The 282,490-nt window shown below is 41.7% G+C and overlaps 24 protein-coding genes and 2 long non-coding RNA genes across 36 annotated transcripts; 19 read left to right on the top strand and 7 right to left on the bottom strand.

The window, feature by feature from the left end:
- The first annotated feature begins 29,018 nt into the window (after positions 1 to 29,018).
- Positions 29,019 to 45,970, top strand: LOC130198370 (BMP/retinoic acid-inducible neural-specific protein 3-like). 5 transcript variants are annotated; one of them, XM_056421520.1, is made up of 8 exons: positions 29,019 to 29,429; positions 29,584 to 29,866; positions 33,137 to 33,339; positions 36,151 to 36,353; positions 39,231 to 39,336; positions 41,266 to 41,502; positions 43,193 to 43,415; positions 44,477 to 45,970. In XM_056421520.1, exons 2-8 carry the CDS (start codon positions 29,616 to 29,618, stop codon positions 45,609 to 45,611), a joined length of 2,358 nt encoding a protein of 785 aa, XP_056277495.1. In that variant the 5' UTR covers positions 29,019 to 29,429; positions 29,584 to 29,615; the 3' UTR covers positions 45,612 to 45,970. The 5 variants fall into 5 exon arrangements, with proteins under 5 accessions (XP_056277495.1, XP_056277496.1, XP_056277498.1 ...); XM_056421521.1 differs by having other exon boundaries at positions 29,535 to 29,866; XM_056421523.1 differs by lacking the exon at positions 29,019 to 29,429 and adding an exon at positions 30,779 to 30,988 and having other exon boundaries at positions 29,782 to 29,866; positions 31,942 to 33,339.
- Positions 45,971 to 71,710: 25,740 nt separating this feature from the next.
- On the top strand, positions 71,711 to 73,006 carry rgs5b (regulator of G protein signaling 5b). 2 transcript variants are annotated; one of them, XM_056421316.1, is made up of 5 exons: positions 71,711 to 71,763; positions 71,874 to 71,963; positions 72,070 to 72,131; positions 72,247 to 72,410; positions 72,514 to 73,006. In XM_056421316.1, the coding sequence occupies exons 1-5, from the start codon at positions 71,720 to 71,722 to the stop codon at positions 72,688 to 72,690; spliced, it is 537 nt and encodes a 178-aa protein (XP_056277291.1). In that variant the 5' UTR covers positions 71,711 to 71,719; the 3' UTR covers positions 72,691 to 73,006. The 2 variants fall into 2 exon arrangements, with proteins under 2 accessions (XP_056277291.1, XP_056277292.1); XM_056421317.1 differs by having other exon boundaries at positions 71,720 to 71,763; positions 71,874 to 71,932; positions 72,060 to 72,131.
- Positions 73,007 to 83,123: 10,117 nt separating this feature from the next.
- Positions 83,124 to 96,108, top strand: LOC130198119 (carboxyl-terminal PDZ ligand of neuronal nitric oxide synthase protein-like). Its single transcript, XM_056421207.1, has 10 exons — positions 83,124 to 83,292; positions 84,055 to 84,126; positions 86,168 to 86,260; positions 86,346 to 86,404; positions 86,495 to 86,603; positions 88,806 to 88,935; positions 89,388 to 89,491; positions 93,330 to 93,476; positions 94,414 to 94,582; positions 94,850 to 96,108. The coding sequence occupies exons 1-10, from the start codon at positions 83,188 to 83,190 to the stop codon at positions 95,356 to 95,358; spliced, it is 1,497 nt and encodes a 498-aa protein (XP_056277182.1). The 5' UTR covers positions 83,124 to 83,187; the 3' UTR covers positions 95,359 to 96,108.
- Positions 96,109 to 99,660: 3,552 nt separating this feature from the next.
- On the top strand, positions 99,661 to 108,310 carry ddr2b (discoidin domain receptor tyrosine kinase 2b). Its single transcript, XM_056421046.1, has 16 exons — positions 99,661 to 99,736; positions 100,839 to 100,941; positions 101,545 to 101,782; positions 102,328 to 102,475; positions 102,700 to 102,802; positions 102,895 to 103,078; positions 103,508 to 103,748; positions 103,920 to 103,985; positions 104,303 to 104,439; positions 105,160 to 105,370; positions 105,465 to 105,688; positions 105,956 to 106,083; positions 106,187 to 106,405; positions 106,673 to 106,907; positions 107,312 to 107,461; positions 107,651 to 108,310. The coding sequence occupies exons 1-16, from the start codon at positions 99,661 to 99,663 to the stop codon at positions 107,783 to 107,785; spliced, it is 2,598 nt and encodes an 865-aa protein (XP_056277021.1). The 3' UTR covers positions 107,786 to 108,310.
- Positions 108,311 to 109,184: 874 nt separating this feature from the next.
- On the top strand, positions 109,185 to 113,332 carry LOC130198049 (3-keto-steroid reductase/17-beta-hydroxysteroid dehydrogenase 7-like). The gene is made up of 9 exons (XM_056421097.1): positions 109,185 to 109,311; positions 109,847 to 110,050; positions 110,166 to 110,258; positions 110,393 to 110,507; positions 110,849 to 111,043; positions 111,651 to 111,755; positions 111,847 to 111,903; positions 111,984 to 112,082; positions 112,246 to 113,332. The coding sequence occupies exons 1-9, from the start codon at positions 109,277 to 109,279 to the stop codon at positions 112,324 to 112,326; spliced, it is 984 nt and encodes a 327-aa protein (XP_056277072.1). The 5' UTR covers positions 109,185 to 109,276; the 3' UTR covers positions 112,327 to 113,332.
- A 167-nt stretch (positions 113,333 to 113,499) lies between these two features.
- serbp1b (SERPINE1 mRNA binding protein 1b) lies at positions 113,500 to 121,813 on the top strand. Of its 2 annotated transcripts, none has more exons than XM_056421096.1 (9): positions 113,500 to 114,620; positions 115,429 to 115,609; positions 115,891 to 116,031; positions 116,344 to 116,415; positions 116,808 to 116,882; positions 117,734 to 117,911; positions 118,529 to 118,594; positions 118,698 to 118,952; positions 120,214 to 121,813. In XM_056421096.1, the coding sequence occupies exons 1-9, from the start codon at positions 114,365 to 114,367 to the stop codon at positions 120,271 to 120,273; spliced, it is 1,284 nt and encodes a 427-aa protein (XP_056277071.1). In that variant the 5' UTR covers positions 113,500 to 114,364; the 3' UTR covers positions 120,274 to 121,813. The 2 variants fall into 2 exon arrangements, with proteins under 2 accessions (XP_056277071.1, XP_056277070.1); XM_056421095.1 differs by having other exon boundaries at positions 113,507 to 114,620; positions 118,695 to 118,952.
- A 766-nt stretch (positions 121,814 to 122,579) lies between these two features.
- LOC130197966 (UDP-N-acetylglucosamine/UDP-glucose/GDP-mannose transporter-like) lies at positions 122,580 to 125,823 on the top strand. 2 transcript variants are annotated; one of them, XM_056420967.1, is made up of 13 exons: positions 122,580 to 122,806; positions 123,791 to 123,824; positions 123,911 to 123,997; positions 124,097 to 124,164; positions 124,255 to 124,326; positions 124,408 to 124,476; positions 124,557 to 124,659; positions 124,882 to 124,974; positions 125,068 to 125,135; positions 125,217 to 125,295; positions 125,367 to 125,449; positions 125,524 to 125,576; positions 125,698 to 125,823. In XM_056420967.1, the coding sequence occupies exons 1-13, from the start codon at positions 122,625 to 122,627 to the stop codon at positions 125,751 to 125,753; spliced, it is 1,047 nt and encodes a 348-aa protein (XP_056276942.1). In that variant the 5' UTR covers positions 122,580 to 122,624; the 3' UTR covers positions 125,754 to 125,823. The 2 variants fall into 2 exon arrangements, with proteins under 2 accessions (XP_056276942.1, XP_056276943.1); XM_056420968.1 differs by having other exon boundaries at positions 125,693 to 125,823.
- Positions 125,824 to 126,085: 262 nt separating this feature from the next.
- On the bottom strand, positions 126,086 to 135,038 carry mier1b (mesoderm induction early response 1b, transcriptional regulator). 3 transcript variants are annotated; one of them, XM_056420965.1, is made up of 13 exons: positions 135,024 to 135,038; positions 134,245 to 134,269; positions 133,038 to 133,186; positions 132,614 to 132,826; positions 132,349 to 132,478; positions 132,182 to 132,249; positions 131,677 to 131,749; positions 131,431 to 131,582; positions 130,817 to 130,898; positions 129,648 to 129,742; positions 129,202 to 129,329; positions 128,316 to 128,437; positions 126,086 to 127,786 (listed from the first exon to the last, which is right to left on the bottom strand). In XM_056420965.1, exons 1-13 carry the CDS (start codon positions 135,030 to 135,032, stop codon positions 127,479 to 127,481), a joined length of 1,554 nt encoding a protein of 517 aa, XP_056276940.1. In that variant the 5' UTR covers positions 135,033 to 135,038; the 3' UTR covers positions 126,086 to 127,478. The 3 variants fall into 3 exon arrangements, with proteins under 3 accessions (XP_056276940.1, XP_056276939.1, XP_056276941.1); XM_056420964.1 differs by lacking the exon at positions 135,024 to 135,038 and adding an exon at positions 134,887 to 134,933; XM_056420966.1 differs by lacking the exon at positions 135,024 to 135,038 and adding an exon at positions 134,887 to 134,931 and having other exon boundaries at positions 129,202 to 129,248.
- Positions 135,039 to 136,906: 1,868 nt separating this feature from the next.
- dynlt5 (dynein light chain Tctex-type family member 5) lies at positions 136,907 to 138,463 on the bottom strand. Its single transcript, XM_056421469.1, has 5 exons — positions 138,418 to 138,463; positions 138,017 to 138,184; positions 137,767 to 137,855; positions 137,327 to 137,451; positions 136,907 to 137,234 (listed from the first exon to the last, which is right to left on the bottom strand). Exons 2-5 carry the CDS (start codon positions 138,124 to 138,126, stop codon positions 137,031 to 137,033), a joined length of 528 nt encoding a protein of 175 aa, XP_056277444.1. The 5' UTR covers positions 138,127 to 138,184; positions 138,418 to 138,463; the 3' UTR covers positions 136,907 to 137,030.
- A 660-nt stretch (positions 138,464 to 139,123) lies between these two features.
- sgip1b (SH3GL interacting endocytic adaptor 1b) lies at positions 139,124 to 158,273 on the bottom strand. Its single transcript, XM_056420448.1, has 23 exons — positions 158,009 to 158,273; positions 152,636 to 152,699; positions 152,272 to 152,317; positions 151,413 to 151,469; positions 151,015 to 151,072; positions 150,271 to 150,446; positions 150,141 to 150,152; positions 149,600 to 149,611; positions 149,179 to 149,203; positions 148,605 to 148,668; positions 148,411 to 148,481; positions 148,219 to 148,293; positions 148,060 to 148,128; positions 147,176 to 147,967; positions 145,559 to 145,680; positions 145,301 to 145,451; positions 144,660 to 144,771; positions 144,261 to 144,416; positions 143,484 to 143,616; positions 143,188 to 143,390; positions 142,873 to 142,937; positions 142,565 to 142,729; positions 139,124 to 142,449 (listed from the first exon to the last, which is right to left on the bottom strand). Exons 1-23 carry the CDS (start codon positions 158,016 to 158,018, stop codon positions 142,427 to 142,429), a joined length of 2,661 nt encoding a protein of 886 aa, XP_056276423.1. The 5' UTR covers positions 158,019 to 158,273; the 3' UTR covers positions 139,124 to 142,426.
- An 8,754-nt stretch (positions 158,274 to 167,027) lies between these two features.
- LOC130197663 (uncharacterized) lies at positions 167,028 to 173,054 on the top strand. The gene is made up of 4 exons (XR_008832513.1): positions 167,028 to 167,517; positions 168,641 to 168,745; positions 169,046 to 169,160; positions 172,863 to 173,054. It is a non-coding gene; the product is annotated as an uncharacterized LOC130197663 (long non-coding RNA).
- Positions 173,055 to 179,348: 6,294 nt separating this feature from the next.
- On the top strand, positions 179,349 to 186,512 carry LOC130197660 (phosphatidylinositol 3-kinase regulatory subunit gamma-like). Its single transcript, XM_056420447.1, has 10 exons — positions 179,349 to 179,685; positions 181,621 to 181,732; positions 181,834 to 181,932; positions 182,049 to 182,229; positions 182,341 to 182,457; positions 182,590 to 182,732; positions 182,845 to 183,021; positions 183,138 to 183,212; positions 183,331 to 183,501; positions 183,616 to 186,512. The coding sequence occupies exons 1-10, from the start codon at positions 179,631 to 179,633 to the stop codon at positions 183,887 to 183,889; spliced, it is 1,404 nt and encodes a 467-aa protein (XP_056276422.1). The 5' UTR covers positions 179,349 to 179,630; the 3' UTR covers positions 183,890 to 186,512.
- A 4,859-nt stretch (positions 186,513 to 191,371) lies between these two features.
- ipp (intracisternal A particle-promoted polypeptide) lies at positions 191,372 to 197,269 on the top strand. 2 transcript variants are annotated; one of them, XM_056420639.1, is made up of 10 exons: positions 191,372 to 191,399; positions 191,735 to 192,112; positions 192,210 to 192,421; positions 192,558 to 192,777; positions 192,893 to 193,048; positions 193,146 to 193,313; positions 193,412 to 193,549; positions 194,507 to 194,629; positions 195,178 to 195,398; positions 195,483 to 197,269. In XM_056420639.1, exons 2-10 carry the CDS (start codon positions 191,800 to 191,802, stop codon positions 195,705 to 195,707), a joined length of 1,776 nt encoding a protein of 591 aa, XP_056276614.1. In that variant the 5' UTR covers positions 191,372 to 191,399; positions 191,735 to 191,799; the 3' UTR covers positions 195,708 to 197,269. The 2 variants fall into 2 exon arrangements, with proteins under 2 accessions (XP_056276614.1, XP_056276615.1); XM_056420640.1 differs by having other exon boundaries at positions 191,381 to 191,399; positions 191,751 to 192,112.
- Positions 197,086 to 198,822, bottom strand: LOC130197768 (transmembrane protein 69-like). The gene is made up of 3 exons (XM_056420644.1): positions 198,597 to 198,822; positions 198,362 to 198,407; positions 197,086 to 198,149 (listed from the first exon to the last, which is right to left on the bottom strand). The coding sequence occupies exons 2-3, from the start codon at positions 198,398 to 198,400 to the stop codon at positions 197,442 to 197,444; spliced, it is 747 nt and encodes a 248-aa protein (XP_056276619.1). The 5' UTR covers positions 198,401 to 198,407; positions 198,597 to 198,822; the 3' UTR covers positions 197,086 to 197,441.
- Positions 198,823 to 199,101: 279 nt separating this feature from the next.
- gpbp1l1 (GC-rich promoter binding protein 1-like 1) lies at positions 199,102 to 209,860 on the top strand. Its single transcript, XM_056420641.1, has 12 exons — positions 199,102 to 199,347; positions 200,816 to 202,059; positions 202,535 to 202,649; positions 203,897 to 204,026; positions 205,681 to 206,009; positions 206,398 to 206,473; positions 206,584 to 206,780; positions 206,939 to 207,082; positions 208,429 to 208,584; positions 208,834 to 208,958; positions 209,051 to 209,153; positions 209,235 to 209,860. The coding sequence occupies exons 3-12, from the start codon at positions 202,590 to 202,592 to the stop codon at positions 209,403 to 209,405; spliced, it is 1,491 nt and encodes a 496-aa protein (XP_056276616.1). The 5' UTR covers positions 199,102 to 199,347; positions 200,816 to 202,059; positions 202,535 to 202,589; the 3' UTR covers positions 209,406 to 209,860.
- A 2,281-nt stretch (positions 209,861 to 212,141) lies between these two features.
- On the bottom strand, positions 212,142 to 216,280 carry LOC130197767 (nuclear autoantigenic sperm protein-like). Its single transcript, XM_056420643.1, has 14 exons — positions 216,156 to 216,280; positions 215,887 to 215,997; positions 215,287 to 215,367; positions 215,081 to 215,196; positions 214,736 to 214,990; positions 214,556 to 214,641; positions 214,389 to 214,468; positions 214,233 to 214,306; positions 213,759 to 213,947; positions 213,512 to 213,684; positions 212,903 to 212,974; positions 212,662 to 212,754; positions 212,441 to 212,565; positions 212,142 to 212,323 (listed from the first exon to the last, which is right to left on the bottom strand). Exons 2-14 carry the CDS (start codon positions 215,985 to 215,987, stop codon positions 212,317 to 212,319), a joined length of 1,452 nt encoding a protein of 483 aa, XP_056276618.1. The 5' UTR covers positions 215,988 to 215,997; positions 216,156 to 216,280; the 3' UTR covers positions 212,142 to 212,316.
- Positions 216,281 to 219,870: 3,590 nt separating this feature from the next.
- Positions 219,871 to 223,301, top strand: prdx1 (peroxiredoxin 1). Its single transcript, XM_056420761.1, has 6 exons — positions 219,871 to 219,891; positions 220,868 to 220,984; positions 221,178 to 221,331; positions 221,426 to 221,548; positions 221,760 to 221,890; positions 222,573 to 223,301. Exons 2-6 carry the CDS (start codon positions 220,879 to 220,881, stop codon positions 222,653 to 222,655), a joined length of 597 nt encoding a protein of 198 aa, XP_056276736.1. The 5' UTR covers positions 219,871 to 219,891; positions 220,868 to 220,878; the 3' UTR covers positions 222,656 to 223,301.
- Positions 223,302 to 223,961: 660 nt separating this feature from the next.
- On the top strand, positions 223,962 to 227,041 carry zte38 (zebrafish testis-expressed 38). The gene is made up of 12 exons (XM_056421779.1): positions 223,962 to 224,201; positions 224,412 to 224,556; positions 224,860 to 224,923; positions 225,101 to 225,137; positions 225,248 to 225,268; positions 225,370 to 225,396; positions 225,518 to 225,585; positions 225,668 to 225,816; positions 225,917 to 226,149; positions 226,337 to 226,385; positions 226,464 to 226,504; positions 226,961 to 227,041. Exons 1-12 carry the CDS (start codon positions 224,157 to 224,159, stop codon positions 227,006 to 227,008), a joined length of 927 nt encoding a protein of 308 aa, XP_056277754.1. The 5' UTR covers positions 223,962 to 224,156; the 3' UTR covers positions 227,009 to 227,041.
- A 17-nt stretch (positions 227,042 to 227,058) lies between these two features.
- On the bottom strand, positions 227,059 to 232,247 carry aldh9a1b (aldehyde dehydrogenase 9 family, member A1b). The gene is made up of 12 exons (XM_056421778.1): positions 232,140 to 232,247; positions 231,705 to 231,910; positions 231,279 to 231,424; positions 230,773 to 230,902; positions 230,277 to 230,411; positions 229,355 to 229,551; positions 229,013 to 229,153; positions 228,743 to 228,931; positions 228,562 to 228,649; positions 228,207 to 228,348; positions 227,988 to 228,100; positions 227,059 to 227,798 (listed from the first exon to the last, which is right to left on the bottom strand). Exons 2-12 carry the CDS (start codon positions 231,865 to 231,867, stop codon positions 227,704 to 227,706), a joined length of 1,539 nt encoding a protein of 512 aa, XP_056277753.1. The 5' UTR covers positions 231,868 to 231,910; positions 232,140 to 232,247; the 3' UTR covers positions 227,059 to 227,703.
- Positions 231,855 to 233,628, top strand: LOC130198572 (uncharacterized). Its single transcript, XR_008832641.1, has 2 exons — positions 231,855 to 231,942; positions 233,492 to 233,628. It is a non-coding gene; the product is annotated as an uncharacterized LOC130198572 (long non-coding RNA).
- Positions 233,629 to 234,244: 616 nt separating this feature from the next.
- uck2b (uridine-cytidine kinase 2b) lies at positions 234,245 to 239,542 on the top strand. Its single transcript, XM_056420662.1, has 7 exons — positions 234,245 to 234,364; positions 236,334 to 236,493; positions 237,128 to 237,224; positions 237,369 to 237,511; positions 237,618 to 237,715; positions 237,826 to 237,874; positions 238,213 to 239,542. Exons 1-7 carry the CDS (start codon positions 234,260 to 234,262, stop codon positions 238,347 to 238,349), a joined length of 789 nt encoding a protein of 262 aa, XP_056276637.1. The 5' UTR covers positions 234,245 to 234,259; the 3' UTR covers positions 238,350 to 239,542.
- A 1,983-nt stretch (positions 239,543 to 241,525) lies between these two features.
- Positions 241,526 to 244,376, top strand: czib (CXXC motif containing zinc binding protein). Its single transcript, XM_056421557.1, has 8 exons — positions 241,526 to 241,531; positions 241,623 to 241,706; positions 241,903 to 241,959; positions 242,057 to 242,138; positions 242,237 to 242,268; positions 242,710 to 242,787; positions 243,819 to 243,884; positions 244,074 to 244,376. Exons 1-8 carry the CDS (start codon positions 241,526 to 241,528, stop codon positions 244,149 to 244,151), a joined length of 483 nt encoding a protein of 160 aa, XP_056277532.1. The 3' UTR covers positions 244,152 to 244,376.
- A 691-nt stretch (positions 244,377 to 245,067) lies between these two features.
- LOC130197780 (sterol carrier protein 2-like) lies at positions 245,068 to 258,183 on the top strand. The gene is given in 17 exon segments (XM_056420664.1): positions 245,068 to 245,174; positions 246,659 to 246,716; positions 246,850 to 246,921; positions 247,194 to 247,325; positions 247,814 to 247,878; positions 248,197 to 248,323; positions 248,454 to 248,517; positions 248,609 to 248,695; positions 248,869 to 249,019; positions 250,388 to 250,535; positions 251,457 to 251,564; positions 254,433 to 254,567; positions 254,570 to 254,585; positions 254,910 to 255,006; positions 255,568 to 255,701; positions 256,245 to 256,323; positions 257,610 to 258,183. Coding segments are annotated over 17 exon segments (1,623 nt in total). The 5' UTR covers positions 245,068 to 245,120; the 3' UTR covers positions 257,706 to 258,183.
- Positions 258,184 to 258,840: 657 nt separating this feature from the next.
- LOC130198311 (sterol carrier protein 2-like) lies at positions 258,841 to 269,216 on the top strand. The gene is made up of 12 exons (XM_056421452.1): positions 258,841 to 258,908; positions 259,229 to 259,355; positions 259,486 to 259,549; positions 259,641 to 259,727; positions 259,901 to 260,051; positions 261,425 to 261,572; positions 262,495 to 262,602; positions 265,478 to 265,631; positions 265,956 to 266,052; positions 266,600 to 266,729; positions 267,278 to 267,357; positions 268,641 to 269,216. The coding sequence occupies exons 1-12, from the start codon at positions 258,882 to 258,884 to the stop codon at positions 268,734 to 268,736; spliced, it is 1,269 nt and encodes a 422-aa protein (XP_056277427.1). The 5' UTR covers positions 258,841 to 258,881; the 3' UTR covers positions 268,737 to 269,216.
- Positions 269,217 to 269,671: 455 nt separating this feature from the next.
- LOC130198404 (leucine-rich repeat-containing protein 19-like) lies at positions 269,672 to 273,842 on the top strand. Its single transcript, XM_056421556.1, has 3 exons — positions 269,672 to 269,746; positions 272,850 to 273,027; positions 273,189 to 273,842. The coding sequence occupies exons 1-3, from the start codon at positions 269,672 to 269,674 to the stop codon at positions 273,575 to 273,577; spliced, it is 642 nt and encodes a 213-aa protein (XP_056277531.1). The 3' UTR covers positions 273,578 to 273,842.
- Positions 273,843 to 275,259: 1,417 nt separating this feature from the next.
- On the bottom strand, positions 275,260 to 275,973 carry LOC130198650 (transmembrane protein 125-like). The gene has a single exon (XM_056421883.1). The coding sequence runs from the start codon at positions 275,971 to 275,973 to the stop codon at positions 275,260 to 275,262; it is 714 nt and encodes a 237-aa protein (XP_056277858.1).
- Between the last annotated feature and the right edge of the window lie 6,517 nt (positions 275,974 to 282,490).

Below are 282,490 nucleotides of genomic sequence, written 5' to 3'. Positions count from 1 at the left end.
GAAATAAATTTAGATTTAGCTAACAGTATCAAGTTGTATTGTATTGTGTGTTTTTACTTATTAAATTGTAGCAGTGTTTTTTTGTCAACGTCTCCAGTTTAAAAAATCATAACAAATTAAATTAAAAAAAATGTATAACCAAAATTAAACTAACTAGTTGTACATTGGTGATATGGGCTTTTAGCTTTCTCATGTTTAAAATGTAAACTGCGTGCACAGGGATGATAAAGAATAAAGTAACGAGAAGCATCCAATGCAGTGTCCTTAATCTGAAGTACACAGAAGACTTTGTTTTGCTTCTAAGAAGAATAAAAGTGCACATAAAACATGTTCACTGTAATAAATCCTGAGCAAAAGAAGTTCAAATAACAACTAATACAACAACTACAGATATACAATTCAAACTTGCGCTGTGAAATCTGTTTGAAGGGCTAAATCTGGAATTGTGCCCCGTTTTTGTCCTTTGTTCATCTTGAGGGAAAAGTTGAAACAAAAGTGTTGTCTATGTTTGTTGCTTGCAGCAGCCACATTGTTGCTGTAGTCTTTTTGATCTCGGAAGGAGTGCGTGTCCTAGAAAGGATCTCCACTGGGAGCATCGTGAGCGCCTCGTGCTGGAATGTGATACCAGGAAGAGAAAACACGCTGCAGCTGAGTGACGGCTCCTAAAGGTGAGACTCAAAGGTTGTCTGTTCAAACCCTCAGACTGGATGGGAACATATGGGCAGGCTAAGTGAAGGAGTTACACTCTCCCCAACCTTAACTCATCAAGAACACAACTCTTCACTGGAAAAATTAAATAAAAGTCCCATTTCATATTCCAAGGCTCGTGAGCCGTGTCACTGCTGTACTCCGCTTGCCAGTCAAGTGATGACGCCTCTGAGCTGTTTGGGGGAAGTTAAGTGATGCAACCTTTTATCTCATATGCTGAAATATGGCAAGCCATGTAGATGAAGCACACATATTCTCTCAGATGAGCTTGGGTGCGAGGGTCTCTGCTGACATTATTGTTTCAACAACACAGGATAAAAGGCTCTGAATGTGTCTTAAATCTTCACTGAGTTCCACTGACCGGCGACGACACCGGCGCTTCTCATTTCAGTCTGACGTGCCTCAGACAGATGAGAGAGGGAAACATTTGCACTCCTGTCACTCGCTCAGTCATGAAACGCATATGTTTGCTGTTAAAAAAAAAGAGAAGCAGCTGCAGGGCGCAGCATCCGAAAGCTTTGAAAATAAGTTTATGTGATGAAGCGGGAAACATTTGAGATTCATGGGCAGAGTTAGGGCTTCTGTGCCGAGACAAAAAGATTGTGTGTGTTACGGGAAGACGTGTGCAGGTGCTCCACACAAATATAAAGATGTCTTTGATAGTGCACAGCATGTATACAACCAGCACATGCAGCATACATCAAATAGCTGGATTTTAAATATGAATATTGATCAGACCAACCTTCCTTTCAAAGTAAGTTACAAATAAACAAATGACCTCAAAACAAGACGCTGCAGTGCTCATGGAGGTGCCACATCACTGATGAAGCAAATGTAATATTTAGATAATCAACAAAGCTAGGAATTCAACCACAGATAATGGTAGCCCATTACTTCATCCGTCAGTTAACATGTACTTATGACAGACTTTCATTAGGCATAACAAATCTATTGAAATATATGTCATTGTCCTTTCCTTCAAGTTACTTGTTATTTCAAACATATCTATCTGTGTTGTACACACACATATTCACAGGATTCAGATATTTCTTTAAAGCATGACATAATTGTGGGTGTTTCGATGCAGATCTTATGACAATGCAACTTCTTAAAATGTATTTTCTTAAAGTTATAAATGTAAAGATGTGTAGAGATTTATGCAGCCTCGGAAGAGTTCGAAGGTCCTTGATTATTATGCATGTACTGTACATAGGCTACAGATGCTCAATAGTTTTAGATTAATTTATATCGCATCATATTCTATCATATAAATATTAATCAATATATTTCGGTCAAGAGGTGCTCTGCAGATTAATTAAAATGATGAATGAATAATTACAATTCAATATGCCAATGTGAATAGTATTTCATTTATTTTCTAGGTTGCAGGCATTTTGCTGGGACATGTGGAGAGAGAACAGCCCACAAGTTTGACTCCACTGACAGTTTCACTTCTTTGAGGCATCACACATATATTGTCACGGTCTGGGTTTTTTGTGTCTTGTTTCCTGTTTTATTTTGAAGCCCTTGTCTCTTTCCCGTCAGTTTCCCTGCACTTCCTGTCCCTGTGATTGTCTGCCTGGACCCTGATTGTTTCCTCCTGTGTCTAATCACCTGCACCTTCCCTGGGCCCCCTGATCATCCCTCATTCCCTTCACCTGGTCCTCACACCCGTCTCACCTGTTGCCCATCTCCTCATTAGTCCCTCACTATAGGTGCCTCACTTGTCCTCTGACAGACTGTCTTGTGTGTTAGTGCCAAACGCTCCAGCGGTCCTTTGGCCCACACCTGATCTACCTGTTCTGACCCTGTTTCGTCCACCCTGCATTTTGCCTGCTCCTTTTTCTATTTGTTTCCCTGTTTCGACTGACCTCCCGGTTTTGACCCTGCCTTAAACAAGTAAAGGTGTTTTGCTCGTCCATCTGCCTCTTAGTCGTGCTTGTGTGTTACAGTACCTGTAACCCTTACATATAAGATGTTGGGAATGCGTAGTACTATAGTGAATATGCTATATCTGAAAATGATGGCTAACCCATCATGTCTGATTTTAGTTTAGTCGTTGGCTTGCTAAATACAGAGATGTTTATAGTATTTTGCATTTATAGTATAATGTCAATATTATAGAATACATCTTGAATGTCTTCAAGACACCCCAGGCACTCTCTTTGGGAGCCACTGCTGTAGCTAACCTTGAAGTAAACTTACTCAACAGCGGTTTGAAATGAATACAACAAATATCAAGGAATCTGCCAGCCTCTCATGTCTGAAATTGTACAGTATACGATACTACAGGACTCCAAAAGCCTAGTACATTTTTGTTCCCATTTCTGCACATAAAAACAATGACATTTCTTCGGGAGAAAAGCACAGAAGTCTGTACACCAACTCTCTGATCTGACTCAAGTCTGCATAGGAGTTTATTGAATGAAAAATCACTCCTTCATTCAGAGCAATTATGACTATTTATCCAGGTATGAATCACTGACCCCAAAATATGAACCTGAGTCCTTGAAGTGGTATTGAGCAGCCTGCACAGTCATTGGCCTGTAATTCCCTGGCTGTGAGGGGTAAGAGATGGAGGGGAAAGGGAAAAAGCTCTCTGGGCTGCAGCTGCCAGCCCAGTGCCTCATGGAATAAAAATGTACCTCTTATCTCTGATTCTGTGGCCTCGGCTTGATCCACACTGATCTAAAATGACTTTGTAGTTCCAGAACATTATCCTGCCTCTCAGCAGCCATCAGTGGAATCGGCCAACACACAAGCATTAATTATAAATCCATTAAAAGGGCTGGTTTGTCCGCAATGCAGCCATTATCAGATGACATGTCATTATTTTCCCTCTCCACTGCAGCACTGAGAGGTGGCGGCTTCTGTCGGATCCACAGGAACAAACATCTCCTCTGTTTAAGGGGCTGGTCTGGGAACACATAATGCACGGTGAGCGAGTGAGGGGCTTCAGGGGGTAATGTGGCATCGGGGCTCAGACTATGATCACAGTGGCTGGGACATTCGTTGAATACATTTATTCAAATTAAATGTTTTGGGCAGTAGCCATGATAGTTTGTTGTACTAGAACTTGAGAAAACAAGTACATGACATAAACCTGCAATAATCATTCTATACTAACGATGCATTAAATGACAAAGTGTATGTGAAAGTGGTCATTTGCACTAACAACCCAACAAGAAACTAAAAAGGTGCACTCATTAGAGGGCAGATCTCTACCAGGAGTATCTGCAACGCCCACTGCTGTATTATTCAATTGAAGATGTACAACTCACAATTGGTTGAGGTACGCAGCAGTGTGTGTGTGTGTGTGTGTGTGTGTGTGTGTGCGAGTAGTTCTGTTCGCCAAACCTACTCGACACTCTATTTAGAGTAACATTCATTCTGAATTCATGTGAATGCAATAATAGAGCTACTAAGCATGCAATGGACACATTTGTATGATGACATATCAGACTCCATACACTGATGACGACCATGTGAGATGGTGAAGGCAACTGAACCAGCTTTTGTGAACATTAAATTGGGAACAGTTTGTCAAGGTGAATTCCCCACGACGAGAGCCTATTGATTTTTTTGTGTTCAAATGTGCAGTGTTTCTGTATTTCTGTTGCATTTTTATGTATTGTCAACATTTTTCTTTTATTTGCTTGTTTCTTTTTCTATGCGTTTTGTAAAGTCACGATGTGTTGAGCTCTTTCAGTTGCTGTATATGCTGCCACAGCAATACATCTTAAAACAAAACCCACAGCACACAAACACTATGGCAAAGCAAGCGATATGTGTTTTGCATTCAAATGCATTTTCCCCTCTTTGGATCAGAGCTGACACTGTTCTTCCCAAAGCATTTGGGCTAATCATGTTAAAAGTTTCCAAATGTTGGAGCTGCTCAAATCCAAGGGCTCAGATGTCCATTTAATCAACTGGGAAAGGGATCTTATGTCTGTGCTCAATCATACTGTATGTTTGTGTCTCAAGTGGATTGTGTGCAAACAATAACATTCAATCCAATTGGATTCCTGCTATGTTGTACGGGACAGATAAGCTATCAAACGATGCTGCAGCTCTCGAACAGGGAAATCATACTGTGGGAAATTACATCCAGAAGGCTTCTCTGTAGATACTTTTCGATAAACAACGTTTTTGTCTGGAGGGTAAACAGCTTTCTAGTGTTCGTATTTGAAAGGACAGATTCACCAGCATAAAAATGCATCAAATTAATCACTGACCCGAGATGACTCATTTGGTGTCTTTCTTCAACAAGACACAAATAAAAGGATCAATTAGCACTGTACAGATGGCTTTGTGCATGATAATACAAATGAACTGTAGAGAGGAATTCAAATCCCTCTATCTTCAGCACCGCAACTTCTCTGATTCTATAAACATCTCAGTAAGCCACAATGAGACGGGAAAATCTGCATGTACAAAATTAGCCCCATGCTTATCATAATTTCCCCTGAATCAGACTCAAACATCTGAGCCTCGGGGCTGATCACAGGTCTGAAAGAACAGAGCGAGTGACTGAGCCGAGTGCACATGAACTCTTACCTATTTCTATTTTCAGACTTTTGTTCTGTCAATAGTTCTCAGAGGCTCACGTCAGTAGATGCCACTCTGTACTTTTATATTTTTTATTATTTCCCTGATGGTGCTTCTGGAGGGACTAATGATACTTACAGTACGTGTTGGTTTATACTCAGTTATTCACACTCCCATTCCATTCCATTTTCAACCGCTTAATCTGGGGTCGGGTCGCGGGGGCAGCAGACCCAGCAGGCTGACCCAGACTCGCCTCTCACCCGCAACATTTTCCAGCTCATATTGGGGGATCCCGAGGTGTTCCCAGGCCAGCCGGGAGATGTAATCCCTCCAGCATGTCCTGGGTCTTCCCCGGGGTCTCCTCCCAGTTGGACGTGCCTGGAAAACCTCTAACGGGAGGCGTCCAGGAGGCATCCGAATCAGATGCCCGAACCACCTCAGCTGACTCCTTTCGATGCGAAGGAGTAGCGGCTCGACTCCAAGCTCCCTCCTGATGTCCGAGCTCCTCACCCTATCTCTAAGGCTGAGCCCGGCCACCCTACGGAGGAAACTCATTTTGGCCGCTTGTATTCGCGACCTTGTTCTTTCGGTACCCAAAGTTCATGACCATAGGTGAGGGTTGGAACGTAGACCGACCAGTAAATTGAGAGCTTTGCCTTTCGGCTTAGCTCCCTCTTCACCAAGACGGACCGGTACAGCGCCTGTTTTACTGCTGTTGATCTCCTGCTCCATCGTACCCTCACTCCAACAAGACCCCAAGATACTTGAACTCCTTCGCTTGGGGCAGGCACTCTGTCCCCACCTGGGCCTTCGCCTATGGGGCCCGGTCGGTATTCACACTCCCGCCATATGAAAATTTACAAATACGTCTCTAATCAACGGATCTTTGCCGTTTGTTGTCTCGCTTTTCTACAATGCTATTATTAATTGGAAAAAGCGTCCTCTAGTCTTATTTATTATTATTTTATGTGTTGTATCGCCCGCGTACTATTACAGCAATAGGCGTGTTTACTTCTCATAAAACATAAAAGCAGGTATCCTTTAAAAAGGCGAAAAATCTGGGAAATAATTTTGGAATCGTGAATAAAACATGATAAGAAATAATGGAGCTATGAACTTGTTTTTCAGTCCATCCGTTCCTGGGACTTGTGAGCCTTGACCGGGGAAGGCAAATACAAGCGTAATCTGAGGAGGAATACGTTTCAGTCAAACGTATTTGAACATTACGTTTTAGTTCTGGGGGAATGCAGGGTTGGAAATATACTCCAACTGCGCTCTGAAATGAAGAACACCTGAGCTAAACTCTTATCCTTGTTAATTCCTACAGACTGGAGCTGATTGCCATAACGTGTTGCTCATGTTTACTTCAGCTGTATGCTGATTTTAAATAATGTTAACACAGCTGGAACGATCAAATTCTGACAACTTACTTTTGAAGGTATTTGTGTACTTGCGAATTAAATTTATGGAACTGTAAACCATCAGTTGTCCTTTTTAAACACTGTATATATGATCGTTGAAGCTGCTGGCATATCACATGTATAATTACGTTAAGAAACAGCCGGGACACAAGATACTCTGATATAGAGTAGATCCTCTTATGCTTTGAGATGTTTCTGTAATATGATGAAGCTCCAGGGCTGAAAGTATGTAAAGTTAATCAAATACAAGAGCAGACTTTCAGGAGTAATTTAGATTACCGGCCACAAATTACCAAAAAGCCAGAAACAGAAGAAATTGTGTTATTGCAAAACAAACAACAGTTTAGCTAGCTAGCTAACAACGATGCATAACACTTTGTCTTTAACCAAAGGGAGAATGACGGTTAACTGCTGTGTCATTTTGGTGTCACTTGTGTAAAAGGACAGACGCTGACATGATAGTGACTAGTTGCACTTGGGAGGAGTGTTGACTGGGTCTGTGGCTTTAGGCGGATGCATACATCTTTCCAACACGTGGCTAGCATGTTTTAACTGTCAGATTTCAAACCTTCTCTCTGTGTCTTGAATGCATTTACACTTTTAAGATCAGATCAATGCAAGATGTATACTTTACAAATACCCCTTGTTTTGCAATCGAATAGAGCTCGGCCACATGACAGTAGCCTACAGGTGTTAATACACCCAAAAGATGATCTGATTGGTCAACCACCCTAAGGAAGTGGCTACATTGATCACAAATGTAAGTGCAATGGCATTCCCAATCCAGATGCAACTAGAATGGACACTCGGTAGAGCGCATACCTTCGCATATCACAAGATTGGGCATTGAATTATGAACATTTTGGCATTAGTTGCATGCCAATTGGACAAAAATGTATCGTGCTATGGTAAAAAAAGATTTTGACCTTTCCATGACCATGACCATGACCTTTGACCCGATTTATCCCAAAATCTAATCAAATGGTCCCCGGATAATAACCAATCATCCCACAAAATTTCATGCGATTCAAGAAGATGTTGACCTGTTCATGACCTTTGACCTTGACCTTTGACCCGATCGATCCCAAAATCTAATCAACTGGTCCCCGGATAATAACCAATCATCCCACCAAATTTCATGCGATTCGGTTCAATACTTTTTGAGTTCTGCGAATAACATGCAGACAAATAAATAAATAAATACACGGCGATCAAAACATAACCTTCCGCATTTTCAATGCGAAGGTAACTATGTGGCTGGAAATACGTATTTGTGAGTGACTCTTCCAAACCAGCCAGGAGCCATTAGTCATTTAGCATGCTACAAGCAATTCATATCGCGACCAAGTCATTGAGATAATCAATGATCGGCAATTATTATTGGTGGCAAAAAAACACATGATCATGATCTAAAAGTTATATTAGCTCCCTTTTTTCTTCTGTGCTGATCCGATCCGTTGTACGATCCGAACTGTGAGTTGTATGATCCGTTGCCCCGCTACCATTTACCATTTAAATGGTGGAGAACGCCTCCTGGCTGCAACGTTTGTTTGTTTGGGCAATCTGATCTCAATGGACACTGGGGGGGGAATTCAGACCAGGTGTAAAAATAATGAGGTTAAGGCATATCCAGATCCAATCTGGATATGAGGGACATTTTAATGCAAGCTGTAAAGAGGGTCTAAATGTCATTTTGTTGAGTGTTTCCTGCTGCTTCACATTCCATATGCACACAAAAAAGTGCATTTACTTTCCGCTCTGCCGGATTTGTTTTTTCTCTCTTTCACATTTCATAATTACCCCACTCTCTGGTGACTTCTGTGTGTTAGCAATGATTAGTTGTGCCTCGTGTCAGTGCGCTTTCCTATTAAGCTCACAAAAATGAAAACCTACAAAAACATAGCAACTCGACAAACCGAAGGCCACCTGGAATATTTCATGTATTCAAATCTTGTTCTGGCTTATTTTGCATCCTGAGCTGAGAGCATGGCAGGAAAGGTGAAAGTGTTTTGCTCAGAGGAAATGTGGAACTAGCAGATTGTGTCAAGAACTATATGAACTCTGAATGTCCGTGGGAGAATTACGGCCATCCAACGCAATTCAATAAGAGAATTAGAATATGGCTGTTTGGCTGCAAATCTAATTCAGTCTGTATTTGACAGTGTCTCCAGATGGCAGTGGGCAAGGGGATATGACCACATGACTGCAGCTTTCTCTGCAGTCCATGCTGCGAAGGAGATGGCAGTATGGTTCCAGTCTGCAGTGACAGATTGCTTGAGAGAAGGCGTGTCTAAATAAAGTACAGCTTTTCATGATGAACCCAATTCCATGTGTGGGGAACAGAAAATGTCCAATTACATGTTTTAACATTCCTGATCACAGCAGGGTATGCCATGTGTGCTGCTGGTATATACTCATAGCACATCAATGAGGCTTCAGCTGCGTTGTGAATTATTTTTATAAAGGTTACTGAGAGGAGATCACACATTTGCATTTCTTGTCATATAACTGCACATCTGTTTGTGGTTTAAAGTTGTCCTCAGCTGCTGTCATTATCACAGTGAATACAGCCACATGACATGTGTGTGAAGAGATTTCAGGGTAAATGCATGCTCGTACGTCCAGCAGCCACTCTGCCATGTGCGTGTTTTAATATTTCTTTCCCTAAGATTGGCTTCTGAGAGCAAATTAATGTGAATGTTTTTTAAAAATGTATATTATTATTGCTGGCTCCTTGTAACCCTCTGGGTTTATTGTATTAATTTTGCAAGAAAATCATAAATTTCCTGTCGTAGGACAGAACTGCTCCTAGTAGTAATGCAGCACATAGTTTGATTAGCGTACAAAAATATGATTTTGACCAAATATACTAAAATAGTGGACATTTTAAAAACTGTCCTGTATTACAATTTTTAGAAAAGCTCTGGGACAGCAATCCTGTTATAATGGAAAGGAAGCCATTTACGTGGACACAGATAATTCCTCCAGCTTGAAGGTGAGCATCACACAAGAAGCAGAGGGGAAAGAAGGAAACTGACACAGAACACAGATGCCGACACCGACGGCAAGACACCAGCAGAAGAAGATCAACTGTGTCTTTTTGGCTTTCATCAAAGTTTGTCGGGGGAAAAAATATGTCTCTGCTCCTCACAGCCCCGAGGGGTTTATTTGTTAATGTCACACTTGTCAAATTGTCAGCAACTGTATCTCCCGCCGATGCTACATTTTCCCTGAAACAGAAAAAAAACAGTAGATGCCAATTACAACGAAACCAGCTCAAGTGTATTAGATTTTATTCTTTTATTATTTCTTTTGGTCATCTGCAAGTAAATTAATCCTCCAATTGGAATCCCAATGCAGTTTAAAAGCATAATAAATGTAAATTAAGACTCCAACATCAGCGCACAGACAAACACACGCACAGATGAACACAGATGTTACAAGAACCTGTTTGCTGCACATCAGTAGACAGGCAGCATTCAGTCACCTCTCAACCACATCTCGGTTTGTGTCCCATTAAAAATGTTTGCCTGGATGACACCGTTCTGTCTTTAACCAACTGTGACAGTGTCATCTGTCCCAAGTATGGGTAGATTTATCTCGTCTTCGCTGTGTTTTATATAGATATGGTACGAGAATAAACCAAGAATTTGCATCGTTCTAAACTAAAAAGGATCTGCAAAAGAAAAAAGAAACCTCATTCCTATTTGCAAATACAATTAATGATTTAATTGAATCAATTGACATAAAAAATAGAGAATGTTTCCGACTTGAATGTGTAATAATCAATACTTAATTAATAAAATAATAATCATCAGATTTAGTGTGGAGGCGTATCTACCAGCTGCTCTAAAGCTGACTAATTAACGCGTTACACCTTGTTGGTTTAAACTACATGAAAAGCAAAGTGTAAAAAAACAGAAGGTTATGTGCGGGACTAATTCTTTCTGAAGTGAAGTAACTCTGTGGAGTCTTCAGTGATTTTAACGGAGCTGGTAAGTTAATTTTTACAAGTTCAGATGAATTTTGGATTTAGCTTCCAGTCTTTATGCAAAGCTAAGCTAACGACGGTATTCAGAAGATAGCGTATTTACCCAAATGTCATAATTCTTGAAAAGAAATGTAACCTGTGTAACAATGTAAACTAAATATTATGATGTGAACATTTTAAGCAAAGTCCAGATTGAAGGAAAATAAAAAACAAAACAACAACAATGTGAACACACTTTAAACCTTTAACAATGTAATCTGCATAACAACAGTTGACCTGGCAGTGTTACCCTGAGGTGCTCGTCTTCACACAACAGCTTTCAGTATATTTAGATTTTTATTATTGTGATCAGATCGCCCAGCAGGGAGTTTATCCAGACTGATAAACCATGTGAAGGCGGTGAGTTCAGCCTTCTTCATCGCTGCTTTGACATATGTCACTTTTAGCCCATAACTCGTCTGCACTAGAACAGGCCGAACAACTGTATGAACCATGAATCAATCATTTCATTGTGGCTTTGACGTAAATGTTTTTAACGCAGATAACTCAGGCAGACATTAAAACAGACCAAGATACTCTTACTGCTGCATTCCATCTGACAATGTGCTGTAATGTTTGTATAATTACTTGCACACAGGTCCAGCAGGTGTAAATCAAACATGCCTGTTAATATTAAACATACAGTTTGTGACCCACTAAATATTTTTGGAAATGTAATATTTTAAATTGTTTTGATTGTTGATCGAACTATCACTTGAAGTGTCACTTGATTTTGTCAACCGCTGAAGGGAATTCATGATATCAATAAAAATAAAAACAACATTAAAATATATCTGACAACAATCACCCCACCACATCTTCACGTTGAAACCTTTATTTAAGTGCTTAAAAATTAGATGAAAATGAAGAATACTTCTGGCAATACAATGTTGTATGGATAGATGACATTTTTTCTGAATCTTTGGAGTTTTATAATTGTTGTACCTTTTGTGTCTGTGACGTTTGTTGTTGCCACAGTGCTGAAGTCAAATCTCCAGCATGATGAAAATTGATTTAAAAATGTGTACATGACTGATATTCATAATAGCTCAGGTGATCTGACTCTTTATCAGACAAACACACAATTGAGATTAAATAAAAGCCGAAATGTGTCCATTAAAATCAGACAATTCTATTACATTTAAACACCAGTAAATATCCTTAAATTGAGCCTGAATGACCGACACCATTATGACTGTGGGAAACGATCACAACAATTGGTCCTCAGGGAGCTATACATTAACATGAGCCTCCAGGGTGAGCTGCTATGTGTTTAATCCCGACACTCTTACATTTGCCTTGATTAACCTTGATTGACTAACTGAAACCATTTAAATGCAAGATTTAATCCACATCACATATATCACTGCAAAAGCAGCTGATGGATATCAGTGTCAAACCGTTAAATTGGCACATTGAGTGATGACAGTTTTGCCCTTCAACTCCAGTGTCATTTGTCATTTGTGAGTGGCTTTACCTGCTACTGTGTCAACATGATCACACGCTGTAACACTGGGCATTGTCTTTGAGAATACATGGCAAGAAACCTTGTTCTTTGGTCCACATCCATCCATCACAGCTCCTTCAACACACCTGCAGCGAGACTTCTCATGGCTTGCAGAAAGTGGCCTTCACCTCACTTGAACCTCATCACCAACAGGTGGTGACAAACAGTGAGAAGTATGATCCAACACACACACATTTCCCAACTCTGTCCACAAGTTATGTCGGTTTCATTTCAATTTCCAATTTGTGTTTGGCCTGAAATGGCAACACAAGGCAATTGATGAATGTAGGGTTTATGTGGGCAGTGGCCGACTTGAATGTTAGCGTGTGACTGATGGCTGCGTCCATCACTTCAATGTCATTAATCAAAAGACATCAAGTAACTATTTGAAGAAGTGGGTCAAAAGAAGAAGTTGTTAGAGTGGACTGATATGATATACGGGAGGGTGGCATCAGAGCATTTGAAGTTTGGTTTTGGCTCTCCATCCTGTAACAAATCACTGCAGCACTTGAGTTAATGTCAGCACAGTAACTAAATTAACAATCATGAAATGGGCGAACTCACAAGCAGAGACGGCCAAAGGTGGAATTTACCTTGGGGTCTAGAAAGTGAACACATAATCCTGCATCAGAGGAATACCTGATGAGGACATGTTTATATGTATGAGGGTTGCTGCCACTTTTTATATGCCCATGAAATGGTGCAGCAGATGGTAATACAATTCACACGCCTACATGTTAATGTTGTGTGTGTGTGTCCATGCATGTGTGAGAGAACCCAACATTGTTATGAGGAATGGTATAAAACAATATACCACTGATGCTTGAAAGAGCAAAACAACCACATCCTACATATGCAACTAACTCTGGAGTTAATGACTACATCTACGTGTGCACACTAAATCATGTTACTGGGACTAATCAGGTTAAGGCAAGAAATTATAAAAGGCATTTACATGCATTGCAATAACCTGCTTACCGTAAAACTTCCCAACCAGTGCCATGTTTCACCGAGATTTGTTATATTTGATGGTGAATTGGTGACAAGATTTTTGGTCAGACCGTTTCCACAACAACAGAGAGCGAGAGGACTTTCTAACATTGACCCTAATATGAATATGCTAGTGTACATGCAAAGTGTATGTTATAATGATGAGAGAAATAAAAACATTATGCAATATGTTTCTAAATTAATCTCCTGTTGACTCTTGTGACTAAGTGGCCAGACAGAAGGATAAAAAGAAGGTGAAGACAAGGTGACTTGAAGGAGTGAGAATAGTGTGATTGGACTTATATGGTACAATATGGTATAGGGTACCCTCGATTTCTTTAACGGGTACAACAACCAAAGTGTAAAGCACCCTGATTCCAGTCTGTAAACTAAACTCACGAGCTGTTGGATGTAGTTTCACATTTACTGTATTGTCACATGGGTGGTATCAATTATTATCGAACTCTCAGAAAGAAATTTCCCAAAAACATCTGAATATATCTTTCTCATTTGGTTTACTTTTTAATTTAATTCCTTATTTGAGTCTCAATACGTTCATTTGTTCTCTACATTTCACCCACCAAAAAATAATAACTGTTGGCTAGAAACATTGCAAAATTCAAGGCCAGTGCCTTGCTCAAGGGCAATTATGTTCCTACAAAAGACATCTGCACATTTAAAAGTTACTTCTCAACAAAGTTCAACAAAAGAAATAAGAAGGAGACAGAAGTCATACAGCAGTGAAAATAAAACCCTTTGAGAAGTAGACAGCAATTCCTTACTTCTCAAAGCAAAACATTTATTTATTCAGAAATATCCCATTCAGTTGTATTCAGAAGAATAATGATTTAGTGGCCAGAGGGAAAGAGAATAGAGCAAATGCAAGTGTTCCTACAAGGCTGAAAGCTTCTAAAAATACAGCGAGCGTACACTTATAATACACTGTGTGTGTGTGCGCATGTGTGCAAGAGTGACACTAGAGGTGAATATACTAGAAATTGGGGGATCTCTTACATCACTCCATATATCAAAAAAGATTATTATATAAAATATGAAATGTTTGATAAATCAGGCTATGAATGATACTTGACCAACGCCTCATGTGAAGACCTCTAGCATGTGTTTAAAAATTAAACTGGCATTGTTGGTGTGTATGTGCTACTGAAGAGGACATTTATGGATCAGAATAAGAGAAAAAGATAAAACAGCCTTTACAGATATAGTATTGTATGATTGCATACATTTTACAAACCACTGCAGGGGAATGAGTTAACTAACTCACAAACTAACTGAGTAACGATCTATACTGTTCATCCATGAGCTAACCTGACTATTTAAACCTTTACTTAAGCTACTTTATGCTCACTACTTCAACGGCTTATTCATATTCACATATTAAGTCAGATTCGCTGTGATTAAAATACAGACTACAAGGATTTTGTTCTTGATCTGCTTTGAGGGTAAGAAGATAAAACCTTGTCCTCGATAAAAAGTAGTTACAAGTCTCAAGATGCTCTTCAGAAGAGAAATACAAACTATTTTAGAAAGCAGTAGGCGGGTTAACGTGAAACAACAAACTCCTTCAATCTCTGTGAAGTACTCACATGCATCAATATGAGTAAAGTTCAAGTCTGTTCACTACTTAATATATCCCACAAGTTCTGTGTATGAACAAATATGTTCTAGTGAGCAAATCAATGTCTGGATCTGAGTCAAAATCCTTCTTAGAGACAGAATTGGAGCAGAGATAAACTTATTTCACTTTCTTTTAAGACCAACAACCCAACTCAGAACTCCTGCTGTGATCATGTATTTTAATTATAATAACAATAAGAAAATATGGTAAGTATTATCTGATAAAAGTAAAAACGTGGAAAATCAGGTTTCATGTCCTGCCATGAATACAATTAAAATTACATAATTGTATTATAAGTTATAGTTTAATTAGGATGTTTCAGCAATTTAAAATATTTTTTCAAGGTCCAGAAGTTTAAGAAAAATAAACACATTGTACCAATTATTTGGTCTTGTTGGGGAAAATCATATAATCTTGGTTGAACTCCTTAGAGTTAGCCAGCATAAATAATGATGTACCTTGCTATGATACTCAGTTATCTAACAGATGTTTCCTGAATGCGGACTACGATCCCTTGTTATCTATTGCGGTTGGGTCACTGTCACCTTGATCCAACCGGAGTAAATCATGTGCCCGGCTCTTCAAATAATTGATCTGATTGGTTAAAAGGTCTGATGGGAGGGCTACATTTACACTGCTAAATATTCTAGAAAGACGGACTTGTTCACTTGTTGGATGTTGCCTTGTGCTCATTAATACAGTCCCGCTGGATTGCCACATCAAATCATTGTCTCTCTACTCTTCTTTTTGCCACAACAGTCTTTGAAAAAATGTCTTATAAATTTCCAAACAAACAAAAAAGCACCTCTCGAAACATCAGAGATATTAAATGTACGCAGTATGTTGATTTGTTGCTTTATAAACACAGCAGCAGCCTATTTTCATTGAGACTACACAAAAGCTAACAGTAAGCCTGCATCTTAACAGCTTTGAAGTTATTGTTGACTTCAACTTTTGAATTTTAGTGTCAATGAGTTTGTGAGCTCTCAGAAATCCTAAATACAACAGTGGATCATTCTGCTCGTCACAAGAGAAAAACAAATGTTCTCTTTGTCTGTGACAAACACACTGACCAAACCAGTGACACACGGGTGCTTTACTATGTATTTTCTAGACACTTTAACCGTTTATTGAATAATCATTCCAGGTTATTGCACACTCAGAGCTATAAACTCATCATGAGATCTCAGTGCTGAACATATGGTACTATGAGCTATGTTTTTCCAAGACACTAAGGCAATAAAGAAATACATTAATTAATGGTGAAGCTTTGACATCAATCACATTAAAAGCCTGTTTTTTCCTTCCCACAGAACACAAGTCAAATGAAGAGACAACTTCTGCAGTCATTATAATTGTACGGTTGCTGCATTTATGATCTATTTATAAATAACAAATGCAACTTGCAGGAGTCAAACATCATTGCATGTTTGACAGGTGACATATAGTTCATCATTGGCCACTAATTTGCCAGACTGGCAGAGAGAACCTTTTGGCATCGATATGAGGAGAAGATTTTGTATTATTAGCTGTTCTTGGTTATAGCTGAGCTCCTTTGTGTCTTCTTTTCCAGCACATGGTTTGTAATCGCTGCCATCAGGTTGTTATCTCTGCCTTTGTTGCTACAGCAGTGAGCCAGAACTGAGATGTGATTCTCTTATAGTTTAAATTAATTATTTGCAGCTATTCATTTATTTCCCCTGCAGGCGTGATTATAATCCATTTTAAAGGACAGTTGAGGTCCATTTGCTGGATATCAACATTCATAAAAGACCCCCAAAAAAAGAAACAAGATGTTTTTCAGGGTGAAAATTGTATTTTTGGTCTTCTGGCAACCAAGCTATGATTAGCATGAATGCCATTGAATTCAGCTTAACAAACATGGAATTGTGCGAACGACATTTGTTGCTGTTCATATATTTAAAATCCCAGTGATCAAAAAGAAAATATTTATAATAATTTCTATTGTCACTGAGTCCCACCCTCAAGCGCAGACTGCCATTGCTTCGGCTAGCTCCCACCAGGATCCGGTTCTGGTCCAGAGAATCTCATGCACTCTTTCAGACTTTCTTCTTCATCTCCTGGCTGTTTAAAACGTAACGTAACAGCAACAGTTCAGAACAGGTTTGCTAAAATGTGAGAGTATCTTTGGTAAAAACCTGTAGAGCTCAAATTAGCAGCGTACGTTAGCGCATCATTACCTAGCGTCTGTGCTACACAACTAATATATATATATTTATTTATATATATATATATACACACATATACATGACCACCAGTCAAAAACGTAAAGAAACAAACCTGATGCCCATCAGCCTTGCTGTAAGTGATGAGAAGAAAAAGTCTGTGTTACCTGGTACACCGATTAATAGAGATTCACTTGTTTATCGGCTGAAATCGGTATCAGTCAGACAATATTCACCTTGTTTCAGGCAAATAAGAGGATATTGAATTTACCTCAGAGGGCTGTACAATCTGTACACATACAACATCCTCTGTCCCAGGACCGCACATCGGATCAGGAAAAACTCCCAAGAAATAGAAAAAAAACTTTCACAGAGAGAAAAGCAAAGACACAGGAGAGCGACAGAGGAGGATTCCTCTCCCCGGATGGACAGAAGCAAAATAAATAAATAATAAGATGGGAACCTGTAGGATATGAAGTCCATATGATTACAGCTATGATCAATGATGCGAAACACATTCCTTCCAAATCAAAGCTAAAGCTGTCAGCTGAAAGGACAAATATATAATAACAAAAACAACATTCCCCCAATGAATTGCATTCTTCCTCATTTTCTCGGAGTTTTACGCTCCACCACTTTGTTTATCGATTGTGTGTTTTCCACCGCTATAGAACATATTGTGATGGGTTTCTTTTTAAGCTGCAGTGTCAATATCTGTATTTGTTTGTGTTTAAGGAAGTGTAATTGTGTGAGTGCCAAGCTTGAATGTGTGTGTTGGGGTGTGAGCGTGTGTGTGAAGATAAAACATTTCTTCAATTTAGCTTAGTGAAGCATGGAGACTCACGCCTTGTGTCGGTGTTCGTTTCATAGTCCCATTTGGAGCACATTCAGAATGCAGATGAGCTTCTTGCTGTTTGTCTTTGTCTTAATGAGGTCTCAGTAAATGGGCGCTTAGAGGCAAGACACAGAAATATGTTGACAGACCAGTCGGATAACCTTAATGAGCTCAGACTGGAGATTCCCTACAGATATACAGATAGAGATCCTGTCATCAGGTGTGAAGTCCTGTGATAAGTGAACTGATGTTTCCTTCCGGGCAGTGGCTCTCACGTGCTGCCTCAGTGCTGAGCCGCTGAGCGTCACATCCCCTGAAGAAACTCATATTTGTTCCAATGGCCAGGAAGGAATTTCACTCATTTTGAGGCACTGCAAGTGAGGCTGCACCCATCAACTCTTCATGAGACTCACACACAGACAGGCATGCATATTGTAGCTGCACACATATACACACACACACACACACACACACATGCACGCTCCCCTCAGATGTACTCTCAGACGCTCCCTGGGATCCAGTTGAGAGGGATCGATGATGGTGTCTCCACCTCCTGACCTGCTGTCCGGGTCCCTGTCACCTCTCCTCCAGCCTCCAACAGCCAAAAGGCAAAACCCTTCATAAACTCACCATGAAATGAGATACCCACTCTGAAAAATGTCTGCGGCTTTATGTGCTCAATGCCAAGAAATGTCCTCCACTGGTGAATCCACTCATACTTAAGAGCTCTGTCTGAAACAAAAGGTTTGAGGTTTCCCTTTAAGCGGCTGAACTTCTTCGGGTTTCAGCTGTTTGGGAAGTTGTCCTTTCAGTGTGGCTGAATAGTAGGTTAACAACTTTAGTGTGTTTTATTGCTATACAGGGGCAAAGTTTGAAGTACTCACAATGAAAATACAGTGACAAAAACACACACATGGGAAATAGAAGGAAACAAGATGCTCATGAAAGCATGCTATACTTCAAAACAAAGAACAAAACACCACACCTTTGATCTCCTTCTATTCACATCCTCATTTAAATCCAACATGTTAATATGAAGTTTCTTAATCTTAATGATTAAAATGGCAAAACGTTGCATCCATTTGATCCGAGTCGCTGTAAACAGGCCTTCACATATTGTAACCATTGAATGAGTGAAAATCTGTGTTCAATCCAAAACCTCAAGTGCTTAGTTCAGTGGAGATTCCAGTACGGACTGTGTCATTCTGTGCAGTCCCTGACAAGAGGTGAGATTAGCTTCTCATTTGTCGGTAGTCTCAAACCTGCTGTGTCTTTTCCTCACAACCAGGACATTAATCTGTATGCTGGTCACCGTTAGGTAAACATCAGCAGTATTATCTGACAACTAGGAGTCAAAGAGACCATTGGTGAGGCTGACATACACCCGAAAGCCTAAATAAATCAAAATACTGTGTGACTGCACTCTTTTAGAAGTCTAAAGATGTACATGCCCTTGGGAAATCAGTGATCTTAGGTCAGCCATTAACAACAACACAGCAACAGAAGATGTTCCTCCTTTTTGATATAAAGTGAATAATAACCTGAATCAATGTGTCACCGGCTGAACACACTCATCAGTGTGCAATGCGCATCATAAATCAGACGGGCATATAGACTCCTGAGTCTCTTCACTATTTGTATTTGTGTGCTGAAGTCCATCAACCCTATATGCTACAGTGAGCCTGTCTATCAGATGCTGCAGAGCGAACACTGGAGCTGATGTCACTCCAGACGGCTGCTCGGACTATCATGACTACATTAAGCCAAACACAGTGTGCAGCTCGGAGGCCCACGGGCCAGATTAGGGTCTCACACATTGCAAGTCTCCTAAAAATGAGTTATACTTGGAATTTCTTTGCTGCCTTGTGTTGATGTTATTATACTGCACAGGACTTTTGGTTAAGTTTAGGCCACTTAAACCCTCGATTGATTTTGAACATTTAACCAGTAGCAACATTTTCCTACATTGAGTGCATTGGATTTTATGGACATACCGAAAATTAAGAGCCAAAAACCCCCGCTGTCACGACTTCTCCACCTTAATAGTTGTATTCATCCTGCTTGCATGCTTCATGAACTGTCCTGTCATTCCAGATCCTGTCATCCTCACCTGATTGTCTCATTCCCTTCACCTGGTCCTCACGCCCTTCTCACCTGCAGCCCATCCCCTCATTAGCACCTCACTATTTAGCTCCCTCACTTCCACTTGTCCTCTGCCAGATTGTCTTGTGTGTTATTGCCAAGCGCGCCAGTGTATTCCAAATATTGATTCTGATCTGCCTGTTCTGACCCTGTTTGCCTGTTTACTCGACCTAAGAATTTTGCCTACCCCCTTTTGGATTTGTTGCCCTATTGGACTGACCACGTGGTTTTGATCCTGCCTGAAAAGACGCGTAAAGATCCTCTTTTTGCATTCCTGTTTCCGAGTTGTGCTTTTGGGTTCATGTACCTGTAATCCTTACACCCGCTAGCAGAACTTCACCCGCTTCACCAACCAAACTGTGTCAATGATCACAATATTGTATTTGACCATTAAGTGTTTAATTAATTGAATTTTATTCCTGCTGGAAAATACTGCATTCATATGATTTCAAATTCTTCAGGTTTTTATTTTGAGGCGGCGATCATATCTGAGAGTCTGCAAAATAATTTTTTTACTGCCCGGCGAGCACTCCTCTACTGCATCTGATCGGTTGTGCCCAGAGGTCTGCACCACGACGTTGAGTCTGACCTGCTTTTCCAAGGCAGCGCTTGTATCGTTTCCCCTGATGATGGGTGTCCTCAATAGTATCTATTGCTGGTGCTTTAAGTCACCTTAACAATACCAAACCAAATAGGTCATAATGCTTTAATGGTTATTGTATATGAAATACAATAAAAACACTTCAGATATGTTTATCCACGAGCTAGGTGTTTTCCAAAAAAACAAACATTTAATTTTTAGAATGTCAGACAAACTCTTGAAGCCCAAGCTAAAACCATGAAACTATAAAGTCTTGTTTCAATTTTTTTTTCTGATTGACGATATATTAGATGAGCGGTCACATATGCAAATGCGGTCGACTGTCGTTAATGTTATATTTACTATGAACTACAAGTGAGAACCAGGACACTGATGTTTCTCTTACTGCAATTTACAACTCCATATTAACAATTTGAGGAATCCAGTTGCAAAAAAACAAGATGTTCTCTATAAAATTGCATAATTTGTCTACTAATCTACTAATGCATGTAACCATCTCAATGAGTAGTTAAATGCGACTTCTGAGTTTACTCTTGCTTTGAACTCTTATTCAGAGCAAAACCTGATTTCTAAATAATCCCTCATTCAAAATCGTGAACCTTGACAACCCAACGGAACGGGGGGAAGCGAGGAATCGGGCAAAATGACATCACTTCCCCCAAAAGGACACTAGAAAGCCAAACAACCGAGCCCACTAACACACACACTCTCCCTCTATTTCATGATCTTTTTTCCAGGCGGGGGATTGGACACACTTCGTCCACTGGACAGCAGAATCTCAGACCCGCTGTCTCCAACTCACTAAGAATTTAGTACATGAAAGCTTGTGTGGTGTATTCTGTGTGGTGCAAGAAATGTCATGGTGAACTGATGACTGCTATTGAAGAGGTTAACGAGGACCGGTGGCTCGTACACAGTGATGGAGAGATTTCCATATAACGAGAGTTGTGTTGCAGACCAAAGGGGCACAGAGTGAAAGAAAACATTGCATCGCTGCACGAATGCCTGCAGACTGTTAAAATCTGCAAGCGAAGGAGAAGTGTGCGCTCAAAGAAGTTTCAGTCAGTGAGTGTTAGAGGCTGCAGGGCAGAGATTAATAGATAGACAGACAGACAGATATACACTGTGACAGGGAATGGTAGAGGAAGAGCACATGAAGACTTACAATTTAAGTTAGAGGCTTAGTTTTAGTCGAAGGACTCTTTTTACTGTCCTTTGATTCTTTTTAAAAGCTGACAGCGCAGATTATCCTGACAGCAAGGGGGTCAGAGTGAATGTCATGTCTGTCTTTAAGTACACAACTCAACAATTCCTCACGTCAATAACACGGTTCTGTGGAATAATTCAATGCCAAATATAAAAAGTGACATGATGTCCTTGTGAACATGTGTCCTAATTTTTTCTGAGGCCAGGACTCTGAGTTATAGAGGCATAAAACAGGTTATTTATTGGAATTAAATACAAACCAGGCAAACAGTCAGCAGATTATAATACAACAGTTTAGTCAGTGGCCCTACGCTTAAACCAGTCGTTCTCAACCTTTTTCCAGTGATGTATACCATGTGAAATATTTGTTCAGCCTAACCAGCGCAACGCATTTTTGCTTTGCCAATTGCAGCAGGTTACATGCATACATGTCCTTTCAAAATAAACTTCTGTGTTTACTGGCAACAACTTGGTTAGGTTTAAGAAACCACATTTCTTGGTTTGGGAAAGAAATTGGGGTTAGCAGAGACTTTGGGGGATAGACAGCCCCTATCCTCCTCACCACCCACCATCCTCCCTCCATCATCGCCAACCTCTCCCCACATCACACTTGCACCTTAACCAACATTTCGTTGCCTCAGTACCTGTACTTTGCTAAATGACAATTGAATCTGAATGCCATATTTAATGTGACATGAAAATACCACTTGAAAGCATTTCATTAAATTTACAGCACTCTGAAACTGCAAAAGCATCTCATCCTCATACAGTGAAGAGTTCTATACATTAATGCTCAATGCATTCTGACAGCAATACTACGATCTTAAATAACCACATTTGTTACTATTTTACGTAACTTAAATGTTTCTCACTGGACACAACGGTCTCCGGGACACAATTCCTGTGTTTTTTTACCTCTTGAAATATCAATAAAGATGATATACAGTATGCTACTGTGGAAATGCATATATAAACAATATTGCATCATATTAGTCATAATCACTTAACCCTATAATTTACTCTGTGTGATTATCCTTTTAAATATCAGAACTGAAGCAGACATCTTAAATATAATGTTGCAATATTATTAGGGCTGGGCACGTTAACAATGCATTAACATAGCAATCCATTAACTCCGACAATGATGTTCTTCCAAAACTTTGTGACACTCCAGCAAATAGTTGTGGAGATATTTCTCTGAAAACCACAAGTGTGGACCTCGTGGTGGCACTGTTGGAAACGTCAAGGAATCCCCAGAGTCCTGAGGTTTCTCTTTTGGAGACCATGAATGTATGTTGACATTTGTTGACAGACCATTCAATAGTTGCTGAGATGTTTCAAATGTTCATGCTGAGAACTACTTCACAATGCTAACCAGTCTTCACAACATCAGTAAAATCACATGAGAAAATTATGAAACCACGACGGGAGAACAAATGTGTATCGGTTTCTTCTGACCAGAGGATACACAGTAAGTCTGACCTTGCCACTAGAATACATCATTATATATTCTCTTGGTGTAGTGAGCCAGTGGATGTCTTCTGCAGAAGTGTTTTTGGCAACCTCTAGCAAATTACTTTCACAATGTGAAATAATGAGCGCTGAAGGTGACACTTTGTTTCAGCAAACTGACACCTGTACAGTGAAAATGTTTGGAGATGCTCGGGTGAGACGGATAACAGGTTTATTTGGAAAAGGTGCCACAAGCTGAGTGTGCACACAGCTTTGCCCACAGTGATATATTAGCAATTGATGGATTAGACATATTGTGATTTATTCAAATGGCACCAGCCTGGAAAAATGCTCATGATGTTTTCTTTCCATGGACTGAGGAATCATTACAGATTCACAGAAGCTTTTATGTGCTAAAGCTCACACAAATACATTATGAGCCATTATGATGCATGCAGAGCATGCAGGGCTGTCTGATAGAGCACTCATAATATTCATCTTTTATAATAATCAAATGATGACTTTGTTCCTCCATATTGAATGGACTCTTCCATTCAATATGGAGGAACAATCAAATATCCTCTGTGGCTCTCTTTGTGTCCCTGAGCGACCGGCTGTTTGACTCAAACACCCCGCGAGCTCCAGACTGATTCTGAGGTCAACTGTGTCGATCAATGGAGCGCCCAGCATGCTTTGGGAAAGTGCATTAGTGTTTCACAGTTGCAGCTAAGAAAAGTAATGATTTTAAATGATTCAAAGTGAGAGAGAAAAGAATCAGCACAGTTTGATTGAGTCCGATATTGACAAGGAGCTAGCGGAACAGTTACATGTGTTTTTGCATGTTTTAGCTTGTTTACAAATCAAGGTGTTGGAGTAGTACCTCTTCCAGCCAGCCATCTGATTCTTGCTTTGATAAAAGGCACACATGATTATCATATCTTAATTATTTAAGGCAAGTTCAACTTTGGGAAGAAAGGATACAAGATAATAATAAAAAACAGCATAGTGTGCAATAAAGTTCAACTTTAATAAGATATTGGACTTTGCAACTCAGCCAGAGACAAATAAATTAATGATAATGTTGTTTTGTACATTTTGGGAAACAAGTTCACCATATTGACTTAAAAAGGTCAATAGCCAAAATAAATCAGTTTCGTAGATATCTATCAGTCGACCGTTAGACAAGTTTTTAAAAAGTATTTTAATAAAATTAATTCCAAACTTTGACAAATCTGAAACACACTAAATGGGAACAAAGTGAATATATTTAGTATATACACTCAACCATCCCTGACCCTGAAAAAGATGAATTGTTTTTTGCATTGCAAGACCGGAAATTACAAGTGCATAATGTATTTAGTAAAGGAGACAATAAAACAATCAACCTGAATATGAGTCGAAGGTCATTGGGACTTCAAATGAGAAAGAGCTTTGATTTATTCTTTGAAACTGGTCCAATTTCAGGAACACAATACAATATGTTAATAGGTGTCTCATTAGGAACTTGCTGTATTGTGTGTACCTTCAACTAAACGTGACACTGTGACATTTTCCGATGTGTGTTACAGGGAAGAGGGCGTCATACATTGTAAACCCCCTGGTAAGTTTGTGACTTTTGATATTGGGTTTTATGAATAAAATACAATTTAATAAATTATTCTTTTTAGAAAATGTGCAAATTATTGAAAAGACAGTTTGAGTAATATAATGAAACATTTAATGGCTTTTAAAGAACTTTTCATTATTCTTTAAATGCAGCCAATTGTCCAATATTGACCACATTGAAGGAGCTGTGAGGAACAGAAGAAACACGCTGTTGACTGCATGGACGCCCCGGTGGGAGGAACATTACACAATGGTAAACTAAAACAATTAAATATTTGTTTTCCTGCGAAACCTAATGCTCTTACAGTATTAAACTATTTATTTCAGTGCACAGTAACTTACTGTAACTTGCATCAGTGAATTTTCAGATTAAAGTTTTTAAAATAATTTAAAGTTCTCACTTTAGAAAAGGTTGCATGAATAATTCATACTCCTCCAAAATAAAAAGGTAAACCAACATGCAAAAAGCAGAGGTAATGAAAGGATGTCGATAGTTTGACATTTGGGAAATTCAGTTGGCGGTTGAAAGTTAGATTACAAAAACGTGAGATTAAAAGAACGATTCCACTCCAGGTTTTTAGCGTATGTCTGTATGCTAAATATTGGGAGAACTGGGGGAAACAGCTAGAACATGGCTCTGTCCAAATGTAACAATAGCCAACCAACCACAGCACTTCTAATGCTCATTAATTAACACATTGAGTCTTTTATATGGATTCTGTGCCACAACCTCGGAATGAAAGAGAGACTCCAGTTTATTCAGCAGTAATAAACATGATGCCTCTGAATTCAAATTATTTGCATTTGCAGATTATATATTTTACCACATTACTCGAGATACATAAGAGGAAAAAGGGTTTATGAGAAGTGCCACTACTTGATTATAGAACATAACACTGACTAATTGCACAGACAGTGCATATATAAGAAATGCCATTCAAAGGCACCATTTATCGACCAGTGCATTTATAAGCGCCGCTATCATCAGGATAGATAGATAGATGGTATTTCCTGAGTGCCATTATTGTCTCGTTACCTTTTCTGTGCACAGATGTTCCCGTCCTGTTATGTGGCAGGCTTTCAGTATTCTAGGTCAGCCTTCCAACGCTCCAGAGTGACTCAAGAATGAAAGGCCATGTACAGAGAAGGAGCAAAAATAGCAGCTGGGCCGCCGAAGCAAAAGCTTTGACAAAGCTTCGGACGTGTGTGTTCCCTGACCTGAGTAACCAAGAGAGTTGCGGGGCACTTAACCAGGTAGGCCCTGAACGTGTCCGGGAAATAACAATTTTTTTCTTTTCACATCCATCTGCACTATTTCCTTTGTTGTTTGCTCCCCCAACTTCCAATGACATCAATAGCATGGCTGACACTATTGGGTCCCCTCAAAAAGCAAGAGTGCAGAGAAAAGCTAATCAAACATGAATTTGTTCATTTTAATAAATCTCAGCGTTGAGATCATGTTTAATGTGCTGAAACGATTTGCTAATGCGCCTCGGCCCCCTTGGTGCTCACATGAAAGTGTGAGGGCATTTGCTATTTTGTTTCCAAACATCTTTTCTGCAATGCTTGTCCAATTACTCACACCAGAGAGGTTTCTGTCCAATCGCCGTCTTCACTGCAGGCTTACATTTGATTAGCAAAGCCGAGGCCTCGTCATCATATGTTTAATTTTGTTTAGCATTTTCACATTCACCACCTGCCAAGTAACATCCCATTTTGGAGAGACTTTCAAACAACAATGGCCACGCGGCACACAGTGTGCCCATGATCCGTTTCACACTGTGCTCATCAACTACAATTCACTCGTTCACAATACGAGGTGCACGAGAAGTAATTACTCAGTAACAACACATTCGTAGTCAGGGTAGCGACAGCGTGTTATCAGTTGGAACAGAAACACGTGTGCAGACCTCTTTGAGAGATGCTAGAGCTCTCGAGAACATGTTTTTAATTTTCATGTCATTCTAACAGAGTCGATGCCAAGCTTCACGTGCACGCGGTCGCAGACAAACATACAATCCTGTTTCATGCCAACGCCTTCATGTCACAAAGTGCACCTGAACCTCTTTTCATCTCACTTCTTTGTGTGGGAGAAACCACAATGCCATTCTTGACTTTTGATTGCTTTGGCACATTTTATGTTGCCAGGCTAGAGGCGTTTGTGTTCAGGCGTATTGACACCACTGCAATGTCAAGCCCTTTCACATCATCTTGGACACATCTTTCTTTGCCCTTTCCTCTTTCGCTGGGAGAGGTTGATTCAGCGGGATGGTTGGGGCGCAAATGATCAAATTGGGCTACATTCGTCCTAAAGCTCAGCAGGCAGGAGGGAGGAGGGAGGAGGGAGGGAATGAGTCAAATGAGAGATGACAGAGAATTAAAATAGACAGAAGAAGGAAAGATACTGAAAGAAAAAAGAAAGACTGGTTTGGGTGGTGGAAGGAAAGTAAGGGTATTTCAGGCGGGGGACTGGGAGAGCGAGAGGAAAGCAAAAGAGGGAAGAAAGAAACAGGGGGCTGGAACTTTTCAATTACAGCACACGCAGACAACAAAGACCCAGATTTCAAGAGACTATAACAGTCTGCAGCCCAGAGGGAAAAGCTCATTTAGCCTCCTTCATTTCTCGATATCCTTTCTCCACACAAATTACAAGTTTGAATATTTAGTGTGTTCCTTTGGTTGCACAAGCAAATGCAGGCTTCTCTATTATTACAGATGTCCCAAAAACCAAGATCAGCTACCTGGGGAGGCAGATCCTCCTGTTGGCGCGTTGCATGGAAAAAACGTCCCTCTGCTTTACATTTCAAAGTGTCTCAGTTGATTGAGACGGTCAGCAGTATCGACGATGACTGCAGCTATTTAGGCTTTGAAGATGTTATTGAACTGACTGTCTTAATTTGAGCTACAAAAAGAAAAGAAAAATGTCCCCTGGTAGTCTGAGGGGCGTTTGCCAAATGAAATTACAGCAAAAGGGAATCAATGGAAGCCGGCTATTGATTCAACCCCATCAGGGATAACAGACACTCTCCTCGCAGCCCATTTAACACAGGGAGGCCTTTGTCAATCAGGTTTTCAGTGTGAATGACAAGCATAATGACATGCTGGCTTAAAAGAGCCATGGGACTCTCCTGGCAAACATAAAGTATAACTGCCTGAACGTCAAACTAATTCTGTCTCTAGAATGTAGCTTTTTTTCATGGTTGTAGTCCCCGAAGAGCAGATCCAGCCTAATTAGAGATTCATCTGATGTACCTGTCGACCTCCTTCCCCAAACACACAAACACGCAGAACGTTGTCCCCGCTACCTCCTCCACCATAATATGAAGACTTGAGGCAGCTACATTTCCTCTAACGGCATTCAGCTTTCTCATGACTGAAAGATTTGTCGACTCCACGTCTTGCAGTTGTGATGTTGCTGCAAGGCAGGTGGGGAAGAAGTAATATCAGCATCTGTTCGTACACCTGTCGCATCACTGCCTGACAAATACCATTTGTAATCTGAATTCATATTAAAATGTGTTGAGTGATCAAAGTTTGTTATTTGCAAGTTACAGGTCAAATGTTTCTTTTGCATAAATATCATTTTAACCTTTTTTTTCACAGGGAAACAGTTTTATGCAAATGATGATGCTTGGCAAAAATGAAGATGCACTCCTGAACTGCCATCACCCAAGAAAACAGTTCCCTGATAATGGCATGTAATTATTTTCACTGGCAATTCCAACAATGTGCATGTTCACCATAGGTTGATGTGAGCCATTTATTCATGCACGCTGCAGGCTCTGGAGCTGTAGCACAGGACAATAAAATGTGAGGGAAAGCAAAACTGGGAGATAATGTGCCTATTATCAAGCTCCTTTTAACACTTTTGATGTGCCATGATCACAGAAAGAGGAACATGCTGTGAAAGCAAATCATGAGGATGAATTGTGTGAAGGTAAAGGTGAATGATATCACCACCACCATCATCCTGCTGTCCTCAAAACTTGAATACACTCAGACTGTATATTTCACCCTCATTATGATGCACTTGCTTTTTCACTCGTAAAAAAAAAAAAAAAAAAAAAACGTGAAGAAAAAGCCCTCTGTGTTTCAGCGGACGCTCATTCATCCACCAGCTCACTCCGCGGAGGAGGGAATAACAGCTCACACGCAACATTTAGCGAGACTTTAGATGAATAACGGCAACTTTAAGGATCATAGAGGTCCATTCATTCCGCTCAGGATGGAGAAATCTACCTTTTGCATTCAACCTCTGGAAATATCCCCGACCGCGCGGAGATCCACAGGATGAACTCGTCTCGGTTCTCTCTGTTCGAGGCTCCGCTGCTGCAACTTCTCACCGAGGAGCGGCTGATACGCGGATGCAGGAGCATCGTCTCCCGAAATAAAGTTGAGCGAGAGCAGGAATCAAGTTGGAGTGTCGCTCGAAAGAAAGGACTCATCACGAATTAATGAATGTGTCCGGATCACTGAACCGGAGAGGTTTTATTCGCAGCTCTCACAATATAGAGTTGACTTATTCTCCAGAGCGCGTGACTTGATCTCTATTGCAATATCAGGTACGTGTATTTTCAGTATAATAAAATATTTAATCATTCACTTATAACTCTCAAATACTCGGTTACAAAAGGAAATGTCCAAATTCCACCCTCCAAATCTGCTAGACGCACCACCTTTTCATCCCGAAAATGAAACTGTCTGCCCTCTTCCCAGTCCGGAGAGAATGAGGTGTCGCTGGGTGAAGCATGAGCTGTCAGAGGATCAGTCATAGGCGTCTGTCTCTGCTATGGGTGAGGGCGGCATTCGGCCTCTGGCTCTGCTGTTGCTGGACCTCCGGAGCCGGTGGTGCCGCGTCCGCCGCCGGACAAGACGACGGCGCCCCCGGCTCCCTGGACTGGCTGCTGTCGGATAAAGGGCCCTTCCACCAGGCCCTGGAGTTCACGGAGGCTGCAGAGAGGTACCAGCAGGGCTTCAGCACCAGATACAAGATCTACAGGTGAGACTCATGGAGAGCTCTGTATGTTTGCCCAGTGTGTTTCTTTCAGGAATTTCAGGTTTGGAGTGTTTTCACTGGATCATTCCACCGATGAGCACTTTGACTCTTTGAGCCAGAGAGGAACAAATCAGGAAAAGCAGCTGCTGAGTGTGTTTGGAATAGAAACATGCACACTCTCAGGTTCTCCCTCACAGGTATCACACCTGCAGCTAATTAGCTGCAAGCTGATGAGCACATCTAAAGAACTGTAGCGGTGCAACATGTGCCCTTAGCTCCATGCCTTTAAATATTCACACTAAAAGCTAATCAGCCATGTGAATAGCACCAGACAGTCGTTTCTTTCTTTCTCGGGTTTTGCTTCAAGGTTTGACATTTGATGACAGCAGGAGTTAATCCCCGGACGTGGACATTTACATCCTTTCAGTGACTTCCTGCAGTGTTCCTGAGCTGCGCTTTTCTGCTGCCCACAATATTTTTAGAAATCAATATCCCTATTGTTGCTTTGTTACAACAGTTCGATGGCCAGAATGTTTATAAACGTGTTCACATGCAGATACGATGCACATGAAATGTGAAGGAAAGAAATTAGTTGTATTTTTATACATATATGCTTGTATTTAGGATTTGGTCAAAGGTCTGTTGATATGTTACAGGTAAAGCTAAATAGGGTCTCTATATCTATAGGTTTGCATCTTGCTGAAAAGAAGACCTCCTTGTAAAGTCTGTCCTTGTGTTTATTGGTGCAGTTTTCATTTTACTTAGTATCTATCAATTCCTCAATGTTTTTTCAGAAAAAAACCACTTCACGGTCTGCATGCTGCATGAATCAACTGGTCCCATATCTCCTCTCAGGAATCTTTGGGGCTGTGGTGTTTATCTTTTAGTGACAGCTGCAGGTTTTTTTTCCAATAGACCTGCTGCACAAATGTCCCAATGGCCCCCTGACTTGAGGCTTCTTCTTTTCTAAAACGTTGGTGAAAATCATTGACGAAGGAGCAGACAGCTCTGACTGTCAACAGCTGTCCACCACCTGCTGGCTGCGTCTCACCGCTTGAGGGTCTTTTACACTGAAGCGGTCGATCCTGCAACCCATAAACTGCCTGCTCACATTTCTAACCCAAGGTCTGTTTTAAAGATTAGGGATTAATGATTTAGAATGCAAAACAAGCCCAAATTTTGATTATATCACTGACAGGAGAGTCAAACAGTTTATTGTTCATTGGCCTTTTCTGGACTATACTGTCTTGTAAAGAATACATCGTGGAAACACAAAAAGCATTTATTCTTAGAAATGTGGATAACTTATTTTCCATTCCCTACAGAGTTGCAGATGTTCAGTATTATTGTATTCACTCTTAAAGTCCAGGGGCTAAACTACGATTTTACCCCACTGACCTCTGTAATAACTGAACTAGAGCAGTTGTCAGTCATGCATCAGCATTTAAGCTGTCAATGTGCTCCTCACTGCGGCTTTTACAGTGTTCTCCCTCTAAGGACCGGCTTTCATCACTATTGATTGCTTACAGTACATACAGTTAGCATCCATCTAGATTGCTGAGTACATTCCTCCAGCATCCACCCCTCTGTTTGCCCCTCTGTCTCTGTGCATGCTGATGGAATACCTTTAAGTAGGTAGTAGGCTGGCCTGGAAACGCAACGCCCATCTGTCCACCAGGGACGGACTCTCAGCCTGTCTCCTCGTTACGATGATCGGCTGTAATGACACACTCCACACTGTCCCGGTTCCCCAATTATTTCTCTGACGATCATTTTTCTCGTGGCAGTGATTTGATTGCCTCCCAGAAGGAGAGGGAGGAACACAGAGCAGCAGGCATTACAGTGGGAGAGGTAGACATTAGCTGGTGCTATGGAGGGAGGGAGGAAACGAGAGAGTAGCAGCCGTATCTCCCAGACAGTTTGTGAATAGCTCACGTTCAGCGAGACTCGTGTCCAACGGGCACAAGATAAGAAATGATGGCTGCTGATAATGTGTGACTTTATTTTGGTTTTATGTCTTTCTGTTGCTGTGGGAGTTGTAGCGCTGCATGTCAATAAGTTTTGTTTTATCCGTGCAGGTGTGACAAGCTTGTTCAGACTGCACTGACAGATAAGGATTCCCAACCAACATGGACGTATTGTGGAGTAGCTCAGCTAATCTGAAAAAAGATGAAATTGATGAAAGATAAAATTGAAAGCAGGTCTTTAAAACATTTTGGGGAATGTGCTCATTAGCTGTCTAGTTAGATGAGTGTGTTCAATATTCAGCTTCAACTAGTTAACTTAACCAGAACGTCTAAAGCTCACTAATGTACACGTTGGATGTTATTTCTTGCATCCATAAAAAGAAAAGCGTAAATGCTAAGCTAACAAGCTAATCGGCTGCTAGCAGTAGCTTTATATTTATCGTACAGACATGAGTGTCTGTGTGGTATAAATCTACTCATTTAACTCTGCAAGAAAGCTAATAAATATTTTTCAGGGAATTCTTATGAAAATCAACAACTGATTATAAGCTCAACACAATCGTTTAATTTCCCAACATTGTTGTTTCAAAACATCTCTAATTAGTTGAATACTGCATCCTGGTAGAAAAGTATTGTTCTCATCCTAAAGAAGAATGTAAAACCCCTCCAGGTAGCTACAAAAACCCAACTTTTCTGAAAGAATAACAGGGACATGACCTCAGTGTTATATATATATATATATATATATATATATATATATATATGGCTACGATTAAGAGTACAAAACTAGTTGGCAAATGGAAAGGTAGAAGAGATAAATGATTGAAATGTTGAGCGTCGGCTCCGAGTGGTAGTAGTATGAAGGCAAACTTGTCTGAACCCACTGATATACAAAAAAACGTCAAAACAACAACAATCAATTTTAATCGTAGGGTGAATAGCATTCCATTCAAATTGCACCTATAAACTATATGTGATTGCCAGGGGAAAACTGCAATTAAAAATACTGAAACCACAAAATAAAATACATGCTAGTAGTTAAAAGAGGTTTTCTTATACATTAGACAGAGGGATAGTATGAGAGCTCCCAAGAGGATACATCACAGTGTCATCATGTGATAATGAAGAATTGGTCAGTACTGTACAGTACTATCTATCGTCTCTGAAGTATGTAAAACAAATTCACCTTAGCCTTTCCTTTCTACACAGCTTGTTAAACAGATGTCTGGGCCTTACACTCCTCTAAAGGCCCAAAACAAAGTGAGCAAATGTCTCTGTGCATTTGTGTGTGTGGTTTTGTCTCCAGGGAGTTTGGTCGATGGAAGGTCAACAGCCTGGCGGTGGAGAAGAGGGATGGTTTAGGTGGCAGCGGGGGCCTGGCTCTGCCCCTTGACCCTGACTTCACGCACACCATCCGCCTGCTGGGGAGGCGGCCGACCCTCCAGACGATTACACAGAGTCTAATCAAGAAATATGGCACCCACCTCCTCCTCTCTGCGACTCTGGGAGGTACAGTGGAGTACGCAGAGCTTCAAAGCAAACCGGATTCACACAGCTTCCAATGTCATTGTGTTTTCTCAGCACACAGGGAACACATTAACATCTGTTGCTTTCTAAACAACAAAGCATATGGATTTGTGGCTCACAAAAAAATGAAATCGCTACGGTTTAGTGTACAATAAATCATTTGGAGAAGGCAGTGAAAGGCAGATTTTCTATTTTTGTTATATAATATAATAGGATATTCTCCAATATGCAGCTTAAACACTGTTGTACAATATTAATTTAATTAAATTGGCTTATCTTTTCTTTCTCGAACACATTGTGATAAATAAGTTATACTTTATCAACAGAAGGTTGAGTTTGAAAGGTTTCTGCTGTAAAAAATGAACAAAGCACATATTTGAAAGAGCTTTCCAAATGCAGATTTAGTTGAAAACAGCTACTGGCGATGAACATGGAAAACTAGGATTATTTTGATCTTCGGTGCACTTTTATGTTTTCCCATTAATACAGTGGCCTCAGAACAGTAAACACACAGCTTCTCAGTATCTCAGAACTTAAACAAAACAATTCTTTATAGTTTAAACATTTCATACCAGAATTAAAAAATCTCAGGCAGCAATTCATCCTAAAAAAGACAAAGATATAATCGCCTCCACTGAGAGTCGACTGAGCAGATCACAGGAATGTTTAATAACAGAGGGAAACTTCACCTGGAACAACTATACTGACGTAGCTGAGGTTGAATGCACAACTTGATCCAATTGAAGGAGACGTCTACTGCAAGCAAAACAGTCCATTTGTGTTTTGGGGGGTTTGGTATTTAACTTGGACATCGGAGACCGCTCCTCCTGTCAGATCTACACTGATAAACAATGTCATTCTGCTGACGGAGGCAGTGGATCAGAATGGCTTTTCGTGTGAATATCTTTGGATCTGTTGCTGTTTGATATGGTTTAGGCTCCAAAATATTTTGCTGTAGAAAAAGTCAAAGTCAACATTGTTTAACTCCTATGACCATGATTTTTCCATGCATGCAATTTTGACTTCAATGTTTATTATTGTGGGATTATTTGGATTCGTAAAATCGTTACGGTTCTTCCCTGGAAGACGTTTTTCTGATATAATTGTTTTATTTTTATATATATACAGAAATCGTTGGCTGATTGACAGCTAATTTTTTTATTTTATGATTATTTGACCGGAACGCATCTGTAAGTGGGCATTGCCATTTATTTATCTAATGCACCTCCTATGGAGTGATGCTCTGTAAGTGTGGCGAGGGACCGGTTTGGGAGGAGGGGCAATAATACTTGGATCGACAAAATGGTCTTGAAATTCTGTTAGAGTTAAGAGAGGATTTACCTCTGTTTAGGTTTGGGAAAAAGCACCCAGAGCGGACACACACATTCAAACTGAACTCAACATTATGTTGACTGAGTGCAGAGACATCGGCGATATTTTCCTGGTAACGCAGACAACATAATTGGGCGTATTAATGTTAGCTATATAGGTCACAGTCAGTGTGGGCACATTGTGCTATTGCTTTTACCTGCAATGAAATATAATAACTCACAGCTGAATGTAGCAATTTCAATGAATTTCTCCGGGGCACACACACTGAAAGTTATATCGAGAAATGTGGTGAAATCAACACTTGCAATAGAAGCACGGTAGATGAAGCGGTTTGAGTAAAAAATGTCAGCAACAACATCATTTATCACAAAAGTCCTGGGGCCAGATGCATCACACTCTAACAGTGTGTACTCACACAGACACAAATGTGAATAAGCCTTCTTTTCATCTGATTTACAAACCCAGATTTCTTTTTTTACTGATGTCAATCATTGTGGAATTGTAGCATATACGCCTCTTTTCCAGTCCCACAGTTAGCCATAACTGGATGTGGAAAAGCTCTAAAAACTTCTATTTGTCTATCGATAGCGCCGCTCCACCACTCATTAGACCTGTGATTGAGAAGGATGGCAAAGAAGCAGTGCAGTTCACCAATGGTGACGCATCAGTAAAGTTCTCCCAACAGCAGCTGCCATTACTCACATTCATTACGCACAGCTATCTATTTTTTGTGCCCATCCAAGTTCAACACATGGACCTGTAAACCACCTCAATCAATTGAAACAGACTTTTCAAAGTGCTTAACAATTCAGGATAACATTGAAAGATCATTATCAGTGAAATAATGATTCAGATATAAATAGAAACAATGAAAACATTCATCAATAACATATTCAGTGAAACAACCTAAATAATTCTCACCTTGTAATTCACATCCACTTTAAAATGAATCTATCTCTGTTTAAAACTGTCTTTTGTGTGTTTGTACATATTGTTTTTATACATTTGGTCCCCACAATAGTTTATCTAAAAATAATGTTGATGTGAACAGATGTATTGGGTCTGTTGAGTAATTTTGTTTCTTACTGGCTGCTAGTTATATGCATGTAGAAATTGTGATTGTTAGAGATTTTAAAGTATTGAATGAACTTGTCTCCCTGAGAAGACCTGATATCTGCTGTATTTGTTATGTCATTTTTTAAACTGTAATTAAGATAATTAGAACAATTAGTGTGTGTTGATTAATGATCTTGGATTAGCTCTCTGTTCCTGAGGAGTTTAATAGCTGCAGAGACCTTGTCTGTATATTTTCCTCCAATCATCCAAACTATCAGTTCCACCACAGCACTTAATCACTGCTGCGCTTCTCTGTCGCATCAGAAAAGATGCTAATGAAAGGTGATTAGCGCTGCTCTGTCAGAGCTAACGAAGCTTTCCTTCCCTCTGCCCCACGATTACCAGGGGAGGAGTCTTTGACAATATTTGTGGACAAAAGGAAGCTCAGCCAAGAGTCTTCGCCTGTGGGCGCCGATGGCAGCAACAGGAACTCAAACACTACGGGGACCCTGGAGGCCCTCCACCAGCTGGCTGCCTCCTACTTCACCGACCGAGAGAGCACCCTGCGCAGGCTGCACCACCTCCAGATTGCATCAACTGCCATTCGGGTATGTGGAAGTCAAGTAACACTCTAAAATGATCTTTGTAGATAAAGCACTGTGCAGGCAATCACTGCCTAAAAGGCAGCTGTGTAGTTTCCCTGGCATCGAGGCGGACTGCCTTGGTTTTGGGTTCAGTTACTAAACATGTTTAAATGACTCATTCAGTCGTCAGGGGGAGCAAGATTATCCCAGTCTTGAACAATAAATAAATGCATACACAGATCACTAGACACAAATGGACCCACTATGAGTCAACATAGCGTGCACCGGCGAAATACTGGGCTGTTGTAAGAATGTACAAAACATTACCTGCTACAATCTGACTTGTTGCTGAACTTTGTGGTTTTGACTTCTTGTCTTGCTGAATTGATGTAGAAGTGTCCTTCAGGGTGTGTCGGCACTAAGTGACGTCACTGCTGGGTGTGGTTACAGGTAGGACAGATGCAATTTCAACAGGAGAGGGAAACACAATTTGTCAGTGTGGCGATAGCTTACTCTTTAAAGTATCAAATGAACTCATTATGCAGACTGATCCCCTGACAATCTTATATTATTATCTCCATCTGGGGTCAGCGTGCCCACGCCTAATCTCACATACTACTGCAGCGGAATGCATAATAGCGTGTGTGGTCAGTGGAGGCTGCATGCTCAGGCACCCCTCTTGCAATCACTCACACTTTCTCAAAATACCTTTTACTGCCTGTCCTATACTGCCATTTACTGACTGCTGACAACTCACTCACTACTCCTAACCACCCCTGGTCGGTAGGGGCCACTAATGATATCACATCTGTGTCCATCTGCGACGCCCATAGACACAGTGGGGGGGTATGGCCAGACTGCTCTGAGGATTTACCTTTGGCTTTGGCTTTACACGACTCTATTGAATCTGTATGGTGGATGCATTCACCTGGTAATTGGTTAAGGTGGAGCGCATATAAAAAACTGGTTATTATTGTTGATAGTATCATATTTTACAAACAGATCATATGTGAAATCTTATGATAAAAAGTAACTCGTAACTTTATCTTTAAAATGAAATTTAAATTTAAAAAATGTATGTGTTGAAAGTGGTTAATTGTATATTCTTCCAATGTATGTTTTTAAATATGTTTCTCTATTTAAAGTTTCATGAGTTTCTTAAAATGCACGACCTAAATAAAAGGTATTTGTATCATTATTATTATTAAAACAAATGTAATCAAGCTAACATTCAACTATTTTCTCAGATAGAGTAAAGAAGATAGAGTAGTCAAACTAAAAATATCTAAGTTAAATACAAGTACTTCAAAAATGTTCTTTGTTCAGTATTTCTCAACTTTCCGCCACTAACTGAGATTCAGTCACAAAATGTATGTAGAGCAGTTTAAGTTCATGACACTTCCAGATAACGTGCATCAACAAACTTTAATTCCCTCCCAGGGAACTTACTTCAAAAAAATTTTTAATCAGGTGGGATTAAGAACACATGCTTATTTACAGAATTGCCCTGGCTCCAGCAAATGCACCTGTTGTAGCTGCAGGGGTGCAGCACATCTGTTTCTCTCTTCGGCGGGCAGTTTATCGTCACATGCATGTGTGCCGAAGGAACGAGGTTGATTTAATTTGCATCAGACTCTGATGAATGAATCGTTTTAACTTTCTGTTGAAAGATGGTAAACGTATCTTTGCTAATGACCCATTAAATTGACTGTTTTAAGGCAGAGGAAAACAATATCTAAAATACAGTACATGGTCTCACAGCCTCCCCAGTATGAAGCTTTGAAGAGGAAAGACTGGCAGCAGCGCTGCCTCGTACTATAAAACACCAATCATCCATTTTATCATCTGAAGTGGCCATTAGAGTGTACGCATTAATCAGCCTGAGGGGCAAACATAGAGGCTAAAGTGAGTAGCCACTGATGAAGACAAGCTGCCCCCCAACTGAGAACATGTTACCACAGTTATGCATCAGCTTGATGGATTAGAAATATCATTCCATTAATTTCCAGCCAGGCTTACTTCCATTCATTTGCAGTGTGTGTGGAGTTCAGGCAGATTGAAGATCAGTTCCAGAGAACGAGAGAGGGAGATGAATAACACATTTTATGACGCCCGTTAAGCGGCACCTGCGATGCATGGTCATTCATTCCAATGACACGGTATTGAGGGTTTAGGGAGACATAGGAAAGATCCTGAGCATAAACGTATGCTAATACACACTCAATTATGTGTTTTTGTGTTTCAGGGTGTCAGAATTTAGAATTTCAATATTAATTACTGTGGGAAATAAGCAGAGAGGTGAATCAGTTTAAAGTTTAGTTTTTAGTCAGAGGAAAGTTGATTTCTTTTCTCGAATCAGAGCAAATAATTCTGTCTTCGAAAGCTTTATAATTGAAGACCTTTTCAATATGATTATTGTGGGCGGCTGTGGTTAGCAGGTGCATTGTTTGAAGGTCTGTCTTACAATCAGAGGATCGACGGTTCGATCCCCGCTCCTGGCCCTAGTCGATGTGTCCGTCAGCAAGATGCTTAACCCTGAATTGCTCCCGTACCCGTGTCTACGGTGTATGAATGTAAGTTGCTTTGGATAAAAGCGTCAGCTCAATAAAATGTAAAACATACAAAATGTACACAAGCCTTTCATATTAGGGTCAATGTTAGAATGTCCTCTCGTCTCTCTTGTTGTGGAAACGGTCTGAGCAATTCACCGTGAAGTATGCCAGTCTTGGTTTTCGCCGTTCTTTTAGCCTTCTTTATTTGAAGCAACACAAATTAGACGAGTCAATAATTACAGGTCATTTCAAAGTGACGAATGACTGAGCCCGCTGACTGAACAAAGAAGATCGGGGGAGTGAAATTAATATATGAATGAAGATTCACATTCTCTAAAATGTCTTGCAGGTGACAGAAACCAGAACAGGTCCGCTTGGATGCAGCAACTACGACAATCTGGACACAGTCAGCTCCGTGCTGGTTCACAGTCCAGAGAACAAGGTTCAACTACAAGGTAAAATCTGTTTTAAATTCATTACTGAAATGTGTTGATAATAACTTTTGTAGCCATGACACCTTTGACTTTTGTTGGCCAAAAAAAGGGTCGACGTGGGTGGATGTGAACAAAGCGTGTAAACATTGATTTCTTTTAGCAGTCAGATCTATGAATCGTTTTTTAAAGCATAATTTGAAAAAGTTCTTAAAAGGCAAACGATTCATTTTGCCAATAGCGACATTATATATTTGTGTGTATATATATATATATATATGATGTTTCATGCGACTGTTTTCTGATCCTTCATCGATACGATCAAGGTTTGGTTTAGATTCAGAGACGTCTCAGTAAAGGAAGGAAGTCAGGACTCTGCTGTGTCCAAGGCTCAAGGCACACACCTTTTATTTAACCGAAGGTCACCGTTGTTTTCTTTTCACATTTCTGTATCCGTCATATGTCACAGTTTTAAAAAGGCTCTGACAACCGATGCCAAAGATCAGAAAGCACTCGCGTCACTTTAGAAAGCAAGTTAGTTTGGAGAACTTGTGCACTCTTAGTATGCTGCAGCATCTTTTATATATTTATTCTAACTGTTGCTTTAAAGGATGCATTTGGCATTATTCTGTATTTGTTGTCAAACCGGCCAAACCAACAATGTGATATTCTTTTACTCAATTCAATCCAATTTACGTTCAGCTCCAAGCCCATTGTTTACCGCTTAAGACATATCGATATATATAAAAGCGGTTAGTTTGTTTCTTCTATTTTTTTTTTTTACAAAATGCAAATACATTTCTAAAGCAGCTGGGCACTGTGTTGTTTACTAACGGTAGTCAAGCAGGAGATTATTTTATGCCGTACATTATTACATATTTAGTGCATTAGTGAGTATTTAAGGCAGCACGACAGAAGTGTGTGTGGGATTGAGTCAAAATAAACTTCAGTGAGTTTGTGTGTTTTTATTGTAATTACACTACATTTTACTGTGTGTGGCTGTTATGTGTTAAATAGCTTGAATAGTTAAGTGCACTTCAACCTGTTTATTAAGATAAGTAAATTATATAACTGCACTGAAATGAAGCACATCAATGATATTGTTCATATTTACATTTCTTACGAAATTATTTCAAAAATCTGGGCGGCCTTATACTCAGACCTCAGGTTACAGATCTGTGAGGTGCATCCGGCTTTGGCTGCACAGACAATGCTTGTTCGTAGAATCAATTCAGATTGAGTTTTGTTCTTTTTATGGACTTTACTGATGATAATGACGATATAGACCTATTCGTGCTAACAGATCAAGTTATAGCTCTTGTGACGAATCTTTTGAAAAATGCCCACTTATTTTAAACTGTGTTGCAAGAAAGAGTTTTATGCCGGTTTTAGTGACACTCCATCATCTCCCCGTGCCTTTTAGAACAGATGTAAACGTTATTCCACTTGTTTTTAAAGCTTTTAATGGGTTTGGAAAGGCCAACAATCCAGACTCTGTTGAATCATAATTTTTTACAAGCTCTCATATCCTCTACTGTTGGGTTTTTAAAGACATACAACTATACGCACAAGAAAATAGGCATCGCAGCCTATTTTAATACTGTGCTCTTAATCAACAGCGAGAAGAGATGCAGGCTCAGCGACCTTCATTAAAAGAAACCTATTTATTTTCTTTGGCTTCCAATTAATGTAATTCGTATTATTTCCGTCACAGTCATTGTTTATACAAATTATTATAACTATCTTACTAATTCTCCCATTTTAATTATTTTGAAGAATTCAAACGGTGCTTAATATTTTTACATCTGTGTATTAATGTCTTATTTCAATGTCTATCTGCCCTTGTTTAAATGTGTTATTTTTTTATTTTTTTTAAGGGGGAATAATGATTATCCCTCGTAAGAAAAAATATTTGTTGTTAATAGTAATTGTATTTGAAACAACCTTCCATAGGGCTGCAGGTCATCCTACCGGGCTACTTGCAGAGCCGCTTCATCGAGGCGGCTCTCAACTATGTCGGCTGTAAATCCGAGGGCCAGTTTGTCTGCCACAGCAGCGACTGCTGGTGTGAGTGCAGCGTGGACTTCCCTCTGTGTAACTGTCCTCTCTCTGACCTGGAGACTCTGGAAGGCAACCTGCTGCGTATCAGAGACACCAGGAGAATGACAAACCAGGAGTTTGAGGAATCCGGTGAGTCAGGGAATTTAATTCACTACAACCCACCAAAAAGGGACCTGAAAATGTCAGCTTGAATTGTGCTTTCAAAAAACTCACAGGTGGAACATGGGCTCTCCAAATGCTGCACTTTTGGGATGCCGCTTATTTTTCACCACGAAAACACAAGTCTTGTTCTAAAAGCATTCGGGGCTGTCAAACACTGCCAGCTGCCATACGCTAAATCAAGAGGCCTGTCACTCCTCGTGTCAAATCAAATGATGCTTCTGGTTCTCTCGAGGTGCTCAGGGCTGCAGTGTAAAAATACGCTGAACTTTTGAAAAGTCTGGTATCAAAGTGCTGTGAAGAATCACATCAAAAGTGGAATGACATTTAAGGATTGTTTGCTTGATGAGAAGTTTAACACCTCTCATACCTACTGTCAATATCAAGGACATGATATCTTCTTTGTTTAATGTCTGTACAAATACAAATAATTCAGCAGATGACTTCAAATAAACCCACTTGAAGTTGTGTAACCACTTGAAGTGGGTATATATAGCATGTTAATTAGTGAACTTTAGAGGTGCGGAACAACTAGTGCTAAACAACTAGTGTCTGTGACTTCATATATTAACGGTGTGATAAGCGTGGTATTATTCGTAAAAACTAACAGTTTACATTTTTTGATAAATCTTGCTGAGAGTTAATCATTTAAAGCTCTCATGTTGAAAAAAGACAAATCCAAATAAAAAGGTAAACTAATATTTTTAAAAATCATAATAAAATCATAATGCCAAATAAATTAACCTCTTCCTCTAATTAGCACCACTGAGCTTGTCGTCATGGTGGGAGAACGTGACCCCGGTGGAGCTCTGTGATTGATTGTGTGACATTGATTGAAAGGCCCTGATCAGAGCACACTGGCTGTGTTTCTTCATTCACGGCTCCTGCAGTAATTCCCCTCAGCTCTGCACATGAAAAAGTGTCTCCACACATAAATGGACCAACTGTTACACAAAGCCTGAAGGCAATCAAATACCGACTGAAAATGTTTTATTATCGCACTAATTTCTAGACAGTGCTATAATTACCATAATTACCACAACCGTATACCAGAACATTAGGAGCAAGTAGTAATTAACTCTAAGAGAGTGGTACAAATCAGGAGTGATCATATTATTAGTAGTATTAGTATTAGTATTATTAGTATTATTAGATAGCCTACTATTATTGCTGTTTGAAGACAGAGGTGTCAGAGATGAAAATGTTTTCTCTTGGATCAAAAAATGTCAAAGAACTTCTCAGACTCATGTTTGTGTTATGTTTGACACCATGTGTAATTTAAGTTACGTTGGCAACGCGCCTTCCTTTCACATTGTTGAAGGCAAAAGTCGCAATTAGCTCTCAGTGTCCATCATTTCTAATTATAGGTGTACAGCGCTCTATGCTGGCAATTGGTGGTGATCATGTATCCTTTCACAGAAACAAAATATGAAAGGAGTTTGTCGTCTGACATGCTCATGGAAACAGCCTCCAAAGAGAACCAAAATAACAAAACATGCTTTCTTGGCATGCTGCAGCTGTTATTCCTCCTCTTGAGCTGTTTGCTTTTCTGGGACAAACAATGAGAAGTAGACATTTTTAGTTTTTTAAGGCATATTGTTACGCTGCGGCTCGTAGCCACAGGCAGAGTTGATTTATTCATGTTCTTTTTTCCTACCAGAGGAGTTCCAAAGCTTTGTTGAGAAACTGCCAACCCATTACGCTGTAAACACATCTGTCGTGGAACACATGTGGAGGACGGATGCCAGCCTGCTCCAGCGCTACAGGCAGCTGGAGACCAGTGGCAACCAGCTTCTCGCTAAAGCTCGCCGCACCGTTAACAAGCTCTTCAGCCTCAGCAAGAGGTGCCGAAAACAGCCCAAAATAGTCCTGCAGAGGACGAGGTAAGGAGGCAAGACGAGAACAAGAGAGGGGACTATTTATACCGCCGCCTGTTAACCCAAGGTGCTCCCCAAAACTTATAATTATGAAAATGATTTATGCGCTAGGCGCTAGGAGAAGGCAGCCGAGCAGGACGGTACTTATTAGAAGGCACTTGAGGAAAACAGTTGTGGAGTGAGGTGAAAAGGGCTGACAGGAGCAACGTTGCTCCGGTGTTCCACAAGGGGAGAGACACACAGCATCATGTTGGGCAACAACAGACACTTTCCCCTGTCTGCAGGTTCAAACTGCATTACAATCAATACAGCATCTTAAAATGTCTCATGTAATAATCCATTTGTTTTAACGGAATCACGTCCAAGAATATGAGCTGCTGTGGCCAGAAATACAACGGTACTTATATTTATCACTTGTTTTTAGCTGCTGTCCAATCTGGATAATCCATTTCTGCAGCCCACTATGGTCATAACTTCACTCAGATGTATTCCTCTCTCATGAACACTCTATGTCTACAGCTATTTCTGGAAGGGAAATTAACTAAATGACACAATCCTCCAGCTCACTACTCAAATGCAGCACTGCCTCCTCAGTCTACAGTCCAATGAAACATTTTCCTCAAAACCCTTTTGCTTGAAAAAGAAAATACAACAATGGTTTAGGCTCACTGGGTAATGTTGTGTGTGTCCCTTTAAAACAGAATATGTGTGTTATATGTTTTAGCTTTTTCCCATTGTAATTGTATCTTAATAACATTAAACATTGGGCTGTATCTGCAGTAAATGTAGTATAAACTTGGAACTAAAAAGTCACAAGACAATAAGAGTATGTATTTATGCTTATGTGCATCTTTTTGTTGTGCCATCTGCACCACAGCAGGGGAATTCAATGCATAATAATATTAATGATTATCTGTTTCTGCAACTCCATAGTCGTAGTTTGGCTAAAATATTTTTTGCTGCACATTAAAATAACATTTCCTTGCAAAAAAACATTAAAAAAAGATCCAAAGTAACAAAAGTGAATGAGATGCTCTGTGTTTACCCAACTGTGGTCTCTTCTTCAGGCCTCGACACTTCTGGTTGAGCTACGCCCTCTCCATTTTATACTGCAGTGAGAACAACCAGGTTGGTGTTTATAGTGACGAGAACCGCAGCTGCTCCTGCCCCTACAACCGCCCGGCGTGCCAGGGCCTCATTCCCTGCTCTGTGGGCGACGGCGCCCGCTGCGTCTCCTGTTCCACGGAGAACAAGACACGATGCTCCAGCTGTAACCTTGGCTTTACCCTCAGCCAGGGAGCCTGCAGGCCCGCCGTGCCCGACCCGACCGACCCCTACCTGGGCTTGGAGAGTGACAGGGACCTGCAGGATCTGGAGCTGCGCTACCTGCTCCAGCGGCGCGACCCCCGCATCGCTCTGCATGGTGTGTTTGTGAGCAATGACGTGCGCGTTAACACTTGGTTTGACCCGTCCTGGAGGAAAAGGATGCTGCTCACCCTCAAGAGCAACCGGGTGAAATCCACTCGTGTTCATATGCTTCTTGGACTTTCCCTCCAGTTTTGCCTCACCAGAAACAGCACTCTGGAGCCGGCGTTATCTCTGTTCGTGAATCCCTTTGGGGGCAGCCATTCAGAGAGCTGGACCATGCCTATAGGTCAGCACGGATACTCTGACTGGGAGCGAACCAAGCTGGATATCCCTTTGGACTGCTATAATTGGACTTTAACTCTCGGAAACAGATGGAAGAGCTTTTTTGAGACGGTTCATTTCTACCTGAGGAGTCGTATAAGGGACCCTGTGGGAGTGACAGGAGGCAACAAGAACATGACGGTGTACTATGAGCCTCTGGAAGCAACTGAGCCATCAAACAACATCGGCTACATGAAGGTGAACAGCATACAGCTGTTTGGATACAGCGTGCATTTTGACCCCGAGGCTATCCAGGACCTGATTCTGCAGATCGACTACCCGTACACTCAGGGATCACAGGACTCAGCCCTGCTGCAGCTGGTGGAGCTGCGCTACAGGGTCAACCGCCTATCTCCTCCGGGGGCCCCACATATGGATCTGTTCGCCTGTCTGCTGCGCCACAGACTCAAACTGTCCAGTGCAGACGTGACCAGGATACTCACTGCCCTGCAAGCTTTCAGCGCCCGACAAGCAAACGACGAGGAGTACGAAGCAAACAAACTGTGTAGTTAGTCAATGGCCATTATTTGATGTTTTGTACAATTTCCTTTGTCAGCTGTCAAATGTGTGATATGTTGTTCAAGGATGTGTTGTACATACACTTATGTGCAATTAAATGTGATGTTTTTATAATTTCAGTTCAGTTTTATGGATTAAAGTTCCCTGAAAGGTTTTCAAAAATAATAGGACAAATTTGTGAATTAATAAGCAACAATTAGGGACTTCAAGTTCGGGAAAGGAAACACTCATAGGCACCATGTATTAATAGTTCAACATGTGATAATCTGCTATGTGAGACAGTGTGGGTGTGATCAAATCAGTGCCAACAACCGGACAACTGCCATCATATTTGTAATAAACCCTGATCATGATCGATGCTTTGAAATGCGTGAACACTTTTCCAAACCATTGAGATGGATAACATGACATAACCGAAACTGTTGCAGAAAATATTGTGTTCAATATTTTTAACTGACTGACATTTGAAATTTTGTATTACTTAAACATGAAGCTAGAACACCTCAAGATATCCTTTTCCCCTTTCTAGTTATCTCACTGGAGAGTTGTTGTGTTGTTTTTGGCCATCTGGAGCCTCAGAACACAAGATCTCCATTCTCCATTGAGGGAATAGCCTCAGCACAGATTACTAAGTGTATCGTGAGAGAAGGGAGGGTCGGAGCAGCCTGCCTCTGTTCCTCCGGCATTCCCGTCCGCCATTCACACTTAATGTGATAGATGAGCTGGAGCGCCTCAGAGAAATGCCCAGCATCAAACACCAGTACGCTGTGGTATCAGTGACTGGAAAGCAGTCTTGCCCAGCACCGGAGCGAGTCGGACACTCAAAGGAGGGACTCCGACCAAAGGAGAAATCAGCTTTAATCCCCCAAGAGGCGTCGCCAGCGGAGCCTCAGGCTTGCAGCATTGTGTAGATTTGATTAGATGAGCATCAAAAGAGCGTGTAGCAAAGACGTAGCTTCATCAGGATTCACCCGACATGTGTCTCCTGAGATTAAAGCCAGACACAATGTTCTTTGATGCTATTGTTCAAATTGAATGTGAAGAGGTTTTTGAGGCAGTTTTGACTTTGAGATGAGGTGCCGAGCACACGACTAACACCAGCCTGTAGTGTCATGCAGATGAATGGACAGTATGATGCATTATGCTGCAGCGCTGGAGTAAAACATCTGTTTCATTAGTTTATGAGGCAGTGAGTGGATTGGCAAAGTAAGACATCACTTTCATGACAAGCATCTTCAATGGGCTGCCTTTGAGCTTAAACATTGATTTTAGAATTTCATTGACCACTTTTAAGACCCAGCAGGATTTTCTCCAGACTAACTCAAGTCTTTGAATTAGCTATCAGATATCATAAAAGCATATTGGCAAGTTATCATGTTAGACTCAACATATAAAATTCCTCTTTACATCCCTTTTGCCTTTTCCTTTTTTTTTTCATGGCCTCATTGTAGAAGTTAAATTATTTTCTAGCAGTTTATGCACTGGAAGTAGTTGCTGTCGTAATATTTAACAAGCCAAACGCTACCAACATGTACTATGTGTTTTAATTGGCTGCAGGGGAAAGGTTGTGTGTGGGAAAGATATTGAATCACGATCACCTCCCAGTAAAGGTTTAATTGCGCAGGTTTAACAGTTAACATCTGGTGTCATTTTAACATCGTTTAACAAGTAAATATTCTGCATCTCAGTTTGAAAATGTGATATTTGGAAGCAGTCCAGCGTTTCTCTGGGGTGAGACACGAGGAGGAGAAAATGTATACCACTCCCATTTCTGTAGGCTAAGTAAGAAGCTACAGCTAGGAGGCCATTAGCTCTGTGTAGAGCAAAGACAAAACTAACGTGTCAAATGAGCCGTTCAGTTTTTATCAATAGAATGTAACATGTTGAATAGATATCTTTGCAGTTGCTCGTCGGTAGCTTGTGTTACATTTGGACAGTCTGTTTCCAGTCTTTATGTCTCAGCAAGCTAACAGGTTGCTAGCATTAGCTTTAATTTAGGCAAACAGATCAAAAAGGCATCAGTCTTCTTATCTATTGCTCTAGTATTACTTTCAATCTCATATTTGTCTTTTATGGCATACATGTGTAAAATGGATGGGGTTTTGATTTGCTCACAATGCTTAATATGAATATATTTATATTCTCCATATTTATAGAGTGCTTCCCTTTGTTACCTTTCCCGCCAAGGCCTGTTGCATAACAGTTGTATTTCACCACGCTCTTTGAAAATATATGTCACAAATGGACTGCATGTAGTTTTGAAAAGATCCTCTTTGTGAAGTCAGGAAATTATTAATATGGAAACAATCCCGGGGAACTATTTCCAAAAGGAGGAGTGAAAAAACTAACGAGAGTTGATTTTTAAACAACGGACACAATGTGAATTTGCTGAAGCAACTGGCAAAAACAGAGACACTAATGAGAACGTCCCTAGGTTAAATTACTAAAAGATTTGACTGGAACAATACGGGTCTTGCTCTGTTTATTTTCTCAGTAATAGCTGTGTAATGGCCTGCTTCTGGTGTTTACCAGGAGCCTATACTGTTGTGCTCATGCAGGAGCCGACTGGATCCCTCCACTGCACAGCCTGGATGATGCAACAGTGATTTAGTTCATCACACTGTTTTGATTGGATTTAGCTGACAGTTGCTTTGCTTACCCTGAGGTAAATCTCTGTATTTGATACTTTAGAATATTTGTGATGTGCTTGACCTCAATGCTTTTGAGGCACTTACATGCAGATTCAGTGAAGCGACTGCCGTCAAACTCCACTTAACCTGCAGAGATTTATGCATTAAAGACAAAGTTCCTCTTGCTGCAGATTAATCAGAACATTGGATGATATGTTAAACTATGCATCAGAATATTTTTAACAAGATTCCTTCTTTATCAAGATATTTATATTTTTATTGAAGTGGAAAATGTGCATATGTTCCCCTTTGCTTATGAATTCTGGGTCAAATCTTCTCCAGTTCAAGCCAAAGAATACAAACACAAGAGGCTATTTAGATGTAAGATGCTCGGATATAGAAAGAGTATGCATACTTTGAGAGGTTTTATCCGAGGGCAGAGCAGAGTATAATGTGCGCACACACACACACACACGCACACACACACACACACACACACACACACACACACACACACACAGGGCAAAGGCTGAGTGATAAGCAGGAGCTTTGGCTTGGCAGGCTTGTGGGCCTCTGAGGAAACATGAGTTAGACTAATGTGTGTGTCTGTTTAACAAGCATGCTGGTGATGGAAGGCAGTGGCTCAGTGAAGGGGAAGAGTTTATGGAGAGGACAACCCCATGGGAGGCATCGGGAATAATATCTGACGGTACGGCAGAACAGTCCAGACAGCTGGCTTTAAAAGCCACGAGGGAGACCGCCCTTAGAAACCAACTGAAGAGCATTGCTACTTTCTAGACCGTTTTATGATGAACAGAGCACACAAAGAAGCAGGAAACAGGTTATTGATCACTGCACATGTTTCACATTTGCAATTTAAATCACAAAAGTAAATATTTTTTATTTTTCTTTTGGCTTAACATTTACAAACTGCTGAGAGACTGTGTTTGTTTGCTTTGTGACATAATTGGATGTCCAGCAGGTGCCATCAGCCCTGAATAAGAACACATTTGAGATGTCGGTGCACAATGGGGGCAATCATATAGCTTTTCTCTTCACTCTAAATGCTGTCTGCTGAAAGCTATTAAAACCCCATTCGATTAGCATAAGGACATGCTAATTTAGGAAATTGGGGCTATGTTCTGCCTGCAGTAATATGGGGTCTAATGTAGAATGGAATATTGAGAAGACATCAAATAAGATCAATCCAGCAATATAGAACGACACTGCTATCTGACACACCGCTGTTTGAATATGGTGTCCCATCTCATGAAGATATCCAAACCAAACTTTATGATCGGTTTAAGATCAGTTTTGTTGGAGTTTGACTGATGGCTTCTCAATGCAATTCCAACATTTCTAAACGTACATCACATTATCAGTAATGCATCTGTATAATGTAGTATTCTCATGTCAAACCTAGCAGTAATGTTAAGTGTTTCTCTCAGGATTTTAAGTTTGACAGAGCGGCAAATCCTCTCAATCAACACCAGCTGGAGAGCATCTTTTGACACTAAAAATAGCACGAAATAATAATAAGACTGATGGAATGCGTTAAATGTCGGTAGAAACTATGCTATACATTAAGTTTTTAAATAGGGAACACATGACAACAAACATAACATTATCTTAATACATTTCTGTTTTAAGGAATAACGGATTATGCCATAGAGGAAACTAAAAGCAATAAAAACACAGGGACAACAACTGTAATAAAATATATAAAAGTGGGAACTATTCACCCGGTACATCTGCAAACAGATATATATTGGTTTGTTTTGCTACTCCAGGAGATTGTCCATTGTGCAATAAAACAAAATGAAGTTACTGATGAGATGCTTCAGAATAATTCAGACCTGCCCATTTGCTCCCCACTAGCAGCCATAATCAACATCATCATCTTATTTCATTTTGAGAGCTGTGTGCTGCACAATAAAATCTTGGGCATCGCTTCCTCACTAAGATTAACAATGACATAGGCTTTTGGATTTACATAAAGTCTTCTTTATAATGAGAAGTGCCGCTGCACCCACCTCCACACACACACACACACACACACACACACACACACACAGTATGAAAGCAATGTAACCAGAAGGTTTCAATTCTTCACCCCACGCTCTCATTATAGCCGCAGCGCTAATGACGCAGTGAGGATCAAGGTGCTGTTTGGAGATGAAAGAGGAGATGCGAAGGATTTACAATGCTTTCCCATGATCACTGATAAAGCACAGCGTAAACAAAACTTTGCCTGGGGTTCGCACCACGAGGGAGATGGGATTTAGTCTCCAGATTCAGCGTTATCCTCCTTAAACTCGCAGCATTATGAGGCAGCGAGCAGGAATCCTGACGAGGCCCCAAACTGCAACATCTGAACGGAATCACTCGGTTTGTATTTCCAGGGCGCTGTACAGTCTCTGGACTCATTATCCCACTGCCTGTGGAAGCCCTGGTGCGTCCTCTAAGAGGCTCTAGAGCACAACATGCTGTATAATAGTCCGTTAATCTGTGACTGGGGACCACCTGCCAGCCTGGAACTTGAGGATCCTTGAAGTGAAATCATACTTGATGACACTGATCAAGGCCAATTTCACTTGCACTCATGGTCCCCATGGCAGTGCAACTGTATTGTGGTAGTATTACTGTATTTTTCTCTGGGGATGTCAAACAACCATGTGAAGAAAGTCCATGTGCTGCAAACTGTAAGAGAAGATTTCATCATCTCATTAGCAGAAGTCACTATCTTCGCTGCCATCTCCTGATGTTTCCCCTTCGAATGTTTACCCCCCAAAACATACGCTCCAAAACCATGTGCAAGCTACTTTAATCATAGACACAGTTTTTATTTCTTTAGAGGATAATATAATTGCATCAAAGACCTCAATATAGCCTCATTTATGAAATGTCCTAAAGCCGGGGCAACCGATGCCATTACTGTTAATGGTTATACGAAGCTACACAAACCACAGCGCATATTTGTCCCAGATGGTGATTTCAACTGACAGCCTCATATATTCAATGTTATTAATATTTCAAATCACAAACAAACAATTAGTTCTGTTCATTTATTCAGCCGTGTTGGGTGACACCTCTGAGCTTGGCAGCACTTTCAGCATTCCCAGATCACATTAATCAAACTGGGGCTGACTCGCACAAAAAAAGGCATCGGGAGACCGTTTTGCGATTAAGAGAGAATAAGTTCTGATAAAAGCACTAAGATTCAGCACTTTTGGCCAGTGGGGACTGTTGCAAAGTAGAAGCTGCCATAACTGGACAAACTACAATCGCACAGCCGGGAATCCCTGCAGCCAATTATTGAGAGGAAACTGGCATATCCAAGGACAGCTCCGAAAACCTCAGCTGGATGTAGTAATTATGTCTGAAAATCACAAGCAGTTCATCTCTCCGAATGCCACTCACCAGCCAAATAAATAAGCAGATGAAGATGTAGACCATCGATTGGTTACATTAGATTATATGGCTGCCAGTGTACGATTGAATGTTGTGGTACCCCCAGTCCGAGGCTCAGCATGTTTGGAGCCAAAGGGAACGCAGTGAAGTCATGTTTCTGATGACTACTAAGCCAGTGAGTAAGCTCACCTCAAGTGAAAATAATCGACCTAACTAAATGCCTTTTGAATGTTGTCGTGTCGTCCCTCACTAAGCTGTCTCTTTCATGAAGAAGGAATTTAGTAAAGTGAAGCAAAGCCAGGTTGTCTGTGCAGCAGCCGAGAATTCAGCTTCACTGGAAGATGGTCACATCACATCTTATGAGGGAGGCCACTGAGCATTAGTTCAGCAGCACACACACCGAGTCACACACACACACCGAGTCACACACACACACCGAGTCACACACACACACCGAGTCACACACACACACCGAGTCACACACACAAACCGAGTCACACACACGCACCGAGTCACACACACACACCGAGTCACACACACACCGAGTCACACACACACACCGAGTCACACACACACACCGAGTCACACACACACACCGAGTCACACACACACACCGAGTCACACACACAAACCGAGTCACACACACACACACCGAGTCATATACACGCACACGCATGGACACACATAAACAACACACACACACAGTGACAAACCCGCTTGAGATCACCTGAGGAAGTGTAGAGCGATGAGAGACACTATTTTTTGTATTTTAATCTGCTGCCTTTGCTCTCAATTAATAAAAGATCCAAAAACCGCCATGCAGCTCTTACTTGCTTTGACCTCTATGCTAATGTCACTTGTGTGTATTTATGTGTGGGGGGGAATAATTTCAATCAAGTGTCGATAGTATATGATAGTTCTTAATCAATTTGTTGATGCTTTTTACTTCTTTAGGATAGTTTGCTGAAAATAAATCTGATAATGACAATTGCATCTGAGACCAGGACATGTCTGACTACATGGAGACACAAAATCAAGCATTTAATACGGTTTCAATTTAAAGATATTCCCAAGTAAACATTTCTGCATTGAGTTTCTATGAAATCATAATTCTTGAGATTACTTTGACCACACAGGCACAATAACATGCACATGACTAGCTAGCTGTGAGGTGAAAATTGTCTGTATAAAATGTTTGTTTTGTGTGTAGCATGCTAACATTACAGCTAAATCTGACTGGGATGTCGATATTTTTTTTAATCAAAATATTGAACGTTCAAAGGGGATCAGCAAACAAACTCAGTATGATTCATCTTGTTGGGAACATGAATGTCAATCAAATGTTACAGAAATCAAATGTAAACGTTGTGGCGGTCGATGAAACCAGAGAGCGATGCAATGCGGGGAATCATTAATATCTGTGCAAAAGTTTGATAGGGGAAGAGTTGGACCTGCTGGTCACACAAGGTCAAAGAAAACAAAGTCGGTAGGAGTCATCTCTGGATAACATGGATTTCTAAAACCAAGCAACTTGCACGATTAATACAAATACAACTGACTTGATGCGTCTTGACTTCACCGACAGAAAGACCAAAATGAATCCTCGATATGAAACTTCCTTCCCTTTACGTGAAACACATTGCTTTCTGTCACCATGTTGAGCAATTCTTCAAACACCGCCATGCCCTTGTTATGGCGCATTGTGAGCATGTCATTCGAAACCTTCGCTCCCAATTTACACACACATTGATCAGGCACTATAACAAGACTAATTTCACGGGAAATAATTGTCACCTGTCCGTGTGCCTCACAATGGGTGTCGGGTCTTAATGACTCCTCGCTCTGCTTCCAAACACAAGCAGACAAAAGGGAAAGAGGAAGACTTTTCTTTGAAAATGAATTCTGTCTTTTCTCCCCGCAGGTAAATGTGGCTGTGCTCTGAGCATGCACATTTCTCAGATGATGATGATGAAAGAGTGCTTCAAGTCTACTTGGAGATAAAAGATATGTCTGTGCCCCTCTCTGGATTCATTACTCTCAATTCAGGTGTCTTTTACACACTCCTCTCCTCTCTTTTATACATTCCTTGCACTCTTCCATCCTCACCCTCACACCCCAGTTGCTATTTAAACCCCCCACTTCAGCTGTCAGATCCCACTCGCCACGGCTTAATAAATTCATCTCACCCAGAGACGCCCACTAATAGGATCACAATAATGTTTAAAGTCCTTTGATGGGAAAATTGAGACAAATCGGTTGAAATTCACAGAGGTTGCTGTATTGCGCCGCCTTTCACTAACTAATATCCTCGTGGCGAATCTCATTGTCAACATTCAGGGATTTAACAGACAGGTGAATGCTTTGCAAAACACATTTTCACATCAATAAACTGAAGGTCACATCGGATGCCTACATGTTGGTGTATTTCACACCTGCAGGAAACAGGGTTTGTTATGAATGCGTTTATTGCTGCTCGACATCTCAGAATTTCTTAAGATGGACTTGTTGGAGAAATTGGAAAAGGTTAGACGGGCCCCGCTGCTTGTCAACTATTTTTCTCTGTGCTTTGTTTTGTTTCCTTGTTTGTTCGTTTTTTTGTGAACTCGTTATATTTTCTGACTGACTGATCATCAGATCTAGGTTGCCTCGTCTCTGTAGATTTCTTTCCGACAGGCTTTTGTGATGAAGAGCTATACTGTATAATTAACTCTGACTTCCAACAAACTAGTTGAGTGGTGTGCAGCTCAGATACTTTGTATTTGTGTTGAATATATAGAATATTTATCTTGGCATGTCATAGTTTGTGAAGTAGGTAGTTTTCACCATGCCGGTATTAAAGGATGGAGAAGAGAGAGACTGAGGGAACGTGATGAAATATTTACTTCCATCTCTGTCTGCAGTGCATGTTGTGCCTTCGCATTGATATGACAGATAGCGTAAACAAATTACAGGGAACAAGGCTCAGGACTGAGAGTCTACCTGGTAGTGTTACACCATTAGCGTCCCGATTGACTGTCTGACAGAGTTGATAACCTCGTCTTTTCTCCATCTGTCACTGGCCGTCATCCTCATGTGGCCGACTTGTCTCCCGGCAGCAGAGGAGAGAAGAAAAGAGGAGAGAAGAAAAGAGAAGAAAAGAGAAGAGAAGAAAAGAGGAAAAACAAAGGAGGAGCGAAAGCCGCGCCAGATCTCAAAATACCAACATCTGCAGTGTCTCTTTCACGGGTCGTAGAGCATCAAAGACATGAAGGGTGACAACGACAGGTCTGACCAGAAACACCATCCGTATTAATCATCCAGCAGATGATAGAGTGATTTAAGAATATTATCCTAAATGATGTGGCCTGTACGTCCCCCTTGAAGAGACAAAAAAGTCAAGGAAATAATTAGTTTTAAAGAGTGCTGGAATGTGTGAATGTCGAGAATGAAACCCACAGAACTCTCTGTAAAGCCACTCACACAGTAGCAGTAATATAGAGAAAGTTATACGGCATATAACCCTTAGCTCTTTAGCTTTTGTGTAAAAACTCACTAATTCACATTTGTACAATAAATAGTATTTGGACACCGTTGAACCTGGACACAACCAGAGTCCTACAGTCACAGTGACTACAGGATAGAAGTTATATTTCCGTTTGGGAAATGTAAATGTGTGTAATCCATGCTGACAAAATAGCTCCAGAGGAGAAAAGTTTCTTTTTGGAGAAGGAAAATGTATAAAATAAGGATTGTGTAAAATGATTAATTACATTACACTCACAAATCCAGAAACATGTAGCATATTGTTAATTCCCAAGTGCCCTTCACGTCCAACCCCCTGCATACGGTAGACCTCCAGTCGAGCTCTGAAATGCTTCCAGGGAGTTATATATACTCCTCCCTGCAGGCCCGCCAGGTTTTCCCTCCAAACTCCCAAAACAAATAGCTGAGAGCTAAATAAAGAGATGTGAGGTAAAATAAGGAGTTTTCACCCTGCAAATCTGATGTAATGTTTCATGAACTTTTGAGTGTTAAGTGAATTGTTATGTATTCCATCTGTGTTGAGTTAAGGGCTGAAGATATGCCTCGATACCAAGGTCAGGGAATGATAAAAGGGAGAAAAATAATGATTCAAGTAATTCAATCCCTTTTTTTAAATCTAGTGTTCTGATTTGGAACATTTCCCTTGTAGTGTTTCTTTACTTTATTCATTCATCGCTGATTGATGAAGGCTTTTGGATCCCCGTGTTTGGATTTTAGCCGCACTGGCTCCTTGGGATAGCAATGTCTGATGTTGGCATAATGGCGACACTGCATTGAAACTTCCTTCAGCATCAAGCATGTCCCTATGAGCCTGTGAGCATGCAGATGTTAACATTTAGCGCATCACTTTACCTCAATGCAACCTAGCACCGCTGTGGACTCCTGCTACTGGGCTCTAGCTCTCTGAAGGGACATTTAAAAGGACAGTTCACTCCAAAATTGAAAAAAAATTATCGTGTTCCTGATACCTTTGGTGATATTTATCAGTCTAGATTGTTTAGGTGTGAGTTGCCTCAAGATGTCTGCCTTCTATAGAATACAATGGGAATATATGGCACTCTGTGCTGTTGGCGCAGTTTTGAGTTTAAACTATAGTCAAAATAAAATACTTCCTCTAGCTTAGTTTTCCAAAATCTAAAAGATCCCTTTACTGTGACCTTTTCTTCCTTTTCCAGATGAGTCTTTATTAGAGTGCACATCCTGTTTTAAACTGGCATTGATACTTCTCGCTGAAGAGGAGACTAAATGAAATGTTGCATTCAATTTTAATTAAAAGCAATGACTGTTTGGCATTTATGATTAACCTGCTAGATCATCTTTACACACCACATTAGGAAGCCGCTCTTATCTTCGCATTATTGCCAAAATGACCGTTGTGTCTCAAGACGTGTTATCCTCTATTAACGAGACGTTATGCCCATAGAAGGCATTCACTAGTGGTTCTTAATTCAATATGATCAGCACAGGGTTAGTCTTAATTTCTGTCTCGATAAGCCGTAAGAGCTCTCCTGGGCAAAATGAGAGTTAACATAAAGTAGGGGGGGATCACGATTAGCTTTCAGCTCTGCTGCCCTTGTTCGTCCTCAGCAGTCTGAGACGCCCCAGTGAGTTGAAGGAACATGCGTTTATATCAGCGACGTGGCCGTTAAAGCTCTCCAGAGTTTTCATCTTACTCCAGTCTCTGAAACTGACATTTTAAGCCGCATTGCAATTAACTGGCTCACATTGAGTTGGGCCTCTAAGAGGACTGTTACCATATGCAAATTTGGTAACTGAAGGCATGGTGAATTACTTAAGGGGGTGAACTATATGTAAGTGTGATTACTGCTTTAGCAGATGCTTAATGACTCAACAATGATCAAATATGTTATAATGATCAAATCCTGAAGAACTCCAGGCAGAGGCTCTGCAAGATGGGTGGAAAGAGACAAATAATTTAACAGCCCTCAGTCTGTATGGAGTCCGGAAACATTTGAAATACATCATGAAGACGAAACCTCGTTGTCTCCTTGGTTTCTCATGTCACATATTACTCCGGCCTTACTCATCACTGCTCTTGGCTTTCAGCCTGAGACAGTAAGAATAATTCATTATTACTGTTTTCATGTTTTTTGTAAATATTCAACGTTTTTGGTCCAAAAGGCTTTTTAGTCATGTTGGATTTCTAAATAGAAACAGATATATATATATATATTATATACACTACCATTCAAAAGTTTAGGGTCACTTAGAAATGTCTTTATTTTTCAAAGAAAAGCACTGTTTTTTCAATAAAGATAACATTAATCAAAAATACACACTATACATTGTTAATGTGGTAAATGACTATTCTAGGTGGAAACGTCTGGTTTCTAATGAAATATCTCCATAGGTGTATAGAGGCCCATTTACAGCAACTATCACTCCAGTGTTCTAATGGTACATTGTGTTTGCTAATCGCCTTAGATTGTGCAATTATGTTAGCACAGCTGAAAACAGTTATGCTGGTGATATAAGCTATACAACTGGCCTTCCTTTGAGCTTAAAGTTTGAAGAACAAAATTAATACTTCAAATAGTAATCATTATTTCTAACCTTGTCAATGTCTTGACTATATTTTCTATTCAATTTTCAATTCATTTGAAAAATAAAAGTGAGTTTTCATGGAAGACACGAAATTGTCTGGATGACCCCAAACTTTAGAACGGTAGTGTACATATATATATATATGTTTCATGAAGACATCCATTTTTACCCTTTTATTATCTGCTGCACTTTAAGCATGCATTAATTCATAATTATAACATATATAGGATATGATAAGTGATATTCTTAGACTGGCGAGCTGAAAAGACTTATTTGTTATCGCTGATGGTCTTATAAAAGTAGAGTGTTTCAAATAGCTCCCTCTTACTGAAAAGACTATCAAAATATCTTTGAAAGGTAGACAAATCCCTCCAATGGCTTTCATATCCATTTATGAAATTACCCTTTTAGCTTAAGTGCTCTGATGAATTCACTCAAAGCGGACTGTACTGAAGATGTATTGTTCCCTTCTCCGCCACCCCAATGTGACTGTAATTATCTTATAATGTGTTAAGAAAATTACTTGGATTTCTGCCTTTAATGGGAGTTTAAAATAGTTCATATTAAACACATGGGCAGTAGTGTGAACGTATTTTACATTTGGAGGTTAAGCAGTCACACTGCAAAAACAGAATTGAATAAACGTTAAGGTCATTTAACGGCCAGTCTCACCACCTGACATTATAATTACAGTATTTCTCATCCTCCAAATTTGTATTTGATGAGTATTTTAATAATCTACATATGTTTCACATGGCTTAAATTACCTAGTGGCCATGCTAGCAGCGTGGAATATGCCACTCTGTAGCACTAAAACAAATTGTGTCCAGGCGTTCATGGTCCCCAAACAATAGAGCCTGCAGACCTTGGTAACAGAATTCCTACCAGGTAAACATGTGTTATGTGTCCAATATATTCACGGATAAATACCTGCTAACCTAGTGACGTTCCCATCAGCCTCAGCTGTACATTGTGTTTTATGCTAAATAGCCAATGTTAGCATCCTCACATGCTCAACTAAGATGGCGTGCATTGCTTAGACCTGCTAAACATCAGCATGCGAGCCTCCTCATGCGATGATGTCACCTTGCTGATGTTATAGTTGAGCTCAAAGCTGCTGTGCAGCCTCACACAGCGGCTAGCATATCTAGACTCTTCATCTTAGCCTACTAATGTAACCTTCACTCCAAACTGTGGCCATAAAACTCCAGGCCCACAAATAGGACTCGCAAAAAAGTAACATTTCCATTTTTTTTTACAGTAGAACTGAATGTAAAGTATTACCTCCGAGGTTAGCCTGCTCTCACCGCCTCAGAATCACAATCGTCCACAATTGGTGTGCCAAGATAATGTGATTCCAAAAGATTTATAACAATCAGACAGTGGAGCAGCCATGGAGATTGAGCCATTTCACAGACCAGGGGATAGACATCACTATTGCCTTAACTGCAGTCCCCATTTCCACATCTCATTGCGAGAGAGAATACTGATCTAAGCTATCATCCTCAGACAGGTGCTCTTATGGCCATCATCTATTCCCATTAGGCTTCAATCACACCCACTGATCCCAGTAGAGAAAATAGGTTGAAAAGAAGGCTATCTTATAGTAAAGATGTATTCAACTTTCCTCACTGAATTGTATTCCTATACAAAAGAAATCGCTCAATGTGCACTGCAGTGGTCAGCTTGGCTTTTTGTTCGAGTATATTCAGAGAGAAGAGAAAGAGACACAGTTGAAATGATTGTCTTTATTTAAAGCTAAACAATGGCAAACATGATGAAAGAAATATGCTTACACGTGCATATCTGCACCCGGTGGATAACATATGAAAGTGTTCTAAACATTTTTTGTTATGTCTGCTGTGGAAACATGCAAGATAATTTGGCCCTTTGGGGGGAGATGCAAAATATATGCAATACGAAGTATCCTGGGAAGTCTGCAGGGAGAGGAGATTGATCAGGCAAACATAAATAGCGTTATTTCGCCTGCCTCTACGCTGCCGAAAATAATGAGTGTGTTATAATCATGCGCAACTTCCATTCACAGTGCTTCAGACATTCAGTAGCTTGCAGGCATCATATACACTCACACAATCCTATAATATGTCACATGCTCAGTGCTTCTGTTGACTCGATCTGAATTTGTATCTTGACTTTGTGGAGTAAGCAAATACATTATTTTTAGCCGTTTAATTGTTCACATATCAATGACAGGTCGATATTCAGCAGACCATTTTCATTCTTTTATGAACCTTGAAATACTGAATTTGGTCTGTCGTTATGTAAACGTGAAGTGAGGAGAGGTGTCTTAATGAATGCTGCTGCAGGATTGTCGGGACGTGGCACTGAAGTCACTCAGGCGACACAGCAGAGATGCGACCCTGCTGCCACCTGCTGGTCAAACAGGGAAACACACGGCGGCCATGAACCCATATTTATCAAACGGTTGCAAGTGACGTTTTGGACTGTTACTCATATTTGGAAATAAAAGTGATTTATCAAATGTCTCACAATGTTAAATAATTATATTAAAGAGAGCTGCAGCAGTCTTTAAGCTTAGTTAAGAACAGATTCTAGATCAGGGGTTTACGAAACATGTTGGCTTTTGCCCCTTTAAAATGAAGCACTACATGTTTACATATGGTTAATAGTGCATGTGCTAAGTGAACTACAACATGTAATTATGTTAGCTGAAATAATATTAATAATTAAATACAATTCACAATAAATTTGTTTAATCTATGATGTGCATGTTAATGGAACATTTGATATGGTGATACATTATTATTTTTCTTCTCTATTAAGGGTTCAAAGTACTACTGAACTATATGAACTATACCACATTCTCTATTGGTTTCTTCTTTGTTTCCATTGCATCCATTTTCCCATAAAAGCATTCCTACTTCTGAATGTATTAGTTACCTTCGCATTGAAAATGCGGAAGGTTATGTTTTGATCGCCGTGTATTTATTTATTTATTTATTTGTATGCGTGTTCCTCGCATAACTAAACCGAATCGCATGAAAATTGGTGGGATGATTGGTTATTATCCGGGGACCATTTGATTATATTTTGGAATCGATCGGTTCAAAGGTGAAGGTCATGAAAAGGTCAAAATCTTCTTTTTACCATAGCGCGGTCAATTTCTATCCAATTGGCAAACAACTAATGCCAAAATGTTCATAATTCAATGCCCAATCTTGTGATATGTGAAGGTATGCGCTCTACCGAGTGCCCGTTCTAGTTGTTAATACTTTCATAAGTTAATTGCTACTGGAAGAGATAGCAGAAATACAACATTTTAAAATAACATAGATTTACAAAAAATTTAATAAATGGTGGGGTAAATCCTTGTCACCGTCTTCCTGCCAGTATTTTTCATGTGATGACCATATGACAAATGTTATGGCTCATCAAGTGATGCTCCCGCTGGGAGCACAACATTCCCACACATGACTCTGTGTCTTGTAGTCGTACATCAGGGGATCCACTGAGCCTCATATGGGGCAACATGGGGAGTTTTTGATCATCACTGTCACAATTACTCTCAATTAAATGATGAAAAGCACCCACATAGCAATATTGTCACTCTTAAAGCTAATATGAAATGTATAACGACCATGGTATTCTGAGAAAATCAAGTTCAAATTCAGAATCACATGAACCCTTTAATACTTGAATTCCTTTTTTTATTTTATTTTTACTGAGCCTCCACCTCCAGAGATGACCTGAAATTAAAAGTGTAATCTGCATGCATTTGTCTCCACAACTAAAGTTATTCTCATCAGCTGGATGATTGTATTTTCATTGAAGCATATATAAAAGAAAAGTCAGAAAAAGCATGCTGATAGAAAATGGAATTATATGACTTCATACTGACAACAGTTATAATAAAACCTTCTTCTTTTATTTTAAAGACATCAGGCTTTATTTGGGCGGGTACATAAATATGTTCTTCTGAAACTAAACTACATTCAATGAAATGATTGTGGATGAAAACTCCACCATAAGCACCTCAAATGTCAGAGAGACTTTTCGGCTTCAAACTTCCTGAAAGGAAAATCACCTGAAGAGGTTCAGAAAACCCCCAATGCACCCTGGGGGTTTTCTTATAATCTTAAAAAGTAAGCTTGTTAGTGCTTAAGATGAGTTTATCTTGAATGTAAAAGGTGCTTAATAATGAATTCAGAACATATCAATATTGCCACTATATGAGCTCGCCTGTGTGGCACGCTCACATGCACAACATTCACTAGAGGCCCGTCCGGTTGGCCTGGCTCAGATAACAACACACACACACACACACACACACACACACAAACAACGGGAGAGCAGCTTCCTGCTCTGCTCCTATTTAACACCATCAAAAACATGTACGCACAATGTGCTAAACCAAACCGCAGAGAGGACCACTGCTGGGTTTATTACTGATTCCACTGTATGAATGCGTCACTGATATGATATCATGGAAGAGGTGCATCCTTCACACTGACTGCTGAGCTGGTGTTTTAATCAGTGTGAAGTCATTTTTTGTCAGTTTGATTCCTTATATATATATATATATATATATATATATATATATATATATATATAGCTGTGGGCTAATCACACACACCGATTGATAATCAGCCAGCAGCTGAGGCCAATTAGACACCGTTCCCTGAACCACAACCCGACAGCTGCCACATCTTTATTCTATTATTTTTAAAAGCACAGATGGAAGAGTCACAAAAAGTTGTTATTTCAATAAAAATTCAGCATGGACCATTTAGTTCAAATGTTGATTGGGCGGTGGGGCGCGAACATTTTTCTTCTTCCGAAGTTAGGCGCGACAGAAAAGTTTGAGAACCACTAAAAAAAAAATTGGGGCTATTGAGGCTAACAATGTCCCGTATCTTTCATAAAGTACGGAAAAGTGAACCGGGAGAGCATCGGTAGAATTCTTTAATATTTCCCCACAACCTGGGTCGATGAGTTTGAGTTCTTTGATCTTTGCAATAGATTGAATACGCTGACAATGCTACTTCCACAATCACTAACCTCGGTGTGCAGGCTTCCATTATTGCTTTTCTTGTGGCAAGTGACACAACTGATTACAGTCAACAGATCCACTGAGGTATTTTGGAAACCCAAATATCATCCAGGCAGACAGTGAAATGTGGTGACTTCAACTTTCATCTGCAGCCAGTGCAGGATGGGGCTTCTAAATGTCAGATTGTACCTTAGCTTTCAGCTCAAATAGAAAAAGAAGTGTGATATTCTGAAGCCAAATACTAATATGTTCCACTCGCATATAGCAGGATGTCAGAACCTTTATTTTATTCATTCTCATCTTTTATTTATTCTCTGTGTTTTGAACAGAGCACCCTAAGGAGCAGTGGCGTGCCGTGGGCCTGGGGCCTGGGCCTTCTGTGAGGTCCGACACAGTCCCACCCAAATTAATCCACCTCTTATTACCATCATTATGATGCCATGGCTCTAGACCAGTGGTCCCCAAACTACGGCCCGCGGGCCGGATCCGGCCCGCCTCCACATTTGGACCGGCCCCCTGAACAATACCAGAGACGCGTTCCGATTTATTATTTTTTTCACCTGGCCCGTTGCCGTTGAGATTGCAGTGAGACGCGGAGAAAATGTGAAGTGGTGCTCTTCGCAATAAAACATCTTTGATGAGACGTGTCGCGTCTCGGCCAATCAGCGTTCAGATGTCGACAGCGTTTGGGAAGTTAGGTTAGCTTGAATGTTAGTCCGCTACATCTGCTGCTGTCATGCTGCACGGTGTAGCGATACTAACAAAGTACCCGTACGTTAAAAACGATGTGATTTAGCATATTTTTAGTTTCGATAATTCATTAAAAGAGCGATCAGAGCGCACGCGCTGCTCCGCTCCGTTAAATGCTGTCTGCACGTGCAGTTCTAACAGCGAGTGGCGCGCGCATCACGGCTGAGCACACTCTCACTAGCACCCCCCCCCCCCCTTCTTCTATCCATTTCTGGTCCACAAACTTTGAGCTATAAGTCCAACTTTTTTTTACAGTGTGTTCACTAAACAGCGCATTGTCACCCAAAGCAGTTTCACCGTGTTGATGAAGATGAAAGTTCCTGTTTACCCAAACACATGACACAATTAATGAGTCTTTTCAATATTTCCCTATTTTTCTTCACCTTTTCATTGTGCAGATCGGTTGCCCTGCCGCTTGTTCGTTGATCTGTAGATCCGCTCGGTGTCCCCAGAAGTTTTCAAAGCACCATTGCTTGTAAGTGCCGAGCCGTACTTTGGTGTCTCGTTGCTGCCTTGGTTAGACAACTCAAGTTTGCAAAGCCAGTGTGGCTCCAAACACCAAATCGATCACTTGCAAATAACAGGCATTCCCAGCAGTCCAGTGTGCAGAGCTTCTCGGAGCCTGAGCCATTGGTAACGCTCGTAGTTGGAACTTTGAAAGTGGCGAACGAACCTCTTCCCCGCCTGTGACGGGCTTTGTAGCGTCGGCGTCGGTCTTAAAGTTCGTCTTGAGAATGGCGTTATAATTATATCCTCGACCAAATCGATGTCTTCTCCTCCTTCCGCCATTGTGGGTTGAAAAAATAGCTTAGTAGTACGCAAATTAATTTGTTTATAAAATTCAGTTTCCTAGTTCTGAGGTTCTGCATATACCTGCCCATAGGCCCCGCCTCTCAATATTGGAAATCCAATCAAAAGACGTGCACGCACTACGCCTGCTAGCTGGCTCCTGTGCCGGTTCCGGGGCCAGCTAGCAGGCCTTCAGGAGCCAACTCTAAAGCTGATTGGTTGACACAACATTTTCATTCCCATTCACTTTAAGCTACCAGCGCCCGCAATGTTGATTCTGAAGGCCTAAGGGCAGATTTTAGCCCCCTGGCAACACATGATGGCTGAATATGATTGGATAAAAGATCTAACATAAAGACCAGCCCTCCAAATCTCAACCTGGGTCTGGAAGCAGTGCAACCAAGAGGAACGCTATGAAATGAAGAGTATAACTCTTATTCTGGGGAATAATTGAATACATATTTGTGGGAACATTTATTTAAAAAAAATATTATATTCTGATGATGTTTAGGCCAGCAGAGAAGGCCTTGCTGGCCCTGACGGCCCGCCACTGCTAAGGAGGTATTCCTGTTTTCGACAATATAAGCTGTGTTACTGGCTGTCAATGCAAAAATAGACCGTGAAATGCATGCTAGCTGGATAGAGAAGAAGCTCAGGAGGCCATCTTCTGTTTATTACACAATATTCCCATCCCATTTGTTACTGGTTAGCCGTAATTATTTTTCACCTCAAACTGTATGCTGCATAGCAATTCGAAAGATCCGACACTCCTTGTGCCTTTGAGATCTTGTATTTGCTACAACGCTCACAGCTCATCTTTGTGAAAGAAGCTGAAGATCCTGCACATTGATTCTCTCTGAAATTCTGTTGGACTCCCTGCAGGCCAGTTCAGCAAGCTGTTGTAGATGCAGTCGAACTGGGAAGCTCCGACTTACACAATCTGCCAAACCACAAAACCCACTTCGATTCTTTTTCCATGAGGAGTTAGTTATTCCCTGTGTAAGGCATGCAGGGATAACGTGTGGAGGGAAGCTACTCCGTCACAAAGACAGAGAAGGTCATTTTATGACTCATCAGGCAGAATAATGTCTGTCATGAACCCAACCTTTCCATATCATGGACAGTAGATCTGAAGATACTTTGGATGTGGTTGACCATCTCATTTAATGTTTACTTCTTTAACTCCTGTAAAATAAAATGATTGCACAACTTCGTAAACTATCTGAATGGACCAAACAAAGTTGATTGACCTTTACTCGTCCCTACAGTAGTTTGGAGCTAAAACCAAATGTGCGGAAAAGAAAGAGTGTAAACATAAGATTGATGAAACCCACACTAAGCCCGGCTTACCTCCAGAAAAGAGCCTTTAGTTCCTGAATCTGATTTGAAGCTACCCTTGCAGCTAGCAGCTAGTGCTGGCAATGTTGGTGTGTCTAAGACCACCATTGGGGCAACATTTAAATGTGTCCAAATCAATCATTTATGACAAAATACCATGAACTGTAACTGGACATCGTCATTGTTGTCACCCATTGCTTGTGGTTTGATAGTTTGAAACCTCAGGTTTGGCATTATGGTCATCTGTTTCTTTTGCAACCAGAAGTGACACGAGAGGAAAGTACAACCAAACGCTAAATAAGACATTTTTAGGCAAACTAAAATATTAGAGTTAACTTTCATGAACTGAAAACACACTTTAAAAAGGGTCAATACGAAAACACCAGACGCACCATGTCAACAATAAGGTAGCCACATCCTAAAGCAGACCCTGTTTTATCGTCTATTTTACTATAAAAATTCACAATCAATTACTAAATGAACAACATGCTGCATTGAAGAATACTTAAAACTAGTGATTTAGACCAAACTCATGTTTGAATTCAATGTTTTTAATGAAGTGAGAAGTAGGGTCATTTTTCTCTTATCGGCTACGTATAGGCCTAGGCTACAATCTTTTTTTTATCTTCCCCCATGGCCATTTTAAACATTGCAATTTCCACATTGGCTTCACTTTTCAGAACAGAGGACCAACAGAACAAAGGACATTCCCATCAGCCACAGCTGTACTTTGTGTTTAGTGCTTAACGAGCCCATTTTAGCATGCTAGCATGCTAACATGTTCAGTATAGTAGCTGCTAAACATCAGCATGACACTACTGTCATGGGGCCATGCAGACGTTAGCAGTCTTATTCTGATGATCCTCATTCACAAGTTATTTCTGAGAAGAGGTCAACCAAGATTTCCACACTTGAGGGTTGCCAAGCAGGCAGGGCTTTCAACAGATGTGCTTGCCTAGATACTTTCAACAGGCCTGACCCAGAATATTTCTTATCTGTCCCCCAAAAAGCCCTCGCACTTAAAAGCTAGCAACCATTCACTTAGCCTACGTTGTTGAAATGGAAAGACAAAAGAAAACCACATGATGTATGTTGAAACAGACATGATGCCGTTTTTAATATGTTACGGTTCGTGTGCGCTCAGTTAAGTTAATCATCTCATTGCGTTATTCGTTAGCTTCATTATTGTTTCTTGAAAAGAACATGTTGACAGACCTTTTGGTACATTTAATATATGATATAATAAACATGTAAAAGACACCATTGAACTCATTACACCAATGTCACATTTCTGTCTTGTTTACTGGCACCTCATTAACCTTCTGTCCCCACTCACCCAACTGTCTCACAGGGCAGCCATATTACAGGATAAGTGAAGGCACATGAGTGGAGTAGAGTTTCCTTGATTATTTCCGATACAACAGATTTTTTTTCTTGCCGGCTGCTGGATTGCTGGCAGTGTACCCAATTATCTGCATGTCTACCATTGTCCGACGGAGGCATTGCTGGCCTTGTTGCGGACATATTTGTTTCAGTGCTGGCGAGTGCAAACTTATTAGCATCCTGCAGAGCATTCATCTGAAAAATTATTAAACTTTTTTATCTGGTTGCTCTCTGTAATTATTCTAGGAAGAAAGAAATGTCTTACCGAAACATGTTCACAGTGTGATAAAAGATACACTGTGTGATCATGGAGGAGGATGCAATAACAATTGGGCTAAAAGTAGGTGATTTAAGTGTGACTGTGTCAACATGCTTTGATTTTTTTCCTGCGGATTAAAAGAGCAAACCCATCCGGTTTGATAGCAGATGTTTGAAAAACAACTCATGCATGTATTTATGAAAGCCAGTGTGTCTGAATAAAATATACGTTCAGCTATAGTAGCTGGCAGGTAGAGAAAGCTACTGGGGCAGATGGTTGTATGCCAAGGTACTGCATCTTCTTTTTCATGCCATGGATATTCCACTGAAGCTGAGGCTAGTTAACATTGATTTATCATCCTTGCTGCTGCATCTCCAGATGTTCGATGGCCAGTTGGCTTTTGATATCACAGCACCTACATAGGATCATGTGCACCACTGGTGGCACTGGCAGGACTTCTTAGTTGGGATGCATTAGCTAAGCCTCCACCTGCTCCGTCAGATAGGTAGCTTAGTGAATATGCTGATCATGGCTTCTCTGTCAACTGGCAGATGGTGCCACTCGACCTGTATCCGCAGCCTAAATACTGCATAATGCAGAAAATAAATTACAAGAAGAAAAAGAAAAGAAAATTCTGTCCAAAGCTGGGCATGAGCAGATAGAGGCCTGATGTTTATGTTGTTCAACGTTATGTCTTTGAATTACACTGCATACATGCTGAAAAACTAAAGTCTAAACATATGAGTTTCTGTGGAGGAGGGAGAAATTGTGAAATAAAAGGAAACAGTATTGTTTTTGGAAGTCTTCCAGAAAAAAGCCGGGGTCACATCGGCTGGGAAATGGACCAACTATCTGGGAATTCCATGCTGCTGAGTACTTTCCGCATTTGAAAGACCCTTCCTGAAAGCGAGCTCTGACTTTCTATGAAAATCATCACATCCCGAGAAGGCAGGAAGTGGTGACAGTCCCACTGCGTCAATGTATTGACTTTCACAACACAGATGGATTTGAATCACGCATCAATCAATTTTTAAATTAACTTTAGGTTGATAGTCATCAAAACAGTCATTTGTAAATGTATGGATTTATTACGATTTTGTAGTTCTTAAACTGACCAAATGAAGATAGATTTGTCATATTTAGGCTGGATCAAGTTGATGCCTAGACTCCTAAATGATGGAGCCAGATTTGCCTTCTGGAAGCTCAAAGTTGACAATTCCCGGCACAATGTTCACTGGTCTCTTTGCGCTGAAGCTTTAAACTTCTGTGCAGCATATTTGGGCAAAAGTGAAAGGCTCAGCAACAATTACAAAATGACTCTCTGTATCTGCCATGGTCAAGAGAGTACCTCCCAGATTTAACTTTCACTATAATTAAAAATATGCATTCCATTTAACTTAGTCAAATATTTCTGTGTTGCAACACGCTTGGCTGTCACTTGTTGGGAATAAATTCACATTAACTCTGCAAATAAAACATGAATCTATAAGTCCAATCAGAACACATATGTGTGTGTGTCGCACTTCAATGCAACCTGCCAGAAAGTGATTGGATACATTTTGAGGTTAAAGGAACAGCAGAAACATCATCACACATCACTCGATGGAACACATCATTCCATAGAGTTTATAAGGATAATCTTGTTGACACCGTTTTCCTCATGTTGACTAAACTAAAATATCCTGCATTATTCTGTTAATCAGAGACAGAAAAGCTTTGATAAATGTGACAAATTATATTTTATTAGACATGTCTGGGGCCAAAGATTATATGAGATGAATGTTGAGGAGCGAGACTGGGCCAGGAGATAAATGTCAGCTTCATGTTGTTGACCCAGAGTTTGGACAACAGTTTATTACCTAAATGTTAACGTGAACAACGTTATCACTCTGTGGGCTATTCAGACTTCTTTGTGCCAACTTCTATGATCATAATAATATTCATAGTATCTAAATAGCGTTTAGTTGTAGAAGCCTTGGATATTGCTTGCTCATTTTGTTGACTAACCCAGTTTTCAACCGCATAAATAATGAGAACCCAAATACAAAGGGCACCCACTACAAGACTGACCAGTTAACTGTGTCAATGAGCACGATGAGGTGGAGGCTCTCATCAGGATCATATTCTAAGAAAAATCCTACTATGAACAGGCAGGAGATGCATCACCCAAACGCCAGGAGCATCGTTAGTGTTTTTAAAATGTGTGTCAGCAACAAACAGTCATAGTTGAATGAGTTAAAACACTATATATATATATATATACACAGTATATATCTTCAATACAAATACTCTCATGTTGCATTGGGAACAATAAAGGGTTGAATGTTAAATATCACAACATGATCCAACCTCTGCAAAGATTAAACGCTGCACCTGAAATCTTTGCGATATGAATATGAATGTGTTGGTTGTCAAAAACCAGCCAAATTATGTTTTTGCCATTATAACAAGTGTCTTCAAAAAGAAGGCGGAGGGGAGGAACATGTTCGAGCCACGGTGTCCAGAAGGACATTGAATAGGTCATCTGGTCTTCAGCGCTCTGAAAGAAAGGTTGAGAACTACTGTTCTCCGTGACCTTCAGCCTTGATTAGACACATTTGGGTATGAGAGAAAAAACACTTTACTCTCTTCTTATTTTTTATTTTAACCATATGAAGTAAATAGGTTTTTACGATAACACAATCTTGTTCAGTTGAAAACCAACATGAAAATGAGCACATATAAAAATTTCAAATTAAAATAATAATACCAATAATCATAATTCAGAACAATTACAGATTTTTCTCTTTCAAAATAAATGTGTCGTCAAAAAACTAAAGTAAAATACATAATCCATCTGTGCTCTTAGTGTTTTCTATTCGTTTAAGTATCAGACAAAATCAGAGCAAAGCCGTATTTTAGCTAAATCTTTTTTTATCATGTATTGCATCATCTCTGCAGATTGTTTCATAAGTCTGTATCTTAAAGGGGAAAAAGATCAAAAAGAAAAATCACTTTTTCTACAGCTCATTTGTGAAAGATTCAATAAAAGGAAAAATAGGAAGACTTTTTATTAATGTCTCTACGGTACATAACATACACACAATATAACATTTGTGTTCCCATTTCATATGACGCACCATCCAAGATGTACCTCATTGTAGATAGTTAAACCTGCAAGGGTTTTAAATATCTAATATACATAATATAATAATATAACAATGTTCGATGTTGATACAGATATAGTGAATTGGTGCGTCAAAATAATAATGTTACCTTGTTGGCATCAGGTTTTTCTGTAATGTGACATTAGACTTGACTAACCTATATTACCAGGAATACAACATATTTAATAAATAAGATATTGAAATACCAACTCCTACCTTATTACACATTTCTTTTGAGTGGTTTTATTAAATAACAATCCTTGTTTTTAAATGCAACAAGGATGACAATTCAGAGAGGAAAATATGCTATACTTTAAATAAGAAGTGGGCGTAGTCACTGTGATTTCACCCACTGGTTTTTTAACAGCTGTTTTTAAGCCTCAAAGACAATGTAATTACACTTCCCAAAGGATGACTGTTTTTTCTTCCTTTTGTAATCCAGACTGTTGATACCTTCTGTGTGCGGGCCAAAGCAGCCAGTGGAGGGGAAGTATTGTTCAAGGCAGCCAGCAGAGGAGGCTGGCTCAGACACGTTCAATGAGCGCTCCACCTCCGCACCCAGCAATCAGATGTTACCTTTCCTGAGTATTTCCCTCTGAATTTACTGAGAATCAACCCATCAGCAGAGTTTACTGTTAGCAGTGAGAACATCTGGTTAATAAGAGCACACACACACACAGTCCCCAAGCCCCCCCCCCCCCCACATTACATTACATGTCATTTAGCAGACACTTTTATCCAAAGCGACTTACAATAAGTGCATTTCAACCTAGAGTATAAACTAAGAACAACAAGAATACAGGAAGTAACATTTCCTCAACATAGTCGAACTACAAAAGTACCACAATAAGAGCTATTTAAGTGCCACTGAAGTGCAAATCTGTGTTTTAATCCAGATATAGTCGGAAAAGGTGTGTTTTCAGTCTCCGGCGGAAGATGGCGGAAGATGTAGAGAGACACACACACACACAAACAAGAGTTGTAAAGTTATTCAGTTACTGTAACTATCCCACATGTTCAGTCAGAGAGGAAGTAGTCTGGAAGAAAATCTGTGTTGAGGAGTCTGCTCATCCTCCCACTTGATTTTTCATTGGCTGAGAGGCGTGATGTCAGAGTGGACTACCCTATAACAAGTCACTCTCCCACACAGACAGCAGACCAACAGGGAGCTCAGTCACTTACAGAAAGGAAGACAACTCTCTAACACATTACATACTTTACAAGCAACTGTCAACCCCTTTGGAAATATCCACCAGCGAGCGGTAAAATATCTCATCATGTGCAAAGGACTTGAATCACTGCCTACCACCTGCCTGGAGAGGTGAGATTCATTCTATCCAAAATCTATTATTCCTGTACTTCTATGACAGGTGAATTTAAATATTCAAACTCAGTTCTTTTGTAACAATTTCTGTTTCTTTATCTTTGCAGGGCAAAGGAGCTGAAAGCTCTGTTTGGAAGTTTACTCCAAAAGTCAGATCACAGCATCAATAGCCAGTCAAAGAAAAATGACAAACTGAGGTAAGACGGACATTAAAATTCCCTCTCCACGCATGTAGTGAAATCAAAGTGGACCTCTGTGATTTTTCTAGAACCTTTTTCTAATAATGTGTTTCTATTGCTGCAGGTTAAACGTGGAGGATCCATTAAAATGGAAGGAGTCGTTTGACAACTTGTTGTCGAGTCGAAGTAAGAGCGATCCTCCACATCAGCCTCGATGCAAATGCTTCAATTGTTCCAGATGTTTATGGGATGACTACAGATGTTAACCTACCACTCTTTCCTTTCTCTCTCCTGTTTCCAGATGGACTTTGCCTGTTCAGAGCATTCCTACACTCAGAGTTCAGTGAGGAAAACATTGCATTCTACTTGGCTTGTGAGAACTACCGGGAAACCAAACATTCAAAACTGGCCGAGAAAGCAAAGAAAATTTACGACGAGTTCATCGGCTCTGATGCACCACGAGAGGTAAATATAAAACAGCCTTTATCGACTTTTTACGATGCTCTGTAAATCTGCTGCCGCCACAAAGTCTGATAATCACCTCTCTCCATCCTCTGCTCACCTGTAGGTAAATCTTGACCATGTGACCAAAGGCATCACAAAGGAGAACATAGTGCAACCCAACCTGTCCTGTTTCAGTCTGGCCCAAGCCAAAATCTACACGCTCATGGAGAAAGACTGCTTCCCTCGCTTTATAAAGTCCTCCACATACCTGGAGGTCAGCAGAAAGGCCAAGACGGGCTAACAAGCTGAACCTAAACAACTTTCCTCCAAGCAGCAGACATAAATGGGGATACGCATGAAGCATAGCCTGGAAAAGTTCACATGGAACAAATACCTCAGTCTAAGAAGGTTCACGCCGGGTTGTGGAGTTATTTTGGGGACCGGAGGTTGCATACAGATTGGCGTCCAAGCTGGAAGTTAACGGACACGTGAAGCTGTAAAGACAAGACTGACAAAGACTGTGCTGCCTGCCTCTGGAAGAGACACCTGTACTGTACATGTACATACATGAACGGCAGCCACAGTGGCTTGAATTATAAAAATCAAATAGACAACAAATCTACCACTGGGAGAAACTCAATGGCATTCATGTTTATTTATTAATTATTTATTTAAAGTATTATTATGATGTGGTGAAAACTGAATTTATTTTGTTTATTTATCTGAAGTACTGTATGTGAAAATAAGTGTATTGAATAAAAGATTACCAATTTTCAGATACAAGAGATTACTGTTTAGTACCATGGAAAACTCATGACACATAAGGGGGATGTAGGTAGTGAGGTCAGAAAAAAATGTAGGAGAAAGGAAGTAGAAGAGTTGCTCATGTGTGCCGTTATAGCCGCTAACTAGTCTGTAGCCTCTGTGGTTCCACCTCACATGTGGGTGCCTGGATGACTCATTTTCTCTACAGTTACAGTGAATGGAAGACAAAATGTGACTGTCACTTCTTGTATGTTTATTAACACATTAATCTTTACGATGGATAGAAGAAAAGGGTAGGTCATATTGGCCAGTGTTCATTTAAATTTTAGGAGGTATTGCATTTAGAAAGAACAACTACTTAAATAAATGAAAAACTTCATGAATCAGCAAAGAGGAAACTAGTTTGGTCCCCAATGCACAGTAACAAAAAGAAGGCTCTAGTCTAGGCAGACCGGTCACAATAGACAACATATTGTTACGACCCTGGGTTAGGTACGAAACGTTATCTTGCTTATTGCCATTTATTGGAGGCAGTACACAGGCTACTGTGGGCGAAGCCGAACAACAGTCAACACGTTAAACATTCGACTCCAGCTTTAACCGTCTGCTCTCGGTTGTAGACTAACTCTCAACAGGCTAGTAACACAAACAACAACACCCCCTTCATTCGCTCTGCCAATCCCAAATACATTCATGTGTCCCACCCACCCACTTAGGGAGCTAGGATGGTTGACAGGTTTCACAGCCACACAGAGGTCATGAGACCTTCACTGACATCCTGAACTCAGTAATTGCCATAACCAATCGTTTTATCGAGAACAACTTCTTCCTGCAATCACAATAACACGTATAACATAACAGGTTAACATTACATGTCACTCAGTCCATTACACTACCACCACAAAGTCCCTCGCCCCCGAGAGGGCAAACAAAGTCTCTCAGGTGGCCAGGGGGCCCCCGGTTCCTCTGAGGCTGCCGTCGGCCCTGAGGAGAAGGGAAAGGGGTTGATGGGACGCTGGGGCCAAGGGCCGGGGATGGGGATGGGGATGGGAAGGGGTGGCCGAGCGGCTGTTGTCAATGAGAAGGTTTAGGGGGGTAGTCCAGGCAGAGTCCAAGCTGGACAGCTTTTACTTTAGTGGACCATTCACTGGAATGGGCTAACAGTTCAAATTGTGCATGAAAAATGTACCAGTTGGATTTACCGTCATATCTGGGGGTCTTTATCGTGGCCGGGCAGCTTCTCTGCGTGACTCAGGTTGTTCAGTCATGTCCATTTCTGCAGCAGCAGTCATCCCTCTACGGCCACTATGTCCACCACCGGCGTCATTTCTTTTACCTGCTTTCTGTGCTTTCATGTCACTCAGTCCGTTACAATATAAAAGACAACAATTACAGTTCTAACATACGTGCCAAGTAAATTTAATTAAAAAAATGTTAAAACCATACACATAATAGAAAAGTAGAGATGTTAACAATCCATGAACTTGGATACTGGCCAGTAGCAAGTATATTGGCTGGTACGAACATACGATAAATGTGGTGCTACAGCCAGCAGCTCGCTAGCTTAGCTTAGCACAAACACTGGAAACAGTGGGAAACGGCTAGCCTTAGCCTGGTAGGTGGGTTTAGCCGAGCTAGCTGTTTCCAGTTACTGTGCCAAGCTAAGCTAATCAAATGAATGCTGTTGCTAATTGTAGCTACACATTGACTCAGAAACATCAATACTTTTTTCTTTTTTAAAGGGTATTCATGTGATGCTTTTTGCATTGATTTCAAAGTGCAGCTGGAAAGGGGGCGCCAGAAGACTCCATGCAGCAAAGGGCTTAGCCTTAGCATCGGAGTGTGATGGCCGGTTGCCATAGAGACAGGTTTGTTAGCCACAGCTTGCAGCCTGAGTCACAGCAGCCTCCCTCCTTTTTATAAATCAGCCCCTTCCCTCCATTCTCCTGCCGTCTGTTTTGGCTCCCCCCCCCCCCCCTCCTATACGCTCTCCTACAGTCGACTTCTGTTCAAACACTCATCCCCTCAAGAGGCGAGGATGAAGTCATTAACGCCACTCTTACACTCTTGGAAAACCACAGAGGTTATCTTTCCACTCCATCCGTCTTTCTCTCTGTCACTTTCGACCAGTAGTGATGTGTAATGAGGCCTCAGCTGGACCTACACTAATTGAGATTCATTGAAGAAACAGTGATTTGTTTTTTTCTGCTCAACAGATGGCCTTAACTTAGCCTACTTTTTGCTTTACCAGCAGATGCTACACACATATTGTTCAATGTTAATGATTCATATTGAATTGAATCTCTCAAATATCAAAATAAACTTTAAAAAAGAAAGGCCTGTAGAGACCTGGTCAAGTGCGCTAGCATGTTGGCGGCCAGGGCTTTTTCGGACCGTTTGTTTTGATTTCACTTTATATTTCGTCTTCATGAAGATGTAGTCGGGAGGCTGTTAAACTTTTGAGATGAAGGAAAACAGAAATAACTTAGAGCGACAGAAAAGTAGAGAAAAAGGATTCCGATTTTAGTTAACGCCATAAGGGATAATTGGATCAACATAAAATAAAATACACAACATGTAAAGATCAAGCTTGCAGCTGGAGGCTGGAGGTTTCCTACGAGGCGACAACGTTCTGAACATTTAAGCCAATGCGAAAGTTTCTTAAACTTTCCTTCTCTCTACTGGCAATCAAGGGCGACTCCTCCGGTTACAAAAAGACGTCCGATTGTATACAAGTCTGATGGGAAAATGACTCCATTTCTCAGTGGACTGTTGACCTAAACATTATGAACATTTGTTTTAGCTATTAAACGCTAGTTTCAAGTGAATCATCTTGAATGTAATGCCAGTCAGAGTGTGACTGGACTTTCAGCTCATTTCCTGTGCTTTGTTTAGATTGTTCCTTACTTTTCTCAGCCATGAGACAACATGCTAAATATTGTGTCCGTTTATCAAAATTAGAAAAGCGTCCCATCTAAATATTGGTAATCCATCATCTTCATTCTTCAAAGATAATTTTTTTGGGATATTAACAAACATGCAGTCAATGATGGATAAAATATTATTTATACTACAGTAAAAGAAACCTTAAAGCTTTTACTCACGGTTCACGTGAAATATACACAACACAATATTTGCCTGCAGAGATTGTGTTTTTTATTGTGAGAGATAAGAACATAGAGAGTTGATGTGGTGTGTGCTGTCTTCTTCAAGGTTGAATGGAGTAATTCAGTTTGGACTACAGAGCCTGTGTGGTTGTTTCATAAATATAAAGACGGCTCAACACTTTATACTTAACTTGATTCCCCGATCCTTTTATTTTTATGAGCTCAGAAAAATAAATGTTCCAAAAAGAGTGAGTAAAATTCATTTGTAAAAAGTATTCATAAGAAATATGAACAAACTACATGTAAGAAGGAGGTGGACTCGTTCTGAAATTAGATCCTGACTTATTAGTCGGTGAAGAATGAACATAAAGTATTTCTGATTGGATATATTTAGGGGCCTTTATATTGTTATTCTGAACTGTATGACATTGAGGATCACACGGTTAAAATGCAAACAATGTTATGGCTTTGGGCTAGTCCAAACACGATTGATAAACATGAGATATATACACCAGAAACCAGGATATTATCAAGATATGAGCAGAGATTACTCGCTGAGGGGGGGATCAGTCCCATAAAGGGAATATATAATATGCTCAACTGTATGCGTGGATAATAGAGTTGGAGACCTGAGTAAGAAAAGAAAAAAAGATTTCAAGTCCTGCATCTGTCACTAAATGGGCCCATTTCCATGCTCCATTAAGCCAACTTTAACGACAATGCTTGACAACTGGCGTTTTCCTCTGTCAGTAAATCTCTTGAATCATTAACAGGTAATCACTTAAGATTAATAAACTGGAATTTAAGTGTTGAATAAGTAACATCCTGAAAATCTACAAGACTGGAGGTCAAGTTAAATGTTCTATTTTTAACTGCTGGCATAAGAAACCGTCAAGTCAAACTTCAAAACAGGAGTTTTACAGTCGCGAGATGCTTTTGATAGTCAATGTAAATGTTTTACAAAATGATATTATGCTGGAAGTTTTCATTACCTTAATCTTTACTAAACCTGAAACTAAAATTGAAATATGAATTTTGACTATCTATAAATCTAAATCCTTGACTCAAATCCAACAATTGCATATCCTTTCTTCTTTTTCTCCTTTAATTTCCTGTAATCTCTAAAATATCCACTATCAAAGTAGGTACAAATGTTCCCCTACTGTTATTTGCTGCTATTATAATGCTCTGAATATCAGATGTAGCACCTTTAAAAGTGCATTGCTTTTTACATTGGTGGATTTGCATTATTATGCTATTATATTATCATTATATCAAACGCTTAAAATGAGAGCAGTAATGTTTATTTCAATTATTTCTGGGACAATATCGGCCTACCCAGAAGCAAAACAACTCACGACAATAACAAAATTAATGACAATACTGCCCATGACAGACCGGGTTTTACTGTTATGTCTTCATAAATCGCCGTAATGTGTTTACACTATAAAAAAAAATCTTTTGTAAACATTCAGGACCATCAAGTTTTACCATCCATACTGTAAACACAGACACATCTCCCACCTGGATGAGCTGGCATGGGAGGAGCTCAACCCTTTGTTGTTTTACATCAGAGTCTCTTTAGCACGGATCGGTCTCAGTGCAGCTCTGAATGTCAGGAAGGTGGAAACATAATGTGCCAAAAAAAGGCGGAGCTCTGTTTCACGAGGGATCTGAGCACCTACTTCACTGGTATAAATGAGTCAGCGTCCTCATTTAAATACATATTTGTGGTGTGAGTGGTTATTAATAGTGTTGCCAACGGTGCTTCAACTTGGGAGAGCGGTGTAAAAAACAAAGAGTTGCAGTCATGGTTACGTGGTTACCAAAGGAACACTCCCATCACCGCCGAGTGGTCCCATCCACTCTAAACAACTCAATTGTCGACAAGAGCTGAGATTAATTTTCATTTACTTTGGGTAGTAAAATAACCAAAAATAGACTGTTACCATCAATACAGTCTTTTGTGTCCACTGGCTGGACATATAACCTCGTCAGGTCTCAAAAACACCTGATCTGTTTATATGTGATATCAAAACACTGGAATAGAGAAACATCTGGTCTGCATTAACTCGCTACATGATGCCCTATGAAGACAGCATGGAGTCCAGCCGTGTACAGCAATGATGACTCACCTCTGCGAGGTAAAGTCACATATGTTCACTATTAGTTTACATTTTCATGAACAGATTATGAAGCGCCTGAAGAGACGTAGTTTGACTTTTCTCAGTCGACATCCTCTATTGGTGCACTCAAGTTTCTACTGCAGTTCAAAGACATGCAAATCAAATGGAATGAAATGGACACCCAACTTGCCCAAAGGTATGAATGTAGGAGGATGGTTGTCTTTCCCGAATATTTCCCACTCTTGAAGTCCACTCATGTTGGCTGGGATAGGTAGAAACCCTGTTGAATTTAAAAAGGTTATAAATGCAGTTTTAGAAAAACATATAGAAAGTGCACTCAGGGTAAAATAAAGTGTGTCTTAGTGAGAGTGTGTCCCATAATGAAGCCACTGTGGTGTTAACTGTGATCAAACGTTCCTCCTTTACAATTTATTTGAGATTAATTCTGCTGCTCGAGATTTCAAGAAACTTCCTCCCATAGAAATCAGCTGATTGTCTGCTTACAACAATACATTAAAAGAGACAACAACATTTTGGACTGACCTCTTGACTTCATTAATATGCATGATTCAAGGTGAGTATATCGTTCACTAATATGACAGTTTAATGCAAAAAAAGGTGTGTGAACGCTTTACAGACATACAACATAACCACTCCAGACACTAATCAAATGCTAATGGCGTGATGCAGCTAATAGCATAAGGATCCCAAACAGATTATTTAAGTGGGAATTTAAACAAGACTGAAGAGTTGAGAACGACCACAAAGTAAATGTGCAGTCAAAATAAGGAAAGTGTTGATATTTTGGGAAATACGCATCTTCTTTGTTGCCAAGTTACAGAAGAAGAAAAATACCACTCTAATGTTCATACAGTATATATGAGGCTACGGCCAAGAGGTTAGCCTAGCTTTAGGGCTGTACCTGAATCAGAAGCATTTTAGTTCAAATCAATTTGGCTTATTCCGTTTTCAGTTTCTGGCAATCAGAAAAAAACATTGGCATGAGTTTTAGCGATGGTTTAGACCACATACGCAGTATTACATCAGCCTCTTTCTCCACTTGAGGAATTTAGATTCTACAAGTCTCTGTTGGATGATTTGACTCATTGATAGTTACACATGTGCCCCATGAAAGTGTGTCATACACACACACACACTCACACACACTCTCACACACACAAACAAGTAGTCGTGGGAAATGTTGGTGTAAAGTTCAGAACAGTACAGTCATGAGCCAAAGGAGATGTCTGTAAAGACAATTAAACATTAAACCTGGCAGTGCCAGCAGCATTTCTTTTATTTCAACAACACACTGACTGTTGTAGCTTTTTATAAACTGGCAGTGAACAAGGTTATGTGATGCATAACAATCCTTTACTTCCTTTTTCTATGTGAAGCACAAAGAAGTCCCATACAGTAGTGAGACGGAGGCCTACCGCATACAATTGAGAGAGCGAGATGAAATAATGGGGAGCGCGTGTGCCGATGACTGCGCGGCTTCAGCGACAGGTACATGAGTTTGTGGGAAGGTCAGAGTTGTGTGCTCTGACAAACACGGGAGGCTGCGTGTCCATTGAACTATGAGGAGCAAAGCAGCTGATCTCGTGTTCCAGTAGATTCCTGGTAACCGATTCCTGTTTGATATGTCACACGATACAGAAACTGGATCCAGGCCTGGTTTTGCGATACCCCAGTTGTGTGTGTTTTGGTTTTCAGCCAGCAGCAAGCTGACTGAATTATCTTAAGAACTATCAGATGGACTGACATGTAATTTGCATTCATGGTCCACAGAGGATGAAGCATACCGTTGCTGATCCCCTGACCTTTTCTAGAGCGCCACCACGAGTTTGACATTTGTGGTTCTGAGTGAAATGTCTCAACAACGTTGAACTGGATGGATTGACGTGAAATTTTGTACACACATTTTAAAATCAGACAACTCCCAGACTGAACAACCCTGTGATAGGGACCCATCAATCACACGGTAAGCCCCTAGTGTGGCTGTAGAGTCGACCATTAGCCTTTTTATAACAAAATCAACTAATCAGATTTTCACCTCAGCTAATTCCGTAAAAAGGTTCATGTGACAAATTAAAAATGGTGAAGCATAAAAATGTGATTTCAGAATCCAATGTATTATGTATTTGTTCTATCATGAATGTGCTTGTATTAATGAACTTTTTTCCAATGAAAACAAAAAGCATCAATGACTTAAGACGAGGCCCTTTCCACACGTGGCGAGTGGAATGCTGAGAGAGACACAAGAAGATGCACTGAAAGCCACACTTGGTCCTCATTGTGCGCTCACAACCAAATCAACAGCAGGAGAGTGATTTAAAACCAACTTGGAGACAATAAGATGCCACTCATTCCACAAATAAAACCAATTGAATGTCAACATGTGATATCTGTGTCACCAGCCATCGTTCAGCGGCTTGGAAAAGATCGTACATCATTCAAGTTGCAGGAACTGGATGCATCAAGCGAGACTCCAGGTACCTGAAAGGAGACGATGTAGCCTATACAGGAAAAGGTCTCAAGTACCGATCACAGTATTTCCGTTCTGCCAATGTTTGAATTTGGAGTACACTTTTTCCAGAGGGAAAAAATAGGAAATGTGCTTGCATCATCAAAGAAAAGGGATGGGGATGATTTTCTGACGTGACAGAGCACTCTGTTCATTTGGACCTTAATGGAGACTCTGCGTTGCACTGAGGTGGAGACCGCAACACTCACACTGAGCAGTTCCTGACAAGCAGCACAAAACGATGAAGAAGGGCATGAGAATAAAAAGAAACATGCTGAGTATGTAAAAGTAGACTGTGCTTTGTATTATGATGTTAAGTTACTTCATGTAAAAGTCAAAGAGCTCTGTTGCCACCTGCTGGAGAGATGGTACGACTGAAGTTTGATCAGAAAACAACAACAAAATGTTATTTTCCTGACAGGCGAGAGGTAAACGAAGTCGATGGTATCCCGGACACAGCATTATTTAGTAAAGTGTACATTTGTACATGAAACGCACATGTATACAGCTATAGTGATTATTAAATAAAGTGCCGGTCAATGTGAACGACTTTGTGAGGCTGCTATAATCAAAAGTACTGTCATACCAACAACACTGGATCAAAAGAAGTGAAAAGTGTTGCTCATAGTGACAACCCCACAGATACAAATCCCCTCATTTTTACAGGGATTTTTTAAGCATCTTCTTAAACACCTCACCTATGCTACCTACTCAACACCAAACAGTAGACAAATACTGTTCGCAACTATAGCTGGTGAACATCGTGGAGCATTCAGCATCTATACAGAGCCAGATATTTCCCTCTGGAGTTGACCGAGAGCTGCGAGGAAGTACATATTGGACTTTCATCAGGTGAAAGTAATCAGACTATAAACGTATACACATCTTGCACCATATCTGTTGGATTTGGGAACAGGCCATTTTTTTGCTAATACGTTCACCATATTATCTGCAATAAATATAAGTTCTATATTTCAAAACTAGAGGGCAGCAGAAATCCCCAAAGGGATTTCTCTTTAGCTGCTACATGCTCCACTCTGCTCACCAGCTTGTGCGGAGCAGGTTTGGTGAACATGTGGGTTTCTTTTACTTTTAAAAGCTGCCCGCCGTGACTGAAACCTAGAAAACAGGGAGGATGAACTACTGGTGAGCATTTAAGTAACCTGCTAAACAATGAGCTGAAACTCACAACAAAGCACTTAAGAGGGAATTGCTGCAGATTCTTGAGATAATTCTCAGTAGTTTCATCACTACGGCTCCGACCCCGTTCACTTTGTGACATTGTTTTCACATTGTTGTTTCATACATGCCCATTCAGCAAATGATGTCTTGTTTTGTATCTGTATTGCGGAGTCACCTGGGGTCGTTGTCCTCTGTAAGAAGTTGTTGCATTGTTCTGCTTCTCCACAAATCTTCTTTATAATGGATCTGCAGGAGCAGACTGCTTGTGGCAACCAGGAGGTGTTAAAGGTCAAACGTGTCAGTGTGTCAGCACTTTGCGAAGAATCCACTAAAATCTCGGAGCCTTTATGTGGTGGAGCTTCACCAGGTTAACATCACGTGTTACACTGCCAGCTCCTTACAGCTGCATTGATGAGTCTTGTTTTTGTTTAGGAAACGTCATGTTTCAGACTTCTGCTGAGTTTCTCGAAAACCAATGGCTACATTAATCCTTTGTATTGCAGAAGAGACCCATGAGACCTTCAGGGACCCCTGGGGTCTCCGGGAATCCACTGGGCGTGAGTGATTTGGGGAATTGTTTGTTCCCTGTGATGCCACTAGATGTCCTAAAACCAAACACCAGCTGTAGCTCCTGATAGAGTATTTACAAGCAGAGTCCGTCTCCATCTCTGACTGAGACTGTACCCCCAGTTGAATGGATAATAAGAGCCTACTGCTTCTGAATACTGGTCGACCACTCTGATGAATTAGTGCTTATTGATGCCGCGGTGCTTCGAGGAAAAAGCAATCATAGATTGAGATCCGTGCGTCATCGGGACCCCCGGCGGCGGTGGTGTGTACAGCTTCTCCGTGGAGTCTCAGACGAGGAGGGAGCGGGTCGGTAAGTGCACGTAACGCACAACGACCAGCGCGTTAATTGAAACCATCAGCCGACCTATCCGCAGCGGCCGGAGCGCCTCAACCCGGATGACCTCCGGTGTGACGGCGAGAGAGTGCGGAGGGAGCAGCGCCGCAGGTGATGCGCATATCTGCAGGTACTCTGGCGCGGTGGTGAAACGGGAGTCCGGCGCGAGTCCGCTCATATTGAAGCGATGCCAGAGGTAACCAAGTACAATTTAGTGGATGACGCGCAGGATTTGAGGATCCCCATGCACAACGACGAGGTGTTTAAGCATGGGGTCTGCTTCGAGGCAAAGGTAAGGACCCTCTGCAACAGATACTTTCTGGGTGGCAGTACGGGAGCGGTGGGTTGTAACCGGCTGTGTACAACGTTACAAGGAGGGCTGTTCGTGTCACTGCGACTGTAAAAACAACCACGATACATGTCATGGGTTTATGTTGAGGGTGCTTGTTGCCCTTATAATACTTTACATTTATGTCCACTTTGCATTACTTTGAAAGGTTTGAGAATGAATCATTGCATCTCACCTGCAGAGAAGTGTTGCTTTAACTGATAACTTGATGATTTCTGACATTTGTTTTCATTATATCATTTGGACATAATTTAGATGAGTGAAGAATAATGTAATGTAATGTAATTAATAATTAAGTGATCATGTAGTCTACAAAATATCAAAAAACTAGAAAATGTCCATTTCATTAAGCCCAATGTGATAGTATTACATGTCTTGTTTTGTCTGAACAACAGTGTAAATCCCAGAAGTATTACATTTACTATAATTCAAGACAATGCAAAGCAGCTCATTCTTCTTTTTAAGAGGCTGAAACCAGCAAATGTGTGATACACTTGATGAAAATTGGATAACTGATCAAAACTGTTCATTTGATATGGATTGATGATCCGACTAATCGTTGCAGCTCCAGCTTGTAATGATTTCCCAAAATGTCTGAAAAAGCTGTCAAAACTACAATGGCAATCACACGTTACCGCCCCAGTAATCAGTGGCATTCATTCCCTCGAACTGTCAATCTTCAAACCTTTCTCTTACATTTTGCAGTACATTGGCAGTTTGGAGGTGGGCCGCCCTGGGAGCCGCATGGAGATAGTTGCTGCAATGAGGAGAATCAGAGTAAGAAACTTTAAATGTGTGACCTCCCTGAGCCAGACGGCTGAACTTGACTCCTGTGACAACAGCAGTCTCTACACATTAAGCATCAGTGATTGATGCGGGGGCATGAACATTTACTCTCTCCATCTAGAGACTCCTTACTCTCCTCAACATCCTTGTTGCACACAAACACAAAGTCTGTGTCACGACACACTCGGCAGATTCAGTGGGTTGTCAGTAGCGGTTTAAATCACAGCACAATTCATAGGACCACTCGAATGTTATGACCGAGGGAGCGTACAGGGTGCAGGTTTATATACGACGCCGCCTGAAAGACCGTCCACTCTCAAGGCCCTCAGAGCAGACAAGGCCACAGGAAACACTGCAAAGCCGTGTCATTTAAACATCACTGCGGTGTTACAGAGAAGCACAGGGAGGAGAGGATTTAGCTGCTTGTCAGCTGTTGGATCTAATCTGAAGGCCAAGTCCCTGAGTCCGTCGGAGGTCAGCCACATCGCCTATTAGACCCAGGAATCACTTAATCCTGATCCCTCATGCACAGTGCAGTATAATGGCCATTTGCTTGTACTGGCAAAGATCTAGTGATGCTGTTTAAATGTCCTTTCTTCATATATGCTTCATGAATCTCAACAATTTCAGATTGTTTACATTCTTTCTCATAATGCATTATTAAAGAGCTTTTGAAAGCAGCTCAAACAGGGAAAGAAAGTAGCCACACGATGCACAAGGTGTTCTAAGGGCTGTTGAAAACATCGATGGACAAAACCATGTCATGGATCTTTTTCATCCGTCCCTAAACACAATCATTGTGTTATCAATCTTTTATCTGAAGACAAAATGCTTTTCTGCAAAGCTTTAAAGTAAAACAATATAATTGGAAGGAGAAAAACTGATTTAAGAAATAAAAATGCATTAAAAGACGAATAAATAGATGCAAATACAGTAAACAGCGTGATATTAGACATGGCCGAGATTAAAGATGATAACATAAAAGCAACTGTGTTAAAAAGTTGGGGTTGCTTTGTGAGTGCCGGAATGGCACAGCAATTAAGAGCCTCTGCTTCTGAGTAGACGGACTCTGAATATTCAAAAGCTGACTGGTCCTTGAAGAAGAAAGAGAGGGAGAGGTGAGAGAGAGGTGAGGCTGTGGAGCATTAGTTATGCTTGGGGGCGGATGTGCATGAAAATGTATCAACATAAACACTTAATGTGCTCCACTTCATCTCCGACAGCAGAGTGTGTGGAGATGGATGGTCCTCCCGTCCCAGTTAACGTATGGTTGCTTTGGCCTGGGTAACACATACACATTGTGGGAGTTGCATCCTTCACCTGAGCCTCGAAAACAGAGGAAACAATAAGACTGATCAACTAGATAAGAGCATAGGACAAGGAATGAGGCCCATTGATTCTACTCATGAGATGCTTTTCTGCAGGATGTGACACAGGTCACACAGGCGTATAGATAAACTGCAGCAGCTTCATCAGGACTTAAATCCCCAGATACGACTTGCTTTGTTGGTCAAAACGATCCCCGTTCTTGACTTCCTGTGAGATCTTCCTTTTTTCTGAAATATCACGATAAGAGTCTTAGGACAGTTCCAATTCTACTGAAAATAAAAGACAATCATTAGGTTTCCTTATTTTTTTTTACACAAACCCAAGAAAGGATGACAGAATATCCAAGAACAGACTCGAGCATTAATCACGGAGAGGATGAAAGTGTCCCACACATGTCTGCCTCCCTCTGGGAAGTCTGACTTTGAAAGCTTAAACAGCTCCCAGAAGCAGAAACTGACGGTGTTTACTCATCTCACATTTACCCCAAGAGGAAAATTGTCAGAAATATCTGCTTTCTGCATGATCCATTCCCTCTGTTCAAACATGTAATGTCTCTCGTGTAAAGGGCTCCATCTTAGCGGACTTGTATGGTATTTAACGCTAGTCACACCTTGCATAATAATCGGTTTGGTTTGAATTAACTTTAGAGTTAGCTTTTTAGCCAACCTTAAATGTCAATTTAAACTTCTTCTTTTTTTCACAGTATGAATTCAAACTGAAGAATATAAAGAAAAAGAAGGTCAACATTGTCATATCTACTGATTTTGTCAAAGTGATTATGCGCAAAAAGAGGAAGGTTAGTCCTGTATTATGCAACTTTATATAAATGACAATCTTTGCGACACTTTTGTCAGCCCACATGTGTCTTTGTATCTAAACAGAGAAAAGGATGGTCATGGGATGACGATACGATCTTAGTCACAGAGGATCCCATCTACAGGTAGGTATTACATATTTTTCAAAGACACCAACTAACCTGGCAGCAAGTAACCAACATGATGAACAATCGTGTATCGCATTCCTTTCACAGGATCTTCTATGTCTCACATGATGCCCAAGACTTGAAGATCTTCAGTTACATAGCGAGGGAAGGACAGAGCAACATTTTCCGCTGCAATGTGTTCAAGTCAAAGAGGAAAGTAAGTCTGCTCATGTTCAAGATAAGTCGATGATATTCTTTATTTGACTTGCTGTCAACCGACAGAGATGGTAAAGGCACTTTGGAGATGGCTCACTCGTAGCTGAAGAGTGAGCCATCTCCAAAGTGCTATGTTTGAAATAAAAAGGGCTGTAGAGGCCTATTTTAAAAGGGCGAATAAATAAATAAGTAGCTTTGCTTCGTCCGAAATTGTTGATGGAAGAAGATTGAGTTTTTTAAAGGAATTCTTATTTATTCCTTCCTAGATGTATCAATTTAAATCATTTTCAAACATAATAGAAGAAAGTTCTATGGCATTTATTCTTAATATGCATTTGTTCATGCTTTACAAAGGGTTTAACCTGAGCCCAATCATATCACATCCATACAGGGTTAGCCATATACAGCTGTTAAAAAATGCATTCATTTTTATCTCACAGACACGAGAGGGGTATCATCTTCTCATCCAACTCCCGGTCAGAAAACGTAAGCATGTCTCCCAAAAGAGAGCAACAGGTCATGCTAAGGAGGCTGCAAAGTATCAAGAGACGACAAACGCAGTGTCGGTTTTAGAATTGTTGTAGATGTTGGTATTTTAAGATGGTGAGCGTCGTTCTCCCTGTAATCACTGCCTGCCTATCAAATTATTTAGTTTTCAGCTCCATGCTTTGCACACAGATTCTAATGATCTTGTTGTCTCTAATATATTCTCCTGTTGGCCCTCACATATGGCAAATCTGAGAGTCAGACCCCTTGTGTGCTTATGAATCTTCACATATCTGCATATAAAGCAGGCACATTTTATTCATCCGTGATAAAGACAGAGCACCAGTGAGGTTGGCTCCCATCCCTTCACCGTGGATACCAGTCTGACAGTGACTGAGTGAAGCTGAATACTAATCATCCTGGTGGGAAGAGAAAAGAAATGGGGCTTTTTTCAGAGGTTTGAGACATTTTCACCAAGACACCCACAACAAGGCCAGGGACACGCCGAGTGGTGGACCAGCTCCCCGGGGCCACGGAGCCTAATCTTGGTGTTGCAGACCAAGCATGTGTGCCGACTAGGAGGAGATGGACCAGCTGATAAGAGGAGATTTGATTTATTTTCATCACGGCATGTTACGGCCCAACAGGGCTGAGACAATCGGCTCAGTGCACCGACGGAGACTTTTGTGCTTGGCCTTGGGAGGGCTGGTAGTTTAAACTGACAATTTAGAAACTAAAAGAAATCAATGGAGCAAATTGCAATTTCAGAAATTATTTTCATCATTTTATTCCTGTGTTTTTCTTATTTTTTGCTATTTCACTGGATTGAACTGCTTTCAGGCTTGAGTTACATTGACATGTTGACTGAATGCCTCGAGGCAGGATCATCCTCCAGAGGCAGATGACAAAACATTCATTGCAAATCTCGCTTCTGTCACTATTCAATATAGAAAACACAAACTCATCTTCAGTGGGATTTAGAAAGGACATGGACTTCATATTACAGCTTTAGAAGTGCTGCTGCGTTAAAGGTCACATTGAATTTACTTGCCCGTGTGCCTCATTTAAGGCAGTACACAAAAATATAATTCAATCATTAAAGTAGTTTCTGATTTATTGACCATTAACTGACCAATCAATGCAGCTCTACAACACAAGTTAAACAAGCCATACATGGATAAAAAAAAATACAGGGAGGGAATAGCAATACATATTGATGGTAAACATTGCGATTGTATAATTTAAAGTAGGAGTTTACTAATTTCTTTAACTGTCTCTGATGACCTGATGATGCTGACACACATACCGAGCTTCCAGCAATAACAAACTCAATCTTCACTCCCTCTGCATTCAAAGTCACTTGCCTCTAAAATAGACCAATCCATCACCATGACAGCACAATGTATGCAAAGCAAAAAGACGAGGACAATCTGCTTCTAATATCTTCCGATCTCACCACCTCTTTCCCTGCGTCATCACTTTTCACCTGCCATTCTGCCACCACATTCCCCATTTCTTCCCGCTACTATTTTTCATATTTCATCTTTGAACATGTGCACACACAAGTTCATCTCTACATTTCCTATGCAGCTCTTCTTGCATCTCATTTTCTCCCCGACTGCCCGTTCATTTTTGCATCCTCCCTCACTGTGCTCCTGCCGCTGCTTCCCCCGCCCTGCTCTCGACACCCCGACACACTTTTCCTCTATCTTTGCAGTCACAGGCTATGAAGATCGTGCGAACGGTGGGGCAGGCGTTCGATGTGTGTCACCAGCTGACCCAGCAGCAGAAAAGTGATGACCAGGAGGATGAGGAGGGGAAGGCGGAGGAATCGGAGGCAGTGCCAGGTGACGCACACACACACACAAATTGCATCCACATATCCCCTTCTCCCTATATCTTCTCCATCTTTCTCCTCCGTCACACGTAGAAACACAATCTCTTTTCATCTCCTCACACAGCAACACACAAACTCCCAAGGCCTTCTCTTTGTCTCTATCTCTTGCTTTCTCTCCATCACAAACTCAAACCCCGAGAGCCTACAGAAACATGCAGTGGCAACTAAGCACACCTCGAGAAAAGATGTCATTATCCACCACTGCAGATCTTTTTTTTTTCCAGCAGCTCGCCCTGCCGCAGCTTTGTCTTGGTGGGTCGGGGCCATCCATTGATCAAAGACCTTGCTTGTGTGTGGGCTTCTGCCGTGGCTGTCACTGCCTCTAGATATGTTGTAAACTACAAAACCATTTAAAGAAAGAGCCGTATGCAAGTTCTCCGTTATATGGCTCTCTCTCTGCAGCAAAGAAGAGGTTTGCGTTGTCAGAAGAGACCGACCTTGAAGCCACTACAGAGGAGAGCATCGAGTGCGTCTCTTCATCCGACCTGGAGAAGAGTAATGAGAAGGTAGATTACAGAAGTCCTTTCAAATCATTCCATTGGTGCTCTTACAAAACCTCTCCATGTTCTCACTCCATTGTAAACATAGATGAAAACCGCCCTGCAGTGCCTACTTTATGGATCCTTACGTCTCCACTGTAGCACGTCAGCAAAAATAAATAGCTGCAACAAACACATTCTTACTACCAATTATCTATACCATACAATTATAAAGAAAACAGCAACAAATGTCCAATATGTAAAATACTTAATAACTGGGGTTTCCCTTTAAATGATTAATCAACTACATATGTCAATGAAATAAATAAAACAAGTAGATAGATCTGTCTCTTGGTCCCCGCTGCATTTACATATATTCATTCCTTCAGAGGAAACATCGGAGTATAAACATGTTGTAATCTGGCAGCGCGTATCATCCAATATTCTGAAACATTTTGATTCTTAGTCAGAAATGTCCCAGTAATAAATAATTGTGCAGCTCAGGTCATGATGAATGTTTGGTTGTATGAAGAGGAGCAGATGCCACAAGGGAGCAACGGCGTCTTCAAGGGTTGTTTGTGAAGAAATGCTCCACGAACCTCTTCAATATTGATAACTGTATTCTCATTATCAGTCTCTATGGCGCTTTATAGTTGTGTTGGAAGTTAATTATTAGATTTAATTAAATGGTTACCTGAGAACAATAAAACATGCTTTGTTTAATTTTATAAATAATGTTTTTTTAGAATTCTGCCACAGTCAAACAGCAGTATTTCATGTCACGATCTGTGTGTGATCTGAAGGTCACGCGTCCTTCAGTCGAGCATTAATGACAAGTGCGTCCACCGTATTGATCTCCCATCTCCGATAAGTCGTGTCATTCAGGCTGTTCTTCTCACAGCATAATGGTGTGAGTCATAACACCTGTCCAGTGGGCAGCAGCTCATCCAGTCAGTAGATCTATTTAGAGATTCAATCTGCATAAACACACCAACTTCGCAATTAGATGAAATGATGCTACTCTAGACCAGAGATTAATTTGGCATGAGAGCAAAATGACTGACTTGATATGCTTGTGTTGTGGATCCTCAGTGCCCAGCTCTTAAACTGCAACTCAACAATTAGAATACAACTTAAAGACGCTGTAATAAATATATTTACATCAACAATGGATCAAATAACATGCATGTGAAAGGAGTCACATTATAAAACATCTGCACACCTAGCATCGGACACTGTTAGCTGTTTGCTGGTGAACATCGTGGAGCATATAGCATCTAAAGAGAGATGTTTAATGTTTTTACTTTACTCACATAAAACATGCCTTCAAAGACATTTCAGTCAAGTACAAGTAAAACAGTTTGTCAGTTCAAACATGAGTAAACCTTACTGATGTTACACTTTTGAAAGTTAATGGGGGGGAGATAAGACAGGATATATACCATTAAAGGCAATTATACAACACAATAGAGTGCATTAACATTTCATCTTGCGTCGCACCACAGAGCCCTTAATTGCTTTGATTCACAGAAACATGGCAGCCTGTGCACGCACGTGATTATCAATTATACAATTGCCATCCTCAGTGTGGCCTTAAAGAGCAAAGAGACAAAACTCATACAATAAACAAGTATGAACAATTAAATAACTCTTGGCACCCGCACTCCGCCAAAAAGAAATAATGGCCTGACTCACAAATTAAACAATCTGATGATTCATGCAGACAAGAGTGAAACATCACCAAGCCAAACATGTAACGGACACACACTACCACGTTGCCTAGCAACATTGATGTTCTCCTCTGGAGGACTTCAGCCATGTTGTGTATCTTGGAAACCAATATTGCAGCGAGTTAGTAGTCAGCCGTCTGAAAGAGCGATATCCTCCTCGATCTGCTCCAGGCTCAACAATCATTATAATTCTTCTTCCATATACAGTCTATGGTTACATCATGATTGTATGACAGTTTCCTCATTTATAGACAACGATTCATTAATAAGTCACGGGGTGTGTTGAGGCAAAAGCTTATAGCTGCAGAGGAAACAGGCAGTCTTGGTAAAAGTGAAACCAAATTTATTTCACTGAATTGGAGAAAACACCAAATCAGATAGTTCAGTTTTAAGGGTTTTACTGGTTTGTATTCATGAAAGAAATCAATTCATAAATATACATTTATAATGGAAAAAAAAAATGTGTTAGTGTGGACAGTCATCCACGTCGTCCATTTCAGTTCATTCCAGTCACACTTGCGTCAAGGAGAGGGCCTGGCTGTCCTCAGCTCACTGGGTAGCTCGCCATCCGATAGCAATTTGTGATCCCTCGGCTCCTGACCACATCAACAAAAAACCTGACCTACAAAAGGTCACAAAGAACAGTTAATTTAACACAAAAATAGCAGCAACCAAACAAAACGAGGGTCTAGCATTTAAGACGATATGCTAAGCGTGAAGGTAGCATATTGCAACTGCACAAGAAATCAATACTCTAGTGAACATCGGTCACGTACACCCTGCTGTCCAGTACGGCACTCAGAACAAGAAGTGACCTGCTTTGACCCGAATACTTATCTAAGCCTCTGGTCCTGGATTGGCCAACTATATACTTTGCCTCAACGAGCCAATCAGCGGGTTACAAACAGGACTAAACAACAATCTGGACAAGTGAAAGAATGGGGGTGTATAAAAGGGGGAAAACCACAGGTGTAGGGCATGGGCAATCAGGGAGGCAGAGGAGTGGCTGAGCGCAGCTGAAAGGAATGAACAATCAACAGACACTGGGCAGACAGACACAGGACTAACAGGGTTTTTCACAGATAAACTTCCTTTTTTCCATTACATTACTTTTTATTGAGACAAAAATAAGTTTCAAGTAAAAGAATAAAGTAGACCCACTAACTTTTTTTTTTTTAAATACTCAAAAAGTGGCCTCCAAGTATAGTGGCCTAGAGTGTGTTCCAGGACCAACTTTAAATTTGATTCATTACTTTCGCCCCTGGCTGTCAGCCGCTGAAAACCAAAGACCAGGCTCTTATTCCTGCAGTAGACATCTATGACGAAAGCAGACGTCAATATAAAATCCTATCGACAGCAGCCTTGGAAGAGAAACCACAGTGTGTATATTGTAAATACAACTCATCCTTCAGGTCATCTCTTTTTAAACAACTTGACATGCTGGATATAGCATTAATCTCTGCAGCTCTCTCCTTTAACAATACAAAAAGAACAAGGAAAGCACACCTTTGAGCAATTGGAGGTTATTTTGGAATAATGTTATACATTAATTAACTCACTGAAGTAGCACTGAATGAAGGGACTATCTAGGTTTTAAGGATCTATGACAGAATATCTTCAAGCAGTAATGGTGATATCTCATTTGTGGATTTTTCCATTAGAACAGGAGACGGTCTTCACTGCCTCTTCCCCCCAAGGAGCTCAGACCGGCAGAGAGAGAGAGGCTGTCAGCTTTAAACCCACTTCTTTAGATGTGTTACTATCCACACAAGCTTGTCATTATGTTTCCACTGTTACTACATTGCTTTGGATTGTTGGCTATCTCACCCTATACTTAACAGTTATTTTCTTCCCATACAGCACAACCACTGCCATGTGTACTCCTACTGTGATATTGTTTTGTATTCACTTTATTTATAGTTGTAATGTGCAAAATTATTTGTTTTTCTGCCACTGCAGGTACAACAATTACATAGAAATTATGTTATGGTCTGTGATGCCTATTTTTGCATTTCTCCGGATGAATTGTAATCTTGTGGGTGTTTGATCACTTCAGAGACCCAGAAAATAAAACCTCACAGTTAAATTAATGATGCCATTAGAAGTAGGACCAAATCGACTGTTATCCATGTTAGGTGTCTGGTGGCCCGTCTCTCTTGCTGGGCTCCCCCATCCTTGGGGCCTCTGTGTCGGGTCAGTCGGCAGAAGCGGAGCTCCAGGTCCAGCTCCTCCAGAAACAACTGCAGCAGCAGGAACAACAGGCACTGGCAGCTTCAGAGCAGGTACTGATGGCAATGATGGTATCCTGTGGTACCACACCTGGGACCATATATATATATACATATGAAACGTTCCTGATGAAATGCCTCATGAGTCATGACCTCATTTGGGTTTACAGTTTACCAAATGTATTCAAACGCAATCACCAAAAACAGTATTCTTCCTCCTGAGGAGGACATACATGTGTGCAAATTTGTTGTTGAAAAATTAAACTAAAACCCACACATTTTAAACTGCTGGTGATGGTAGAGGAATCAAGGTATCATCAAAGTCAAAGGTTTTTAACCTCTGGGAATCAAACTTCTTAAACTTTCATGGCAATCCATCCGGTATTTGCTAAGATGTCTAAGACTGGACCAAAGTGGTGGACCGACCAATGACCGAGAGACGCACATAAAAACATATATTTTAAGAGCATGTTTGTTTGATGAGTGTCTGACAACCAAAGGAACAACATCAAAATCCCCGAATTAGAATTATTCAAAAACGCTGTGAAGCTCGACACACAACAATACAGCACATAATAGAGTGATGCACTGTTTCCATTTTCAATAAGCCGTGTGTTTAATAGGATGTGGTGAGGCCTTTCAGATAATTACATTCTCACCTCTTTCATTCCTCTAAACACATCAATTCAAATATGTCTGATTCGTGGATTCATGGCCTTTTGAAGATTTGAAACAAAGCATCTTTGAGTTTTAGAGTTTACAGCTAACATTGAACAAATCTCTTCGGCAGATGTTGATTCATAATGCTGATGTGTTGGCTTCAGCCGGTCTCCTTTAATATGTCCTCTGGGGAAATAAAAAGGCTTTTTCTTTCAGTCATTACTGTTTAAAGAGTGAAACTTTTGACCTCGCAAACTCCAAATTTAAGAGCTATCGTGGAATTTAATGAGCAGGTTTCCTCTTACTGGTGTGTGTGTGTGTGTTGGTGCAGGTCCATGTCCTCCAGGAGCAGCTGTCGGTGGAGGTGTGTGCGCGGACTGAAACCCAGGCCAGAGTGCAGAGGCTGCTGCAGCAGAACACCGACCTGCTGCAGCACATTTCCCTTCTGGTCAAACAGATCCAGGAACTGGAGCTTAAAGCTGCCGGCCAATTAACATCTAGTGAGTGGAAATCTGCTTTCTTTCTCATTTAGAGTTTTATTTTTTTGGGGGTTGCTACAAATCATCAACTATTTCCTTGTTTTATTATCTACAAATATAATCCTATGTTGTTTTTTTTGCTTTCCCCATCATCACTTTCTTAGTGTTCCTCCTTCGCTGTCGTTAGGGCTTCTTTTCCCACTTCATGTCATTAATTATCCCTTTTTTTTCTCATGTCTCGTAGCTCTGTTTAAATGTGTCTTGGACATCACTTCTCTCTGTCCTCAGTGGGCTCCCAGGACAGTCTTCTGGAGATCACTTTCCGCCCCAAGCCCCCCAGCTCTTCTTCATCCACGGGCCCTTTGGCAGCTCCATCCCAGGTCCAGATGAGTGACAGTCCCTGGGTCTCCGCCCTCCTCGAGCCCTGCTCTCCAGGCACTTGGGGCACCGACACCAGCCCTCTGGGGCTCAGCACTGGAGTTCGGCTCGAGTGCTTCCGCTTCTCCTCCCGCGGGCTGGACATCCAGGAGCAGGGCCAGGACACAGGGGAGACTCCCAGCGACGGAGCCCCGGATGAAAGCTCGCCGCTCGGGGAGCAGATCTTGGGAGCCCTGGAGCTGCTCCGGTTTAGAGAGTCAGGGATCGGATCGGAGTACGAATCAAACACAGATGAGAGCGATGACCGGGACAGCTGGGGTCAGGGGGAGGGAGCGGGGTCTGACGGCGCAGCTCGACTTTTAAACGTGCTGAACACAGAGTGTCTGCCGGACTCCTTGGGAGATGAGGTGGCTGTGTAGTGGTGCTCTTGACGCTGCACATTGCACCCACGCACCAGCCCAATGGGAAACAGATGAAATTCGGAATCTGAAGGACTTCATGTATTGTGACATCAATAAACTGCTCACCTCCTGTTTGGAGTTGAGGGCGAGAGATGCAGAACGTGTAACTGAATTGATAAATGTGCTCATATAATGTTTAAGGTTCCAACATCCCTCCCCCCAAAAGAAAAACAATTAGGTGTACTTCTAGAAAGGGATTTGGCCCAGTGCAGCCTTATTCAGATGGTATAAACACTGCAGTGGTTCAGGCTCCGCCTCCCTGTAAACCTCTGCTGTCTGTTAGTATGTGCGTTACATATGTGTGTGGCAGTTTGATGATCGTTGTACCTTACATCCGTTTGGTCTCCTGACTCGCCAGGCTTGTTACACTGTGGTTGTGTCTGTGTTCATGGAGTTGTGACAAATCCGGCTTGAACGTGGTCGTTTATTCTGTTTTCAAAGGAAGATCTGTGAAGAGAAGACCCTTTTGCCAAGTTGGTCTGGTTATGCAAACACATTTTATTGTGTGAAAATTAAAACCGTAATGCTTGCAATGACGTGTTATCTGTAATTACACGTGGGTTAAAAAATGAATATGTATCTCTGTCTATTTTTCTCTTTTCAATACATTGTATATCGTTTCATTAACTTATATGCATCGCACAGAATGCATCCCATGATTTAATTCATTCTGTAGTGTTTCATATTATTAAAAGCTTTCTGACTGGGTGATGCTGTGTCTCAAAGAAAACATCTCACTGTGTGCGATGTACCACGTACCGTAAGTATTGTGTGTTAATGCTCTACTGCGGCAACCATAAACTGCTTGGTCACTGTTTCTCCACCCTTCACATGAATTGCTTGGAAAGTCCTGAAGTACCATTTCCCAGAAAGATGGAGACGTCTGAGACTCCTGAACTCTTTCATATTCTTCTGGCCAGCTGTAGCAGCAGCTCCACCTCGCTGACTATGAGCCAGAAATCTGAATCACTGAATTGAGGACGTATATTTGAATTATTTTCAAAATCGATAAATCTATTTCTGGCCGTCCTCTCTCCCTCTTTCTCTCCCTCACTCACCTCTCCTCCAATCTTTTCCCTGAAGCTTGTCACCTCTTCCCCGCCCTCCTACTCTCACAATCTGTCTGCTGAATCCACATTCTTCTGTCATTTCTCACCAAGTTGTTTGTGTCTGTTCACATGAAGTGTACAAAGAATTAAAGTGCACTTAAATCAATGTTCCTCCGTGTGTAATCGCATGCCCTTTCCCAAATGCTGTCTGCCGCCATGGGGTGTTCAGTGCATTTGGTGTGAGTCCAAATTGCTGAAATATATCGTTCGGGGATATAACCAGAAATATGTTGATAAGCAGCAACAGTTCCTGTGCTGACCTTTTCAGAGTGTTTTTCTCATTAATATTGATTGCTGGGAAAATGAGATGCGGACATGCAGACAGTCTTTTGTGGGAACGAGGGCTCTCTCTATTATTGTAAGAGATACACTAGCTGTGGTTGGTAAATAGGGACCTCTCTCATTAGGCTCATTGTGTGTGCAGCGGCGGCTTGATGTAACCCTGCAGATAAGCTGGAAAATAAAAAGAATAGCAGCCATTACCCACCCACATCCAGCCACAACACCCCGCAGCTCTGCTCGTGGAGCTGCTGCTGACACATAGTGGGCGGCCTCTACTTGTGCTTACTTGATAATAAATATATATAATAAAACAATCCTATAGTGTCATTCTCCTCACCCCCTCTTGTATTCTGCAGGTAAAATTAATTAAATAAAACATTGTTTCACACAACATGCAGTGCAGAGTCTATTCTTTGATGGCAGAGATGGAAATGTCAGAGCACTTTGGTCACGACTGAAACAGCTGAACTACCGTACGATGGATTGTCATGAAATGTTTTAACATTAATATAGCTAAATATTAAAGAACGAGTTGGCACAAAATATGTACGGACATTCATGGTTCCCGATGAATTCTTATGTCTTTGGTGATCCCATTTTTTCCTCTAGCGCCACTAACCTTCACTTTGCTTAGTGCTAATTATCAAATGTTACAAGCAGAGTGCACTATACCTGTATTGTCACTGTGAGGATGTTGACGTGTTCATTATATAGCAGTTGACTCTTTTGTTAACACAAAAATAATCCACCTGCTTTCCCAGTGCATCCTTGTATGTTGAGAGCAAGTCTTTTGTCATATATTTATTACATGTCATATATTGGCCTATTGATGAGAACATAAGGGTCTATATGATAAATATGGAGATGGAACCAGCAACCTGTTAGTCTAGAGACTGAAATAAGGTAACAAAATATCCACATTAATTCCACTAATATACACTAAATATGAAGCTGCATCCAGCAGCAGGTTAGCTTATAGCACACAGACTGGAAACATGGGCATGACCTATTTTATAAGATGTTATATTATCATTACAAGTGCTGTGCTTTTACTAATTAGCATTAAGCAGTCAGGGAGAAGATGCACTGAAAATACTTCAGTGAGTAAATAAATAAGTGTAACATAAATAAGTGAATTACAAAAGGAATGCGTTGCTTTAAATGCACAGTAGTGAAAGTCTTTATTCCTCTTGTTCTTGTTTCTGTAGCATTTAGACCTCTCTTTGTTTCAACACATAACATCCTGTAGAATATGTAAACTTGTGTTGCTGCTGCAGCAGTTTGTAATGACTGCGAGTAGAAAATGAAAAGTTTTGACGCTTCGAGTATGTGTTAGTTCTGATTACTTAAAGTATTGAAAACATTAACATGACCTCTAAGTTTCTGTTAAACTGTTTGTATTGGACGTATGAGAACTGTAAGTTGCATGAGAAATAAAATGTTATTAAACATCTGCACATAATTTTTAGGACATATTATTAGCTTTTGCATACCAAACCATATTGATTCACATATTGATTGAAACAAGCTTTTGACTCCTTTCTGCTTCAGCTGCTGTGCCCATTTTAATCCCAATACATTTTTTTTTAAATATGATGTCTCCTTCACTAATTAGCCAGTTCTCCTGTCTGTTTTTGCCAGTAGCTCCATGTGGAAGCTGCCAGACACTGTTGCTCTGTGGGCCATAATTGAAACCATTTGTGGATCAGGTGGAATTCTCGGATTGGCTTCCCCTCAAGATCCCAAAGGGTGTTATTTTCTCTGCTTCTTTCCTCCAGCCAGAGAGACTATCACACCAGCCTCTCTCTCTCTCTCTCTCTCTTGCTCTCTCTCACTCTCTCTCTCTTTTCCATTCCCAGAAAGACCTTCCAAGGAATAAGAGGTCAGCAACTAACAGTCACAGACAGATGGTTTGATAATAACAAGAGAAGAACTTGACAAAGTAAGTCAAATCTGTATTTTTCTGATATCTATTTTCCCCGGTGTCCACGTTGACTTTTGAATTAACTTTGTGTAAATTCAGCTCCGTATAGAAAGTGACATCATACAGTAAAAACATTACACAAGTTCAAAATAGACTTAAGTACAAGACAAATGTCTATCTGTAAACATCAAGTTGAAGAAAGGCACAGCATTGGTGCTTTATTTGCCTTTCAGTTGTATCATTTTAATCTGTGCCTCAAAAATATATACGAGAAAAAGGATATGGAAAGTTAGTCGCGATCGTCATGTCAGCTCTCCAGAAACGGACTGAAAGATTCCTTACAGACGTGGGCTTTCACTTCTAATGCACTACACTTACAGTATAACTCCGTTCTATACACAGAACAACGTTATCTAAACAAGTTTTTGGAGAACACGCCGTGTGTAAGACAAGAGGTGCAGTTTGTGAACAGTGGGCTAAGTTCTTGGGTTGGAGGCATAAGTCACTGAGACCTATTTACAAGGTCAATATAATGCAGTACTGTGGTGGGAGAGAGTGCAGGACTCTGGGCTGAGGACTGTGTGGGCATTTGTTCCCCCTGTGAGTTGAGGTTCAACTCCAGAGAACTATGTACAGCATCCTACTGTCCTGACATCACACGTTTACATGGCACATGTTTAAAAATGTTTTAACCGCTTTACTCTAATAAGGTTTTTTTATTATTTACAGCATACCAGTATTTTAGCACAGCTGTATGAGTACGCCACCCTGCATTTCAGTCTACATATTGTTTGTGTGTGTGGCAAATAAAACCTCAGAATCCTTTAAAAAATCTCACTTGTGAATTTGTTGGTATGAACTATCCTGATGGTTTTGGCCTAAAGTGTATTTCTAATCTTATCCACTGATTTACAACCTTCTAGGTGTGCAGCTCCTTGAAAAGAGATGAGGGTCATGAAGGTCTCACACCACGTCTTCATTATCCTTCTGGCTGTGACTGTACGATCTCAAGTCAACCCAGGTAGGAGGTGTTTGTGTGCTTTCTCACTGCAGGTATAGGGGCTAAATATCTTGCTCAAGGACACTTTGGTAGGGCCTGTTGTTGGGCAACTATATGAGTTTAAGTTGATGTAAGTGTAGTTTTCTATGTCTGAATAAAGTAGGAGCCAGTAAATATGTCATACAAGAGTTCAAAATAACCTCCTCATATTCCTGAGGGGGAAGCATGTTGACAAGATGGAGAAGGGAAGCAATTTTAGGTGGGTGGGCTTAGAATGCAAGAATGTAATGTGTGTGCATGTGCGTGTGTGTGTGTGTGTGTGTGTGTGTGTGTGTGTGTGTGTGTGTGTGTGTGTGTGGTTTACCTAATGGTCAGACAGCAAATATCCTCAGAACAGGCAGACCTTTCACAAGCAGGGGGCATTCATGGCAAAAAAAAAATTGACAATTTGTAGGCATAAGTGTAGGTAACACACGCAAACATCTACACACACTCTCACTCACACATGCGCTCATTTGAGTTTCCCATTTGGAATATTTTCTCAGTAAAAGGTTTATTTGTTCTGCTGCTCTCCCAAAGTACATGTCAGGCGTTCGCTGTGGGAAGGTGACTCCAACACAGACGTCCCTTAATTACCAGGTAGAGATGTGAAGAATACACAGTCACACTCTGGGAGATGCAGTGAGCAGATGTACAGTTTGGTCACTGAATCGTAATAACACTATAACGTGGCATATGTTGTTGCCAAACTTATCTTTATTATATAAGAGATAAAGCCAGATGATAGGGCTTTAAAAATCTCAAATGTCTCTCACGTGGTCGGTAAAGATTATGAAAAAAGATGAAAAATTAAGAGCAGGCCGTTTAGAGGACCCGACTCATTTAGCTTAGACTGGTAACCGTACCGACACAGTGATGCCTCTGTTTGGCTTTAGAGGCCTTGCAGGGCTACAGGAAGTGGCTGTTGGGGGAGGGACAAGACTTGACCACACTCAACCCGACATCCTGCAAACTGAAATGATAACAACTTGTATTGGCTGGTGATAGAATACAGGTCTCACACTCACAAACATAATCATCGTGTGAGCAGCACGTGTATCATGGATGCGTCTTGTGTTTGTAGAACTGTGTCGATATCCTCTTGGTATGACCGGTGGGCAGATTCAGGACGAGGACATCTCTGCCTCCAGTCAGTGGTCCGAGTCAACTGCTGCAAGATTTGGCAGGCAAGTCGCATGATGCTTCTTTTCTGAACTTCTTAACTTCATTTAATTTGCTTTTTGTAACATATTTATTTTATATCCATTGGTCATTAGTAGGTATGGCGGCAGACAACGTGCAATGTTCCAATATACGCAATATATTATAGACTCCTTCTTCAGTGATGATCTGTAAACTCTTAAATTCTTCTTTGAATTATCCCACATTATGCTGTGGTTAAAAAACATGTTTTAAACTGCCAATGATTTAATGTTGCAAATAGCATATGTGAAAGTTTACAAAACGATATACTTTCAAGGACCATTTAGTCATTGTCCTGGAGGTTCATCTGCTGTTGCCACGGTGAAGCAGATGTGAAGCTCAGCATACGTGAAAGTTTCATTTACTGGACCCATATCGAATAATTATTTTTTAACAACTGTTGTCCAGCAGCAATGTCGAGTAGTTAAATATGATATCATGCCAATATGAATTATGCATGGTGAATATAATAACTCACTCTAAATGTTCTTCTTCCTCTATTCATATCATGCAACATGTATTTCCCCTTTTCATCTCTTCCTCTGAATTGACACGCTCCTCTCGTCTTCTTTCTTCCTCCTCTTCAGACTTGACTTGGACAACGGCGACGGCGACGGGGCCTGGTGTCCTGACATCATGACAGAGCCGGACGGCCTCAAAGAGTATCTCCAGGTGGACCTGCGTTCACTGCACTTCATCACACTGGTGGGCACCCAAGGTCGCCATGCCGACGGTATGGGTAACGAATTCTCCCAGCGATACAGGATCAAGTACAGCCGCGACGGCAGCAACTGGGTGGGCTGGCAGGACAGGAAGGGGAGGCAGGTGAGCATCTCTAGATACGACCGTTTGTCATTGTTTCTCATTCCAGACGCGCATTTATAAATACATTTCGGTCAACACATTATCAGTTCATCTTAATTGCATCAGATGAATTCATCAAGTTGTGTTCAAGGTTATAAACTGCCTAACAATATTTATTAGTTTTAATAGTTCAAATTAACCCTAGCTTGACCAGCTACAACAGTACAATTCTACTTACAATACAAAAACTATAAACAATTATTGAATAGACTATTACAATCACATGGTCAATTCTTCTAAAATATCACGAAATAGACTTATTATAAATAGACATAGGTCCTTTTGCTATTTCATATCATAGTACTGCTAGTTTCACTATATTACAGGATCTGATCCTCCAACACTGTTTGGAGAGGACAAGGAGATAACATCTTCTTTGCAGCAGACAGAGTTTATGGGATCAATTCTTCACAGATTTGTCCAGATTTAACAAAATGTTTGAAAATAACGTATACATGCGGACACATTTCTCTCTCTGTTTGTGTCCTACGCGTCTCTCCTGCCAGGTCATTGAGGGGAACAGGAATGCATACGATGTGGTGCTGAAGGATCTGGAGCCTCCCATAATAGCTCGTTTCGTCCGCTTCATGCCTGTGACGGACCACTCCATGATCGTGTGTATGAGAGTGGAGCTCTATGGCTGTGAATGGTTGGGTTAGTCACTGCTTTCAATTATTCAGATTGCAACATCTTCACCTAATTGCACTAGCAACATCTCATGTAACATTCTTTTTGTTCTTCTTTTTTTATAATTACCAAAGTTTGAACACATTTTTTGGAGCTTACCAGTTTTATTATGACTTAATTGTCATTATATCCTATCAGCATGTAGTGAGTAAATAATTCACAACCTCTGACCTTTGACCTGCTCCCTGTAGATGGCCTGATATCGTATAGCATTCCAGATGGGCATCAAATGATCTACAGAGGCCTGGATGTCTACTTTAATGACTCTGTGAATGATGGAGCATCAGCTGAAAGGTTTGGATTTTACTGCCACAATCAGTGGAATCAATAGAATTTTAAATATTTGTGTTTTCTAACTTTATTTCGTCCATCCGTCTCTGCACTAGACTGACGAAGGGCCTCGGCCAGCTGACAGATGGTACCTGGGGTATGGATGATTTCCTCCACAGCCACATATACGGCATGTGGCCTGGCTACGACTACGTGGGCTGGAACAACAAGAGCCTGCCCAAAGGTTACGTGGAGATGATCTTTGAGTTTGACCACGTCCGAAACTTCACTTCCATGAAGGTAAGAAGTCGGTGCAGGGCAGAACATCATTAATCAGCTAAATAGTAAAAAAGTGTAATTTTGCTGAGCCAAATCAATGCACCCATCTGACAAATAGATGCTGCATATTTTATTGGAGGCATAACATCATGCAAAATAGCCTCACAGTGTAAAAAACTCTGTATAATTAGTCATGGGTACGTGCTGTGACCAGAGATCAGAGATAACATTTCTTTCAGCAGAGATTAGTCATCTCTACACCTGCTCCTGCATCACCTTCCCCCTCCATTCTGACTGTTTGGAACACTTTTGCTCCCGTTTAGTCATCGATGTCATAGGTAGAGAACAAAATGCATATTCCCCTGTAGATATTAACAAGATAACTAGTTGCAAGACACATTTATCAGTACTTTGATCATGCTTGCTTTTATACACATCCCACCTCTACAGGTTCACTGTAACAACATGTTTAGCCGCGGGGTGAGGATGTTCAGACAGGCCACCTGTTACTTCCGGTCAGGATCAGAGTGGGAGGCTGACCCCGTGACCTTCAGGCCCACTGTGGACCGCGTGAGCCAAGGCGCCCGTTTCATCACCGTGTCCCTCGGCGACCGCACAGCCAGCGCCATCAAATGCCGTTTCCACTTCAGTGACCTTTGGATGTTGTTCAGTGAAGTTGCCTTCCAGTCAGGTAAGATGGGCTCTGGAGTGTAACTTTGATTAGAATATGTATCTGTTTGAGGGGCTTTTGTCTCCTATTAAATGAACCTGTTGACTCTTTCTGACAGCATGTTTACTGCACCAAAGCGTTCTCCTGCCTGAACTCATATCCTTGAGCGTTGTGTTTTTCTTTCTCACACAGGCTCAGCCGTGTACAACACTTCTCTGAGTCCTCGCAAACACGGACACCCCACAAACACACTGCCAGGTCAATAACTAAACCCTCAATGATTATTTTTTTCTAAGGTTTTAATTCTGTTGGATTTGCTCATCGGCCAGCGGAGAAAAATACTGGAGAGACTTACAAGATAATGTATTTATGATTTTTCTTCATCGAGGTTGGAATAGTGTTACTAGTTACAGCTTGCTATAATGTATAGTGTTTTATTAGTGAAGGTAATTCCTTCAAAGACGGTTTAACTGAAATGTTTTGTGTTGGTTACACAGTGCCCCCTGCTGATAGCATCATAAATGACCGATTATTAAAATAAATGACACGTCTTCAAGCGTCAACTCTTTTGTTAGGAGATGACCCTACTCATAAAGTGGATGAAAGCAATACCAGGATCCTGGTTGGCTGTTTGGTGGCCATCATTGCCATCCTCATGACGATCATCGTCATCATCCTGTGGAGGCAGGTCTGGCAAAAGATGCTTGAGAAGGTGAGGGGAGAGTTTTTTAAGCTTATTGAATCCGTTATCAAACCAGGTTGTAGAATATTCAGGGATCGGGACTGTCTGAGGGCGATGATTATAAGATAATGTGATGAAAACCATGGTCAGGTAAACAGATAATATGTGCCATGAATTATCCCTACGTAAGTTTAATACGTAGAGAGCACATATCTGGCATCCCTATACAACCCAACACAATGTGTATCATTCTAACTTAACGTACATCATACAAGCTTCAAAGTACTTCAAACATAAATGTACTGAGAGCAAGGAAACACTCAGACTAACGAGTGAGGCCAGTGGAGAGCCCAGAGCTCTGCTGCAGGTGGTGCAAAGGGCTCACACCTGAAGTCAATCCCTTATCAATGAGGCTCCTCCCACATCCTGCTCCATCTCAGGCAGCTTATTTTGTTGTGTCTGCATATATATAGCCTGCTTCATGTTCATCGGGGAGTTTGCCTGATGAAGACCTTTTAGGTAGAAACGTTGCATGAATAAAACATTTTTGCACTTTTCAGCATGTGAAAAACGTCTCATTTTCCTCAGTGAATCACTTCCTTGTATCCAAGTATTTCCTCTTTCTGTGTGATACATCTGACATCCAAAACTGACGGCCCGTAACAGCCATGTAAGAAAAAATTCACATGCGGATTATGTCACATGAACGACAAAAAACACACCTCCACCCTCGCCGACTTACTTCCACAGGCATCTCGTCGCCTGCTGGATGATGAACTCACAGCTCGCCTGGCGGTCCAGACCCAGGCCTTCTCCTCCAACCACTCCTCTCTGTCCAGCGAGAGTGGCTCCACCTCCAATTCCACCTATGAGAGAATCTTCCCCCTCTGCTCCGACTACCAGGAGCCTTCCCGCCTTATCCGGAAACTACCCGAGTTTGCTCAGTCCACCGAACACCTTGGTAAGATGGTGAAATCACAATTCAGTAAATACTATTATATCGGTCGACTTATATAGCTGCTGTAGTGTGTCTAATTGTTTGTACATGACATCAGGGCCCAGCACCTCCTGTAGAGCCCTTGCCACCAGTGTTTCAGACGGCGCCCCCCACTACGCGGAGGCTGACATCATCAGCCTCCAGGAGTCTTCAGACAGCAGCACCTACTCCATCACCGCTGTCAACATGAATCTCTTTGCTGGCACCGATTCATCCATGAGAGAGTTCCCCAGAGACAAGCTCACCTTTAAGGAGAAGCTGGGAGAGGGCCAGTTTGGAGAAGTGTGTTCTCTTTTGTAGCTCTAATGTTTGTTGGCATCGATTTGGTATTTTAAATGTATTAGAGTCATCGAGCTGCTCTCTCCTTCCTCACAAAAAAAATGCTAATCTTCTTGATGGCTTTCATTTTAAGATGGCTATTGCTGGTAAAAGCATCAGTGTGAAATGCAATGGCTATACAGTGCATGCTGACACATAGGCAACACTTAGTTAAACAGCTGGTTTGTTGTGCCAAGTATATGATGGACTAACAAAGTGCTTTTATAACAGGTGCACTTGTGTGAGGCAGAGGGCATGCAGGACTTTTTGGATGAAGATTTGTCCATGGAGGGAAACAGGGACTCACCGCTGCTGGTTGCTGTGAAAACACTGCGGGAAGATGCCAACAAGAATGCAAGGTAAAAGCAGTTTACAGACAAACAACAGACAGAGCTGTACAGTACACAAATCAGCCGCCAGTCAAGCGGTAAATTACAATAGTTTGTCCCTGCTGTGCTGAAGGAATGACTTCCTGAAGGAGATCCGAATCATGTCTCGCCTGAGGGACCCCAACATCGTCCGTCTGCTGGCCGTGTGTGTGGACACAGACCCGCTGTGTATGATCACTGAGTATATGGAAAATGGAGACCTGAACCAGTTCCTCTGCAACCTCAGACTGAAAGAGGCCGCTGATGAAGACAGGAAGGACCAGGAGGAGAAAGAGGAGGAGAGTATGGTCAGGTAGGCTCATATCTTGACATACATTGTCATGATTATCTTGGATTACGACATAAAGCCAGACGGCCCTATGTATAAAGACAATATCAACCTTTTTAAACTTGACACCCTAAACAAACTGTGTGGGCCCCTTTGCATTTCCTGTTGCTGTTTGTTTATGCATGCAGCCGACAGCAAGTACACTATGACCAAAGCAGAATGGCAATGAAAAGCTCTACATTGTACTTATGACTGGTTATCCCTTTCTTTGTGGTCTCTTGGGCTCTTCAGCTACAGTAAACTAATTGGCATGGCTGTGCAGATTTCATCTGGTATGAAGTACTTGTCCTCCCTCAACTTTGTCCACCGTGATCTGGCGACCCGCAACTGCCTGGTGGGTAAGAACTACACCATAAAGATCGCCGATTTCGGCATGAGTCGGAACCTGTACAGAGGGGACTACTACCGGATCCAGGGCCGGGCCGTCCTGCCCATTCGCTGGATGTCCTGGGAGAGCATCCTACTGGTGAGCGCTGTGTGGAGCTGGACACATGTGGACCAGTTACACAGTAGATACAAGCATATAACAACACAGTGTCCATCATACACACCTTCTGACAATGGTGACATGTTGCACAACCCCATGGCCAACATCCTACATCCCTGTTAGTATTTGGGATCTAAACAGACATGTTTATAATGGTTCAGCCTCATCTACTGGACACTAAATATTCTCCCGGGGAAAGAGCTGGAACTCTGGGTAGAAATCGTGTGTTGGATCCGATTCAATCCCAATGCGTGTCTGATAATAGACTCCTCGATTAATTTTTTTATTTACAATTTGCTAACAATGTTGCAGCTGTGATAAACCAGCATACACATCAAGTCTTCATACGGTTGTGCTTGGATTTAAGATGTCTGTTTCCTCAGGGGAAGTTCACCATGGCCAGTGACGTGTGGGCCTTCGGTGTGACTCTGTGGGAGATTGTGACTCTGTGTAAGAAGCAGCCCTACTCCCAGCTCTCTGACGAGCAGGTCATTGAAAACACAGGCGAGTTCTTCAGGGACCAGGGCAAGCAGGTGAGCATCACACAGGTTTAGGCTGCCAATCCTCCAGAGTACCATCTCATTATAAACTCAGTTATGGTTTTATTTGTGACTCATACAAAGCACCCCATATTTTCCCTGCATTTATATCTCACCTTGCCATGTTCAAGTACTCACTGCCCCTTTAAACTTTAACGTTAATATTTTGTGTCGTGTGCCCAGGTGTACCTGCCAAAGCCGCTTTGTTGTCCTGACAGAGTCTACAATGATCTCATGCTGAGCTGCTGGAGGAGGAACGCCAAGCAGAGGCCGAGCTTTCAGGAGATACACACTCAGCTGACGGAGAGCCTGGCGTAGTCAATGGAACAGATGATTTCTCTCTGATATGAACTGTCACATTTGCTCCCTTCGATCTGAATCTAATTGGAATTAATTTGGAGATTGAAAAAAAAAATCCAACTTTTTCCATTTGTTTGAAGATGGCTTGCCACATTTGTGCTGTAAATAACAAGATATGAGGAGAAGGTATACACTTGAACAGAGCCTTATATAGTAGATGTACAAATTAGCACTATTCACACTTCTGTGTATTTATTAATATCTTCTTATCTTCTGTGCTATGTTTATTTATAGCGTTCCAAGGTAATAGGGTTTGAAATATAATTGTGTATATTTGTATTTCTTTTCCATTCATACACCGAATTATATTGCACATTTAATAGGATGTCAATACAGTTATATGTTTTTGGGGTTTTTTTTAATCACAATGAACGTGTTTATGTCTTTTTTCAGAAATTAATTAACTGTATATTGTTGAATAGTAAAAAAAAAAATGTAAAGAACAAACCAAGGATCCCTGTAAATAAAGAAAATTAAGGTTTACTACTGTGTGTTTTCTTCATAGACTAAAATGATTAGCAGTTGTGGAAGGTATCTAAGTATATTTACTCAAGTATTGCACTTGAGTATTTTGAAAATACTTCACACGAGAGACATCAACCGGCTACAAGTTATCGTCAATGGAAAAGTGCTGAATATCATGAGCTTAAAATCAAAATGCATACTGTTACATGAAGTATGCATTTAATTAGGATATACTACTTAATTCCAACACTGCATGTTGTATTTTGACACTATTCTCTGGACCAATATGTTGAGAAAAGGACTGCAACATATGTACATTTTAATTTTGGGGGTCGGGGTTAAACCCCCTTATTTATATCTTGCTGAACAGAGGATTGTGGGTCAGAAAAGCCCAAACAGAAAGGCTGTCTTGCAAACTGCAAAATAGGACCGGATGCAGTCGGACATGCTGGTATTTGTGGCATACTGCATTTTAAATGTTATGTTTTGCAACTTACTCTTTTCCCGGCATACTAAAGAGGATCGTAGGTATTGCAACGCACAGCTGGTCGCAACTTTCCTCCGCGCTCTAATGACGCGGTGAGGCTTCAACCAATCATGTGTTTGTGTTTCACCCAGTTGTGCTCCACATATATTGTTCAACATAACTGCTCAACCAGCGCTTTAGCGAAACTTTAACGACAGAAAAAATGTCGTTCACCACACGTGTCCGTGATGCTTTAGTCCCACAGCATTCACAGCTTCGCGATGGACCGAAGCTGCACTTTCAGTCGCTGCGCCTCTTTTTGCGTTTTGTGCCTCTCCGCTCGCCGTAGGACGAGCTGATTGGCCAGTTGTTTGTTGACATCCAATCACACCACGTATCTGCTCGTGCACATAGGCTGGTGTTTCCTAGCGGAATCGGACGACTATGGGTCGAGTTCATAACTAGTTTAAGACGTCGTTCTGGTCTTCGCCTCCAGACGCTGCTCGCTCGGCTCAGACATGCAGAAAGTTGTTCTTGTAACCGGCGCGAACAGGTGGGTTAAAACTGCGTAATAATGACGAAAAGACACTCGCCGTGTGACGCCTCTCACGAGCTAAAATACAAACTGAAGTTATTATTAACTTGACAGAAACGTTGTAGCGTCACTGAGGGAGAGAATCCCTCCTGGGGAGAGATTAATGTACTGCCATCATGCTGAAATAATGCTGTTGAAGTTTCTTTAATCCATAATAGATACATGTACAGTTAGCTCTTATTATCTATAGTGCATTAAAAGAAAACGGAACTCGTAAACATTGTACATCCTGTGAAGTTTTGTTTATCGTCTATGACACAATTTTTTTCCTTTTTGTATTCAATATTTTTCACTTTTCTAATATGCATTTATTCGTATGTATGCGAGGCACACCAAATGTTTCTTATCTGCCTTTATTATGTCTTCTACAAGTATTACTCTAACCCTCTGTGTTTACCAATTTATATTCTATAGTACATTTGAGTAATTACACAATTCCTTAGAGAAGTTTGTTGTCATGCCTTTGTTTTCTGCCATCTGTCTCTCTACCCAGCGGCATTGGTCTTGCCCTGTGTGAAAGGCTGCTGAACGAGGACATCCAGCTCCGGCTGTGTCTGGCCTGCAGGAACATGCAGCGGGCCGAGGCCGCCCGATCCGCTCTGCTGACCTCTCACCCCGACGCACATGTGGATTTACTGCACCTCGACGTGGGCTCTGTGCAGTCAGTGCTCACTGCTGCTCAGGAGATCACAGCCAGGTACTGATACCGAGATATGGTGATGTCATGAGGCGGTTGTTATACCTGTCCTTTACCTGAACTGTGATTATAGAATTGAGATTTATCTTTGATACATATGTGTGTTTTTCCACAGATACAACAGAATTGACTTTCTATATCTAAATGCGGGAATTATGCCCAATCCACAAGTAGATGTCAAAGCTTTGTTCAAGGGTCTGTTCTCCAGGTAACGCGCCAATGCCAGTTCCGGACTTACTTTACTTTGATTTATTTATTTTAATTTAATAAATGATGGCTGTATGCTTGTGCAAGCTGTCTATTGTCCATCCTGTTATGCAATAACGTGCCCCCTCCCTGCAGGAACATCATCAACATGTTTGCGACAGCGGAGGGTCTCTTGACCCAACAGGACCAGCTCAACTCAGACGGCCTGCAGGAGGTTTTTGCCACCAACCTCTTCGGTCATTTTCTCCTGGTACAGCACACACTGACTACACACATGAAATCTAAAAGATGATAAGATATTCTTCAATATGGCATAATATATATGTCGTCCTCATCCTTATATTGTAACATAGTAAAGTATATGCCTACAGTACGATATTGCAGATGGTTTTAGTTTGTGCAGATGCCTTTGCATACAGAGTGATTCATTAAAAATACAATGATTGCGTTGATGTGGATAAAATCTGCTTTTAATGTTTAAAATGTATTAACAAAAAAAAATCTTGTGGTTAAACTTTAGTATATGTTTTAGAAAACAAATGAAATTGAGAGAAAAGTCATGTCCCTAATGTCCTCTTCTCTGTGCTCTAGATCAGAGAGCTGGAGCCTCTGCTGTGTCAGGCAGGTCACACGTCCAAGATCGTGTGGACCTCCTCGAGTAACGCCCGCCGCTCTGCCTTCAGCATCGAGGACATGCAGCACAGAAATGGGACGGAGCCCTACAGCTCCTCCAAGTACGCATCAGACATGCTCAGCCTGGCGCTCAACAGACACAAGAACAGCCAGGTTTGTCAAGCACATAACCGGCAGATTATTGGTCCAGGGGTGACTACTTATTGCACATATACAATTACCCACACCTGAGAATGAAAGACTTTGCACGATCTCACAAGTTCATGGAAGAGCAGTGTTTTGTCAAAAGAAGGATGAAGTTTGTTCTAAAGCAGAGAGGAAGTACACATTATGAAGATGATGCTTTTGCTGTAGTCATAGGTAATGGAAGACTGTATTATGGAGAAGAGTACACACGACCCTTTCCTCTACTCTAAACTGTTTGTACAATATGGTTTAAACTAATGTGCTTTTAAGAGACGGGTTCTTTCTTTCTTTGCAGGTTTTACTCAAAAGTTCTTTCCTTCATTTATATTCTACATCTGCATCATGCTCACTTAGAAGGATTGTTTTCTGTAAGATTTCTCAAGAGTAGAACACAGACGTGGCTGCAATACATTTTTTAGCTCCTTGTTCCTTGCAGACCTAAATAATCCACCCCATAAATATAAACTCGCACCACTTACACGGCATATTTTTTAATCGGATAGTATGAGTACGTTAGGAGGAACATGAACATGCACGTGTTATGGGAAATAAATGTTTCTTCTCTTTGTGTCAGGGGCTGTTCTCCTCCGTTATATGTCCAGGACTGGTGATGACCAATCTGACCTATGGTATTCTCCCCCCCTTCTTCTGGACCCTCATCATGCCCTTCATGTGGCTGGTGAGTGAGGCCTTCACTCTACTCATCTCTGTTGGAGGTGTGTATGAACAGCATCATGTTATTCTGATACATTTGTTTCTGTGCTGAACAGATTAGGATCGTCACCAACACGTTCACGCTCACGCCATACAACGGAGCCGAGGCGCTGGTACGTTGTCGACCTGTTCTGTCAACATCTCTGTTAATATCGGCATCGTGAACACAAAGTTCTGCTCTGGATTGTTACAGCACTGGTTATTTGTACAAAACCCTGAGTCTCTGGATCCAAGAGCAAAGTATCACAGTTTAACTTCAGGACTTGGAACCAATTACACTCAGCCTCGACAGGTGCGTAACCAGAGGCCGCTGCTCCACAGACATTACACAGCTCAAGTCTGATCTTTGTGAACCTCAGATCAATGGAGACGCTTTTTAAGGAATACTGAGCAGGAAACCTTGACAATGTGATCTGCTTTACATGCAATTAATGACATCGTTGTTCTTGTTTCAGATGGACATCGATGAGGAAATGTCTGAGGCCCTCTATTCAAAACTTATGGAACTTGAGAAAGTAGTGAGAAAGAAAGAGTGAGACATGCTGACGAGGACGCTGATGGACAGTACTTTAGTGAGAGTAAATGTGAGTCGCATACAGGGAACCGTTTGGCTTTTGACACCATTTTGCACTTTATGATGAAGAACAAACATGATCTTACTATTTTAATTCTTGCAAGTTGTACCATTGACTTGTGTTTCTTTTCTGTCTGTTGTATTTCCTTCGTTCATATATAGCCCAACGTTAGCTTCCAACTTCAGTTGTTTTCATTTGCGCTTCAAAAATTATAAAAGTGGTGTTCATTTGTGAAGATTATCTTGCTGAACAAAACATGCTATTATCATAAGCTTGTATGCCTCAGTCATTTTTTCCTTCAATAATCTTAAATCCATTGGAAAAGTCTGATTTGGCTTTTTGGCCTACAAAAAGAAATCCTCCCTGCGACACGAGCCTTTTTCATATGTGTATATATAAATATCAGACGCATATGTTGTGTCTCAATGAAGGTTAGTCATTCACACATCTATGCCCTGACCTCCCACTGTCAGTAGACCAATCACCAGCAGGAGTCTCCCCTGCTTCTTTCTGGTTGCCGTGTAGAAACCATCGCCTGCTGCATTTTCACCTGATATCTGTATCATGTTTCTTTGACATCAGGCTTCAAACTTTAATTAGCGGTTTGCGTCTGGTCGGGTTTACTGAGACCAACCGACCACCAGCACTGTCCGCTGTCATCAGTGGCTTCCTTCACCACAAATAATGAATGATGAGGCCGTGAGATGAAGCTTACTGCTGAGGTCTATAATGGAGCAGTGTCAGAAAAAATCAGATGTTTGAAAAGCCTTGTGTGATACAACTCTGCCTTTCACAATCTTATATGCACAGGTTTTGTTTAATATCCTCTATCTGACATTGTAAATTCAACTGCTGTGGCAAAAGACCTTTCTGGGTGAATGTGTTCCTCGAGCTGAGCTGTTTCTGGCGGACATGCTCAGCTCTCACATAAATTTGCAAGATATCTTTGCCTCCTGCTTGAGATCAACTCCTGCTTCTTGTCTTTTTCATTTTATTTAAAATATCTATTTCTGCTTTATTGTGGAGATACAGAAAAGGGTCACGTAGAGAAAATGTGCGTTGAAAGCCATTTCAGAAAAATACAACGAAATAACTTAACCTTTATCACGGAAATATTCAACATTTGGCATTTATTATTAGATAGTTTCATTGCACCTCAGCGTTTGACCTTGAGTGCAGTGTTGTTCTCTAAAGGGCTGAGGAGAAAATGAGCACGTCATAAACACCCCGATGTGCCCTGGGCGCTAATGGAGTTGTATTCTTGTATTTAAAATGACACCCACGATTTGAAATACTGAACTTACATGAAAAGATGCCTGAATGTGTTCAGTGCACTGAGAGCTGCGTGTGCAGAGGGCCGACTTGTCAGACATGTTACCACCAGCGGTATCTCAGCAGGCCCCAACTGGCCCTCACCACAGAGTGTGAAGCTTTTTATCAACTGACAAATCCCACTTCATCTCATGATATGCCGGCCTGGTATCAGAGAGTCATAGCTGCACATTCAAGGTGCCACTGGGGTTTTACCAGCAATACTTGTGTAGGAGCCATGGTGACCTTACTCAGGCACTATAAACTAAAAGAGCCATGGGTAGGATTTAAGACAATATAAAATGCACTTATTCAGGCAAACCCTGTGTTATTATATCCTCACGTGTTTGTGCAGCATCATGTTGTACAAAGCACCGCTGGTTTACTGCTGCCGCACATCACCGGCCTAATGGGAGACTATTAGAAGCTTCCCTGGCGTGTAATTTGCTCTCAGAAATTAACACCCGGATTATTCTACGAGGACATGACAGCAAATAGTTACATAATGTAAATAAAAACATTGCGGCCACGGTGTCTTCAGATTGGTGCGCGCCGCCCGATGTCCCGGATGGTGCTCCCACCGGAAGAGAAGGGGCAGCTCTCCCAGCCATCTTGTGGCAGCAACCAGCGATTTGTTCGCATCAAGCCTCGTAGAATCGGAGGTGAATCCCGCTGAAGGGGCGCCATCATGCCCGGACACCTGCAAGAAGCCTTCGGCTGCGTCGTAACCAACCGGTTCGACCAGTTATTGGACGACGAGTCCGACCCGTTCGAGATCCTGAAAGCGGCGGAGAACAAGAAGAAGGAGGGGGCCGCCGCTGCCTCCGCCAAGTCCGCGGCTCAAGCCGCCAAGCAGCCGAAGAAGGAGTCACAGAAGGACCGAAAGAACCCGCTGCTGGACAAGAAGGAGGAGTCCCAGGCTCCGGTCCCACTGAAGAAAGAAGGTACAAGAATCCACCTGCTCTCTCGCTCCGGTGCTCGGCTCGTTCATTTTCATCTTTATTTCCCTCATCAACTGTGATGCGCGTCTCCGGTCAGCTCCGTTAAGCAGATGCTGACCCGAGGGAAACACAGCGGGAGGTCAACCTGACCAACTGAGGTGAGCGAGGGGGACCCAGCAGTTGAGGTGTAGCCCACCTGCAGGGCTCGGAGCAGAGCCCGCGGTCGCAGCCATGTCTCCCCCTCAGCATCCTCCGTGAAGGGGGAGCGTGTGTCTGCTGGAGGAGGATGCTGCTCCGCGCGCTGCAGCGGCTGCAGGCTTTGCATGGCTGAATGCGCAAGATGTTCACCTGTGCACGAGACACACGGCTCTTTGTTTGAGTTGTCTCCCTTCTTTTTTATTTTTTTTATTTTTGTGAAGCTTAGTCGTCTACAACTGAGCACCGAAACAACAGCACACCGAGTAAATGGAGAGCGGCCCTCTGGTAGCCAGTAGTGCCACTAGGATGCTCTGTACGTGCAGCGTGTTGTTGTTGAGCGGCTGACCTCAGGGGCGCTGCATGGCCTGCCCTGCACCCGGTGGTCCTGATGAGGGGGGGGCCTTTCACTCGGTAGATGAGTAGTTTAGGAGGAGCAGGAGGAGGTGGATGTACTCTCCTACATATTGATGGAGCTTTTTGGCTGATGGGTGGGTAACCTGCCAGAAAAAGATGCAAGTATACCTCAAACGACTACATGAAGGAGTTATTTAGCTCAAACTAATGATTTCTTTCTGGAGGTTTCACTGCATTTGTGTGGTCCTGTCATTGTCAGGTGTAAGGCGAGTGGGACGGAGACCAGATCAGCAGGGCCAGCCTGGTTACCAGAATCAGGGTGGGCAGGGTGATGGGCGACCTGGAGACAAGAGGCCGGACCGGAGGCCTCCTCGCGAGCGCCGTTTCGAGAAGCCGGCCGAGGACAAGCCCGAGGGAGGCGGAGAGTTCTCTGCAGACAAGTGAGTCGCTGACAACGAGCACAGCAGGCCGACACGCTCGAGTCTTTCTGGCGTGATCACAGGATCAATGTGGTGCTGCATGCAAGTGTTTGATATGATCTTAGCTAACTTCAGCCTCACCGCACAGCCTCTAATACTTTTTAGTTTTTTTAGGCTTTTGCTGACTCTGACGTCATTACAAGCTCATGTGACAGTCATGCAAATCTGCTCTCGTTAAGTGCTGATCACAATAAGTTTTTTGTTTGTTTGTTTGTTATTTATTGTTTGTTTTTGTCCACCAGGCCTCCTGGAGACCGGCCCCCCAGAGGGCGTGGTGGCGGACGAGGTGGGCGTGGTGGAAGAGGGCGGGGCATGGGCCGAGGTGAAGGCTTTGACTCCCGTGGGAAACGAGACTTTGACAGACACAACGGCAATGACAGATCGTGAGTCCTCAACCAAGACCTTAGATATGTGTGTGTGTGTGTGTATATAAATATATATATACATACATACCAAAGCACCCTTCTTGAGGTATTTAATTGATTGTGTTTTCCAGGATCAGGTTGGCCTTTTAACATTTGTGTTTATTTTAAACTGAAGTCTGGAAATGTCGAAAAGGCAGTTACATTCTACACAGTTTAATTAAATAACATAAAAAATGAGGGGTTTTAGAAACACTGTTAGTTGTGAGCTGTGAGTACTTTACTTTAGGCTGCATATAATTGTGTGTGTGTTTTCCTTTGCGTTTTCTCCAGCAGTCAGAAAACTGAGGAAAAGCGCAGCGGCGGCGGCGCACACAACTGGGGCAACGTGAAGGAGGAAGTGAGGTGAGTTTTCCAGTGCAGACACACGGCCTGTTTATCTGATCGTTACCGTCTGCAGGATAGTTATGTACCTCTGAAATGTGTACAGCCTTTGTTGACTGCGTGATGTCTATAGAAAGTGGCTATTTTTGAGTAAGTGCACCAGTTTCAATGCAACATTTGACAGAATAGTTTTGCGTATCGTGTTTTGGGGGTTAAAAGAAAAAATGCTGTTTTATTTTGAACTGTTTAGCTTTTTATCATTCAAACAAGTGTGTAATATAATTAGGTAGAATGGGAGCGGTATAAAGTGTATTTATGCATTCGTGAGCTAGCTTGGAAAGGTACCACTTAAGAGATGAAGTTTCAGCGGCAGGCGATGCGTTCGTATCGACGAGGCGTGTCTTTGTTCCCAGTGAGGCTGAACAGACTGCAGCTCCAGAAACGACCCCAGTGGGAGAGGAAAATGCACCTGCCGGCTCTGAGAACAAGTGAGTATCCATTTCCTGACAGATGTTCAAGTTACAGGTGATATCAGGATGTTCAGCTGATGGATCTCTTTTGTTGAACATCACCCATAAATAAAGAAATAAGGATCAAACAATGTTTTGTTTTTTTTCAAGGCCGATGCTAATTATACGTAAGCCAATAAACCAGATTCCCAACAAATATCCAAATGTAGTAAAAATGTAAATCGTTGATCATGAAGGGCAACTACACTGCAGACTGGATTCTCTTCTGAAAAACAGATTGAAGACTCTCATGAACAGGACACTTTGAATTGAATATTTTAAATAGCTGACGGTTACATTACGAGCAGACACTCTGGGTGTGTTTGTGAACTTCAGCATACTGGATTTGGGATGTTTATTGCAACTTAAATTAGATCTTCTTTATGTTTGACACACGGGAGCAGCCTCAACCGTCTCTCCGTGGTGCTGATAGGCTGTTACTCGTGACGTGGAACCAATCGGATGGTGCCGAGGGCGGGACATTGAGCGAGACCAAGGTGGTGACTACAGACGAAGACAGGAGGCTCCATCAGAGCCGGAGTAGTGCACTTTTAAATTAGTTTTTTTATCAAGAATCAGCTTTAAAATATGATTCCAATAATCTTTAAAAAGCTGTACATTTATCGGCCGATGCCTCGTTTGAAGCTAGTCGTGTCATCACACTGGCAGTTTCCTTTGGATTCTGCAGGTTGTGCTGCAACACCAACGATATCTCTGCATTTGAGCTTTTTCATCACAAAGCTTGAGCGCAAATGGGATAAACATTGTCTCTGACCTTCTGGCCTTGGAAGTTTGAGGTTTACTTTTCTTTGTTGCCGCTGGCTTTCCAGGGAGAACGAGGTTGAAGAAGTTAAAAACGAAGGCCCCAAAGAGATGACCCTGGACGAGTGGAAGGCCATGCAGGACAAGGAGCGCACCAAGGTGGAGTTCAACATCCGTAAGCCCAACGAGGGAGCCGACAGCCAGTGGAAGAAAGGATACGTGCTGCACAAGTCCAAGAGTGAAGATGTAAGTATGAAGTCTGGTGATTCATAATATTATGGAGCAGAGAAACCTTCTCTCCCCTCTGGCTGGTGACACCCACACGGCTCCATCACACAAAGTCACGTGACCTCAACCCTTTTACAATTAAAGGTTGTGTAACATTTGAACCAGTCAAACGTATTATATTGCGACTTAAACATCGCAATTTGACAGGTTAACAAATAATTAATGTGTGTATATTTACATTTTCTATCACAGTAGTAAAAAGACCAGAAAAAATATAGACTTGGCAAACTTAACCACCGACTAAACGTCTGATTAAGGATTATTACTCTGTTCATTGTTTAAGTCTAAAATCGCAACAATACCCAAAAGTTATATATGTTTTTTCTTTCAATTTAATCATTGTTTTTTTTTTGTGGGGTGGGGGGGTATTTTGAGTGCGCTAACTCAGTTCTTAGCTTTTGTGTCACAGAAACGTGACTGACTCGTCTGGACGCTGCGTGTCCCAAAGAACTGCTTACACCTCTTATGGTGACTTGGTGATGCACACATCTAGTTATCGATATTGAAGATGTTTGTGTCTCCAGCTCTTCTGGAATGAGTGAGATGAAACCCCCTCTGTTGTCTCTGACTCTCAGAGGCCTGTTGGTGCTTTGATCGACGTCGCAGAACCGGAAGCAGAGCCGACCCCCGTGTTCAACAAGGTGCCTGCACATGTGCATTTATTTAATTACTGGTTTCCAAACCGACCCCTCGGCACACAGTGAAGGTAACGTCTCACATGCTTTCATCGTCTGTTTGCAGCAGCTGGGCACCCCGGATGATTCCACCGACCACCACTTCCGCAAACCGGCCAACGACATCACATCTCAGCTGGAGATCAACTTTGGAGATCTGGGCCGCCCCGGGCGTGGCCGCGGGGGAGCTCGCGGTGGCAGGGGAGGCCGCGGTGGTGGAGGCGGTGGTGGAGGGGCAGGTGGAGCTGGAGGCGGAGGTGGAGGCGGAGGCGGAGGTGGCGCTGGAGGCAGCAGGCCAGCACGCGGCGGAGGACGGCCCGAAAAGGTAACAATAAATGCTGCTGTTCCTTTCAACAACAACAACAACGGTTTAGCGTCTCTCACAAAGGATTTCTCTACCCGGCTGGGAACAGGCTGCAAAATCACGAACTTGGAAAAGCTCCTGTGGAACCACTAAGGCATTAAGGCCATGCTCCATGGTGTCAAACTCTCCGACTGACCTCATGTCAGTGGTCGGGGGCATCTGTCGTAATGTGGCCAAAAGCTGGCATCAAATTAATTCTCTTACGCTATTTTTAATCTCACAACTTTCATTCTCAATTAATGTGATGGCTATTTTCTAATTTAATCAGTTAATCAGTGTGTGGTCAATAACATGTTGGAAATGCCCGCTCACAATTTTCTAAAGAATATTCAAAATTCTTGTTTTGTTTGACAAACAATCTGAAATCCAAAGATATTCAGTGTGCAAGAGAAAACTAAGAAAACAAGCAGAACTTCACATTTGGGAATCTGAAGTCGGTACATGTCTACTATTTTATTCTTGCAGACTACTTCTGTCATTAAATGAATCATTAAATTAAATCAGATTTTTACTGAGTCAAATATTCATACTAATTTCAGACTGTATTTAGGGGAAGTTCTTGTACCACACCTTTTCTGTTTTGACAACATTAAATAAAAAAACTCTTTTTAGGAAAGCATGTCTCCATTCCAGAAAGTAAACTGTGTTTCCCACAGGATTATGAGAGATTATGAGGAAGTTTGTAGACCTTTTGACTTAACAATTCAGATGCTAGATCCATGAAGAACGGTGTGCTCTTGTTCCATCAGTGGTGGAATGTAACTAGTTGAGTATTTCCAGTATTTCTGTAACTTTATACCCCACTACAGCTAAGAGGTAAATATACCGGTGGTACTTTTTTACTTCACTACATTTATTTGTCAATATTAGTAACTAGTTGGGTTACTTTGCAGATTTGTATTTTTGATACTAAATCTGTGGTTCTTCTATTGTGATCAACCCCAAACAGTCATTTTTGCTGAGCTCAAGTAAATGATTTATTCATAAACACGTTGGTTGTATAAATATAAATCGGGATGACACAGCAAAAAAAGTCACACTCAAAACACGATAAATGAGACGGGGTCCGTGTTTCAAGGCGGGTCGGGTGGGTGGCCGGCTTTTAGTTTTGCACAGTCTGGGTAATTAATAGGAGCCACTGAGTGGTTCTCATAAGAATGTCAATAATCTAAAGTATGATAAGCCATTAATGTTCCTGGTTTCTGTGTGCTTGCTCCTCCAGGCGAGTGGAGTGTCAGTCCCCAACGTGGATGATCCCGAGGCCTTTCCAGCCCTGGCCTAAAAGCTCTTTTTCCACCACCAGCCCACCGATCCGCCCTTCCGGGCCCCTCCTCTACGAGGCTTGCATGCTTACATCTTTAAGTATATAAGAAAACAGAAAAAAAAGATTTTAAATGACAAAGACTCATCCCATACCACTCACACCCCCAGAGGACTAAATTGTACCTGTTTTAAAGGAGAACAAAAGACAAAAAGAGAAAAGGACCTCTTGTTACACTGAAGTTTTGTATTTAGGAACATGAAAGCAGGGATGTTTTCATACTTATTTTTTTTGTTCAGAGATTATGCATATGTCATTGATATTTTTTGTTGTGCTGCTCGAATTACTGCATTTCTGCGATTAGGTTGAAGTGTGTGTCTCTCTTCCTCTGAAGCGTTTGTGCTTTTTTCCTCATGGTTCAGCTCAGTATTATGCGGTCATCTTAGAAAATACTTTCTACTGGAGTTTTCCCTCCCAGTAATCCACACTAATGTGGTAGCACTACAATACATAGGATACGTGTACTAGATATCTGAAGTGCGGCTAAACGTGCATTTACGATGTGATTACTCTGATCCTGACTCCCATCCCTTTGCGAGGCACAAAGTCAGGATGGGTAACCAGACAAAGAGACTTCCTACTGAAGCTTGGTATTTTTCTGCTTGTTGTGAAGTGAAAGTAACTGCCTCTTTTCCTTTTTGTTTTGATAGCTCGCCTTTTATTTGGTGGACCAGTGGTTAGTGATGCTTTGTATTCCCTGATCCAGATGTGCTACCTGTGTTTTCAGGGTGTCCCAAGGCCCAATGTGTATATCTTTAGGCTGGTCCTCGTAGGGCGGACAGACTGTGCTACTTTTACTCAAGACCACTAAGCAAATATTGTATTCTTTTTGTTACAGGTGTGTGTGTGTGTGTGTGTGTGTGTGTAGGTAAGTGTGTGTGACAGATTGTGTGAATTTGACAGCTAGTTACTTATTTAAGTATTCTTCTTCACTGAACTTGCCACTGAAAATAGAAGACAAGTTCTCTGCTGAATGGTTCATCCTGTCCATTAAGAAGTGATTGTTGAAATCTGAATGAGAATGATACACTAGACTGAGGACATGTCTTGCTTTTAAAGTATCTCTAATGTCTTTCTCTGAGCACTTTGTTTTATCGGCACCAGTCTTCTAAAGATTGTTTCCCCCTCATGTAAACCATATTTGCTGTTTTTAATTTGTATTTTATCAGTGCATAATTTGTCTGAAAGGAATGTTGGCGTCATTGTGAACAATCCCCAGCTCCAGAATGTAACGTAAGCTTGCGGTGCTTTAAGCCACCTGTGTCAGCATTTCCAGTGAGCATTTTGTTTTAATGAAGCGGGGTATGTTTTACATTGGGTGGGGTTAGGGTTCTGAACAAGATGGGGTACATTTAAAGCTTTACATGCTGTTCTGCAAATACTTGCTGGTGATGAACTGATGCAGACGGCTGGAGCCGTTTCCCTGTTGGACTGTTGGAGCCCCGTGACGGTTAAACGTTCTCTGCAAACATCCCTGTTCTAATAAATTGCTTTAGAGGTGTTACATGTATTCTGCCAATTGCTGTTGGGTTGTTTAAAATCAATACTGTGGTTTTAAAGGTGTAAACAAATGTGCTGTTTATTCTTCATTGCTTTAAGCAGTAGGAAGCTGTGATGTTTCAAGCCGATGCCTTCGTAATCTCATATAAACTTGAGGGTGCGGTAAACAACCAAGCAGGGTTTGATTTACACTAAATTGCTGGTTTATTAGGTATAACTAACACAGATTTGATGAGGCTTAAGTTTTGAGCTGATGTTACCTCTACATGGAGATGTACATAATATTTAGATTGCCATTAAGTGAGTTTGATATAATGACTTTAACTCACAAACTACAGCCTCCCAAATGACTATAAAGTTGAGTTGAACAAAAAACTGAACATAACTGTATAAGGGTGTCATGTAATGCCTTAAGGCACGTTTAGGCACCAACGTTAGTTTCATTGAGATTTAACTAACCAATTAACTTAACACACTAACTACTGAACAGTCTGGTACATTGTGTATTATCTGTACGTATAGATAAATAGATGGATGTATACTTTTATTCATTTGGTTGTGGCAGCAGCAAGCAAAGTTACAGTGTTATAAGTAATGGAGTCTGTCCATTGTAATACATGCTGTGGGTGTCGTGAGGGGTTCCCGGAGCGTCTCCTGTGGTCGCAAGTACGTTCTGGTCAAGATGGTTCACTCCTTTCCGTTTCCGTCATCGCCGACGACAGGTTACGTCACTTCGGTTAGATCGGTGTACGCATGTGCAGAAGAGCTCGCACTCGTTCCGTTTCAACGTGATCGATAATCGCGTTGAAGCTATGGCTGCGCTCCACAAGCGTCGACAGGAGCTCGGCGACAGAAAGCTTCGGCGGGAGGAAGCGCCGCCGCGCGCCGCCGGGAGCGACGCGGCGCCGCAGCGGAGACTAGCGGCGGCGGCGCTGTACGGACTCAGCTCGTTCCTCATCGTGGTGGTGAACAAGAGCGTCCTGACGAGCTACAGGTGAAGGGCGAAGTGCACGCAGCCGTGAGAGGGAGCGCGGATATTAAACCGTTCATCGGGAATGTTCTGAAGAAGCGCGTCTTCTTTTCCAACCTGACGTTTCTTTAAGCATCGGAGGTCTTTAGGAGGAAAGTGTTTCCTCTTAAAGTTTATTTCATACGCAATAAAACCTTTCGACATCTCTGGGGTTCAAACCATCTGCTATCAGTAGCTCGCAGTGGACATTTCACTGATGTAATAGTTTAGTTAAGTTTTTTAATGTTGTTGGTCTCAGTGGAAACAATTATGTCTATCATATAACTGCATCCATGTCGAGATGGGCTTTTTTAGGTTTTTTTAAAGTGTGACTTTAGTATTTTTCGAGGGGGTAAAAGGTAAACAAGTCTTATCTTAAAATCCTAAGCAGCTTCCCATCAGGATGAAGCTCGCGCTGCAGGCCGGACCACAGCACCGTTTAACTGCTTCTCCTTTATTAACGTCAACCGTTTACTTTATTAAACAGATGAAAGATGTCCAGAAACTGAATTAAGCTTCAAGTGATGATCTCCTTCAGCCACTCTCACTCTGTCCTCCTCCATCGCTCGCGCCTCTGTCCTCGAGCTCTCTCTCTTTTCCCTCTGTCCTCCATCTCTCTCTTCTCTCATCTTCCATTTCTCTCTTCCCTCTTCCATCTCACTCTGTCCTCCATCTCTCTCTCATCATCAATCTCTTCTCTCTGTCATCTCTCTTTTCCCTCTGTCCTCCATCTCTCTCTTCTGTCATCTTCCATCTCACTCTGTCCTCCATCTCTCTCTCCTCTCTATCATCATCAATCTCTTCTCTCTGTCATCTCCCATCTCTCTCTCCTCTCTGTCCTCCATCACTATATCCTCCATCTCTTTATCTTCTCTCTGTCCATCTCTCTCTCTCTTCTCTCTGTCCTCCATCTCTCTCTCTCTCTGAAGTGGTTTTCCTCATGTTTACGATGGTCTTTGTGTTTTACAGATTTCCATCGTCGACATGTGTTGCACTCGGCCAGGTAAGTGTCTCCTAAGTGAGCCTCGGGTACTTCCTGTTCCCGAACCGAGCCTGAAACACTTCTTTCCTTCTTCAATCGCTCTGCAGATGTTGGCTACGATTGTAGTTCTGAGGACTGGGAAGCTGTTGGGTGTTATCTCGTTTCCAGATGTGGATACGAGTATACCGCGCAAGGTGAGACCGTGAAGCAGTTCCCTCGCTTGAAATTAAAACATATTTAGACAAGATGAGATCGAAAACACTTTTATTTCATGTGTTTCTGTGTCTTTCCAGATGTTTCCACTGCCTCTTCTGTACGTCGGGAATCAAATATCCGGGCTTTTTGGGACACAGCGACTCAAGTTAGAGCTTCTAATCATCACCGTATCGTCATGCTATATTATATTCTAGTATTCATGTAAAACATCAAAGTATACGTGTTTCCCTCCCAGTCTGCCCATGTTCACAGTCCTGAGGAGGTTCAGCATTTGTCTCACGATGCTGTTTGAGGGACTCCTGCTGAAGTAAGTTCAGTCATCACCGTTCACGAGAGTGATTTCCCCCGCCGATGAAGGGTTCCCTCACTGCAGCCGCTCCCTCCTCAGGAAGACCTTCTCTGCGCCGGTGAAGGTCACCGTGTTCACCATGGTCTTTGGTGCTTTCATTGCCGCCAGGTGAGACGGCGACAGCCTGGAGCTGACCTCGTCCGGTTCACGCCTTGACTCGTGTCCTCGCCTGCTTTTGCTTCCTGTAGCGCGGATCTAGCGTTCGACCTCGAAGGCTACGTCTTCATCATGATGAACAACGTCCTGACGGCGGCCAGCGGGGCGTACGTCAAGCAGAAACTAGACGCCAAGGTGAGTGGAACTGCCGGTCACACCGCTGCAGTGTGTGCTGCGCTGTCGCCTCAAGGTGTGTGTGTGTGTGTGTGTGTGTGTGTGTGTGTGTGTGTGTGTGTGTGTGTGTGTGTGTGTGTGTGTGTGTGTGTGTGTGTGTGTGTGTGTGTGTGTGTGTGTGTGTGTGTGTGTGTGTGTGTGTGTGTGTGTGTGTGTGTGTGTGTGTGTGTGTGTGTCTGTCAGGAGCTGGGCAAATATGGACTTCTCTACTACAACGCTTTATTCATGATTGTCCCCACTGCGGCCTACGCTTACTACTCCGGGGACTTGCAAGTGGTAGGGAATACTTCTTATTTATTTTACAGAAATATGCTTGTTATTAAATTATCAATTTAGTGTCTGACAAATTGAATGTGTGTTTGAGTCCAGGGGTTGGAGTATAGTGGATGGTCCGATCAGCTGTTTGTTGGGCAGTTTGTGCTCTCCTGTGTCATGGGGTAACATCGACATCCATCCTGAGTTATTCCTACATAATATTCCACATTGCTGCTCTTCTCTAATTCCTCTTCACTGTGCAGATTTATTTTAATGTACTCCATCATGCTGTGCACGCAGTACAACTCGGCCCTCACCACCTCCATCGTCGGCTGTATTAAGGTGCGTCATCACACGGCCGCCCCGCCCTCTGTGTAACATTCGTGCGGTGACTCTGTCCGTGACTCCTGCAGAATATCCTCGTGACTTACATTGGAATGGTGCTTGGAGGAGACTACATATTCAGCTGGACTAACTTCACGGGCCTAAACATCAGGTAGGACTCATTTAAACGGTGCTGCTGTGTTCCTTCAGTCGGGGGACTGATTGCGTCCCCCGTGTGTCCCACAGCATCGCAGGCAGCCTGCTGTACTCCTACATCATCTTCACACAGGAGCAGACCAGTAAGAGCTCTTTGAACAATGTGCAGCAAAACCTCCAGAGAATCAAATAAACACCTGCAATGTGTACACAAACTGAACATGCTGAATGTGTATTATAAATGTATTTGATTTAACAGAAAAGGCGTAATCCACGGGTCCCGTCACGACGTCGAAGAACTGCGATCGTCTGGCTCTTAATTAAGCTGTCAAAATGTTTGACAAACAATTCAATTATATATCTTTAATAAAGACAAAGTGCCTTAACTTTTTCAGAATATTTCACTGATTTAATACAGTCATGAGCGTTTTTGTATTTGACAAATCAATAGATTTGAAAGTGTTTATCTTCTGAACTTAATTTTGTTGTTGGGACAAAACAATGTTGACATTTTCCTTAACTGTAATCAGATTAATGTGTTTTGCTCAAGGCCAGTATATCTTTTAACATGACTTTTAAGTATTGAAAAGAATTTGGAATACAATGAAGTTATTTTTGTTTTCAAGTGTGCAGTTTGAAAACTCAATACAACTCACTCATTAATACATTTATTAAATATAGCCAATGTTATTCCATTCATAGCCAGTCTTGGAAATCAATTTTATTCATGTCATTTACAGAGAAAGAAAAAAACCAGAAACTACACATCGTTGTCAACAAAGGGAAAGAAAAAAACTACATGGATCAACAATATTGAGACAAACTTATCTTAATTGTGAATGCAAGTTCAAAGTAAAACACTTGAGCATCAAGCCGAACAGATACTGGACCAAAACAAACGAAGGTCTCCCAGGACATGAAGGTTAAGCTGCTGCGGAGCGACGGGTCAGCGATGCACTCTGAGCAGCACGCTCGACCTCAACGTGGAGGTTTCTCTTTGCGCTGAAGACGACACTCTCCGCTACAAACATGTCAGATTGTGCAAGATTGTTACACAGGAATGGAAAGTGGTGCCAAACGGAGGAAAGAGGAATGGCTACTTGTTTATTTATTACATCCATCTCAGAGCAACACAGGCAAAAGAGTCGAAACCAAAAGCACAGCAGCCGACAAGGAAGACCTGAACAGACAGTTATATAAAAAGAAATGTACCAACTGCTCAAGGTAAGAAATCTATACAAACTTTACATTAAAAATCACGGACATTCTGTCTAGTAAAAACAAAGCGTTGAGCCAAGGACCGACTATGAAAATCCAAAAATACTCTCCTACATGAGTTATAATACAGGACATCACTGATGTCAGCTGCTTTACACAAACAAACCCGTCGGCTTATTTATCAGAATCAGACAAACGGCCGCTCCAGTTAGAGGCTGGAGCGGGTTCACGAAGAGGAGTGAAAATGTAATTCTGCTGGGTTTGACTCACTCCTCGTCCATAAAGATGAGAAACATACAATCAAAGTGCAACTCAAAGAGCCGGTGGCGGCCCCGCCCTCACTCATCTCGCCTCTTTGACCGTTGAGGTTTAATCGATTAAAACGCACGTCCCCGTTTCATCAGATGTATGTTCTCAATAGCTTGAACAGCAGTTACTTATTAGTTTTCTTGTTTAAAAATATAAATATCTCTTGTGTAAAAAAATATCACAGGTGATTTATGTTCTATGAGTACAAATATAAAAAAGAAATTCTTGGCAAAAATGTGTCAGTCAGTCTCCAAAAAGTGAACGCGGGCGATGGGGAGGGGGGAGGAGCTCCGCGGGCTGTCTGTTGGTGGATGGGTTGGGACGGGGAGGCCGCCTCCCCCTCCTGGAGGACCAGCTACAGTTTGGTTGGCTGTGTTCATCAGTGACCTTTGACCTTGTCAAAAAGTGAGTCTATGCTCTCAGGAGCTACTGCCCTCACGGGCCAAGCGGGGCTCCCCCCCCCCCCCGGGAGGCTTTCCCATAATTCAGCGTCTATTAGTCTTCATCACTGAACTCTGTCAGTCCTCCTGTGTTCTGGATGGTTCCACCTCGCTTTGGTCCAATGGCTCCGCCTCCGTTCTGCATCTCTTGGCCGGCCTTTCGTGAGCCGTTGCCGTTTCTCTGTGGTCCAGCAAAGGCTCCAGAGAACCATTTTGGTCGTGACTGGGCGCACTGGGCGGGCTGCAGGCGTCGTCTGACAGGGGAGCCGGAGCTTCCCCCAGCGGGAGGGAGGGCCCGTTGGACTGAACGGACTCGGCTTTCACGTGATTCATTGGGGGCAACGGAGCGCCATCCACTGGGTGACTTGAAGTGTGGCTCACGATACCTGGCAATGACAAATTAAAAGTGAGTTAGACTTGAAATGTTGGATCGCCCAAATTCCAAAATAAGGTCGTAGGCACAACGCCTAAAATCAAAATGGCAAATTCATCAACTAAGAAGGAGGGAGGCCGAAGTTGTATTTCACATGTGCTGCTCACATTGTTCAGAGTTCGACTTACAGATAAGAAAAAGACTCCAGTGGCCAACATGTGATGTCCAGTGATGTGTGTTCACACCAAAAGCGTTGCACATTTTTCACGAGTAGATTTCATACAAACTCAAAGCGGATATTAACGCGAATTTCCGGCATGCGGCGCGATAAATGTGCCTCATGTGTGGCAGTTGAAATTGTTCAACTCGTGTGAAAAATGTGTGCGGCGCTGTGTTGCGAAAGCCAATCAGCGGTGACCTGCTCCGCTCGTCATCACCGACGTCCGGCCGTTTTAACAAGTAATCTGAATACATTTCACTCCAAACTAACGGTGTGTGTGTGTGTGTGCGTTGACGTCGGTACTTTGTCCTCATCAGCTCACCGTTCTGACTGCTGCCGTCTTCCCTCTCCGAGTGGCTGGCGCTGCTGCTGGAGGGAGGCGGCGACGCCGCCCTGCTGGACGTGGCGCTCTCCGTTTCATCCAGTAATCTGTCCATGTAGTCTCTGAGGACACACAGAGCACACGCGCCGTTACACACAAATACCACTCGGGATATGCTTCTTTTTTTCTTTAAAAAAAAAAATCTTGATATTTTATTACTGCAGCTGTCGTCGAGTTTGATACGAGCGTGTTGCAATAAACATGGAGTCAAACTCTTTGCAGTTGAGGTGGCATCACCAGGTACGTTGCCACATACAGAAGTTGTTCCATACTATTTAATAAATTTATCAATTCCCTCAGACTGAGACTAGGTTAGTCTCAGACTTAACTTAATTTTGGCATCACATTAAAGTTATATTACACCCATAATTAATATGATTTAAACAAATATATCGATATAAATTGCCGCACCGGGGAGGCACGACCCGGTGCTTATGTCTGTTTTATAGAGCACGTTAAGACTTCTCGTGTTTCCTCACGTGAAATATAAATACACGTTATGGGCTTACTGGAGTATTTCAACAGAATGAAAAAAAGATGGATATTTAAATCAATATTAAAAATATATCTTTCTAAAAAGGGAAACACCTCATTCATTATTTAAAATCTGCATGTTTGAACAAAGCTTTTCGTACAATGAGCTGCGGAATGAAGAATCTGTTTACTAAGTTTAATGTTTGTATTTTGGTTTTGAGCCACAAAACATCGACTGGAATTTTAATAACAACCAACATCACCAAACACGTCAACATGAAACAAGAATACAATTTCTTCTGTAAATAATTTACACAAAACTGTAAAACCTTTTTTTTTATTTTGAACTTACGTGACACCAGGGTGAAGGTTGTATTTCCTTTTCCCAAGTCTGGTTTGCTGTGCAAAGAAATCATAACGCTCAGACTTCTTCCACATGTAATAAAAGGCCACACATTCTCCTACAGACCTAGTTCTCACCTGAAAGATTTAATTCAGCAGACATGAAATAACCATTATTACCATCGTCTGGAGAGATCAGTACAATTTCACATTGGAGACAAATCAAATTATTTTGGAGATTCTGAGAAAAGTCAAACAATCTCCAAACACAAGAAATTTGATTCGTCTCATTATGCAACAAGGTTGATTCCAACCCTGAGCATTACACAGCAAACACATCGACATGCATTTAAAAAGTAATGTCAAGATCTTATCTTTAATGCTTTTTAATGTTATCAATTCATGACATGAAATCAGAAATAGTTCATTAATGTGGCGTTTCAACACTTCTCTTACCTTGTTGGCCTGTATTAAATGAAAGTCTTTCCCATAAGCTTTTAGTCCCTGTTCAAAATGTCTACATTCCTCTTCCGTCCAGACAGAAAGCTCCTCTGTGGCACAGAGAATACGTGTTAATGCTTCAGACGATCAGAGGACAGAGCATCTCCCCAAACTGAGTCAACTGAAGGTTAGGGTTGGGTTCCGAAACCCGGTGCCAATATGGTACCGGTTCCAATACAACCGGTATTACCCGGACCGAAACGCAACGCACATTTCGGTGCTTCTTTCCGGTGCCTGAGCCGATTGAAATTGAAAAAAACTATTGTTGTGAACTTCTCTGGTGACTCCGCCCTGTCAGCAGGTTGCGATAGCCTCTCATTTAACTCTGACAGCGGAGGCTGCGCCGTGTGTGACTCCGTGAGCCCGTGTCGAGCACACCAGCGTCAGGCTGGACGCGACGGGGAGACCGTCACCGGTCCCCCTGAACACGGGGAGACCGATGATGACGAGCAGCCTTAACTCAGATTAGTACCGTAACGTTGATTGCAAGTCTTGCATTCATAAAAGTAGCCCAAGAAAGAATAAATTAGCCATTATAACCATGCTTAAGCTAGCTCGTAGCTAGCGCTAGCTACGAGCTAGCTACGAGCTACGAGCGTGACAGTCTGCTCGCAGATGTGTTGGTGTACAGCGGTCCCGGCTGTATACCCGGTGTTACCGGGAATATAATGACGAGGAATAAAGACCGGGGGGCGTCACTTTGTTTCAGTGTAACTCTCGCTGTCAGAAGCAACACTTTATTTGTCACGTGTCATCTTCAGTCCCTCTGATTGGTTGTTCTCTTTGCCCATCAAAACAGTGACAGGATTAACCCTATAAAGGCTGCACATGACAATATATATATACACACACACACACGTCATATCATGGAGAACATATATTGTGTATGTTAACAGTCTGATATCCGTTGTGTGTCGGTGCTCCATGATAACGGCTTCTACAGGGAATATGCCCAAAGAGGTTTTTAATGTCCCCATTGTGCGTTTAAAAAAAAAAAGTATCGGTTCAGGCACCGTTTAGGCACCGGTATCGTTTTAAAAGTACCGGTTTAGCACCGGTATCGGAAAAAACCCAAACGATACCCATCCCTACTGAAGGTCAGACGAGCGTCATCGTCTACTTACCTCTGGCTGCTTTGACATTAAACTTCAGTCTTCTTAAAGCTTCCTCTGTGTCAAAGTCACACTTCACCAGTTCATACAACGCCTGGAGGGAAACAAATGATCACACATGGTCAGCACGGTTCGTTTCATTTAAAGCAAGATGCTGGCGCCATTTAAATATTTTTCTTAATGTCAACAAACAAACAAAGCGTCTCCCCTGTCAGGAACGCCAAAGCCCATTCCTTCCTACTCTAGATAGAAATCTTCAAAAGTGGTTTGAAGATGTATCGTTTCATCTTTGTAAAGGCTCATTCATTACCCAGCACAGCTGGGTACTGTAGTCTTTAGCCGACATTACAGAAGTATAGAAGTGCATTTCAGCCGCAGAATGATACACATTTGGTGGCTCAAAATAACCTGCGGTGGCCTTAGTGACAGAGCTCCTCACGCAGTACCACAGCGTGGCTCAGTGGTGGGTTTTACAAGCTTTGTGGACAACAATGGAGGTCTATGGTACAGAGATGTAAGGAACAGTGGGCTTTGGTGACAGTTGACTGTTACAGTTTTGGTGGTGGGATTTGATAACAGTAAGAAAAATATTGGCCAATCTTATCCTCCAGCACAAGTGCCGTCACCTGTTCATTGTCTTTGATATGGGATCCCTCTGGGATTGCTTCCACTCCTTTCTCCTCTCCTGTCCGCCTTGACGCCTCAGTCAAGAACTCCACCACTTTGCCTTCAGGAAGTAACTCGGGGTTCCACAACAATTGGTCATCGTTTTCATAAACTAGAGGACAGATTCACAGAAAACACCATGTCAACTTGTTGTACCATCTTTAGTTATTTTAGACCCAGAAAGGACACGCAAACATCCAGCTTACCTTTTTCATTGTCTTTATATTTACACAGGCCAGTGGGAGTTTCTGCCTGATACATTGAGCCCACCATGATTTCCTGTTGGGAATAAACACATCATTTAGACTGGCTGCTTCTTAATGTATCAGAAATATGAAAGCTGCTTGCAATTTCAACTTGTTTTTTTCCTCACACTGGAAATCCGGAAGTTGTAAATGTTTGATTGTTCCATTGAACGATCCCCTTTTGCAGCAGGCTCAATGTATTTGTTGATTTATCCTTCGTAGTGAAAGTCACTGTGACTGTGTATTTCAAAAAAATAATTGGCAAACATGAAGTGACACTATACACGCTGCAAAGCCTGACAAAGAGCGGGAAGTCTGTCAACTAATTCATCTGATCGAGGCATTTAGCATTTAAAAGAAATTAATGTTCTTGTTCTGACAAATGTTGTTGGCACTGTCGTGTGACCCAAGCTCCAATAAAGCAGTACACGTGTCTAATACTCTGATAAATAAAGTTCATACACACCTTTTTCCAGTCTTCCGATGGAACATAGTCCTCATCTTCATCAGACTCATCTTCTGCATCATTATTACCTGAAATACAACGTCACATCCATTGAACCAACGAAAAAAAACATTATGCTTTTATTTGCAATGAGGAGGAGAAAGACAACGATGGAAAATGGCTCATACTTTCAAAGTACTTGAGTTTCTGGGGGCGAATGAGTTCCGCTGTGCCGAGGGTCCTGACTGAGCGTGTGCGGACCTCAGAAGTTGCCTGGGCATCATCGCCCTGCACCGATGAGATCTTAACACCCGAAACCTGAAAGCATACAAACGTACTCAAAAAGGATACAGCAAACAATGCTGACATTACAAAATACAGTCAACACAACAAAATACATTTAGTGTTTGGAAACCCCATCTCTGTTAAGAGACTCAAGAAACATCGACATACCTCATTTCTTTTTAACTCGCCAGTGCTCCTGCTGCTTTCATCATTGTCCAGGTCCTCCTCCTCCTCCTCCTCCTCCTCGTCCTCATCATCCTCCTCTTCGTCGAGTTCTTCCTCCTCTTCATCATCATCATCATCATCATCATCATCATCTGCTGGCGAACCACCCCCATAACCATACAGACTCAGCAGCTCATGAATGGGCATCTCTCCCTCCTGTTGAACGAAAACGGACAGTTGTTTTCTAAATTGTAAAATAAACTATACAATCTGATGACAAAAGGAATCATTCGGTCTAAATGGGAATTTAAAACTCAAGACTGAGACCCATAATTATGCCCAAATTGATGGATAACCGTCCAAATTCTGAGCTACACCACATTTCTATAACAGACAAAACTAAATATGATCCACGCCTGAAGCTTACCCGTGCAAGATCTTCAATCTCGTTGACGTTTGTCTCATCTGATGCCTCCAACATTTCTTCTTCCTCCAAGGTACGTTCATCATCAAAGTCATGGACGAGCATGTCTGCTGATGGGTCGAAATCATGGTCAACGGAAACTGCTGAACCTCCTAGAAAAATGACCCCAAAAATGAAAGCAATATTACAAAATGTAACTGAAAACATGGAGGAAATTATGAACAAATCCAATAATGCTCCATCTAGTATTTTATGTTTAATAAATATATATGTAGATTACAGATATATTCAGGTAGAAGTTGGCAAGATAATTACAATATTTTTTTCTGGTATATGTAATATATTTAATGAAAAAATGTTTGAAGTTTAATTTAATTAAACCGTATTTAATTATTTACTTCACTAGCCGAATTGAACAGATTGAACAGAGCTAAAAAATCCAAAATATTTCAGTTAAACACACAGATGGTAATGTCTATTTTTGGCAGGTGCGGGGATCTCAAAATAGTAGTACTTCATTACACTGATGAACAAAATTTAAATCTAACATTGCCATAAATATATAATATTAATTACTTTACCACATTAAATAAAAAAATACATATTCACTATTTTTCAATCTTGTGAGAGTTGTTTTTGGAAATATCCCAAACAATCTGGATAAATAAATCACACGACAGTTAAGAGGAAATGCCCCTTTAAGACAGCCAAAAATAGTTATAGGACTGATTCCAGGGTATGAACACGATGTTGAAATATCTAAAGGTAAATTGAATCCTGTTGCCCAACCATAGCCTGAGTAGATACATTGCAGATTTGTGGTTGTATTTAAATAAAAGTGTTTTATCGTTGTTTACAAACATTACAGGTGTAAACAACCCAGAAAACACATAATAACAAATAAATAACTAGTAACATTATTGTGTTTGTCATTGTCAACAACTTAACAATAAAATAATGTAATATTAAACATGTGATTAAGTCCAAGACAATAAAATAATTTTGAAAATAACATGTTCCACTTCTGTGCGTTATATATGTTGGTTCACGGTGCTACTCTTTTTTTCACTTAGTTGCTTTACGGAACAAATAGGACCATGTGACATTACGTATAAGTTTGAACAATAAATGTGAAACTTTTTGCCATGCACACAAACACCAACAACAACAACAACAACAACAACAACAACAACACTCCAGCTTTAAATACCTGGGTTCGAACTCCCGACGGAGGGCTGGAGAACGGAAAACATAAATAAAGTTCAACAACAGCTTCGGAGGTACAGATCTCATGTGAGGAACATGGAGAGAGAGTTAGCCGCGGCACAACTTCACACAGCAAGTTTCTCAGGCAGGGGCCACCGAGACGAGCGGGGGGGAAAAGGCGCGCTCGTATCCGAAAAGCTGACTGCAGTTGTTTTTTTAAAAGACAGAAACAAAGAAGACTGTCTCCACTTCCTGTGAAACGTATGAAGCACATCGACAGCCCCACGGGCTCGGAGTCAAACGCCTGCGTGCGACCAGTTTCACGTTAACAGTTAATGTGCGTCCGAGGGGGCTAACTTACACACAGAAAGCTACATCTCCGTTACATACATCGAGCTAACGCGTCCAAGTTACGCCTGGGATGAACCGCCTGCGAGTAACACGCGAAAACCCACCCGCGCACAGTATCTCTCACCACGAAACTCCCGCTACATATCGTACGAATTCAAAACGTCAAAATACACAGTTCAGTATTCTTAAAGAAAACCTCGAAGTATCCTCGCTAACGCCGCAGCTAGGGCTCGCGCAGCTAACGTTAGCTAAACCCGAAGTTTACTAAACATGCTCGTGTCAACAAATGACTCACATCTAGCAACAAAAACGTCGGATTCTTCATTTTGTGTGTTCAAGCTACGATACTCAAACGATGTACGCTTCGGACGGAACAAACTATTTTCGCAGTATAAATTTATTTCCCCCCGAATATATATTTCACTTTCTTACCTCCGCCATGTTTGCAATCCTGCAGGGTCACGTCAGGGGTTGCGGTGGTTCCCGGATGTAGGGCCCCGCCCACCTGCAGTATCAAGCGCATCGTGCTTCAGAGCATAGATAATGCAGTTATTATTATTATTTATGAACGTTATGTAATATTGTTTTTATAAAAAACGTACATGTAGGTCTGAATTGTTTACTCTCTGTTAAAATACTAAATATATAGGCTAATTTAAATGGATGAAATGCAATGTTCTGACACGCTCTAAAATGAGAAAACCATTAGCAATGTGGTTATTTGGTTTTAAGATGCCTAAGGGAAGCCAGCAGGAGTATTGACCCGGGGATCTTTTACTTGAAAAACAGAACATATCACAAAAAGATTGAAGAAGAGGACAAATCTATTCAACGATTTAAAGTTCAGAACAATATATATTTCAAGATGACTTCATACATCACGACAGCAGAGGTATTAAAAAGTAATGTTGTTTATAATGTAACATCACATGTCCAGGCTGTAAAGCTGATTACATGGACAACACTGCATAATGCTTTATTCCCATATTAAGGGTACACCCAAGAGGACCCAACAATGATGTTTATGAACATGTAATACATTCAAACATGGAATACATGATGACATTTCTAAACTGGGATTGACTAATAAGTAATCTTACACAAATGTATTTCCCAACTTAAACTCTATCGCTGCTATGTAAATGATCTATACATTCAAATAATTTCCCCCTGGGGATGAATAAAGTATCTTATCTTATCTTATTTTGTGCTTTGATAAGGTTATTTCAAGATCACAAACTAATTTTTGCTTGGCCACATTAGGAGTTGGTCATAACTTGATACAAAAACACAGTTACATTTTGACATGTGTTGTGGTTAATGCAACTGTCTCTTCTCGGAATCACTGATTTATGTCCATGATAGTGGGCTGACACTTCACTTTGTTGCTATGCAGAGAGCCATCATCTCAGTTTGTTGTCGGATGGATATCTCAAGCGATCCATTAAACTACACTTAGCTAGATCCATGGCAATAAAAACCCGACAGTTCGGACATAAAAAAGCAATTCTTTCTCTTAAACATTTACGAAAATGTAGTCAATCAGTGATCATCACAATGGCCTAGATTCCCACACATATCCCGCATGACCAGACTGACATCCGCTGCTAAAAGCCAGATGGTTATCAAAGATAATACACACTTATTTACACAGGTATTACCTGAGGACGTCTTGGGAAACTCTGTGACATCACTGGAGACTCTCCATAAAAGGCTTTGACAGGAACATGGACTGTATAAAAAGGTCAGGACAGATGTTTTCTGGGGATAAACGACATGAGATCCCTACTCCTGCTTGCGATGATGCTGTGCATGTCGTGCGTAGCACAGGTTCAGACTGAGCATAACAAGAGCACACTGAGGCTGTGTGGCCGGTCATTCGTGAGGGCCGTGGTGTACACCTGCGGAGGGTCCAGGTGGAGGAGAATGATGGGAGAAACGGAGGCTTTGCAGGCCGGTAAGTACCCTGTGACTTGAAATTGTCTTTGTAGCTTTGGGGTTGATTTCACAACTAATATATAAATAACTGATCGGGCGATATCTCTTGGCAGGTAGCAGGGAGCCAAAACTGAAGACGACGGATGAGCCAGCAATAGACCGTCAACGGCGGGACCAAAACAAGGCCCTGATATCAGTGTGCTGTAAACTCGGCTGTCGAAGGAGTGACCTCTCCATGCTCTGCTAGAGAGGAACGATCATCACTCAGTTATTCATGAGCTTAAAAATAAAATCTTCAGAACATTTATTTGGATAATGTGATTTGATTTTACGTGCTACCACAAATGAAATAAAACACCATGAACGTTGCTTACAAATTCTTGTTTTATCATTTTATACATGGTAAAATATACAACATAGAAACAAAACTCTTCAACAGCAGCAATCTTTAGTTATCAAGAAAAGCATAACCAGTGTCAGTCTATTTATTATCTGCTTAATTCACTCAAAGTAAACAGCGTAGACAGTTGCCAAACCAAACAAAGAGCTGTTCTTGAAGGAGTAGGAGGCCACGGTGTCATTAGATGCATCCCACAGACAGCGGCTGCTGATTTGCATGCTCTGCCCGGTGAGCTGGCCGATGTGGACCAGGACGACAATCTTATATCGGGGAATCATGAGCTCTTTCACTCGGGCTCTTATCACCTGGGGGGTAAATCCAAAGACCGAAACTCATAGAACAGAAATTAAAGGTACTCAAAAAGGTGCTGCATGAATGAGCTTAAATTGTTATTTACCTCACATATTGTTTTTGTCATTTTTTGAGACCATTCTACTTCATATTTCTCCTCTTGAAGGTAATTGGTAAGCACATCCTTCAGTATTTCTGTGACGGCAGGAATGGGGATGCGTTTGAGAGGTCCTGTTTTTCCAAAACACAAAAGACGACAATAACAGGGCAAATATGTTTGACTTCATGTGCAGTTGCTTTGGTTCGTAAACATGTTGTGTTTCATTGATCTGCAAGCAAACTGAATCGAAATCATAATTGATATTGCATTGAAATGCCTGCTGCCATGACATGTTACTGATCTCGTTCCATCCATTACTCCCCAGCATGTAGCACATTGTTGTAGTCAGAAGAGGCTACACTTTAACCCAAAACATGTCATTATTGAAGTACTGAATTAGCCTTATCAAATCAAATAAATCAAAAACTAAATGAACATGAACTCACCCAGCTGGAAGGTGTTCTCCATCGTTATGACCATCCGGGCATCATCATGGTGTGCTAGTTCATCTAAGTACGACACAGTACTTATGGAGCTGAAAGACATGATCGGTAGAAGGAAAAGTCAGTAAAGGGCCACCATGGTGGGAACAGCTGGGGCTGACCAAACAGTTAGGTATGATTGATTAAGATGACTGACAAAAACATAGTAATTAAAGATGTATATTGGCCCATATGATGAGCAGAGTGGACTCACTCTTTGGTCCTGCCAGTTGTGTCTTTGCTTCTGACCAGATGGCCGCCCTCTGAGGGCACCTTGCCGGTCCTCTTCTCTTTTCTTTGAGATTTCAGGTGCTGGTCGGACATGGCAGCTTCCCCTTATTCCCTGGACGCGACCTTGTCTTTACACAACGACGACAACAACCTGAACATATTGACGATATAAGTTCATTATTATCTCGGTAAACAACACATACAGTGGTCACGCCACTCCGGAAGTTGAGCACGCGCATCAAACACAAACACAACACGAAGCGTTCACCGTTAAAACGATGCAACATTTTATTTGTGCTCGTCCGAGCCCACGTGACGCTCGCTGGTGACTTTACTGACCATGTCGTGTCAAATTGGTCAAACAGAAATGTAACAAATGTTTACCGTTTCCCTCTGGAGACGAGCAGAGCGAAGTAGAGCTTGGTGTTGCCATGGCAACCGCCAACCATTGGCCAGTGGGCGGGGCTTCCAATGCTGTCCGCCTTCCTGCTGCTAAACTAACATACACGTGTTTGTTTGTTTGTTTGTTTGTTTGACGTGGTGTTACACTAATGTACTGATGGATTATTCATAACCGCATCTGATGACAAATACTGTGCTGATAAAAAGCAAGTTAGTGGCTCTAAATTCAGGTAATTCTGGACCTTGGAAACAGCAGAAAAAATCTCACAGCCAGGTCTGTTCAGCTGTTCTGGAGTGTTTGATCTCACCATTAATCAGAGTGGAGTTTCTCCAGTTGTCGTGGATTTGAAGATGTTCACATTTCTTTTTTTTATCTGAGCACTTGTCCAAGGTCACGCATTACCTTTGAACCTCAGCTTTTCAGCCAACATGGATATGTAAGTCCTTCACAAAATGGCCTAAATGGGCCTTGCAGTGAGGTTGTTTTCTCGAGTAACACTCTGTCCTCAAACCCTGTCTGATAACCCACATGACCGAGTTGAGGGTTTGTGCAACCTAGAAGTTAATCATGAAGAATAATAACGAAACATTCAGTGTGAATCCGGTTGAGAGAGATTCACTTATTACATATTAAAGTGGTATTTTTATCAAAGTATATTTTTCTATCTTTGAACAAATGAGAAGGATATAAATGTATCATATTTCCTCTTCTTTATTACCAAGTAAAACAGGTATTACATTATATTGATTTGTACATATATTTACTTTGAAAATCTTTGGATGGGAAATTTACATGACATGTTTGCATATTCTGTGTCTAATGCAGTGAAAGGAATACAGCCAACACGTTGTAAAAAAAAATAAACTTACAGAAACCCTCCCATATGGGAGGACTTGATGTATTCTTGAAAATAAGGCAAATACAAATATTAACATCATTAACAGAAACATTGAGAACTGTTGTTCACAATTAACTGAACTAACCATATTATAATTTCTATTTTAAATTATTTTAAAAACTAAATTAAATAGTATAGGCCAAATCTGTGAGTCAACACATTCAAACATTATATAACATGTGATGTTCCAATACATATCCACATGTGACATGAGTCCATGAACTGTTTTATTGATGAAATTGAAGGTGTGTTTTGTGTGCAAGTCAAACACAGGAGAATTTCAAACCCCTATATCAGATGCATGGAATGGAATGGAAATATCAATGAATACATGCCAAATGTATTGACAATGAGTTTTTGAAGGTGCAACAACAGCAAAACAGAGAGTGGAGGTTTAAGTGAAGGCAAAAAGTCTCCTCTCATAGCACAATTATACAATAACACACGTATCAGGACCGTATTGAAATGGGTTCATTTGTATTGCGTTGATAAGACAGAATGGACAAATGCAGATTTCATGCGGCACCGTTTGAGGTTATTCGTCAACAGCAAATCTTTTTTTGGTACAAGAAACCCACATGTTAAACAATAGAGTGGTGTTGTTACATAGGGCCTAATTCATCATGAGTGCTGACATCAATAAATCAAGAGACAATCACAGACACATCCATATGCCCAGGGAAATATTTGAAACATACCTTTTTATGTACACTTTTTACACTTAAATATTGCTATTATAAAATGATAAAACATTTATTATTTAACATGGTGGAAAAGGAAGAAAATAAGACAGGGACATGAATAGGGCTGTCATTTCTTTTCATTACTCTGTGATGTCCCCAATAATCTTTGTCAAGACCTCTATCAAAGATCATGGTCAAAGGAATTGGCCAAGTTTTTCAGCAGCATCGAAGGCAACTCCTACAATCGTCCGCCTTCTTTATTCACCCTGAAACTTAAAGCTCGTTCTCACCCCCATATGGCACTCACGTCTGGCTCTGTGTGCGTCTTACACCTTAAGGCCCTTTCAAACACAACAGAACAAATTAACTGAATCCAGTGAAAGTAGCAGCTTCTGTTATTCAAGTATCGCCTTGTTACACAATGTTACCGCTCACACACCACCACAAATACGACTCGAGTCTCTAGTCCTTTCATGTGGGAAGGTTTATGTATCTCAGCATTGCACACCCTCATCGTGGTGAAGTAATGCGTTTGTTCTTCGGAAGGTCAAACTTCTGTAACTGATTTACAGTTTCAACTCTGTGCTCACATGACCCGTCAACGGCAAAAAGCCATTAAAATAGTGGTAACGGCGGCATGTGTAGACATTAAGCGTTGTGTGTGCTTCGATCCTGATCGCCGGACGGGACCAGATGGGTTTCTTTTCAAGCACATGGATGACATTTTGTCGAGAAATTATTATAACGGAAAAATAATTTCATCTGAGCAAACTAAAATATATTCTGCTGCCATAAACCCCATATGCCAACCCTAAACATGCAATTTGATGATTGTTTTTGGCAGCGGAAACCGTCTGTGACCGCAACTCGGACATTTGATCTTTTAAGATGACATAGTGAACTTGTTAGCAAACAGCTGCACACATCAAGCAGACACTCGGTAACACGAGCACTATTTAGTCTCCTTTTAAGCCGTTTTTTAGTCCCGCCCAACTGATGGAAAGTCTGCCTTTTGAGAAGCTAAATGCTCCACAATGTACACCAGCTAGTTGCCAACTTTGACAGCGTGTACATTTGAGCCTTTTCTCTGAAACACCTGCCGTCTGCAGCGAAGAAAAACAATGCTATGAGAGCCGCGAGAGTCAACTCAGCTAAGTCATCAGTTTAGTCGCCGTCTGGAAAACTAAAACCATCAACTGAACACGATTTGGGTGAATATTCTTTGTGGGGTTTGTCACTACGAGCAACTTCATTCACATAAAGCAATCATGTGATCCAGTGCTACTATATAAAATAATGATTGTAAACTAGAATTTAAATCTAAGATAAGGCAAACAAGTAAAATAATTGAGCTGCTCCAATTAGTCTTCTTTGCTTGACAATATACAAAATATAATTAATTTTCTTGCAAACAAAGTTTTACTGTGCTCAAAATTCCCCTTCATGCGATCCGATAAGAGACACAAATACAATTCCATATAAAAAGCCCGTTAGATGAAGAGTGCTATTCCAGCGCTGCGGGACATTTTGAACTGACCAGTGCCCTTGAATCACACGACTGTAGAAAGGGCTGTGTTGTTTCCACAGAGACATCCCTTCTGCTTCGACAACGAAAAAGATCTTTTTTTACATGGTGGGGGGAAAAAATCTGATTTGATGTGGCAGTGTAAATCAGATATTGGATTGGATTCAATCTATTGTCATTGCACAGAGTACAGGTACACAGGCAACGAAATGTATTCCCTGCATTTAACCCATCCTTAGTTATTAAGGAGCAGTGGGCTGCAGTGATGCGCCCGGGGAGCAACTGGGGGTTCAGTGCCTTGCTCATGGACACTTTGACTTGCAACTAATGTGGAGAGCGGGGATCGAACGGACGACCTTGGGGTTGCAGGACGACCCCCTCACCCCACTGAGCTACAGCCGCCCCATTATCATGGAACCTAGAACTTACTGAAATACAACCGCAAAGCAACTCTAAACTACACTTCTTTTTAAATTCATTTATTACATTTTCCAGCCTTTTCCACCGTGTTTAAGATTGTTTTAATATGATATTATCTATTCACATTGTCTTTTTCAGTGCATTTGCAATGACGACCAGTTAGGCAAAAAGAACTGCAATGAATAAGGCTGGATCACTGGATGAATCCACTATTCAAAAACAAAGAATCAGGGTTTCCCTATGCTTTACTCCTTATGTCTCCAAGTGCACAAGATGAATGATTTGTATTTACTTGCATAAACTCAGCAGCAGTCGGTGTGTCTTCTGCTATTCTGTTCAATCTCAACCATTAATTCTAATGGTCGCTAAAGAGAACGTTTTAAATGCACTAAACATGGGATGGATCCATAGTCTTCACAGTCTTAAGCCATTGATTCTTTTGGTTCCGTTCACAAAAAGGTCCACTAATTATCCGCCAAATATTTTCCTGTGAAGCAAAACAAAACGCGTCAATGAAGCGGAGACGTTCAGCCTGGAGCGTCTGTGGGCATTTAGGTGACTCCACCCAAGAGGTCAGACACATTTATGATCCGCAAACTGACCTGCAGCAAATCTCTTCTTGATCAGCGATAGCCGGTAGCCGGTCCCGACCAGCTGGATGTCGCACCCTGACAGAGTGCACCCCTCACTGCTGAACTGGACTGCGAGCTGTGAGGGTTTACAGGGGCCTTCTCTCATCTGGAACCGGCCCAGAAGAGCCCCTACTCCTGAGGGACACAGATGCAGTATTGATGGGTTTGTAACTGGGATTTCAGTTCAGTCCAGTAACATTAGAGAATACATAATGAGACTGATTCATCAAGAACAAGATTGTAGAAAAACATGAATGGATGCAAAGATGAACACTTGCCTCCATTTTCAGATCTATGAGAGAGACTGGGGATTTTCCACTGTATCGTCTGCTGCTCTCGATTCCTTTATGAGAAAGTCATTCCACATGACAGGGGACATGTTGCTGTCTGACATGCACGAAGCCATAAGAAACCAATTCTGTCTAATTTAGGTCCACGCTAACACAGAAACACTTAAGACATGTTCAATATTTGGTCTAACGAGGCATTTGATTTTATTGAAACACTTACAACATAGCATCCAAACATCCTATAAATTGGGCTAAAGGGTGAGTTATGGTGCTATGTTGGCGATTCTAAAAGCAAGCCCTTACCAGGTGGCGGGGGGGATCATGGCCTGGAGTTTGGCCATGCCTCCATCCACAGGAACCAGGAACTGGATGTTGTGCAGTGGCACGGGGGCGGTCATAGCCTCTGTGTTGTATTTGTAGTCTATTCTTAAATCCATGTTTGTGAGATCGCCCCTCCAGCTCACCGCCAGGTTCAGAGGAGTGGACTGGATCCCCTCTGTTGACACCTGAGACACAGAAACACACGACGGTGAGCTACATGGAAGGGTGGATACTAAAGTGAGATCAACTAGATACGTCGATAAATGGATATTTGATACCTGATATTTGATCATGTCCACGTTGTAGTATGTCGCCTGAGGCTTCTGTTCAGCCACTCTTTTCAGATGGCTCATCAAGTTTGGCATATTTACCCAGAACTCCTTGGTGTCTACACTGTCTGTTATGGAGTCACTGAGGAACGAGAGGTACGTATTCCATCAACCACGAGAGCATCATAATGGCATACTTATATCATGTACACTACCGTTCAAAAGTTTGGGGTCACTTAGAAATGTCTTTATTTTTCAAAGAAAAGCACTGTTTTTTCAATAAAGATAACATTAATCAAAAATACACACTATACATTGTTAATGTGGTAAATGACTATTCTAGGTGGAAACGTCTGGTTTCTAATGAAATATCTCCAGAGGTGTATAGAGGCCCATTTCCATCAACTATCACTCCAGTGTTCTAATGGTACATTGTGTTTGCTAATCGCCTTAGAAGACTAATGTCTGATTAGAAAACCCGTGCAATTATGTTAGCACAGCTGAAAACAGTTATGCTGGTGATATAAGCTATACAACTGGCCTTCCTTTGAGCTTGAAGTTTGAAGAACAAAATTAATACTTCAATGTATCATTATTTCTAACCTTGTCAATGTCTTGACTATATTTTCTATTCAATTTTCAATTCATTTGATAAATAAAAGTGAGTTTTCATGGAAGACACGAAATTGTCTGGATGACCCCAAACTTTTGAACGGTAGTGTATGTACAGTAAAAACAAAGACCAGTGATACTGTATTGTGTGTTTGCCTGTGTTGTAATTCCTACCAGCATAACAGCTGTGGGTTGGGGAGGACCTGCTCCAGTCGGCTGTAGTTGCTGATGCAAAAGGTGAGGATGGGTTGAGTTGGGTGGCTGGCAAAATGCCTGGTTATGCCCGCAGGGAAGGACAGCACCATCTCCCCTGAGATCTTCACAACACATCTGGGACATAGACAGGGAAGAGGCAGATCTCAAAAACACACACAAACACTCCCAGAATCCCTCTGAAGTGCAAAGTCTGTTTGCGCCCCCCAGGAGTGTCTTCCCTTTATTGGTCTATCAATGGAGACTCTACAACTTGCTACTCATAACACAATTAAAAACTGTCTCTGTGTTCCATCAACGCATACTGGTCATTCGCTCCACAATGGCCACACTGTCCAAAACAACAGAATGCGGGCCTACTTGCTGGGGTCCGCGCCTTTGAAGTAGGCGTTGATCGTCTCTGTGAAGGCAGCTGCCACTGGCAGAGTGTCTTGGGGTCCCATGGTGAGTGGACTGGGTCCTCTGGAGCATCCTGTTGAAAACACACACATTAAATACACCTCATATACACATAGACTTTGGATAATGTCTTGGTTCCATATGTGCTCAAATATTTAGCTATGGGTTATACGCAAAGGATAGTGGACTATAAAGCAAAAAAAGCAAAAAATATAAACCCAACAATCCATCTAGAAACCAGATCGTAGGTGAGTGAGCAGGACATGGGATGGGATGGGCAGCAATATTGTGGCTTAGTGAAGATTAACGTGGAGAGGACTGCAATTAAAAGGAGGGCAGTTGCTTTCAGCCCATGCACTGGTGGGACTACAGTAGCAATCTGGCTCAACTCACCTTCAAAAGCTAAATAAAACCTGCCGTGGTCAAACCATACCAGAGGCTGTGAGGCCTCTGAGTGAGCAGAGACATGAGGAGGAGAGAATCATGTAGAGGGACAACAGTGTGAGGCAAGGACACGATGATGAGTGACAGACAACGTGGACACAGACTTGAGATGTGAGGCTAGAGAAAAACAGGAAGAGCAAACGGAGCTGGCAGTTTACCTGCGCCGGACATGTTGAGGTCCCTTCCTAAGGTTGGAGTGGATGCTGTGCTCTGTAAAGTAATGGAGGAAATTGAGGAAGAGCTCTCTGCCCGGGCCATGGGGGCGAAAGGTGGGGGGCTGCCTGAAACCGGAGGACTGAAGGGCCGAGTCTGGACACAGCACACAATAACAATTGAACCTATTTGATTCAAATCACAGAGAGACTGTCATCAAAGGAGAGGAAGGCAGCCAGAGACAGAGGACTTTGGACATGTACCGGGTCTGTGATCGGTTTCCCCGGGGGCAGCTTTGGTCGCGAGGACGGTCGAGGAGGAGGAGGCGGCGGGACCGGACTGCCTCGAGACTGAGGCGTGGCGGGACGAGCTGGGGACGAGGGGCCTGCGGCACATACCAGTGTCTGTGGTTAGCACTGCCTTCAGATCATAGTGAGAGAGATTAGCATTCAACTTCAGCTCAAACATCACCACTCATGTCACTGTCACAGAGCGAGCACGGCTCCCCTCACCGGAATGTTCTTCAGACCGTAACTTGTGATCAAAATTCAAAAGGATTTTGAGGAGTTGTTTCCATTATTTTTTGTCTCAGGCAAAATATGGCACTTGATAACGCCTTCAGCCACAGACACACACTTGACTGTCACATAGATGCTCACGAAATGCTGCTGTCCTTCAAAAAAAGGTCTGACTTTGACAATTGTAGGTTAGTACATCTTTTCTTTTTGCAGCTACTGTCAGTGGTCACCTTGGAATTAAAAAAGTATGCAAACCTCACAGAGTTACGTTGCTCAGGATCAGGAACACAGAGGTTGATTCTTCTAAATCATTCCACTGGTAAGAAACCCACTTACTCAAACTTATAGTGCACCAACACTGACATCTTTACTTATTCGATGTGTGACGGACACTATTCCACTTTTTCTCTGAACGACATTGGTTGGGTAAGTTTCAGTAGCTAAAATACTCATAACTAAATCATACCTAAAAGTCATTCCTAAAATGGTTTGGTTTGCATCATCCTCATAAATGCTTAGGACATTATAAATACCGCTTTGATCAGTAATTACAAAATAGCTTGAACTACAATACGTTGAAAAATGATGTGCATTTCTTTTAGAGGAGCATATTTGTAATTACTCATAAGCCGGTGAAGCTCAGAATAACAAAGCAATAATGAATGTTTCCCACATAATGGAAGATAATATGATAATGGGATTTTGTACTTTGAATAGTTATATAAACCAGCAACTCTGACTTCAAAAGAGGTATTACAATTATACTGATGATGTAATGATTATGTCTAATATTTAAATTAGCATATTATTTCCATCCTTACAAATTACAAAAGAGTAGTTGGCTTTTGTATAACATTATCAGTTAATTAAGTGTTACATAAATTATAAAATCATTATTTTTGGTGACTAAATTAATACAGTGTTATATTATTCATTATCAAGGGAAAGTAGCTGGCAAAATTATATAGAATTGAATTAATGTCGTCGCTATCATGTGCTTGTAAAGCTGCTCTGGAGAAAGTTTTCTTCAAAATAAATGAGTAAGCTAGTAACAGTCGTACTTTTCCCTCTGTATATACCCAAAAAATCATAAAGATATGAATTATATTTGTATTTACTGAAAAAAGTGACTGCTGTTCATGAGAGGGGGATGACTGTTCTATAGCTGGTTCAGATTACAAAGCGTAAACAGATCACAAGGGGTCAAGAGGACCTGCATTTCAGACATGTATGGCAGCGTCATTCTCCCCTTTTCTAACAAACCTAAAGGACACTCCATATTTTAAATAGACTGCTCGTATCTGAGTGTGCAGGCAGCGTAGATATGACGGAACACATTGAGAAAGAGACCAATGTACTCACCGCTGCCTGAGTAGGGCCCTGGGGAGGACATAATAGACCTGTACGTGGTTGGAGGGAGAGGAGGTGGCGTGCCCCTGAAACTCGGCGTCAGCTCTCTGGGTGAACCCACAAAGTCCGGGATATCATCTCTCAGATATGCTCCCTCCGGAGTCCTCTTTCCCCCCACGGCCCCCAGGACCAGAGGAGACGTGACTCCGACCCGAGGAGACCTCCGCTCTGCAGGCAGAGGGGGCACGGGGCTGATGGGGGCCGGGGACGAACAGTACTCTGCAAACTGCAGCACCTCTTCATCGGTCCCCTCGTCGTCGAAACACAGAGGAGGCGAATTAGAGGCAGAGAAGTCGGGAGGCAGGGGAGGGGCCGGTTCATCCGGCGGAGGAGGTCCGAGCACGACGCAGGGAGGTGATTCCGGTGGCGTGAAAGGAGGCGGAGATCTGGGTGAGAGCGGTGAGAGAGGTGAGAGCGGGGAAAGCGGTGGAGGCGAGGGCGGGGGCTCATTTGGCGGCGGTCCCGGAGAGAGGCAGGGGGTGGAGGGGGTCGACGAGGGCGTTTCTGGAGCAGGAGAGTCTGGTGGCGGAGGAGGAGGTGCGGGTTCATCAGGCGGCGGGGGTCTGCCGCTGGTGAAAGTAACCCATCTGGGAGACACTGTTTCTTCATTGGTGCGGGTCCCGTCTGAGGGGCCGAACACGTCGTCCAGGTCAGGGGCCGGGGAGCCTTGGTAAGAAGCGGGAGACAGGACGTTCAGGTAGATGGGGGCTGACCTGCGAGCGGCCCTTCCATTGGGTAGATTAGCTGCAAAGATTATGAGATCGCATTTAGATTTAAAAAAAAGACTCTCACAGGATTTAATTGATAAACAATGCGTTGGTCAAAGCTACATTTACCATCACAAGCAGAAGCAGAGCAGTAATGACTTCTCGATGGAATGTTTTTTGGAGGAAGCGGAGGGGGAGCTGCAACAAGCGTGACAGTTCAGTCCAGTTCAGCACGACAGAGGACAACATCTCAAATATGTACTGACGTCACTGAGGCTGTTAACTCACCTCCCGTTGGGAAGCTTCTGCTCAGCGGTGATTCCGAGCGCGGTCTTGATTCTTCCCATACATCAGTCGGCACCACTGTGATCGGATTATGACAAAAAAACAATAAACTTCACCTTTGTAATATGCTTCTGCTTCTGCTACATGACGCGCTTCGTCTCAATGAAGGTGATGTAATATCGGTAGGGGACAGACCATCATATCTGGCATGTTTGGTCTCTGATGGCAGCCCAAAAAAGGCAGGAACGTTCTGCGACAGCCTGTCACTGCAAGAGAGAACATTCAATCTTAAACAAACTCCTGCTCTGATATTATTCAAAGCTCAAATGTAGTGCTGTCAATATAATACAGATTGACGGTCAGTCAGTAATGCTTTAGCAGGGACAGACCTCGGCGTCTCAGGGGCAGGACTTGGTGTGGGGGTGGAGCGTCTGGGTCTGGCAATCTCTTCACCTGAAGAACACAATTAAACTCAGCTGTTGCTCTCTATAGCACTTGTATGTATTTATACTATCACAAAACACATATATATATATCTATCTCCTTAGCCTATCTCGCGGTCAGGCCCTTGGGATGGCATGTCGGCCTGTTGGTTGCTTCACCACTTTGGTCCAGACTGAAAAATCTCAACAGCTATTTGATGGTTTGCCTCGAGGATCTCGGCCCTGCTGCATAATTCAATAAAGACATTCATGTTCCCTTCAGTCACTTTGGTGATCCCTGAAGTTTTCATCTCGCGCTATCATCAGGTTAAAAATTGGTTGATGTCCAAAACGTGAACAAACAGACATTTCCATCAGCTCCAACTGTGCTGTGTGTTGAGCGCTCATCCGCAAACACGCTAAACTAAAACCGTGAACATGGTACACATGTGACCTGCTCAGCATCAGCATGTTTGCATTGTCACTGACAGCATGTTAGCAATTTTTGTGAGCAAAATCCGTGAGCAACAGGTGTACTTACAGGACAAATTCCTTTTCATCTGCCCCTGTAAAAGATATAATACAAACATTAGATAAAATGAGGATAAAGACAAACAGTATATTGTGACAATGAACACTTCAAACACACGTCCATCCTAAATTCATCTCTAAAATGTTTTTGTCTAAAAACGAGTACCAAAGTAGAACGATCAAGTAGAACACCTGAGAGCTGTTAAGACATTTTGTCTCTAAGGTCCAAATATCTATTATTTAAATAAGGCAGATTACTTTAGTCATATCTGAAGCAATATATATTCATGGAAACAAAAGTATCAATTTGATGTATTTTCTTTTACTTTCTGCACTGCATTTATTTAAAACAGATCGGACAGCAGAGGTTAGAAAGCTGTGTTGCAGGCTGTCAGCTTTGAAACAGCCAGCAGATGGTGTGAGACACTCACCGGGCTGCGTCTCTGAGACCAGCAAAAAGGAAGAGAGAAGAGACCTGGGTCAGAGAGTGAGTGAACAATCAGTCAAATGGACACCAACTCAAACAAAACACACCTCTTTACTTGCACTGCAAAGTCTTAATAATACAACATGAGCCATAACACCGTTGATATTATGTGGACAATACCAGCAACACACACAGCGTTAAATGTCGTATAGGTTGCTCGGCATGTAAGAAAAAAGGTTTGGAGCTTTGTGTGTGTTATGTTTACTGTGCATTATGGAACACAGACACTTTGCCAGACGGTTTCAAGTAAAGCTGAAGCTAAACAGAAACAAAACAAGGTGAGGTTTTTTTAAGGCCTAAATACGACAGAAAGGACTCTGAGGGTGAGACACAACCTGCATGCAGACAAAAGAGTGACGCAATGAAGACGATTCATCAATGAACTCTCAAACAGAGGAAAACTTTCTCAAGCGCCTCTAGTGAATTCATTCCATGGAATCCCCGGCTGGTGGTGATACAGATGTGAAAATGAATGAGAGGCTTACCGGACTTCCCTTCTACAGGATGACGGAGAGAAGAGAGAAGAAAAGAGACACAAAGGGAACAGCTGTTACAATATATACATTGCAGCATGTGTTCCCTTCAGGAGAACTAGTGTTGATCAGCAGCACGCACCAGAGATGGAGAGAGTGCTAGGCCTCCCACTGAGGCTTTTAGCTCGTCCATAGATGGAGGGACACACTTGGCACTGTGCGCCACCAGCGGCTTGATCTTAATTTTGAACTTCTGTTTGCCTTCCTCATCGTCCTCGGAGTCGCTGGAGGAGGAACATTGCTTCGCTTTGGAAGCTGGTGAACATGTGTCAAGGACAAGGTCAAATACAGGGAGACATATTGGATAATTAAATTTGCAACATTTTTAAGATAACATATTCTTTTAAACGTCTCGAAAGTGGAGTGAGATGTCAGCTCAGTGTCTCTGTCGGCTGTGTCCCAGTTCACTTTAAATCACCCGCTTTAACCGACACTGGGTTAAGTCATCCTGCTCCTGGGTAGTCTCCATAATACCAGCTCTCTATGAATCTATTTCAAACTTCTACCTGCTGGCACCTGCGGGAGCACAAACTTAAAATACCATTGAGCTGGGTGTCAGTTGTGAATGAGAACTGTGGCTCATGACAACTGGAAAGCCAATCTGAATGTAATGTGTCTGTCCGGCTGCCCTCCTGCTCTGTTCTTTTCTTTTTTTTTTACAGCTGCAGGGATATACTCATGTGATGTGGCAAGAGAGCGAGAGAGTATTGATTTGGCCTAGTTAAAGTGGAGCAGCACTCATCCAATGAGTCACTCAGCCAAACAGGTCAATAGTTTTGCAGGAGAAGAGTCACAAGACTGCTTCCTCTCATCACTGAAAGGATATCATCGCCCTCTTCCCCAGGCCGGAGGCTGAAGCCCTCCTCGTCCACGTCAGGAGAGGCCTGGAAGAGTGAGAGGAGAAAGGCGATAACCATTTCCAGTCTGTCACACACTTTGAAAGAGGCATCGCTCAACTCCTCCCTGTGAACAGCTCTGCATATCAGTGCGGCTCCGATTTCACAGATGTCTTGCCTGAGACATTCAGATTCCCGGCTGAAGCTCCTGCTGACTCACAAAATATGCAGCGATCTCTATTCGCACTGTAATTTTACACCTTGTGTTGCGTGACACCGATGGCCACAGCGCAGTCCAACGATTTAATCATGGCAAAGCTGCAAAGTCGCTGCTTTGTCAGAAACATTGAAAAGGAGGAGTAGCCAGTCGAACAAGGAGTATACTCACATATCTGTTCCAGTCGATCTCCCCATAGAAACCATTCGGTGCTCCATTGGTCTTTTTCTAACATGGAGAACAGACAGAATAATGAAAGGAGAACTTCATAAAGCCTCCAACAAGTTAAGTGAATCAAAAATGCAAATCATTATTTGTGTAAATAAATAATAAACACGTAGAATATCCTCAAAAAGGAGTCTGGTTTATTACAATTTGGTTAATTAATGTTCCTATTTCTATGATTCCTATCGGTACAAATAACAGTGTTGTAGTAAATTGTGGCAAAATTGCAAAAGAATACGTAAAACAGAGCAAGAACTTTGAGCAGTTAGATTAAGAGACACTTTTGATAGTTTGTAGTTTAACTGTAACCTATCATAGTTACAGTAATGTAGTTGTGTACGATGAGGGATCATTTCTGACACTTTAGATGGGCTCACTTTTGTTTTGACCAATAATATCGTGGTTTTGATCAAATATTGGCTTGTTTACGTGATTGTCTGACTTCTCGTGTTTCTCGTCAGACTTTGTTGTCGTGATGTCACAATGCTTCTAGATCTCAGAATTTACTGTGGTGACTCCAAAGTTATCATACCAATAAAATACATTATTGCCAAAACTACAAATAAACAGTACCTAAGATGTTATAAAGAGAAGGTATCCTTTAAATGGAGTAACAGCTTTGTTTTAACATTGTTAGTCAGTGGCATTAGTACACAACAATGTCCAAAGTATTACTTTATCACTTCTGTATTTGGATGATTTCTTTGATTAAATAAAACTATATATTTACAAACACTGAGAGGAAGAGTGGAAACAGAGAGGAAACGTCCCACTTTTTTCACTGAAAACAGACAAGTTGACATACATTTCCTTTCTTCCCGCTTGCAGTTCCTTCCTTGTCAGGCGAACCCCTGTTAAAACAACAAGAAGAAACCAAATATATCACAGGACAATGGTAATTTCAATATTTGAGGTTGGGTTCTGACACAATATTATCTTGACTAACATAAACAAAACAAAAAAAGGATTTAATATTCGACCACATATTATATATATTTCCATATTTGCAACATTACATTTTTGAAACTCAATGCTGACACAACATAATTTGGAGCTTAAGTCTGTTTAGGTTTGATACCCATCTCTCTATTAATTCACATTATCAAACTTCAAATCTTCAGGGTTTCAGAGTTGTGTGGTATGTTAATTATGCGCCTGAGCAAACTCACGTTGCTTCTGTATCCTTGTCTCTCTTCCGTAAACCCAGAGCTTTCCTGGTTCGGTTTTTCAGTCCTGGTGCGGAGGGAGGGAGACAACATCATGAAGAATTCATTCAATGCTTCCGAGACTAATAAAAAGTGAACTGTCTTGTCATTAAAATGCACTTAAAAGCAAATAACACAAAAGAGTGACAGGGTAAGGTGCATTAACTGGAGGAGACAACGGTCCTAGTGGACACACAGGAAACACCAGAACCCCAATACGTTGATGACATCATAAATTGTGTCGATGTATTGATTTGGGACACAAACATGCTGCCATCTTGAGAAAGTCTTTATAAATGTTCGGGAAGCAGCGCAGATTCAAATGCCCTTAAGTGTCCCCTCCTTGACTGAATAAAATGGAAAGAAAACACGAGCAAAGGCTGATCAACGTGTCCACTTTATTAGCGAGAGCCGGTGGGAGATCGATTACGCCAGCAACCATCGGCCCAACTGGGTGCCAGGACCCCTCCAGCACTGACGGCGGGCACCAGCCAGCGCTCCAATCAGGACGACTGGAACAACACAAAAAGGACGTAATTCAAAGCCTGAACTTTTCTGCAATATGATATTGTAATTATAGAGTAATGCTTCCTCTGTGTTTTTAGTCAATGGCAAACATTTTGTATTTTACCGCAGAAACCGACTGTGGACCGACAGAAATTGAAATAAATATTTATTTTGACTGATTGCTTCAGTTTGTGGTTTACGGTCTCACATTTTAGGATTTGCTTGTTTTTATATGTTTCAGTCTGCTGGTAAAATCTTTGAGGTTTCTGGATATTGTATTATTTATTATATTACAACATATGTTCCAGGAGTAACAAAACCTTATCCAAAGCCTCTTGACCTTTGTAACAATGCTAATAACTAAAAGGAAAGAAAGACGTTGTGTGGCTCGCTTCATATGTTTGGATAATAAAGTATTTTTGTGGCATTTGATTCCCAACATAGCATGAGGCCGAGACCTGGGCTACACATCCCAGGACAAAAGAGGAGAGTCGAGGGGCGTGGTGCCCTCAGACATGTCTTTGATAACAGCGAGACGGAGAGGAGTGATCACTGCAAAAGGTGAGGCAGCCAAGATTATTGCTGTAGTTTTTGTTTTGCTTACAAAAGTAAGATTAGAAGTATCTGAATGTGCAGGAGGATGTTGATTTAGTCTTCGAAAATGAAGAGTGAACTTCAGTGTGGCAGCGGGGGGTGTTTAGGCTCGGATGCAGAGTGGGTGGAGCGGGGGTGTGGCTCAGGGAACGTTGTCTAATTGGCCTCAGTTGGTGGCTGATTGTTAATTGGTCACCAGCTGAGGCCAATCGGTGTGTGCGTCTGTCCCCATAGAAGAGCTGTCGTGACTGAGGAGCGGGAGGGTGGTGAGCACAGACACAGTCTGTAGTTACAATAAATGATATAACCGAAAATCCTTTGGCCAGAGGATATTCGGTAATATAATTTATTCAATATTTGTGAGATATTCCAGTGTGGAGCGACAGACCGACTGACCACAGACAGACGGACATGTTCTATCCAGTCATGCCACTAAAGTATACTCATACAGCTTAATGAATTGATTAATATTGACAATCCTCCTGCTTCCCTCGGGTTCAAGATGTCAAATGTTGTATTTACCATGTACCTGTGTGATAGCTCTGAAAAAATAGAAACAGTTTACCACATTTGTAAAAGACAATAAAATGCAATAAAAAAATGAGCAACCGCTGAACGCCCTGAAGAAAAATGAATTTTCTCCCTTTTTTGTATTGGCTGTGTATTATTTCTTTCCTCCGAAAAGAGACAAGTGACGTGTTTACATAACAGTGTTTTAGCTGAAAGAGAACACAGTTGATTCTCACATCTCCAGAAGAGCAACAGGACACGTGATGGACAGTTGGTCGGGTGAACATTGTGTGCAGATCAGAGGCAGCTCAATTCAATTCAATTCAGTACAAATTATTTCAAATAATTCAATTACAAAGTACATTGTCTCATCCCTGCACACAAATGCTCACATCGGAAAACTCCCAAACCACCCTTCAGGGAAAAAAGAAAAAAAAAAAAGGGGGAAAGCAGCAAGAGATCCTCTCCCTCCTAGGATGGGAAGATGCTCCTAATGTGATGTGTGCACAAGATAGATGTAGTTAAAAAAACACACAATGAATATGACAGAGTGTATGAATAGTAGTTCATAGTAGGCATATTCCGATGGAGGATCCACTCCACGAGCAGCGGGGCAGATGGGGAGGAGGGAGGGGAGAGTCTCAACAGGAGGGTGGGTGTAGAGGATGAACAGCAGGAATAACCCAGACCAGGCGTATCCATCAGGCAGATATGATCATCATATCATCCGATGACCATGACATGATGAAACGAAAGTCAAAAGGGGAGAAAGCAGAGTTAGTAGGTGGTGATTGAGATGAAAATTCATCCTTAGGGAGAAAAGGAGAGAAAAGGAGAGAAGAGGCTCAGCATCCCCCCCCTCGGCCCCTAGCTAGCAGCAGCATAGCATATCAAGGGAAGGGCAAACCTGATTCAGCCCCTCAGCCTAGCAACTATAAGAAAGAGAAGAGTAAGTCTCTCTTCTACGAGGTGACGACTGTGTTGTCCCCCGACTGAAATTGGAAGCTGGTTCCATAAAAGAGGAGCTTGATAGCTCAGCTTCCATGCTCATCATAGCTTTTTGTCATTTGTGAGCTGTGTTTAAAAGAACAGGAACATACTGTCCTGTGTCGATGTCTCATTTTATATTTCAATCAAATATTTGAAATAAATATTATTTTAAAAAACAGTCATGTACCGATTGTTGTATTTTGAAAGTCAGGTGCTCAGCGCCCTTCACGTGGGACGAAGCTCTCCTGGGTACTGAAGGACGTGTCGGGGCCTGTGATGTATTAGGAGCTAGCTGCTCAGGAGCACAGATTAGTCCTGCACCACAGCTCTTTGTCTGTGGAGACAGCGAGCCTTCTGTCCACTTCCAACCTGCATGTGTCTTTCCCAGATAAGGAGTAGAAATAGTGAATCAATCCTGACATTAATATCTGGTAAACTTGCTGAACAATACAATACATACCGACCTAACCAGTCTGCTAGTGCTCCCTACGTATGTAACTCTCCTTAAGGAGAGACCCACTCATTAAACAGGGTAATTCATTATATTAACTGAAAATATAAAGTAAGTTTCTTCATTTTATTGCTCAGAAACGAGTTGTTTGGACACATTTCAGCTAAACTCTTTGCTGGGACTATAGTGGTGATTTGTGTTAGTCACCCTGCTAAAGTGTATCTTCAAGCTTTCAGACGAATACAACAAATATTTTCGAAGACCTTTCACATTTCTAAGAAGCCATGTGTCCCTGAATGTGTCTGATATCAATTCATTAAACAACAACTTTTAAAATCCAAATCACTTGAACACTGATTCAAAACATCCAACTCTCTTACTTCTCAACTCAAGGTCCACTTACTAGAATTGTTTCAACCGCATCTTCTACTCTTCAAAAGCAGAACGCTCCAGAAGATATCTGGTATGTCTGATATGTCATTTGTTGGCCTCCACCAGTGCATGGAGTTTACAACTGAGCCAAATTGTGAAGATTTAAGCTACCAGATGTGACTAAATCCTACAAAAAAATGTTTTTGTTTTTGTTTATACAAGTCAAAAATGAACCCTAAAATGTAACTTTATTATTCAAACCAGCAAGAAGACAGTCCCTGCTGTCCCTGCTTTAGTTTTTGTAAATGACTAAAACAGACAAACTGTCAGTTATCCATGCTGGATGTCAGTTGTGTATCGGTGTGATAATCCAGTACACACCTCCCTCCGACACACCAACACTGCCTGCTTACCAACAGCCCGCCTCAGTCGCCATCGATTGAGAGGCCGTTTGAACCAAACACGAAAGAAATACAACCAAAGTTGGGACCAACTAGTTCAGAAGAAAGATTAGCTCAGCGCTGATTGTAGCAACCACTCCGGTTCCTACACACGACTCCATGTTTAAAGGTACCTGTAAATACAGTATTTATATTTTCTGTATAGTTGACTCGACCTTTATTCTATTTTTAATTTAATAGTTTGAAAATAAACCTTGTGTAAGCCAACTAACCCGAACAAACAAATGGTACATTACCACCACCTAATGATAACTGTAATATAACTTACATTCCACTGTAAATCCAACCTTTTCTATGATGTCTATCTTCTCGACCGACCTTTTAATTGGCTTTGCAGTGTGGATGGATGATGCATTGAGCATCCTTTTGTCTTTTTAAGTGTTCCCTGCCACCGATATGGACCACGGGGTCGCGCCACAGTTGTATAAACTCACAGGTCAAAAAGAGGTAATTTCCCCAAACTTGATGAAAGACTTAGATGCTCAGTTCTAAGTAGTCTAACATGATAAGACATGTTCTGGAGATGTTGCATTGAGTGAATTTGTTACGGAGATGATAAACCCAAATGTGCATACAAATCAAAAGGTTGCAATTGCAGCACACGTTCTACAGCCATGTTTGAGTCACAATCAAATGAACTAAATGCAATGACACGTGACCGTTCACACTGTGTGTGAAGCTAGCGAGGGCTCTGAGGAGCCTGTGACATCTGGCTCGTTGTGTCGCCCATGAACTGACAATATCACAGCAGGCTGACTGTAGTCCTTTTGCTAATGACAGCCAACTTCCATGACCTCGTTGGCATTAATGGATGGTAAAGGCCCAGCAACTGTCATCTCCATCATAGTTTACCATGCACTTCATCCAATGTCACCTTAAGTACAGCATCCTTTACTTCAATGTGTGCAAAACACACAGGCACCACATAATGCATCGTTGAATCATCACTTGTCCTTTCGGCATGAGACAACATCATGCACGGTTAGCTACAGCAGCAGAGGTATGAATGAGTGCAGATTCCTCGACTCCTGAAACCCCGACTTATAAGACACAGACCGAGTGTGTAACTACACACATAACTACAATGTGCACACATGCACACAGAGACATGCGGACACATGTAAACACACAAACAACCGGGCATTAGCAGGTGCAGGTCGACAATGCTCTTCCTCTACACATCACACCACGCACCTTTACTCGCATGTCATACATATTTTCTCTCAATCTGTCACAAACAATGTCACACACACACACACACACACACTCACACTCACAATGACCCTGTCACACCGCTCATTGCATGTCGCTCGTTACAGCTCACGTTACAACGGATCACACCGCTGGATTCACGAGCCTGAATGGCCCATCAGGACACACGAGCGCAAGAGGAGGACGCCGAGGAGGAAACATGGGAAGTAAAGCAGGAGGAGGAGTGCTCCGATCATTTACCTTGCATCATGACTGCTGATGTTCATCCTATGCTGCCCTCCGGTGCGCAGGTAGACATAAATGGAGAAATCCAGCCGGTCAAAGGATGCCTGGGCAGGGCATAGCTAATTCTGCACAGCTCCCCAGCGAAGCACGATGTTGATTCCCTCCACCCCCAAGGGCCCAACTTCCAGACACCCGCACAGGGAGGTGGGGTGGGGGGAGATATGAGAGGCAGCAGCAGCGGAGGACACAGTCAGAGGAGACACCCGAGGAATATGCAGCAAATCGGGGGATGGGGGGGCGGGTCCTCTCCTCTCTGTGTGCTTGTTAGGCCCCGGCCGCCCGAGCAGCACCGACACACGCCATCTCTGAGAGGGGGGACGCTGAGGAAAGGCAAAGGAGAAAAAAGCAAAGCGGTACAGAGAGAGAGAGAGAGCGAGAGAGAGAGGTAGAGAGAGGCAGAGAAAGACTGAGAGAGAGAGGGAGGAGGGAGGAGGGAGGGAGAGGGAGGCTTGCTGATGTCACATCTGCACTAAACCAATCCCTGCAACCATGGTCACATGGCTGCTGTCCCCTGATAGCACCTCTCAGCTTGCCTCGAGCAGACACTCGACAGCCATCTGCATACATATTATACAAGGTTTCACATAATATAATGCATAAAATAATGCTTGAGAAATAGATTTCTGTTTAAAACAGTGAGTGTCTAAACGTTTACTTTAATGTGCTTGAAATAAAATAAACAATAATTCATTATATTTGTGTTAGTGGGCATTTTGGGACAACATTTAAAATGGGAATTTGTGTAATGTGAAGTTTCTATTTCTATTTCTTGGGGTTATTAAGCTTTTCAGGACGGCGAGGAGCAAAGATAAATGCACAAATCAAAAATGTGGGAAAAAAGCATGACTCACCCAGAGACATACCGGCAAACAGAATAAAAAAAGAAGAGGTCAGGGACTGTTCTAAAAGCCTTAAGTCTCTTGAAATCATGAATACATTGAAAAAGAAGTTACACAAGAGGAACAAGTTTCCAATCAGTTTTTGGTCGGTTACTGAACCACATGATGTTGTCCTTGAGTAAGCGACAGATAAAAGCACCCCATGTGTCTATATATATATATATAGTTTTGCAGGTACCCCCCCGCTATTGAATCATGAGTGAGTCCCCATTTAGTTTGCTCTCGATCACACACACATGGATCAACATGTATGTACAGGAGGATGAAAGTGAAGGAAAAGTCCATCAAATATGTGATGTTCTCAACAACAACAACAACAGCTGATGTTGTGTACATTTATGGCGTAATTATGATTTAGAAACAATTCAATCAAAATGTGATGACAGTTGTGTTGTTGTTGCAGATTTAATCAAACCATCTCAATAAATAAAAACTAGGGGTGTTTTTTCAACATGCATATTTCATGTTAGAGGAAAATACTTGAGATTTGAAAACAAGCTTTCAGGGGCTTTAAATAGTGATTCAATTACAGTAAATGTCAACAACATGCATATAGATGAGATGTATTTTTGAATGGTCTGGACAAATGGGGTAAATAAATGAAGAGGATTGGCGCCTCAGGTTTGCCTGCAGGAGATGGAAGCTGAGGATGAGCAAGTATTCCCATCTATATGAGGAAACCCCGTCTAAAGAGATTTGTGCTCTAGCTGACGGATCAGGATAGTGTGCTCCGTGCTGTCAGAGGCTCTGACAACAAGAGGAGGTCAAGAGAACATCATCGGTCCAATTTTGGGAGGATGGATTTGTAAAAATAGACTCCAGATGAGACTTTCTTTTAAGAAGCAGTTGGACAAAACTTAATTTTATAGCACTCTGGAAAAAAACAATAAATATATTGACTATACATAACTGCAAGTTGTCCCACTGGAGCTTTGCAAGTTCCAGTGTGACACATTTATTTTGTTAAAAATGTGTCACACTGGAGGAGGACAGTGTGTCTACACACTGTCAGCTGTAATCATGACACATGCTCACTGGAAGGAGGGGCGTCACATGTTAGGCTGGAAGAAAGAGAGAGAGTGGCGAGGGCAAACTAATCCTCATAGCATTCCACTCTTGTGTTGCAGTCTGAAGGGAAACCTGCTTCAGTCACAGCAATATTAAGATTATTCAGCTGCTGTAATGGCTGCGTATTGGACTGTCTATGCAGTGTGACTCACCCTCACTGATAAAGAAAGGACAGATTGCGTATAGTGTGGTGGTGTGTGTGTGTGTGTGTGTGTGTGTGTCTGTGTGGAGGTCATGTAGTTCTAACAGATGAACATTAAAAACATCCCCCTGGTGTATTTGAACCTACACGTGGGGCGTTTTTTCTCTCCGTCTGCTGTCTCTATGCTCACACGTGAAGAGACGATTGGATGTCAGTGACGTGGGTGAAATGTAAGAGAGTGTAATCAGACGCAGACACACAAAACCCGGGAGCAAGTGTACGTTTCAGTGCTTTTGAGACAATCACTGCAGAAGCCAACACGTTCATCTCGCGCCATCCCTTCTTTAGTTGACTATTCCCACTCCTGTGGTTTATTTGTAGCTGTTGTCAGGCATGCCGGTGTAACTGCTAATGAGCTTAGCCAACACACGACGGGCTGCTCCTGTGTGCTTTCCTCATCCAGCTCTTTACATAAGATGCCTTCAAGGGGTCAGAGATCACGATAACTGGGATTAGCAAAAGGAGAGCTGGGCAGAGCAAAACACAAAGACGGAGAGCTGCGAGCCGAGAGATACTGGCAGCACGGTTTGGTACTTGGCTCCCTCAGGGAAGCAGAATATTATACCCTTCCGCATAAAAACCAAGCTGTATTGTATTGTTAAAGATTTAATTTATAATAATACAAACTGTGCAAAAGGACCCAGGATCAAGGATCCACAAAAATATGCACATTCCCACAGGAGACAAAGGAAGACTCTTCTGCATTCATCGCCAATTATACTGTTTATGTGTGTATGTATAAAATATATGTGAGAAATGTCTTGGTAAAATAATCAAGAAGCATTGCAGAGATGAACTTTATGTGTGGGAATGTTACATTGTTTTCTATGAGCAATCACAGTAATGAGACAGACGGTGTAGTTACACCTCCACATTCTGAGTCCTCACTGTCTGAGAAAGAGTCCAAATACGGTCGATTCCGAGACCTTTAAAAAGTGTTTTTGAGATCTCGAGTGCTCCAACACAAGGGAACCGTGATGGGATTACCATGCGCTGTGAATCTGTCCACTCTGTGTGTCTCAATACTGCCACCTGCTGAATAAAACCAACTTTTTCTAGCAGTTAGATGTCAACAACATCACGACTAACATATAAGGCAGAAACTCAATTGTATAGCGAGCGCTTCAGAAACAACGCTGCACTGTGCAGGGACGACATTGATCAAACGGAGAGTACGTTGGGCGGGTGATGTATTGGATGTATGAAACAATTTCACTCGATTGAGATTAAAATGTCATCAGAATTCTCCGTCTGAGCGCCTTTTTCTTGCCTTTTTGCTTGCAGACTACCGACATCATAAAATAATGAGCGGACACACAACCATGTTTCATGCAATTCAAACATCCTTATCATTAAATCTCATTGGGTTTCTCGTCACAACAGGTTAAAACAAAGTGCACCACAGTATTGAATTCATAACACTCCTATGAATAGAAGCAAGGACAAAAAACAGGCTATACATCCCATATGCACATTGTCATGTGGATAAGATAGCTTTAAGGCAAGTTAACCACAAACATATCGAACACATTACGTCTCTCTGTTTGTCTCCGTTTGTCTCTTTTAGTCTCCATTTGTCTCTTTTAGTCTCTGTTTGTCTCCATTTGTCTCTATTTGTCTCTGTTTGTCTCTGTCTCTATTTGTCTCTTTTAGTCTCTGTTTGTCTCTATTTGTCTCTGTCTCCGTTTGTCTCTGTTTGTCTCTATTTGTCTCTATTTGTCTCTGTTTGTCTCTATTTGTCTCTGTCTCCGTTTGTCTCTGTTTGTCTCTGTTTGTCTCTGTTTGTCTCTGTTTGTCTCTGTTTGTCTCTATTTGTCTCTGTTTGTCTCTGTTTGTCTCCATTCTTCTTTGGCTCTCTTCGAAGGCTCTCTTCGAAGGCGGTCGCATTTTCTCTCCCTCTCCTCCCCATGACCTTCCCTTCCCTGCTTGGCTTCTCTCGTCATGTCTTGTCTTGTTTTATACTTGAGAGACTCTCTCCTCATCGCTCTTCGAACTAAAAACCATGGACCGATCAACTGATCATCTGATCAACTGGTCTCTCAACGCACTGACACCGCCTTCTCGACGAAGCTTGGGTTCGGGGGAACCTGCCCGTCCTGCCGGGACGTTGCAGCTGGTTACACGATGGACGTGTCGTGTGCCTAGCAGCCTTTCCGTGGAGGACGTAGATGACATCTACCTATTCGGAACTATGATTACAGGATTTCTGCTGTTTGGATTTGGCGTTGCCCTGGTTTATCGGAAAATTAAAGAAACGGTGACAGCCGTTAAAAGCCCCCTAAAGCTGCACGACGAAATTGGATCGATTGGAAAATGGGAGGAAAGTGGTGGAATAGTAGGTGCGCAAATTGGATGTAGCTGCTGGAAGACCAAACAATCCCAATCTTATCTGCTTTCGGCTCCGTCAACCAGAACGGGCCTTGGCCAAGGCCGTTACTGGAACAACAACTCCCCTGAAGATCGCTGAAGTGAGAACCTCTCTCATTCCCTTCCCCCTATCCACAGACACCTGTGGTTGTTTTCTCCCAGGACCTTTCAAGGCTATCTCCATGGCAACGACCATCTTGCGGACTGAGAACTCTGTCTGTTGTGGCCTGGGGGAGGACGACATACCAGAACACGCACACAAACTTTCAATAATACTGATTGCATTCACTACCCCCCTCCCCCCATCCCACGCCTTCGCCTGCTTTTTACCCCCAGTGTGACCGGACGGGGCTGTGGCTGGCGCTGCTGTGATGGCGCCGGACCGGCTGGCTGCTTGTCGGTGCTGGTTACCTTCTGCCCCCAATGGATGGGCTTAGATCACCCAGTTGTTGGATTACCTCCCCTCCCCCCTTCCTACTCGTTGCAAGTCATGTCTAAAATGTATGTGCTTATGTGCTAAGGTGTTTTTTTCCTGCTCCCACACTGTACCCCTCTCGGGGCATAGTCGGGGGGTTGGTGTTTTTTCTCGCCTTCTTCCCTCATGTTATGCTGTAATCTTTCATCCACCCTTTCTTGTAATTTCGATGCTTTTGTACCTGTACTCTGGCAAACGACAAATAAATATATCTATCTATCTATCTATCTATTTGTCTCTGTTTGTCTCTATTTGTCTCTGTTTGTCTCTATTTGTCTATATTTGTCTCTATTTGTCTCTGTTTGTCTCTGTGTGGTTATCGTTGTCCATCCTGTGCGTGTCAAAGCAGCAAGACTCCTCAGGGCTAGAGAGACAGCATTACTGGAGGTCATGTTGTACCACCGCTCTGTCAGGAGACAGATGAGAGTTACATGTATAATTACAGTATCTACACTACCGTTCAAAAGTTTGGGATCACCCAGACAATTTCGTGTTTTCCATGAAAACTCACACTTTTATTTATCAAATGAGTTGCAAAATGTATAGAAAATATAGTCAAGACATTGACAAGGTTAGAAATAATGATTTGTATTTGAAGTCTTAATTTTTTTCTTCAAACTTTGCTTTCGTCAAAAAATGCTCCTTTTGCAGCAATTACAGCATTGCAGACCTTTGGCATTCTAGCTGTTAATTTGTTGAGGTAATCTGTTGAAATGTCACCCCACGCTTCCTGAAGCACCTGCCACAAGTTGGATTGGCTTGATGGGCACTTCTTGCGGACCATACCGCGGCTTTGGGGCGGCTTTGGGGCGGCTTTAGCTCAGTGGGGTAAGAGGGCCGTCCTGCAACCGCAGGGTTGTGGGTTCGATCCCCGCTCTCCCCATTAGTTGCAAGTCGAAGTGTCCTTGAGCAAGGCACTGAACCCCCAGTTGCTTCCCGGGCGCTTCACCGCAGCCCACTGCTCCTTAATAACTAAGGATGGGTCAAATGCAGAGAATTAATTTCCCCTTGGGGATTAATAAAAGTGTATATTCTATTCTATATTCATACGGTCAAGCTGCTCCCACAACAGCTCAATGGGGTTGAGATCTGCTGACTGTGCTGGCCACTCCATTACAGACAGCATACCAGATGCCTGCTTCTTCCCTAAATAGTTCTTGCACAATGTGGAGGTGTGCTTTGGGTCATTGTCCTGTTGGAGGAGGAAATTGGCTCCAATCAAGCGCTGCCCACAGGGTATGGCATGGCGTTGCAAAATGGAGTGATAGCCTTCCTTATTTAAAATCCCTTTTACCTGGTACAAATCTCCCACTTTACCAGCACCAAAGCAGCCCCAGACCATCACATTACCTCCACCATGCTTGACAGATGGTGTCAGGCACTCTTCCAGCATCTTTTCACGTGTTCTGTGTCTCACAAATGTTCTTCTGTGTGATCCAAACACCTCAAACTTGAATTCATCTGTCCATAACAGCTTTTTCCAATCTTCCTCTGTCCAATGCCTGTGTTCTTTTGCCCATACCAATCTTTTCTTTTTATTGGCCAGTCTCAGATATGGCTTTTTCTTTGCCACTCTGCCTAGAAGGCCAGCATCCCGGAGTCGCCTCTTCACTGTCGACGTTGACACTGGCGTTTTGCGGGTACCATTTAAAGAAGCTGCCAGTTGAGGACCTGCGAGGCGTCTATTTCTCAAACTAGATACTCTAATGTACTTGTCTTCTTGCTGAGTTGTGCACCGGGGCCTCCCACTTCTCTTTCTGCTCTGGTTAGAGCCCGTTTGTGCTGTTCTCTGAAGGGAGTAGTACACACCGCTGGAGGAAATTTTCAGTTTCTTTGCAATTTCTCGCATGGAATAGCCTTCATTTCTAAGAACAAGAATAGACTGGCGAGTTTCACATGAAAGTTCTTTTTTTCTGGCCATTTTGAGAGTCTTATCGAACCCACAAATGTGATGCTCCAGATAATCAACTAGCTCAAAGGAAGGCCAGTTTTATAGCTTCTCTCATCAGCAAAACAGTTTTCAGCTGTGCTAACATAATTGCACAAGGGTTTTCAAGGGTTTTCTAATCATCCATTAGTCTTCTAAGGCGATTAGCAAACACAATGTACCATTAGAACACTGGAGTGATAGTTGCTGGAAATGGGCCTCTATACACCTCTGGAGATATTTCATTAGAAACCAGACGTTTCCACCTAGAAAAGTCATTTACCACATTAACAATGTATGGAGTGTATTTCTGATTGATTTAATGTTATCTTCATTGAAAAAAACAGTGCTTTTCTTTGAAAAATAAGGACATTTCTACGTGATCCCAAACTTTTGAACGGTAGTGTATATGTGTGTGTGATTGTTTAAGTCAGGTTTAGATAAACTGAGTTAAAAAGCCACGATTTCCCTTTTTACAGTAACACGAGACAAAACTCAAACAAAACAAAAACATTTTCTGTGAACTATAAATAAATAACATGAGCGTTTTAGGTGCTCTAACAAAAGATATATTGTGCGTCTGCTTTGCTTCCTTTAGACGTTTGAGCTGAAAGCCAGATTTAAAGCCATAAAGCATATTCTGTCACTGGAAAGAAAGCAGCAGCCTTCCTGAACTCTCTGTGTGCCTCCCAGCAGGAGGATCAGCTCAAGAAATCAACTGCTCTCTGAATACATTGTGAACAAGGCCAGGTTATGGGAAACGCAAGCAGAAATCAGATAAATTCTCCCTTTACTTTATGTTTATTTGAATAGTACCCTGTTATAATAGAGAGCCTGTTTCACTTACATCATTCAACATATGACAGAAAAGTATTTCAACTGACTTTTTTAGTAAGAACTTTCTGAAAATACATTACATTAACAAGAGTGTGATTATCACGATAATAATCATGTAATACTTATAATTGTAAGTATTATAAGTTATTATAATATTATTTGTTACTTTGTTGTGCTCGTAAACTTAACTGAGGACTTTTCAGTGCAGTTCACAACATGCCATCTGCCTCTTCCATTTATTTACAGTTTTTCTCCATTGCTTTGGCTCAATTCTTGAAACAGAAATGACATTCTCAAAATAACTCGTGCAAACCTCTAAACCACTGGGCACTTGTTCACAACAGATTTGAATTTCTCATTCCTTTAATCAAATTGCAATTGTTTTAGAAACTCCTTGCAAATGACAAGTACAATTGCCTACAGCTTGCACACATTTCAAATGATTTAGCACATCTGTGCAAACGGTTAGGTACAATTGCCTTCAGTTAGCCCAATTACCAATTGAATACATCTTGCTGGTCTAAACCGACGGTTGCTTCTCAGTCAAGTGGTTGTTCTCTGCAAAACATCTTGGCATCATTTCCTTGTGTACATCATCACCTGCACAATAGTTCACTCCACTGTCAAAATCGTTCAGGCACATAATACCATGAAAAACATCATGGTCTATACTGTAATATGGATCTCTTGGATCATCGGCTTCATTTTCAGGTTCAACTAGAACTTTACTAATCAAGGGGGAGTTTCTCACATCCGATCACCAATCACACAGTCATTTTAGTTAGCTGACAGGTGCTATCCAGGAGGATAAATGCTTCTATCAAATATCTAGGGCTTGACAAAGTTCAGTACAGTTTGCAGTATGAACATGTAAGCACCTGGCCAGGTAAACGAACAAGGGCAACTGCCTGTTCGAGGAAGAGGAGGAAGAGGAGCAAGGGTGCGTGGTGGTGGAGGGTGTATGAGCATCGGGCTCTAAACCAGAGGTCCCTTCTCCAGGCAATGGATGCTGCTTGTGCCGATGTCACAGCAGATCAGTGCAGGGGATGGTTGCGGCATGCACGGCGATTCTTACTGTAATAATTTCCATGGCAGTATAAGTGCAATACAGTATGTGATGTGAAACCTTGTTGGCTCCTCTTGAATGAATCTTTTTTCTGTTTGATACACATAGTATTCTGGAAAGAAAACATCTACTACAGCAGGGGTGGCCAACACGCGGCTCGCGAGCCTCATGCGGCTCTTTAACTAGTTTCATGCGGCTCTTCAGGAGCTGTCACATGACATGCGTCAAAAATGCTTGGCTGGCGCTGTCATTCACTCCCCCTACAGCTAGATGGCACACTGACCATGTAAGCCTGGTTGAGTGACGTCAAACGAGCGACGAGAGAATCTTTGGTGTGCCATCATTTGTGTTGTAAACAATTTCCGTCAAGTTACCTCTTGAAATGAAATTATGAAGAAGAACACAGGTCGTTTTTGCCAGAGTGGGAGAGTTTATATTTTTTTGTTAAACGTAATGGCAAGCCGATCTGCCTTATATGTCACGCAGCATTAGCGCATTTCAAAGCTTCAAATCTTCAGCGTCACTTCAGCTCACTCCACCCTAACATCGAACAGGAATTTCCAAAAGGGACGGAACTTCGCAAGAACAAGTTGGTCGCTTTGAAAAGCCAGGCAGAAAAGCAGGTACAGTTTTTCATCATGTTGGTGTGTGACATTTACAATAAATCTGGCTGATCAGAGGTGTGTGTGTGTGTGTGTGTGTGTGTGTGTGTGTGTGTGTGTGTGTGTGTGTGTGTGTGTGTGTGTGTGTGTGTGTGTGTGTGTGTGTGTGTGTGTGTGTGTGTGTGTGTGTGTGTGTGTGTGTGTGTGTGTGCGCGCGCACACATATGTGTATGATGTGGCTCTTTGCGGTAACACAGTAAAAAATGTGGCTCTTAGTCTCTGACTGGTTGGCCACCCCTGTACTACAGTAACCATTCAGTGTCAAAGGACTAAGCCAAGATTGAAACGTGCACATGAGGGATATTTCCATGGTCCATTGCCATACTGACAAAACATCTAAACATTTTGACCTGCAGTGTTTAAACAATGACGAAGGGACTTTTCCTTTTGGGGGCACTGACTATTTGTATGAGAAAAGGAATGAGTTTTGACTGATGAGTTGTCTGTTTTGGGAGAGATATGACCTTTTGCAGGTGTGCCATAGTGTTTTGCTAAACCATCTAGGTTATTTTGGCAAATGTATTTAAAGCTTTGAGAATGTCCTTTTTTTCAAGAGAGAGATGAGCCACAGCAATTGAGAAGGAAGTTTTCATTTTGGGGGCACTGACTATTTTTATGAGAAAATGATTTGGGTTTGAAGCTTGAGTTAACTGTTTTGGGTGAGATATGACCTTTTGAAGGGGATCTATGTAGTTGTGCTGAACTATATAGGCTATTTTACCAAATGTACTAAGAGCTTTGAGAATGTAATTTCTGTTTCAAGAATTGAGCCAAAGCAATGGAGAAAAACTGTAAGTGCTTATGAAGATACCTTTGCAAACAAGACATAAACAGTGACAACAGACCAGCCATTCTGAAAACTAACTGTCTCTAAAGAAATCCTGGAGGAGCCTTGACAATGTGTTCAATGTGTAAAGGATACGTGTAGGAGTAAGGATAAGCTGGAGACAATCCAACATGGGGAGACAAGGAGCTACCGAGATACAGCAAACAGCTATTCACAGTATTTTAAATGATGTATTATAAGTGTTTTGTAAATAACCAGATGATCAACGTCTGTTTTCTTCCATGTATCTCTCACTAGATTCCTCTTCATTCAGGAAAAGGTGACTTGTCCATGTCTCTGTGTTATAAATGCCAATAGCATGGAAGTCATTTATTGGGAACATCTGGGCCTGGTGGATAAACAGTAAGCACGACTGACTTACTCATAATGTTTTGACATTTTCTTTTGTTTGTATTAGTTTCAAGTAAATTAATGGCTTCTTTGCCTGTGTAACCTCACATTATTTGTCATAGTTTCTGGCCGTCTGTGACAATAAATACATTGGGCTTCCGCTTATTGCTGTTTAATTGAATGAAGGCAAGCAGCAATCACGTAATTTAAGCACATTAACACACAAGAAAAGAGGAAAAAGAACACTGGTAAACTTAATTATCTGTATAAGAGAAATATGTTTTGCCAAACAAAAGTCTCTCTGTGCTGAAGGATCTTCCCCTCCAGCTCTGGTTTTCATGGGGCGGATGACAAAGAGACATGGTGGAGTGGTGTTATGACTCGTGGACGTCAGCTGACAACACAAAGAACTACTGAGACGCCACAGGTGTGAACGTTTTGGCTGAGAATGTCACTGTATTCATGGTTATGGAGTAAGAGTTAGATCCTTCTTGTTTTCTGCCACTAGATGGCACAAGAGCCCTTTGCACACGCACTAAAAGAGCCATAGTGGATTCGAGGTGAACACAAAGCGCTTTCATCTGTTGTATGATTTCTTTCTCCCAATGAAAATGTCACTGAACATCCTGTGATAATGAAAACTGCGGTCAATACGGTAATGCCGTTTGCTTCTGAGCCGTGTGATCTGAGCTGAGAGGTGTGATGGATAATGTCAAACATCATGACAAACTAAACACGGCACTAAAGGACGGCGTGTCGGCTACAATGGTACCGTGGATCAGGAGGTGGCAGTGTTATACACCGGTAAATTAAGCAATTGTCTCTGGGCAGAAAAGGCTGAACACTGAGAAATGTGGCGAGGGGGGAAAAAAGGAGCAAAACGAATGATGTAATCTTTTAAAGGGACATTCACAAAAATAAATATGGGAACCATAGATACAAAGCTGCAGCATAGCTGAAATGACAACATAGAAATATCGAAATGAAGGTTTATTTTTGTTATGATGGTTAAAAATGCCGATCACAATTCCCCGGAGCCCAAAATGACGTCTTCATATTGCTTGTTTTGTCAGACCTGCTGTCCAAAACACAAAGACATTCAATTTACGATGAATTAAATCAGAAAGAAGTGGGAAATCCTTGTATTTGAGAAGCCGGGACAAACAGGTGTTTGGCATTTCCGAGTATAGAGACGATTGTTTCAGCTCTTTAATAATTAGTGATCAAGGGTGTGTGTATCTAGGACTGCAATAAGGGAAGACATGTAGCTGTAAGCAGGAATATGATGGGCATTGAAGGGCAAAAGTTGAACTATTACAACAAAATATTCAAAAGAGACAGATATGTATGGGAGTTATGTGGCAGCCGTCTTAAATGTAATGTAGTGTTTTCTGTGGGATGCAGCTATAGATGTAGTGGAACACTTTAATGCTATGAAGTGCAAACACAACCATTAGACTTGAACTCGTCTCTGAACATAAGTTTTCGTTTTATGGAAGAAATTGTGATTTAACCAGAAAGAATATCCATATTTCTCACAATGATGAGTCTTATTTGGTTCACATTGGTTGGAAAACCAGACACCCTGAGGTAAAACACTTGATGTAATATATATAATTATTTTCCGTTTTCCATAAAGTAAATTAAGGGTGTGGTGTGATCATTTAATGGGTAATATATTACATTTCCAAATATACTTTAACGATATAGCCTCATATAGCCTGTTAAGAACATATGTTATGTGCTCCTTCATACGTGAACACTATTTATGCAAATTTTAAATCTCTATGATTTTATGAACCTGACCAAACACATGGCGCAAAACATTTTGCACTGTGTAAAAGCCGAGGCCTTGGATGTGCTTGTTTGCATATGACCTCAGCTCCAACGCCTTAGGCTAAACAGAAACACCATCCATTATGAGGAGTGGTAAACCAGCTCTCTCCCAAATTACAGTGACTCTGGGCTCCCATTTGACTGATTTAGCGGTTGTGTGGTTCCCCATCTCATGTTACTGACCGTTATAGTGAGATGTACTCACGCAGGCTATCCTCCCCTCATGAAATGGCATTTGTTGGCCATTTAACATCAAGTTAAACACAAGGAAAGATCCGTGACGATATTTGCCTATTCTACAAAAGCACATTTACCTTTTTTCAAATCATCCTGGAACTAAATTGCACCGGTCTGACAGGACCAGTGTTACGCCGTTGCTTCACAAATGCAGCCCCGAGCTTCTCGGCTGAGATTTAACCACATCCTCCGACAAAAGCAGGAGGAACATTTTACCACCCAGACCAAGAGGCCACTGCTCAAGGTTTTCAAGAGAGCTGGAACAGCTCCTGAGCATGTACGACTGCTGTGACTGCGCCGCCGTCCAAACCCCTTCCTGGAGCGCCGAGCGACAGGTCGTCGGTCTCGCTGTGTTCGGATTGTGATTGGCAGCTGTGGAGAGGAATCGAGCCAACGCCCAGGTCATAGAGTTGACCCTGCTTTTAACCTGCTGGCACACCTCCTGTCTTCACCCTCCTCCGCCCGACTGCAGGCAAATCCTGACAACATTTACCCAGCACCTCGTGCTCCACTCCTCCACACCAGCCTCCTCAGATACATCTGCCCCTTTTTTTATATTGATCTCTGACCTCTCGGTCTAAAGATAAGTTAACCTCTACTACCATGGCATGAAGCTACCAACAGGGTTTCTGGTAACACTGTTATGTTAGCGCACATGAGGAAAACGAAGTCAAAGAATGTTTGTCCTTACTAAACAGTTTGGTTTAACAGTAAAACTATATGAGGAGTCAAGACTTGGCGTTTAGGAGAGAGTCTTATGAAAGGAAGTGTGAATAGCTGCAGTACTATTTCCTTCTCTCTCCCACCTTCCTGCCAACACAAGCCAAGGGATTTTCCTTCCCACCATCTCCGGCTGGAACACTATTTCCGGATTATGTCGTTCATTTACTTAGTTCGCAGAGCACTCGGGAATGAGAGCCATGGAAAACTGAGTGTGTCAATGTGGCTAGAGCGGTAGCGAGGGAAAGACAGAGACCGGCAGAGAGGTGTGTGTGTGTGTGTGTGTGTGTGTGTGTGTGTGTGTGTGTGTGTGAGATGGAGAGAGTGCAAGACAGAGCTAGATCATCAGAGACAGGCCCAAGCATCGGCCTTTACTAAAATAGCACCAGAAAGTATCTCTGTGGGTCACATACATTTGAACATGATGAGTGTAATCAAACTGAGATGGGTTAGACATGCGAAATAAACTATCCTCATGCGATGTTGAGGATTCCTTTGTCACAACTGTGTGTTTGCCGGCCTGCCTCTCCGTCTCCCAGAATGCCCTACTCCGTCTCTCCAGTTAGAGCCCAGGTAAAGGCTGTTAGTGACCTGTTTACCTGATGACATTTCCCGTGTTGATAAAAGCTAACGCTCTCTGACAGGCATAATTGTCAGAGAAAGGTGGTATAATAAGCTTAAGAGGCCTTTGACCTTTAGGCAGCGTGCTCCATCCTCGTCAGACGACCAAACAGGATTGAATTCACTAAGCTCATCTTTGTCTTGACTCGGGGGAACATTACAGGATGAGCGGGGCAACAAGGTGCATTCGACCACTTTAATAACTGTGTTCAAGATATATTAAAATCATCACTATAGGAGCAACATGTTGTGAGTCTGCTCAGACACACACAGAGATGTCACCACAAGAGTATGGTGTCCTACAAATGTGCCACAGACCATTGTGGTGGACATAAAAACACAAAGCAGGCCGTTGGAGCGGGTAAGAGAATTGGACTTTGTTACTCGATTTCTAATTACATTTGGTTCAACTGTCCTCATTACATTTAGTCAGACTCCAATAAAAGACGGATACTGTATCTTTTGATTTTTTCCGGTTCTCACCATATTAATTACATCAAATTAAACTACATCTCTTATGACATACACAAATTATTATTTTGTTATGTTCTATGAGTGTTTGTTCGTCTATATAGTATATAATGTGTTTGTTGTATATTGTGTGTATAGTCTAGTAATGAAACAGTCTTTTTCCTGTCTCACTGGTGGGGAACTGTTTTGATTTTAAAATGGTCAACAAGTAAATGATTATTATAATTTGGCTTTTATTCTGCAGGGGGGAAAAGGAAACAAAGCACCAACAAAGCAGAGTCGACTGCCCCAGGAAGAGAGACTGATGCTAGGCTAACCCAGCTATGGCCGGAGGCTACCCCACCACCCAGCCTACTCCTGAATAATGTCCAGTACTGGAATCTGACATGGTTTGATTCTTCTACACTATAAAATAAATTCAACGAAATAGATTCATTTCGTGAAAAACAATCGGATACCTACTTTAGTTTGCTGCTGACATAAAGTACCACAGATAACAAGGACACAAAGTTAAGTGAAACAGATGATGACGTTCTGGCATATACATCTGAACCTATGGCTTTTAAGCATCCAGGTAAATCCCAATGCATGACGCAGAAAATTAGTTAAAAGGCTCATGGCTCAAGGTTGTCTCATTTACACCGGTCACAGACGCTGACATTGTTTGTGCAGGAGACGTGTAATCCTAGATTCCTTTGTCCTATCCTCTAATTGTTATGGCTCCTAACGGAGCCCTTAACACATGCTGAAATAACTTCGTTAAGACCAACGTCAACAAATACCACTCAAAGTATTTGTAAGCCCGTACATGAGAGTGCATGCGCGTGTGTGTGCTGGCAAAATGGGAAAGGGGTTAATTGCGTGTGGGAAAGGACAGGGGTGGTTTGTTTTGTCAGCAAAATGTCAATCTGTCTTTGCAAGGTTATCCCATATGATCTCCCTAAATAAGCAGGGCTTGGTTGTCCATCTGGTTGGCAGTTGAGAGCCCCCCCCACCCACCCATTTAACACCCACCACTGCAAGCCCAGGTCTGGAGGTCTTGGCTTTCTACCTCCCACTGGGAGGATATGAAAAGGCCGAAAAAGCTTTCCATTCTCTTCTTTTACTGTCAGATTTTTGGATCAGTGTAATCCTCAACACGTGGACAGCGGTTTCGTTGCTCCCCAACGACTAACCCGACAACTAAACAATGCAATGGTTTTCGCTCAAAAAGGGACACTCAAAAGAATTTTGCACGTCCAGAAAAGATTCAGACTTCAAGTGTCACGTGCACACGCACACACATTGCCAGGCAACCAACCAACATCCCCTAAAAAGCCCAAAAAGCCAGATCCATCGCCAGTCCAAACTGCCATGGGCTCCCTTAAGCTATTCAGCATGTGCAAATGAAAGATGTGTCTTGGAACTGTGCGAGCCTCTCGGCAGAGCAGGAACGAGCCTTGTGCAGATATACACAGCAGCCCTCTGGACAACTTTGGCACTCAGACCAGCGACTGTGGGCCAAAACTCATGTTGCGTGCTAACTCTCTCCCTCCCCCATCCCCTCATGCTATCCCGCTCTGCAATTATATGCTACGCTCCCACCCAAACATGCAAGAATAGGCCTTCTCAGTCAACAGACAAACCGAGTCATTCTGTCCTCAAACCATGACATCATGACCATTTGACTTCAGCGTGAAATCTAGCTTAATTTAACCGTGTCAGGGGAGAAAAAAATGGTGTATGTTGTTACACTGTCAGAGTGCTGTTCTAGTGTGAACAGTAACTTTCTGCAATTCTGGGAAGGCACAGATAATCTATTCTCTAGAATATCACACTCATGAAGAATATGCGATTTATGATAATCTCACACATCATGTATTTATTCGAAATAAATGGTTTGACTACTTGTGCATGAATGGAGCAGGACAATACTGTCAAACTCAAGCACAGTCATATGTTGACTGTTTACATCAACACCAAAACCATAACAAGATGTTATATATATCTTTATATAACATTATTATATACTTTAAAAAGTGAATCATCAGCTATGTGAGATCATTAGAACAGTCACATGAAATACAATTATCATATAATTGAACTATTGCACAGCAAATACAATTAATTCAATAACATCTTGGCTTCTGTCACACTGTGGACATTATACTGACATATATGTCATGTCAATGGCCTCCAGTGTCTGGAAGTTTCATGGGGTTTAGTTGCCTGAGAGGCATCTATCAAACTGCTGACAGCTATTGTGTGAAGCGCACCTCATTTTCCAAATCTGCCATGCAACAGAGTCTTCTCCTCTGTCCTTGCAGCTTTGGGAGGGTATCCTAATGGTGTGTGAGTGCTAGCGTGAGCGTGTATGTGCATGTATATATGACAGAACCGAACCAATGACAGGCACCTCAGCCCAGCCCAGCCCTGGCAACAAAGAGGGCTCGTGGGTTTCGTGGCAGCCCCTCTCGCTCTCCCACACGCTCATAAATAACCATACAGAGGCTCTGCCCCGGACAAGGGTAGGAAAAAGGAGAGAAAAGAGCCATTTAGGTAGCTCCTCTCCTCTCATGCCTTCGAACTGACCTTTCCCAAGGGTCAATCAGTCCAACCACAACTCCTTACTGCACCCCCCCCCCCCCTCTCTCTCTCTCTCACTACTTGCTGACACTAACCTGAATCATCCCAACACTGGTGTTGCAGAGAGAAGCCACTTAGCAGGCTTGGGTCATTGTAAAGGAACATTTAAGACCTGGAAGGCATAAAGCCTCCCAAGCTCTCACTCCCAGAGCATATGAGATGGCAGCAGGGGTCAGAGGTGAAGGTCACAATATGGGAGGAGGGGAATAAATCCTGTAGCGTGGACGACAATGGCTGCAATCCCCGCTGACAATGATGCCATTGTGGGCTATGGGTTGCTTAGTGTGTCCTGGAGCTGTGCCTAATAGAGTTATAGTGCTGATGCGATGGCTGTGTAGCCGAGTCGAGTCGTGTCCTTTTATAGAAAGGGGGCAACCGCCGAGGAGCTTGAAAGAGTCCACGGTTTCTCAGTTTTTCTTTGCATGGAAGCTGGGGATTGTGTGTGTGCATTTGTGTATATGCGTGTGTGAGAGAGAAGGTTGGGTTACTAGCTTAACTGCACTGAGCTTCCAACCATGAATACTTTGCTTACTGACACCCATCATCCCCTCTGTGAAGACTCATCGTTGAGTCACAGTTGAAGATGCATCACAGAAGTTCTTCTCATGGTGATGTGCAGATGGGCTGTCTAAATCAGAAAAAAAAAATAGTTTTTGAGCACTTTATTCATTTTGATATATTCATGAGTAGTCCTGATATGATACATGTTCATGATATATCATGAATCAAGCAGAAATACTGCTTCATATCAAAACAATTTGAATATCATTTGACTGTTGTCAAGATGCCTCTTTTGGGCAGATTATTCAACTTTAATCTAAATGTAACACAAAGACGGAAAAACAGGCAGCATCGCGTGGATTTATATAACTTACATTCTTCATGGTCAGGCCATGGACGGTTTCTCGAGAGACAAAGGCTGCTGATACCACAGGATCATCATCCTAAGCATTACTCAGACACTCAGCTGGTAACCGTTATGTGGTGGCATGCCGTGAGTACCTCAGTTGTCACCTCTGCTAGTAAGATTAGGCTCTGGCAGAGTGGAGTGACAGATGATGAGTGGTGGGTATGACCGCCGGGTGCTCAAGGACAGAGGAGAGGGAGAGGGAGAGGGCTGGACTTGAAAGACAAAGAGGCAGACAAACACTTGAGCATTTGAGAAAATGGTGTGTCAGTTCTGCTGATGTCTGAATTAACAGTAGCCTCCAATTCGACATCCACCAAACATTGGTTTTCTGTTTTTTCACTTTTTGGCTTCTTTTTGACCTCCTTAAAAGAACAAGCTATGTTTCCCATGGCCCAGCTATTTGAAGCTCATAGTTTTGGTCATCCAAAGTTTCCTGTTCCAACTCAAGCCGTTCAGACACTGTCCCCACTTACATTTCCACAATGGCAGGGTCTTGGGGGCCAGACCATAGCCGCCCTAAACTCTGCCCACAGTTGAGTTGCCTCTGGCAGGACTACTGCATGCTTTGTGTGCTGGTTCTGGCCGGCTATCAGGGAAACCCCACAGTCTCTCCATAGTGGATGTTAAACGCCCTGCCAAAACCATTATGCATGCCTTCAATGGCCGTGAATAGCAGAACACTACAGTACAGAAGATTCGAGAGATGTACAATTCACCCTGGGCTACAATGCTAGACCATGACACAGATACCGACATTGGTGAACTGAACTAATTCCTGACACCGTTTCTCCATGTTTTGTATTTTAGTCTTTTTCCAACAACAAACAATATAAATCCTGATGAAATGCGTCCGAGTTGCAATGCATATGAAAATAGTTGATTGATGATATTCCTTGACACAGTTAGTGAAGAAGCATTAGTGTAAAAAGTAGATTATTCCACTGATTCTACAAATACTGGTTGTTTGGATAGAGGGTGGCTGAGTGTATGACAGCAGGAGGCCTATCATCATGTACACATTTAACACTCTTAAATATGGGGATTAAAGCACTTTTCATAATTTCACCAGAGTTCATGTACAAACCTAAACCTCACTGACCTAATAACCTCAAGGACACAAAAAACAAGTTTACCATTCTCCTTAACTCTTGTATATTTATATTTCTCTTTCTGACTCAGTTGTCCTGAGAAGTGAATAGATCAAACTTTAACACCAACTTGCCTTAATGTTTGCTGCCTTTAACAGTTCTTCTCCAGTCATTCTACTTATATTAATTATCAGGTCAGTGTCAAAACATAAATCTAACATAATTAGAGTTGAACTGTTATCTACATTTAGCACAGAGAAACCTCTGTCTATTAATTTTAAACTCATGCAGCCTTTCCCAGCACTCCCACAGTCCAGTGGTATTATTACGATGGTGCATATCAAGATGAGTCACATCAGTTATAGCAGGCAGCTGGCAAGCTTCCAGTATCAGCCTATCCCGTTAAACTTACGATTAGCCCTCACTGATCCCATCAGGACTGCCTGGATCTGGGGCGCAAATCCTAAAGGTTTATCCTGCAAGTCAGCCCACCCTTACCCTGGTCACTATACGCACACGACACGAATGGGGCCCACATGCAAATACTCAGCAAACCCCAAAGATGTCAGTGTTTTCTAATACTAATCATAGAGATGGCATCTTCCAAACACAAAGCCTGAAGACTGGAGCTTGTCATGCCTCCCTGTCCCCCACTGACACGTCTGGAGCCCCAACGCCGTTGTGTTCAAGAGGATGGTGGTAGTGAAATGTGTCACGGAGTTCAGACCCAGAAGTTAAAGGGGCAAATTCTGTGCTCTTCTGACACCAGAAGGGGGGGAGGGGGGGGGGACATGTCGTGACAAGCCCCAAGGCTCAAAGTAGGAACACATGTAAAACACACAAGCACTCGTACATTTTTTATTTATTTTGATAGCCGCTGTATTTGTTGGAATTAACTGTCGAGTGTGCTTTTCATGTCTGTCTGCGGATGCAGGCTTCCATGCCGAAATACGCTCCATCATGGCAGTTAGTTCAGGATGTTTCATGGGCACTGACTGGTCACACTGAATCCTCTTACCGATGGGTAAAAAAAATGCTGGAGGCCATACCTCACTGTCTCTCTATCCTCGGGTCAAAAGGGGACCGGACTCAAACGCCTGGACACCAACAGAGACCGACCTCTGACCATGCAGGCCTTGTTTCACTCTCCCTGCAGCCACATCTATACGCTGGCGGAAGAGGCCATGGTTGTTTAAATGTATAGCGCAACGTCATTCTGTGTCATGGACGTACAACAATGCATGTATTCATCCGATATGCATATGGAGATAGTACGCATCATACTTTATACCACATGAAGATAGAAATAGCAGAATTATCCATAATGAAATAATACATTATTTATGGCCTTACATTGATTTTCAAGGGACTGATGTTAACCCACCTGCTATTACCTATCATGTCTTCATCTGGACGATGTCAGAGCTGCAATAATTCTGTTGCATATTTTGCTGCTAAACGTGTTTGACAAGCTCAACAAGAATATAATACACACTTGTCAAATACGCAGGCTACTCCGTCACCTCTCAGACAAAGGGGTTTGAGTCTGGTGCTCTCTGGATGCCAACAGCTGAAGACGCTTTTATTATCATAAAATCTATTGCATGATGTCATTCTATTGAAACCTATTCACTGACCAGCACACTAGGACAAAGCTAAAGTGTCAGAAAATGCATTATCTCCAAGTTGAAGAAAGTATTTAAATGTCGAAGTTATACGTTTGGTTGTGTTTTCATTAAACGATTCAAGCTAATAAACTAGGTTTTTAGATTTCCATTCATGCTCTGAAAGGCATTTTTCAGCTTGTAACTGTGCAGCTTGAGGAGAGCTGAATGAAACAGTCTGGAATGAACCATTACAACGTCGGGTGTAACTAATGTGGCACGAGCTAACTATCTGTGAGTGGAATTCACATATTCAAATATTTGTTCGTAAATTATACTCAAGTCTCGATTTCTATTTAACTATGAGGCATACACTTGACTGGGTATGTTTTACATGAGGGTGAGACCTGCAATAAAAATCGGAATCCCCCACTGCCAGTTGGACTGCGCCAAGATGATGTTACGAACAGCCCTTTAAAGTCGCTCTACTTCCGAGCTGAAGTAAAGTAGAGCTCCGCCGCGCAGCAAGAAGGCAAGAAGTGACAATCTATCTGTCCAAAATAACCTCCGTTGGACGGGATATGTTGAGAATACACAGTTGGACTTTGGGATTTTTTATGAACTCGGAATCAAAGGAGTTTTCTTTTTGTCCAAATCCATGTAGGACGTGGCGTTTACGACTGCATTGAAGTAGTCTACATTTGCGGCAAAATAAACTTGCGGTTTTTTTTTTATTTACGCGTAAAGACAGCAACAGCAACCTGGACTACTCGTTTGAATCAGGAATGGTTTATCCTCCCGAAGGTTTATTCTACATCGAAATGGATCAAGCACCACCAGGTAAGTTAGGGTTAAATGCAGCCATTGTCTGATCTGCGGGGGGTCAAAAAACGTTTTATTAATTTCCCTGCTTTCTCCTTTTCTATGCATCGCTTTGTGTAACGTCTTTACTAAAGCGGACATCTGATCAATGCTGTGCAGGGGATGGTAAAAACGTTATAATGGCCAGGTCCTGCGCGCTGAGCTCCCCCAGTGGCTTTGCCCAGGCATGCATAGCGCAATTCACTTGCCAATTACGTAATACCTTTCGGTGGACCAGGCGCAGTGGCTTTCTTTTGTCCCGGCGCGGATGTCAAACTTGGGACACAAATGCATGACAGTTTTCGCATCTCGGCCGCGAATCGAGCCCATTTTTCGACATGCCGATGACAGCGTGAAGAGTGCATTTTAAAGGGAAAAGCAGTTGCGGGCGCGTTAATAAGCGCTGCATGAAACGACCGCTTTGTTCTCCGCTGCAGCCAGCCGTGCTTAATTCGTGTGCTAGCTCTGAAAGTAGGCTACAGGCGAGCAGGCGAGACAGCTCGTCTCATGACTTAACTCCGGAAACTCACAAACACTTCATTTCTTATTTATATTTATCATATGACCGCTGTGTTATTACATCGGCTGAGCCGCGTACGACACTTTTAATGTGCTTTAATGCCTCGTTCTTAGAAAGCCCCACAGCTCATATGACACCAGCTAATCACAATTGCACCATAATGTTAGCATCTCACTATAATTTTTATATGTATGTTAATGATAACTGCAGTGGATATGATGCAATGGAGTGTGCACTTCAAGTGGTTACTCCTGACACCCCATAACAACAATACAGGTCCGCTGTATTGTTCCGATGAGGTCAGTGGCGATGCCCATCTGACCAGCCAGACTTCACTGACTCTTCTTATCTGAATTATACAAGGCGACGGCGTTATTTGACTGGTATTTTTATTTATGTATTATTCTATACTTTAATGGCGTTGCTCTTGTCTGTACTGGTATGCGCGCGAGGGGTTGTGGAAGCCGGGGGAGTTTCTTGGCAGGAGACGGAGGGGAAGGTGTGCGGATTTAATTCTGCTGAGTTCAGGAGCTTTACGTTGTGTGCCCGCCACTGTGCTGCTGCACCTGCCTTTTGTTTATTTTAAGGTCAGAAAAAGAGGAGAGCGGATGGTGGGAGAAACCCACATTTTCTCCTCTCTGAGGGTGCTCTTATTCTCCCCAACTTCCTCATGAAAGGCACTTTTGTCCTGCAGTGAAATATATCGCCCTTCACCACCTCTTGATGCGGGTTGCCCTCATTTTTAGGAAAACGCTTAGTCTTTCAGCCGGACTCCCAGATATTATTTCTTGAAGGTTGAAAGAAAACTAAAAGATTTTCTGCGAGCATGCAATCATTACAAAATGGGAGTGGTGGTCCAAGAGACTCATAACGTGATTTATGGTTTATTCAATGCCTCTCGTGCACTTCAGGACATTGCCAGAGGCTGCAGCAAACTTTAAAAGTTGGACTTTAATCTGCGTTGCCAGAGTTGCAGGCAGCTGAAAACATACATCTTAGAATTTCTGGAATAATAAAAGAAGTCATGTTTCACATGTGTTGACTGATTGGCTCAGAAATGAGGACTAATTGCCACATTTCCTTTTTAGTGCTGACCAATCACACAGTAATTATTTGGCAAGTGATATCTCTTGGAAACATGCCTGGGCATGTTCTTAGATCTTGACAGTGATCAAGCAGGGGGTGTGACAGATTTTGCGTGTGTGTGTGTGTGTGGGGGATACATTCAGAACACTGCATTACCTAAACTCTCTTTTAAAGACATCCTTGAATGCAATAGTCATAACATTGAAAGAGTCATGTTTACAGTAATGCCATCCAACCTCTGACGGATCGCTGCTGTCCCGATCCTTTGCTTTTCCTTTTCATTAACTGTCTTTCTCTTCCGCTTGTAGCTCTCCCCCCGAGGTCAACAAAGCCAGTGTCCTCCACCATGAACAACAACTGCCTTTCGCCACCTACATACACGCTGCAGGACGCTGAATGGTATTGGGGAGACATAACCAGGTAAAGTACCTTCCGTTTAAACATGCCGTCATGCTGTATGTTTGGTTGTTTAACGCATTGGAAAAGTTAGATTGGTTAACTTTGAGCTGTTTCCCCTTCAGGGATGAGGTGAACGAGAAGCTCCGAGACACACCTGATGGCTCGTTTCTGGTGCGCGACGCATCCACAAAGCTACAAGGAGACTTCACGCTGACGTTAAGGTAAGCAGCAACATGATCTAACGATAACAGCACAACCACAACTATCATCAACGGGATTTGCATTTTAGTTTGACAGGAAGATTTTAATTGTGCGATCCAACGTTTCACATTCTCAGGAAAGACGGGCACAACAAGCTGATCAAGATTTACCAGTGTGATGGGAAGTATGGCTTCTCCGACCCCCTGACATTCACTTCGGTGGTGGAGCTCATTTGGCACTATCAGCACCACCCGTTGGTGGAGTACAACGCCACACTGGACCTTATGCTCACCCATCCTGTGTCCCGCTTACAGCAGGTCAGTGAGCCGCAGTATTTTATTTTCACGAGTCTAAAACCGTAAAAATGTTCATTGTTTAATACGGAGGATTATCAATTGTACATATTAAGTGTTGTTTCTTTGCGTCAGGTGAAAGAGGACAGTGTCGATGTGGCTGGAAGAAAGCTCAAGGAAGTTCACTGTCACTATCAAGAGAAGTCAAAAGAGTTTGATCGTCTTTATGAAGCGTTCACAAAGACCTCGCAGGTAAAAAAAACAACGTATCAAATGAGTCCTATTGTTCTCGGCTGTCAGACATTAGTACTTTTCTAAACAGTAGGATTTACCTCCGTCAGTCTCCTGAGTCTTTTCTAAGTGGTTGCATTGTTTTTGGGACAGGAGATCCAGATGAAGCGAACAGCAATTGAGGCCTTTAACGAGACAATGCTGATCTTTGAGGAGCAGTGTCGCGAACAGGAGCGTTACGGAGAGAAGTTTGAGATGAACAATGAGTCCGAGGGAGCCGACAAAGATCTGGAGAGGTACTTCATTACATCATGGTCCAAAGAATGTCCCGACATGTAGTTCAACTTGGCTGCACGTTGAACCCTTTTCGTGAACTGTATTTAGACCTGTGACCTTTACTTCCCTTAGCTTTTTGATCAATTATGAGAAGCTGAAGTGCCGTCTTGGGGAGATATACGAGAGCAAAATCCACCTGGAGGATGACTTGAGAACGCAGGTGGAGGACTACAGAGAGACGGACAGGAAGATTAACAGCTTGCGGCCAGACATCATCCAGCTGCGCAACATCAGAGACCTGTACCTTAAGTAAGTACATTGTCAGAATACTGTCTGGTATCTTTGGAGTATATGGCTGTCGCTGCTCTGTGATTTATAACTATTCTATATCTAAATTAAACCTTTCTTTACACATCTCCTTGCAGCTGGCTTAATCACAAAGGCGTCAGGCAGAAACGCATAAACGACTGGCTGGGGATACTGAGTGACAGCCTTGATGAGTAAGTCGCAAAAGATTCTGTCTGGAAGAGTTGAACATTGCAACTTTTAACTTATAAATGAGACACTTATAACACAATTGCTACGGATGTCTAACACATGTCTTAACTTTTTTTTCAGCACATATGTGTTGAAGGGAGACGAGAAGAATTTGCCACATCAGGATGAGACAAATTGGTTTGTTGGTGAACTGAGCCGGACGCAGGCCGAGGAGATGCTTCAAGACAAGGCTCCCGGAACCTTCCTGATCCGTGAGAGCAGCAAACAGGGATGCTACGCCTGCTCAGTTGTGTGAGTAGAACATTTCGGAAAGCAGATCGGGTTTTAAGACGTCATTATTACGCATCGTGTAATTGTGCGACGCTCACTGATGAGAATGTTTTGTTTCTTCGTCATGTATTACAGCGTGAATGAAGAGGTGAAGCATTGTATGATCTACAGCACACCGCAGGGATACGGCTTTGCTGAGCCATACGACGCCCACTGCTCACTGAAAGACCTTGTCCTGCACTATCGCCTGCACTCCTTAGCGCAACACAATGACGCCCTGGATGTTCGGCTGTCACATCCAGTCCACGCAAAGGCTGCAGCCACGCCTTCTCAACACGCAGAGGAACACAAACTCTCACAGACTCCAAAACACACAGCGGGGCTCCCGCCTGCCGCGCCAGAAATGTAATTCAACAGAAAGAGACAAAAGGACATGTTTACTGTATCCTGCGAGAATGACTGCATCGAGGTGCATCGTGTTAAGTTTTGCACTACAGTGATTCCATCGTTTCTGTGAATGGGATTTCACAGATTGAAGTGGGACTGGAACTTGAATGTCAGCTTGAATTTTTTTAATTTTTAATTTTTTGTTTTCGAAGAGACCGTTTAAGCTTTTAATATTTGTTTTACTTCATTTATTGCCGTTTGATTAATGGACATCTTTTCGGTCGGGATGTTGACAAGCAGAAAATTGCTCACTGACATCAGGTGCTGCACCTTTGTTTGACTTTGACTGACAACCCGAGTTGATGTTGCTCGAGATGTCCATTTCTCGAGGTATTGAATATTGTATTCAGTTCTGAAAATCTGACCAATAGTTTAGAAATATATCTGGTTGGTATGGAGTTATATTTGTGCCTCATTCCTGAGCGTGTGATGGCAATTTGTGAGCACAGAAAAAAGATTTTTGGAACACATAAATTATATTTTGGAGAGAAATTATTTATCATGTAAAGAAAATTTATCTTTGAGACAAAAGAGAAAAAAAAGCTTTTTTCCCCCTTCTCAATAAATGTATTTACCTGTTCGCTAATGTCCACGTAAGCATAGAATAATAACCTTTTGATGTGTACATTTCATAAAATCCAACATGGTTTTGTTGGGCAGAGGGTGCTACGTCTAATTCTGTAAGAGTGCCCTGTCGATGCCATGTACATATTCAGGGCTCTGCACAATGTTTTGGCTGCGAAGCTGGCAACCACAAAGAAGCCAAATAGATTCGTTACCTGCTTCATATATGGCAGACGTTAGCTAGCAACCTACCAGGATAGCTCGGCTGCAAGTAAAGAGTAACTAACAAAGGCTTATTAAACCTGGTATGTCACCAAAAAACGAAGCTGAACTCCGAGTGCTTCCCTACTCCCTGAGTTACCGATAATACTAACATTCAGACACAACAGCCAATCAGAAATGACCTACTCCAGTTTTATGATTGACTGGCATTGTGGCATGCTGTTACATTCAAGTTGAGTGCAGAGCAAACACAAGACACAGCGCAAGGCCCCAGAAAGCGCCAGGCTTTGAAACAAATCTACATAGTGGCCAAACGGGGGAATTACAATCTCGGCCCCATGGATTTCAGTGCATTTCTCATAGACTTCAAGTGGGAAAGAGATGTCTGGAACTCAGCTGGAACACCCTCATTTAAATAATTAGGTCCTAAAAGTTGTAAAATGCGTAAGACCACTGGAAGATCAGGGTAATATTATACACAGAGGTCAAACTTTTTTAGTTTCATGTTCCACTGAGCCTCTTTAATACCATAGCACTGCCTCCACCGCTAGATCCAGTTCTCTTTACACATCTATGACGCAGAGCAGTGATGCTGAGAGTAAGAGAAACACTGAACTAGTGTAAAATCACACATTGAGAGTGAAAATGAGTAAAACTGAGGTGCACTCATGGATAATAGAAAACACCGTAAGTGTGTTTGGAGCGCAAAATAGATTTTAGTTCATTCAAATTAAATAATTCTCTATTATTATAACTAAGAAATATGATTTTTTTTATTTTAAAATATATTTTCTGTGCTCAAAATGTCCCATTGTGTTCTCATGAATGAGAAATGCGTTACTACTACTTAGTGCATTTGTGAGGGGGGAAATGGTGCTGTAAACAGGCTGTTTCTGTCATACTGGTTTGGTGGACCAAACCGTTTTTTGGGTAAATGCCACGTGTGAATATGTGAAAAGTCGTGGTGCATCTAGACAATTTGCCCCTTTCTTAACAGACATTCATATACAGTGGAAAATTATGTAGCATTAACATCCTGTAGAATACCATTGTAAGAGCATACTCAATGTTATACCCATTGACCAAAGCACTTAATAGTGAGCAAAACTACATCCCTGTTAAGTCTGGTTATTGCAGTTGGGCAAGGGGAGGGCAATTAATGTACACCTGCTGATGTGCTGATCAAAACATAATCTGAAGTACTGTATGTTATATTCTGTTACTCAAAGAAGTATAACCTTTTTGTATTCTATATATATTTTTTCTATAAACATGCCACAAGATGAAAGCTTGAAGAAAGTGCAATCCAACAGTATTTCTACTGTTGCAATGGATGACGATGACGATGATGGTGGTGAAGGTAATGCTGTTATGAGAGGTTGACATTTGCCACAAAAATGCACTCTCTTTGGTGGTGTTGGTATGATGTGGCCTCCGATGTTTGTGTGAACTGCCAGAGGTCCGGAAGTATCCTGCCTCCATTACTTGAACTGTGGCATTGCTCAAGCGATGAATGTTTTTTCATGACATGCAGCCTACATAGCTTAAGAGGAAAGGAATCCATGTTGAACTTGGCACATTTTTCAAGTTTGAGGACAATAGATACTCTGTACAGAGAAACTGTCAAATGTATTTCTGAGGTTGGTTTATGGAAGGAGGGTGATTAAGCCTCTTATAAAAATATAACTCCACTGGGGGATTGAGGAAACTCCTCGGGTGAAGAAGCTAAGCAATGATGTGAGATCCTGACCTTTTTCTTGCTGAAAGACAATAAACTGATGAGGGTTTTGTCAATTTAAGTAATCCATTGCTTTATTTAACAGTCTGTTGCTGATACTGTGCAAGTGTCCGTTATTGAATTTATGGAATTATTTCTTTGACACGAGTAGAAATATAAAAAATACAAAGCAGAGATGGACAAAACGAGAGAACTAGTTCTGTATGTGTATTTACCTTATGCCTCCAGTGGAGCCATTGCCGTCCTTTGAGCTTATCCTTGGGTCAGCAGAGATAGGAGGCAGCGAGGGCACTGGAGGACACACTGTGGACAGATGGAAGAGAAAGGAAGCGATAAGACAATAGCAGGATATGTGCAGGCCCTTTCCCTACTCAGCCTGGCTGCTGTTGAGTCACTGGAAAACAATGTATTGTTAAATACAACTTTCCTGAAGCTCCTGTGAAAGGAATGCCGCTAATCTGTATCCATTTAGCACCAGCTGCCTTAAGTTTGGTTATTATTATGTTGGTGGTAGGGTCTTATTAGTTTAGTTTGAATAACTTTAGCACCACCTATAAAGAAACACTTGTGTAAACCACAGGATATAGTCACCGATGATGACGAGTACCCCCCTAACCCTGGCACACCAACCCCTGTGCCTGTGTGACCAGGGCAACAGGTGGCCACTTTCAACTATCACATGAAGTCTGTGTTAGGTAGGGATTAATGAGGTGCAGAGGGCAGGGATGTACTGGGGTAGAGTGTCAGTTCCAGGCCACGGATTACTCCCTCTTACCTGTGTCAGCACAGAGAGCTGGTGAACGTGCAAGAATGCATGCTCTGCCAGGAGGGACCAGATGCAGGTGAGACTGATGCAAAGACAGAACAGACTGTGCCGACGCTGAGTCACACTCGGACTGCACGAGTGTCCGAAAGACAAGGAGAGTGTGTGCGTGCTACACAGACAGGGAAAGAGGAGGAACAGGAAAGAGTGCATTTTTCTCCTGTACAGGATGGTAGAAAAAATGAAGGCTGGAAAGGTTAAGTTAGGCCTCTGCTACATTTCCTTCGACCTGAAACTCCCCCTGGCTCTACCCCAAAGCTATTTGCTTTCACAGCACTTCAGCCTTCACTGCCCAGTTCCACTTTCCTTGGTTTCCTGAATCAAAGTTTAATCTATGTAATAGCCTGCCCCCGCGTTTCCCCCCCCCCTGCTCATACTACTTATCTTGTGTTTCTCCCTTTCTCTTCCCTTATCGGGAACACCTCAGTCGCATAACTCGCTCGTTTAAATTCATAGTCATTGTGCTTTATAGTTCTCAATTTAAATAAGTCCTGGCTGGGGGGCAGCAGGACGAATTACCTTTGGAGTCACGCCTAAAATACACACACACTCAACTGTCTCACAGGCTCTCAGAAAAAGAGGTTTTCGCTTTCAGTTTGGCAGCAGCCAATCGCGTCTCTCCTCCCCTCTGTCTCCGTCCGATTCCAGCCTTTTCACGCGACCCGATGAGCCAATGGGAGACCGAGAGCGTGCCGGGTGGCGACCAATCAGCGACCAGTTGCTATGTTGGAGGCAGAATCGATAAGGGGCTTTTTTTTCCTCCTCTCTTTTTTACTAGCTCACATTATAGCTGGTTTATAGGCTGATGGCAAGATATTCTGTTGCCTGCCAAGCAGCATGTAGGCTACAGACTGAACAATTAAACATACCAGCTCCACATTTTCTTTGAAACCTCTCTAATACCACCATAAATAGAAACTGTCCATGTGGATATTGTGTATCCTGTGTGAGTGTTTGTGTAATATATTTTATACACTCCATGGAATGTAAACCGATTTTGGTTCACAAGTTGATAACCCTTGTTGAGTTGTTGAGGTCATGGAAAAGCTAGAAAATTAAGGTGGAAAATTGTTTCCAGGCCTAGCTGGATTATGGGGAAATGGTGCACATCAAAAAGTTTCACAATGAAAACGATGTTGTGAAAGTTTGCACATGAGCTTTTCTCTTCAGGTATTGCATTCCTTAATATCTTGGCTATCCTTTAATAATAGCCCAAGTAATAACATCTCTGATTACTTGTAGTAATCCCCAATGTGCAGTAGTGGCATTCAATTCCTTGAATGCTGCAGTAAATAGGCTGTTGTAGATATTCAACAAAAGTTAGGATAACATTGAGGCACACAGGGATACAACACAGGCATACCAGCTTAGGCAGGGATGGAAGATGATGATCCCAGCTCCTTGAAACAGTTAGAGCACGATACTGACAGCATGCATGGCATACATATTACATTGTACTTTTATTTCTCAAGGAAAAAATCCTCACTAATGATTTCAGCCGTAATAAACGAAGGGCCTTAGCGTCCCTCAAGCTCTCAGGACATTCTCATTGTGGGAGTTCAGCTCTCAAATAGATTAAAAAGAACCAGCAGGCTGATGGCCAGCAAACCAATGTTGCACAGGACTGACTGAATGCAGATGACTGAGGAGCTTCAGAGTTCAAATCGAAAGTCTGAAAGCATAATGCTGTATGCACATTGTAGGTAGTGAACTCACTCAAGATAAAGAGGAAGTACATAACTCACAAGTCCTGTCAGGGGAGGAGAGAATCTTTGTCAATATCAGACAAAAATACATGTAGATGAGATAACTTTTGAAACTACAATGTATTTGTAATAAGTGTATGATTAACACAAAATAAAATCGCCTCATTATACAAAAGATACATTTACATAATAAGTTATGTTTAAAACTTTGACAGAGTACTTTTCTTACTTGTAATGTATGATCTGGTTATATTTAAGGCCAAGTATTCAGTACACGCTGAACTCTACCTGCTCCTGTAAGAACCCTCTGGCTGTCAGCCTCATCTCATGATGTTTTTCTTTCCTGGTGAAAGCAATGTCTAGCCAGAAGACAGAGCCCTGATGAAAAAGTCAGACATACCCTGCACTTAAAATCGAATGGTAATTATGGTGACCGCTTTCCATAGGATGACCCTCACTCTATTTACTTTTTCTCTCACATGGGAGATTCTGGGAGCAAGGCAAACACTCCCATCACCACAATGGAGAGACATGATGAATGGTGAAAATAATGACAAGTACAAATATTGCTTATAGGAAAAGAGAGACCAGAGCTATTCCTAAAAATAAAAAAGCATAATCACACACTATAACAGAACCTCTTTCAAAAAAAGAAGTCTATGTCACCACATACAAATTCATTGTAGCACCTACTTATTAAAACCTGTTTTACAGGAGACACCTGCCCAGGCAGCATAAAGAACAAAAGGAAGGTGAAAACAAACACATTCATATTACAAATGAAACATATAAAGCCTTAAAACTAGTGAAACGCATAATAATTCTGCAGTTAAGGTTAGTTTAAAGGATTTAACAGACACAGTTTTATGCATCTAATGACGTCAGTCATTACAAACAACAAACAACAAATGCCTAATCTATTTAAACGCTAAACTTGTAAAGAGCATGTGTGTCCCTAACTAGCATGCATCATCTATTGTTTGAAAGGGGACTGTTGTCAAACTTATAAGAAACCAATGAGGCTCTTGTATTACACATCGACATGGATCACTTCACAACTGCTAAATATATGTAATGTGATAAACACTCAGACTTATGTGGAAAGTGACCCTGAGTCAACATTGAAAAACACATATTTTAGTTTTAAAAGTTAAACATACACTTTTCTTCCAAATGTTCTTATTTTTGCAAAATTAAGTTTGTTGAGGATTTAAATGGAGTAGTTCAACAGAAGATATCCCACTACAGGTTTGAAAATAACATAGGTCCACGTTTATTCATAAAAAGATCATTGCTGAAAGTATATCATGAAACAATAGTTTTATTATAATGCATATACGATATATATATGATATATAATATATGATATTCCTCCCAAAAAATGTGGCTGCAACGAGGGTGGACATGTGTCTTATATTGGCTCACTCTGAGTCCATTAAATCTATATCCAATAAAGGTAATAGTTCAGCTGAGATAAACAGATAAAAGTGTATATTATTATTATTATTATTATTATTATAATGGCAATGATGGATGTCCTTTAGGGAAACAGGACGCACTGGAAGTTTAACAATACAGGGCAGACCAAACCACCATACGATACGTGTAGTTCAATGGGTTGCCAGGTTGGCACATACCTTTGAATTTTAATTGGCCAACGTTGGTGTCACCTCATTTTCTCCAGTTCATCACTGGCTGTTAGTGTCTGTGGACACATTGAAACAGCAGGAAATACAAGTAAAGTGACAGTTAAAATAAATGTTCCTAACTGTGACATAAGTTTTTCATTTTTACCTCAACTCCAAGACTGGTCTCATGGGCCCAGGCAATGCTCAAGTTGTGTGTGTAATAACAGGTGTCCAGCCTAATATTTAAATCAAGTTGTTGTCAAGCCACTGGTTGAAACAAACTATTGCCTGATGTCTAAAACATACTCTTCAGTGGAAGAGGTCACAGCCACCACAGTGGAAGATGGCTACATTTAAAATGATCCTTCTGCTGGGGGCTAACATGCTAAGAATACTATGATAATTTACATGGCAGGTTTCTGTAGGTTGTTGTCAAGGACTTCCATTTGTTTAACTGCTTGTTCAAAGGTGACACTGCCATCTGCTGTTGTGCGTTATAGCAAACATGGCGAGAATTGTTGAGAATTGTAAGGTAGACTGACGGGGAATAAAATATATCAATAATTTCAAAAACAAATTTAAAGCCGTACTGTTGTTTAATTTAAATGTATGTCTCCCGGTGGTTACACCGACGGCCACTGTCAATACAAAAATAATGCAGATGCATTAAAATGCAACATTATCCGGGATTGATTAGTTCTGAACCAGACCAGAGCAGTCGATCCAGAAAGATATGTTGACAGTCTGGAGGGCGACGGACGTTGCCAGCATCCTCATCAGTAAACTTCTGGGTAAGTCGCAAAGCTGAATATCGAAAACAATTCTATACAAGTCCTTAATTTTGCTTAAGTTGACAGTGACTGAGAGGGGGTTGGTCGAGCTGTAAAGTTGTTTCATTACGGTTAATTTGATTGAGGAACATGGTTGAATCCACCCCGGGAGGATGTCTGTTGGCTAGCATGTCTGGCTAACGGCGACATTGGGCGTCTTTGTTATGACGGTTATGGCAACAGTGGATATACAAGTATGTTTAACCATGAGACCGTGAAGAAGCCTTATGGCTCATTATGTGGCCGATATGTCCGGACGTGTCACTGACTGTGTGTTTTGGGGGTTGGTGCCTCAGTTCATGTGTCTTTCAGGTCTGTTTCATGCTGGACTCACTGAAGAGGAGGGCCGACCCCAGCTGCTATGTCCTCCACCTCAACATCCACTGGCTGTGGTGGTGATGCTACAGCTGACATGGCTCTGCTGGCCTCAGACCGCTACGCCAGACTCATCCTGGCCCAGATGAACAAGATGCGCCTCCGCACCGATTTCTGTGATGTGGGGCTGAGGGTCGGCAGCCGAGTTTTCAGGGTCCACAGACTGGTGCTCGCTGCAAGCAGCCCTTACTTCTCCGCCCTATTTTCCGGGAGGATGATGGAGGCGGATAAGGAGGAGGTTCAGATCCTCGGAGTGGAGACTGAAGTCTTTGAAGTTTTGCTGGACTTCATATACACAGGTCTGCATCCATCCGGATATTCACATTATCACCTTCCACAAGATCTGAGTGATTTCAGACCATTTTCTGAGTGTCTATGTCTTCCATTTCCCGTCAGGCGTGATCAGTGTGACAGTGGATAACGTTCAGGAGATGATGGTGGCAGCAGACATGCTGCAGTTGATCGAGGTGGTGTCTATCTGTGGAGAGTTCCTCCAGGGCCACATGGACCCATCCAACTGCGTGGGCATCTTTCAATTCCTGGAGCAGATTGCCTGCATGGACATGTTGGAGTTTACTGAGAACTACATCCATGTTCACTTTCTAGAGGTATGATACTATATAACTGTAGTTTTTTTTATTTCTTTGACAGCACTCACCCTCTCACCCAAAAATGCTCCAATCACACTGAACTTTGTAAAAGTCTGATGCTTACACATTGCCTCTATCAACTTCTTTCCTCTAGGTGTGTGTCACCGATGAGTTCAGAGGCTTGTCAACAGAACAGCTGGTGAGGCTGATAAGAAGTGAAGAGCTGAGAATTGAGGATGAGTACCAGGTATTCACTGTAGCCATGGACTGGGTTCTCCAAGATGTGGCAAAAAGGAAAAAACATGTAGTGGAGGTGTTGGAACCCGTCCGCTTCCCTCTGCTTTCTCCACAAAGACTGTTCAAGTACATAGAAGGTGAGGGAAATATACTTCATATTCATTTTCATTTCTGTTTTACAAAATTGCTCTCAAATTGATTAGGTCATGAATGGTAAACAAAAAATTTTTTTGACTTTGACTATTTTTAAAGGTATTACCGACTTTAGCCTGCGGGTGGCACTGCAGACGCTGCTGAAGGAATACACTGAAGTCACAAAGTCTCCCAAAGAAAATAAGATGTACAGTCTGCTACAACCAGCCAAAATGAGACCCAGAAGAAAAGCCAGGAAATACCTCTATGCCATAGGTTCTTTTAAAATTTTGCATTAACCATTTAGTTAAATTTTGGTTCCAAATAAAACTGCCTTTTTAATCTTGGACTTGTACTTGTTTCCTGGTGGCAGGAGGCTATACTCGGTTGCAGGGTGGCCGCTGGAGTGACAGCCGAGCACTGAGTTGTGTGGAGCGCTTCGACACCTTTAACCAGTACTGGACCACAGTGTCGTCCCTGCACCAGGCCCGCAGCGGGTTGGGGGTCGCAGTACTGGAGGGCATGATCTATGTGGTGGGAGGTGAGAGGGCTGAGGCCGTCTTGTGTTTGTGTTCAAGCCCAAAAATAAAATAACTTCAACAGTCTTTAGTCTGACAAGGAATACTTTTTTCCCACCAGGGGAGAAAGACTCAATGATTTTTGACTGCACTGAGAGATACGACCCAGTGACCAAGCAGTGGGCCGCTGTGGCGTCCCTGAACTTTCCGCGCTGTGGAGTTGGTGTCTGCCCCTGCCATGGAGCTCTGTATGCACTCGGTAAATGCCACAGTATCACCACTTGTAACCCAAACACATTGCCCTTAAACAGGACGCTCAGTTTGCCCGTCATGGCGAGTTATACTCGTCCTGTGAAAATGGTCTTGGCATAATGTCTTCTCTGGCTTTGCAGAGTTTTATCAAGTCTAAATGTCTCCGACTCGACAAAGCTCTTCAGGAGTTGGAGCAAGAGTCAATACTGAGTGAAAGTGAATGTACGAGCTGAGAGGTTTATTGAAATATGCTCTTGGTCGGCTGTAGCTCATGGGGATCAATGGTCGTCCCGTAACCACAAAGTACCTGTTTGATCCCGCTCTCCTCATCGTTGCATGTCGAAGTGTCCTTGAGCAAGACACTGAACCTCCAGATGCTGCGTGGGCGCTTCACTGCAGCGCACTGCTCCTTAATAACTAAGGATGGGTCAAATGCAGAGAAGAATTTCCCCACAGGGATCAATAAAAGTGTAAATTTCAATTTTTTCTATTTCGTTGCATTAAATGAAAAGTAGGATCTGTGTTGTTGGAGTTTAACCCCTTCCATCAACTTAGTCTTGATGGTCTTCTTTTTCTTGTGGCTCTTGCAACTCCTCCAATAAGTAGTGTTATTAACATCCTGATTTTCATACACTGAACTATAAACGTGTTGACTTTGTGAAAAATCCAAAGCTGAAATAAGTAAAAGCTGTTATTCTAAAAAAATATATACTAAGATGTGTTGTGCTTGTAGATTGTAAAAGAAGAAAACTAAAACATTCAAGCAATGACACAGCTGGAATGGATCATAGAATCAATATCGTAACATAACAACATGGGAAGTTGGAGAATTAAAATGGAAAAGTTCAACAAAATGACTGAAAAGTTAAGACTGTAAACAGTGAGTGCAATTCAACCAATAACCAGCATATTGGGGAACATCTGAAGAAACGCATCAGTGATAACTGTCGTGTGTTTCTGGCAGGTGGGTGGATTGGCTCTGAGATTGGGAAGACCATGGAGCGGTACGACCCGGAGGACAACAAGTGGGAGGTCATCGGCAGCATGGCGGTGCCTCGTTACTATTTTGGCTGCAGCGAGCTACACGGTGCGTTCCTCTTCTTTTTGTTGAAAATCAAATGTGCACAATTAAATGTATTAGTGCCGTTAACCCTCCTGTTACCTTAGTGTCAATTTGACCCCATTCAATGTTTAACCCTCCTGTTTTTTTTTTATTTTTTTATTTTTTTACCTATTCATATTTTTGACATATTAAAAAAAAAGAAGAAAAATTATTAGAATTAAAATTGTTTTTTAAGTTTAAGTGGAGGTTTATGTGTGTTGTTTGTTTTACCCTAAAAAGCCCTTTAAATATATAAAAAAATGATATTATTATTTTTATATTTGAAAAAAAAAACAGCCTGGGGTCAAATTGACCCGAAAGAACACCGACATAAAACATTGAATGGGGTCAAATTGACCCTATGGTAACAGGAGGGTTAAGTGCTTTTCTCAGTGTTCACAATTTCACACAGACTTACAAATGCCACTGAACTCCCCTTCTCCCTTTGCTTTACTACAGTCTATTTCTTTGCTTCTCTCACGACTTGTACTCAGTGAAGCAACTCTAAACTAAACGCTGTTGTCTCTTTCCAGGATTTATTTACGTGATTGGAGGAATCAGTGATGAAGGAATGGAGCTGCGGTCAGCCGAGGTGTATGACCCCATCTCCCGCCGATGGAGCGCTCTGCCCGCCATGGCCACGCGTCGGGCCTATGTGGGCGTCGCCTGCCTAAATAACTGCATTTACGCGGTGGGCGGCTGGAATGAGGCACTAGGTGTACTGGAGACGGTGGAGAAGTTCAGTCCAGAAGAGGTGAAGTGGGACAATTTAATTCTCAGTTGTCTGTCATGTCTCTGTCCTAACAGCCTCCTAACCACTGTTCTGGTCTTTCCACAGGAGAAATGGGTTGAAGTGGCCCCAATGTCTACTGCTCGTGCAGGCGTGTCAGTGTCCGCTGTTAATGGGCTGCTGTACGCCGTCGGTGGCAGAGCCGCCAGCCGAGACTTCTCTGCCCCGGTGACGGTGGACTCTGTGGAAATCTATGACCCTCATCTGGATACCTGGACTGAAGTTGGCAACATGATCACCAGCCGCTGTGACGGTGGGCTGGCTGTGCTCTGATAGTCAGCAATATTCAAATTGTGGACATCCATATCAGCACTTGAATCATCCCAAAACTGAAAAAAAAGCTGCACCTTAAGAAACACAAAATGGTGTTTCTGTCTCAAGTCGGCTTTCACCCGATTGTAGATGTTATTTATACGTCTTTCCGTTTTATTTGTCCAGAACATTTGACATTAATTGAACATGACAGCGGATCTGAAACTGGAAAACTGCCAAAACTTCTTCCACGACTCGTCCGTGTCTCTATTTTGAATTCACAAAATATCTTTACAGAAATATCAGTGAAAACTCATTTGTATTTGAAGACGAAGCGATCTTTGCGATAAGGATATTTTTCATAGCAGAGGAGTTCTATTTTAGACAGAGTTCTGCTTCTCAAGTCGACTCTTTGGGGAACTGTTCTTGGATAAGACGTGAAACCACTTTTTATTGGTTTGTTTTCTCTTTATTTTTCCTCAAAGAAATGTTTGAAGTGAGTGTGTTGCTACTTGGAAGATGTATCAAACCACTGGAGCCTGTTTTATATTGGAACCAAAGTCTTATGGTAAGTGGTTCCTGTAAACAATGATGAAGTTGAACAGCACTCCACTGCTGTCCCACTAGTGCAGTTATCACACAGTCATTTCCACTGGATTATTTTTGTATATATGATACTGTATATAATAGTGCCTCTTAATCACTATTTACAATCAATCGAGCAATTGATTGTCCTGTCATTTCACTCATCAGTTTCACATGACATTACTCAAATTGAAATTTTAACGTTCTGATGTCGAGATACACATAAGACAATGTCCATAGTTATGTAGAAATATTTCGTGAAAGTATCTCATCATGTTTGCTCTTTGGATGTTGGAGTTCATCACGGTTGCTGACTGATTGAAGTCGTTGCAGTTACAGAATTTAATAGTAAAAGCGTCTTTTATTGATTGCTTTTCAAACTAAAATAACTTCCTAATAGTCATGTTATGACAGGGTTTAAACTTCACCTGCATTACCTCTCCTTACTTTGGATAGTTAGGCCGAGGGCCTCCTCCACTGTAACATCCCACTGATCTTACACATACAAGACAAACATCTGACTTGACTACGTAGACTTGCAAGAGATTTTCTGCACAGTGCAAACAAGGTAATGTTAGACCGCTTCCCTTCAGCTCTGCCACCAAACTCGGCACTCATTATTTACACGGAACATTGACGCATGTCCATCTCCAGTTAAACTCATTGCGATACATTTAGACTGGTGTGAAAATGTAACACCTTTATGTAACGAATTAAAATTCCGGTTTCTGAATCATATTGTGAATTGAAAAATCGTTACGGAGGTTTTTGAACACTGACTTATCAGTTTGGAATTGTAAAAGAAAGGTAGGCAAATAGTCCAATGTTTATTGACCAAGCTGCAAATGAAAAATTGTCATTCAAACACATTTCAATAAGGGTTTTTTGTGTCAAGTCTCTTTTCAGCAAAGAATGATTTTGCAAATATTTTCTGATAAATGTTTCATTTCAAAGTCTGTCTTGTTCTACATTTTAAACTAACTGGAAAAGTATGTGCCTATTTTGCTACTGTCCTTATTCGGTTTCTAAATGATATACTACATCTATACATGTCACATTTGTCCCAAAGTATATAAAAAATATTAGAGGTATCAAAATGACTGCGTTGTGCTGAATGAACAAACCAGAATATCTGCTTAGCTGCATTAAATTTCACAGTGTCCACTGTTATTAGTTCTGAAAGTCTTTAAAGTTCTTCTCAGTGCAGAGTTTTTTCATTGTCAGGGTAGCCACTAGTGAGAAGGTGGCGACCAGAGTGAGGAGAGTTCGCATGGCTTTGAACCAGGAAGGGTAGCCAGGCAGCAGGGTCAGGTCAAAGTGCAGAGAGAGACCCAGTCCCATAATAACTACCAGGGCTCCCTCTGCAATATTGTCCCTGCAGAGCAGTGCCAGCCAAGCCAGAAGGGACGGCACCACACTGTTGCCCAAGTTCATCCAGTCAGGCTGAGCAGGACTACCGGCAGGGATGGCAAACCCCCAGCGGGCACCTCCCAGGAAGGAGACGACAGAGGCTCCATAAACCACTTGAGCATATGCCAGTTCAGGGTAGAAGGACTGTGTGGCAGCCATCAGGACAGGAACAGACAGGAAAGGGATGAGCCCAGAGAAACCGAGGTAAAGAGCTGGCGTGGGAGCCTGGGTGAGGGCCCTCAAACTGAAACCATCTTTGCTGTCGCCTCTCTCCGAGGTGCTTTGTGAATCCCTGTGGCAGAGACGCGAGACCGGCCAGCTCACAGGCCCGATGCTCAACAATCTGTTCGTGGGAGTTAGTCTGGATGGCGTTAACTCGGAGGAGACTCTGGAGTGAAACGGCAGCTGAGCTTTGGTTCTGATATGTGGCGCTCCGATTGTCTGCCGAAGACATCTCCAAACTGGAAACTGAGAATATAATCATATATAAGTGCATTAACCTCATTACCTAATATAAGACATCATTGTCAACTTGTTGCATTTGGTGGAGTGGGCAGACTTAAAGATCTGGACTCAGGAATAAACATCATGACTTCTTGTTATAATGCTGGCACACATAGTACATCTGTATTAATTATAAAGCAAGTTGCATTGATCAACAGTCAAAGTATCTTACTTACCCCAGGAATTATGCGTCTTCCAGATGCAAATGTAATCATTCTCAAACTGAAAAAGAGACGTTATTAATTTGTAATAAAACACTCTGCATAGCACAAACAAACTGAAGTTATATTTAAGATATAACAACCACGGGCTAACGGTGGTGCTATTAAAAGCTAGCATACATCAGTTAATCCTGATGCAATACAGAGCTCTCTAACTGTAACACAGCTGTTGCAATTGACTAAAGCTTACCCTTTAATTGTTTATCATTCAATCGTTTGCCACTGCAGGAACAATTGTGAGGAGTTAGTAAGTACAAAGTTAATGTTAACTAGCTAAAGTAAACCAAAGGTCGTTTGCAGGCTATCATTATATCGGTGCTCAACTAAATGCCTGTCTCCGAACAAACTGCATAAGGCCGCCTCCTGTATCGACTGATTGGGCTGTCTGTGGCGGGGGAGGTATTAAGGTATATTCAAGATGACAAAACCCCCATATCCGTGCTACCAATACCATGTGATAGAATATATATTATTATAAAAAAGCAAACAATAATATCATATCGAAACCCTACGAATGGAAAAGTTCTTATATTAAAATGGGAAATGACTTGCAGAAGCTAACTCTGAACCCTGTTCGACTTTAAAAACACCGTGAAACCTCGTAAGGTTGCATAATCGTGCCAGATCTTGAACGTAGCATCATTGAGCTCGTTCGAGTCCCACAGCGCCAGCGCCAGTGGTAAGCCCTCCGAAAATCCAAACAAACATCAATAGCCTTTTTAGTAAAGAAGAGTATATTGAGAAACTGTGAAATCTGGTTAATATATTCAGATTAAACGTATATACTCGAATACCTCTCTATCGGAGGCGATGCTGCTCGGGAGAGAGAACACGGGAGCGTCATGAAACGCTGCAAGTTAGCGCGAGCTAGCGAGCTGATAAATGTGTGCTGCCGCTGCTACGGTGGCCATTTTGAAACTGTGTTGTTCCAACGAAGCCAGGTCTGTTTACCTCTATTGTATGTACGTGACGGCTGCTCTAATATATAGTTTCAGCCACCGCGAGCTCATTGAGTGGGTTGTTACGGTGCTAAGCCCTCTAACCGTGTTAATTAATTTAAACTACGTCGCTGTTTTCGTTTGCTGACGTTACTTAACAGGCTGGGTAACGCTATCCGTTCGCTAACCAAGGCTAAGCTAATGTTAACCTGAGCTAAGTAACTAAGCAGAATTAGCCAGTAGCAGTTGGGACAGATCTGATAACGCTTACGATATTAGTTACCGATGAACGTTAACTGTTTAACAGCAGGGCCGTGTTGCATCGTATTTTATTGATATCCACTTCAATGTACAGCAGCACTCGGCTAAGGTCTAGCTTTTTTGAAACGTGCATGTGACGCTCGTGTGCGTTTGATCGATCGACTGCAGTGTGTGTGCACATGTCCACATGGCGTGATGATGTCGAACTGGGGGCTTTTGCACAAATATGTTGTTTCTGTCATTCATCTGGGAAGTGTTTTTCCAGTGAATGCACGTTTGTGTTTAATGTCAGTGCTGCACATTGTGGTCAGTGGCCAGCTCATTGATGTCGAGCTGTTACGTCAGTTATACGTTCACGGCAGCTCTGAGTTTGTGTGTCCGGGGATTCATTTCGTGGTATTTTTGTTTAATCTGTATGATGGTTGAAGGTTTCGTAAAACTGAAGAATCTCTGAGATTATAAACCTCAGTTTCATCCAGCATTGATCTGAGTGTCTGTTGGGATGCGCAGCAGTCTGTGGAGAAGTACAGAGGAAGAATTTGTTCGAGTTATTTTTACACTGTTATAAATAATTAATTTACCAAAGCGGGTGCAATTTTATAAAAGACTCAGCATTCAGCATACAATGTTTCCTAGTTCACAGAATCAAATGTTTCCTCATGCATCTCAAAATGTATTTTAAGTGTCTTTGAAGAAATTAGTTGTATCTTGATTGGGAAGCTATTTTGGAGTTTAGGTGTTTGCCGTTACACAGGTATATCTTTAGAAATGGAGGTTTAAATTTAATTTCTCTGTAAACTAAGTCTAATAGAACAGTCCTGCAACGTATCTGTTACAGAGAGATCAATGGACTGGTTATTTTTAAAAGCTGTCGGTTACATTTTTTATTATTTTGACGGTATTTAAAAAAATATTTTCTTCAGTGACTTGTCTGCCAATTTTTATAACAGTAAGGGTAAATTAAATATTAGAAACACATCCCAATACAAATCAACAGCCTCACTAACACACCTCCAAAATAAGCATACAGCCCAATCATTACAATTTCCATAAAGGTAGGATTTTATTTATGTATTCTTTGCAGAACTGATGTATTAATTGGTAAGCTAGGTGTATCACATATACTTGCAGTGTAAGTATTTGTGTATTTTTGAACCTGCAGAGTGTGAGATATGCGTTTCTTAATTACGGCTGTTATTCTGTATTGCAGGTCCAGTGTTGCCAGTGAACCCTCAGCGAGAAAACTTGAAAATTCCACCGCTGTGACTTCATGTGTGTGAAAAAAAACTTGAAGAAGGGAAGGAAAGACTCCTTTAACTATCTTGGATTCTCAAACGAAGGAAAGAAGTTGATTGAGCTACCTTTGGGAATTCTCTTTGGACACGTTTGATTTTTGCGGAAGAACTTTCTGGACTCGTTGAAGATTTTTGTTAAGCTTTTGAGCTTGCATATCTATGAAATCAGAGCTATACCCTTTATCTGTTTCAATCAGAAAACAGCATATAATTAAATGGGCATCTTACAAATGTGATATTAAAACGTATAAAGATAAAATCGGCATTATAATGCATTATCCAGCAGCATCTCTATTTCACTAACCAAAACTGAAAATGACGGCAATGTAACATAGGGTCTTACTTCCTGCATTGTCATGTGACTTTGAACCTTTGAGCATTATTTTTTTCAAACTCGGACAGTCTTTTTCATCAGTTTAATGAGGTGAGCAGTAGTTCTCAGTGACCTCCATCGCCAAAGAAAGGCTGTCTCTGAGCTCATTTTTCTTTTCTGCATGTGTTTCAGTCGATGCTAAAATGATTCGTTAAAGGGAGTCGACGTAAATCGTACTGGCACACAGTGTGGCAGGATAACACCGGTCTGTTTCATCTGGTGTCAAAGTGGAACTGCTGCAAATACTGCTGTCCATTTTCCAGGGCAAACAACTGAAGGACTGCTTTATTTTATGAATAACAACACAACCTTGCTTCTCCTCACCATTGGGACACATCACCTGTCAAACCAATTCATTTTGCCCGTCAGCATAAAATCCAATCAGATTTTGAGTCTTACTTCTGACAATAAGAGATAATGGCTCAAATGCATTGGTGACGGATTCAGGCCGCCTGGAACGAACTTGGACTGGAATCGCAAAGAATTCATCAGAGACGTGACTTCCACAGGAGCTGTTTGGGAATCTGGTGGGAGAACTGGTCCTTCCTAGACCTCGACCTCAACACTTCTGCTTTGAAATCTACTTCTTGCCCGGCCAGCTTTCTGGATTGCCCTTCCAGATCATTCCTGCGACCTGTTGACCCATCTCAGTGTTTCATCCTGGACGAAGGGATCTGCCTCTACTGTCAGTGCACGCACTCTGTGATCAGTGCCAACAGGCCTGAGGAACCGAGCCCAGCCGGAGCGAGAGAGGAGGCAGAGGACTTCAGAGCCACAGACTCTGGGGTAATTATACAGTTTCACCTGACTGCCTTGGCTACTGCAAACATGCATGTACTCAATAGCCATGAAATTAATTGAAACATTTTGTGGGCAGCAGATCTTCATTTTCTCACCTTGTATGCACAATGTCTTTAAAGGAACACAGAGAGCTATATAAATTGTTATCGCATACACATGTTGTAGAATATAACTTGTTATGCTGCACAAGATATTTTTCCTCCAGGCTGTCAACCAGTGATCAGCTTCACAGCGTCAGCAAGTCCGCTTTGTTGTTTTCTGCTAAGAATAACTGTTTTTGGTTCTTGAGGGAGACTTTTACGATGCACTGAATTTGTTTTTAAAAACATACACTTGCAAGAAGTTACATGAAATAAAAAATGGATGGGTGGGAAAAATCATTGTATTTGTGTTTCTGGGCGTAAATGAGACGTATCTGAGTTTTAAAGATGTCATTCCTACTTTCCTTTTCCTTTGTTAGATCCTGGCCATGAGGTTTGATGCCTCGATCCACTGACCGGAAACACTGGACCTAAATGGCGCAGCATGACTTTGTCCCTGCCTGGCTTAACTTCTCCACGCCGCAGCCTGCCAAGGTGTGTGTTTGTACACTGTATGCATTAAAGTGTGTGTGCGATTTTATAACAGGAAAAAAATGATAATTGAAATAGTCAAAGCTTGAAATTATAACGGTCAGTGTCACTGCTCTAACACTGTTTCAGTCTGTGTGTCTCTGACACCTTGAGTTTGTGTACATTGATGAAAGAAAACAAACTATTTTATTAACATCAAATGACAACTTATCATACTGGTTGAGAATTTCATGGCAGGTTTTTGTGCTTTTTGCATCCTGGCATTACTAGATCTGGAGTGACCTTTCTAAAAAGCCTTTCAGATGAATTAAAGGCTCTGATTGACTCCAACAGGAGAAACGACAATCACTGAAGCAACAACAGAGATACTTTAACTGCTGGGCATAATTTGGGATGTGGCTGCAATTTAGGGGTCTGGAAAAAAAGATGTATCTGCCACATTTAGATCAGATTGAATATTGTACGAAAACACAAATAGCCATCCGAACATATTGCCTCTGTGAGTAAAGTAGTTTGGAGGAGGGGGTGGGTTGCAAATGAAGAAGACCGAATGTTTATGAACCATTGATTTGTGTTTTTCCTTTTTAAAGAGTGTTGACTGCACATCTGAGATTGTGGCCGTGTTCAGTGTAAACTGTAAAGTTGCTCAGCAGAGCGGCCGGTCTGTGAATCCAAGACAAAGGAACGAGTGCACAGTCTCTGTCATGACTTCATCTCAATGTCTTCAGGGTTCAACCTACATCCACTCGCGGCAGTTCATTCCCTTTGTCATGTCTTTTACATTTTATTATCTTATTTCTGTATCTTGTCTCTGGGAGTTATAATGACGCTTGGCGATCGTCTGAAGGTCTAATTTAATCTTTTAACCTCCGCTTATGTCATGGATATGATTCAGATGGAGCTCGTCGTTTGCAGACAGATATGAAACACAGCTGTGTCAGTGCATTGACTTCAGGATCCTTTCCATAGCGGCACATTTCTCATGGTGGAGCATTCCAAGATTATTTTCTTAGTTTCATTCACTAAGAACAGATCCAAACTGTGGCAGTTTTCACTTTAAGGTATTGAAGGTCTCTGAGAGGAACTCGTATGGAGAGGATTTCTGCTCGTCTGCATTTCTTCACAAGATGACGTAGAAGAACAAACGTTGAGTCCTCCTGGCCTTTAGTTTAAGGATATGTGTTCTGTTCTTTTGTGTCTCATTGAAGGGTCCCACTTTGACTGACTGTCCCCTTTCGTTCCTTCTCCAGTCCCCTGCCTCCACCCTTGACAAACAAGGTGAGCCTCACCACCACGGAGACGGCAGAAACTCTGTGAGCCGCCGCCGCCACAACTCCTCTGATGGTTTCTTTAACAACGGCTCCCTGCGCGCTCCAGCAGGTAACGGTTCAGAGCAGCTTCCCTCCTGTTGTTAACTCTGCTACTGTTATTACAGAAACCCTGGGAATGGGAGCAAAAATAATGAAACCGGGATGAGTTTATGAATGGATCTGGCTGTCATGTGTCTCAAACCACCACCTGAGCTGGTTGGTTACAAAGGTTTGGTTACGCATCCTAGAGTTGAACCCTTTATTTGTTCCAGCTGGTCATGGTTACAGGTTAATCCTACTAATTGACATAATTTGCTGTGTGAAGGATGAACAGGTAGAATTTGGAGATTAATTGAATTTAGTCTTTTATTAAGCTTTCAGGGTTGAAATCATGCTGGTTTCATTTCAAACATTCAATTAGTTTAGCCAAGTAATGATAATATATTAATGTGGCTGGACTTTCACTGTGTAAAGATGATGGCAAGCGGCAAACTTGTACTTGAAGAGGACATATCTGAGGTCACCGGCTCAGAAGACGGGGCTGCTCTCGCAGTGAGCGCGGCAGCAGACAGGTGGCGCTGGAGGCCTTTTCCTTTTTCAGGCTTTCCACGTGTTGCATCTTCTGTACACCCTCACATTCAAACCAACCGTTCTCTCTTATGGTCATTATCTAGTTTCATATCTGTCGGTTGTGATTTTTTATTTTGTTTTATTGTTTGAATTGTGCAAAATAAAAAATATCTATACATTGCACATAGACGTTCCTCTGCTGACGTGTGATCTGTTCTTTCTGTGAACTAAGAATCTGTGCAATGTGATACCAGCTTTTATTTTTTGTTGCATATTCTCCTTTGTGAAATGATGCTGAAGATCCAACACACTGCTGCTGTGTGGTGAAATATCATATTTCATCCAACGGTGTTTTGTCTCCGTTTCGGCCGCATTGTTCTGGATGAATGGTTTCGTTGTGGTGATCAGTTGCACAACCAAGCAGTCGTCAATTAATCAATAACGCTTCCTGTTTTACAGGTTCTTCATCCCTTTGTCCTTCAGTCTCAGTTGTCTCATTGTTGTCCTTCACGTTACCTTTGGTGGCTCTGTGAAGCAGAAAGGCCGCTTTATGCGTCTTACTTTTGGTGTGCGGTACCAGTCCGCCATGTTGGGGAAAGAATTCTCCCCTCGTGGTTTGGACGTCGTGTATTGTCGTTGTCGGGCGGTGAGCTGAAGTGTTTCGATGAGTTCACTCAATAGCTGGTTCTGTATCCTGTGGGTGCTCTTGGTCCTTCGCTTGAGTTTGTTCTGCCAAAAGCATGAACGGTTGAACACCCCCGTAAACATCAGAGATTACCAATGCCAGTGTTAAATATTATGCTGCTTAGACCTTTCTATTTAGTTTCTGGTAGTTTTAGTAACTTTTTTTTAATGAAATGTCGATATCGACCGATCTCAATGGACAGGATAGATTAGACTGAACCGCATGATGAACTCATCAGGATTGCCACATATTTTCAATATCGCATTTTTCTGACTACCTGTTTTCCGTGTTATGTTCAGAATGAGAGGATTCAGTCTCAATAAAAAGGAATATTTTAAATTGAATATGAAATGATGAATATTATTTTCTTCAGATGTTTTTTTGTGAAAGCCGTTGATCACTGGTCTTCAGCACTAGTTCACGCACAATGACCTTATTCCTCTGCACTGTATATCTGCTCTCTCTGAAGGCGATGGATGGCAGCAGCCCTCTCTGCTCCTGAGGCATGACTCTGTGGACTCGGGGGTGGCCAAAGGGGGGCATGGTGGGCTGGCAGGGGGATCCTGTTGGAAGGAAAGCCCCAGCTGGCATGGAGCGCAGCGGGGGGCCCCGGACGGCCACCACCACCAGGGACGCCACCCCAAGCGGTTAGGAGTCGACAGGGACAGGCAGGTGGGGCACCGGCAGCGCAATGGCAACTTTCATCCCCGCAAGGGAACCTCGTACCAGGACAAGTTCCCCAACGAGGAACGCAAAGACGGCAAGGACGACAAGCTGAAGTTTGTGGAAGAGGACTTTGTGAGTAGAGAACCTTGATGGAGTTTTCTTTAACATGCCACTGACCTTAACATCGTTGTTTAATGTCTGTTGCGCTGTGGAATGATGAGATACTTTGAGTCAGCGAGATGGATTGTTTCGTAAAGAAATTTCCAAATTCTGTCAGCTCTGAAGAAAGAATGTATTTTAAGAAGATTGTGTCAAAACTATTGCTTGAAACATTTTCCATTTTCTCCCCACATTTAAGACATGATACAAAATGTACTCGATTACATCACAAGAGTTTCCTTTATCTGATCCATCAGACTCAATCCTGATGACAACATGCTCAGACGCTTGACTGTTAATCTAACTTGAATATGTAAAATGTGAATGCTCCGGTATTTAATGCAGGGGTTTCTCTTTCTAGCCTTCCCTCAACCCTGAAACAACTGGAAAGCCTGGGACTCCGATGCGAGCAGTGGCTCCCCATGCTGGAGTGTGGGGTAAGGACGCCCCGTCCAGATTTGAATAAAGAAGAGACGACTAAAATATTTCAGCTCTGTTTAACATCTCATCCTCAACTTTGTAACATTTCCTCATTTTTGTGTTCCAGAAAATCCCCCTAGTGGCAAACAGATGGTGTCCAAAATGCTGGTCATTAAGAAGGTTTCCAAGGAGGACTCCAGCACAGCCTTCTCTGCTGGGTTCGCCACTGCCGGCGTCTTGCCCATCAATGGCAACAAAGTTCCCATTTCAGGCTCCAGCATCTACAAGAACCTGGTCCCAAAGCCTGCTGTGGTGCCCACCAAGGTAGCACTGCTGCGATGTGTCAAACCATCTCAACAGCTTGAAGATGAGCACTTCTGTGATTAGCACTTCTTCTCGAATGCCAGTTCTGCAGTCGCCATGCGGAGATCGAAGCCATCTCTTAGTTTGTGAAACGCACGTGTCCCTTTTTTTTGTTCCAGAGCACCCAGTGGAAATCCGGCGGTAGAGAGATCATCAAGTCTGGGCTTCACATGCCAGGCCGAGATTCAGTCTTCACCAGCCCCGTCTCTGCAGCCAAACCCAGCACCCCAGTCAGTGCACCACAGCACAACACCCACAAAGAGGTAGGGAATGGACTCCGGAATAACTTTGTCTGTCATTACGACCGACATTCAGGAAAGTTCCAACCCCAACGTGATGCAGCAGTTTAGTCAGACTTCCGACAAACATGTACAAGTGCACGGCAAGCAAACTTGTAAAGTTAAAATGTAGCATCGTTAAACTCTTGAGCCCTTATGGCTGCATGCGTGGCTGCTTGAGTAAATCACCGGTTTTATCGAAACATAGTAATTATGTGTCGGTGTGGTTTTTGACTGAGATGCTGCAGTGCATGTGCTGTGCGCTGTAGTGAAATGTTGTGAACTATGAGAGGGGTTGGACTGTCCTCGTGACCAGATTACGATTCACCTGTCAATGATTCGAATGCACCTCCAAGCAGTTGGATAAATGTGAACCCTCTTTCTATTTAAAAAGTACTTTTTAAACTGTTAGTCAGTCTTTAATATAAAAAGCGTCACATTTGTAATGCCAGTATCCATGTGAGCCGCCCCTGAATCCGTCTGCGGTGCATGGCGAGTGCAGTCATCTGATATTTTCACATAGCAGCTACAGGACGAGGCACTAAATAATAATAAATAATAATGGATTCCATTTGTACGGCACTCCTCATCCTAGAATCTCAGAGTGCCACAGAGCCAGTACATAGTTAAAACTATAGTAAAAAAGGAATATTTGACACTTGTCATAAAACTCAACTCAAAGACATAAACGCCTTTCTAAATAATAATAATAATACATAACATTTCTATAGCGCTTTTCATAATTCTCAAAGACGCTTTACAACACATAATTTAAAAAATCCTAAAAGCTATGCATTAAAAATTACAAACAAAAAAAACCGATAAAAGCAAATAAGAACGTTCAGAGCACACAATCACACATTAAAAGCAGTTTTGAACAGGTGGGTTTTGATTAGTGATTTAAACGATGAGAGTTCGGTGCAGTCACGGATGATTTTGGGGAGAGAGTTCCAGAGGGAGGGGGCAGAGATGGAGAAGGCTCTGTCACCCCATGTCCGGTGTAAATAAAAAGGTTTTTAGGCCAGTCTTAAGAGTCCAGTGTCTGCGTTGCCCTTAGGCGGTCAGGGAGACTGTTCCATAAGCGGGACACTGCTGAGCAGAAGGCCCGGTCGCCCATGGCTTTCACTTCCTGAATGCCTATGGCGGCTAGCAAACGGTTAAAAGAAACGCATCAGAAAGTAACACCTGAACATGCTGTACGGGAAAACTGACGACTGCAAATGTCCACTGCCCAAATGGATTTCATAGTTGATCCAAAAAAGTTACGTCTCTTCTTTTAATGGCTTCTGCCGGTCCCCCTCTCCCTTCCTGTGATGCCGTCACTCCTCCAGCACCCTTCCAGCACGACTCCTCCCATAGACATTGCCCCATCGAGGCTGAAGCTAATGCGGCGCGGTCCGGACCGCAAGAGCGAGTTCCTGCGAGCTCTGAAAGACGAGGGCGCTGGCGAGCCGGTGACGAGCAGCAGCCCCGGAACATCGGGAGAGGTAGGCAGCCGTTGGACTGGAGTTTCATCAACTTTACTCGGCACCTTTTTCTTTCTCTTTTGTTAATGTGAGTGAATGAGGGACATGCTTCTCTTCTTTTCCCTCGACTGAAACGTTCATGTACCGGCTCTCCTTAAGTGCTGCCTTCAACTGCGACATATTTCACATGCTGCACTCGACTGTGTTGCAATTGGAAATTGCTCCGTAAATGTTTGTAAGTGTGTTGTGTTGCCGTGTGAATCTGTTCAGGGGGAAAGCAGCACCCCCGAGCCCAAAGCCTACAGGGAGGAAGTCTGCCACGAGAACGGTGTGTCCTCCTCCCTCAGTGACTCAGACACTGAACACCTGTCCAGTTCCCTGGAGGCAGAGCACAGGTAGGTCACCGCCAACGAGCTTCTAAACCCAAACACACACACACTCTCTCACAACGATCCACTTAGCAGAACATTGCAATGCTTTTTTTAAGGTTGCTGAAGGCCATGGGCTGGCAGGAATACCCAGAAAATGATGACAACTTCCAGCCTCTGACTGAGGACGAGCTGAGAGAGTTCCAGACTAAAACTGAACAGGTGAGCTCGGATCACAGAGCTTGTGTTCCCGGAACACCTTGTGTTGGTTTTGGTCCTAACTCCTTGTGTCCTTTCCACCAGCTGAAGAGGAACGGCATGCAGAGTAACGGAGGTCTCCCAAGGGCGCGAGGTGTGACCCTCCACTTCACCCCCTGGAGGAGTGTGGCCGAGGCGAACGTCGAGGAGGGCTCCGAGTCTGAAACTAGTAGCAGCAGCCAGACCTCTGACGACGAGGACTGTATCAAATCCTAACGTGGCTTTACGGAACAAAGAAAAACATCAACAACACAAATGCCAACAAAACATCCCAGCAAGCAATCCCCCCTCTTCCTCTCATCTCTGTTTTTAGAGCACCATTTTGAATTTATTTTGTTGATTTGTTTTTGTTTTTTGTTGTCATTCTTGCACAAGGGAAAAACCAATCATATCCCAGTGAAGGGGGAGATTCCTGCTCCGCCAGACGTCGTTTTCCCTGCGTTTCCTCCTTCACTGCAGTCCCGGTCCTCGTTGACCCCCACCTTCCCATCCCTTCTTTTTTCTTCCTCGCTTTGTGGAACTGACGTGTTCATCAAGAAAAGAAGGGCAATGAATGCACACTTGATTCTGCTTTAAACAGACTAACTCATTTCATTGATGATGCTGATGACACATTATTAATGATATTAATAAAAATTGGTTCCTGACAAGCTGATATGTTTCAATATGAATCTGGCTCCTGTGGTGTTTGAGTCAACATGTGATTCACTTTGTGTAGATGATTTTTTTTGAATGAAGATGATGAATGTTCACTAAAATGCTTTGTCTTTTTTTAAAGATGCTGTTACGTCATCTCTTGCCAAGAAAACGTTTTCTGCTAAAATGTTATCGTATGGAATATGCCTGGTGCCTATATTTAGCCTCGCTCCAAGAGAAAAGAAAGAGCAGCGAAATGATGTGTAGATAATGTAGAACAAAGCCACATGTTGGTCCGCAAACATTTTTGCAATGACATTTATAAACTAATTTGGTTTTGTGGAAAACAAACTACTGTTGATTTATTGGGATTGAATATATTTAGGTGGAGGAAAAAAGTAAAGCTACTGCAGAATAGAGTTGTTAAAGTTGGACCAGAGCCCTTATTGGACCTGGAAATGTTGCTCTTTTGAAAAGTGTTTCTCAAAGTCCAACAATAAATACAATTCAGGCAAAAAGATTTCTCTGCAAACTCACGAGCCCAGTCATCAACTGAGACTCAGACACGGGCCCAAAGGTCCACTGAGACTCAGACACGGGCCCAAAGGTCCACTGAGACTCAGACACGGGCCCAAAGGTCCACTGAGACTCAGACACGGGCCCAAAGGTCCTCTGAGACAGACACGGGCCCAAAGGTCCACTGAGACTCAGACACGGGCCCAAAGGTCCACTGAGACTCAGACACGGGCCCAGTTGTCCTCTGAGACTCAGACACGGGCCCAAAGGTCCTCTGAGACTCAGACACGGGCCCAGTTGTCCTCTGAGACTCAGACACGGGCCCAGTTGTCCTCTGAGACTCAGACACGGGCCCAGTCCCAATCTTCACACTCACTGAGGGTTCGAGTGTCCAGTGTTTGGATGCTTTTGCAGACATGTTGGCCCAAAGCCACCTCAGGCCTTAAACCCTCAGGGATTTACTGACCTGGTCACCCGAGTGTGAGAGGCTGTAAGGGCGTGAGAATATTATGTATTTATTTCATAGATATGTCATACTTCCTGTTGTGACCGTCTTCCAGGCTTTCCTCGAGATGAAGATATTTGAATAATCGATTTACTCGTTTTTATCAAAACAGCTTCAATGACGAAACTGAATGTTTGAATGTCGTATAATCTGTTTCTTACGTATCATCTTTAATCCTGAATGTTGTGAGTACAGTAATCCGCCAGGATGAATAGGCACGCGTCGTCCTCTTTGTTTACCTTTCATTAGGTCTCCTTGTTTCCACGTGCTTAACGGCACATTGCTGTGAATTGTGGGTAATATGTCTGGCAAAGTCTGCAGAAATGCGGATTTAAGGAAAGGGTTCGTAAAGAGTTCAACATCTGTGCGAGCCCAAAACCAGCGGATGATTGCACAGGCGCATAACTAAACCCTCGCGGGAGCGCGCCTCGAAGCTCGCGAGTGGAGATCTGACGTTAGAGCCCACGTGACCACTTTTCTGCGCAGGTCCACGAGTTCAAGTAGGAGACGTTTAAAACAAAACAAAAAGGACGGCACGTGTGAGTGGAGCCTCCATTACATTGTTTTAAAGATGGAACAAAACAAAAAAAACATGAACGCAGATTATAAAAAGAAACTATTTCACACCCTGGTTTATTCAAGCATTTCTTTACATTTTGTTATTGAAGCAGTTGACAGTAAACTGATTTGTTAAATGCCTCCTCTTGTAAGGCAAGATCCTGGAGGACAAATCAGGAATTTAAAAGTATAAAATACCCACAATTGTTCATAACTTTACACGTCCAAGTGACGTCCCATTTGTAGTTCTACCACTTCAGCCTTTCACCAGGTGAAGTCAGTCAGTCCCTGAGGGCCTTAGGGGGTGACATTGGGATTGGGCCCCGGACCAGTGGCCCCATGTTTGTATTAATACTTGGTGTGATGAGTTAAAGCACCACAGTGAAGTGAGAAGCAACACATTGGCGTCACATTACTATGAATTGTGGATAATTCCCCTATGCAAAGTCAGCATACAATGTTGATTTACAGAATGGGTTCACAAAGGGTTAAAAATGTCTGTCAGTCTCAAACACTCAACGATTTGACAAGACAGAACTAAATCCTCACAGATTTAGCGAGAATGCGCCCATAAGATCCAGCAGGGTGGCGATTGGGCCTCCGGACACATCAGGATGCTGGTGAAGTCATTTCCAGGTTGAAACCATCTCCATTCATTTTTAGCCACGTATTCTTTGTGTCGGGCAGTTTAATTATACGAGACGCCTTTGCAGAATGAGCAACTCGTGATCAAAAGGTTCATGACATAATATTCTTTATTGAACTTTAAAGGTTACACATGTTATCAAACACTGACATCACAACAGGTATAGAAAAAGACACAAATATTTACAGCAGCAAACAAGTGACGCAATAGTAAGAACTCATCGTGTTGGTGAATCGCATCTTGGGTGGAGGCAAAAAAGTTCATCTTCACTGACTGCAAGAAAATTAGTTTGAGTTACTCTCAACAGCAAAAAAAAACAACTCAACATTAAAGCTTTTATTGTTTTGGGCTATAAATGGTTGAAGCAGCGTTAAACACTGCGTCTCTCACCTCTTGACCTCCGTACTGTCAGCGTATCCATTAGAGTCTTCGGTGGCTTCGTGAACATCGTCGGCCTGTCCGTCGTTCTGCTTCATCTTCTTCACCTCCTTCACTGGACTCTCCTCTGGTTTCCTCTGAAACAGACACGTTCATGCAAATAAGACAATTGTGCACTGCAATTTATTTTCAGATTCCATTTATCAATAATAAAAAACATCGAGCTCCCTCACCTTCTTCCTGACCAGGTGGGAGATGTCTGAGACCGGAGCTTTGGAGGAGAGTTCTTTGGTCGATCCGACTGCGCTGGTTGACGTGCTGTTAAACTGGGTCGATGGCAGAATTCAAGACGTGTCACTACTTACCAAAGTCAAAAAAAATTTAGCCAAACCAATTACTCTGTAGGCAATACCGTCATCTAATAAACAGTCTTCACTCATCTTCACGACAGACGCTCCAGAGTATGAGACTTACCGTTGCGCTGGATGAGGAGTCGTCTTTCTGCACAGTGGAGAGGGGGAATGCAGAGGAAGAGGAGCCTCCATCCTGACAGGTACATTAAAGCCAGAAACAAGCTCGTTAACAATTGATCCTGTCGATTTACACCTGCAGTAAGTCTAAAGTGCGTCGAGTGGAACAGTGATGTGCCCCCTGTGAAATGTTTACAGCCAAGCACCCTGAACAAGCGCAACGCATTTATGGGTTGAAAAAAATATGTAATACACAGCGCTGGGCCATCAGTGTCTGATTTAGACTAAAAGATATCAAATTAAGTTTATGAACTCATATTTACATTTAATTGAAAAATTATTAAATAACTAAAGGATTTTTTAATGGATACTAAAGTTTAAATATATTTAGAAAAATCTCACGTACCCGCTGGGTACACGTAGCCCTATTTGAGAACCACTGGAGTAAAATACATCATATGTGGATCTTCTAGTTTAAATGTAGAATGTTGCCAGAAACTTCCCAGTTGAAATGACCAACTTCCGGCCTCAAAGCATTTCGAGCGCCAAGACAAACAAAACCATGGCTGACCGTCACAAACTGAACTCAGCAGTGCCGTCTTTCTAAACTTACCGGCGCAGCCTTCCCATCCTCAGCAGCCGTGCTGGTCATCTTCAGGCACTCTGCGGCGTCCTCCACCTTCTCCTGGATTTCTGGCAGCAGAGCCTTCAGCTCCTCCATCTCCTGCCTCTTGTCTGGCAGAGCATCCGGACCCTCGGCCCCGTCGAGCATCTCCTGCAGTCTGTCTGCCGGACAAAGTGAGAACGTTGGCATACCAACGGCTTCAAAGACCGAGGCTGTGATCGCTTCAGCCGCTTACCCAGCCGTCTCCTTATGACAGAGATGGAGCTCCTCAGCGCCTCGATGGCCTGGCTGTACTGGACATCCAAGCTGTAGGTCAGCCCGAGCTGGTAGTGAGTCTCAGCCAGCAGGCGGCTGTCGGAGTCCAGGTGCTTCACCTGCAGCTTCAGACACTCCCGGAAATCCTCCAACGCCTGAGTGTAATTTCCTAAAAGACAGGCAGCAACTCAAGACACTTTTCTCAAGAAAGGCAATAAGGAATATTTAAAAACAGGTTCAGGTTCTTTCAGGTATTTTAGTTTAGTTTTCATTGACTTAAGATTGTTACTAGTCTTGTGTGATTTTTTTTTAACTTTCCACCATTTCTTTTTACATCTGTCATTTGTGATGCCGTCATGGCCAGGACTGCTTTGGAAATTAGATTTTTTTTTTAATCTCATTGGGACTATCCTGGCGTGCCTCACTGATGAGTCATTCAGCAATCTGTTGGTACCTGATTCAGAAGAAACTTCCCCCAGTTTCAAGTGAGACTGGGCCGCCATGAGTTGATCCTCTTCAGTCTCTTTCCTTGTTTCATGAAAAAGGATTCACAAGTTAACATGAAGGCTGTAGCTTAGAGACCATAATATTTTGATCAGTAAACCATTACCTTTTGTAGATGTGTTTAGCTACTTCCAACATCTCCCAGGCAAGCTGCAGGTTGCCCACCTCCTCCTCCTCGTCACTGTCCTGAAAAGAACAACAGATTTAAAATCCAACACTTAAAATCACCCAGTCAGTCATTTTGAAGTGTGCTCGAGTCGATTGGTCAAGTACCTTTTCAGCAGCACCATCTTCTTCTTCACCTTGCTCTTCTGCATCAGCCTCCATTTCTGCATCATCACCGTCTTCCTCCTCACCATCTGAACCATCAGTATCAATAACATGCGTTTAGATATTACAACCATCAGAAAGCTATTTGCAATCAAGGTCTGAAGTTGAAGAGAGAAAGGTCACCTTCTAGTTCATCCTTCTCGTCTCCCGATTTCTCGGCTTCCTTGTCGTTTTCTTCCACGTCTTCAGTCGAGTCACATTTGCCGGTTTCCCCCTCATCTTTCCCTTTCTCTGCAGTGTTTTGTTGCTCATCACCAGCCTCAGACTTTTCTGCATCACCCTTCTCTTCCTCCTTGCTCTGCTTCCCATCGGCATCCTCATTTTTCCTCTCTGCCATGGCGTCGTACACCTGCTCCCTCAGCTCATCTCTGGTCTTCTCTGTAGAAGTTAGAGGAGACTGTTATGAGGAGCAGTGCAACAGAGAAACAAACAACCACTGGTCAAATGGCACACAAAAAAGGTTCTCACCATCAATGTTTTCTGTGCTGTCAACATTTGAGTCTTTGGGTTTCTCTTCACCCTCCTCCTCCTCTTCTTCTTCTGGTACTCCTTCCAGAGCATTACCGAGGACTGAGTTCTCCATCCTACAACAAAAGTGGCAGTTAGCTCTGCATTTCTACACATTCCGTGAATGCAAAAGAAACAATGCAACGTAGCCTAGCAGAAGACTTTACCGAGCCAAATCCAGCAGCGCTTTCCCACACCAGTAGAAAGCCTCTCCACACTCGTCTGCCGTGTCTCCATACTTCTTAGCACTGAAGGAGAACAATTACATTGTAATGTCAGATTAAAAATCATTATAAAAGCACACCTGGCAAGCACAGTATATTGCATTTGCAAAACAGCTGCATACAGTTTCCATCAATTGAGTAATAAGCTTTAAACTGCCATTAAAGCCCCTCAAAGGCTGTTTGGAAGATGAAATTCATTCTGCTCAGTTTTCTTCTCCCATTTACACAATAATGTTTCCCGGTCTGAAAGTTTACCAACCCTCCTTCGGAAAAATAAACTGCAACTGCAAACAACAAAAGTTGTGAGACTCATAATAGTCAAGCACAATATTCCAATTAGTCACCTTAACTGTTATTGGATTACTATTGGGGCTTGATACTAACGTTTTCCTCACGGTGATCATTATCAGAATAATCTGAAAATACGTTTCTTTTTCCTTCTTCCTGTCGTTGTTCGTTTAAAGCTAGCTAGCTGCAGCTGAGTGACTTAATAAGAAGCGTTTTAAGTTGGATCGGTTTCTATTGTCAGACAGTCGAACTCACAGCATGCCGCAGGCCTCCTGCAGGGCGCCCACCGCCTCGACCACCTTTCCCATCACCAGGTGCTTCTTGCCCGTGCCGATTAGCTTGTTGGCCTCCTCCATTATCGCTGAACTGGACACACAAAAAATGACTTTTCAACTCGACTTCACACACCACACCAACACACCAACACACCAACCGCCGAACCGTTGCACCCGTATATATTTTCAACTGATAACATTCTGTGTGGAAATCACAGTCTAATATTATGTATGTATAAATATACATACGTTTTCCGATAGATGTCAATTGAACGTTAAAAGCAGTTGGTTTGTCTCGGCAGCTTGTCACTCCTGGTGCTCAGCGTAACTACTCCGTTGTTTCAATTTGGCGCGAAATATTCCGCCTTTTCCGGTGGATTTCCGTGCTTGTAAACCAGCGCGAGCTCATTCTTAAAGGTACAGAGCAAAGTCAGACGACGAGTTGATTACAAGAGCCCTACACCTGCGAGTGTACCCGAGCGATCTGGGTCTCTAATATCTAAACACATAAGACAGTCTGTTGCACTCGTATAGTGTTCACAATTAAATACAAATTACATTGGGAAATCCTTAATATAATCAATACTTACACAATCGTGAAATAATCAATACATTATGATGTCTCAGAAAAACAGCCTTTTTAATGGTTTGTTTATATTTTATTCAGATTATTTTTTGATAACGCAGCCTGTTATTTCACGTCAGCGGTTTTTCTAAACGTCTTTTTTCTGTCAAGACAAACAAGGCAGAGACAGTTAAATATATAATTCATATGGCGAGAATTAGTAGAGCTGCAATAATATGTTATTGTGAGAATTAATGATTAGAATTGAGAATTGTACAAATATATATGATTCTTTCCAAGTCATGTTTTTACTCTTTGCTTTTTAATTTTATTTGTTTTTAAGTTTTTTTATTTGATACTGAGCATGTTGGGTAACTGTATGCAACTGTTTTATTAAAACTGTTCAGTATAATATAATAGAAATGTGTTAGTCGTGTGTGCGCGCGCGTGTGTTTACATCGTGCTGCTGTCATGTCCTGCTGCGAGGGGCAGGGATGCAGCTCCTTTCTGAACACCTCCTGCTGGCTCCACTGTGTCGCTGCCTCATGGAGACAAGTCTGGGCCTGGCATCCAATCAACCTCACACTGAGACGATCACACTTAACCCTCCTCAAATTGTCATTATTAGAGACAACAGCTATAATTTCCCGGTGAAATCTACCAACACAGCAAACCACAGCTCGTTTAGCACACATTTCTTGCAGGAAATCAGCTTGAGAGGGAATATTCTGTGGGGAATATATTTTTGAAGGTGATTTTTTATTTTGTTGCCATAGTTTACAGTGTGTACTCACCCTGCCCTGAACAGCACATGTTTCATTCACTGGTAAAGAGTGTATATTTGTATCTTTAAATGTTTTTAACTAAGTGAATATTGCATCAGTCACTTGCTTTCTTGCAGAGAGTTGGATAAGATAATTGATATCATAGACTCTCATTTTTAGTGTATCAAACCTCTCATCTAATTAACAGAACGAAAGTGAATAAGCATTTCCCGAAATGTAAAACATTGCTTTTTATTTCATTCCATGACAATGAAACAAAAGAAGTATCTACATGTTAAAACCTTCTCAGCTGGTTCAAGTTTTTTATTTCATGTAAATATGTAATTAAAGTTTACTTCAAAAGGAACTGAACCCTTTTGTAATACTCTTTGAAATATGTTGCTTTTCGTGTGATAGAGCTTATAAGAAATACACCGTTGATGAAAACCCCACAGAGCGGTGATGCATCAATCCGTTGTAGCAATATAGCCTTTAAATACCCCCATGTAAATTAGTTTTGGAAATTAATAAAAGGGGACATGGAACTGCTTTAAATAACAAATATTGGCACTAACATTTTGAAAGATTTTTGTATCCATTTAAATAGTTTAATAATCATTTTCATGGCTGAATGTGACCGGGTTTTGGGCACACAAGTGCCTTTCAAAGACTCTTGCCAATAGCAGCGGAGTAGATGCATTAATTATGTGCACATTGTGAAACGTGTGCTGAACACAGCGGCACGTTTGATCAGCAGCCCACCATGGAGCTTCTAACAGGAGGTTATTGTGTGCCCCCCTCTTATCTGGCCCTTGATGCGGTGCCCATGGCAACGGCATGCAAAGACATTGCTTGGTGACAGCAGAGAAAAGAGGTGTGATGGAGGGACTGTTTGAGCCGATAACAGCCTCTGTTTGTCCAGGTTATCGACTCGGGTGAACTAATACGAAACAACACAGGTTTCACTGAAATGATTGTTGGAAAATATTCATATATAAAACTTAATTTCCTGACAAATCAATGTGTCTATATTTATTTATATATTATTATTTATTATATTACAATTTACAATTTTTTTTTTTTTTTTAAAGAAGGTGAATTTAAGGTCACTCAAACAGTTCACAGCTTGACACTGTGACATCATAGAGTTGAGAAACCAAGGTTTACTTTCCTTTCACTGTGTTTTTACTTCTAGTAATATAAAATAAATAATAATTGTCAAAAAGCTAAAAAATAGGATATTATTGTTGTTGTGTTTGTTAGACTTAACTGTCAGATTTTTTAAATTTTTTCCATCTTGAAGATACGTGAACATTTGGGATTAAATAAATGAAATGATAAATTAAATAATTAATAAATATAATAAATAATAAAACTAAAAATAAAAAAATAAAAGTAAAATAAGTTGGGGGTGTTCTCACTCTCATCATTGTAAATATAACAGTGGAGGAAATGAGAATGAGAAATGAAAATGAAAATGCATCTGGCGATCCGAGGTGTGTTGGGTGCTTGCACTGCTGTGCTGTAAAGAACAGCTCATGATGAAAAAAAAATCCAGGAAAAGGAATGAAACTGAAACTGGAAAACATGAAATCATCTGGAAATTAATGAGGGATATATTAAAGTGGAATGGTCACAGTCTATCATTAATATTAATAAAGTACATTGAATTTGTTGAATTGTTTTTCTGTTATTGGGAACTTTTGTTTCTATTCATAGGATGGAAATTACTTCATTTCAGTTTCCTCTAAAATGTACTCTGGTGACAATTAATTAACTATCATAATGTACAAAACACTTCCCAGTAGAATCGTGTTTGTCTTCTTATATGTCTGAGAGTCAGTACACAAAGCACAAAAGACTAAATAAAAGAATGTGGGTTTTATGTGGTCTATTTACTGAATGGGAAAGTTAATCAGTAAATCATAAGGCACTGAAATGCTGCAACGAGCCACGGACGCAGCAACAAAAAGTGCTTAAATTACTTTAATGTGATTGCTGCTTGCCTAGTTTGTGCAATTAGATAGCAATAAGCGGAAGTTTCATGTCTAATCATGGTGACAACATACTGTATCATAAAAAAGTAATGTGATGAAACCATCACCAATCCAAACCAATCATGACTGTCAACTTGGATTAGGAAACTACAAGCCAATACAAATCTGCTCTTTATTTTTTTATTTTAGATTAATAGATTCAGTGGTATGCATCCCAACTGACTGTATAACTAATTCAGGTTGCCCATGATCACTGAAGATGGATGAAATATAGAGGGAAGGTGTCCCACAAGTATTATTAAATAAGTGTGAGACTTTGAAAATGAAGCGTGAAGAATATTTCCTCTGGGCCATTCCTTCCTCCTTGATTTAATGTGCTTTCACCACCACGGAATTTCCAAGAAAAGTCCAAAAGGAAAAGTGCAAAGTCATGCTGTGTAGTGAGTGGGAAGTTGGTGGAGACTGGAGCACTGGACCAACCGGAGTGGCCTCTAGTCACGTTCCGACAGACTTATCGCGAGAAGTGAGCCTTGATATATATTCTTCAATCGCGTCTGCCAGTCACAATTGGTGTGGTGTGAAAACAACTGAGGTATGGGTTTCTTATGTCTTGTTTATGCTCTTTTACTAGTTTGTATTACCCACTGTTCATTTTTCAGGTTTGTTGACGCTATTTACGAGTTTTCTTTCTTTCTGTCTCGTTGCATGTGCTTAATTTACAGTTCAACAAGTGGTTTTCACAAAATGATTATTTTCATTCTGAAAAAAACGACACGGGTTTTATAAGTAGCGATTTGAGAATTTAAGAAAATTATTATATAACCATATATATATAGTTATAGTGTCTTTATCGGACTATTGAACTCAGGCGGGCACATTCCTGAAAATGTACGTGGAGTGTGTATCAAGAAATATGCGGAAACACCTGTTAATTTAAAAAAGAGAAGAAGTGGAAATGGCTCATCGGTTTCGGTTGTTGCATGTATATATAGCTGTTACAGACAGCACATGTCCTTCTTCTACATGCCACTGATATTTGCATAGTCCTGTTAGAATGGCTTCAATCTGAGGAAGACATGCTTTAAAAAACATATTTTCTTGTTTTGCCTTTGGTTATTAGGAAAATAATGAAAATGCCCAGGTCTATGGTGTCAACAGATATTTTGTTCTGACCAACATACATTAATAATTGGAGAAACTAGTAGACTACAAGGGAATGTTTGGTATGGTTGCCTGAACAATTTTCTTTAAAATCAAAATAGTTGTCCATTCACTTTCAACAATTGATATGGCGTTTGATGATTAAATGATTACTAACTATTTGATAAATTGATTTATACAATGAATCTCTGGTCATCAGATATTGCATTTTTCACTGTTTCAATTACTTGATTAATCCAGATAATAATCAGCAGATCATTGTTTTAGGAAATCATGAATAGTTGCAGTCCTATAACTCAATATGCGTTCATAAGAGACAGACATGTGTTCAATGTTGTCAACATTCTATAAAAAGAGACATACTTGTTTTCTTGTAAATGAAGGTTTGTTCATACATGATTGTACACACAAAAGAAACAGTGCACTGCTGAGATTGCATAATACATGAACCTGTTTCCTTCTTCTGTTATCCAGTTAGACTGAAGATGGCTGCAGGCAAAGCACAGATTGGAAAGCTGGCCCCCGACTTCACAGCTAAGGCGGTGATGCCAGACGGACAGTTCAACGATCTGAAGCTTTCCGACTACAGAGGTAAACCTTAAACTGTATCTCAGTGAAGGACACGCTTTGATGACGCGCCCTTCTGGACTGTGACACACTGCTGCTTTGTGATCCCACAATGTATTGAAAAGACATTCATTTACACTACTGAAGACTAGAATGAATTGGCTCGTAATTACTGCAGGTCCGATTGATTGATCTGTTTTCCTTCCCTTTGGTGCAGGGAAATATGTTGTCTTTTTCTTCTATCCTCTGGACTTCACCTTTGTTTGTCCGACGGAGATCATCGCTTTCAGCGATGCTGCCGACGACTTCAGGAAGATCGACTGTGAGGTCATCGGCGCCTCTGTTGATTCTCACTTCTCCCATTTTGCATGGTAGTTACACGCTTTATCCTTTACACATTGAATGTGTGGACTCACTCTATTGCAAACGTCTACTTTTTTTTCTTTTCTGTTAATGTTCTCAAAGGATCAACACACCACGAAAGCAGGGCGGTCTGGGTCCCATGAAGATTCCCCTGGTGTCCGACATACGGCGCAACATCTCCACAGATTACGGTGTCCTGAAGGAGGATGAGGGCATCGCCTACAGGTGGGTTCAACAATGTGGAGTGTTAGTATGCTTTGACAAAGATTAGAAACGTTAACGCCAGTCTTAGTTGCTTTTTCCGCTGAAGGGGAAGATGCACTTTTCTTTACATATCATTAAATGCATCAGCCTAAAAAAGTTTCAGGCAGCGACATGAATTTACCCATGTTCACATCTGGGCAGACTTATGACCTGCTTTTTCTCTCTACTTCAGGGGTCTGTTCATCATTGACGACAAGGGCATCCTGAGACAGATCACCATCAACGACCTCCCGGTTGGACGCTCCGTTGAAGAGACCATGCGTTTGATTCAAGCCTTTCAGTTCACTGACAAACACGGAGAAGGTAAGTCACAGCTGCACCATTCTGCAGACTTAAAGGGTGTAGGACGTGTGTAAGATTGAATGTCTACAGATTGCTCTCTGTGTACATAAAACGGACTCATTCTGAGCTAACAACAATTCTTAGTTTCTGACTTATATATTACATTCCTCCTAAAATATCCTTCGTAATGCTACACACTGGCTCTGTAAAGTATGTGATGTATTTGTGTTGTGTCCTTTAGCATATAACACAAGTTTATTAAACCTTTCTGTTCTGATTTTTCTAAATGTGCTATGCTGTGGGGGATATAATGAATCTCACGTTGCTCTCCACAACCCAAGTATAGTTATGATAATACTTAACCTTTGTACTTCTAACAACTTTATATTTGGTTCAAAGTTTAATTTATGTCACAAAAATAATATGAGATATACTTGTCAGACAGGACGTAAAAAAGGTTTATTCAAAACCAACGTTTGACATTCTTATAAGTGCTGATGTTCATGTTACTGTGCACCGAGTTGAGATATGAATGTAGAAAGTAGGGCAATACATTGCTCTATACAACCGAATGTTTGATGCATTTTCCAGCGTTAAACCAAAGTAAGGGATGAGAGGTTATATATGCTGTATGTGCGTCATGTTGGCAGACGTCTTTACTGTTTCTACCGGGCCAGGACTCATTACAGGCTTATCTTTTCAGTCTGCCCAGCCGGCTGGAAACCAGGAAGTGACACCATCAAACCTGACGTCCACAAGAGCAAAGACTTCTTCTCCAAGCAGTGATGAACCCAAACCCAGAGTCTGCGGCCTGCTGTAGAGATTTCATTTACAGAATACATTTCCAGAGAACAATGTTTCAGTCAGCCGCTGTGCCTGTGGAGGAGTAGTAGGAACATGCTGTGTGTTCAGTCGTCTGTAGAGTGAATAGTGCACCGATGACCAACGTATATCATTGTGTAATTATGTTGTAGTGATGTCATGCTGAGCTAAATGTCTGTTTGTACTATTTGAATGTCATTCCTTATTATTGTTAACAGCAAAGAACCATAGAAACAGTTTTATTGGAATGAAGCTACATCTCTAAATTATGTTGTGCTTAAGTTTTTTTAAATTTTTACAGTAAACCACATGTTCTTTCATCGAAATAGAGAAGTTAATAACATTGTTATTGTTATTGTAGAGGAACATATTTACTTAAAACATCACAAGGGAAATGTTAGGATGTATTTGATGGTGTTAGCGGTATTTAAAAAGGCAGGTGATTTATTTTTAGTTTGTGTGTTCATGTTCACAGCATTAGATTTAAGGTATATGATTCCTTTATATTTATCAAAACTATTACAAGTTTAAAATACATTAGTTTTCCTTAACAGTGAACCAGAGGCATTGTTCCCCCTGGGGATGAATAAAGTACATCCATCTATCTAAATGCTTGTGCACACATGTGTTTTTACTTATTTTGGCTGATTAGTCCTCTCCCGCATGAGTGTCAATTCAACAGATTTGATTGACATCTTCTCAACTTTACTGTTCGGGGCCTATAATAGATGTATTGGGACAGAACGACCCCTTTGACTCCTTTGAATATAATGTTACTGTAGTGACCTCAACACTAACCCGCATGGGCTAAAAGTGAAACATCCGAAATGTGTTTAATTTGTCCAGTAACCTACTGTGCATTGTTAACTGCTGTCCTTAAATCAAACACGGCCATCATTAATAATATTAGTTACACCTGTGTTGTTGCTGCTATAGAGCTGGTAAATGGGGGAAATCCTCTGGTTGGGCATACCAGATAATTTATCTCTTAATCTATTTGAATTGAATTAATACATTAGTTAGACGTTCATCTTCATCGACTGAAGTAGCTTAAATGCAGAGGAAAGTTGATATTTTCTAATGGAAAGGTAATATTAATATTGTATTCATTGAATACCGACGCCTACTTCACGTAAAGGCGCATTAGCTAAATATTTTTAAAAATGTACTTCCGGTCATTTATGTGGAGAGACGGCGATACTTTTGGCGGGAAAGACAAACTACGATATCCCGGCTGAGTTCCCGTGGTCATAACGGTTGAGTAACTTTACCCTGAACTTTAACGTAAGCCTCACGCGTTGAGACTCCACATCGGCTTTTCACGACAGGGCAAACATTCTTACAATCTTCGTGAGGAAAGGGGCCTCTACTCAGTCGACGTGTTGTATCCCGTGTTAGCTTCTTGTCGGGAGCTCATTGTCATCTTGTTAGCTTTCAAGATCCGTCGGCTCCAGAAAAGGAGACAATGGCAACCAGGAAGATGTGCATCCGGAAGGAGGAAACGGCCGAGGTTTGACCACAACACGAACTGAAACGATAACGTGCTCATCATGTCTTTGTTTCTGCGTCTATAAGTCATGTTTATGATGATTTACAAGCGGGCGACACTTGACGTGGACAACTGCGCCTTCGTGTGGTCTTCAACTGAACTTGACGAGTCAAATGTAGCCTAAATGTTCCCTCAACGTCTTTGTTTATCTGTTTTGTAATTTTTTTAAAGTGGACTCAGTTGTTCCTGTCGGACTTGAAAACCCAGCAGGAGTCCCTAGTCTTCATCAAGAGGATGATGGCCGTGGCAGTCTCCTCCATCACCTACCTCAGGGGCATCTTTCCAGAGGATGCCTACAAATCCAGATATCTGGAAGGTGACCACACCGGACCGGCAACGTTTAGGACAACAAGGAACATTCATGCATGCAATTCATAGGAATAACCGTAATAAATAGCAAGACCATAACTCGTTTCACACATTTCATTTGTTGTTCACTGTGTTTTTCTATTGTAATTACAGCTGTATTGGAAATCAGGAAAATAACCTTTTAGACCTCTAGCAAAGGCAGGAAAATGCACATAAATGTACAGGAGCACGGTGGTAATGTTTGCCCTTAATCAGAGATTAGTACACGTTTATTTTTCAACTTTTTTTCTTCTTCTTTTCATTTCACCAGATTTGTGCATCAAAGTTTTGCGCCAGGACTGCAACACCCCCGGTGCCAGCAAAGTTGTTAAATGGTAATTATAATAAACCTGCTCTAATACACAATATACAGTTAGTTTGGTCTGCTGGCCACAGCAGTGAGCTGACCGCCAGGAGTAGGAAGTCAACCGGTGATAATCAGCACAAGATGGCTGAATATGATTTCCTTTCCTGATTGATGTCTTCATCCTGTTCAATCTGGTATGTTGCAGGATGATGGGCTGCTTCGATGCGTTGGAGAAGCAGTATGTAAGTGCATCTGAGAATACTTTTAATACTTTGTAATTTGTAATGTTTCTTCGGGTCTGACATTTTTTTTAAATCCATAATACTCTTGTTCAACATTGTCCTTTCTACAGCTCCAGATTGTATTCATTGGGGTAAGTAAATGAAGTTGGTACAACAACAATTATAGTTAACACATTGCTTACAGAGAAAAAAAACTGTCAATAACTGTGTACAACATGTTATTGCAATCTAGGTGTACACCAATCCAGATAAACCAAATGTAAGTTGCCACTGGAAATGATGTAAATGATGTCACTATTTTGAATAGAAACATTATTTTGTCAAATCCTAATTCAAAGGTGAAGTCTGATTAACATTCGGAAATATTTCTCCCTTGGCAGTGCATACTTGAGTCATACCAGTTCAAATTCAGATACACTGAGAAGGGACCAGAGATGGACATACTCGGGTTTGGATCGACTTTCTGTTTGCATAGATGCATTCTATAGGCCTCCATATGAGATGATGACATAACCTCTGTGCAACCACAGATACAACGATGTGAAGGTGCAGGTCACATTGGAGGACACCAAGAGAGCCTCGGTGCTGCTCATCAGAAAGCTCTTCCTGCTTATGCAGAACCTGGATGTCCTCCCCAACAACGTGTACCTCACCATGAAGCTCTACTATTATGACGACGGTAAGATGCATTCATGTCTCTGACGTACACAATTAATTAATAATCTATTGTAATTTCTCGGGTTGCACCCTGTATACATCTCCTCCTGCTCTCCTTGCAGTCACCCCAGCTGACTATCAACCGCCTGGCTTCAAGGAGGGCGAATGCGACAGCCTCTGGTTTGAGGGCATGGCCGTGCACTTCAAGGTGGGTGAGGTGCAGACGGCATTTCACACCTTGAGAGTGCGTGTGTCGGCGGAGCAAAGCCGGATGGAGAAGCTTCAAGAAGGGACCCACACGAGGGAGACCAAGCAGGTTTCTCAGAGCAATCCTCCAGAGAGGGAAACAATCAAGGTGGGTGCAGCAAGAGGGTTATTACATGCTGGATTCCTGGTTTACCTTCGTCTCACTGAAAGCAAGCACAACATTCCCTCTTTCAAAAAAAGCTGAATCTAGCTACTTTCTGTAACAATGTTATTTTGTTCGCTGGTGCATTTTGCTTTTCGTTTATTTTTGATTGTCCGTAAACACCTGGTTACAGGATCCTCGTGAGAAAACATGCTACGAAGAGGATTTCCCTTCCGAAGATGGTAAGTCTGCCGCTACTGTTATAAAACTGTACAAATATATTTTTTAAAGGTTCACACTGTTAAATTTCCTTTTAACAGAGTCTGCACAGTTCAAGAAACCGAAGAAACCCATGGCAAAGGTATAGTTGTAGTCGAGACATGATTATACAGTGGAAACCTCTTGTACGGGTCACATCTGTTCTTGTCAAATGTGTCACTATGTTTGAATTACTATAAGCAATTTATTTATCATGTATATTACCACATATGTATATTATTACAGGAACATAATGTGAAGCAAAGGACAGCTTTGGTACTCCCTACTGTATATAATATATAGTTTATTGTAGTTCAGGCTGTAGCATCAGACAGTGTTGGGCTGTTTTCCAAGACAGTAACGTCATGAAGTCAGAGCTCAGAGGAGCTTTCAGCTCTAAATATTTAACAGGCCTGAAATGAAACTGAAGCCTTTCAGAAATACGAAAATACTTACTGTGATCACAGTAAGTGGTGTCCACTGTGTCAAAGGCAGGTTAGAGAATGTGAAATATCACACAATGCAAACTTGACAGGTGATTATTTGTTTTGTCTCTCAGAAAAATGCAGTTGCCAAAAATCTGTCCAGGAAGAAAAGAAGAATTTAGCCACGACATGGCACAAAACAAAAGCTCTGACAGCAATGTGAACACAAACATTGATTATTTCTTCATTTTATTGAAGTGTTAAACACAGTTTTGTTACTATACAGTTTATCTGACATGAAAATGTGTTAAGACCGTTCCTTCAGTTATCTTGACCCACCAGATGTTAGTCAAGTTCTAATTCAAACAATTGTAGAAAAAGCATAAATGAATTGTACAATGTCGATGAATTAAATCAATACATCATTCAAGGTGCTGATTGTTTTTGTATTTTGTGTGAAGAAAAATATATTCATGTATATCGTTCGAGAAATATAGGACAACTCTAGTCTTTTGTTCAAATGGGTTACAAAAAAAATCAAGTGAGAAAACAGACATCACATTCGATGACTCGGATCTATTCTGTAGGAGCTGAAATCAATCAAGCAAATATGGATCAATCTTTAATTTCATCTATTTGACACATAACTTTTAAAAAACATTTTACGATTAAAATTGTACATCCCTGCTATTCTACATTGCTAGTAGCGTCAGACTGCTTCAGTATTACATCTATTTCACATTCAGATACATATTTTCCAGACAGCCTCCTCATCACTAACGCTTGGTGCTCCGTCCCTGAAGTGTTCTGGTCCAGGCCGTCCGTTTCAGTCTCCGGCTCACTGTCGCAGCCCCGTCGTCGTCCCGAGGCGCGTGTCCTAGAAGAGGCTGTCCACATCTCCCATCTCCACAAACACCGTCTTCAGCTGGGAGTAGTACTCAACTGTCACCTGGCCGTTCTCGCGCCCAATGCCTGGTGAGTGTACAGATCACAAGGAATGAAAGGAAGTTCTCAATGATCGGTTCAGCTACTGGTGTTTTGTGACAGTGCTGAAAAAGACTTTGCGAAAAAGAAAACATTGACATTGACAGTGCAGCAGACTGAAGTCATTTCAAGAATCATTTTGACTTCTTGGTCCGTCTGCAAACAGCCGGTCAGTACCTGACATTTTGAACCCTCCGAAGGGCACCTCCACTGGAGTGATGTTGTAATTGTTGATGAAACAGAAACCCGCCTCGAGGTGTTCCACCACACGATGGGCTCGCTTCACATCCCTACAGAGGTTGTTTGTTTATTTATCTAGATTCTTTAAGTTTCAAGAAGACAATCATGGTTTAAAAACCTGATTTATGAGCCTGTGACGTCTCGCCGCAAACCCACCTGGTGAAAACCCCTGCAGCCAGACCCATGGTGGTGTCATTGGCTCTCAGCAGCACCTCCTCTTCGGTTTCAAAGGACAGCACAGACATGACGGGACCGAAGATCTCCTCCTTCACACAGGTCATCTCATCTGTGCAGTCACCTGAAGGAGGAACAAAGGAAAAGGACAAACACGTGTGTGACCTCAGAGTCACCGATCTAAACGGTATTCAAGTCGAGATGAATCCACCGTTGACTCTTACATATGCATGATGTTGCAGCCAGACTTAGAAGAGGCTGCAACACTGTCCCAACAGGTGAAGATGTGCATCCTCTGAATGCACTGTGCACATGGAGAAATGTATGGAGGTCTTACCCAATACACATGGAGTCATGTAGTATCCTCCTCTGAGTTTGGGGTCTGATGGTACAAAAGCTTCCCCCCCGCACAACACCGTCGCGCCCTAGAAACAGAACAATTTACAAAAAGGTCGATTTAAAGTTGCTGCACAAGAGCCTGTTGACAAAGCAAGATAAATGATAAGGACTAGTCTTACCTCTTCTTTTGCCTGATCAACAAAGGATAAGACTTTTTCCAGGTGTTGCTGGTTGACCAGTGCTCCCATTCGTGTGCTCTCCAAGAGTGGGTCTCCTATCTGGATCGCCCGTGTCCTCTTCACCACCTCCTCCACAAACTCTGGCAGAATATCCTTCTGAACAAAGACCCTTGTGCCATTGCTGCAGACCTGTTTCAGATTGAATCAAATAGAACATGCTTTCATTTGTAGATCGGTCGCATAATAAATCCACCAGAACACAATATCTACCTGGCCTTGAGACAGGAAGTTGGCCATCAGAGCTCCCCTCACAGCGTTCTCCAGATCGCTGTCCTGAAAGATGAGCAGAGGAGATTTCCCCCCGAGCTCCAGAGTCACAGGCTTCACCCCCTTGGATGCCATCGCCATAATCTGTGGGCCAAAGTCACACAGAAGAATAACCCTCCATTGTTCCGGTCACATTTAGGATTAAGGCACAGACTGACCTCCACAGCTTTGACGCTAAATCTACAAATCCTACATCGAGGGAATCAAAATGACCAATTATGTTTCATGATTGACATTTGTTTTCTATAATAACTCACGCTAATAAAAACAGTTAAAGTCACCGACCTTCTTGCCTGTGGACACACTCCCGGTGAACGACACCTTGGCGACGTCTGGGTGGTGGCAGAGTAAGCTGCCCGTCTCCTGGCCGCCCTGCACCACGTTGAGCAGCCCCTCCGGAGCTCCGGCCTCGGCATAGATCTCTGCCAGCATGACCGCTGTCACGGGCGTCACCGGAGACGGCTTGAACACCATGGAGTTTCCTATTTTAGATGACAGGCAACAGAGTAAGTACAATCATTGTTGGACTCATCTAATCCACGAGAAAGCCCTCAGAGATCAGATCTATGCAAAGTCTGAACAATAACGAATGTTAGGCCTTATTACATCAGAAAATAATGCAATATGTGCAATAAAACAGACTCATGACTCCTGGGATGTGATCATTTAAACTTATTATGTTGCTGTAGTGCCATCTACAGGTAAAAAGCCTTTACATTTTTCAGGATCGCGAAGAGTAAATGTGCATTTAAATTTGGCTGCAATTACAAAGTAAGTTTAGCTTGGTGAGTTGTAACAGTTTATGTCCAATAAGTCAAACCTAAAATAATTTGGAGATCAAATAAAGAAAAATGATAAAGCACATCCAACAGCCTATGTACCACATTTGGGAAAAATAAATACAACTCGAAGGAGCTGTTTGTGTGGTCAGTTAAGACTGAAATGGAAAAAAATGTTTCTACTTTAAAAGACTTATTGTAAATGAACATGTTATACATTTTCCCATTGTGGCGTGATACAAACCCAAAACCTGTTTTTCTAAATTCTTAACAAATGTCACTTAATCCCTGAAGGTAGTTTTTGAGATATTATGCAATACATAAACATAGCTGTAACAAATAGGAAATAACTTCCATTAGAGCAAAAACCTTTTCGGTGTTTTAAAGGTAATACATTATGTCTTGACAACTTTAGAAGCATCGCATACCACAGGCCAGGGCTGGGGCGGATTTCCAGGAAGCTATCTGGAACGGATAATTCCAAGCACCGATGCCGACACATACTCCCAGAGGCTCCCTGCGTGTGTAGGCGAAGGACCCCCCAGGCAACTGGACATGCTGGCCTAGACAAAAAGGCCACATTATTTTTCAGAAAAACAGGTATATAAGGGGACATCTTTTAGCTTTTGGTTAAAAAAAGTGCAGACAGTGTAAATTTAAATAATATACTGCATAAAGCCTTTTCTTCTACCAACACTTATCATAGCAATACTGAAACATGTCAGATGTTCACTTATATCTTAAAGTTGGCAAATGCACCAACACATGAGTGGCGTTCCCACTAAACCGTGTCATTCATAAAGCTGTGGGTTACATAGTTAAATCCAGAGTGAAATTGATGTCTCTTTTTTTGCCTGCTGCTTTAAGACCTCTTGGATAATGGGACATGTTATAACTAATGAGGTAGATTTGTTCTGTACCAACCTGCGAGAGTGCTAGCCAGGGCTGCATAGTACTCAATACACAGTCGGGCAGAGTCCACATCCAGACGGGCCTCTGTGATGGACTTCCCATTGTTGACCACCTCCATTTCAGCTATCTCCTCTCTCCTGCTCTGAAAGCCAGAGTAAGTGTCATGCATTTAGTTTCAGATGCAACACTGGACATACAAGTCTACAAGTGTCCCCCTATTTAGTTGTGTTATATAAGGTCTGCTAATCACAAAGGAAGAGATGTAGATAAACAGATGAGCTAGATACATATTTGGTTCTTTTTACTCCCAGTGCTGCTGAGTTTTGGCCTCTTCAAATGTTCCGCTGAGACAGTAAAGATGTGGATCAAGAAACATTGTGTTCTTCTTTTTACATTAAATAGGCACAATGTGTACTAAATCCCACTCTTTAGATCGTCGCTGGGCTAAAGATAAGATTGCATTACAAACTGAATGGTGATGGAAAACAGGGGAAGCAAATGAACCAAACCAAAAACACCTCAATGATACGGGCAGCCTCTATCATGATCCTCGCCCTCTCCATCCCAGACATTTTGCTCCAATGTCCGAACGCCGACTTGGCAGCCTTCACGGCCTGGTCTACCTCCACAGCATAACAAGGCTCCAAATGGCACAGCACTCGCCCTGCACAGTGAAACACGTCATGGTGACAGCCGGGAAGTACACAGGTGAAGTACAAAACAAAAAGTTTGCACAGTTTGGCGAGGCCACAGGCTCAGGGGCCATAACTGGTTGTACAAGAAAGTGGCAATGTGAAACGACATGGATTTCCATGTAAAGGAGTGTGTTCTGACGATACTGAGCTCACAGGAGAGATGTCACAACCAGTTCACACAGCAATGATCAAAGTCCAGGTAGGAAACTAACCAATCAATGTAGGCTACGTGACGTGTGTGTGGCTCACCTGTTGCAGGTTCGTAAACCTTTTCCCTGTTACGTTTCTCCAAACTCGTCTGTCTCTTTCCAGCCCAGAAGTTGAGCGGGACCTTGATGTCCACTGAGCCCGAGGAGACGCATCGCACCGCCGCCGCAGCGTGCAGCCGGGACGCCGCGAGCCTCCGGAGCATGACGTCACTCAAAATGACCGTTGCTTCAAAGATCAGCCGATCACTGGAAAACAGTAATTTAGATAGCTGCTAAAAGTAATGCAACACCGTCCCTTCATTTAAACAGCACCAACAATATTGACGTTAAAAAACGTCAAAAAGAGTTTCATTCAACTAGCAGTTTAAAGTTAGTTTCAACAGGTGCAACACCGTTAACATGCAGACTTCTATTGACTCGCTTCGTCATTTGTTCATGTTTCACGGTTGTCTTTAACTAATAAACAATTACTTACAGGGTCCGTACACAAGTTGATAGTCTGTTTTATGGTTTCATCGAAAACACACACAGACAGAAACACCGTGTTGCAATACAGACTGTCAAAGTAAAGCTGTTGCTGACGATCAGTCTATAGCGTTGCATTTTATTTTGACAATCGTACTTCCGGGTCACCTGTTTCGTTTCGCGTATCACTTCAAAAGAATATAACAAAAGAGGAATTTGCAGAAAATAAAGTTGTCTTGTTATTTAAATTATTGGTTCTCTCGTATTTCAAAACCATGTTTTCCATTTAAAAAGCAAGGGAACAAACGGGAAATCCACAGACGTGTTTAAATATATCTCTTGTTCTGCCTGTTTTGTGATATACATGCCTAAAAGGCGCCTAATATTTCTAGACTGAGAAATAATATCGGCATTATAATTATTATAACTATGAGGATTTTTTTTGTTGCCTATTTTGTGGTGCCCCCTCAGGACTTGGTGCCCTACGCGCAGCGCGTAGTGCGCGTTATGGGAGCGGCGGCGCTGGGCTTAGCCCAGAAGAGTGAAGCAGCGACATTTTTAGACATAAAAACACTCTCAGACAGCAGCTTGCTGTTACGTGCGGTTGCTGCCAGTCTGACTCCGCTGTTTTGGGTGAATGACATCACGTGCGACCTGGAGGTGTTAACCACTTGTGTGCCACATTTTGTTACAATTTTTTTTTTTTCAATTTACATTCGGGGCTAATTAAAGCCCCGGATGTATAGGGACGCCACTGGAGAGAACCAAACTCAAATAACGAGCCGAGATAGTTTATTGCTCATCTTTTCTTTTGAAGAGAGACAGGTGACCCGGAAGTACAAGTATGTCAAAATAAAAGCCACGGCAATAGTAGGATCGTATGCAGGAACATTATATTTTCAAAGAATGATACAAACACATACGTGTAAGAAAACAAATGAATAAATATAGATAAATAAACCTGGGCCGATGTGAGGAACAGTAGTTGACTACAGTTGGTTTATTTTTGCATGTATCCATGTAAACAGAAAAAAGCAATTTGTGTAGCATGCGTACATTGTTTTATGCAACACGCAATATTATAATCAATGTATTTTTATGTGGGCAGAGTTGTTGCCGTTAGCGCTGATGTTTATTTCTCCACCGTATTGTGCTGAATGAACGCGGAGACCTAGAGTGAAAGTGTATATCCTTTCTACCAGTAGGTGGTAGTGTAAGTGTATTTAAATCATATATGCTGTTATATTTACTCGTATCTTTATGAATTATCTAGGTTATTGATACGTTATTTAATGTGTATAGCTAATTCTCAACCTAGCTGTATACATGATGTAACTACTTGTTATTTGTATGTCCTTTCAGAACCAAACCAACATGGAAGAGGGAACATATTTTGATGATGAGGCAATAAATCGGACAAATCCAAAATGTCTTTATTGCTGTTTACATGGACACATGCATATTAAACCTGTAGTCAACTACTGTTGCTCACACATTGGCCCAGATTTATTTATGTATATTTATTCATGTATCTGTATTCTAAAGTTAAACGTTCGGTTTTCATGTGCTTGCATCATATACTTCAATACGATTTAGGGGCGGCTGTAGCTCAGTGGGGTAAGAGGGCCGTCCTGCAACCTTACTTTCGGGTCACCTGTCTTGCTTTGCGTCTCTCTACAAAACAAAAAAAGAGGCATTTGCAACAACAAAAATCGGCTCGTTATTTCAGTTTAGTTCTCACGTAGGATTCAGATAAGTAAAAAACGGCGGTGCTTTTCCGTTTTTCCATTTTTTTGTTTAAAATGAAAAACGAAAAACCCGTGCTGTTTCTGGGTTTTCGATCCGAGGATGACACAGACTATCAAAACGTACACATTACTCGCAGCGATAATGGCGTAACGGATGATTGGTTATTTCCACTGTCAATCACAAATGAAATACAGACAGATTAATCAATTAATAAAATATACACTTTGATACATTATTATTATCCAAGTTACACTGTAAAAAAAATACATCAAAAAAAAAGTAAAAAAAAAATGCCAGTGCATGAAGCGAACATTGGTGTTGTGGGCGGAGCTCCGCCTTACTTATGCTCCAGCGCAGCAGCTGTGACGGCTCACTGCAAGCATGGCCGGTGACAGTGAAACACACCTCAGGGACCGCGGCGAGAACACCGACGTTATCCGACAGCCTTTCCTCATCGGTGTCTCCGGGGGCACCGCGAGCGGCAAGGTTGGCACTCCAGCTCGTTAATTTGACGGGTTTCGCGAATTGTCATGGTTTAGATTTTGAGCTAAATCACGGAGACGGTTTTTGTCGCCAGCCGGTCGACCGCGTGGCTCCAGCGACGCAAACCCACGCACTCAACGCTGAGTTATGATTGACAGCTCCATCGTCTGCCTCGCGCTGACGCTCCAGCTCGGCACCAGCTTCACTTGATCCGCGTCTAACGTTGTTCGTTAACGTCAGTGAACTTCGCGTTAGTTCAATACTGTTTCCCCGGTTCGTACGGGATGTCGGTCGTCAGCAGCAGGAGACCGTTAATCCCCGTGAAGAGCCTTGGGCTTCCTTAGCAGAGCTAGCTGCCCGGTTAAATTCCACCACATCCAACAGCACCGGTTGTGCTAACGGTGGCTAGACAATGAGCCCGAGCTTGTCTCGAGGCCACACGTTGAGTTACATAAAAATAAATCGTGTAAATAATATAATTATGGTAAAAGTGTCGGACACGTACCCACTGGTTAGCGGTCACCCTATGTTAGTTCGACTGACCTGGGATAACCGCTAATGTTGCTTTAAATGACTTTAGCGTAATACGGTGTTGGTATAATATAACTAACGGACTCAAACTATAAATGTGTCATCACGACCAGGTTCTTTGTTCTCTATACACAAAGTTAAACACCCAGATGTTGGGCTGTAGTGTAGTATGTCATTACCAGCACTGACACCCACCTGGCAGCGAGCCCGCGGCTGTTGTTAATGACGTCATTTCTCTGTTATTAGCCGGTGTACATTTGCGACCGAAGACCACGCCTCGTGCCAACGGGGGAAACGATTTAACGACACAAGCGTGTCGAAACTCAACAGCGTTCAAAGACAAAGCGTCAAATAAACAACTATCTGGTCTCACTTGCAGTTCAGGTTCACATAATTATCGTTTTATACGAGGCAGACACTCGTCCCCCGGTTAGCCCCTCCTTCCAACTGTGTCGCATTGGCATCGAGCCAGTGTTGTATTTCCTGTTCGGCCCACACAAGGTACTGAAGGAAGGAAGGGTGGGTGTCTGTCCTCGTTGAGGCCGGACAACTTCCGGCTTGAGTCATAAGGTGACTGCTCTGGTCTGAAAGCGGCACAACGTGGCAGCAATGCACACTTTGTATTCCTCGGCCTCACTGCTGAAGCTTGCATTTAAGGATGGATCGGAAGTTCTTGTTGAATACAGAAACGTATTTCTTTGTTTTATCAGTAATAAACACACAAGTTGACATTCTGTTGCTATATCTAGTCATCAATTAACCCTCTAAATCTCTATTTACACTACAACATTAATATTGCTACACACCCCAGTCAAGTAGCTGTCTCTGAATCAACATTAATTCTATTTCGATATGAGAAGAAGTGACACCTTTTTTAGCTTTTGAGAAAGTGATTTACTTTTGAAAAGGTTGCTTTTCACTTTATGACTAACAATGGATTATTTTGTCAATAGAGTCTGAGCATTAAAAATGATGCCGCAGATTACCTCATTAAATATGAGTGGGTTCCGCTGAAATTGTTGTATTTGAGTGTTGAGACAAACTGCCAGTTATCTAATGGGGGGAGGGTACATATCATTTACACAAAGGCAACAGCCTTGGTAATGCCCAGTCAGCACTGGGTATGCGTTTCATTTGGTTGGGAAGGTCAGTGGGGGCAAACGTATGATTGTTAGTTGACCTCACACGAGGTGGGAAATTACCCCCACACGCACCCTATTTCTGCTTGTTACACAAGTCTTAATTCTGTTCTATTTGGACTGAAGTGAGAATATTTGTTCATTGATCTTTGTATTGATGGTTGTGAAAAATACCAGTCAGTGTTCCAGCAGATTTAAACCACACACCCAGTAAGTTTATCTTACCTCCGTGTATGTAGACCGCTATGCTCAGTCACCCTTGTGTTCCATCTAGTGGCTGACTTTCTTTCTTTTTCCTGCAGTCGTCTGTATGTGAGAAGATTATGGAGCTGCTGGGCCAGAACAAGATCGACCACCACCAGCGGCAGGTGGTGATCCTCAGCCAGGACAGCTTCTACAAGGTGCTAACTGCAGAGCAGAAGGTCAAAGCACTAAAGGGCCAGTTCAACTTTGATCACCCAGGTATGCACACGCTGAGGAGTAGGTGGCACAACTAATGCAGTGTATGGGATATATATTCTCTTTGCTGGATGGCAGCAGGCTCACGTGTGCCCTTCATATCTCACATTTCAGTTCACCCAAGAAACGATTCCAGAGACGATTCTGAAAACTGTGGGTTTGAAATATCCCCACCCTCCAACCCACATTTATATTGTACGAAAAGAGATGCAGTAACAGCTGAGGCTGATTTGGCACACTGATTAATAAATCCTTTCTGATTTAGATTACAATAACTTGTAATTTATATCAAACGTTTAAATCTGGCTTGTGTTCAGCGGCAAGCATTGCTGCCACGTTGATTTCTACCACTGCGTCTTGGCAGAAGCACAGACTCCATTTTTGGAGTCTGACTTAGCCCCCCGAAGCTCCCGCTTCCTTTCTCGGCTGGTTCTATATCCTCAGTCAGCAGGCCTTACTTGGAGGCAGCTGCTTAAGGCTCAGGGACTGAACCCAACACCTGTTACAGGAAAGGGATTCCTGGGTTACCAAACGTGCAGTGTGGGGTCCCACGTGGGCATTGGCCGATGATATGTTTTTAAGTAGCACAACGGCTCACAAAGATCCCAACTGAGCGTTTCCCTTTTCTTTTCCTCAGATGCCTTTGACAATGAGCTGATAAAACAAACACTCAAGCAAATCCTGCAGGGGGAGACAGTCCAGATCCAAGTTTACGACTTTGTCAATCATTCCAGGTGAGCACCCATCTCTAACACTTCAGTAACAGTTTAGTCCGCACCCAACATTGTGTTCAAGCAACGGGATCGTGATCATGTTTAACCAGTTCCTGATTACCTTGATTGTGTAATTATTGACAAAGATCATGGCATCCGTTTCAGGAAAGAGGAGTTTATTACGGTGTATCCGGCTGACGTGGTCCTGTTTGAGGGCATCCTCATGTTCTACTCGAAGGAAATCAGAGATCTGTTCCAGATGAAGCTGTTTGTTGACACGGATCCAGACACACGACTCTCTCGCCGAGGTGCGTAGTGACGGTTGGGTTGATGCACAGACGGTGTAGCGCATTGCACCCCCTCACTTTTGTCAGTGTGTTTCATGGCTAGTATTGTGGTTTTGTGTGGTTTCAGTTCTTCGAGACATCAGTGAGCGTGGGAGGGAGCTGGAGCAAGTGCTTGCGCAGTACATCACTTTTGTGAAACCAGCTTTCGAGGAGTTCTGTTTACCAGTAAGTGACGTTCTTACCATACAAGCGTCTGTGGTTGTGCATGAGAGGGCAGCTGATCATCTGAAATGTTTTTTGACTGGTAACTTTGACCGTATCTTTATTTCTCCTAGACAAAGAAGTATGCAGATGTGATTATTCCACGAGGAGCAGATAACCTTGGTATGGACAATAATTTTACTCTACGCTCATGTTGCATTCTCGTTTGTTCAGGATGGGGATTTTACAGATTAGTCAATTCACTTTAAAGTCTAATAAACATCAGTTGGGTTTGAAGGCTACAAGTTGAGAGAAATCTGGGAAAGTGGAGTTGGAACCAATTGAGCCTTGTGGCGTTGCAATGAGCATTAAATCAACATGTCAGACTGTTGACAAGTGTTGTATTGTGGGTAATGTAGGCACCCGGTATTGACATTAAGCTTGAATTTTTTTAATTAATAGTGCAATCCCAAATCGGTGGGCTACTCTGTGTAAACATCTGTCTTCGTCAATCTCTGCAGTGGCCATCAACTTGATAGTCCAGCACATCCAAGACATTCTGAACGGCGGACTGAGCAAGCGCCACAACGGCTGCACCAACGGCCACATTACTCCACGTCAGCGGCGGACCTCCGAGTCCAGCAGCCGGCCTCATTGACCTCGCCACACCTCTTCACAAGCCGGGGGGGTGCGCTGTAAATAATGCCTTTTGGCATTCCTGTATTTAAGAGATGCAAAAATAATTGAAATGCCTTTTATGACTCTTATTGGGTACTTTCATTGTAATTAGTGAAGTTAGGATTGGGATCATTTGTTTTGTCAGCAGGTTGAAGGAGAAGCTCTTATTATTGTGATGGCACATGGGTTAAATTCACCCCATGTATTTTCCTCCCAAATTGCATTTTGTTTTTTGTGTATCCCCTGCTGCTCCATGGTAAATTGTGCCGCTAATGAATAAAAGAGGGAACCCTTTTTCTTTATTGCAATGTCTGATAAAACTTGAACTCCTAATAGCAGGGGAGGCTGGTTGGTCCCAGACGAGAAGGATGAGACTTAGAACGTGACCAGGATTGCACTCTGTATTTGTACCAACAATCTTGGGAGTGTGTTCCAACCCTTTACATTTTTTGTTTTGGTATTTACTTCCCGTGGGATGTCTCACGAGAGGTCTGTTTTCTACAAAGTATCCACCACTCTGACGATGTCGGTCGGAGCAGCGGCGCACTACAAGGTTTTCCAGTACTGACTGTTGGGTGCAGAATAATGTGACTGCCAGATCAATAAAGCCAAAGGCTGCGAGGGTCTGCTGACTACTGTATTAACCAGTCCAGTGGGAACTGTTACACTGATCTAATGATTTACAATGCTGGTCACTGTCCCATTTAAAACTAATTTATACAAACACTTTATTTAACTAAGATGGTTATTTATTTTGTGATATGACTTAAATATTCCTAGTTGTGGATGGTTGGATGAGCGATCATGAGAGAATCTGCCCTGTTGTCATGCTCAGGTTGGCAAAAACATGAATTGAAATGCCAGAAAAGGTGTTCAATGCCACAGCAATATTAATTTCCCAGGTGTGGCCATTAACCTCCGAGACCCACCACAATGCCTCTGCAAAGTTGCCTCAGGTTAACGTGTACAGTAAGTTTCCGCGCTAAAAAACAGTTTTCATTCTTTAAATTAAGGGTATAATAAACTGTTGAATCCTTTTTGTATTCCACTTGCTGTATTTATTGTGTACATTGAATGACTGATTTGTACCGGGAGATTTGTACTGTAGGCTGTGGAATGATTTGAGGCAATGAAGCAATTGCTTAATGGTTAATAAACTGATGCAGCCGAGTGTGTCCTTGTCTGAAGAGTGATTATTAGTTAACATGCTTTAATGTGACATATACACATGTGTAAATGTATCACAAGACTTCTCACTGAGAAGTCTTGTTCCAGGTAGGCCATTCAATTTGCTTTCATTGTGTCCACTAGATGCGATCAGTGGTTCTCAAGTCGGGGTACATGAGATTTCTTTTAAATACAGATGCATCTCAATGATTTTGAATATTATGGAAAAGTTCATTTATTTCAGTAATTCAATTAAAAAAAACACCTTAATGATTCCCTCTGCTGATGAGCTTTATGGAGATCTTGATTTCATTTTACAGAAGGACTCAGAAGGACTGTGGTGAAGGACTAGCTGCCCAGCTGGCCAAAAGTGGGACACAGTCCAAGTTCAAACTCCAAAGTACTTGGTATTGAAAAACAGCTGGTGTGTTAAAATCATACACACTTCTTGTGTTAGTACTAATGTTTGTGTTAAAATAATAACACAATTTCCCACAAGTGACTAACACACAATTTGTTAACTTATTGTCCTATCGAGTTGCTAATACTCCACACTCAAGCCCAATAGGAGCGGTAACCTATAAGCTGGTTTGTCACATACTAACATACTTTTGAGTATTCTAGTATTTAAATTAAAAATGCATTAATAAAATACTCAGAAGTCAACCTTATGAGATAGTATATTCAACTTGTTATTATATCAAATTTAAATGTCACATACTTACTCAAATTGTCATACGTTTGACCGACTAGAGATATTGACTTATTAAGTCCTCCATTCTTAGATATGTCTGAGAAGGAGTACCAAAAAAATCGTGTGGTCCTAATTAATAAACATCTGCAAAAACAAACAAACAACGAATGAGAGTGTTTACTCACTTTCAGGCATGCAGCGTTAGTCCTCTGCCACTAGGGGTCAGCGTTTTACCATCTACAGGTAACCTCTTACAGGTCAGACGAACAGCTGTCGGGTACAAGCTGGAGCTTTGGGTCCACAAATATGATCTGGAATGTTTTATTATTCTAAGTGGGGTGTCAAGATTGGACCAAAAAGATAACGTTAAATGTACTCAACAACATTAAAAAGATTAATCAGCACATGCTTTTTTCCTCAGTGTGGCTATTACTCCCATATACTCTTAATAAAAGAGGCAAATAGTTTAAGGTAGAAAAGTTCACGCGTGGAGCTGCGGTCATATATTTTCAAGGTGAATGTGGATTCATCTGGTCACAAAAAGCCTATTACTGCATAACACTGCTGTGTTATTGAAATCAATGAAGTTTAATTTAAAATTAGCACTGTAATGTCATGTTTTCTGATAGATACGATGCTACCATGAAAACAGAAATGTCTGCCAACAAGCAATTCGGTGTTTGACCTTGTGAATGTGTGCATAAATGAAAGGCAGTTCGTTTAAATGTATTTTAATGTATTTTGACTTAATTGATGCCTGACTGACACCTGACTGACACTTGATTGATGCCTGACTGACACCTGACTGACACTTGATTGATGCCTGACTGACACCTGACTGACACTTGCCACTGCGGTGCCAGTGACAAAAGGAGGATCCCGGCATTGCTGCCAACCGAGAGACTTTCAGAAGCGGAGCGATACTCTGTTTAACAACCAGGGATGTATAAAGAGAACAACATACACACCGACACCAGTTGAGAATCACTGCACTAGACTAGGGTCCAATTGAGTTATGCTCCATTAAAGTGTTCACGGATATGTGACTATTCACATGCGTGTAATGGTTTAGTTGTTAAAAGCATGCTGTATACAATACCAATGTACTAATAAACATTGAAAGCAGGAATCACATGCTCCCAAATTCATAAATAGCAACATTATTACAAAAGCAAAGCGTTGCTGAAACGATTTCTAAAAAAAACAGCAATAACTTTCCTTACGATTCAGAGTTGTTGAATTTTCGAGGAGTACCTGAAGGCAGCAAGCAAAGCTGTCAGCGGGGAGGATCCAAGATGGTGGTATGTGTCGCTGCAGCATGTATCTGATGTAAACAGTGAAGTAGTATTCCTAACTTTAGTTTTTTTTAAAACTCTTTTTATATCATGACAGAAATTTGGGCTCCAGTTCAAAGCCACTCTGGAAAATGTCACTAATGTGAGACCAGTGGGCGATGACTTCCGCTGGTTTCTGAAGGTAGGAAAGCTAGCATGCTAACTCTATACCTCTGAACTATGATGGCCATCATTTCGTCATGCAACAAACTAAATTATTGAACACGTGCACATGTTAATCATATTTGTTTACTGTTTATTACTGTGTTACAGCCTCTCTCACATTCTGTCTCATTTACACAAACAATGTGTTTCTTCATTATTTCCCCTCAACGTAGCTGAAGTGTGGAAGCTGTGGAGAGGTCTCAGATAAATGGCAGTATGTAAACCAGGAGGTAAAGAAATGTGTGTCCATACAGTTCGGCATATTTGGCTAGATTGTGCCACAGACAGCATCCAACAATTCTATTTTTTATTTGTTCTATTCCATAGGAGAGTGTGCCACTAAAAGGAGGAAGAAGCAGTGCCAGTATGGTGCAGAAGTGTAAACTTTGTGCCAGGGAAAATTCAATTGGTACGAGTTAACATACCATTTGACTCACGTTGTCCTTTACCGAGGTAAAAGGTCTGGTGGAAGTATAATATGGAAACCTTTATTTATTTATTTTACAGATATCCTGGGAGACACAATTAAACCGTACAATGTAAGACATCTTGCACCTCTGTTTTCATGTAACTAGAAAGTCCACACAGAATACTTGTGTTCAGTGCAACTGTAATGCACACAGACACACACTGCAGTTGCACTAGGAGCAGGACAAATGCATTAAGCAACAGCAGAATGGTGGTAAAACGATGATAATTTAGGGGGAATTCTCCGATTAAAGGATAGAAAGCGCTTTAGGAGGGGATCTCTTAATAGGTTGAATGATTACAGCAAGCACAAACTGTTTCTATATTCATATGGGCTATTTACTGACCATTATTTTAAGACATGCATTTAAAAAAAATGCTGGAAGTTTAAAGCACCTCCAATATATTTGTGAGATCTTCTCCCTGTCTCATAGACTAATAGTTAGTTGAGCGCTGCTTCTTCTTCTGGCCATTAACAACGCATCTCTTCCTGTGTGTTTTCTGGCTGGAAGGCGGAGGACAGCGAAAGCTTCAAGACAATGGTGCAGTTTGAGTGTCGAGGCCTCGAGCCCATTGACTTCCAACCTCAAGTGAGTCTCTTCGAGCAGCTGGCAGTTTTCATTACGTGTCGCATCGGCCTTTTTCACAGCAGACATTTTAACTTGTAAAGGAAGCGCAGGTGTTACTCGTGACATTAACGATGATACTATGCATCACTCTTGGAGCCTGAAACTGAAGCGGCTAAATTAAATTCAGCCATCATTCATTTGATCATTTCTACCTGTGATGTCCAAATGTCTTGTGTGAAAACAGTATTTAAATGTGGACAATTCTAACTTGAACTCCCTGTTGATATCTGTCCTGCCAAACACGGTTGCAAAAACACAATTGCTATATTATATTTAGGGGTAGTAAGCGTACTAATCAGATGAAATCAAGTCTTGTTATGAGATACTCTTGTGCTCCCAGCCAAGTCAATATATTTACCTTTGAAAGTAGTATACAAGCTCCTTAGTCAGACGGTTTACTTCATGTAGAAAACTCCATAAACTGGACAATATACACTGCCGTTCAAAAGTTTGGGGTCATCCAGACAATTTCGTGTCTTCCATGAAAACTCACTTTTATTTATCAAATGAATTGAAAATTGAATAGAAAATATAGTCAAGACATTGACAAGGTTAGAAATAATGATTAATATTTGAAGTATTAATTTTGTTCTTCAAACTTCAAGCTCAAAGGAAGGCCAGTTGTATCGCTTATATCACCAGCATAACTGTTTTCAGCTGTGCTAACATAATTGCACACAGGTTTTCTAATCAGATATTAGTCTTCTCAGGCGATTAGCAAACACAATGTACCATTAGAACACTGGAAGGATATGATATGAAAATCCCTCTATACACCATGGATATTTCATTAGAAACCAACCGTTTCCACCAGAAATAGTCATTTACCACATTAACAATGTAGAGAGTGTATTTTTGATTAATGTTATCTTTATTGAAAAAACAGTGCTTTTCTTTGAAAAATAAAGACATTTCTAAGTGACCCCAAACTTTTGAACGGCAGTGTATATTATCATGTGACTCCTCTCAATTTCTATTCAAACCCACACCAGGCGGGCTTCGCTGGACAAGGAGCAGAGTCTGGGACACAGTTTCCTGAAATTAACCTGCTAGAAAAAGTAAGTGAAGTGGGTGAGATTGTAGTCGGAGTTTATAAATTAGTGAGCGTCATACACACAATTTCCTGCATTCTGGTGTCATTCATTTGTACCTCCTGCTTTTTTTTGGTATAATCCCAAAAGTGTGTTCAGAATGTAACCGCCTATTTCATCTGTGCAATTTGACAAACCACATTTTGTAAATTTCAGGACTGGACAGACTACGACGAGGAAGTCAAGGAGTCGGTGGGAATATATGAAGTTACACACAAGTTCATCAAGTGCTGATGTCATCAAGCGATGAGCCTGAGGTGGACGAATGAACACTACATCCAAACATCCTCAGGCCTCTTAGTTGCCATCAAGAATGCATCACATGCTGATGTGGTGAGGTTTGGATGATGAACATTAACAGAGGTGGATTAAAACCACAGGTTGTCCATACACGTCTTGGATCAATCACCATGTTCAAGGCTTTTTTTCCACTGCCTCAATAAAATCGAAAGCTGACAATTTTTTGTTCTGAGTTTTTTTTAATATGCACATTTGAATGCCACTTTAAATGATCAGTAGGCATCTAGCATGTACCACACTGTAATAGCAAAACTGACGTGTGGAAAACAAAAAACAGAACAATTTATTACAGCTGCCGGTCACAATGAACCGACATCTATTCAATGATGAGTAAAGATTTCCTCTAGCAAAAACTAAATGAGTAGCAACAAGAGCTGGTGACTGTCAACCAACGAGATGAGGGATGAGAAAAGTAAGATCTCTCACTGTGTTAGCATTCCAAAGTATTGTAAACTGTCTAGAAATTGCTTTCAACATACAGGAGTAGGGGATATATTGTATCACGTAGTTGTAGACCTTACCTACAATAAGATAGAATGAGACAATAAAAAGTAACACTGCACTTGAGGAAACAATTAGTTGGCAATCATACAACAATCAAATAAACACATTGTGTAGTAAATCATTTTTTGTAAATATGGCCTGACACCTATTTATTTTCACAAAATCTCTACAACAAAAAGCTGATAACAGGATTATAATTAAGTTAATTAATAAGATTCAAAAGAGAACCCTTTTTGTCTTTAAGATATCGCTCTCCAGCATGACCAGAGACAGGTTTTTTTCCTTATCGAGTGAGGCATCAGCTGGTACACAGACGATCTTTGCACAGTGGGTGGACCATGTCAGTGCTGCTTGTGTCTGCTGTTCACAGATCTCTGGACCAGCTGAAAAGAAGCGACCATGCCACCTAGAAAGATGAACAGGGTGTTCGTCATCGGCGTGGGCATGACCAAGGTAGTGTTAATATTAATCCGTTAATATTCTTGTTGTCTCAGTCGGTCAGACGACTTGCAGGAACATGCAGGAGCCTTTGTACAGGAAGACTTGAGCCTAGCATAGTTGTATAACTCCAGGTTGCATGTATTGGACATGTTCCTTTTTAAAACGTCTGTTGTTGTGACTATCCAACCGGCCATAGCGTTAACTGTTACTTGTGCTCATATTGCTTCAACAAGTCTCCAAGATTGGTGTCCCCAACATCTCACATTGTAAACATGAGCGGCGTTAGCTTGGTTAGCCCAGACAAGGTACCATTGTTGCACTATAGTTTTGTATTAAGCATCTAATTGTAAAATGGTTGGTTTTCTTGAGAAAGGTAGCAACAGATCGGGGTTGTCTGCTCAACGTACTTTGCGCTATATTCTTATGTTGAGTCCATAGTTCATGGCCAGTTACAATCTGTGCAAAAGGTCATCATTCTGACACATCCATGCGCGAATCGAATGTTTTCGGCGGATGGCGGTGTCACAACCAGCCTACGCTCCATCTGATTGGCTCGTACTGTCGGTTCAGCCAATCAGAGGCAGAGAAGGGCGGGTCATGACTTCTCCACCCGAGGACAACTCTAATAATTTAGTGAAGGGAATCCAATTTTTGTGTGTGAATGTGATCATGTTAGTTTAGTTTTATGGGGTTTCTTGGGAATGTTACCAGTAGTGCTTAAACTGGAGTAATGCTATTATTATGACTGTTTATTGGTGACTATGTATCTTTTCACACCTGATGAGGTTAATATTTTATTAGTGCTAGAACTTCATGTTCCAATGTTGGAGGACAAGGTTGCCAAACTGTTTGGAAGACAATGTTGCCAAACAGTTCCTTAAAATGAAATATTTATTTTGATGAACAATGTACAATGCATTTATGTTCAAATACATGTCCTCATAATCTTTTAATTAATCTGTTGGAATTTGTGAAAATAATATTCATTTCACAATGATGTATGACAAAGAATAACAGCAAATGTGTTCATTTTTAAAAGGCCGGCCAAAGAGCATGTTTGGCTTTATTTCTTGGTAATGATTAAATATTGAGTCAAGTTCATCACAGCCATCGTCTATTACAGTGTAGGAGCGCAGGAATGAACGCCGTAGACAAGGTTTATCTGTTGGCTGCACACCAATGTGGCTGTTTATTCCACTCTCTTAAAAAAATCTCCCACTGACATCTTGTCACCTTTCATCCCTCAACGCCATCCCGTTGCCCTGGTTACGATACCAGCTTTTAAAGGGACCCTGTCACCTATATCGTAAGCCACCGCACTAGTGCTGTGAATTATGTGCTCCAAGCCGAGTCCCCTACTGGTTGATTAGTGTGACTCTCACTGAAGTTTCATCTCATGTAATGTTGAATGTTTCGGTTATCTTATACTTAAGAACAGGAACACAAATGTGATAGATGATGTATGTTGACACTCATTTTTCTGTATTTTGCTGAAGTTTGACAAGCCTGGAGCTCGGGGCGACTATGATTATCCTGACATGGCCAAGGAAGCAGGTGCTTAGCTCTCAGATTATGGACGTTGTTCAGTCACTCAAAAGATACCATATCTGAATATCTGTGAAATGGAGCTTGATGCATAACATGTGACACCATGTTTTATTACTGTATGTCCACATTCTTTTTTTAGGTCAAAAGGCTCTAGCAGATGCAGGAGTGCCATATTCTGCCATTGAACAAGCCTGTGTAGGATATGTCTATGGTAAATTGTTTCTGTTATTGTTTACATTTGGCATGATTTCCACTGAAATATGAAGTACCAACTTTTATATCACAATACTACATATTTTCTCACTACACTCTTCTTACATCCTATATCCTACATACTTTAAATACACACATTTTAAATAACTGTGTTTTTGTTCATGAAAGTAAAATCAAACTGTCTCTCATATTGTAATAACCTCAGTAAAAAAAAAAAAAAATTACAAAAAATTGAATATTTGTATTCTTTCCTATCTCCTATTCCTTCAGGGGACTCCACATGTGGCCAGAGGGCCATTTACCACAGCCTTGGCATGACCGGGATCCCCATCATAAACGTCAACAATAACTGCTCCACAGGCTCCACTGCTCTCTTCATGGCTCGCCAGCTGGTTATGGGCAGTGAGTAGAGTCAAATGATGACACATTTTCACAACAGAGAAAAGTATTGCAATATCCACAGACACTTCTTAACCCTTGTGTTGCCTTCGGGTCAATTTGACCCGATTCAATGTTTCACCCTCCTGTCGCCTTCGGGTCAATATGACCCGATTCAATGTTTCACCCTCCTGTTACCTTTATATTTACTAACATATTTTACCCTTGAGGTCAATATGACCCCAGCTATTAAAATCTCCAGAAAATTATTAGAATTAATATTGTTTTCCAAGTTTAAGTGTGAGGTACTTTATGTTTGTTTGTTGACTCCCGAAAGAACACCGACATTAAACATTGAATCGGGTCAAATTGACCCGAAGGCGACAGGAGGGTTAAATATTGAATCGGGTCAAAATGACCCGAAGGCAACACAAGGGTTAAACGACTTCTGCATATCAAAGCTATTATCTATTATTTAACTGAAACTGTAAACTGTAAATCTCCTTTTGCAGGTCTTGCTGACTGTGTACTTGCTCTCGGGTTTGAGAAGATGGAGAGGGGCTCTTTGTCCTCAAAGGTATAACACAACCTGTATGCTTTGTGTTGTATTGGATGGAGAGGAGATAGACACATAACACAGCACAATATCTTACAGTCTACCATATCTGGTGTTTTAATAGTGTAGGTTTTGACAGCAGCAGAGAATATCAGCAGATTTCCACACTCCCTCAGAGGGATACAGTTCATTGATATGTAAATAAAAAGCATATCGCAACAGACACGTGTTCATTAACACTAATTGTTATTGAGCGAATTCCTATTACAGGGGAGCAGAGGGGATAGCGTGGGAGAGGGACTATCATAATCATTTTACAAAAGCTGCTTCTGCTTCTAGTTTATGGACAGGACCAATCCAATGGACAAGCACATGGAGGTGATGATCAACCGCTACGGGATGGTGGCAGCGCCAGCAGCAGCACAGTTGTTCGGTAACGCTGGCAAGGAGCACATGGAGAAATATGGTACACGCCACAAAAACATCTCTCAAGGTCTAACATGGGACAGTGCTGATGGATGGATCTTGCATTGAGGTCATGGTTTCACTATATCATATACAGTACAGGTTTGTGTTGATGTTTGAATCTCCTCCAGGCACGAAACCGGAACACTTTGCCAAAATTGCCTGGAAAAACCACAAGCATTCCACCAACAACCCGTAAGTTTAACCTAATTATTATTGCTTCAAAATAATCTTTGAATTTCTACTTTATTTGTGTGTGTGTGTCTGTGTGTGTGCATTCATGCAGGTATTCCCAGTTCCAGGATGAGTACAGCTTGGAGCAGGTGCAGAGCTCCCGGAAGGTGTTTGACTTCCTTACCCTGCTGCAGTGTTGGTAAGAGTTTCGCTGAGTTCTACTTTGTGTCGTCATCTCTACGATGATCATCCGTCCTCAAGTGTGCCTCTCAGGACCGGGGTAACATTTGATCAAAGAGCAGAGTTATTGATGACGATTGCCGCAGTTCCTCACACCACCATGCCTTCCTGCTCTTCTTCGTCTCTCGTCAGCCCGACATCCGATGGTGCTGGAGCAGCAGTTCTGGCCAGCGAAGCCTTCGTCAGGAAACACCACCTGGAGAACCAGGCTGTGGAGATTGTGGCCCAAGAGATGGTGACTGACCTCGCCTCCACGTTTGAAGAGAACAGCTGCATCAAGATGGTATGAAACTGTCATTAACAGAGTGTGTCTCATGACAACCCACCGTCTCTGTTTCTTTCTCCCGTTCTCCGGATCGACATTAAAATACATATTTGATGTTTAATAGGATTTTGTTTCGGTTGTTGTGGAATCACAGTTCTCTTCATATAATTTCAAGAGCGGAACCGCTTTAGCCTCAAGTGTCTGTAGTCCAGCGGATAGAGTGGGTCATCTTTCAACCACAAGGTTTGACGGTCTATCGCCGTCTCTTACTGGCTGTACGTCAAAGTCTCCTTGAGCACTGCACTTAAATACTTGGGATTTTTTTATTTCTATGGCCATTGAAATAATGTTTCAATGTTAACAACACTGACGAAATAGAAAGGCTATATTTATAGTACTCTAGATTAAAATGTTGCTCTGGTACAATGCAGTGAGTTCAGGCTCTTTATTGTCCTACTTATCCTTTCCTACTGTACAGTACATTGTCACCTTCAGATCTACGGGATAGGGTTGTCCTCCATCACCACCCACGTGTACATAGCAGCACTTGAACCAAGGGGACTCAATTACCTGACCGTTAAAAGGAGATCAATTCACCTTGTAACCAGAGAGTTGGCCAAGAGCGAAGCCCTACAGCGTCTGACAGCATGATTACGCCCAAATGATCACAAAATAAAATTGTATACTGATTAGTATTGAGATCCTATAATTGTATTGCTCTTTAACATTTAAATAAACAGAGTACTGCTTTCACTTCCATGTCGTGCTACATTCAAGCTCATGTAGCTCATTGCATCAAAAGAAGACTACGGTTGTTCTTCACTTAATTTTGTGCGTTTGAGTTGTGCCCGCCTGCTTCCTGTAGACAGTATCTGACTTCTATTCACGACTGCAGAAGCGACATTCAGAAACATTCTCAAAGGCTAAAGCTTCAGGGTGTGTTCAGCAGCAGCAGCATGGCAGCTCCCAACAGGGAAGCCAACACATCTTGAACGCTTGGCTGTTGGTTTAGGAAGCGGACCGAAGAAGATCTATAAGCAGATCACTTGTTTATTTAAATTGTAGGAAGCCAACATCTTGATGGTGAATACTATTTGATTAATTGTGCAGCCCTAATACCGTGAAACCATCTTGAAGCGATCGATTACTTAGCTTCCATCCTTATAGCAGTAAAACAAAAGGAAGACATATTTAGGTCGCTATCATAACAATTGACAAATTGTTTGAGTTAAATGGTCCTAAGCTCCTGAAAATAATAAAGGAAGACCTCAAGAGATGGATGAATGAGATTTCATCATTATGGGGAGAGCAGAGATGAACTTTAAGGTAATTTTTTTGTGATCAATTTGTCAACTTCCTTATTGCTTCTTTTATTTTTCTGTGCAGGTGGGATATGACATGTCTCAATTGGCTGCCAAAAAGTGTTTTGCAGCTGCAGGTCTGAAGCCCAGTGACGTCCACGTGGTTGAGCTGCACGACTGCTTCTCAGCCAATGAGCTCATCACGTATGAGGCTCTGGGACTGTGTCCAGAGGGTAAGACCGCAGCTCCTAAAACCATAAAACGGCTATTTTAAATCTTCGCTGTTCGAGCGGGAATGGATGCAACAATTACCTGTCCCCCCTTTCACCTGAGTTTAAGTTTCTACTTTTATGAGAAGACATAACAAATGTGCTATGATTAAGAATATCCTTATTGAGTTTTTTGGCCGCTCGGCTCGTCCCTTACGATTTAAAATACCAAATATAGCGCTCTTTCAAGATCCATTCTTGTGGGAGATTCAGTAACAATGGAAACAGAAATAAAACCTGTTGATTGCTTGTTGCCGAACTGAGGGACATAATCCAGAAATGCCTCATATTACTGAACCATAGAGTCATGACAGGACTATTGTACAGGCAGGAAGTTGGTCTCTAAATGTTGTTGCTGCAGGGAAGCACAGAACCATATTTAGGACTCAGAGCTTCATCTCTGATGTTCCAGAATATGTACAGGTGAACTTTGATACTTGCACACTCACAAGGTCATGTCTTTGACTGCAGAGAAGTGTTGCTGTGTTCCATGTCATGTCCAGCTCAATACATTTTAATCTCTTGGGCATGCCGCAGCCTTCCTGAGGGTTAGAGATAGAAATACTTTTCAGTGTTGTATTGTACGTAATGACATTAATCAAACCAACTTCATAGTGCTTTTAGCATTTCTTAATTATGTTTAGGAACTTATTATTTGTTTCCCATTCTCACATCTTCCCTTTCAAAAAGACATGTACAAAGTCTTCACGTGCGATTGTTTTCAAATCAAAAATCTTTTTAAATTTAAAATAAAAATGTTCAATATACTATGTATACACAAATGTTTGTTTGTTGATATTACAGTGCATGCTTTTAAGAGGTCTTTTTTACCTGTCGGAATATTATTCTCACTGTTTTGAGATCGTCTGTGTGTTTCCCCACCAGGTAAAGCTGGAGAGCTGATTGACAGAGGAGACAACACGTATGGAGGAAAGTTTGTAATCAACCCCAGTGGAGGTCTAATCTCTAAAGGACATCCTCTGGGTGCCACAGGTAGGTCAAGCCTCTGTCTCTTAATGAAAACCTCTTGTCATATAGGAGGAGAATAATAATAACAATACATAATCCAGGCTGGAAGGCCAGATCAGGATCTAAAAGCATTTGTAACTAATGTTTAATTCTAACTTGTGTGGAGCAGTTGATGAATAGGATTTGCTTCACTGTACACACGATATAAAGAATTGTGTTTATTGTGATGTGCATGCTGGCGCAAATATTCAAACTTTGCTAAACAACAATCCCCAGTGGCCACGAGGTGGCGTGTGTCACATAGTGATGGCCACCTTGTAACTGGGTAAGCCTGCACGTGAGAGGGCAGCAGACCAGGCTTTGTCCAGCCTCCGCTGTAATCTCTCATGTTAAACTCTAAACACTTCAGCCGACTGCACCGCCAAGATCTTTCATTCGCATACTGTGTCATGTTATACAAACGTGGGTTTGTTTGTGTGCGCTCAAACATACACACACTGACAACTGACAACAAAGGAAAACTGCTGTATTCTCCTTTTGTCACTAATTTCAAACAAATCATTGGATTTGTCCCTTTCTAAATATTTCTTTGATTTATTATCTGTGTTGTGTTTATTTCTTCCTCTCCCCCCTTTCCTCATGCCTCATGAGCTTAAGCATCACTCCTCTACCTTATTAGTTTTGCATTGACTTTCCCCATTCATCTCATCAATACTCCCTCGATCTACTGGGTCACTCCCAGTATGCGCGTGCCCCAGTCAGCGCTAAGCTCTGTCTGATCCATGGTGTTGCTTCTAAATTTGATTGTCACCTCTCACCCCGTGAGCACGGATACAACCGGCTGTGTTGAAATGAGATCCAGGGACGAGTGTGTACGCAGTAAATGGAACAATTTAACAAGCTGAAAAGTCTTGTGCTCATCAAACGTGATTTGTAATGTTCTCTCTTTAGAAGAATTTACGAGAGATATCCCAAGGCTTTTTATTTGGATAAATAGCCAAGCTTGCAGCATATCTTCCAATTTACATCTCGACAAAATTACACTGACACTAACAAATCCTTAGAGGATTAGGAGAGTGCTGCTGATATAAGAGACGGACCCTGAAGTCGTCTTTACCCTTAAGTCCTTTAGCTTATTGGCATAATAGAGAAATGAAAAAGCTCATTAAGCAGAAGGGATTAAATACTTTACCGTAACGCTACCGCAGGAGCTGTCCCAGTCGGGATTAAGGAGTTGTTGGATTAAGGGTCAACCTGTCGTACCCTCTCAGTGAAGATATAAGATATAAGTGTTTAACACTGGTACAACGCTTTAGTGTTGCTTCACTTGGGAGACATGGGACAGGATTGTGTCCATGCAAGTGTTGACGCTACTTAAGATCACCCCAGAAAAATATGTATTTACTGCAACTCAATATTTTTTAAAGTTATTTTAAGTTAAATATTTTGTACATTGGACCAAATGACCGTGTAATGTGAACGCTTGTCGTGGCAAACTCATTACCTCGAACTCTGCACTTCCCCTCAGCTCTGCAGGTAGTTTTGGCATCTGTCAGGTCATTGTTCATTCGTCTTGCCTCCGTGGCTTGGTGGTAGTTCAGAAGACATTTGAAGGGTTAAAGGTCGGACACGATCAGCAGTTCAACTCTTGACAGGAACCTTAAAAACAGTTGAATTGTGTTGGTTTTGGAGTCAGCAAATGTACTGCTTACTCTCACTTCTCTCTCTATTCACGAACATTGTTTACAGCTGCAAAAGGCAGCTTTGGCAGAAAGACAATGTTACCAACTAACTGTTGAACAAAGTGGAGCCTTCAGAAGCCAAAGAGACGGATGCCTCCTGATCCCATGTGAGGTCAGAGGATGTCGTATGTGTACAGATTGTAAAGCCATCTGAGGCAAATTTGTGATTTTGAGCGATACAAAATCAATTAAATTAAATTTATTTCCTCATGAGTTTGAGATCTAAAAGACGTTTGAAATTAAATCTATCTTTTATTTAGGTGACTACTAGTAACAACATTAATGCTAATGCGTCTGCCGGATGATTAAATTCTCTAAAGAAGCGCACATTCAAACAACATGAACAATAAACCTGCCATGACCTCCAGCTGCCTCAATAACGCACCTCAGTCCAGCTACTAGCGGTAATAAGCACCAAGGAAACGCTTCTCTGATGTGGCGGTATTTCTTTTAACATTATACGTTAGTATGACAAACGTACAACATTTTAGTTGCCATAGAGTGGTGCTGCGCCTGTAGGCTTTCCATTTGTGTTTGTTGACTCCAGGAAATGAAAAAGAGCTCACCTATCCAGCATCAATGAAATGTTAATATCCGTCATCCAGTGGCAAAAGCGACCTGCAGTCAATGAGACGTGGCTTGTATAGGTCAGCGCGGACGACCTGCTCCACTGAGTCCCCAGAGCCCTGAAGCCCCGCCCCACCGCTGCACAAAGCGCTGTTTGTTTATTTATTTAAAATTGCACCAATTTTGACCGGCACTCCATTGATCCCCAGTAACACACCTGCCATGTGTGATCAGATCAAATGAACGATTTATTAAATATATATCGAGGATGGACGGACAGACTTACCTTGTTGGCTTTATCGTGAGATCGTCAAAAAAAAAATGCAGCTTAAAAGAAATTGCAATACTTCCACTCATGCATTGTACAACATGTATATTTTTTATAAACATAATGAAACCAAATGTAAAAAAACCTAAACGTTGAATGCACTTATTGTTTGTCTTTCTCACGCCGTCTAATGTTCCTCTCTTCAGTTTGGCTGTTGATACATTTTCAGCTACGTTGACAGCTTCTATAACCACAAAGGTCATTGCCAGCCTTCACATCGGCCTCCTCGAGTCACGTTACCCTCTTTGCTCGTAGGCCTGGCCCAGTGTGCAGAGCTGTGCTGGCAGCTCCGAGGGCTGGCGGACAGGAGACAGGTCCCGGGGGCCAAAGTGGCCTTGCAACACAACATCGGCTTGGGAGGAGCCGTCGTCGTCACTCTCTACAAGTTAGGATTCCTCAGGAGGCCAGGTGAGGAAGTAGTTTCCCACGATTTGATTTTAGTTCAGTTTAAATTCTTTATGTATCATTTATTGTATTGGTGATGAGTTTTTGCAGTTTTCAAAAAGACAGATGATCAGCTGCTACTGATTTAATACGCCAGAGGTATAATGCGCCAGCTATTTGTTTCTATATTCTGTAAAACAATTACAGTTCTCTAGACACACAATATGCGTTGGAATCAAAGTGAAACCTCTGATAGCTAAAGTCCTTTTAACATTTATTTTTTATTTTTTTACATCGTGTGTATTTTGAATCTAGTGTTCTTCTTTTTAATATAGCTGCTTTCCACAGTTCCCACATAGGTGCAGTTCCCACCAGCTCAGCCAGCGGCCTGGAAGGGTTTAAAGCATACCCGGTCTTCAAAGAGATGGAAAAACATCTGGAGAAGGTATCGCAGCCCATTGTCACCAACAAAAGCCCCCCTCACACATTAAGATAACTTTTGTTTGTTTGATAAGATAATACGAGACATGCTGTTATTAGTTTGAACTTTACGCACTGCTTCTCATTCTGCATGTCCAACCCCCCCCCCCCCCCCCCACCCTCCTGTCTTTCACTTTCCAATGTTAGGCTGAGCGCTCACTGTGCTGCTCACCGTGGGATTATTAGACTCTGTGGCACTGAACAAATTCAAGATAATTCAGTTTGATTGGCGGTTACAAGTGTTGATCACATTTCTCATGAAATTACAGGATTCCAGTTGAAGTTCTTGCCCAGAATAGCCTGGGCTGTTTGAAGATGTTCCTTTGAACCTAATGATTTTTTTCTAATTTGTACCTAATGAACTGCATTGAGTTGCACAAAAGGTATAGCCATTACAGACACTTGAATCATAGTTTTTAGCTGAAAGATTATGATCTTAATTATATAGCCATGTGACTGATTTAAAGGGTTTCAGTGGTGAAGTCGACTACAATATGGTGTCAAACGTATTCTGAATTCCCTGCAGGAAGGAGAGCAGCTTGTCAAGAAGATTGGAGGAGTGTTCGCCTTCAAAGTGAAGGAGGGACCAGATGGGAAAGAGGCGACTTGGTTTGTCGACGTGAAAAATGGCAAAGGTTCTGTCACCACTGACCCAGGTGTGTAGATCAGCGGAGGTGTTCTTGTATAATATTTATTCGTGATTTTGTTTGCAGCAGTATTTATTTATCTTTAGTACATTTTTACATTTCCATCCCAGGCCTTCTGTTCAGTAGGATGTCACTAAAAGAGCTCAGGGACATTTTCAAATACTAATGCCTATTTTTATGATATCGGTTGTATGCTGCTTCTTTGACGTGCTGAGGGGCGAGTCAGACGGTTTGCTCCAGAACGCCTCAGAACGAAGCAGGGACAATGTTTTTCAGATTGTTGCTTCAGTGGAAGAAACGGCATTAGACTTGTATGACGTACACAACATGCTTCTACACTAATGGAAGTTCCGTCTAAATGCCACGCCTACTCTTAAGTGCTTTCCGACCATTGCAATAATGGTTACTAACATTCTCCTCCTGTGTATATCTTACATAGGTTATTTTTCTTTAGTGGGTCTATAAGGAACATTAATAATGCAATATTTTAACAATGAATCATTTCATATATTGGTGACACAAAGTGTAAAAGCCTCTTCATTTTTTCTTCTTTAAGGTCAAAGGCAGACTGCACCTTATCCATGAGGGATGAAGATCTTCTGGAGTTGATGACAGGACAGTTGAACCCTCAAACGGTATGTGAAACATCAACCACACGTAGGAAAGCACTCTGAATGCCCCGGATTTGTGTTTTAACACCCTAATGTATCAATCCATTAAGAAAGTAATGAAATGCTCTCGGTTTTTTATGCAGCAAAACCCATCTGTTGTCTCTTTACATAAACATATATTTATTTTTTACCTATAGCTGTCAGTTGCCTTTTATGCACGAAACACAACCTGGTCTGCCACCTGTGAAACAACTTAATCTACTCGAATAGTTTCTGTATGGACACATTTCATTTTAGTTAGTCAGAAGACTTTTAAAGCGACAGGACATTCATAGCTGTGAGTTGTCATTACCAGTACGAAGAGGTCCCAGTGCATTACTGGGAAAGCTTTGGGAAATATGGTCAATACGGACATGCGGCAAGTTTGACTGAAGCTTCTCAGCACAGCCGCATCAAACCGGCAATGAGAAAGCTCACAGACTGGAAAAGAGAAACTTAAGTATCAAGTTGAAGATGAAACGCTGTCTACATCAAGATGGTAGTGATGCCAAATAAATACAAACTTTGATATACATACAACTGTAAGATACAGTGAGTGTAAGATGATGAATGAATGAACAGATTAAATACAAGTGTTTACATTCAGATAAAGTAATTCAGTATTTTAGTGACCAACATTGTGATATACCCCCAATAATGTTTATTATAAATGAATTTGAGCAAGTAGGATATAATGTCATGTTCTACTTTACTTTAAGATGATGCAACATGACCTCTCACTGCTTTTATTGACCAGGAACGGTGTGTTAAAATGTTACAGACGGAGCAGAATAAACCGTCGTAGCCTGTTGGAAGTGCAGAGAGGCGTTATCGTATAGTTTCATGTTGAATGACTGAAACCTACACTATATTGACTCGAGGGGAATTTCTGTCGGACAAAGAGCATGAAAGAATATCAACATGCATGTTGATTCTAGCTAATACTTTGCGTCAATGTCAACACGTAGAAACTGTTCAGTCCAGAACACCCCAAAGCCTCGGAGCTTGCTCTGATTATTTTCTACCACTGGGATCACAGAGACATGGCAGAGGGGTGTGAGTCCTGATTGGTCCGTTCATTGGTCAGTATCATGCCACAACGTGTGTTTACTTGACACACAATGTAGCACGTTATAGTGGCTCACTTAAAAGCACATTGTCCAATATGTCATTTCAATTTGTTTTTGGGAAACACGCAATGTTTTTATTGAAATTACAATCTGATGAAGTTAGTCATTTTAATCTTGATCCTTTTAACTCCTTGTCTGCAGGCATTCCTCAAAGGGAAGCTGAAGATCACTGGGAACATGGGCATGGCGATGAAGCTGCAGAACCTGCAGGTTACTGTGGGGAAGGCCAAGCTGTGAGGCCCTCGGCTGGCCTCGTGTCCTCTGAGGACACATTTGTTGGAAAACTTAATTCCTCTGATTACATTATGTTTATCAACAAGCTCAAATAAAACTTACATTTGATCATGAGAGAAGATCCATAAAGTTTTAGTTCCAGCTGCTACTTTGAAATCAGAGCAAACTCACTGCATATCATATATATCATTTTGAATACCCTGTTAATATGTTGTTAATCTTTTTGACCCACATCATCTTAAAGTCTATCATTTCTGAAACATTCATAGTCTCTAATATGCTTATAAGCGACCTGTGTGACTCTCCTCTATGTATGAATAATAATGTAGTCAAAACACTCAATGTGCCTCTATTTTCTCTGAAATTAAGATTGTGGTTTAAAGCCATTTTTGGTCTCAACCATTTTGTATTTAATATACGTCTGTAAATGACAGCAATTATCTAATTTAACAAACAAATAAATACTTTTCTGACAAACCTTGTAAGTTTTGTTTTCTTTGAAGTAATGTTTATATATCATCTTACTTAAGACTTCACCTCAGTGGCCTACATGAAGAAATGGAAATGGCCTGTTTTCTGTGACTCTTTTTGTCCTTCTGTACCAGTGCGTCACATTTCCAGTGAATACGCTGAAACATTCGTATGTTTCTTAGTATGAGTAGAGTCAAATGATGACACATTTTCACAACAGAGAAAAGTATTGCAATATCCACAGACACTTCTTAACCCTTGTGTTGCCTTCGGGTCAATTTGACCCGATTCAATGTTTCACCCTCCTGTCGCCTTCGGGTCAATATGACCCGATTCAATGTTTCACCCTCCTGTTACCTTTATATTTACTAACATATTTTACCCTTGAGGTCAATATGACCCCAGCTATTAAAATCTCCAGAAAATTATTAGAATTAATATTGTTTTCCAAGTTTAAGTGTGAGGTACTTTATGTTTGTTTGTTGACTCCCGAAAGAACACCGACATTAAACATTGAATCGGGTCAAATTGACCCGAAGGCGACAGGAGGGTTAAATATTGAATCGGGTCAAATGACCCGAAGGCAACACAAGGGTTAAACGACTTCTGCATATCAAAGCTATTATCTATTATTTAACTGAAACTGTAAACTGTAAATCTCCTTTTGCAGGTCTTGCTGACTGTGTACTTGCTCTCGGGTTTGAGAAGATGGAGAGGGGCTCTTTGTCCTCAAAGGTATAACACAACCTGTATGCTTTGTGTTGTATTGGATGGAGAGGAGATAGACACATAACACAGCACAATATCTTACAGTCTACCATATCTGGTGTTTTAATAGTGTAGGTTTTGACAGCAGCAGAGAATATCAGCAGATTTCCACACTCGCCCTCAGAGGGATACAGTTCATTGATATGTAAATAAAAAGCATATCGCAACAGACACGTGTTCATTAACACTAATTGTTATTGAGCGAATTCCTATTACAGGGGAGCAGAGGGGATAGCGTGGGAGAGGGACTATCATAATCATTTTACAAAAGCTGCTTCTGCTTCTAGTTTATGGACAGGACCAATCCAATGGACAAGCACATGGAGGTGATGATCAACCGCTACGGGATGGTGGCAGCGCCAGCAGCAGCACAGTTGTTCGGTAACGCTGGCAAGGAGCACATGGAGAAATATGGTACACGCCACAAAAACATCTCTCAAGGTCTAACATGGGACAGTGCTGATGGATGGATCTTGCATTGAGGTCATGGTTTCACTATATCATATACAGTACAGGTTTGTGTTGATGTTTGAATCTCCTCCAGGCACGAAACCGGAACACTTTGCCAAAATTGCCTGGAAAAACCACAAGCATTCCACCAACAACCCGTAAGTTTAACCTAATTATTATTGCTTCAAAATAATCTTTGAATTTCTACTTTATTTGTGTGTGTGTGTCTGTGTGTGTGCATTCATGCAGGTATTCCCAGTTCCAGGATGAGTACAGCTTGGAGCAGGTGCAGAGCTCCCGGAAGGTGTTTGACTTCCTTACCCTGCTGCAGTGTTGGTAAGAGTTTCGCTGAGTTCCACTTTGTGTCGTCATCTCTACGATGATCATCCGTCCTCAAGTGTGCCTCTCAGGACCGGGGTAACATTTGATCAAAGAGCAGAGTTATTGATGACGATTGCCGCAGTTCCTCACACCACCATGCCTTCCTGCTCTTCGTCTTCTCTCGTCAGCCCGACATCCGATGGTGCCGGAGCAGCAGTTCTGGCCAGCGAAGCCTTCGTCAGGAAACACCGCCTGGAGAACCAGGCTGTGGAGATTGTGGCCCAAGAGATGGTGACTGACCTCGCCTCCACGTTTGAAGAGAACAGCTGCATCAAGATGGTATGAAACTGTCATTAACAGAGTGTGTCTCATGAGAACCCACCGTCTGTTTCTTTCTCCCGTTCTCCGGATCGACATTAAAATACATATTTGATGTTTAATAGGATTTTGTTTCGGTTGTTGTGGAATCACAGTTCTCTTCATATAATTTCAAGAGCGGAACCGCTTTAGCCTCAAGTGTCTGTAGTCCAGCGGATAGAGTGGGTCATCTTTCAACCACAAGGTTTGACGGTCTATCGCCGTCTCTTACTGGCTGTACGTCAAAGTCTCCTTGAGCACTGCACTTAAATACTTGGGATTTTTTTATTTCTATGGCCATTGAAATAATGTTTCAATGTTAACAACACTGACGAAATAGAAAGGCTATATTTATAGTACTCTAGATTAAAATGTTGCTCTGGTACAATGCAGTGAGTTCAGGCTCTTTATTGTCCTACTTATCCTTTCCTACTGTACAGTACATTGTCACCTTCAGATCTACGGGATAGGGTTGTCCTCCATCACCACCCACGTGTACATAGCAGCACTTGAACCAAGGGGACTCAATTACCTGACCGTTAAAAGGAGATCAATTCACCTTGTAACCAGAGAGTTGGCCAAAGAGCGAAGCCCTACAGCGTACGGCAGCATGATTACGGCCCAAATGATCACAAAATAAAATTGTATACTGATTAGTATTGAGATCCTATAATTGTATTGCTCTTTAACATTTAAATAAACAGAGTACTGCTTTCACTTCCATGTCGTGCTACATTCAAGCTCATGTAGCTCATTGCATCAAAAGAAGACTACGGTTGTTCTTCACTTAATTTTGTGCGTTTGAGTTGTGCCCGCCTGCTTCCTGTAGACAGTATCTGACTTCTATTCACGACTGCAGAAGCGACATTCAGAAACATTCTCAAAGGCTAAAGCTTCAGGGTGTGTTCGCAGCAGCAGCAGCATGGCAGCTCCCCAACAGGGAAGCCAACACATCTTGAACGCTTGGCTGTTGGTTTAGGAAGCGGACCGAAGAAGATCTATAAGCAGATCACTTGTTTATTTAAATTGTAGGAAGCCAACATCTTGATGGTGAATACTATTTGATTAATTGTGCAGCCCTAATACCGTGAAACCATCTTGAAGCGATCGATTACTTAGCTTCCATCCTTATAGCAGTAAAAACAAAAGGAAGACATATTTAGGTCGCTATCATAACAATTGACAAATTGTTTGAGTTAAATGGTCCTAAGCTCCTGAAAATAATAAAGGAAGACCTCAAGAGATGGATGAATGAGATTTCATCATTATGGGGAGAGCAGAGATGAACTTTAAGGTAATTTTTTTGTGATCAATTTGTCAACTTCCTTATTGCTTCTTTTATTTTTTCTGTGCAGGTGGGATATGACATGTCTCAATTGGCTGCCAAAAAGTGTTTTGCAGCTGCAGGTCTGAAGCCCAGTGACGTCCACGTGGTTGAGCTGCACGACTGCTTCTCAGCCAATGAGCTCATCACGTATGAGGCTCTGGGACTGTGTCCAGAGGGTAAGACCGCAGCTCCTAAAACCATAAAACGGCTATTTTAAATCTTCGCTGTTCGAGCGGGAATGGATGCAACAATTACCTGTCCCCCCTTTCACCTGAGTTTAAGTTTCTACTTTTATGAGAAGACATAACAAATGTGCTATGATTAAGAATATCCTTATTGAGTTTTTTGGCCGCTCGGCTCGTCCCTTACGATTTAAAATACCAAATATAGCGCTCTTTCAAGATCCATTCTTGTGGGAGATTCAGTAACAATGGAAACAGAAATAAAACCTGTTGATTGCTTGTTGCCGAACTGAGGGACATAATCCAGAAATGCCTCATATTACTGAACCATAGAGTCATGACAGGACTATTGTACAGGCAGGAAGTTGGTCTCTAAATGTTGTTGCTGCAGGGAAGCACAGAACCATATTTAGGACTCAGAGCTTCATCTCTGATGTTCCAGAATATGTACAGGTGAACTTTGATACTTGCACACTCACAAGGTCATGTCTTTGACTGCAGAGAAGTGTTGCTGTGTTCCATGTCATGTCCAGCTCAATACATTTTAATCTCTTGGGCATGCCGCAGCCTTCCTGAGGGTTAGAGATAGAAATACTTTTCAGTGTTGTATTGTACGTAATGACATTAATCAAACCCAACGTCATCGTGCTTTTAGCATTTCTTAATTATGTTTAGGAACTTATTATTTGTTTCCCATTCTCACATCTTCCCTTTCAAAAAGACATGTACAAAGTCTTCACGTGCGATTGTTTTCAAATATAAAATCTTTTTAAATTTAAAATAAAAATGTTCAATATACTATGTATACACAAATGTTTGTTTGTTGATATTACAGTGCATGCTTTTAAGAGGTCTTTTTTACCTGTCGGAATATTATTCTCACTGTTTTGAGATCGTCTGTGTGTTTCCCCACCAGGTAAAGCTGGAGAGCTGATTGACAGAGGAGACAACACGTATGGAGGAAAGTTTGTAATCAACCCCAGTGGAGGTCTAATCTCTAAAGGACATCCTCTGGGTGCCACAGGTAGGTCAAGCCTCTGTCTCTTAATGAAAACCTCTTGTCATATAGGAGGAGAATAATAATAACAATACATAATCCAGGCTGGAAGGCCAGATCAGGATCTAAAAGCATTTGTAACTAATGTTTAATTCTAACTTGTGTGGAGCAGTTGATGAATAGGATTTGCTTCACTGTACACACGATATAAAGAATTGTGTTTATTGTGATGTGCATGCTGGCGCAAATATTCAAACTTTGCTAAACAACAATCCCCAGTGGCCACGAGGTGGCGTGTGTCACATAGTGATGGCCACCTTGTAACTGGGTAAGCCTGCACGTGAGAGGGCAGCAGACCAGGCTTTGTCCAGCCTCCGCTGTAATCTCTCATGTTAAACTCTAAACACTTCAGCCGACTGCACCGCCAAGATCTTTCATTCGCATACTGTGTCATGTTATACAAACGTGGGTTTGTTTGTGTGCGCTCAAACATACACACACTGACAACTGACAACAAAGGAAAACTGCTGTATTCTCCTTTTGTCACTAATTTCAAACAAATCATTGGATTTGTCCCTTTCTAAATATTTCTTTGATTTATTATCTGTGTTGTGTTTATTTCTTCCTCTCCCCCCTTTCCTCATGCCTCATGAGCTTAAGCATCACTCCTCTACCTTATTAGTTTTGCATTGACTTTCCCCATTCATCTCATCAATACTCCCTCGATCTACTGGGTCACTCCCAGTATGCGCGTGCCCCAGTCAGCGCTAAGCTCTGTCTGATCCATGGTGTTGCTTCTAAATTTGATTGTCACCTCTCACCCGTGAGCACGGATACAACCGGCTGTGTTGAAATGAGATCCAGGGACAGTGTGTACGCAGTAAATGGAACAATTTAACAAGCTGAAAAGTCTTGTGCTCATCAAACGTGATTTGTAATGTTCTCTCTTTAGAAGAATTTACGAGAGATATCCCAAGGCTTTTTATTTGGATAAATAGCCAAGCTTGCAGCATATCTTCCAATTTACATCTCGACAAAATTACACTGACACTAACAAATCCTTAGAGGATTAGGAGAGTGCTGCTGATATAAGAGACGGACCCTGAAGTCGTCTTTACCCTTAAGTCCTTTAGCTTATTGGCATAATAGAGAAATGAAAAAGCTCATTAAGCAGAAGGGATTAAATACTTTACCGTAACGCTACCGCAGGAGCTGTCCCAGTCGGGATTAAGGAGTTGTTGGATTAAGGGTCAACCTGTCGTACCCTCTCAGTGAAGATATAAGATATAAGTGTTTAACACTGGTACAACGCTTTAGTGTTGCTTCACTTGGGAGACATGGGACAGGATTGTGTCCATGCAAGTGTTGACGTTTACTTAAGATCACCCCAGAAAAAATATGTATTTACTGCAACTCAATATTTTTTAAAGTTATTTTAAGTTAAATATTTTGTACATTGGACCAAATGACCGTGTAATGTGAACGCTTGTCGTGGCAAACTCATTACCTCGAACTCTGCACTTCCCCTCAGCTCTGCAGGTAGTTTTGGCATCTGTCAGGTCATTGTTCATTCGTCTTGCCTCCGTGGCTTGGTGGTAGTTCAGAAGACATTTGAAGGGTTAAAGGTCGGACACGATCAGCAGTTCAACTCTTGACAGGAACCTTAAAAACAGTTGAATTGTGTTGGTTTTGGAGTCAGCAAATGTACTGCTTACTCTCACTTCTCTCTCTATTCACGAACATTGTTTACAGCTGCAAAAGGCAGCTTTGGCAGAAAGACAATGTTACCAACTAACTGTTGAACAAAGTGGAGCCTTCAGAAGCCAAAGAGACGGATGCCTCCTGATCCCATGTGAGGTCAGAGGATGTCGTATGTGTACAGATTGTAAAGCCATCTGAGGCAAATTTGTGATTTTGAGCGATACAAAATCAATTAAATTAAATTTATTTCCTCATGAGTTTGAGATCTAAAAGACGTTTGAAATTAAATCTATCTTTTATTTAGGTGACTACTAGTAACAACATTAATGCTAATGCGTCTGCCGGATGATTAAATTCTCTAAAGAAGCGCACATTCAAACAACATGAACAATAAACCTGCCATGACCTCCAGCTGCCTCAATAACGCACCTCAGTCCAGCTACTAGCGGTAATAAGCACCAAGGAAACGCTTCTCTGATGTGGCGGTATTTCTTTTAACATTATACGTTAGTATGACAAACGTACAACATTTTAGTTGCCATAGAGTGGTGCTGCGCCTGTAGGCTTTCCATTTGTGTTTGTTGACTCCAGGGAAATGAAAAAGAGCTCACCTATCCAGCATCAATGAAATGTTAATATCCGTCATCCAGTGGCAAAAGCGACCTGCAGTCAATGAGACGTGGCTTGTATAGGTCAGCGCGGACGACCTGCTCCACTGAGTCCCCAGAGCCCTGAAGCCCCGCCCCCACCGCTGCACAAAGCGCTGTTTGTTTATTTATTTAAAATTGCACCAATTTTGACCGGGCACTCCATTGGATCCCCAGTAACACACCTGCCATGTGTGATCAGATCAAATGAACGATTTATTAAATATATATCGTAGGATGGACGGACAGACTTACCTTGTTGGCTTTATCGTGAGATCGTCAAAAAAAAAATGCAGCTTAAAAGAAATTGCAATACTTCCACTCATGCATTGTACAACATGTATATTTTTTATAAACATAATGAAACCAAATGTAAAAAAAAACCTAAACGTTGAATGCACTTATTGTTTGTCTTTCTCACGTCGTCTAATGTTCCTCTCTTCAGTTTGGCTGTTGATACATTTTCAGCTACGTTGACAGCTTCTATAACCACAAAGGTCATTGCCAGCCTTCACATCGGCCTCCTCGAGTCACGTTACCCTCTTTGCTCGTAGGCCTGGCCCAGTGTGCAGAGCTGTGCTGGCAGCTCCGAGGGCTGGCGGACAGGAGACAGGTCCCGGGGGCCAAAGTGGCCTTGCAACACAACATCGGCTTGGGAGGAGCCGTCGTCGTCACTCTCTACAAGTTAGGATTCCCTCAGGAGGCCAGGTGAGGAAGTAGTTTCCCACGATTTGATTTTAGTTCAGTTTAAATTCTTTATGTATCATTTATTGTATTGGTGATGAGTTTTTGCAGTTTTCAAAAAGACAGATGATCAGCTGCTACTGATTTAATACGCCAGAGGTATAATGCGCCAGCTATTTGTTTCTATATTCTGTAAAACAATTACAGTTCTCTAGACACACAATATGCGTTGGAATCAAAGTGAAACCTCTGATAGCTAAAGTCCTTTTAACATTTATTTTTTATTTTTTTACATCGTGTGTATTTTGAATCTAGTGTTCTTCTTTTTAATATAGCTGCTTTCCACAGTTCCCACATAGGTGCAGTTCCCACCAGCTCAGCCAGCGGCCTGGAAGGGTTTAAAGCATACCCGGTCTTCAAAGAGATGGAAAAACATCTGGAGAAGGTATCGCAGCCCATTGTCACCAACAAAAGCCCCCCTCACACATTAAGATAACTTTTGTTTGTTTGATAAGATAATACGAGACATGCTGTTATTAGTTTGAACTTTACGCACTGCTTCTCATTCTGCATGTCCAACCCCCACCCTCCTGTCTTTCACTTTCCAATGTTAGGCTGAGCGCTCACTGTGCTGCTCACCGTGGGATTATTAGACTCTGTGGCACTGAACAAATTCAAGATAATTCAGTTTGATTGGCGGTTACAAGTGTTGATCACATTTCTCATGAAATTACAGGATTCCAGTTGAAGTTCTTGCCCAGAATAGCCTGGGCTGTTTGAAGATGTTCCTTTGAACCTAATGATTTTTTTCTAATTTGTACCTAATGAACTGCATTGAGTTGCACAAAAGGTATAGCCATTACAGACACTTGAATCATAGTTTTAGCTGAAAGATTATGATCTTAATTATATAGCCATGTGACTGATTTAAAGGGTTTCAGTGGTGAAGTCGACTACAATATGGTGTCAAACGTATTCTGAATTCCCTGCAGGAAGGAGAGCAGCTTGTCAAGAAGATTGGAGGAGTGTTCGCCTTCAAAGTGAAGGAGGGACCAGATGGGAAAGAGGCGACTTGGTTTGTCGACGTGAAAAATGGCAAAGGTTCTGTCACCACTGACCCAGGTGTGTAGATCAGCGGAGGTGTTCTTGTATAATATTTATTCGTGATTTTGTTTGCAGCAGTATTTATTTATCTTTAGTACATTTTTACATTTCCATCCCAGGCCTTCTGTTCAGTAGGATGTCACTAAAAGAGCTCAGGGACATTTTCAAATACTAATGCCTATTTTTATGATATCGGTTGTATGCTGCTTCTTTGACGTGCTGAGGGGCGAGTCAGACGGTTTGCTCCAGAACGCCTCAGAACGAAGCAGGGACAATGTTTTTCAGATTGTTGCTTCAGTGGAAGAAACGGCATTAGACTTGTATGACGTACACAACATGCTTCTACACTAATGGAAGTTCCGTCTAAATGCCACGTCTACTCTTAAGTGCTTTCCCGACCATTGCAATAATGGTTACTAACATTCTCCTCCTGTGTATATCTTACATAGGTTATTTTTCTTTAGTGGGTCTATAAGGAACATTAATAATGCAATATTTTAACAATGAATCATTTCATATATTGGTGACACAAAGTGTAAAAGCCTCTTCATTTTTTCTTCTTTAAGGTCAAAAGGCAGACTGCACCTTATCCATGAGGGATGAAGATCTTCTGGAGTTGATGACAGGACAGTTGAACCCTCAAACGGTATGTGAAACATCAACCACACGTAGGAAAGCACTCTGAATGCCCCGGATTTGTGTTTTAACACCCTAATGTATCAATCCATTAAGAAAGTAATGAAATGCTCTCGGTTTTTTATGCAGCAAAACCCATCTGTTGTCTCTTTACATAAACATATATTTATTTTTTACCTATAGCTGTCAGTTGCCTTTTATGCACGAAACACAACCTGGTCTGCCACCTGTGAAACAACTTAATCTACTCGAATAGTTTCTGTATGGACACATTTCATTTTAGTTAGTCAGAAGACTTTTAAAGCGACAGGACATTCATAGCTGTGAGTTGTCATTACCAGTACGAAGAGGTCCCAGTGCATTACTGGGAAAGCTTTGGGAAATATGGTCAATACGGACATGCGGCAAGTTTGACTGAAGCTTCTCAGCACAGCCGCATCAAACCGCAATGAGAAAGCTCACAGACTGGAAAAGAGAAACTTAAGTATCAAGTTGAAGATGAAACGCTGTCTACATCAAGATGGTAGTGATGCCAAATAAATACAAACTTTGATATACATACAACTGTAAGATACAGTGAGTGTAAGATGATGAATGAATGAACAGATTAAATACAAGTGTTTACATTCAGATAAAGTAATTCAGTATTTTAGTGACTAACATTGTGATATACCCCAATAATGTTTATTATAAATGAATTTGAGCAAGTAGGATATAATGTCATGTTCTACTTTACTTTAAGATGATGCAACATGACCTCTCACTGCTTTTATTGACCAGGAACGGTGTGTTAAAATGTTACAGACGGAGCAGAATAAACCGTCGTAGCCTGTTGGAAGTGCAGAGAGGCGTTATCGTATAGTTTCATGTTGAATGACTGAAACCTACACTATATTGACTCGAGGGGAATTTCTGTCGGACAAAGAGCATGAAAGAATATCAACATGCATGTTGATTCTAGCTAATACTTTGCGTCAATGTCAACACGTAGAAACTGTTCAGTCCAGAACACCCCAAAGCCTCGGAGCTTGCTCTGATTATTTTCTACCACTGGGATCACAGAGACATGGCAGAGGGGTGTGAGTCCTGATTGGTCCGTTCATTGGTCAGTATCATGCCACAACGTGTGTTTACTTGACACACAATGTAGCACGTTATAGTGGCTCACTTAAAAGCACATTGTCCAATATGTCATTTCAATTTGTTTTTGGAAACACGCAATGTTTTTATTGAAATTACAATCTGATGAAGTTAGTCATTTTAATCTTGATCCTTTTAACTCCTTGTCTGCAGGCATTCCTCAAAGGGAAGCTGAAGATCACTGGGAACATGGGCATGGCGATGAAGCTGCAGAACCTGCAGGTTACTGTGGGGAAGGCCAAGCTGTGAGGCCCTCGGCTGGCCTCGTGTCCTCTGAGGACACATTTGTTGGAAAACTTAATTCCTCTGATTACATTATGTTTATCAACAAGCTCAAATAAAACTTACATTTGATCATGAGAGAAGATCCATAAAGTTTTAGTTCCAGCTGCTACTTTGAAATCAGAGCAAACTCACTGCATATCATATATATCATTTTGAATACCCTGTTAATATGTTGTTAATCTTTTTGACCCACATCATCTTAAAGTCTATCATTTCTGAAACATTCATAGTCTCTAATATGCTTATAAGCGACCTGTGTGACTCTCCTCTATGTATGAATAATAATGTAGTCAAAACACTCAATGTGCCTCTATTTTCTCTCTGAAATTAAGATTGTGGTTTAAAGCCATTTTTGGTCTCAACCATTTTGTATTTAATATACGTCTGTAAATGACAGCAATTATCTAATTTAACAAACAAATAAATACTTTTCTGACAAACCTTGTAAGTTTTGTTTTCTTTGAAGTAATGTTTATATATCATCTTACTTAAGACTTCACCTCAGTGGCCTACATGAAGAAATGGAAATGGCCTGTTTTCTGTGACTCTTTTTGTCCTTCTGTACCAGTGCGTCACATTTCCAGTGAATACGCTGAAACATTCGTATGTTTCTTAGTATGTATGGCATTCGGCTCAACACATGCCGGTTAATTTTGTGTAAACTTGATTCCAGATTGTAAAGCCCTCTGAGGCAAATTTGTGATATTGGGCGCTACAAAATAAACTGAATTGAAAATGTAATTCCGACTTGCTTTGATGTTGTGCTCCTGAGATTGAGGCTGCCGCAGGTTTTAGTGCCAGACACTGCAGTGGTTCTCCAGGAACTGCATGACCCAGGGCATGATGGGAAAAATCCTATTTTGGGTAATTGTAATACGCATCAGCAAAGCCATGGGGCCATGGCAGGAGTCAGGCTGAAAGAGGCAGGAGGCCGGTCCACCAGCCATGAGGCATCGCAAAAGAGGCCCAATGAGGTTGGCCTTTGAGGCAGGAGGCACAGAGAAGGAGGCAGGTCCGATGGGAAGGAGGCCAGGTCCAGGCCAGAGCGTGAGGTGATGGTCTGACAGAAGAAGGTTCTGTGGGAAGACCTTCAAATGCTCAATGTCAACGCCACATGCGAGAACAAGGTGGAGGGTGTGGCCAAAGCTGTGAGTGGGTTTCTGTACTCTCTGACGGAAGCCAATCGAGTCCAACAAGGAGATGAATGCAGCACTAAGCCAATCATTATCAACATCCACATGAACATTAAAATCTCCTACAATAATAACTTTATCAGTTTTAAGGACTAAACCTGATAGAAACTCTGAAAATTCAGATATAAATTCTGAATATGGACCTGGTGGCCGGCACAGTGTGACAAGTAGAATTGGTTGATGTAAAAGACTAAGAACAAGGATTTAAAATGAGTTGTAGTTTAATTTAGGTTTAGGATTTATTAATAGGCTCGAGTGAAAGATGTCTGCTACTCCAGCTCCTCGGTCGGTGCCTTGAGGAATGTGAGTATGAATATGACTTGGAGGAGTCGATTCATTGAGGCAGACATATTCTTCTTCAACTCTGTTAAGGTAGTGATAGTGTACGAGTTTTAATTAATGTATTGTCACCTAAAAAAAGAAAATAAAGGAGAGTCACCAGCAGTAAATCTTCACGCCAATTCATATGATCCGTTACAACGCTTATTGCTGTCATAATACGCAGGCGAAACAACATATAACATAATAATAAATAAGACTAGAGGACGCTTTATACAATTCATAACAGCATTGTAGAAAATAGAGACAACAAACGGCAAAGATACGTTGATCAGAGACAAATTTGTAATTATAATACGTCAAATACAAACGTAATCTGGAGAGAAATACGTTTCAGTCAAACGTAACTGCAAATTGCATTTTAGGTCTGGGGGAATGTAATTTTTGTGATACAGGGTTGCATACACACACTTTGCATTTTGCACACTGTCTATATTTAATATTTTTATATTTAATCTAATTTTACACTGCAGTCATTAGTATTGTATTATATTTGAGTATGCATATATGTTGTGTATATACTGTATATACATATATATTTTATTTTGTATTTTATATTTTACTTTGTATACTTTGCACAGTCATTGTATTATATTTGTTTGTGTGTGTGTATATATATAAACATATATGTTTCATTTTATATACATATATATACTTCATTTTGTATTTTATATTTTACTTGTATACATCTATATCTTTCATCCCTGTTTTTTATATTTTATATTTTATATTTTATTCTCGTGTGTTTATTAGTTTATTGGTGCTGCTACTGTGATGACAAATTTCCCCTTGGGGATTAATAAAGTATATATCTATCTATCATCTATCTATCTATCGTTATCTATTACAAGAGTAAAGGCTTGAATTAGGGTCATGGAGAGAAAATACAGATGTGTTGCTGCAATGTGTAAAAAAGCTCCAGTTTTTTATGACATGAAAAGAATAAACGCTCGTCTCCACTTCACTCTTCAATGATGTTTCCTGGCGAGCTCAGAGTCTCACTGATAGACACCTCCACCCACTGCTCCACCGTGAATCATTTCTCTAGTCACAGAAAAGAGAAAAGCAGCGTTCAGAATGAGGTGGAGAGAGAAGCAAGTATTGGGATTCTTAGAACGAGGTCACCTGCATTCATGTCTGTGCTCATCTTAACAGGCTGAGAAGTGGTGCAAGAATATATTTTTCTTCACTGTAAAATCTGAGTTTTTATCTGAAGGATTTTCTTTAACTGCCCCAAAGAAAAATAGTACATTTATCCAGATGTCCTCTGTGCAAATACAGCATGTAGATTTTGTGGACTGCTCTTGTTTAATGTGTGTTTGTATGTGATTATAGTGACACTATCTGGCCTCTGAGCACAGATGCAACAATGGTGTCTATTTAGCAAAAGGCTTTATTTGTCTATGTCGCAGAATTTTCATTATTATTTCTAGCAATTAATGACTTCTATTATGAAATAGTAAATTGTAGAGATATCAAACACCTTGTCGTCTTACACTCCTGTGAAACATGAACTGGTAGGAGAACCGGAAAACCTAATAAAGTTACTCATTAACATCTCTGTCTTAAGGGCCTGTTACAGGAAGGGTGGTATTATGGTATGTCCTGCAACCTTTGCTCAGCAAGTCTCTTCATATTTTCAGAAGAGGAAGACAAAAGCAGCAGTTTAAAGTCAAGTCGACGTGATACAGGACACCCGCTCTGTCAGCTGTCGTATTTTAATACAGGTAAGTCGTAGACTTTGTGTGTGTGTGTGTGTGTGTGTGTTGTTGTTGTAAATTGTGAACATTTTGCAAATGATGGTATGTGTGCGTCTGTGATGTAGGTGAGACATTATTGGGTCTGTTGTTGTCATATGACCAGTGATGAGTGACTGAGACACATGTGCTGACCTGCATCACCAGATACATTTCTTTTAATTGTACCAATGCTCTGCTGCCTCAAGTTAAATACATTCAGCCACACTATGTGGTGTGGATATACTGTATTTCTACACTTTAGATCTAGGACCTGTAGAAGACATATATCTAACATCTCAAACGTGTCAGAACGTGCTTTGAGCATTGTCACAATGTTAACCCTCAAATATTCCAGAGCCAGTTTTAAGTGTATTGATAGTCGCAAGACATTGGTATACAGTTTATTGGCCATGAAATATCAAACAATTGTTATCCTCACTGCAGGTGTCATTAACACAATAATACACTCATTCAACGTATTTCTTAAACCAATACTGACAATACCATCTGCCATTGGAATAGTTCTTGGTTGCTGTGATTGTTCCTCTTCTCCACAATGGCTCTGAAAAGATCTCTTCCCAATGCACTACAAGGGATGGGGGTTGAAATAACAAAGGCACATTTTTAAGTTCAAACCAAGTGGGTATCAACGATAACCTTTTTTTCCATACACATTTTCCTCTGTGTTTCCCTGTGTTTGCTCATCTGATGGATCATTTCACACATTCTGTTTGTCGGCAGCTCCTCCATTAGCATCTCATGATCCCCTGTGGATTCAATCACTTCATGATTTGATTTCCCCTCAGGACGCAGAGATGGGCCGGTGGAGCTGCATCCTCTTTGTGGTGTTAATTCTTTGTGGAGCTTTTATCAGAGAAGCCCATCAGGCGACTATATCAGATGTTGGGGGACACAAAGGCGCTCAGAGACATCTTCTTATTCAATCAGAAGATGACATCAACAGAAACGGTTCTGCTCATGAACGTAAGTTACACACTTTACCATCATCGAACTATTTACAACCAGGTGTGTTTGAGGAACTTTGAGCTCTATAACACCACCTCATTTACAGGAAATCGCACTGGTGTTGACCTCTCTGTCTTCATCGAGATGCTATAAAGTCTTTTTTACTGCTGTGTGCCCAGGGGCCGCTCATCCAGACGAGAGCCCAAAGTCGCAGCAGTGGGGCTATCTGGCTGCAGGACTGGGCACCGCCCTCACCATCTCACTCCTCATCGCGATGACTGTCAAGTTCCGTCTCTTCCATCGCTTCTTGGCCAGCTACAGACACTCTCTGCTCCTGGAGGCCGACGGGGTCAGCCAGTACGGCCAGGACGAGCTGCCCTTCCCCCACAATGAGTTGGGTAGAGTGGGAGGGGTTGGAGGGACTCCAAGAGGGCTGGACGACGATGACGATGGTTTCATCGAGGATAACTACATCCAGGCCAGTGAGAAAGAAAGGGCAGAGAGAGGCGAAGAAGAGGAGGAGGAGGAGGAAGACAGCGACGATGATCTTCAGTTCACAAAAGCGTGATTAGATAGAGGGGGGACTTCATCAAAAACAGCTGATTTACAAATAAGATAACATAAATGATAGGAAGGAAATTGTGATTGACAGTTAACAGAAAAGTGATTTATTGAATTGATCACTGTCTACATTTAATTTTTAATTTAAAATATACTTGTAAATGTAATATTGGTTTCTTGCTGTTCCAATTGTTTGGCTTTGACTCTTTGTGGAGCACTTTGTAAACATTGTTTTTAAAGGTGCTATATAAATAAAGTTATTATTATTATTATTACATGCAACCTTTACACCTTCTATATGAACACCTATGAGCTGTGAAGAGTAAGTTCCCATACAAAAGTTCCAGATTGTTATATTTAAAAAAAGAGTAAATAAAACAGTAAAAGTAAACAAAAATAAAAGAGAGAGAGAGGGCGTAACAAATTTAGGAATCAGCCTTTCCCTTTTTCCTTTGAATCATTCTGTGGCCTCTAAGATGACCTTGAGAGCTTATGGAGGGGTCCAGACCCTCAGTTTGGGAACCACTGAAATTAGTAATGATGAAGTGAAAACTGAATGTCCGAAGTTGCGATAATGATAGGACTTTGAATAGTATGAAATGATGAAAAGTTACACAAATATAAAAACAGAAGTAGATGTAAAATGTTACTGCTTGTCTTTGAGTGTATTTGAGTACAGTTGTACAACGCTATACGCTATACTTTGGCTGGGTGCAGGATGGCATGACAGTAGAGACTATCTGCACATTAGATTATATCTCCTGCACCTTTATTGGACAGGCAACATTTTGACTGCAGTGTTTTATCATTCAACGTCACGTTTATCCTTTGTTGTGTCTATTTTCCAAATAAGTAAGTAAAGTGTTCCCTGTTTGTACCCTGTTAATGATACATTTTGATAGCACTTGAGTAAGTAAACTATTCATATTCAAGTTATGTATTTGGTTAATTTTATTTGGCTGTGAATCAGCAATAAAGGTGAAACTTGAACTCTCATAATTTAGTTTGTGTCCAAACTGTGTGGGAGGTTTTCATGAAAACAATTGATATCTGTGCATTTCTGTATAATCCAAAATAAATGTGCTTTATGAACACATTATTTTAAACTCCTTTTCAAGTCAGTGGTATGAATACAGAGTAAAACGTCTGGAGTCCTTGGAGGTTAACCAACGGAATGACTGCTCTTTGTTCAATGCTCTGTTGAAGGCACTCCTCAAGCAAAGTCTTGAATCAGATGTCTATCTCATGCATCGACATATTATATCCAGCTCTCTTTGATTAAAGGATTTTTAAGTGTTTGCCAGAAGAGTGTCTTTCTTCTTTACTTGAACAGTAATGACTTGATTTGATGTGAACACTTCAACCATATTTACTCAGATGTATCACAATGGTGCATTCAGACAGTAAAACACATGCAGAAGATGTGTCCTTCAAATATTGAGTCATCGTTGAAAATATGCCTTTTCATTTCCAAACTATTTTTCGATATTGCTCTTTTTTCTGATGTTTAACAAATAGAACAGAAAGACAGGAAAGAAGCCCAAGACTAAGACTACTCATGCTCTCCTGAATTTATCTCTTTGTTTGACTTATTTTTTTACAGCTGCTATCGACACATTTAATACAAATCTTTAATTTCACAGACTCTTTGACCCTTTTCCACTCAGGGATTATTCTCATTTAGTCCATTCAGATCAGGCTGGTCCAGCTGGAGGACGTCTCTCTCCTGGCCTGATTCGTCTGTCCTCCTGAGACACTGAACACCCTGACAGGTCGACCCCCCAGCCTCCTCGCTCTGCTCATTCTCAGCATCCTCCTCCTCCTCTGGTCCCTTCTTCTTTTGAGGTAGATGATCACGCCGTATCCCACCACAGCTAGAGACATGCCTGCCCCAGCAGCCATCAGCACCAGGCTAGACACCAGCATCTCCTTGCCGTCACGACCTTGGCTGCCGATCGTGGCCACGCAGAGAAGCACCGTCCCACAGAGCATCAGTGCCAGCCCCACAGCTAACATCAGCGCCGGGTCAGCCCTGCCGCCGCTCTTCAGCTGGTCGATCCTACGCCAGCTGTGCACACAGTTCATGTCCTGGATGGCGGAGCTGAGAAGCTGCTTGAGCAGAACAGCCAGGGCCAAGAGACAGAGGGTAGTGCCCACTCCGAGGCGCCACTCCCCGGACAGGCTGGTGGTGGTGAAGAGGAGGCCCACGCCGCTGAGGCCGAGCCCCAGTATGAGGGCCACAGAGGCACAGTAGCACAACAGGGAGCGGCGGGGCTCTCTGAACCACCACAGCTCCACTTGATCTTCCAGGACACGCCTCTGTATCAGAGTGGGGTCCAGGAAGAGACCTGCGGGGTGATGGATAGTGCGGCGGGGCTGGTAGAAGGTCTGCATGTCAGGCATCCCAAAACCAGACTGGCACCTTGCAAGTATGTGCAGAAAAAGAGGATTTTCTTTTCACCACGATGTAACTGTATTCATCTCATCTTCGGTGAAAACGTCCTTCTTGTTATATCAGTGTCAAATGTTGTTGTCCATCCTTCTGCATCCCATCACACAATGTCAGTTAACGAAGAAAAAGTTGGTTTCAAAGATCCGACAGCTGTTTGGTCTCGTCGCTTCATTCTGAGGAAGAGATGGTGTTTCACGTAAAAAGTAATCCGGCTTCAAGGAAAGTTTTCCTATGATGAAGCAGTGAACTTAATTTGCTCCAGCTGTTGTCGGGTACAAAACTCTTCTCAGTGCAGATGGTAGATTTATCTTGACTTCTTGCTGGAAGCAAAACAGTTAAGACGGTCACAGAGAAGAAAGGAAATCCACTGTGATACTCACTGTAAGTAGAGAAGTGATGATGGAGTTGACGTTCTGGCTGGGTATTGTGAAAGTAGCCTGTCCATGTGTCGACTCATGATCACCACGGCGACGTTACTCGCGTCACAAATCTACACGTTACATTCCCTCGCCCAGTGCCAGGCAGAATAGAGGACCCCCACCACCCACCCACCCAGCCAGCCAGCCATCACACGAGAACACCAGCTTGTCTGGTTGACTGGGAAAAAGACAGGTCACACAATAGCAGTGTTGGATCATGGTTTGGACAGAGATTGGCGACATTGTCCACCATTCCCCCACACAGACAATGGCCGGACCGGCGTACACAATGACGGGGCTGCAGGAGGCGGGTGGTGGTGTCCGTGAGCCGGGGAGGGGGTGCTGCATTGCTGTTGGGCTGAGTGATGTCAGTGAGAAGTGATAATGGTGTTTCTGTGATCCTAACGATAGCGTCATTCACACACACGAGGTGGAGCCTGTTAGAGAGGCCACAGTGAATGCTGCCTGTCCTCAATGAGACAGGCCTGCTGATCCATGTCTTCCACGAGGCTCATGTTGCTCTTCCTAAGGCTTCTGGACTATACCATAATGAATAGTGATGTGATTACTTTATGATATGTGTGTGATTCATCCTTTGAATCTTTGAAGCTTTGAATATCAGCCAAAGCCAAATGTGAAACTATGATCTTCGACAAGTTAAGTTATGTTTATACAAATTTGTACTGTTTTATTGAGGAAAAAGGAATGACATTCATGAACAAAGTGCTGAGACTGTTTTCTTATATCTGATTATTGGTGTTACATTTTATTATTGGAAAACGGCTTGCACCGTTTTTTCTATTTCATCCAGACAACTTCATTGGAATGACTGTGTGCCATGACTGTGTAAGAGCCTTAAACTCTCAAGGACATCATTTATTACAATTACCAGTATTTGAATGAGTGCTGAAATGTGGTGTGCTGGGTAAGTGACGACCAATCTATCCAGGAAATGAGTACCGGTTCCTTGGAAAGGAAATAAGTGAACGCAATGGAATAACAGTGACCCTAATCCACCACAAGGGGGCCACAATGGAACATGTCATTTTGTAGCCATTGATAACGAGCAGACACTCGTATGAAGATACAAGGAAGGACATACTTATATATTATAAAACAATGATAGTTGCGAGGCAACTATAGCAGTGAACAGTTGTTATCCTTGTTGATGCCTGTTGCATTCTGGGAGGGACTCCAGAAGGGCTCACTGGATGTAGAAAATGTATGGACGAGTGAAATACATGTTTTTTCATTTATTTAGGGTCACTGTAAAATTGTCAACTGTCCAAACATTTTAGAAAGGGCAATGATTCATGTAGTGCACAATCACACCTCCATAACGAATAAAGACATCATAGTCACTAGTTCATTAAATATATGTATACAGAGCCAAATCAACAGGAATGTGCTTCCAACGACAGAGAGACATATTTTTTTAGTAAAACAATATTGACTCAATTAATTTAATTGTGGCAGTTTTGTTTATAAATATTTGTTTTCCTATTTAATGTTGCCTCAACAGTACAGTCGTTTAACACATCTGTAATCCAATAGAAACCGAGTGGTGGGGGTGTTGTTGATAAAAAGATCAACCCTTAGAGGGCAGCAGCATCTAAGTTCAGACTGCAACATGTCCAGTACATGCAGTGCCAGAAGAAGTATTCACACCTTTTATTAAATTAAGCAGTAACATAAATGCAGTCCTTTACATTTTTTCACATTTAGTTTTAAACTGGGTGTGTGGAGGAAAGAAAACATTCTGCTTCGAGGCTTAAACGGTGATTATTTGTTCTGGTCGAGAATAAGGGGGCTGCGTGTTGAGCAGAAATAGCGGCCTCCAAACCCGGCAGAAGTTGGCTCTTTGCTTTCGGACAGATGGATGTCCAAGAATGTCTCAAAGAGAGATGAACAGTTTCTCATTCTGGCACAAGGCTCCAGCAGCTGATTTCTCTGACAGGTGCAACATCAACCAGAGAGGATGAACTAATCTCATGGCTGCGGACCACTGGGTTAGACAAACAGGGCTTGTGACCAGAGCGTCGCTGTTCCAGTTTCCTCTGGAGGAAACAAAGTGTCTCTCTCATCCCTCCAAAGCAGCTGTTGAGGTGTTCTTGATCAAGGTACAAAAACCTAATCCCTTCAGAGCTCAGAAGCCATGGGTGGATAGCTGCCCTAAAACTGCAGGCGGGGGAAGAAACACAAAGAGGGGAAAGAACTGTATGAATGCTCAGCAAATGTTCCCTAAAGTTTAAGTAAATAAGAAATGTGGCCAGAATAGAAGTCGCGCTATTTACTGAAATGCTACTCATGTGTAAAAAGAACTGCCAATTTCCAGAATTGATGTGACTACATGATGGTGAAGTGTGTGTCACATGGAAAGGAACTGCTGCCAGTTTCTGGGGCCCCCGACAAGATGGACACGTTTTGAGATTTTAATTTAATTTAGAGGCATACAAGTCAGAGGATGTTTGACAGTAAAAGAGCGAGTGCAAGTGGACTGGGCACTGAGAGTATATATTCTAGTATTTGCATATACAAGTTGATTCACAGACTATACAGTACCTGCTGCTTAATCCACAGGGTGCTGAAAGCATTTCTCATGACTCACTCCTCACAGACAATTGACTGTAAATTCTATTTATTGCATGCTTTTTCTGTTGGGTCAGAATAAGATTTGCAAATAAACCAAATACATTTCTGGTGCTACATTAATTATCCATTGCTTTAATTTTCACCTGAGCAAGGCAGATAGTGCACAAACGATAACACATACTGTAATTTCCATTTTATGTTCATCTTTTAAAGTGCAAAGTCGGCAGGTGAGCTATTATTTTTATTATTATTATTAACAACTAGAGGTCTCTACATGTTTTATTGTGCCCTGTTCTGTGTCTCCTCTGTTTCTTCTCGGCGTCTCCTCTGTCTCCTTGATTGTTTCATTCCCATCACCTGCTCTCAGCCACTCCTGTCTCCTTGATTGGTTAATTCCCTTCACCTGCCCTCAGCCACGCTGATCTCATAACTGTCTCATGCTGTACACCTGTTCCCCCCCCCCTATATATTGTGCCAGTCTTTCCCTTGTCTCCTGCTGGATGGTTGTCTGTAGTTCTGTCTTCGTTCTCCAGTGTTATTCGTGTGTATTCCTGACCTGCCTGTTCTGACCCTGACTGCCTGCCCAGACCTCCGATTCTCTGCCCCTTTATGGACTTGTTTGCTTTTTGGAACCTTTTGTCTCAAGTAAAGAGAGTTTTTGTTATTCACATTGAGTCCTGTCCTGTTTCTCTGAGCATGAGCTCATACTCAGAGGAACAGGACACAACATATAAGGGGCGAAACAGGTGTACGGCATCAGACGATAACGAGACAAGCGTGGCTGAGAGCAGGAGCAGGGAATGAAACAATCATGGAGACAGAGGAGACGCAGAGAAGAAACGGAGAAGTCACAGAACAGGGCGTTACACATTGTGAGTCTATAATGCATGATGTGGATCATACACCCGAAAGGAGACAGACATTCCCACTCAACTCATTACTTATAGATTTTCATGTCATTGTCTGACAACTTGCAGTACTAAGGGTTTTATCTTGTGACTTATGTGGAATATATATATATATATATGTATGTATATATATCCATGTATATGTATGTATATATATATATATAATGTATGAGAAGACAGGTCTGGAACCAAGCTAATATTGCACATTATATTTCTAAAGTACAGATTTAAACACCTGTTCAACAACCACAGTGGTTTCATTAGGTCTGCTCCTAGGCCTCATTCTTGCTGGGTGCTTGCCGTGCAATAATGAAAACAACTGTTTTTCCCCCCCTCAGTGTCATGGCTTTATTCGGCGGTGAATAGGCTACAGGAAATAGGTAATGTGTTACGATATGTTAAGGTTGGGAGGAGGATTAAGTTATCCTACAGCTTATCTCCATTAAAATGACTGATTATGTAGTCAGCAATGGTTGTGGCCTAGATTTGAAAGACAGCTTTGTTTGATCTGGCTGTAAGCCAGTAGACCTTGTAAATACTACCGACACACTTTTATGTTCCCTCATTGTGTTCATAAGAGCAATCAGTGGAGTCTGGTCAATGGGACAGGTACAGCTGCCACTGAAAACAGTATAGCCTGAGGTTCACCTGAGCATAATTTGCATATAGATGAGAATCACATATTGTTGGGTGGGGGGGTATATTAATAATGGGGTTGTTGAACACGGTACTGTACAAGAGACCTGTGTAGATGCTCGAACAGGTGGAGCCCAGAGTGCTGATTTCTGCCTCACTGAAGTCATATTGTCCTGTGAGTTTCACCTCCCTCTGCTCTCCATCAGCGATACTTTCTGTCTGTCTCTTGTTTACATTCATGACGAATGTGGATCCACTGCCAAGGCCCTGAGTAGACTTCGGTATACTTTTCTAAATGACTCCACCCAAAGTGAACACGAAAACACCACAGGGACCCCAAATTGCTTGACCTGCCGATCCCTTCATATCTGCTCCTGGTCGTCCACACCGCTGCCCTGCTGTTACCAGGCCGTCATGATCCAAAATTAATTTCACTGGCTCAGTGGGTGTGATGTGGACAACCTCAGGACCCACTTTCTCTTTTTTTACCTAGCTTACACATTCACTCACAGCTTTAGTTTATTGGTAAGTATTAGGAGCCTAAACTGATTGTCTGGATAAATAATGTAACACATTTTGCTGAGCCACCTCCCAGCAGTTGGGCTGCATGTTCATTTATACTGCGGTATAAACTGGGCATAAGCACTATGCACCAGATAAAAGACCCCACACAATGTGTGGTTGCTTGCTGGTCAAAAGGGAGGAGGCCTACATTCCTCTTGCAGCTAGTGGTACAGTTGTTACAGGTATAAGAAACAAAGATAGCACAATATAACTAATCAAGGAATATTATTGAATCACACCAAACAGGCGTCGGACTCCCCCTGATGAACGAGACGACAGGGGGTAATTCACACTTTAGGTCAGTTGTTGGCCACAGCTTCAATAACAAAGTTAAAGGAAATGGTTGATGAATAAAGTGGGTACTATAAGCTATATCTTCTTTCATGAGTTTTTTGTATCATCCTAAATCTTTAATGTTAATGTTTCTGTGTACATTTAAATTGCCAGGTCCTCTTTATTAACCTTTTTTTTACTTTCTCTTCACGTCAGAACACTATGAATTGTGGGTAATTTCCTTTTGCAAAGTCTGCAGTAATGCAGACATACAGAACGTGTTCATAAAGGGCTCAAACTGTCAAGATTCAATAAACATTGAGCCCAAGCCGTTGAAAGTCTCCTGTTCTTTAGTCTCGGGCTGCTCACAGTGTTTCCATCACAGGGTTGAGTGCACTGCGAGTGTCTTGCAAGGTTATATTGTCTTTAACGGCGGTTATGGATGTGTTGGGAGGAAATGGATAAGACGATGGCTATTAGCTTAAACATTAATGTTGTCTTCATCATCTCTGAGTTTAAGACAACAGCATGGTTTCAGGTCTGAAGGACACTCCTTGGTGTTTTTTTTAAAGTAGTTTTTTTTATTACAAACCACCACTTTTTTTATTACTTAACCTGTATATCAGTTTGCAAACACTAAACTGCAGTGTAACAGAACATGTGTTGCAATTTAAGCCTAAATCTATATGAATATGTAAACAAAAAAGTCATTAGATGATGATGAATATCAAAATATCAGGGTAGTATTCTACCCAGACATGTTTACTGTTGAATTCAAATAACTAAATACTTGAGGTAAAAATGTTGTTATTTAGATATTTTAACTTACTTGTAATAATAGAGTTAAATTCGATGTGGCCACAGCAATTTCATGTGTAGTAAGCGTGTCCTGCATTAATTACTTGTAGCTCTGTTTTTGTTTTCTATTCTAGTATGTTCTACTCTATTCTTTTATAATGTGGAGCTTCAAACAGTACTTAAGAACAATATCAAGTCAAGGCTCATTTAGTTGCTGTTATCATGATGATCGAAAGCTTCTAAACTGCTTCCGAATGGGCCGGTCTTTCTCCAATATC

Source organism: Pseudoliparis swirei, chromosome 8 (genome assembly GCF_029220125.1).
Source record: "Pseudoliparis swirei isolate HS2019 ecotype Mariana Trench chromosome 8, NWPU_hadal_v1, whole genome shotgun sequence".
Classification (NCBI taxonomy): domain Eukaryota; kingdom Metazoa; phylum Chordata; class Actinopteri; order Perciformes; family Liparidae; genus Pseudoliparis; species Pseudoliparis swirei.
The sequence above is the reverse complement of the archived record's forward strand: the minus strand, read 5'-3'. Positions and strand labels throughout refer to the sequence as shown.

Coding starts and splice junctions, on each gene's coding strand:
- LOC130197768 (XM_056420644.1), bottom strand. CDS start 198,400: ATGATTACATTTGCATCTGGAAGACGCATAATTCCTGGG. Junction 198,150..198,361: donor GAAGACGCATAATTCCTGGG/GTAAGTAAGATA, acceptor TTATATTCTCAG/TTTCCAGTTTGGAGATGTCT.
- LOC130198311 (XM_056421452.1), top strand. CDS start 258,882: ATGGAGAGGGGCTCTTTGTCCTCAAAG. Junction 259,550..259,640: donor AAGCATTCCACCAACAACCC/GTAAGTTTAACC, acceptor GCATTCATGCAG/GTATTCCCAGTTCCAGGATG. Junction 267,358..268,640: donor GACAGTTGAACCCTCAAACG/GTATGTGAAACA, acceptor CCTTGTCTGCAG/GCATTCCTCAAAGGGAAGCT.
- zte38 (XM_056421779.1), top strand. CDS start 224,157: ATGGCAACCAGGAAGATGTGCATCCGGAAGGAGGAAACGGCCGAG. Junction 225,138..225,247: donor ATGCGTTGGAGAAGCAGTAT/GTAAGTGCATCT, acceptor TCCTTTCTACAG/CTCCAGATTGTATTCATTGG. Junction 226,150..226,336: donor CAGAGAGGGAAACAATCAAG/GTGGGTGCAGCA, acceptor ACCTGGTTACAG/GATCCTCGTGAGAAAACATG.
- LOC130198650 (XM_056421883.1), bottom strand. CDS start 275,973: ATGCCTGACATGCAGACCTTCTACCAGCCCCGCCGCACTATCCATCAC.
- LOC130198404 (XM_056421556.1), top strand. CDS start 269,672: ATGGCAGGAGTCAGGCTGAAAGAGGCAGGAGGCCGGTCCACCAGCCAT. Junction 269,747..272,849: donor CGCAAAAGAGGCCCAATGAG/GTTGGCCTTTGA, acceptor ATTTCCCCTCAG/GACGCAGAGATGGGCCGGTG. Junction 273,028..273,188: donor AAACGGTTCTGCTCATGAAC/GTAAGTTACACA, acceptor CTGTGTGCCCAG/GGGCCGCTCATCCAGACGAG.
- LOC130198049 (XM_056421097.1), top strand. CDS start 109,277: ATGCAGAAAGTTGTTCTTGTAACCGGCGCGAACAG. Junction 111,044..111,650: donor ACAGACACAAGAACAGCCAG/GTTTGTCAAGCA, acceptor TCTTTGTGTCAG/GGGCTGTTCTCCTCCGTTAT. Junction 111,756..111,846: donor TCATGCCCTTCATGTGGCTG/GTGAGTGAGGCC, acceptor TGTGCTGAACAG/ATTAGGATCGTCACCAACAC.
- uck2b (XM_056420662.1), top strand. CDS start 234,260: ATGGCCGGTGACAGTGAAACACACCTCAGGGACCGCGGCGAGAACACC. Junction 236,494..237,127: donor GTTCAACTTTGATCACCCAG/GTATGCACACGC, acceptor TCTTTTCCTCAG/ATGCCTTTGACAATGAGCTG. Junction 237,225..237,368: donor GACTTTGTCAATCATTCCAG/GTGAGCACCCAT, acceptor CATCCGTTTCAG/GAAAGAGGAGTTTATTACGG.
- czib (XM_056421557.1), top strand. Junction 241,960..242,056: donor GGCAGTATGTAAACCAGGAG/GTAAAGAAATGT, acceptor TCTATTCCATAG/GAGAGTGTGCCACTAAAAGG. Junction 243,885..244,073: donor AAATTAACCTGCTAGAAAAA/GTAAGTGAAGTG, acceptor TGTAAATTTCAG/GACTGGACAGACTACGACGA.
- aldh9a1b (XM_056421778.1), bottom strand. CDS start 231,867: ATGCTCCGGAGGCTCGCGGCGTCCCGGCTGCACGCTGCGGCGGCGGTG. Junction 228,932..229,012: donor ACTTCCTGTCTCAAGGCCAG/GTAGATATTGTG, acceptor AATCTGAAACAG/GTCTGCAGCAATGGCACAAG. Junction 227,799..227,987: donor CGGAGGGTTCAAAATGTCAG/GTACTGACCGGC, acceptor TACACTCACCAG/GCATTGGGCGCGAGAACGGC.
- gpbp1l1 (XM_056420641.1), top strand. CDS start 202,590: ATGGCGCAGCATGACTTTGTCCCTGCCTGGCTTAACTTCTCCACGCCG. Junction 206,781..206,938: donor CTGCTGTGGTGCCCACCAAG/GTAGCACTGCTG, acceptor TTTTTGTTCCAG/AGCACCCAGTGGAAATCCGG. Junction 208,959..209,050: donor TCCCTGGAGGCAGAGCACAG/GTAGGTCACCGC, acceptor GCTTTTTTTAAG/GTTGCTGAAGGCCATGGGCT.
- ipp (XM_056420639.1), top strand. CDS start 191,800: ATGTCCTCCACCTCAACATCCACTGGCTGTGGTGGTGATGCTACAGCT. Junction 193,314..193,411: donor CATGATCTATGTGGTGGGAG/GTGAGAGGGCTG, acceptor TTTTCCCACCAG/GGGAGAAAGACTCAATGATT. Junction 195,399..195,482: donor AGAAGTTCAGTCCAGAAGAG/GTGAAGTGGGAC, acceptor GTCTTTCCACAG/GAGAAATGGGTTGAAGTGGC.
- serbp1b (XM_056421095.1), top strand. CDS start 114,365: ATGCCCGGACACCTGCAAGAAGCCTTCGGCTGCGTCGTAACCAACCGG. Junction 115,610..115,890: donor GGAGAGTTCTCTGCAGACAA/GTGAGTCGCTGA, acceptor TTTGTCCACCAG/GCCTCCTGGAGACCGGCCCC. Junction 118,953..120,213: donor GCGGAGGACGGCCCGAAAAG/GTAACAATAAAT, acceptor TTGCTCCTCCAG/GCGAGTGGAGTGTCAGTCCC.
- ddr2b (XM_056421046.1), top strand. CDS start 99,661: ATGAGGGTCATGAAGGTCTCACACCACGTCTTCATTATCCTTCTGGCT. Junction 101,783..102,327: donor AGGACAGGAAGGGGAGGCAG/GTGAGCATCTCT, acceptor CTCTCCTGCCAG/GTCATTGAGGGGAACAGGAA. Junction 102,476..102,699: donor CTATGGCTGTGAATGGTTGG/GTTAGTCACTGC, acceptor TGCTCCCTGTAG/ATGGCCTGATATCGTATAGC.
- mier1b (XM_056420964.1), bottom strand. CDS start 134,916: ATGAAGAATCCGACGTTTTTGTTGCTAGAT. Junction 131,750..132,181: donor CATCGGAAGACTGGAAAAAG/GTGTGTATGAAC, acceptor TATTCCCAACAG/GAAATCATGGTGGGCTCAAT. Junction 129,330..129,647: donor ATTTAATACAGGCCAACAAG/GTAAGAGAAGTG, acceptor TAAATCTTTCAG/GTGAGAACTAGGTCTGTAGG.
- prdx1 (XM_056420761.1), top strand. CDS start 220,879: ATGGCTGCAGGCAAAGCACAGATTGGAAAGCTGGCCCCCGACTTCACA. Junction 221,549..221,759: donor GATGAGGGCATCGCCTACAG/GTGGGTTCAACA, acceptor TCTCTACTTCAG/GGGTCTGTTCATCATTGACG. Junction 221,891..222,572: donor CACTGACAAACACGGAGAAG/GTAAGTCACAGC, acceptor TTATCTTTTCAG/TCTGCCCAGCCGGCTGGAAA.
- LOC130197966 (XM_056420967.1), top strand. CDS start 122,625: ATGGCTGCGCTCCACAAGCGTCGACAGGAGCTCGGCGACAGAAAGCTT. Junction 123,825..123,910: donor CATGTGTTGCACTCGGCCAG/GTAAGTGTCTCC, acceptor ATCGCTCTGCAG/ATGTTGGCTACGATTGTAGT. Junction 124,327..124,407: donor TTTGAGGGACTCCTGCTGAA/GTAAGTTCAGTC, acceptor CTCCCTCCTCAG/GAAGACCTTCTCTGCGCCGG.
- LOC130197660 (XM_056420447.1), top strand. CDS start 179,631: ATGGTTTATCCTCCCGAAGGTTTATTCTACATCGAAATGGATCAAGCA. Junction 181,933..182,048: donor GACTTCACGCTGACGTTAAG/GTAAGCAGCAAC, acceptor TCACATTCTCAG/GAAAGACGGGCACAACAAGC. Junction 183,213..183,330: donor CTGAGTGACAGCCTTGATGA/GTAAGTCGCAAA, acceptor CTTTTTTTTCAG/CACATATGTGTTGAAGGGAG.
- rgs5b (XM_056421316.1), top strand. CDS start 71,720: ATGTGCAAAGGACTTGAATCACTGCCTACCACCTGCCTGGAGAG. Junction 71,964..72,069: donor AAGAAAAATGACAAACTGAG/GTAAGACGGACA, acceptor CTATTGCTGCAG/GTTAAACGTGGAGGATCCAT. Junction 72,411..72,513: donor GCTCTGATGCACCACGAGAG/GTAAATATAAAA, acceptor GCTCACCTGTAG/GTAAATCTTGACCATGTGAC.
- LOC130198370 (XM_056421520.1), top strand. CDS start 29,616: ATGAGCTGTCAGAGGATCAGTCATAGGCGTCTGTCTCTGCTATGGGTG. Junction 36,354..39,230: donor TTGCATCAACTGCCATTCGG/GTATGTGGAAGT, acceptor AATGTCTTGCAG/GTGACAGAAACCAGAACAGG. Junction 39,337..41,265: donor GAACAAGGTTCAACTACAAG/GTAAAATCTGTT, acceptor AACCTTCCATAG/GGCTGCAGGTCATCCTACCG.
- sgip1b (XM_056420448.1), bottom strand. Junction 152,318..152,635: donor GACAAGGATACAGAAGCAAC/GTGAGTTTGCTC, acceptor TTGTTTTAACAG/GGGTTCGCCTGACAAGGAAG. Junction 148,294..148,410: donor CAAACATGCCAGATATGATG/GTCTGTCCCCTA, acceptor ATCCGATCACAG/TGGTGCCGACTGATGTATGG.
- LOC130197767 (XM_056420643.1), bottom strand. CDS start 215,987: ATGGAGGAGGCCAACAAGCTAATCGGCACGGGCAAGAAGCACCTGGTG. Junction 214,991..215,080: donor CAGCACAGAAAACATTGATG/GTGAGAACCTTT, acceptor TAACTTCTACAG/AGAAGACCAGAGATGAGCTG. Junction 212,975..213,511: donor AGGATGGGAAGGCTGCGCCG/GTAAGTTTAGAA, acceptor TGTACCTGTCAG/GATGGAGGCTCCTCTTCCTC.
- LOC130198119 (XM_056421207.1), top strand. CDS start 83,188: ATGCCAGAGGTAACCAAGTACAATTTAGTGGATGACGCGCAGGATTTG. Junction 83,293..84,054: donor GGGTCTGCTTCGAGGCAAAG/GTAAGGACCCTC, acceptor TACATTTTGCAG/TACATTGGCAGTTTGGAGGT. Junction 93,477..94,413: donor CACTGGCAGCTTCAGAGCAG/GTACTGATGGCA, acceptor GTGTTGGTGCAG/GTCCATGTCCTCCAGGAGCA.
- dynlt5 (XM_056421469.1), bottom strand. CDS start 138,126: ATGTCCGACCAGCACCTGAAATCTCAAAGAAAAGAGAAGAGGACCGGC. Junction 137,856..138,016: donor ACAACTGGCAGGACCAAAGA/GTGAGTCCACTC, acceptor CATGTCTTTCAG/CTCCATAAGTACTGTGTCGT. Junction 137,235..137,326: donor TGACAAAAACAATATGTGAG/GTAAATAACAAT, acceptor TTTACCCCCCAG/GTGATAAGAGCCCGAGTGAA.